General features: G+C 56.6%; 3 protein-coding genes and 1 long non-coding RNA gene across 14 annotated transcripts in view; all 4 read left to right on the top strand.

Annotated features, from left to right (window-relative positions):
* The window catches only part of LOC102449832 (zinc finger protein 469), a 511,263-nt gene extending 430,072 nt beyond the window's left edge, over positions 1–81,191 (top strand). For 7 of the 11 annotated variants that reach the window (XM_075939905.1, XM_075939906.1, XM_075939910.1 and 4 more), the window contains 2 exons: positions 48,930–49,000; positions 65,398–81,191. In XM_075939905.1, the coding sequence (XP_075796020.1) occupies positions 65,604–78,599 (12,996 nt within the window). In that variant the 5' untranslated portion in view covers positions 48,930–49,000; positions 65,398–65,603 and the 3' untranslated portion in view covers positions 78,600–81,191. Of the gene's footprint in view, positions 1–7,843; positions 8,012–48,929; positions 49,001–65,397 lie in introns of all 11 variants that reach the window. The other 4 variants (XM_075939907.1, XM_075939915.1, XM_075939908.1 and 1 more) reach the window with 2 other exon arrangements.
* Positions 81,192–85,730: 4,539 nt separating this feature from the next.
* LOC142831040 (uncharacterized) lies at positions 85,731–87,212 on the top strand. The gene is made up of 2 exons (XR_012906628.1): positions 85,731–86,133; positions 87,116–87,212. It is a non-coding gene; the product is annotated as an uncharacterized LOC142831040 (long non-coding RNA).
* Positions 87,213–100,727: 13,515 nt separating this feature from the next.
* On the top strand, positions 100,728–244,370 carry ZFPM1 (zinc finger protein, FOG family member 1). Its single transcript, XM_075939904.1, is given in 11 exon segments — positions 100,728–101,049; positions 101,052–101,154; positions 154,534–154,665; positions 162,304–162,399; positions 217,864–217,997; positions 233,401–233,503; positions 237,686–237,895; positions 238,448–238,672; positions 239,512–239,607; positions 239,891–240,040; positions 240,685–244,370. Coding segments are annotated over 11 exon segments (3,648 nt in total). The 5' UTR covers positions 100,728–101,019; the 3' UTR covers positions 243,054–244,370.
* Positions 244,371–252,707: 8,337 nt separating this feature from the next.
* LOC142831038 (uncharacterized) lies at positions 252,708–257,875 on the top strand. Its single transcript, XM_075939903.1, has 3 exons — positions 252,708–252,846; positions 254,807–254,965; positions 257,016–257,875. The coding sequence occupies exons 2-3, from the start codon at positions 254,825–254,827 to the stop codon at positions 257,853–257,855; spliced, it is 981 nt and encodes a 326-aa protein (XP_075796018.1). The 5' UTR covers positions 252,708–252,846; positions 254,807–254,824; the 3' UTR covers positions 257,856–257,875.
* The last annotated feature ends 23,714 nt before the right edge of the window (positions 257,876–281,589 follow it).

The raw sequence follows: 281,589 nt of genomic DNA, 5'->3' as shown, positions 1-281,589 counted from the left end.
ATGCTTATTTTTCAAATTGGGGGTTCTAAGATGGAGTTGCAGAAGGGTCACAAGGTTATTTTAGGGGATCGTGGAAATGCCTCCCTTACTTCTGTGCTGCCTTCAGAGCTGGGTGGCACGCCATACCATGCCACCCTTACTTATGCCCTCCCTCTCCTCCCCCCCCCCCCCCACAACTTCTTTTTGGGTCAGGATCCTATAAGTACAACCCCGCAAAATTTCAGATTTAAGGAGCTGAAATCCTGAAAATTATGATGTTTTAAATTCCATGACCATGAAATTTGACCAAAATGGAATGTGAATTTTGTAGGGCCCTCCCATCAGTCTGTCTCCTGCTGGAGTCTTCTGTCTTATATTAGACTGTAAGTGCTTTTTGTGGCGTGTTTGTACGGTGCCAGGAACAGAGGGTGTGTGGGGGCTTTGGGTGGAAGGGGCAGGGCTGAGAGCTAGCCTCCCCTTGCCAGTCCTTCAGTGCTGCTTGGCTACACCTCTCCCAGAGATGCGGTTATTAAGTGGGTGTAGTGGGCAAGTTACATTAGTGGGAGCTAAGTTTTTAGTGTAGACACTTAGGCCACATCTTCACTAAATGGAAGACTGACGCTGGTGCGATCGATCTCCGGGAGTTTGATTTACCAGGTCTAGTTAAGACTCACCAAATCGAACTCTGAGAGGGCCCCCTGTCGGCGGCTGGTACTCCTGCTTCTGCGAGTTGTCAGGGAAGCCGACAGGAGTGTAATTAATGTAGCTGGAGTTGCGTATCTTGATTTGACCTTCCTTTTTAGTGTAGACATGGCCGTACAGAATCTCCATAGCATAGAGCAGGCCTGAGTCCTACCATCTCCAGGAGTGGAGCAATTCACACATCATACCCTGCTCATGGCTGGAGAGAGCACCACAGTCCAGCCCTAATCTTGTGAACCGTAAGGACTTTGCCTAGAGATCACTGACTTTATTATAGGGCTGTCCCAGGAGATGGGATGTGCCAAAAAAACATTTTAATGAATAGAGAGCATGCAGGACCACCTGTGCCTCCCTCCTCTGTGCCAGCTGAACATCATCCCAGGCCAACAGTAGGGTTTTACTCCCAACAAAAAGCAGAAGGGACACAACCAAATCTAGTGGTTAGAACAGGAGACCAACTCTGGCCCTGATTACCATTTTTATTATGGCGACCGGCAAACCCACTCACAAACGTTTGGCAGACCGTTAACATTTTATTTGCACATTTGCATATTCATTATGCAAATATGCAGATAAAATGTTCTGCCTAGTCCCAACCCAGCCCCTTGCTCCCCAGTGCCTAACGCCCTTTGACCCCCATTCCTACACCCCTTGCCCTTTGACCCTTTAACCTCTGACCCCTACAGCCCATGCCAACACCCTCTTGCCCCGTGACACCACTATGCCCTCACCCATTTGCCCCCACCCCTGCACTCACCAGAGCGAGGCTGCCCCCTCTCGGGAGCGTGGACGTTACTGCCGTGTGGGCAAGGAGAGCAGCCCTCCTTCATCCCCCCTCCCTCCCCAAGCGTGTCTGTGCCCCCATAGGTAGGGGGAAGCACAGAGCCCCGGCCAGCCACCACTGGGGGGGGGGGGGAAGAGGGAGGGAGGCTCCTCCTGCTCCGTCTCCTCCTGCAACCGCCCTGAACCCCTCAGCCCCAGCACCACCACGGGCAAAAACAGCTGCGCAGGTGGGGGAAAGGAGAAGGGGAAGCGGAGCACTGGGGAGGCTGCCGGAGGTGAGCTGCCGGGAACCACCCGTCTCAGCTCAGACAGCTGCCGTGGTTCAGCAGCCAGCAGTTCATGGCCCGGTATCAGGCCGTGGACTAGTTGGGAACCGCTCAACTAGGGAGCACATTTTGTTAGCGCCGTGCCTCAGTTTCCCTGCCTATCACATGGGAATTGGGGGGAGTAATGCTTTCTGCCACACGCTTTGAGATCTGGGGCTGGGCGGGACAAAGGCTCCTTATTATTATTTATCACCGTCTCTCGTCACCGAGACGCTGGACAGGACGAGGATGAGTCACGCCGGAGGGGAGATAAAGCGAAGTGTCTAATGCTACTTTGCCTCGTGCGTTTCTATGAAAAGCAGCGGATTTGCGTTGGCTGGTCTCATAGGCAGCGTGACCGAAATCAGCCGCTCGCTTACGTCACTTCGATTATGGCTGCCGAGTCCCGCACACGTGTCGATTTGAATCTCCAGTCGGATGGGAAGCAATGGGAAGACGGTGCTGGGTCCTGCCATGAGGGCAGGGGACAGGACTTGATGGTCTCTCGAGGTCCCTTCCAGCTCTAGGGTTCTATGAAATCATTCGTTGGTGGCTTGGTGGGCAGCTAGCGATCTTGGGTGGAGGGAGGATCACCAGGTGTCTGGTACTGGCCCGGACAGTCCGTTATTTGCGGCCTCTGTCTGGTAAAAAAGCCCAGAAAAACGGTGTTTTCTGTTTTTCGCAGATGGAAGGCCGTGTGGGACATTCTTCCCCTGCTGTGTCTGGCAGGGGTGGGAGGAACGTGGGGATTTAAAGACACAGTGACTCTTTTTTTTTTGGCGCAATTGAGGGGTTGTTTTTTTTCGCTCAACAATTTTTTCCCTGCCATGTTCTGTATTTTTTGTGACAGTGTCTGGCAACCCTAGGCGGAGGCAGGGGAGGGGGAAGAACGTTTGTTGTAGTTCTTTACAAAGTCTCTTTCATGGATTGGGTAAGTGCTTCTCTGGCTCCTTCTTCCTCCGCCGCCTCCCCCGTCTGCCGGTTGGGCTCCGGTATGTTTGCCAAAGGGGACGTTGCGTGCCTGTGGGGGTGGAGGGCGCATGCTGCTGTGTGCATGCCCATGGCCCGTAGTTGTGTATTTATATCCATATGTATTAGGGCAGTTTTCAAACGACGGGTGCAGACCCACGGCTAGGGGGTGGGATGCCGGGCCCTGGGGCTCGTGGCTGCAGGGGGATCAGGTGAGCCATAGGGGCGCTAAGGCAGCTCCCTGCCTGTCCTGGTACCACACACTGTGCTGCGCCCCAGAAGTAGCTGGCAGCAGGCCTGGCTCCTAGGTGGGATGTGGGGAGAGCAGACAGGAGTCCCTGCCCTTCCCGTGCCCCTAGCACTAGCCCCGCACTCCCATTGGCTGGGAACCGGCTGCTGGCTGCTTCTGGGGCACAGCCTGGTCTGTGGGGCCAGGAGAGGCAGGAAGCTGCCTTGCCCCCCCCCCCACACACACACCGCTGACTGGGAACTGCTCAAAGCCAGCCCCTCCTGCCCCAGCCCTGAACCCACCAAAACCAGAGCCCCTTCCTCCGCCCCAAAGCGCCCACCCCGGAGTCCACCCTCCACTCAAATGATGTCGAGTCGCAGCAGCACCAATTTTCTTCAACTGAGTCATAAGAAAAAAAGTTTGACAACCACTGCTGTAGGGTGTGCGTGCCTGTGCCTGCCTGTGTGGGCGGGTGTGCGGGTGTGCTTATACACCTGCTGCTGGGTGCATCTCTTCCCCTGTGGGCATGAAACCCAGGCCCGAGGCGGCTCTGTCTCTCTGGGGTAGACCACATCTAAAGAGGTATGCGCCTGCTACTGCCCTTGAACGTGGCCTTTCGCTCAAGTCGCAGTGGCCCATCGTGCCCGTTGCTCGGCAGGTCCCGGGGTCCTTCCTGCCTCGGAATATCGCATGTGCTGGGGCACGCGTGGGTTTGTGTGAGCGCACAGCCATGCCCCCGAGAGACCGCGCGGCCGGGCTTGGCAGTAGCCCTCCTGTCGATACTCTGGTTGTTGGCAGCTGGAGGGGCGGTGAGGAAAACAATGGGCAATCACGCTGCAATTAAACGTCCTCCTAATTGCAGGGCTACACAGGGCACTTCCTCGGCTTTCTAAGTTTAGTGGGGTAATTACAGCACCGGGGTTAAGGCAGCATCTGGGCTCCCTCGGCGCAAAGCCCTGCCTTTCAGGAATTCTCCACGGGACGGTCGAAATCCTGCGGAAACTTGGCAGCCCATGAAAGGAAACCTCTCTGTTGACTTGGCCATTGTAAAACTCCAACCCTTCTCGGTGTCTTGAGCTGTGGGAGCTCCCGGGGGCTTCCAGCGTGCGTTCGGGGGGAAGAGAACTCGCAGCGGCATACGGGGGAGTGCCGGGTGCAGGGCGTGGGGTGCTGGAGACCTCTTGAGAGGAGAGACGATTTATCTCTAGAATAGGGGGCAGAAATAGTTAAAATATGTTTGTGTAAGAGAGGACACGGTGGAGTGTGTGTGTGTGTGTGTGTGTGTGTGTGTGTGTGTATCCGTGCGAGGGCATGCCTTGGTGTGTGTATCCGTGCGAGGGCATGCCTTGGTGTGTGTGTATCCGTGCGAGGGAATGCCTTGGCGTGTGTGTATCTCTGGGTATATCTAGACTACATGCCTCTGCCGACAGAGGCATGTAAATTAGACTACCCGACATAGTCAATGAAGCGGGTATTTAAATATCCCCTGCTTCATTAAAATAAAAATGGCTGCCGCGTTGTACTAACTCAGCTGATCGTCGGCACAGTGCGGCAGTCAAGATGTGGATCGGTCGACCGCTCCCTTATGCCTCATGAAATGAGGTATACAGGAACTGTCGACAAAGGCGTTCCCTGTCGACCAATCCACATCTTGACTCATGCGCTATGCCAACGATCAGCTCAGCCGGCACAACGCGGCAGCCATTTTTATTTTCATTAAGTGGGGGATATTTAATTAAACCATGGCTGAGGTAAACCATGGCTGACCCACCCCTGCACCGATTAGTCCTTTGGGCTCCTAGTGGAGCATAAGGCCTCCACAATCATTCTCCATCTCTTGCGATCCTTAGCGATAGTCTTGATTTGATCCCATGTTAAGCCAGCTGCTCTTACTTCATCCAGGCAGCTTCGTCGCCATGTTTGTTTGCAACGTCCCCTCTTCCTCTTTCCCTTTGGATCCCATTCTCACACTTGTCTTGTGCAACATTCCTCATAGTCCTTACGCAGGATGTGGCCTGCTCGTCGCCATTTTCTTTTCTTAATCTGGACCTCCATTGGTTTCTGGTTTGTTCTGGTCTTCCCCCTCCCCACATACCCTCCCTTATAATTGGCTAACCAAATTAAAGCTCCTAATTCAAACTACCGTTACGCCTCCTTGCAGGTGGGATAAGGGGCCTCCCCATGGTAAGAAGGAGTGACAGTAGTTCGAATTAGGAGCTTTAATTCAAACTACCTAGCCCATGCTGCGTGTAGCCGCGGGCAGGGAGTTCGAACTACGGGGCATTTAAAAATGGCGGCGCCCGGCAACATGCAAATAAAGCCTGGGATATTTAAATCCCGGGCTTCATTTGCAAGTTCGAATGCCTACATTAGCCTCCCTAGTTCGAACTAGGGGACTAGTGTAGACATACCCCTAGATACTCTTGTCATGTCCCCTCTCAGTCTTCCCCTTTCCAAACTAAACAAGCCCAATTCCTTCAGCCTTCCCTCATCGCTCGTGTTCTCTAGCCCTTGCATCATTCTTGTTGCTCTTCTCTGGATCTTCTCCAATGTCTCCACAATCTCTCATGCAGGTACACAAGCTAGCCCGATGAAAGTATGTCCCACCTGCCGCGATCACACCTGAACTCACTGGGACACAACACATGCGCTGTCTGGGCCTGGCCCCTTGGAGGTTTAACCCACGAAAGAGGGGCTGTACCTCTTGAACTCAAGGTGCTGCCCCATAGGTGGTACTAGCAGTATGTTCTTAAGGCAGCCCCTAAAGGAGAGGGATGCTGACTCACCATCTGTCTCTCCCCCTCCCGTGTCCCACCAAGTGCATCAGATTTGGCAGCGTCCCTGGCTTTGGCCCTTTGCGTTCTACTCTGAATGTGTCTGAAATGTCCACATCTGTACTGGGGGGAAGGGTCGCCTGGTAATTCATTAACGCTCTGCTGGCAGGACACTCACCTGGGCAAGTGAGCAGATGTTCTCTCGGACGTCAAGCTAGAGCCAGCGGGGGAAAGTTTGCTGCCTTTGAAATCTGTTTAAAAAGGCATCTGCTCTGCCTGCTCCCTGCCTTTCTAATTTCGAAGCATGTGGAGAGGAAGATTAGAGGGCAGCGCAGGGAGAGGTGGGGTGTCGGGACGCGTGGGTTCTATTTCTGAATGCTGTGAGCGAGCCGCCGAATCTCTGTCTTCCCCGCTCTCCCGGACGATGCTTTCTCCTCCTGGGAGTTGAAAGGTTAATGGAGGCTGGTCTTTGAAGTGCTCTCGACGGCTTGCACTCGCTGGCTCGTCCCGGGGCGCTGGTGAGGGGCTGTGCACACTTGTTTGTTATGGTAGCACTGCCCGCAGAGGGCTGGCGGAACAAGCGTGTTTGTTAGTGCACAGCTGTTTTGCGGGAGGGAGGCGGGACAGAGCTGGGTTGGTCGTGACGGCCCCTCCTGCTGGTTGTTTGTTGACACGGAAGAGCATTTTGTTTGGGACAGGGGGAAAGAGGCAGCGGCAAACGAGACTGGGAAAGGTGATGCGACAGACGGCTGGGTTCGGGGACCGGCGAGACCCAGGGGCAGGCAGCGTCCTCGCATCTGGGCACGAGGGTTCCTCGGGAGAGATTTGCAGTCTGGTCCTAATCCTGGTGATGTCCGTTCACTGTGAGCCTCCTCCCTTTCCTGGCACGGACATCTGTCTTTAACGCCTGGCCTGCTGGTGTGTCAAGCAGCTGCCCCTGCAGACTGCGCTGCGCCGGGCCGGCTGTGTGCTGTGGGCTTGGACATCTGCAGAGGGGATGAAATCACTCTAGAGTCCCCCGAGGAGCAGGTTCTGTGTCGGGAGGGAGCCCGCTAGAAATAGGAGCCTGTCCATGCGCAGGGAGAGAGGATGAACAGGGCCTGCCTAAGCCGCCCAGCTGATCACTTGTCTCTTGATTTGCCCTGCCCAAAGCAAGTGGCAGGCGCCCACAAACCAGGACTGAGTGTGGGCCCGGGCGGTGTATTTCACCCAGCGGTCTCAGGGTGTGGGCCCTGCGGGAAGGGGCTGGCGGTGAGTTCCAGGCACACGGCCCAGTTCCTGCCTCAGCCTGGCAGTTGGCGGGTGCTGGGGCCAGGAATGGGTCTGGCCTGTTTCATAGGTGGTACTAGTAGTGTGTCCTGTCTCGTGTGTCTCCTCCCCGCCCCCGCCCCACATCCCTCCAAATCCAACAGATTTGGCAGGTTCCCTGGCTTTGGCCCTGTGTGTTCTACCCCGAATGTGACTGAAATAGGCACATCTGTATTGGGGATGGGTGTCTGCCTGCAGATTCAGGAAGGAGGCCCAGCTGCGGCCCGGTTAGCATCACAGCCGGTGGGTTTCCCTTGCAACGTGAGAGATGACAGCTGAGAGGTGGGCAATACTTTTCACGGGCTGGCGGGGGGGCACTTAATGAATTTTGGTATGAAGCCAGGAGCCAGCTCCACTCCCAGAAGGGACGGGGCCTGGGATAGAAGGGGCGGGGCTGAGGACTAGCCTCCACCTAGAGTTATCTGGGGCCAGAGGCTTTGAATTAAACACACACCAAAGGACTCGTGGCTCCCGGCTCTGCTGCTACTGGCAGCCACCCGGGGTAGCTGTGGCTATTTAAAGGCATCGCAGCTCCAGCCCCTGCCAGGGTAGTGCCGTGACGGAGCCATTTAAATAGGATCCTGCTGCCTGAGCCAGCACCTGGAAATTCAGTGGCCCGGGCAGCAGGATATAAATAGAAGGCAGCCAGATGCAGTCCACAGGCCAGATCCGAGTGTTAGGCAGGCCGGATCTGGCCCCTGGGCCGCATCTTGCCCAGCTGTGCTCTAAACGAACGCTTAGAATCTGTAGGAGTTCACCGGCACCCCTGGCGTGACGCTGCTTCCTCTCTGCAGGCGAGGGGCAAGTCGATTTCTCCAGCGCCGGACTTAGCCTGGGAGTAAAATGTGAGTGGAGGAGAAATCTCCAGCTTTGCAACCCGTGACCTTAAAGCACAGAGGAAGTCTGCCGCAGGGAGACGGGAAGAAAACGCTGTCGGATGCACCATCTACTGGAGTTTGAGGGTATGGGCAAGGATTCCCGTCCTCTGAGACCCAGGCAGACAGAGCCGTGCTCAAAGGGGAAACGGGGGCTAGAACCCTGCTCCTGTGGAAGGCAGCAGGAGTTTAGGAGGGGAGCGTGCTCAGTTAAGTAGCAGAAATGCCGTGGAATCTCCTAGCCGTGGAGGAAGCAGGCACCCCCAGCGAAAGCCGTGATGGGGAAGGAGGGTGTCTTTTATGGAGCACCAGGGGCTAGTGCAGGGTTCTCCCACTTCGCTGCACCACGTCCCCTTCTGACGACACAGATTACTACACAGTCCTAGGAAGGGAAGCCAAAGCCCCGGGGAGCAGGGGGAGCAAAGGCCCGAGCCCCACCCCCCCGGTGGAGCACCAGAATTTGAGGGATCCATCCCTGGGAGGTGAGGCTCAGACTTTGGCTCCAAGCCCCAGCAGGTCTAATGCCAGCCCTGGCGACCCCCTTAAAACGGGGCCACCACCCGCTTTGTGGGCCTGGCCCTGAGTGGGAGACCCGCTGGGCTCCAGGCATGTGAGCACAGCCGAATGGGGCAAGTTCACTGATGCCATGTGGCCTCTCCACAAGTGCAATGAATCCTACGAACAGAGGGACGAGATCAGCCTGGAGCCTCACGCCCGCTGGCTCATATTTAAAGGGCTTTAAAAGAGCTTATTCTAAACGGCGTCGTTGCTCACTGCTGTTCAGAGACCTCCCTTGGCTCCTTGGAAAGGAACCGTCCTGCCCCACTGCATCTGGAAGGGCCAGAAAATTCACCCTGCCCCGCCCCAGAGGGGAAATACATGGCGGCCTTGTTATTGTTCCTTCTTTGTATTGCAGGGCCACGCAAGAGACCCCATTATTCTTGGTGCTGTAGGAATCCATAACCCCGCTCAGTGTGTAACTATTCGATTCTCTCTCACGACATCGGGTGGTTTTCTAACCAGCCGCCTTTCGCCTGGAAATAGCCCTGATCTCAGACTCCCCTTCGGATCCCAACCCCTCGGCAAATCTCCATGGTGCTGAAAAATATTTCAGACCCAGCTGAGGCTGACGGGGGAGAACGTTGGGATGGGGGTGCAGTCACAGAAGCCTCTGTGGGAGTGGGCCCTGGTGTGTGATCCTTCCACTGACGCCCGCCTTCTTACTCTCCAGGGCTCCCCACCGCCCTGAGCTGCTGGGCCAGATCAGCCGCTCTCCCCCCGACAAGCCACCGAGTTGGGGTTCCCGCCCTTGCTGCAGAGCTGTGCAGAGAAGGAACCGCTTCAGCCAGGGGTGGTGGGTGAAGCTAGGGCCGGGAAAGGCAAGCCTCCAGCCCTCTGCCCAGGCCCCGCCCCTTCTGCCCAGGCCCCGCCCCTAAGGGAGCCCAGCCTCCCTCCCCAGCCCTGAGCACCACAGGGAGGTGGGGCAGCATGCGGCCCCGGCCCAGAACACGGGGAGGATGGGGGCTTGGCAACAGCAACACTCCGCCCTCCATACGCCTACAGCGGGCGTTCTGGGGGCGGAGTCTGGGTGGGGCCAGGCTGGTGGTTGGGAAGGCAACGCCCTCCCTTGCCTATTATATCATGGAATCAGAGAATCCCAGGGCTGGAGACCTCAGGAGTCATCGAGTCCAGCCCCCTGCCCAAAGCAGGACCAACCCCAACTCAATCAGCCCAGCCAGGGCTTTGCTAGCTGGGACTTAAACACCTCTAGGGGTGGAGATTCCAGCCCCTCCCTAGGGAACCCAGCCCAGCGCTTCACCACCCGCCTAGGGAAAGAGTTTTTCCAAATATCCAACCTAGACCTCCCCCGCAGCAACTTGAGACCTTTGCTCCTTGTTCTGCCATCTGCCCCCACTGAGAACAGCCTCTCTCCATCCTCTTTGGACCCTCCCTGCAGGGAGTTGCAGGCTGCTCTCAAATCCCCCCTCACTCTTCTCTTCTGCAGACTAAACAACCCCAATTCCCTCAGCCTCTCCTCTTAGGTCATGTGCTCCAGCCCCCTCAGCATTCTAGTTGCCCTCCGCTGGACCCTCTCCAATGCATCCACATCCTTTCTGTAGTGGGGGGCCCAGAACTGGACACAATACTCCAGATGTGGCCTCACCAGAGCCGAATAAAGGGGAATAATCACTTCCCTTGATCTGCTGGCAATGCTCCTCCTAATGCACCCCAATATGCCATTGGCCTTCTTGGCTACAAGGGCCCCCTGTTGACTCACATCCAGCTTCTCATCCACTGCAGTCCCCAGGTCCTTTTCTGCTGAACTGCTACTTAGCCAGTCGATCCCCAGCCTGTAACAATGCTTGGGATTCTTCCGTCCCAAATGCACAGCTCTGCACTTGTCCTTGTTGAACCTCATCAGATTTCTTTTGGCCCAATCCTCCCATTTGTGTAGGTCACTCTGGATCCTATCCCTACCTCTCCCCTTAGCTTAGTGTCATCCGCAAACTTGCTGAGGGTGCAATCCATCCCCTCATCCAGGTCATTAATAAAGATGATATCCACCATCCCTGCCTTCAGCTCTTGGAGGACACAGCTCTAAGGGCTCAGCAACTAGGGAGCAAGGGGAATCTTTCCGAGCACAGAGATGTCTGAAAAGCACCGTTTTTGCGCCAATACAGGTGCTCAGAGAGGCGGATTGTTCAGTTTGCCAAGCAGATGTACTTGGGCGGTGGCCAAGCTTTCACCCTGAGATGTTGTTGACAAGGATGTTGAAAGCCCCGGAGCAGACGAGGCTGAAGCAATGTATATAATGCGGGTTTGAGGACTCTTGAGAGAAATGCTACTTTTTATATTAAAAGTCGGGCGCCTTGGATGGTTCGGGGAGAGGGAAGCTGAATCGCAACCTGTGTGTGAGTCTAAACGTATCTAGAATGCCAAATGTTTTCCATAACACAGGCCGCTTTGTGTGGGTTCACCTGGGCAGGAAGTTCTGGGGTAAAGCGATACCCCACAAAGCACAGGGATCCTTCTCCCGCACCCCCGTTCCTGAATCCGATAGCTGCAGGCAGTGGCTAATGGGAGAAACAGCCACGTCCCGGCCGCTCTTGTGTGCGGGCCACATGTGCGAAAGTGATCAGTTGTGACGTGGCAGCGGGAGGCATCCTGGGCCGAATCCGGCTCGCAGGGCAAACTCAGAGTCACCCCTCACGCTTCCCAAGAGTTTGCACCAATGTCACCAGGCGCTGAATTTGCTGCTTCCACTGAGACTTCATGGTGTTTTGATACTTGCAGCTTTGTTCCCTGGGGAGAATCAGCAAAGGCAGAGACGCACACAAGAACCAGTGCTCCGGAGCGGTGATGGGGGGGTGGAGGGCGATGTCCGTTCTCTACGGATCTGGGAAAGCTGCGATACCAGGATCTGATGAGAGACCTCGCTGCCAACCCACACCCCGAATAATTCCTTACTGTACAGTCAGGCCCCGATTTTCAAACACCAGGCTCCATTTCTCCAGGTGCAAGTAACTGCAGCTGCAGCCACGGGCCTAATCCAATGTGCACTCACGAGTCCATAAGACTCCGAGGGTATGTCTAGACTGCATCCCTCTGTCGGGATGCAGATTAGGCAGGTCAACATTGCAAATGAGGCAGGATTTAAATATCCCGTGCCTAATTTGCATAAAAATGGCCGCTGCATTTTGTCGACTCAGCACTTTGTTGGCAAAAAGCGGCAGTCTAGAGGGGGATCTGTCGAGAAAGAAAACCTTTTTCGACAGATCCCTTATACCTCCTGCAAGGAAATTTACAAATTAGATGCGGGATATTTAAATCCCTGCCTCATTTGCAATGTCGACCTGCCTAATCTGCATGCTGACAGAGGGATGCAGTCTAGACATACCCCCGGTGACTCCAGTGAACACAGGTTCAAGCAACAGTCAGCAAATCATGGATTTAGGCACCCAGGGGTCCTAATCTGTGGGTGTTAAAAGGCACCCATATATATTTTGCTCCTATTTTTGCACCCCCGAAAAGGCCAACTGAGGCCAGGCTGAAAACTTGCTTCTTAAGAACACCCTTTGGAACAGACCAGGACGAAGGGGATTGAGGGCACTCCACCTGTTGTTTTCCCCCACCTCGGGTGCCTGGGAGATGGGAGACTCGGGGCTGGAGCAGTCCTGGCACCCCCAACCAGGCCCTTTCACACACCTGATGATGCTGTCTCTTTTTTGTCTGGAAAAAAAAAAAAAAGGTGCCAGTACTAGGGTTGCCAGATGTCGAGCAGAGAAAAAAAAACCCACCAGGGCCAAAATGCGGTCGCTGCGCCTTTAATTATCGCGAGTCCCAAGAGGGCTTCCGTCTGGCACAGCGTGAGTGCTCCCAGGCCTGGCTGGGGGCTGTGCCGGGGGAAAGTGGCGAGTGCTCCCAAAAAAGGTGATGGTGCGCCGTACCGGTGGGTACCGTCACAAAAACACTGGTTTTCTGAGAAGCAATCCCATTCCAGGCATTTTGCATTTTCCTGGCACAACCAAACCTTGACCTTGCTTTAAGTTATGATCAGAGGAATCCTGTAACCGAATCTAGTGGTCCCACCTCTTTCCCTTTAAAAGGAGTTCTTGGACAAATAGACAAACTCTCTGAAATATATAATCTAAATCCCAGCCCTTGTTCCTTCACATTTCCTGACAACCTGAGGATGTGTGACATTTCTGGGGCAGGCCATCCACTGGAGTCAGAGGCGTGCCCAGGGGTAAAGTTAGTGCATCCTGTAACCGTTGGTGTCTGTGCAAGCAGACATGTCCTCATGGCTAATACCTGCAGCGACTGTTCTCCTGGGGCACTTGCCTCTTGAAGATAATTGTGCCAAGTTTAAACATCATTGGATTTCCAGGTGTGGTAAAAACCACATTGCGCTGTGAATTCAGGGTCAGTCTCGGCAGGATGGAAGGTGATCGGAAATTCGTGCTGATTCAACAGTGCTAACAGTGGGCCGATAGAAAGTTTCTGGTGTCTATCAGATTAGGAATCGCCCGGGATGCCTTCTTCTGGAGGGAAATTTAACATTTTGGAAATTTTGTTTTTCTGACAAGAGCCAACCATTTAAAAAAATGAACTTTTTCAGAGGGTTTTTTTGTTTGTTTTTTGGGGAGTTTTTTTGGCATTTTCTGTCTTCTGCTGTCTCCTCCTTTTCGGCAGCCAAAGGGAAATGGAAGAGAAGAGGGAGGAAGAGACCCGGCAAACAAATATTTGGAAACCTTTCCATAAAACCTTGTTGAATAAACTTTAAAATGGTCTTTGTTTGTAATCTGTGGAAATGATATTATCACCATGAACTCTCCGCCGTTGTACCGTCAGCGCTAGCAGCGATAGAGGTAGCCAGGACAAATGTCCTCTTGGAATTTGGCAAAACCCACCATCCTCCGATCCTTTCCAGGTCATCTCGGGTCTTCTCGTCCTCTGAGACTCTAAATAACCGATGCATGTGGTTTAGTAGAGTGAAAATCTTGGCAGGGCTGTGTAGATGTGAGAACTCCCTTTGTAATCTCAAGCATCAGCGTTCTTAAGGCAACGTCTGCATGAGGGCCAACATTTTGTACAGCCTTCTGAGATCCCCTGAGTCTGGGGGATGCTGTAGAAAACATTGTTCTAATGTCTTGCATCCTTAGAGCCTGGTCCGGACAAGGAAAAGCAGTAACATTTATTATGCATGCATATGTGAATGCGGTGTGGCTATTAGGGATGTAAAATCCCATGTAATTGGTTAACCAATTAAAACGTAACATTTAACCAGGTAATCAATTAAAGGGGTGGTGTCCCGGAGGGGGGGGGGTCCCATGCCTGTCACGGCTGGGCTAGAACGGCCCCACAACTGTGGACAGGTGCGTCTTTGTCCAGGTTGGCGTGCCCCCGCCCATGGCAGGCTCCATGGGGCTGGAACAGACCCTGCCTGCGGTGGATGAGGAGCTGCTAAGGCCCCCACCAGTCCACCAGAACTGGTGATCCTCACCCGTTAACCAGCTAACCGTTCACCTCCCTAGTAGCTATGTCCTGAGTAGGGCCGGAGGCTGGCACAGGGGACCTGTGATGCATGATGGAGCCTTCCATGGTTCATAGCTACCCTACAGAAGCACCAAGAATGATGGGACAGGTGGGGGGAGGGGTGTTGTTAACCTGTCTCGATTGTAGGCATCTCTTACTCAGTGGACAGACGTCCATCTTACCAGCTTCTGGCACTAATTCTCATCCTTGCTGTCTGTGGTAGTGGAGATATGAATGGCTTGGGGAGGTTCCCGCACACCTAGACGAGTACCCTCCCCAACGGGGCTGGTGTATATTTGTCTGCAGCATGGGGAAGCTTGGGCTGCTGTGCTAAGGAAAGAGGAGGTCGGTCTCCCGAGCTGTTAATCCAACACCGGAGGAGCTGAAGCTGCAGAGACTGTTGCTTTGGGTGCTGGAGGTCCCAAGTTCTTCACACAGTGTATAGTCAACCTGTGGAACTCCTTGCCAGAGGAGGCTGTGAAGGCTAGGACTGTAGCAGAGTTTAAAGAGAAGCTAGATAATTTCATGGAGGTTAGGTCCATAAAAGGCTATTAGCCAGTGGATAGGAATGGTGTCCCTGGCCTCTGTTTGTCAGAGGCTGGAGAGGGATGATGGCAGGAGACAAATCGCTTGATCATTGTCTTCGGTCCACCTCCTCTGGGGCACCTGGTGCTGGCCACTGTCGGCAGACAGGATACTCGGATAGATGGACCTTTAGTCTGACCCAGTACGGCCGTGCTTATGTTCAAGTTCAATTCCTTGGGCTGGCCGATGAAAAAGCCAGCCTGCTGCAGGCCGTTTGGTAGCTGTCCTTGAGGAGAGCGGAAGGGCTTCCAGATCCCTTTGGTTCACCAAAGAGGTGAATTCCAAGGCCAGAAGGTGCCATAACCCTACGGGCAGCCTCGCTTTGCCTATTGGAAGGAAACGGGGGTGCTTGTAGGCAGGCAGCCATTGCAGCAGTATCCTGAGCTCAGCACTGATCTTACTTCATTGATTTCTCTAGCGCAGTGGTCCCCAGCGCGGTGCCCACAGGCGCCATGGTGCCTGCCAGGGCATTTATGTGTGCCCGCCGAGTGACCAGGCCCAGCCCAAGCCATTCTTGCGCCCTGGGCACACAGTGCTGGCCCAGGGCGCGTGGCGCATGCACGGTGCCGGCCTCGGGCGTGTGGCGCATGCGTGGTGCCAGCCTCGGGCGCGTGGCGCATGCGTGGTGCTGGCCTCGGGCGCATGGCACAGGCACCCCGCCCCGGGCGTCCAGCAGCACCAAAAGGTTGGGGACCAATGCTCTAGAGGATCTTGTCTCTGCCTGAAGGATCCTACTCTGAGGAGACAGGAACATAGAAAGCACTGGTTCATGGCTCCTCTCTTTGCTAGGGGACACATCTTGGGACTATTTTCAGATGAAGAATCGTCTACTTGACCGGGGACAGCGATCTTTAACCGGGCACCTACGTCCCAGCAGGAGTTCGTCGTCCTTACGTATCGCTCGCTGTGCCGGAATAGAGAGACCTTGCTGCATCCAAACTACTTCTCCACCTCGCACAGCAGCGGCCAAAGGAAAATATTTTCCCGAGGCCTTTCTTCTGCCCTCTGAAATATCCCATTTTACTATTTTTGAGCTGACGAAAGAAAAGTCCAGAGGCCTGGGGAAGGCATTTCTCTGGAGAAACGACCTCCTAACCAGACAGACAAGCCGGGCTTGTCTCGTGGATGAATATTGGCATTATTCTATCGCGTGTACTCACGGATGGGGCCTGTGAAAACAAAAATACAAGCGGCCACTGAGTTTCCCTCACCCAGGGTTCATGGGGCCGAGTTGCCTAGTAACCCGCCATTGTTGAGAGATAGCGATCTTATGAAAGGCCTGGTCTATGCTTGCCTGGGCTGGGAGCTGGCAGACCTCGCGGTTTACGAAGTGTGTGCTCGTTCTGCGGTTGCCGTTGCTGTGGGAGATGTTTTCCTTGACACATCTGCCGTCCACACGCTCTGTCATTGAAGAATGAGGTGAGAAGGAGGAGCAGAATCCTTCCCCAAAAGAGGCCAGGGTCTAGTTACCCGCCCAGGGGCCTGCCTGTCGTGTTTGCCGATGGAGACGTTGGCTGCCTTTGTGGTAACGATTGGGATTAGTCCACTGGCAATTGGGTACGTGGCAGCTTGGAGCCCTGGGGCACTCTTCATGTGGCTGCAGCCGTGGCTCCCCGGCTCCCCGTCTTCAGAGCATAGTCCATCCCACAGTGTGGCTGTTGGGCATTTGCAGGGTTCATTTGCGTTCGCCATTGTCACAGGGCAGGACTTACCGCTGCAGCGCCTCCTGCTGGTCGCTCTGGGGAATTAGTTCTTTCGTCCACAGTGCGCCTCCTTCTGCCTGGTGTCTCCTCCCACTCCACCCTCACTCCATGCTCCTGTTTTAGACCCGGGTCGCTCCCCGACCCTGGCAGCCTCTACAGGACACTGCCCTCCGGCAGTGCCCACTCTGGGGGGCTTTCACCCACTTCTGGGGTCGGGATGTTCAGTAGCGGTTAGGAAGCTAATTGAGTAGTCGATAGAATTTCCATCGACTACTCGATTAGTCGCTAAGGGGGTTCACTGCGGCTTTGCTTTTTACTCCTGCTCTTACTCCATTGAAAAAGCAGAGGCGCCGCGTCTGGGACCAGGTGCAAGCCGGGACAACTGTGTCCTGGCTCACGCTGTTTCCCCCACTGCCCCTCTGCCTCCCTTGCCCTCCATGGAGACGGTGCTCCCCCCAGCACCGGCTCCTGCTCCCCGCCCTTGCTGCCTCTGATATGAAGCGACTAGTCGAGTAGTGACTCAGCTTACCGGGTCGATTAGTCGCTTACTTCCCTGCTCCGGGGGAGTTTATCAGCTATCCCGTGTCTCTGCTGCCGCAGTGGCTGATTGTGGCCGCCAAGCCTAGCCCCACACTTCAGGGATCAGACATTGTGCAAGGGGGAAGAGGGGAATCCAGGCCCACCCACTACTCTGGGTCCTGACCCAGAGACCCTCTGGCACAGCCTTGTCCTCCCCTCCTCTCCTCCCCTTCACAGCCTCTCGTTCCCTGGGCCACTTCCCCTGTGACCCTTTCTCACCCTCCTGGTCCTTGAAGCAAGGCCACAGCCTGGCAGGCATCAGGCCGGAGCCTGCCTCTTTATCCCTCTCCCCAAGTCTACCCAGTTCTGCTCTCCAGAAGGTGCCTCTCTGGGAGCCAGGTCCTGCACCTTCCCTGGCCAGAACCGAACTGCCAATCCCCTGCTGAGCAGCTCCTTATAAACAGGGCTGCCCCAGCAAGCCCCCCTCTGGTTGGCTCTTTAAAAGCTTCTCCCAGATTGGCCAGGGCTCTGCGCTGGATCCTTCCAGCCTGCATTAACCCCTTCCGGCCAGCATGGGGCAGCCACATCCATATACAAAAAGACATTCCTCCCAATCCCATTGACTTAATTCATCTCCATACATCGGCAGACAAAGGCCTGGGAGGGGAGGAGACTAACTATTCCGCATTGCAAAACGAATAGGGCAGCTGCCCCTTAGGGAGGCTTGTTTTCCAGTTGGCTTGCCACCTCCTAAAGTTCTGAGCCATCACTCAGGCAGCCTGCGTCGCATTATGCAAATGCTTTAAAAGCGCTGGCTTGCTGCCAGCCATCTCTGCATTGTTCTCGTGCTGGTCCCGTCTCGTCCTCCATACTGGAGACAGCGGTTTCCTCCTCTGTGGGGTGTTTACCCCACTGTCTCAGCATGGGGGAATGCCCCAGCCTCCCTCCCCCCCGGCACAGGCTAAAGCATTTTAGCCCAAACAGCACCCACCACGAGATCTAAAAGTCTCTAGAATGCCCGTGGGAACCGGGAAGCATTCACTAGCATGGAGAGTTTCCATAGCACCGTTTGGTTATGTCTACACTGGCGGGTTCTTGCACAAGAACGGCCGTTCTTCCGCAGAGCGTCCACACTGCCCGCCCGCTCTTGCGCAAGATATACAGTACGGCGTCGGAAGAGAGGGCTTCTTGCGCAAGAGCTACGCTGCTTTCTAACAGGTGTGAGCCCTTTTGCGCAGGAGCTCTTGTGCAAGAAGGCAGTGTGGATGTGCGGCAGGGGTTTCTTGCGCAAAAACTTGCGGAGCGTCTACACTGCATGAGCGTTCTTGCGCAAGTATATTTACAGTAAAGCATTGGAACAGAGGGCTTCTTGCACAAGAGTTATTCCTCTCCCCACGAGGAATAAGCCCGCTTGAGCAAGAAGGCAGTATAGACAGGCAACGTGAATTTCTTGCGCGAGAAAGCCCTATGGCTAAAATGGCTATCAGAGCTTTCTTGCACAAGAGAGTGTCCACACTGCCATGGATGCTCTTGTACAAAAGCACATGGCCTTGTGGACGTGTTCTTGTGCAAGAGTTCTTGTGCAAGTTGTTCTTGCGCAAGAACCCACCAGTGTAGACATAACCTTTCTGCTTTGGGGGTCTTGTGACTGGGATGGGAATGAGGCAGTGTTGTTGAGTGTAAGAGGCAGTGTTGTCTAGTGGATAAAGCATAGGGGCTGGAACTCTGCCACTGACCTGCTAGGTGACCTTGGCATACTCCCTTCCTCTCTCTCTAGCTTTTTTAACCTTCTGCCTTTTTACAGTCTGGTCTGTTGTGGAGGGATTGTTTTTAACCAGGTGTGTGTACAGGGCTTCACGCAATGAAGTCCCAATCTCAGCCAGGACCTCTCGATGCCAACATTACATTAGGGGAAGTACCTAGTACAATAGTAACAGTAATTTACAGCAAGCATTGCTCTGGCTAGAGGTGGGGAGAGACTCAGGAGGTTCCAGGGAGAAATGCAAGAGGGGACTGGCAGCCCCCCCCCCCCCCCCCCCCCAGAAGAGGTTGTCTCATTGGATTTCTGGGACTGCTATACCTGCTTCTGGTTAGACGCCAAGAGTTTTAGGCGCTGACTGTGAAAGGTTGGATGAGAAGGTGCAAGAGCCTCCAATGAAAAGGAAATGGAGCTGTTCTGAACTGGCAAAGAGCCGTGTATTGGGGTCCAGCAAATGGGGGAAAGTTTGAGGCCGTCCTTATATGCTTCCAGCTGGGGTTTCTCTTTCCTTATTTCTAACCTGTGGTACTCTCTCAATGCGTTTTCATTTGATGTGCTGTACTGAAGTGGATAGGGTCTTGCTGCATGGCTAGCCCATCCTGGGTAGAATCAGAATGGCCCACCCGTGTCTCATAGGCCCTATACTGCTAAGAACTCATTCTTTAGCCAGGCAGTTAGGGCATGTCTACACTGCAGCCTTCTGTTGAAATAGCAAAGTGAGCGTCCGCACAGCAAGCCCGTTATTTTGAAATTATTTCGAAATGACAGGTTTCTTATTCTGGAATAATAAACCCTCATTTCCCGAGAAATAACACCTAATCTGAAATAGCTATTTCAAAATAGCAGAAGTGTGGACGCTCCGGTGCTGCTATTTCGAAATCGCTCCTTCCCAGGACCATTCAGAGTAATTACTCCCCAGTGCCTCCTGGGGCTCTACGTCGAGGTAATGTGTCCACATTAGGGGAGCCTGCCTCGGACTCATTTCGAGGCTTCCCTCTAGTATGCACATGCTGTTTCAAAATAGTTATTTGGGGAGTTATTATTCCGAAATAGCTTATTCTGAAAAAGTGTGTAGTGTAGACATACCCAGGGGCTACGTCTGTACTACGGGCTTCTTACGGAAGAGCAAATGCAAATGGAGCGCTCATTTGCATATATTGCGATCTCATTTGCATTTTTTCTTCCTTTCCCTTTTGCACAAGAGGTTTTTGCGCAAAAAAGCGCTGTGCAGACGGCACCCCTTTTTGCGCAAAAAAATCCTTTTGCGCAAGAGCCATGCTTCCTCACAAAGGTTACATCTAAACTACGAGCCTCTTCCGCAAGAGGAAATGCAAATGGAGCCCTCATTTGCATATGTCCCGCTCTCATTTGCATTTCCTCTTTCTTTCCCTTTTGTGCGAGAGGTTTTTGCGCAAAAAAGCGCTGTGTAGATGGCTCCCCTTTGTGCAAAAAATGAGGAAGAACAGCTGTTGCGCAAAAGGGGCGTTTCTGCGACATATGCAAATGAGTGCTCCTTTTGCATTTGCTCTTCTGCAAGAGGCTTGTAGTGTAGACATAGCTTTAGAGTGTAGGCCCTTGAGCCAGGGAGAGCTGGCTTTTAGCCTCAGTGTCACCATGAAGTTCTGAGTGGCCAGACCCAGTACTCCACTGACAACGACAAAGCCCTAGCTAGTCTCGGGAGTGCTATAATATAGTCAAACTTTGGTAATTTGAAGAGAAAACCTGAGGAGATGTGTTTCTTGAAATTAGGAGAAACGGGCACTGCTAGTGAGAACCGTATCTGTGAACGGTGGCCAGCAACATTTAGAACTCCTCCCGCAGCCTGCCACTGTCTTATTGGTGCGACCACCCTCCTGCGCTCACACTGCAGTATGACTGTCCCTCCTAGCAGCTCCCTCCCTTCTGTGCTATGGAAAACAATCTCATTCCAGGCAGATCCCATTTTCCTGACACAACCAAACCCTGACCTTGCTTAAGGTAGGGTAAGAGGAAGCGGCCTACCAAATTCAGTGATCCTCGCTTTTACTGTTTAGGAGGAGTGGACTCACAGACGACAGACACACGTTTCTGAAATATATAGATAGGCTGAAACTTTTCCCTATTGTTCTGTCAATACCACTTGACAATGGCAAGATCTTTTGGTTCCTAAAATGCCACCACCACCTCCAAAGGGGATGAGATGCAGCCAGATGCATGGTTCTGAATTTTGGGATAACTAGGGGCAAGAATAAAATGCAAGATTCCTGGGGACCAGGAACGGTGTGCGATCATTTCGGACAAGATTCAAGTTGGAATATTGTGTGTGTGTGTGTGTGTGTGTTAGTTAAGCTCTGGGAAGGACATATCTGCAGTGAGAACCTGCCGTCTGGGTCGTTTTCTTTGGGTTCTGTCTCCTGGCACGATGCCACAGCAGCTATCAGCAAAGTGCCTGTGCGGCTGGTCTCCTTGTTTACATGCTGCGGTGCTGCAAGCTGGGTGTTCTCCGCTCATTCCGCCGCTCCCTGGATTTGCGGCCTTTCCCAGACAGGTGGGGGGGTAGGAAGGAGCGACGCGTGCTGACTCCGGGGTTAGAGGTGATGGCTGGGAACAGTTCTGTGCTGGCATCAAGCCAATTAGTAAATGCTTTCACTTAGCCGCTATTTGAAGTTTTAATGCATGGGCGTGACCCACGGTTGGGGCCTTGAAGCACATTGAAATAAATAGTTCTCAGTGCGGAGCGGAGCCGTGTGCTTCACGCAGGGAGGTGTTGCTTCCCTGGTGTGTGCTTCTGGCACTTCCTGCTTGGGAACCCCAGGAGCACAGAGAGATCGACTAACGGCTTGGTGGAACTTGGACAGGAGCAGGAAAGGGAGAGATGTTGGCTGAAACCCAGTCGTTTCGCTGGGGCCGTTGGCCGGGAAGCCCCATTAGATGGCACCTTTAAAACTGTGGTTTAGCTTTGCAGGAGGAGGTGACGAAGCCATGACAGAGGGAACGGGGGGCAGCCATCACGGAAACCCAAGGAGTCCCTCAACTCTGTAACTCAGCGCTGTAGAATCATAGACTCACAGAATCCCAGGGCTGGAGGAGACCTCAGGAGCAATCGAGTCCAACCCCCTGCCTGAAGCAGGACCATCCCCAACTAAATCATCCCAGCCAGGGCTTTGTTAAAAAACTCTAGGGATGGAGATTCCACCCCCTCCCTAGGGCACCCATCCCAGTGCTTCCCCACCCTCCTAGGGAAAGAGTTTTCCCTACTATCCAACGTAGACCTCCCCCACTGCAACTTGAGCCCATTGCCCCTCGTTCTGCCATCTGCCCCCACTGAGAACAGCCTCTCTCCATCCTCTTTGGAATCCCGCTTCAGGTAGTTGAAGGCTGCTCTCAAATCCCCTCACTCTTCTCTCCTGCAGACTAAATAGACCCAAGTCCTTCAGCCTCTCCTTGTAGGTCATGTGCTCCAGCCCCCTCATCATTTCTGTTGCCCTCCGCTGGACCCTCTCCAATGTGTCCACATCCTTTCTGTAGTGGGGGGCCCAGAACTGGACACAATACTCCAGATGTGGCCTCACCAGAGCTGAATAAAGGGGAATAATCACTTTGTAACACAGCATATCAGTGTGTTGATATCCCCCTCTGCCAAGAGTGAACTGGGGACAGCCCAAGTGTCCAGTTCTATCTGAAGAGCAAAAGACCATGGAACAGAAGCAAACAGTGATGCTAAAGGCCTGTGCCGTAATTAACCAGGTGTCACAGAGCTGGTCCTGGCTGCTGAGAGCGATCTCTTAGCTCTCCCGCCATAAAATGCTGTGAATCCAGCAGAGAATATTATTTAACACGCTGGCGAGGATGCTGTCTGAGCTATTTACCAAGGGGGATATTTTTTTTCCAAACAAAGGGACCAATTCTTAGCCGGGTTGCAGGAAACTAAGCCTGGTTGTTCTTTGAGTTGCCGGATAGAAGGTGGGGAGTAGCCATGGGCCACAAGGAGAAGGTACTGCCTCCCACACCTCATCAGACAGAATTCCCTTTCTTCCAGGGCTGGATTATGAGGCTGCTGCAGATATGCCCTTCCCTTTTAACCCAGGGCTTCTCTCTCTCTCTCTCGCTCTCTCTCTCTCTCTCTCTCACACACACACACCTCTCTCTCACACACACACACACACACACTCTCTCTCACACACACACACACACACACACACCTCTCTCACACACACACACAAACACACCCCTCTCTCTCTCACACACACACACACACAAACACACCCCTCTCTCTCTCTCACACACACACACACCCCTCTCTCTCTCTCACACACACACCTCTCACGCACACACACACCTCTCTCTCACACACACACATGCACACACACACCTTTGTCTCTCTCTCTCACACACACACTCTCTCACACAAACACTCTCTCTCTCTCTTTCTCTCACACACACACACACACACACACTCTCCGCTCTCTCGCTCTCTCTCACACACACACTCTCACTCTCTCACACACATTCTCTCTCACTCTCTCTCACACACACACTCTCACACACACTCTCTCACTCTCTCTCTCACACACACACACTCTCACTCTCTCACACACACACTCTCTCACTCTCTCTCTCTCACACACACACACACACACACACACACACACACACATATGCTGGCCCGGGCCAGAAGTTGCCAGGCAGCCTGTAGGCCCCCTCCCACCATGGGCAAGTCTTCAAGTACAGATATAAACGGGGGAACTGGGGAAGGGAGTCCTATTTTCAATTCACAGTCAATTAAGTGTCCAGACAGAAGCAGCATTAAAAAGCTCTCTCTGCAAGCTGTGAAAGTTGGCAAGGGTCCCCGTTTTCCAGCAGTGACGTGCGGGTTGGCTTTGGGTGGGGGGAGTTGTGAGCACGGAGGGTTTTTATCAGAAAGTCTGTGTTCCAGTTACAGGTCACCGAGAGTCTAGGCTGTCTGGAAGGGCCTATCCATAGGCTGGAGTCATCTTGGCTCCTGTAAGGGGGGAAGAGATTTCATCTTTTCTGTCTAAATCAGGGGTCTCCAACTAAGCATGAGATCACTTTTTGAATTTAAGTGCAGTCCAGGATCTACCTCAAACCCAAACACTCTGGCCCCGCCTCCTTCATGCCCCTTCTCCAAGCCCCGCCCCTGCTCACTCCGTCCTCCCTCCCCCATCCTCACTCACTTTTATCAAGCTGGGGGCAGGAGTTTGGGGTGCAGGAGGGGTTCAGAATGCAGGCTTCAGCTGGGCACTGCTTACCCCAGGTGGCTTCTGGGTGATGGTGCAGGGGGCTAAGGCCGGCTCACCCCTGCCCTGGCCCTGCATCACCCCCAAAAGCAGCCAGAAAATTCTCTCCATCCTTTGCCCCCCCTCTGCTCTGTGGAGATGGGGTACAGGGTGGAGGGAGGGACACCCTGACATCAGCACCCCCCTCCTTCCTCTTCTTCCCATGCCCTGCACAGGAAGCAGGAGGCTCCCAGGTATGAGGGGCACCTCCAAGGCAAAGGGCAGGAGCAGCATGGCAGTGCTGAGAGGGGCAGATCAAGTGCCGGCACTTGACAGCCTCATGGCCAGACCTGTCAGGATCCCCTGTCAGAGGTTCCAAGATCTACCAGTAGATCCCCATCGACTACTTGGTGATCGCTGGTCTAAATGCTGGAAAGGAGACTAACAACGCCTTGCCGGGCCCTCTCTGCCCTGTTCTAGGAGTAAAAAGCTGCCCCCTGCTCCCCATAAACCCTGCTAAATACTTTTGTAGCAAGAGCAGTTTCCACTCCAGTCTCAGAGAGGTAGCCCCGATAGCCTGTTTCAGCAACACTGACTAGTTTGTTACAATAAATAATTTCCCCCTTTCGGTATTGTCACCTTCTTATCACTGTCGGAAGCAGGCCACATCCACCCTGTTTGAATTCGCCTCATTAGCACTGATTAACCATGCCCGTCTCTGCAAGCAGGTATCAACTCCTGCCAAACTGGAGCTTTCCCGTCATGCATCTGATAAGCCCATTTGACCCCATCAGAATGGGTCTGGGTAGAGACTGAGGATGGCTCTGTCATCACAATAAGTCATTTTCCACTTAGGCATTCCACTTAGGCATTCTCACCTTCTTATCCACACACACACACACACACACACACACACACACACACACACACACACACACACACACACACACACACACACACACACACACACACACACACACACACACCGAGCACTGATGTGACACTCCCCTCTCTGGACTCCTGCCATCTGTTTGTTTTTCTTTTGCTTCGTCCACCTGGCAAAGTGAGTGGCAGCTCACGAAAGTTGATGCCCTAATACAATGGTTAATCTTTACGGTGCCACCGGACTCCTCGTTGTTTATGCTGAAACAGACTCCCACGGCGACCTCTTTGAAAGCTAATAAACAGTATGACTCCGTATGACTACATAACCCCCCCTAGTTCGAACTAGGGGGGTAGTGTAGACATACCCTTAGTCTTTAAGTTGCCACCGGACTCCCCATTGGATTTTGTTTGTTTTGTTCCAGCATTTGCACTAGAAACATTAGGTCTTTGCAGGGGGGCTATTAGAATATCGTGTGTGTGTGTGTGTGTGTGTGTGTGTGTGTGTGTGTGTGTGTGTGTGTGAAAGAAAGAAAGAAAGAAAGAAAGAAAGAAAGAAAGAAAGAAAGAAAGAAAGAAAGAAAGAAAGAAAGAAAGAAAGAAAGAAAGAAAGAAAAAGAAACTGGCTCTTTTGCTCAAGCTGTACAGACCCACGCTCAGCTCCGCATGTCCCTGGGTGTGCTGGCCAAGATAACAGCTGTGGCACATGGATTCGGTTGCTGAAGTCGGTGGAGTTAGGCCGGTGTACATTTGTGAGACGGCAGTTGTGCCCCATACAATATATCACACATGCACAGGCTTATATGTATGTATCACAGATCCAGCCTCCATAATGGAACGGATTACACATAGTACAACGCATCGTAAGACACAGCCCCTCGTCCGATGGTTTACAGTCTTTGCAGGCAAAACAAGGAGCAGAAAAGGGTGGAAAACAGAGGGGCAGTGTCTTGCCCCAGCGGCACATAGGATATTAGCAGCAAAGTCTGGCTAGGAGCCATGTCTCTTGAACTGCGGACCAGTGTGCTCTCCACTCTAGTGTTTTCCCACCTTTTCAGTAACTGGGACCAGTTTGTTGCCTTCTTAAAATGAGAGGGGGAGAGATCTCGGGGGAAACCCCAGAGCGCCCTGCCCTCTAATCTACTTTAATCCACCCCGTCTCCAAGCCGCTGCTCCCCTTGCATAGTGACGCTTGACTTTACTCTGGCACCATCTACGCTGCTTCCAAAGTGTGTCCCTTTCCTTCCCCTTCTAGGCCAGGTGGAGCTGCAGTTTGGAACCTCGGGGGCTCTGGAATGGCGGGGGGAGCTCCATCTGTCTCCATCAGATCTGCCTCCTCCTTGGAGCATGACATAGATTCAGAAGGGACCCAGGCAACTGGACTGAATGAGTCCCTGCCAGAAAGCACAGTCTGTGGGGACGCAGGACTCCTTTGGAAATGCAGCCTGCAGACGGGACCGGCAGCTGTGGTGGGTTCCCATGTGCTTCCTCCTCCGTTGGTGGGCAACCGAGGCAGGACGCCGCTCGGCACTGCCGCTGTCGGGATGCGGCCGAGACCGCACTAAAAGCGCCACAGCACCCACGCCGCTGTGAGCGCAGACGCTGTACGCCGGCAGAGGGAGAGCACGCCCCTCCACTTCATTACGGCAGCCCCCCTGCCAGCCAGCTCGCTCGGTGGGAGGGAGACCCACACTCGCTGTCCACGCCGGCACGTCAATATAGCTTACGTCACTCGAGGAGTGGCTTATTCACCCCCCTGAGGGACACACCTTGTCCCAGCATGAGTGGCAGCGTGTCCAACCCCTCCCCCCTGCTCCTCCGGACGGTTGAAGTGTTCATTGGGAAGTTGCTGCTAGATGGAAATGAAGTGGTTTGGATCTGGGGTGTAAGAGCAATCGGAAGTAGGGACATGAACAAGTAAATGGGTGATGAGACCGGTAACCAGTTAACCAGCACCCGGGAGCAGCCCCGTGGGGCGGGGCTGGCAGCCCTGCAGGCTGGGGGCTGCTTCTTCCAGACTGCCCCCCCACCCACCCACAGGATCTCACTTGCCCAGTTAAACATAACATAGAACTCATTAAAGGGGATTGTACATCCCGAATCGGAAGCCAACAGCATCCCATCATCTCCGAGCCCCGATGTCCTGGAAGGCGTGACAGCAGCTAACTCTCCCCTCATGCTGTTCATCCATAGAGCGCAAAGCGCTCAGGTCAGTTTCGTCATTCCTGGTTTACAGATGGGGAAACTGAGGCACGGAGCAGCTGAAGCGACTGGCCCGGGATCACCCCGCAGGCCCATGGCAGAGCTGGGACTAGCACACAGCTTTCCAGAGGGCCTGTCTAGGGAACGCATTCCTCTAGGCCGCGGTGCAGCCCCTCCCAAAGAGGTGTAGCGAGGTCATGTACCAGCCGGCAGTGTTATTTCATTTCCCCCCGTTCCTGCTATCTTCCTCGCCGTTGTGCAATGACAAGTAGCAAAGCAGTAGCTCTCTAAATAGGACAAGTATAATCTAGGGAGGGGGCAGGACTCCTAGGGTACAGCCACCCTAGACAGAAAAGTCGCGGCACTGAGACTCAGAGCCCAAGGCCACTGTCAAGCTGGTAGTGTGGACATACCCTCATGGACAGCAGCATGAGCTCTGAAACCTGGCAAGGGAGGAACATCCGCAACTCCACGGCTATTTTTAGCCCCCAAGTCCAAGCCCCACAAGCTTGGGTCAGTTGGCACAGCTGGGCCTGGCTGTTCCGCTAGGGTGCTGTGTAATTTGGTGTGAACCTGAGTTACTCTGAGTAGTGGGGGGCGGGGGAAAGGGGTGAGAATAGAATAGCTCTCATCTGGCTCCTAAGGAACATGTGTACCACACATGGAGATCGTCTGTCTGAAGGGGCTGGGGAAGTGCGACCAGGGATTGTCACGGCCCGGTCTTTAAAATGGGCATTTTTCAGACTGAATCGCAGCAGCTTTCGGCTGCCTAGAGAGAGCAGTCATGGGGAGAGTGCAAACCCTGGAGGGAACGTCTTTTTGTAACGGAAACCCCAAATCGTGAGCCCTTGGGCTGAGCCGGCCCGTGCCCTGGCGTACTCGGGCGCCGTCGGTATCTTCCTGCTTTCTACGCGGGCTTAGCGAAGTAGGAATGGCGATGCCCCGTAAAAGAGATCTTGGTGTCAGTGTCTGGAACAGCAATTCCCTTTAGAGTGGGGATGGGGAACCCTTCCTGGGTCGGGAGGGGGCACTGACCCACAGCAAAATCAGTTACGGGGGAGGGGAGTGTCACACAAAAGTGAGACGCAAAAAAAAATAACCCCCCTCACTGACGTGGCCCCCGATTGAGGAGAAAGGCACTCGCCACCTTCCCCGCACACACCAGAGCCGGAGGAGGGGGCAAGCTCGTGGATTCTGTAGGGCCAAACACGAGGGGTTCGATGAGGGTTGCCCGGTGTCCGGTTTTGAAGCGGACAGTCCGGTATTTGAGCTTTCTCTTCGGGAAACAAACTGAGAAAATAGCAATGAGAAAATAGGAATGTCGGGTATTTTCTAACGAAGCTGGAATGTCGATTGTGATGTCATGGCAAGTGTGTCCGGTATTTTTGTGGAAACCATCTGGCAGCCCTAGGTTCCATGTGTGGGAGGGGGCTGCCTGGAAGCAGGCGTGGGGGCTGCGTGGGAGGGAGAGCGCAGGAGCGGGGTGGGAGGGGAGCCCCGATCATCGGGGGCCGGATCCAGGAAACTGGAGGCTGCATCCGGCCCTTGGGCCTGAGGTTCCCACCCTGCTTTAGAGTGACAGAGCGGATAGCCCACTTGATCCGAACGGCTTGAAATGAAGGAAGGGGCTAGTGCCTGAGTGAAGGGGCCAATCTGAGGAAAGGCACTGGATCCTGTCGACAAGGCTATTTGCCTTCACTAGGAAGTGCCTAGTGTGTGGGTTCCCAAACTAGGGGGTGTGCCCCTCTGGGGGGGCGCGAAGAAATTCAAGGGGGGGGCGCGAGGCAACCCAGCCCCTCGCCCCCCATCAACTCCTCCCCCCCTAAGTTTTGCTGCTATTTTTGTTTTTCGGCCCTGGTCAGTTCCCCCCTTTTGCTGCTGGGGTGGGGTGGGGGGGCATGAGGGTTTCTCAAAAATCAAAAAGGATGCCGAAAAGTTTGGGAACCACTGTCCAGGGCCGGATTAAGGCATGGGCTAGCCAGGCAGCCCTATTGGGGGCACCTGATGGCAGCTGTAAGGGGCGCGCAGCTGTAAAGGGCATGCACCCTCTCCCAACCCGAGGCGCAATTAACCTGTCTGCCCGAGGCGCCGGAATGGCTCGGTCCAGCCCTGCCACGGTCTGGCCTAGTGGCTCCCAGACAGTCTCCTCCTTATATGTTTCCTCCTTTTATAAAGTTGTCTTGGGAGGGGACTCCATATTTAGACAACTTTGGCTCCCTCTTCAGGAAGTCTGAATAAACTGCATCCCCGTCCACCTGTGAATTTATTTAAGCAGCCACCTGGATTTAGCAGAAGAACATACAGGTGGGAAGGGAGCGGATTTGAGGGCAACATCAGTATAGGTGGCCTAGTTGGAATCTGAGCAGTTCGTTCTGCAGGGGCCACTAGCTAGCTTTATCTCGGCCGTTCTGCTATTATACTCCATCAGGAAGGGAGTTTTATTTTTTTAAAATCTATTTTTCTTTTATATGGACCCAAGTTATAATCACTTTTAATTGAAAAAAAAGGCTGATAATATTCTGAACCAAATTTCTGGGAGATTAATTAACAGTGCAATAAATCCCCAAAGGAACTGCTCATTAATCTTGCCTTTCAGAAGCAAATTTCAGAAGAGAGCTGATTTAAAACATGGTTAATAATTAGAGGAAAGTTGACAGCTGAACCCCCTCTGCCCCACCCCCAAATCTAGCAAAAGTCTCCTATCAGATCCTGATTTAAACTAGTTCACACTAAAAGAAATGTCTTGGTCGCTGCTGATCAGAGAGGGCCAGGATGCGAGGAGGAGCCCTGGCATGAAGTGTGTGTCACCTCGAACAAGACAGGGCATCTCTGACTTATTTATTCCCTGGTGGCTCGTCCCTGAACTCTTTGAGGGCCCCTTGGAACCAGAAAAGGAGGAACAACCTGACCCAGATCAGAAGTCCTACCCTGGACACGCTCGGGAGAGGGCGCTGTCGGGACGGACTTTCAGCACATGGCAGAATTCCGGCCCAATTGGACGAATTCCGTGTGGCTGCGAGTTTTGTCCCAGGATACGGAATCTCACTGTGTTAATGACAGATCCCTGCTGCCGCACGGCACGGTGGGAGGTGTAAGGATTCAGTGAGACCCACGGTTGCTCATACGCCCCCTCTGGGCCCATCTGTGGCACTTAGACAGCCCCGGCAGGCAATCTGCTGTAAATATGCTGTTTCCCTTGTTCCCAGGGCACATCCGTTCCATGTGTCACTGGAGTCCCAGGGTGGCTATTTGCAGGTGGCTTGGGTAAGGGGATTTGGACTGTACCAGCCCATTGCTTGGGGGTAAAAATCCTGCATGGACAAATCATTTTATTCCCATTTGCCCCTGGACTGATCTAATCTCTTTCCCTCACTAATAGACTATGTCTACACTCACGGCTTCTTGTGTCAGAAGTATGCAAATGAGGCCAAGCGTGGAATATCGCCGAGCCTCATTTGCATACCTAATGAACCGCCATTTTTGCAGAAGAGGCTCTTGTGCCAGAAGGAACTGTCTACACGGCCCCTTCTTGCGCAAGAAAACCCCTCTTGCGCAATGCCGTTATGCCTGAAAATAATCGGCATAGCGGCATTGCGCACGAGGGTTTTTCTTGCGCAAGAAGGGGCAGTGTAGACAGCTCCTTCTGGCGCAAGAGCCTCTTCTGCAAAATTGGCGGTTCATTAGGTATGCAAATGAGGCTCGGCGATATTCCACGCTTAGCTTCGTTTGCATATTTCTGATGCAAGAAGCTGCGAGTGTAGACATAGCCATAGTGTCCCGTTGACACTTCCCCGCCCTTCCTAGCCCAGTAGTAATCTCTCACCTTTCCATGTGACCGCAAACAAGCGCTTTGTCTGTGGCTGCACAGGCGACCTGCATCAGGTTTCCCTGCTGGGCGCAGCTGGATTTTATCTTCTCTCTGCGTGCTGGTGATGTGGGATTTATTACTGTGCAAATGGGCCAGGGCATTAGCAAGCCTGAAAGTGTTAAGAAATAGACAGAGATGCACAGGGGTGACATGGTCAAGGCAGCTTCAGACTGAACTGGGGGGAGGGAGGGACGTGCCATTTGAAGCTGGCAAGGGCCAAACTGTTGCACCAACAGGTGTTGACTACAGGTGACGGGCAAGGGAAAGAAGAGCCCAGGTCAAAATTGGTGTGACCCCACCCACTGAGTCCAGTGCAGAGCAAGGCACAAGAATCAGAGAATCCCAGGGCTGGCCGAGCCCTCCGGAGGTATCGAGTCCAGCCCCCTCCCAAAGCAGGACCAACCCCAACTAAGTCAGCCCAGCCAGGGCTCTGCCAAGCCGGGACTTTAAAACCTCTAGGGGTGGAGATTCCACCCCCTCCCTAAGGAACCCATCCCAGCGCTTCCCCACCCGCCTAGGGAAATGGTTTTTCCTGATCTCCAACCTAGATCTCCCCCATTGCAACGTGAGACCATTGCTCCTCGTTCTGCCCCCACTGAGAACAGCCTCTCGCCAGTCTCTTTGGAACCCCCCTTCAGGGAGTTGAAGGCTGCTCTCAAATCCCCCCTCACTCTTCCGTAGACTAACTAAGACCAACTCGCTCAGCCTCTCCTCATAAGTCATGTGCCTCAGCCCTCTGTTCATTTTGGTTGCCCTCCGCTGGACCCTCTCCAGTGCGTCCACTTTCTGTAGTGAGGGGCCCAGAACTGGATGCAATAGGACTAGGAGCAGCTCTGTGTCTGTTTCCTTTGCAATCAGCGAATCTCCTGGTGCTCTTTCCCTACTGGTGTCGCTGCAGAAACTTACCGATCATGGTTTGCAATCAGTGTGATAATCGCACAGCAAGCTTCGGTTACAGAGCCTAGCAACGCACCAGCTGGCTCTCAAATGTCTCCCGAGCCAGCCCCAAATCAGGCAGCAGACGGCTAATCTTACCCAGGCACAGAGCGGACCGCAAGATTTTCATGCCACTCTCTCCACCTGGGACGGCCGGGGAAGGCGTCAACGGCATCACAGCTGGGAGTCCATACGGCAGGCTGGCTCTTGTCTCCGTGGCAGCCTCCAGGGCTGGAACTCTGCAGTGCGGGAGGAATGGCTCTGCACAGGCCCAGTGCAGAGCTTTGATAAATATTTCAAAACAGCCACCGGTCTGTTCCCCCACCCATCCCCCGGCACTTCCCCCGGGAGGCTGAAGCTCTCAGACCCCAGAGCTCCGGAAATACTCCATGAGAGTTTAAGCCTGGGCAGTGGAGTAGGAGGTTTAGACCAGGGGTGGGGAACCCAGGGGCCAGATCCGGCCCCCAAGAGTCAGGGCTCCCGACTCCCTCAGTATTGGGGAGCCTGTGCTGGACCTACACACACACAGAGAGAGTTCTGGAGCGCACAAAATCTACGAGCCTGGGCCCCTCTAGGCTCTGGTGCGCGAGGGGAATGTGGGGGTGTCTTCCTCCTCCTCAGCTCGGGTTTTTGTGTTTTGCTTCTCACCTGTGGGCGGCCCCCCTCACTGATTTTTCTGTGGGTCAGTGACCCCCGATCCGAAAATGGTTCCTTACCGCTGGCGTAGGCCTGGCGAGGGGAAGGGCCCAGTGAGGCCTGCAGTTGGGAAGCGCTGAGGGAGATGGGCTGGTGAGCCACGGAGGTGACGCTGAGAGGGCAGAATCAAGGTCCTATAGCCTTGCTGGCCAAAACCAAAGCCCTTCGGTGTTGCAAGCCCATTGACTCCGAGCAGGATGCGCTGTCGTGCTCCTCTGTAGGCGGCAAACCCGCGTGCTGCGCCGGGGGGCCTGTTTGACAGCCTGGCGGGAGAGAGGCCTAAAAACCAGGCGCCCGCGCTCTGGGGATGTCCGGAAGGGGCACTGCTTAAAGCACTTGGAGTGGTGGCGGTTAATGTCCCTGTCGTGACCCATGGGCCCTGGACGCTGGCGGTGCGTATCTGAGGCAATGCCTTCCCAAACTGCCTGGCTAGCCCCACCCCCACTCTTCCCCTAAGGCCCCCCCGATTTGGCTCAGCCCCCTCCCCAGCTCCCAGGGTTGCAGCCCTGTGCTACCAGCTCTTCCTGTGCATAAGGGCCGGAGAGGTGGGGAGGGGAGGGGCGGGGGCACCCACCTGCCCTCTGGGAGGACTTTAGCCATTCGCCACCTGCCCTCCCTGTGCTTGGAGGGGAGAGGGGTGTGGGGAAGGCCAAGGCCATGCTCCAGAGGGGCAGGACCAGGGCCACCCATGCTGCGGCCGGGAAGGGTGGGGTTGGGGCCTCATATACTCAGGGTGGGGGCATCAGTAAGTTCACCCACTTCCCACGGTTTCAAACCCAGGTCTGCAGGACCGATCACACTCCCACCCACCACCTACGGCCAATGAAGGCCAGCCCCAGTACAAGGCTCCACCCCCGATGCCTGATTGGTGGTGCCCTGAAGCAGCCGATTGGCCTGCTGGTCTTACTTAAGCCAAGCAGGGAGCTGGCTGAGCAACTGGGCTCTGGCCTGCTCCAAGCTGTGTGTCTCCTGCCTCCTGCTCCAGGCGTCTGTCCTGCCATTCTGGGCCTCCAGGGTGTTTTCTGCCTCTGACCTCCTGCTGGCCTGTCTCAGCGAGGCTCTGGCTCCGACTGCTAGGCCCATGACCCAGCCGTGACACCCGGAGACTCAGTCATGGACCCCGTTGTGCTCGGTGCTGTACAAACACAGGCACAACGGCAATCCCTGCGTGTTGAACTCACACCCCAGGACAAGAAACAGCCACAGGACGCAGACGGATGCGGGAGCACAAGGGAAAGAGGTGCTGCTCCTGGCTGGCATGAGAGGCTGTGGCTTCTGGGCGTTCCCCCCCCCCCCCCCCCGCCCCCCAAAAAAGGCCTACCTCCTTTTTCAAATACTCCATGTCTAATAAGTTGTGTTAAGTGAGGACTGTGCACGCCCTTGTAAGCGTGACTGTGCCGTGGAGATTTCACTGGGGAAGAGGGGGGGGTCTGCTTTCACTGTCTTCTACCTCTAGATGGGTGGGGAGCCTTGCTTGGCTCAGAGGACGCTGACCCACAGAAAAATCAGTCGGGGGCTGCAAAAAAAAAAAAAAAGAAAAAGAAAAACAAACTGATGTGGCCCTGACTGAGAAGGGGAAAGATGCTCCCCACATTCCCCTCCCACACCAGAGCCTGGGGGGTAGGCCGAGGCTAGTAGATTTTGTGTGCTCCAGCCCCACGGAGGGCTGGCTGGGGAGGGTGTGAAGCACCAGCGCGGGCTCCCCAATGCTGGGGAGGGGGCTGAACCTCAGCGGCTGGATCCCAGGCAAGCGGGGGGCCGCATCTGGCCCCCAGGCCTGGGGTTCCCCACCCCTGCCCTAGATCAATGCTTGTGTCCAGTAAAAGGGGCGGCGGGTTGCAGAAATCAGCCGGGCCAATCTGAACCCAGCTCCAGAAGGCAGGAAGGGGCCAGTTCATGGCGGGAAACCTACACCGTGTCCCTACATGACCAGATCTTAAACTGGAACGGAGGGGAGGCCGCCTGGGACGGACCCAGCCTCAGGTAGACAGGGGGAGGAAACGTGAGCCTGCTCTGGGATTCCTTTCACTGCCCTTTTTATATTGGTGTTTAAAGCCGGGAGATAATCGGAGGTGTGGAAGAAAAGGAGCCTTCACTCTGCTTTGTGTTTAAGCAACAAGTAGCCAGAGGCCACCTAAATCCCCTTTCCCTTAGTCTTGCTTCCACAGAGGGAAGCGAGTGTCAAAACCGGGACCGTATCTGGCGAAAGCGGGACAGCCACTGATATGGCACCGCAACAGCCATATTCAGCCACTTGGCTGTTTCAGCTATACACAGGCACACACACACATATGCACGCTCACACACGCACACACACATACGCACACAGACACGCACACACACAGACACGCACAGACACACACACACATATGCACACTCACACACACACATATGCACACTCACACACACACACATATGCACACTCACACACACACACATGCACACACACACATACGCACACAGACACACACAGACACACACACCCACAGACATACACACACATACGCACCCAGACGCACACACACACACACACAGACGCACACACACATACGCACAGACACGCACACACACACGCACACACAGACACACACCCCCACAGACGCAAACACACATGCACACACACAGACACACACCCCCACAGACGCAAACACACATGCACACACACAGACACACACACCCACAGACACACACACACATACGCGCACACACACACATACGCACACACGCGCACACACACACACAGACATACACACACATACACACCCAGACACGCACACACACACACACACCCACAGAGACGCACACACACATACGCACACACACATACGCACACACACACACACGCACGCACAGATACACACGCACACAGACACACACCCCCACAGACGCAAACACACATGCACACACACAGACACACCCACCCACAGACACACGCACGCATACGCACCCAGACACACACACAGACACGCACACACACACACAGACACGCACACACACATACGCACACAGACACGCACACACATACGCACACACAGATACACACGCACACAGACACACACCCCCACAGACGCAAACACACATGCACACACACAGACACACCCACCCACAGACACACACACATACGCACACATACGCACACACACACACACATATGCACACACACACACGCACACACACACACAGACATACACACACATACGCACCCAGACACGCACACACACAGACACGCACAGACACACCCACCCACAGACACGCACACACACATACGCACACAGATACGCACACACACACACATACACACACGCACACAGACACACACCCCCACAGACGCAAACACACATGCACACACACAGACACACCCACCCATAGACACACACACACATACGCACACAGACACACACACACACACATACGCACACACACACACATACACACACACAGATACACACACGCACACAGACACACACCCCCACAGACGCAAACACACATGCACACACACAGACACACCCACCCACAGACACACACACATATACGCACAGAGACTCACGCACGCACACAGACACACACATACACACAGACACACTCACACACACCGAACGGATTTTGTGTGGCCGACATGAATAACTCGGTCACACGCACAAATGACTTCACTTGGCGTTGCTCTCAACCCTTCTAGCTGCACCTCCTCTGCCACCTCGACATCCAGAAATGTGGCACCTGGGTGAGTGAGGAGTTGGTTGCCGACCTGGGACCCTGCGCTGACTCAGGGCAGAGCTGTATGTAGGTCAGCTAACACGGGTTGGTTTTCCACCTTGATGTGTTTCCCGGTGACACCCCTCCCCTCCTCCAGTCTCTATGTAAATCCGAAATAGCAGGCGTCCATCCCCTCAGCTGGAAGACTTTCCCGCACATTTCTACGTCTCCCCATCAGGAGTGAGCTGCTGATGTTCCTCGTAAATATTCCCTTTTGCCGTGTCATGCTCCGCGACCCAGTTTCCGCCCTTCCTGGTGCCTTAGCAAATCATTAAATCGATGAAACCATACGGTGACACATGGCGGGGAGAGGGAGGGTGCGAACACACTCCCACATAGTCCCCAAGTAACCGTGCTCCGGGAAGGCAGGAGTGACACACCACCTGAGTCTCCCTCCCCCATGCTCCAGCCGGCCGGGGGAAGGCTAAAGCTGATTTCCCCCCACCCCCAGAAGTGAGGCTGGGGGCAGGGCTGGACCTTGCTTTTGGGAATGGGGCGGGGGGGAATCAGCCTCAGCCTTCCCCCAGAGCATGGGGGAGGAAGGCGCAGGCCGGCCAGAGCACAATTCCTTGGGGGACTATGAGGGGCGGTGCGTTTGCATCCTAGTGGTCCACATTTACAAAAAAAGCCTCCCCCCCACAGAAATTCCTGCGTCCGGGCCTGAATTGCCCCCCTTTGTAGTGTCACGGTCCCTTCAAACATCTGTTGACAGATGTCATGACCCACCTCCCCTATCCCCACCACGTGCCGCTGTATGATTTCATCGAATCATAGACGCATGTGATTAGAAGAACTACATCCAGAATTTTGCAAGTGCAAAGAACCTTTAGAAACGTTGGTCTGTTCCATTTAACTCCATTCTGATCAAGAAACCTCCCCGATGGCACAGCCCCGGATAGGTTAGGAGACCTCTCAGCATCAGAACTATGTAATGCTTCCCCTACACTCCAGTTCCCCAAAGCATTTTAGCGTTCGCTTAAGGCCACCTCTGCAGCAAAATGTGGAAGAACGTGCTGATCTTTAAGCCAGTGCCTACGGCTCCCTGAAGCTGCGAGACTCGTAAAGCCGGGAACCAAAATAGCAAGTAGTTGTTGGCATGTGAGCAGAATTGTTTAACCTGAGGCTCAGTGGAAGAAAGCGTCAGGCATGGATCCCGCTTCCAAGTGTAAATTCTGCGGGTTATTTTTGAGACGTTCATACACAGGCATAAGATGCTGATGTTCCTGCCAAACAATTGCATCCTTGTGGGATGCAGTGAACACTCCAGCAGGGTGCAAGGGGTTAAAATTCCTGGCTGTGCTCTGGAAGATGAGCTAGGCGTCTTTCGCAAGAGGGAGACTGCTTCCCTTGCTGGAGAGTGAATGGGAGCGGTTAAAAGAGCGGCTCTTGGAAACAGAGGAAGGCGATTATCATCCCCTACTATTGATACAAGTCGAGGTTGCCCGGCAGCAATCGTGTCTAATTAGCTGGAATGAAGATCTGGTGCCACGCTGCTTCTAATTGCAGGTCACGCAGCCAGTCGGAACAGGGCAGGCGGGCTGGGAGGGGTCACACACTTTATAGGGGGAGACCTCAAAGGCTGGAGTGTTTTAGTGCAAATCTAATTGTCTCAGCTGCCTGTAAGCATGCCTGCCTGTAACCGCAGGGCCCTGTAACCGGCTTTAGTTTTGAAAATCGGAGACATTATCAGCAGTGTTATTCATGGCTCCCCTCAATGAGCCAATCTTTGTCTTTCAGGCAAGGAAACCTTTCCAGCATGGCTGAGGGTGTGGAGCCTAGCAGTTAGAGCAGAAGACTGGGTGTTGGGACTCCTGGGTTCTAGTTTAGTTTGTTAGTACAGGGGCCTACGAGTCAGGACACCTAGGATCTGTACCTCCCTCTACAAACAAACTAAAGGACGTTTTTCTTCATGCAGCACACAGTCAATCTGTGGAACTCCTTGCCAGAGGATGTTGTGAAGACCATGATTTTAACAGGGCACAGGGTTCAAAAAATAACTAGATAAATTCATCAAGGTTAAGTCCATCAATGGCTATTAGCCAGGCTGGGCAGGAATGGTGTCCCTAGTTTCTGTTTGTCAGGGACTGGAAATGGGTGACAGGAGAGGGACCACTTGATGATTCCCTGTTCTATTCACTCCCTCTGGGGCATCCGGCATTGGCCGCTGTCAGCAGACAGGACACTGGGCTAGATGGACCTTTGGTCTGACCCAGTCTGGCCGTTCTTATGTTATGTACCACTCACCCACAGGGTGATGAGCAAGTTAAGCTGGATCTTCCTATGTCATTTCACCCCTGTTCAAATGGGGATATTGGTGCATCCCAACAAGGCAGAAAGGTTATGAGGCCCGTGGAGTTAATATTTGTAAAACACTTGGAGATCCTCAGATGACGTGGGATCTGGCCCTCCTCCTCGTTGCCGCCAAACAGACTTGCCATCAGCAAGCCAAGAGCATCTGCTTTCATCCTACACACTCTGGAGCTTGTAATTAACGAGTTAATTTTTCTTTCTTTTTCCGTGCAGCAGTAAAAACGGCACCTTCCTGGTTCTATCCTGAGCTGCGTGATTCCAGCTCATGCGAACGGCGCCCCCTTGGTGGCAAGGCTGCGGCTTTGTGAACCCCAGGGGTTCTTCTGTCCCCCTCTGTCTGTTCTTTGTCCTTTGTAAACCAGCGTTTTCATTAGGAAGCCAGCTCGCTGCCTTCTTGCCCCGTGCTCCTCTTATCGCTGTTCTGTGAAATGATCTCAAATATGTGATATGATAAAGACAAACAAACACCCGTTCAATTTAGTTCGCCCTAATGCCAGACTCTACTTTTACCCAAGTAATTAAGATTAATGCAGTTGATAATTTGGGAAGCATTCTTAAATGTACGCTTCTGGCAGCATCTAACATATAATTTTACCTTCGAAGATTTATCGGAGCACTCAGGTAACAGATAGTTCCTTAGCAAACAGGAGCATTTAGAAGCCAAAGGAAAGATTAATATTCTTAAATAAGTGTCAAAATAAGTCATTCTTTATTACAATCGCACAAAGAGGCTGCTGTCAATCCCAGGCCCACCGATTCACAGAGCAGATTAAACCCACTGCAGGCTTGGGGGAGGGGAGAGGAGGTAATTGTTGTACAATTTTAGGTGTAGTTAATGCTGTTGAAAAGATACTGTTGAAAAAATTCCTACCTTTCAGGGTGGTGAAACACTGGAATAAGTTGCCTAGGGAGGTTGTGGAATCTCCGTCACTGGAGATGTTTGAGAGCAGGTTGGACAGACACCTGTCAGGGATGATCTAGATGGTGCTTGGTCCTGCCGTGAGGGCAGGGGACTGGCTCTGATGACTCTCGAGGTCCCTTCCAGCTCTAGGATTCTATGCCAGACTGACAGCCCTGAAGGGAAACCTGCTAACGTGCAGTAAAACGGACCGGAACCAGATCCCGGACCTGCACAACCCCCTGCGTCATGAATGTTTGAAATCTGACTCCAGAATCAGTGTCAGCCCTTCTCTTCCTAATGGGCTGTCCCTTCCCCAGCTCTGGGGTGGGCCTAAAACTCTGCGACCTAACTCTGATCCACCAGATCTGGAGAGCAGCATCACGAGCTCCCCCCACGCTTCACTTTCCATGGTCCGTTCCATCCGTCCATCTAGGCTCCTTTGTGGCCCACCATCACGAGAGTATGGGCGCGCCTCCCGCGCGGAAAGGCCACCAGCAACGTGCCTCCCTCCCACCCGGCTGACAAGGAGCGGGCTTGGTCCTTTCATTTTCATTTTTCTATCGGGGCGTCTCTGTGAGAGCACCCCCAGGGCACTGCCACAGGAAAGGCTGGGTGTCCAGGTGGGTTTCCGCTCCAGGATCTACAGCAAAGCACACCGGCTGGGACGTGGCTCTTGGGATATTGGCTGGGGCCCCTCTAGGAAGAAACCCTCCCCCAAAATTGCCTTCCTTGCGTCATTCCTCATATGTGCAGCCGGGTCTGCTTCCTCCCCCGAGCGCCATGTCTCTCCGAAACGGGATATTCATCCCCGCAAAGATATACTGGGGACAAAGGGAAATGTATCGCCCCTGGAACGACGGGATGCAATGGATGGCCATGGGCAGGACTCCATACTCAGAGCCATGGACTGCCATTGCGCTAGGTGTGGTTGCCCATAGTTCCCGCGAAGGGGCGCACCTGTGCGGCCGCGCACAAGAAATGCTTCCCCCGCCCACCTCCTCTGGGGAGCCATGCGGCAGGCAGCTGCTCCGGTGGGCAGGGCCAGCTGAGACCGTGTGGTGAGGGAGACGTTGGGGCGAGGGGCCGGGACCTGCCGCAGCCACAGGGAGGCCTGCTCCAGTGGCCGGGGCTGCCGTGTGGCAGGGAGGGCAGGGGCCTGTTCTGGTGGCTGGAGCCGGGAATGGGACCTGCAGCATCATGGGGGGTGTCTGCTCCAGCAGCTGGGAACGGGACATGCCACATGGCTGGCGGGGGGGGGGGGGGAATGTCTGCTCCAGCGGCTGGGAACGGGACCTGCCACATGGCTGGCGGGGGGGGGGCAATGTCTGCTCCAGCGGCCGGGAATGAGACATGCTGCATGGCGGGGGGGCAGGGTCTGCTCTGGCAGCCAGGAACAGAACCTGCCGCATGGCAAGGGAGGGGGTGTTTCTTCTCCGGCAGCTGGGAGCATGTGTGTATCAATAAATTGGGTGTCACGGTGGCACACATCCAAGCCAGCACATATGTCCTCACTATTGGTGCACCTGCCAAAATTCTCTCCTCTCATGGTTGGAAAATCCTAGAGGGACACTGAAGTTGACTCTTTCCATCTTGGCCAGTTAAAGATTGTTCTCATCTTGTTTTGTGCCAGTGGTTCCTGGCCTGGCATATGCCCACTTGGCAGATTTCAAATTGGTTTCTTGGCAAGAAATTGTCAAAAACCTGTTGTGAATCTCTCAGCATCTCCCTCATCTTACTTATTGGTCTCAGAGGGGTCGCCGTGTTCATTTCTTGTTTTTAAAAAACAACAAGTAATCCTATAGCACCGTAGAGACTAACACAAATATATGTGTAGTGTCATGAGCTTTCGTGGGCAAACCCCACCTCTTCAGATAAGATGGTCTTACTTATTGACCAGAGGGGCTATTTTTATTTCCTTGAAAAAGTTGGCTGACACTAAAGATGTGAACAGGGTGAGCGTCTGTGATTGATTTTTTCCCCAGCGTCAAGGAGTTCCGAAAGTAAATTACGGGAATTATAGGATTTGCCTTCCTGGGTCGCCTTGCCCAAGGCAATCATTTTAAAGCAGGCATTGGGATGGGTAACTTTCAGAGCTGGAGTGGGCAGGGCCAATTAAAGGGCAGGGGTAGGATGGCCATTTGGCCTGGACCTCAAGCTCAGAAGGGCCTCAAATCTAGACACTTGTTAATTTTGTTGGCATTTGATAAGTTTTGCCGCTTGTTTTTATGCCCGTCCCTATTGGGCCAAATGGTGACCCAGGCTCTCAGCTTACAGTTGCAAATTTAAGCAAAGAAGAGATGTGGTTTGGTAAAAAACAGCCTTTTTTTTTTAACCTGATATAGCTTTTGTCATATTAAAGCATTTAAAATGTTCATAAATATTGAGAAAAGTGTATCGGTTCTGATGGCACAAGATTAGACCATGATGAACGTGTCCTCTCAGAAGTTTCAGAGGGGGATCCGTGTTGATCTGTAAAGTTGCGTCTATACAACAAAGTAATTTTGGAATAACGTCTTTTATTCCAAAATATCGATGTGAGCGTCTACACAGCAATTCTGTTATTTTGAAAGAATTTTGAAATAACGGACGGCTTATTCCGCCTTCTGTAAACCTCATTCTATGGGGAATAACGCCTATTCCAAAATAGCTATTTTAGTGTAGACGCTCCACTGCTGCTATTTTGAAATAGCCTCTCACTACGGCCATTCTAAGTTATTCCTCCTGGGGCTCTAAATCGAGCTAGCACGTCTACATTAGGGAAGCCTGCCTCGGACTCATTTTGAGGCTTCCCTGCAGTGTAGACATAATACAGGCAGTCCCCGGGTTACGTACAAGATAGGGACTGTAGGTTTGTTCTTAAGTTGAATTTGTATGTAAGTCGGAACTGGTACATATTGTAGGGGAAACTCTAGCCAAACATTTCTCCAGAGCTCAGTTTTATTCTCCCACACCTCACTTCCCTCAGTCCTTTATTCTCAAGCTGAGGTGTCTGCTGAGAAAAGCCGCTCCGCGTCTCCCTGGTCTGCTGGGGGGGAGGAGGGGCGCTAGCTTCGTGTCTCCCTGGTCTGCTGGGGGGGAAGCAGCTAGTGCGGGGTTGCCTCACCCCGTTTGTAAGTAGGGATCCGATGTAAGTCGGATCCATGTAACCCGGGGACTGCCTGTATTTCAAAATAAGCTATTTCACAATAACTATTCCAGAAATAACTGGGCAGTGTAGATGTAGCCCCACTGAAAAAACAGCAAGTAGTCCTGCAGCATCTTAAAGACTATCAAAACAGATGGAATCATGGGCTTTCATGGGCACAACCCACTTCTTCCGATGATTGTATAAACAAACCACTACTAGGCTACGTCTACACTGGCATGAATTTCCGAAAATGCATTTAACGGAAAAGTTTTCCGTTAAAAGCATTTTCGGAAAAGCACGTCTAGATTGGCAGGATGTTTTTCCGCAAAAGCACTTTTTGTGGAAAAGCGTCTGTGCCAATCTAGACGCGGTTTTCCGCAAAAAAGCCCCGACTGCCATTTTCGCGATTGGGGCTTTTTCGCGGAAAACAATACTATGCTGTCTACACTGGCCCTTTCGCACAAAAGTCTTTCGGAAAAAGACTTTTGCCCAAACGGGAGCAGCATAGTATTTCCGGAAAAGCACTGATGATTTTACATGAGATCCTCAGTGCTCTTCCGGAAATTCAAGCGGCCAGTGTAGACAGCGATTTTGCGGAAAAACTTGCCAGTCTAGACACAGCCCTAGTGTCTAGTGCTGGATGAGCATCATCAATTTTTATTTTTATTATGACGAGAGGTCCCAAAAGCTTGAAGTGGCCCGGGCGTCTCTGGATCTTTGGGAGGGCCTGCTGGTGAAAGCGACATTCCCTATCTTCCTCCTGTTTCCATCCTGACCGACAACCTCCTTCTCATTCCCTGAAAATCATGGCTTCTCCCAGAAAGTGCAGCTAACCCTACAGTCTGCGCTTGTTTTACCAGGCAGGTGCCTCTCTTGGCAAAAATCGCACAAGCTGGAATGAGGAGCAAAGCTCAGAACGTCTGGGGGATCGACCGGTCCTATTTGCACGATCACCCAAAAGTGCAAATTCTTCTCTCGCCCTTTTCTGAACTACCAGTTTACCAGTTGGAAACACCAGAGTAGAGATCCAGATTTCAGACCTTCTATAGGCAACTGTGTTCTCTCTTAATAGTTACAGTTGAAACTTGGCTTCCCTCTGGAAGCCTGATACAGATAAATGCCAAGTGTCAAATCCAGATGTGGACCCGAGTTTGGATTCCAAACATGTCCTAAGACAGGATTTGGGATTTGGACCAATGGTCGCTAGAAGGAATCACCTGGAAACAGCCTTTCAAAGTGCTTCTGTTCCCAGGAGCGTTCAGAAGCAGCCCAAGCAAAAAACCAAACAACCCTTGAAACACCTTTTCCAAACCTCTCAAAGGCTGTGTCTAGACTGGCAAGTTTTTCCACAAAAGCAAGTGCTTTTCTGGGAAAACTTGCCAGCTGTCTACACTGGCCGCTTGAATTTCCACAAGAACACTGACTTCCTACTGTCTGAAATCAGTGTTTCTTGTGGAAATACTATGCTGCTCCCGTTCGGGCAAAAGTCCCTTTTGAGCAAAGCTTTTGCACAACAGGGCCAGTGTAGACAGCTCAGATTTGTTTTGCGCAAAAAAGCCCCGATCGCGAAAATTGCTCCCCAGTTCCCCACCAGAGCTCAGCACTGCCTGCCTTAGAGAGCCTGTCTTGCTTTCTCAGCACGTGCATTTTGGGTACCTTACCAAACCGCCTCTCATCTCCGGTCCCCATCACGGATTATTTGGATGTCGTGCTAGTTACCATCTACGGGTGCATCTGCCCCGCTTATTCCAGGCTAACGGCCATTATTCTGGAACAATACTAGCACCCACATGGCAATTTAATTACTTGGAAAGAAAATCGAAATAACGGAGAGCTTTTTCCGACGTTGGACAACCGCATTCCACGAGGAAGAAGGTCTCTTTTCCGAAAAAGCTCCTTCGGAAGAGGGGGGTTGTGGACACTCCACTGCTGCTATATCGAAATAGCTCCTTCCCAGGGACATTCTAACATTATTCGTCCCCAGGGCCTCCTGGGGTTCTACATCGAGATAGCGCATTCACATTAGGGGAGCCTGCCTTGGACTAATTTTGCAGTTTCCCTGTAGTGTGGATGCTCTATTTTGAAATAAGCTATTCCAGAAGATATCTTCCGGAATGGCTTTTTCCAAAATAAGCTTGCTGTGTAGATGTACTATATCTACCTGAAGGATTTCTCCTCATTCCATCCCACAGGACAGCAGCCGTAGAAGGAGAGGGTAGTTTTGAAACTAACTAGTCAGGAGAAGTTTCAGAGGGGGAGCCATGTGACTCTGTAACCGAAAAAACAAAACAAACGAATAGTCTTGCATGCTGTGTTAGCTTAGAGGCTAACCAAACATGTAAATGGCACAGCCCACTTCTTCAGATGTATGCCTTTGCTTCCCAGCATGGAGGCAGGTAAAGGGAGTTCTGAAAGCGCTAATTGTTAAATACTGTCCTTGTTTTTGTTGGTCCCAGACTGGACTTTCTCTGAACTCCGCTTTGCAAAGGGTGATGCAGAGGCCAGACGCGCCGATTCTGCTTTTTGTTTATTTGACCAGGAAATGGAGTAATGTCAAAAAGGGATTAAGAAATGTTTCTGAGTTTGACCGTGTGATTCATAGTCTTCTGGGGGAACTCAAATGCCTGTTAACTCTGTGCAGGAGAAATTTAGAACTAGAGAATTGCCCTCAGTCTTTTTGGAAGGAGGATGAAAATTTTTAAAAAAAAAGTGCCTTGCCTTTGAATGGCAGCTTTCTTCCCCACTCGTTCCAGCGCAAGCTAGCGTGCATTGGAATTGCTTCCTCCTCCACTGGAATGCAGCCAGTTCTGGGGTGGGATGGTGTGGCTCTTTAACAGCACACAGTAACGCTACATACCCATGCAAGACAGGGAATGAAGATGAAGCTTGTACTGAATTGAAATGAAAAAGGAATGTCACAGCCAGGGTGGAATTACCAAAATGCAGATTCAGCCGGGACACCAGAGTTAACACTCCTATTCCTGCGAAACATACCATTGGATCTTTGCTGGGGATCTTGGTTTCACATCTGATCTAAAGACTACATCTCCAGCAGCACTGTGCTTCTTGGCGCCGTACTCAGGACAGTTTGGGGAAGTAGACAGTTACCTATTGAATCATTAACTACCTTCATTCAGCAGCTTGGGTTCTTCTTTATGATCAAGTCTTCCATCCAAATACTGCCCAGACCCACCTAGCTTGAGGGTCTGGTAAGATAACAACATGAGAGACTCTGGCTGCAGGATCACAACAGGGAGGAGTAAGGCCTGGATGATCCAGAAGAGACTTCTTCCAACCGAAATTAGTCTGTGGGTCTTTGAGGGCTTGTCTACACTATGGAGAAGATCGACCCTCCGGAGTCGATCTTCTAGCATTTGATATAGCGGGTCTAGTGTAGACCCCCCCAAAACGAACGCTGAGGGTAGCCCCCGCCAGCGTTGTGTACTCATCCTGTGAGGGGTACGGGAAGCCGTTGGGAACATGTGCTCCCTTCAGCCTACCCCAGTGTAGACGCCTCGGTGGCTCGGCTTAAGCTAACCGGAATCCAGCTACGCGTTTTGCCTAGCCGGCTAGCGCACCTCAACCCAACCTGCCTGGTCTCGTGCAGTGTTTCTCAGCCAGTGGTACAAGTACTCTCAGGGGTACTGGAGAGAAGACTGGGGGGTACGTCAACCCAACTAAAATGTGAAGAAAACTGAATTTTTGTTTAAAGTTGTACAGCGCTTTATTACTTTTGTACTTTTTACACCCAAAATTTCATTGCCCGCCCGGCTACGATTAAGTTATTTAAACAAATGTGTGGCAATGATAGAAAAAAAATTGTGTGTCTGAAAACTGTAGGTACTGGGGGTTCTTACAATTTTTTTTAAAGGAGCACTTTATAAAAAAAATGTTGGCTACATCTAGACTGGCATGATATTCTGGAAATGCTTTTAACGGAAAAGTTTTCCGTTAAAAGAATTTTCGGAAAAGAGCGTCTAGATTGGCACAGACACTTTTCCACAAAAGCACTTTTTGCGGAAAAGCGTCCGTGCCAATCTAGACGCGCTTTTCCGCAAAAAAGCCCCAATCACCATTATCGCGATTGGGGCTTTTTTGCGGAAAACAAATCTGAGCTGTCTACACTGGCCCTTTTGCCCGAACGGGAGCAGCATAGTATTTCTGCAAGAAGCACTGATTTCTTACAGTAGGAAGTCAGTGCTTTTGCGGAAATTCAAGCGGCCAGTGTAGACAGCTGGCAAGTTTTCCCGGAAAAGCGGCTGATTTTCCGGAAAAACTGGCCAGTATAGACACAGCCGTTGAGAAACACTGGTCTAGTGTAGACTAGGCCTGAGGTACAGAAGCCCAGCTGCTGGAAGCCTTGTGATTCGGGGTTCGATGGAAACGGGCGCTCGACACACCCTTGAAGGGGCAGTTGTAGTCTGATTTCCGTTCACAGCTAACAGTGGCACTCAGTCATGGCTGTACAGATGGGCCTGACCCCTGTTCTCGGCGCTCCCACTGGTTTCTGTATAAGGAGTTTAGAAATAAAGGCCTTAGGGGTTCTTCTGTGGATTCGCTCTTCATCGCCATGTGGGGAGACTTGAATGCCATAGCTAGCCCTGTTGTCCAACCCCGCAAACTCCGCCGTGGTGGCAGCCGCTTGTGAGAAGAAAGCACCGTGTCTGTCTTCAGCGATCCCTCCGGTTAGCGAGCAGCGTTGATGGGCTCTTCCCAGGGCTGTTTGGCTGACAGAGGGGTCTTCTCAGCCTAGGGATTCTAGGGGAGCGGTGGTGGCTGGAATACCACTATAGAAGGGTTCCAGGAAGGATAGCACATCCAGGAGAGAAGGAGAAATACCTTGAGATGTGGGGCTCAGAAAGAATACAGGTTGAACCTCATTGGTCCGGCACTCTCTGGTCTGGCAACATCCCTGGTCCGGCATGATTTCAGTTAGCCGGATGTCCTCATCGCATGACTGGTGTGAAGAAAGTGAATAAGGAAAAGTTATTTACTTGTTCCCACAATATAAGAACGAGGGGCCACCCAATGAAATGAATAGGCAGCATGTTTAAAACAAACCAAAGGAAGGTTTGCTTTACTCAGCACACAGTCAACCTGTGGAACTCCTTGCCAGAGGATGTGGTGAAGACTAGGACTTTAACAGGGTTCAGAAAAGAGCTAGATAGATTCCTGGAGGTTAGGTCCATCAATAGCTATTAGCCAGGTTGGGTAGGAATGGTATCCCTATCTACTGTTTGGAAAGGGATGACTAGAGAGGGATCACGTGAGGATTACCTGTTGTGTTCACTCCCTCTGGGGCATCTGGCATTGGCCACTGTCAGCAGACAGGACACTGGGATAGATGAACCTTGGATCTGACCCAGTATGGTCATGCTTATGTTCTTATGTGGCCAAGTTTCCCGCAGTCCCCATAAAGTTTGTTTCCAGCCACCAGGCCTGGCTCTCGGTGTTCTGTGCTGTTCTTTAGCTCGAATTCTACCAAACAGTGGAAGTGTTGGTGATGCCACTAACAATATTGACCTTCCTTGGGTCAGCAAATTCTCTGGTTCAGCACCAGTCAGGTCCCGAGGGGGCCAGACTAGAGAGATTCCCCCTGTATTGCAAATGCCACAAAGAGTGTCTGCACAGCTGGGTCTGCTGTCCCCGAGAATTATGTGTGTGCGTATCGGCCCCAATATTGCTCCAGCTGCAAACGTCCAGCCACCTGCCCGGGGCACACTAAACTCCCCAGCTACGGAGAGCCGGCAGGGATGCGCTAGTTTGGAATCCCTGAGCTCCTTCGACCATCACGTTAGTTTCATAAAGCAAGAGGAGCTGCATTTTGATGTCAGCAGCGTGGGCGTACACCTGGAACAACTCGACGGGGAGGCGCCAGATTTATGCCCATGCAGCTGAGAGCAGAATCTTGCCTGTGGGGTTGCATGATGGGAGCAGAGAACAGGAGACAGGACTCCTGGGCCCTATTCCTGTTTCTCCTACGGAGATGTGGAGCAAGCCTCTTGGCCGACCCGTGCCTCAGTTTCCCCCCCTGTGGAATGGGGCTCGTGCTGCATGCCTAAGGGGCCTCGGGAAGGTTGCAGGGATTCATTAGTTCATGCTTACCCAGGGCTTTGAGACGATGCTGTGCCTGCGCGGTGTATTGTGGTTTGGCAAACGTCCAGCACGAGCCATAAAACTGACAAGCCGGACAAGGCTGTAAGTTCTTGCAGCCGGTGCCTTGCTGGCAGCCCCCGGCAGGTCCAGTGTCTCTGACCCCCAGCATGGAGCATGCACTGGAAACCGGCTCGCTTGAGTCACTTGGCGGCGGCGGGGTGGGGGTGGGGACTGTCTGTACATGAGTCCTGCGGGAGCCCCCGCTCTCGCACGTCCGGCAGCACGGCGTACCTCGCCGCGGGCGCAGCGCACTCCCCGCACGTCAAAGCCGGCTCCGACGCATGGAGGCTGCGAGCCACCGTGCCGGCCGCCAAGCCAAACACACATTCCTGACATATTTTCCCCTCTCTTTGCAGCCAAGAAAGTCACATTTCACGGGAGGTTCAACGCGGCCCCAGCAGTAGCTGAGCAGCGGCAAGGTGCCAAGGTATGGCCAGCTGGCAAGGCGGGATTTGGGGCTAGCGCTGTCATCCAGGCATTCTGCTCTTTCTCCCCGGACGCCTCCCCTCCCTGCTCCCCCTTGGCCCGTTTCCCTTTGCTTTCCCACTGCCCCAGCCAACAGCCCCCGGCACTCCGCCCACCCTCCCTGGCGGGGGACCTTCCGCCCCTCGTCAGGTGGCCTCGCCAGCTCCCTCGTGAGCCACACTTTCACACGGAGCTGCAGCCTCGCAGGAAGAGACAGAAACTTTGCACAGGCCCGGCCCTGAGAAAGGGTCAGTTGACAAGAGGAAGTGATTTTTCACAGCTCCGGCCAAAGACTTGGCTTCAGAGGCTTCTGTTTAACCTGCCGGGGTCTCCGTTCAATCTGGAAGCCGCTGGTTAAAGAGCCTTCTGTGTATTCACAGGGGACAACATAGAAGCGTGTTCCTCGCTCCCCCTCTTCCTCCCCCAGCAAGCAAGGCCATGGGGGCAGGGGGGCGAGCCCAGAGGCTGCCTTTCTAACTGTAGCCCAATATTTCCTGCACCGAGGGCAGGGGTCATGTTTACACCCTGTGAAGGGGCATCTGCTCCTCACTGGCCCTTTAAGGGTAAAACCGAGCCCTGGGGGAGGCCTGAGAGCGCAAAGCCCACAGCTGAGGCAGATACAGCTCATTAGGGCCCAGCTGAGGGCAGTATAAATAAAGGCTCTGGGAGAGGTGGCGAGACTGACTCACTCTTGTCCTGGGTGGGGAGCAGGAGGGTTCTGGCTGCCAGAGAACTGGAGGCTTCCTGACACAGAGGTGGGCTGGGGAAAGGCAGGTGGAGCTGGGGGGTTTCTGGCCAGGCAAGCTCCCAGTCTGCAGGGCCTGAGGTAAGGCCTCAGGGAACTAGGGCTGCAGGGAGGCAGCCAGGATAGGCAAAGGCAGCAGGTCCACACTTTGCCGGTGCTGAGTGGCCATATCAGACGGCAGTGTGCCCCTGAGGGAAGCGGCTAGATGAGGACTGGCCGTAGGTCACTGAGGCAACACGGGTACTGGGGGAATTCGCTGAATGGGCTACTTCCTGAGTCCCACAGGAGGGCCCCATGGCGGTGAGGCATGCCTGGTTATACACCCCTTCCTCTTTCTCTGGGGGGCACTAGGGGTGGGTAGAAGAAAGCACTCTGGGGCCTGCTGACCAGCCATATGGCTTAGCTGAATGTTTCTCAACCTTTTTTGATAAAGTACCCCCTTTTCACACAAAAAAAAGTACCCCTACTACTTACAGTTTTCAGATACACACATTTTTTCTCTACCATTGCAATACATTTGTTTAAACAACTTAGTGGTAGCGGGGTGGGTGATGACATTTTTGGGTGTAATAATGAGAGAGCGCTGTAAAACTTCAAACAAATTCAGTTTTCTCCACATTTCAGTTGTGCTGACGTACCCCCTGGATTTCTCTCAAGTACCCCTCAGGGTACTCAGACCACTGATTGAGAAACACTGGCTCAGCTCGTCTGTTTGGCATTTCTCTGGCCCGCATCAGTAAATGGGATTTGCCTGAAAAAACACGCACTGGGTCTTTTTTTTTTTCTGTCCACTTCCTCTGCCTATTCCTCACCATGAGCATTGCGGGGGATGGGGTTGCCAAACGCGCTCGGTTCATCGTCCGTGGCTTTGGCAGCTCCCCATGCTCTGACAAGGGTAATAACCTGACTTACAATAAGCATGTGTGTTACGTAGCAGCAGTAGGCCCTGTGGCACCGTCCCCACCCCCAACTGAAATCAGGCCCCCCTTGCACCGGAAGCTGCATAGGCTTCAGCAAAACCCAGCATTGAGCAAAAGGGTTTTTCTTGTGCAAGAAGGGGCAGTGTAGACAGTTCCTTCTGGCGCAAGAGCCTCTTCCCCAAAATTGCAGCTCATTAGATATGCAAATGAGGCTCAGCAATATTCCACACTTAGCCTCATTTGCATATTTCTGGCACTAGAACCCGCCAGTGTAGACATAGTCCTAGTGTGGTTCACTGTCCCATGCAGTGGCACTTAGACCACTTACAGCTGTGTGTGAGCAGTGTGTGCCGGCTCTATGGGTGGGCTGGAAGCAGGGTTGGGAGTCCCTGAAGCTCCACGCTGACCGTGGCCAGACGCATCAGGAGGCTCCAAAATCTAAGCATCCGGATTAACTTTTAAAATAAAATCCACGGTGATTGCAGGACTGGCTGGAGCGGGGGGGGGGGGGCATTGTTAAGATCCTGGCGGTATCTCGAGGTTCCAAGCAGCTCCAGGGCCCAAGGTGCTGGGGGCTGTATGGACACTGAGGGAGAAACAGTTCCGAGCTTGCCCCCTACACCAGTGGTCCTCAGCCTTTCCAGGTGATTGTGCCTTGGAGCCCGAGTGCCACGCCCGGGGGCTGAGCATGTAAACTTCGCTTTGCCAGGCCTCCTGTGGTACGGAGCCCTAGGCATTTGCTATATTTGCCAGCTCTAGTGCCAGCCCTGCATTTGCAACCAGTTAGCGCACTCATTTTTGTCTGTCCTGGGGTGGAATAAATTTTGTTCTGTGCATTGAGGCATGTGCGGAGGTGCACCACCAATAGAAACACCTGCTGCCAGCAGCTGTGGGCGCTCTGCTAATCAGCGGGGCGACACCTTCGTCTCTCCTGCATGGCCACCCAAGCGCTCTGCTTACCGGGAACCCTGCTGGTCACCCCTTCTAAATCCATCCCATGGGGCCTCCCTGGGGGTTTGCCACCACTGGGTTGGGAAACTCAGATCTAGATGAGGCAACGTCCCCCCTAGAAGCCCTCTGTGTACCCCCACATCACTGCTTGAGAACCATGGACCCATGTGGGCAAGACAGGGGCAGACTAGACATTCTTCTACGGGACGGGGGAAACTGAGGCACGGAGAGACCTGCATGACTTTCGGAAATTAAATGCAGCTCTCCCAGGGCCCATCCTCCGCCCCTTCCTGCGATGAGGCAGCAGCTCACTCCGGGCCCCTTGCAAACACAGCGTTTCTACAGACTCTGCCTCCTTCCTGAGCATGTTGATTTCGTGGGGGGATTTTTCCCCTTCTTAATAGGACAGTTCCACACGCCACTGGCTTTGTTTTTTTAAACTGCTAGACCTTTGAGTCCTGGTGCCAGGGCAGGAAGCGGGGCAGTTATTTACCCTGGCTCCCAGCAATAATGCAGCAGTTACCTCCGGCCAGGCTGTGCCAATGTTGCAGTTTTTAGGCTTCACAAAGAGCCTTTCCTTCGAAAATGGCTCCTTTATGTGGCTGACTGAGCGCGACTGTGATAATGTAACTCGCTCTGGCCTGGGCTGTTTTCTCTTGGCAAGGGGCCTTTGCAAATGTAAACACCAGTAAACAGGCTTCATGGCTGTGGCTTGAGTCCGCATAAGTGGCACATTGTTGTGAAGGCCGGATCCGTGCGTGCCGGAGGGCTGCGTGTTAACTTTGGCGGCTCCGACGAGCGCCGTCCGTATCAGTCGGGGATTCATGTGGCTCAGCGGGGTGTGAAACCACAGGGGAGTTCTAGAATGTCGGCAGGTCGGTAAACAGCTGGCTGGATCGAAAGGCCGAGCGGTCCATAGGGAGGGGCAGCCCACCTCAGTGGGGCTCTGAGACTCCTCCTCCAGCCGCGGGGTAGGGCTGATTCTCTCGTCCTTGGCGAAGCAAATCATTTGATCCTGTCGGATCGCTTGGCACATCTCTGGCATCTTCCAATCTAGATGCGCACTGGACCTCTGAGAAGAATTCCCCATGTGCCACTCTGTGTCAGCACGCACAGCTCTCAGTTAGGGATGTGAAAGGTTAGCCGGTTAACCAGAACAGGGAAGGTGTACTAGTGAAGGTTAACCGGTGGGGGAGGGAGCTGCTCCCCCGCCTGCTGCATGCAAGGGGCTGCTGCAGCCCTGCAGGGCCCACCATGGACGGGGCTGCTCCAGTTCAACATAGTTCCCATGAAGGGGCGGGCTGCGCACCAAAAATTCTTCCCCCGCCCACCTCCTCTGGAGAGCCGTGTAGCAGCACTCACATGGCAGGCGGCTGCTTGGACGGGCAGGGCCGGCTGAGAGTGGTGAGGGAGCCGTTGAGGCGGGGGGGCCGGTACCTGCCGCAGCCGTGTAGTGTAGGGGAGGCCAGGGCCTGTTCTGGCCGGGAACGGGGCCTGCCACACGCCGGGGGGGAGAGGTGTCTGCTCTGGCATCCGGGTACACATGTGTGTTAATAAATTGGGTGGCACACATCCACACCAGCGCACGTGACCTCAAAATTGGTGCACAAGGCAAAACTCCCTCCGCTCATGGTTGGAAAATCGTAGCGGGACACTGGCAGGCAGGGCCGCTCCAGCCAGGCCGCAGTGAGCAAGGGAGCCAGTCCCGCCCAGCCAGGCTGGAGTCGCCCCCCGCCCGCCCCACCTTTAATCGGTTAACCGTACGTTGAACGGAATCACCAATTAAACGGGATTTTGCATCCCTGCTGTCAATGGGGGACCAGAAGGATCTTGCCCTACAGCTTGTCTCCTTGGCAACTGCTCTGACCAAGGCTGCTGGGGCCTTCCCCCATTGCCTGGGCAGATCAGGCTTGGTCTTAGGTTCCTTCCTCTTAGCCGGGCTGCTCTGTAATGCGCCTAGCTGGAGAGGATGGGGGCGTTCCCCCTCCCCACACCTGTGGGCTGCAGGGCTAAGGGATTATACCTGTGGATTGTTTTTATCTTCAATCAGTTTGGGGAGGTCAAAGTGCTACCCCACAGCTGCGTACGCCCCCAGGTGGTAAATACCCTGGAAAGGCGCCTGTCTGCCACGGTGTTTACCCCTTGACTTCTGAGCCACACCTGGACCCTTGGCGATAGCATCCTGTTGCGGAGCTGTGTGTGGGATGGGTTGTGTTCTAGAGCATGGGTTCCCAAACTGGGGGGCATGAAGAAATTCCAGGGGGGGTGCAAGGCGACCCAGCCTTCCCCTCTCCCCATCAAGTTTTGCTGCCCTGGTCAGTTCCCCTTTATTTTTTCTCAACACGTTTTGCTGCTATTTGGGGGGAGGGGGCGGAGTGAGGGTTTTTCAAAAATCAAAAAAGGAGCGTGATGCCAAAAAGTTTGGGAACCGCTGATCTAGAGGGCGAGGTCTGCTCCCTTTAGGGACAGCCGGAGTGTAGGCAGGGCAGGCTGTGGGGCAGACAGGCTGAGGGTTTGTGCAGAAGAGAGGCCTGGGTGAAAAGCGAGGATGTGCCTGCAGCCGGAGGGGTGCGGCTCTCTCGATCGTTATTATAATTAATTTCCACTATCGCGGCACCTGAGCATCCCAGTGCTGGACTTAGCTCTTTTCTGTTAGCGGTTGTAGGTGCAAATTTTCTTCCTCTTCCTCCACAGAGGAGTCCCTGTGGAATTTAACAGGGAGCAAACCACCAGGCTTCGATGGACATGACTCTGAAACCCTGCAGGAATTGAAATTCCCTCCGGGAGGCTGTTTGGACCCACTGAGGCTATGTCTAGACTGCAGGCTTCTTTCGGAAGAACCTTTTCTTGGAAGAGATCTTCCGAAAAAACTTCTTCCAAAAGAGTGCATCCACACTGCCAAAGCGCATCGAAAAAGCGATCTGCTTTTTTGAAAAACAGCGTCTACACTGAATAGACGCTATCTCACATTTCAGCTGTGATTACTATGGACGGAGTGGCCACCAGGGCACCTGTGCTTTTTCCTCTTTCCTCTTCTTTCGAAAGAACTCCCTCTTCCTCGTCCACACACGCCTTTTTCCGAAAGAGCTCTTTCAGAAAAAGGCTTCTTCCTCGTAGAAAGAGGGTTACCAACCCGGAAAAAACCCTCTGTTCTTTCAATTTACTTTTGGAAGAACGCGATTGCAGTATGGACATGACTCAGGTTTTGTTGGGAAAATGGCCATTTTTCTGGCAAAACTCTGTAGTGTTGACATACCCCGAGCAAGCAGAATTCTATCAGCGGATTATTCACAAGGCATGGATTTTAAGAGTGGAAGGAACCACTCTACTCATGTTGTCTGACCTCCTGCATAACATGGGCCATAGAACTTCGCCCACCGGGTTGCTTGTATCTAGCCCATCATTTCTGGTTGTGTTTGTGGAAAGATAGCTGCTCTACATTTAAAATTCTCAAGTGATGGAATGGGTATGTAGCTGATACCCCCACGGTTAAAATCTGCACTTTTAACATTTGATTGTTTCAATGAAACTGGCTACCGGGGTCTAAAGATGCCGCAGATGTGCTCATTTTCTATTCAGAACTCTTCCATATAGGACTGTCTATTTGGTGCAGTATAGGGGATAGGTTTGTGACTCAGTGATCTATTTGGTGCAGTATAGGGGATAGGTTTGTGACTCAGTGATCTATTTGGCACAGTATAGGGGATAGGTTTGTGACTCTGATCTATTTGGCACAGTATAGGGAATAGGTTTGTGACTAGGTGGTCTATTTTGCACAGTATAGGGGTAAGAGACGTGACTCAGTGGTCTATTTTGCACAGTATAGGGGAAAAGGATGTGACCTAGTGGTGTACAAAAATCCTGGCAAGTCAAATCCAAAGTTTATAAACATCTAATACCCTCCCCAACATTGCCATTAACATCCGGGGTTATTAAAGTTGAAAGAAAACTAAAAGGCTACTTTACTTTTCAGTAATTTTTGGTTTCCTTTTCTCCTTTTTGTTTCCTTGGCCTCTGACTGTAAACCGATCAGTTTCACGGCCCTCCTTCCAGCTGGCCAGTTTGTTGTCAGTTTCCCTTGAGAGATCCCCTGCACTCTCTCCATGCTGCGATGTTTGCAAAGACTTCAGCAGAAGGTTTACTTCAAGAAAATGTGTTTCCAGTGGGATTTAAAAAGAAATGGTTGGAAATCTCTGTGTTGAAATGACAGAACCTATTTGGTTTTGTAACACCTCCACTTGGGGCCCAATTGAGCTCACGGTTTCTCTTTAAAATGCATGTTTGAGTCTCGATTCATGCTTCGTGTCTTGCTGTTTTGTATTATGTGAAGTCTTTACTTGTTTTTAGGCCCTGGCTTACTCGGCTAAAAGGTAGGAGGTGGCCCAAAAACATGGGGGGAAAATGTTCTTGGGAAGTTGGCCCTTCATGAGATGACAGTGGGAAAAGATGATACAGAAAAGCAATTCCTGACAAAGTCCAATTCTGGTGCAAACTGTGAGATATAAGCACATAGTCTTGCCAGGCACCTGTCTTACGTGCAGTCCAGCTGTCCTCAAGTCTGAAGGACGGGCAGCAGAATAAAAGGGCCTCTAAGAGTCAAGGAAACCTGGAAAGTCCGAGTAATGCTGAATGAAATGTTTGCTGAGTTAGGCTGGAATTCAAAGACGTCCCTAGAGCCATCGCCAGGCTGTGGTAGAGACAGAAGCCCTCTTCTGGCTAGTTGGTGTAATTTCAAGTGAAGTTAAAGATGCTCACGGGAATCCCTTCACCTCGCCGGTGAGTTGCTTGGTCTTTCTGGGGAAAAGCGTTAGTCCCATGGCACGTCCCTTCCGCTCCACACAACCGCTTGCAATGTGGCTGGGTTCCTGCTGCGCTCCCTTTCCAAGGAGCTCCGTGGGAGGCTGGGTGAATCGGATCCGTGCGGAAGAGGGACATGGGATGCTTGCCGGCAAAAGGAAACGCTACCAAAAATGCCAGTGGGGTAAAACTGCCACCCTCAGCTCAAAGCCTTTGGGAATCCAAAGTGGCCGACTGAGATAGTCTCCCTGGCAAATATAACGGGCCTTGCCGCTCAAACGCCGTCTGCGATCTGGATTATTACAGGTTTAGACAGTACTAGGTTCTTTCCAAGCACGTGTAAGGACGTACCGAGCGCCCAGGAGTAGAGACTGTCTCCAGGCTGCCGTCCATGTGGCTGAGGCACCGTTCCTGACCGACGTAGCGGCGCCGGCGGAATGGCCTCGTGCAGACGCAGCGGGATCGGGGTGGGGCGGCTTTCTGGTCTGGGTCCCACCGGCCTAGCTGCGTCCCTGCAAGGAGTGCTTTGCCAGAGATCCCCGTCTGTGCGCATATCGGACAGAACCCCAACTAAACCGCAAAGGGATGTAGAAAATAACGTACAGCGAGGCGCTCCCCCCACCGTGGCGGCAGCCACTGCTCCTGTCCCACGGGGCTGGGCAGAGCCACTAGAACGGGGGGGGGGGGGAGTCTGCAGCACCCGCTAGCGCAAAGTGGTTCAGTGGCTCTCAGCACCCCCACTGTACAAATTATTCCAGCCTCCCGGAGCTGGGCCCATCTCCCCATTCTGGCTTTGCGACCTGGGGCACAGGGCTGCAGTGCCGCTCACTCAAATGTAACCTGCCCGCCCCTCTGTTGTCCAGGCCAAATCTGAGCAGCCCGGGCCCATGGAGCTACTGCTGTGGGAGGGGGGGTTCACCAAACCCGCCCAGAGGCAGGATCAGATGAAGTTATACAACCCCCCCGCCCCGTGAAAAAATATAAAAAAATGAAAAGAAAGTCACACTCATTCCCATCCCCGTAATGCTCTCAGTGTAGACATTGTCTGAGGCTCCAGATGTCTGGAGTGTACACCTGGCCTTTGAAAGCTCTTGATCATGGCTAGTTGCTGAAGGCAGGGCTGGGGAAGGCAAGGCCCTAGGCCCACCACCAGCCCCGCCCCTTCTGTTGAGGCCCCGCCCCCCACAGGAGCCAAGCCACCTCCCCAATCCCACACACACCACGGGGAGGGCGGGTAGCATGTGGCCCCAACCTCCCCGGCCTGGAACACGGAGAGGGCAGGCGCTTGGCAACAGCAACCACAATACGCCTACAGCGGGCATTCTGGGGGCGGAGTGTGGGCGGGGCCAGGCTGGCCGTTTGGGAAGGCAATTCCTTCCCCTGCCTCGCACACCCGCTGCCCGTGATCTTGATGCTGGTTTTCCAGCTCAGAGGGTATTTTACTTCACTTTGGTGGTTGGGCTTCCCCTGGCCTCAGGAGCTGGCTCCCTCTGGGTTCAGGAAACGGGCCTGGCAGGTCCAAAAGCTCTGATCTGGCTTGGCAAACTCTCTCTTCTGCAGTGAATCCGGCTTGACTCACTTGCTTGTCCCTTTGAACAGTCTCATACCTGGTCCTTGCTTCCCTGCGCCAGCCCTCTCCATCCCATCATGTTAGATCTTTGTTCGGCACATATCAGTTCCTGGCCTTTGTTCCCTGTGCATGGCGGGATGCCTTCCGGGCCATCTGTGGTGGCCCCAGCTGCATCTTTCCTGATGTGCTGCTACCTGGGACAGTGAAGCACACTAGGACTATGCCTACGCAGCAGAGTTTTTGTGCAAAAACTGACGGAGCGTCCATATCTCAAGCAGGTTTTTGCACAAAAAAATGGACAGTGAATCGACAGAACAGAGGGGCTTTTGCAGTGTGGGTATTCCTCTTTTGGCGAGGAATAACTCCTTTTTGCGCAACAGCTCTTGCGCAAAGAGATGTGTGTGGACGGGAACCAGGCTTTTTTTGCGCCAAAACAGCCTTTCGGAAGACACACAGGTGCCCTGGTGGCCATTCTGTGAACAGCAAGCAGAGCTTTCTTGCGAGAGAGCGTCCATGCAGTCTGGACGCTCTCTTGAGCAAAAGCAAATTGCTTTTCCGAGGCGCTTTTGCAGCGTGGACACGCTCTTGCGCAAGACGTTTTTGCGGACATTCTCTTCCACAAAAAGCTTCTTGTGCAAGAAGCCTGCAGTGTAGATGTAGCCGAGGTGTGTGGGTTCCATGAACTGAACTAGAACTAGCACGGGGATGTCTCTAGGAACTGGAAATTACCCCTCTGGCTCCAGTACAGACATGCCTTGAGTTGGGCCTTAGGGTTGGCAACTACAGGTTTTGGGCAGGGGCATTTGTGCCCCATCCCCTGCTTCCAGCTACATCGGGGACACAGGGCTGATCCAATGGATTTAGTATATAAGCTCTTCGGGGCAAGGGCTGATCTTCAATGCATGTGTCATAGAATCATAGAATACTAGGACTGGAAGGGACCTCGAGAGGTCATCGAGTCCAGTCCCCTGCCCTCATGGCAGGACCAAATACTGTCTAGACCATCCCTGATAGACATTTATCTAACCTACTCTTAAATATCTCCAGAGATGGGGATTCCACAACCTCCCTGGGCAATTTATTCCAGTGTTTGACCACCCTGACAGTTAGGAACTTTTTCCTAATGTCCAACCTAGACCTCCCTTGCTGCAGTTTAAGCCCATTGCTTCTTGTCCTATCCTCAGAGGCCAAGATGAACAAGTTTTCTCCCTCCTCCTTATGACACCCTTTTAGATACCTGAAAACGGCTATCATGTCTCCCCCTCAATCTTCTCTTTTCTAAACTAAATAAACCCAATTCTTTCAGTCTTCCCTCATAGCTCTTGTTCTCTAGACCTTTAATCATTCTCGTTGCTCTTCTCTGGACCCTTTCCAATTTCTCCACATCTTTCTTGAAATGCAGTGCCCAGAACTGGACACAATACTCCAATTGAGGCCTAACCAGCGCAGAATAGTGCGGAAGAATGACTTCTCGTGTCTTGCTCACAACACACCTGTTAATACATCCCAGAATCATGTTTGCTTTCTTTGCAACAGCATCACGCTGCTGACTCATATTTAACTTGTGGTCCACTATAACCCCTAGATCCCTTTCTGCCGGACTCCTTCCCAGACCGTTGCTTCCCATTCTGTATGTGTGAAACTGATTGTTCCTTCCTAAGTGGAGCACTTTGCATTTGTCTTTATTAAACTTCATCCTATTTACCTCAGACCATTTCTCCAATTTGTCCAGGTCATTTTGATTTATGATCCTATCCTAAAAAGCAGTCGCAACCCCTCCCAGCTTGGTATCATCTGCAAACTTAATAAGCGTACTTTCTATGCCAATATTTAAATCGCTGATGAAGATATTGAACAGAGCCGGTCCCAAAACAGACCCCTGCGGAACCCCACTTGTTATGCCTTTCCAGCAGGATTGTGAACCATTAATAACTACTCTCTGAGGGTATGTCTACACTAGAAAGTTAGTTCGAACTAACGGACGTTAGTTCGAACTAACTTTCCTATGCGCTACACTAGCGCTCCGCTAGTTCGAATTTGAATCGAACTAGCGGAGCGCTTAGTTCGAACTAGGAAAACCTCATTTTACGAGGACTAACGCCTAGTTCGAACTAGCTAGTTCGAACTAAGGGCTGTGTAGCCCTTTAGTTCGAACTAGTGGGAGGCTAGCCCTCCCCAGGTTTCCCTGGTGGCCACTCTGGCCAACACCAGGGAAACTCTATGCCCCCCTCCCGGCCCCGGACCCCTTAAAGGGGCACGGGCTGGCTACGGTGCCCGTGCCAGGTGCAAGCCTGCCAGCACCCAGCTAGCAGACCCTGCACCTGGCACGGCACAGAGCCACCCACCCGATGCCTCCCAGCCCACCCCCTCTTGCCGGGACCAGGCTGGCGGCTCCCGGGAGCTTGCCCTGGACCGCAAGAGGCGGGCACCTTCCTGGGCTAGTGCGGACATCGTGGACCTCGTCCACGATCTCCGCACTAGGCACAGGAAAGTGGCCGTCTAGGGCAGGAGAGCTGCCAGCCTGGCCACCCAGGAGCAGGTGTGCATGAAAATCAAGGGGGTCCACTGAGACCCCCGACCCTGAGCCCTGAGCTTACAATGGCCGTCCTGGGTCAGACCAAAGGTCCATCTAGCCCAGTAGCCTCTCTGCCAACAGCGGCCAACCCTAGGGACCCTGGAGGGGATGGACCGAAGACAATGACCAAGCCATTTGTCTCGTGCCATCCCTCTCCAGCCTTCCACAAACTTTGGGCAGGGACACCACTCCTACCCTCTGGCTAATAGGACTCCATGGACCCAACCTCCATCACTTGATCTCACTTCCCTTTAAACTCTGTTCTAGTTCTAGCCTTCACAGCCTCCTGCAGCAAGGAGTTCCACAGGTTAACTATTTGCTTTGGGAAGAAGAACAACTTTCTCTTACTAGTTTCAAGCCTGCTACCCATTCCTTTCCTTTGGTGTCCTCTAGTCCTTCTTTATGGGAACTCAGGAAGAACTTTTCTGAATGCACCCTCTCCACCCAACCCCTGCTTTTAGAGACCTCTATCCTGTCCCCCCTCCGTCTCCTCTTTTCTAAGCTGAACAGTCCCAGTCTCTGTAGCCTCTCTTCATCTGGGACCTGTTCCCAACCCCTGATCATGTTAGTTGCCCTCCCCTCTCCCAGCCTTTCTCTTCCCCTCTCCCACCTCCTTTTCCCAGTCTCCCCCAGTTTTTTTCAATAAAGACAGAGTCAATGTTGGAAGAAACATTAGCTTTATTTTGTACATCAATAAGAAGGGGGGCTAGGGAAGGGCAAGTGGAAGAAGGTGAGGGAGGAATGGGGCACGAGCCCCCGATGGGGAGGACTGGGCTGGCTCTGCGGGCTTCTGGGGGTGGAAGCTCTCCTGCAGCCCCCCAATTACTCCCTCTCCCCAGATGGCAGCCTGCGGCAAGTGCAGCCGGGCTGATGGCCGAGTGGTGTGATGTGCCCAGTGTGGGCACTCAGGGCACTCCAAGCCAGAACTTCTTTGCAAGCGGGGCACCCCTTAGAACTGTGTGTCCGGGGTGGGGGTCGGGACCCTTTAAGCGCAGCCCTCGGTTAGCCTGAGACAGTATCTCCACGCTCTAAGTCCTCCTTTTATGCCCTGCCGGCACTGCTTCCGGCCATCATTAAGCCCTGTTCAGAGTCCACTCAATGTGGACTTACTAGTTCGAACTAGCAAAACGCTAGTTCGAACTAGTTTTTAGTTCTAGATGCGTTAGTTCGAACTAGCTTAGTTCGAATTAACTAATTCGAACTAAGTTAGTTCGAACTAGCGCTGTAGTGTAGACGTACCCTGAGTTCAGTTATCCAGCCAGTTATGCACCCACCTTATAGTAGCCGCATCTAAGTTGTATTTACCTAGTTTATCGATAAGAATATCATGCGAGACCGTATCAAGCGCCTTACTAAAGTCTAGGTATACCACATCCACCGCTTCTCCCTAATCCACAACACTCGTTATCCTATCAAAGAAAGCTATCAGTTTGGTTTGACATGATTTGTTCTTTACAAATCCATGCTGTCTGTTCCCTATCACCTTGCCACTTTCCAAGTGTTTACAGATGATTTCCTTAATCACTTGCTCCATTATCTTCCCTGGCACAGAAGTTAAACTAACTGGTCTGTAGTTTCCTGGGTTGTTCTTATTTCCCTTTTTATAGATGGGCACTATATTTGCCCTTTTCCAGTCCTCTGGAATCTCTCCTGTCTTCCATGATTTTCCAAAGATGATCGCTAGAGGCTCAGATACCTCCTCTATCAGCTCCTTGAGTATTCGAGGATGCATTTCATCAGGCCCTGGTGACTTGCAGGCATCTAACTTTTCGAGGTGATTTTTAACTCGTTCTTTTTTAATTTTACCTTCTAAAATTACCCCCTTTCCACTAGCATTCATTCCAGCACCAAGCGGCCCTGCCTGGCAGTGGCTACTAGACACCACCACAGAGTCCAGCAGACCTAGGCCTAATACAGCCCTGGCATCAGGCTGTATTATCAGTGAGTCACTGAGCACACAGTTGGGACTCAAGAAGGCTTTGCATGCGACAGTCATTGATGCCCCCAGAGCCTGGCTAATCTTCTTTGCTGTTCCAGGGATTTCCGCCGCAGGTGAAGCAGAGCCCTGGAAATGCTGGTCAGTGTGACACAGAATGTGTCGCCCTCCGTGCTTATTTTGACTTGACCGGTGATAAGAGGTTTCCCCGCCCCCCTCCCCCCTCGTAACATCGCGTACCAGCCTCTCTAGCTCTCCTAAGCTGAGCAAGGTCAGAGCGGGACGGTGCTCGCGGGGGAGAGCGCCGGGGTTGCTGCCCACGGTGCGTTTCTCTGAGTCAGCACTCCCATGCCCCGCCCCCCCCCCCCCCGGGAGTATCAGCGGGCTGCTGCATGCTTTTCATCATGTCCTGGGTGGTTAAGGGGTGCTGGGGGGGGCTCATATTCTGCCCCAGAAGCAGATGCTGCCTTACAGACTTTACATCCGGGTGGGACCCTCATGCTCCTCTAGTCTAGCCAGTCTCAGTCTTTTGGGTGCCTGGAGCTGGTGGGCTTTCTTCCTAAATTGTGTCAGGGAAATCTCCAGAACCGGCCTATGGACCGGTTGTTCAGGAATCACTGCTCTAAGCCATGGTGGGGGAAGCAATTTTAGTGGAAAGCACCAGATCCATAAGAACATAAGAGCGGCCAGACTGGGTCAGACCAAAGCTCCTTCCAGCCCAACGTCCTGTCTGCCCACAGTGGCCAATGCCAAGTACCCCAGAGGGAGGGAACACAACAGGGAATCCTCACGTGATCCCTCCCCATCATCCATTTCCAGAGAAACAGAGGCTAGGGACTCATAGCCATGGATGGACCTAACCTCCAGGAATCTCTCTAGCTCTTTTTTGAACCCTGTTAAAGTCCTAGTCTTCACCACATCCTCTGGCAAGGAGTTCCACAGGTTGTACGCTGAGTGAAGAAAAACTTCCTTTGGTTTGCTTTAAACCTGCTGCCTATTCATTTCATTGGGTGACCCCTAGTTCTTGAATTGTGGGAATAAGTAAATAACTTTTCCTTATCCACTTTCTCCACCCCGTTCATGATTTTATAGGCGTCTAGCCTATCCCCCCTTTGTCTCTTCTTTTCTACGCTGAAAAGTCCAAATCTTTTTCATCTCTCTTCATATGGGACCTGTTCCAAACCCCTCATCATTTTTGTTGCCCTTTTCTCGACCTTTTGTTTGTGACGTGGCAGGGGGTGCTTTAGAAGCGGTGGCTTTGTGATGTAGCACGCCTGGCTCTCAGTTCATGGTTCTCATCACAGCAGAAGCCAGAGCATGTGGTCCTTTGTGGGGGGGTTCTTAGATTAATTTTTGGATCCGGTCCCTGCCAGCTCGGTGATGGTCTGCGTTAAGGTGTCGGTCTAGCTAAGCTGGGGCGACTGTGCTTGATGAGCTGCGGGGGGGTGGAGCAGCATGGGCGTCAGAGGCCGGAGAAGCTAAACCGTGCCACACCCCTCGCCTGCCACGTTGGGAGCATGACGCTGCTGAAAGTGTCTTGTGCTGCCTTAGGGGCTGCCCTCACACCACATCTTCCCATCCCTGCTCGGGGGCCTGGGGGAGGGGGACGGGCTGAAGAGACACACGCGAGCAGCGAGCAGCTGGTGGGCAGGCAGGAGAGCCTTGTGGGAAGGGGCCGAGAGGTGCGTGTGAGTGGGGAGCAGCCGGCTGGGAGGCAGGTTCTTGGGGGAGGGGGCGACAAGTGATGGGTGGGGACTCAGGGGAAGAGGCACAAGTGGGGGGGGGGGGCACCTGAGGGGGAGGGGCCAAGCAGCTGCAGGCCTCAGGGCGGGGCCGCAGTCCAGGCACAACCACCCTCTCTCGGAGGAGTCACCCGCCGCTCAGGGGGAGCTGAGGCAGTCACCTCCTCGGGGAAACCCCACCTTCCTGTCGCACAGGCCGGGCAGCGGGATGAGGGGCAGCCCCGTGCCGTGGGGAGAGCTGGAGAGAAGGGTCTGGGACAGATGCCGGGGGAGGGGTGTTCCCTTTCTCCAGGACACTGCTCATGCCCGAGGGGCTTTTGCAATGTGGAGAGGAGACCCTCTGAGGAATTTCTCTCCTGCCCTGTGTGAGGTTCTTCCCCCAGGCCCTGCTCTGGGCGCTCCGCTCCCCGTGGATGAGCCAGACGCCTTTCTTCCTGTCGCAGAAAAGCCGTCGCTCTCCTGTGCGCGAGACGTCACGGCGCCCGAGCGCTGCCGTGGAAAGACGGATGTGAAACACCCTCCCCCGCGGGGGCCCGGTCCATCCCGCCCGGACCGTCCATCCTCCCAGCTGTGCAAAGCTGGGCAGGCCAGGAGAGTAGCATTCAACATCCGTTCTGGGCAAAGGCGTGGCTTGCTTTGAATGGTGCGGGATGGCAGGGGGCAGAGACCGAAGGCCCAGTTTGGAGAAGGCAAGCCCCAACCCCGCCCCTTCCACCTGAAGCCCCACCCCTAGAGCCAAGCCCCGCCCACCCCATCCTGATCCTTCCTGGAGGCCTGAGGCTGCCACTGCGGCTAGGGAGCTCTCCCAGGCGGCCGGGGTGTGTGGGCAGTTGTGGGAAGGCAATGCCTTCCCTTGCCTCCATTACCCACCGCCCATGCACAGGGGCAGATGACCGTTTTGCGGGGCCCCGGGCAGCATAATTCCGAGGGGCCCCCCTTTGCCACGGCGCATGCGCGGGGCTTTCTGAAGCGCGGGGCCCGGGGCGGCCACCCTGTTCGCCCTGCCATATATCTGCCTCCGCCCATGCGGGACAGCCCCCATTGAGTGGTGGTTCCATGAGGTTAGACACGCGCGTGTCCTTTGTCCTCCTTAGACTCACTGTGTTTGTTTTTTCTATTGTAGGTCCCATCTGGAAGCATGAGGCGAATCTCAGGGGCTCTTTGCAAGCGAGACCTGCCCGGGAACCAGCATAGATGCTGGGTACCACTGCCTCTTTAAGCAACCCTCGGCCTACCTGCCTACCCTCCCGAGACCATGCCCGTGAAGGAAGGATCTAATCCCACAGACGTCAGGGACATGAGAGCCTTCTAGCCCTGCCCCCGGGTATCATGACCGAAGAGACCCAGCATGGTTACGCCATCAGTGATACCGAGTCCAGCTCCAAAGACCAAGACAAGGGTTTTGCCTTTGAGCGGTTCAGTGGGAAAGGCGGGGGGGAGTTTAACGGCAGCTTGCTGGAGACCTCAGAGCTGGGCTTGCACAACGGGACCGAGAGCGAGTCCCACGTCCCCGGCGCCAAGGAGAAAGAACCCCCCAGCCAGCGGGAGGCTGTGATCCGACCGCAGCAAGCAGGCAAGATCGACTTCAAGTCCCTCCACCACAAGCCAGCCTTTCCCAGCGACGGCCCATGGGGCAGCGCGACAGGGAGCCCGCCGTCTCCCCCGGGGAAGGGCCGTGTGAGGGAGAAGAACAGGCGGGCCGGGAAAGGGGAGCGCAGTCACCACCAGCTCTACAGGCTCAGCATCACCAACTCTCGGTCCCACCCCACCATCGGCATCGCCTACCCCCAGCAGAAGGTCACCCCGCCCAAGAAGCCGGAAGCCAACCGAGAAGCCAGCGCGGGGAACTACCGGTTCCAGGTGCCTGGCATCGCCGAAAGGGAGGCAGAGCTCCAGCAAGAGGACCTGAGCTTCCACCAGTCCTTCCCCGAGGCCTCCTCCGGCCTCACCTCTGCCAACTTTACCTCACACCCGCCGGCCACAGTGTGCCAGAACCACGGCGGGAAAGGACAGCCGGCGCTTGGCCTGCCCCACAAGAGTCCTGGCACCAATGGGCAGTTACACTATGTAGAGTTCCAAGCGAATGGGATTAAGTCTTGGCCTTCGCCGGACAAAACCTTCCCGGGGGCTAGCTATGCTGTCTCGGCTCCAAAACCAGGCCCCTTCCCTGAGAGCAGCAAAGCCAGCACGCACTGTCTGGGCACCTTGCCGTTTCAATACCCCTTCCCGCCACTGCCGGACCTAGCCAAGGAGCCTTTCCACAATGACACGAACAGCCAAGATTATATGGACGTTTCCCTGGCCACCAACCAGGTGATTCATGGTGCTTTCGGCTTCCATTCCTCCTCCAGAGACTGGCAAGAGGGGGCGCTGAGCAATGGCGCCTACGACAGCGTCGCCCCCGAAGGCAGGACGTATGGCCTGTCTTCTCAGCCCACCCAATTCCTACATTCGCCAGCCCCGGGGGTCCAGCAGCCACCCCCCTTGCCGGTCTACAAAGGAAGGCATGAGCATTCCGGGGAGCTGAATGGTGCTATCTCTTCTTCTGGTGCTATCGACCAAACTCCAAGCACTTTCCAAGAAAACCAGTCCGTTTTCCCACCTAGTTTACACGTGGCGGCTCCGCCCAAGCCAGTGGGCAAGGGGCAGTCGTCCCTGAAAGACAGTGGACCTAGTCAAAGGAGACTGACCCAAGGCAGCGCTCTGCGAAGGAATATGCCACAGACCTCTCTCGCCCAAGTGCACTTTCCGAACAAAGTTTATGGCAGCTCCCCTGCGAGCGGCGTCAGCGCAGGATCGGTGCCTTTCGAGAAAAGTGGGCCCACTACTGCGCACGCCCACCCCAGGCTCGCGCAAGCCTGGGAGGGGGCCAGTAAGGCGTTCTCTCCCATGGAGCAGCCTTCAGCACCTTATTCAAACCCTGTTGGAAGTCAGTTCTCATTCGAGCGCCAGGCCAGCCCCGAGCAGAGGCAGCCCATGCAGAAAAACGCCAGGATGCCTTGGCAGCAAATCCACCTCCCCGGCACAGTGCCCAGCCCGCACAGGGGAGACGTTTCCAGACAGCTCACCAGCCAGAAAGTCCCATTCCCCCTGGGCGTCTCGCCGTGGCAAGGGGGCAGCAGTCTGCAGAAAGGCCCCCCCAGGTATCACAGCCAAAAGCTGCCGGCCGGGGAGGGGCTGGTGGTGCAGAGGAGGGACCCCACCCGGCAGAGCAGCTGCCCAGCGAGTGCGTTCTCCTTTGAAGGTGGGACAGACGCCGGGCCTCCTGCATGCGACTCCAGGAGCAAAGCCCTCTTCTACGCCATGAACCAGACGGTGCTACCGGCCACCTCCCGGAGCTCTCCCAATGCCTCCGCCTTGGTGGCAGCTTCGCCGTGTGAGTCTCCTCTCCCGTCGCCTGTCCCCAACCCCACCTGCAGCAGCACGTGTTCTTCCCTCTCACCTATGTCCAGCAGTCCCGTCAACCACCCCTTCGAAGACAGCCAGCTGCCTGCAGCACTTACCTCGGCCCACTTCTTCCACCATCCCTGCCTCCCCTCGGACATCCTGAGCCCCAGCTCCCTCCACTACCACCCACCAGACTCCATCAAGCCCTTCCACTTCCCCCTGGACGCCCCAAAGGATGAGCACCTGCTCAAATGCCTTCCGGAGAGCCAGTTCCACAAGCCGGACATCGACGTGGCCAAGGGCTGCCTGGATGGCTTTGAGGGGGATCCGCCTCCCCCGCCTTACTCCTCCCACCACCTGCTGGCGAACTCGCTGAGCAGTGCCAGCCTCGACCAGCTGGACGTGCTCTTGACCTGCAAGCAGTGTGACCAGAACTACAGCAACCTCTCCTCCTTCCTCGAGCACCGCCAGTTCTGCGGCTCGCACGTCATTGTCCAGGGTGAAGTCAGAGACGCTGCCCGGGGAGCGGAGACCAGGAAGCAGCTCCCTCCAGAATCTACAAAGCACTCCCAAGCCAGGCCAGGGCCCTCGCTTTCTCCCGACGCTCCTTCGCACCTGCTCACGTTAAACAAGCCTGTCCATTTCCTGTTAGATGGGGAAGGCAAAGGGGAGGCCAAGGAGGACCCACTGAAAGGTCATCTATTTAACGGGCTAACCACAAATTCCTTGCCACTTACGGCTTCCGACTTAGACATTGATGATGCCAAACTGGACAGCCTGATCACAGAAGCGCTGAATGGGATGGAGTATCAGTCTGACAACCCCGAGATTGACAGTAGCTTCATCGATGTGTTTGCCGATGAGGAACTCACATTGGTGAAGGGCGCGGGCAACGGGGTGCCGCAGAAGGCGAAGGATGGCCCATCCTTGGAGACCAAGCTGAAGCACACGGGGAAGGACGAGAAACCGGTGAGTCAGTCAAAAGCTGCCTCTTGCCACAAAGAGGATTGTCCGGGTGGAGAGCAGGCCAAGAGCAGAATGTCAGGGATGCAGCATGTTCCTAAGGGGAGACATTCCCAGGACAAGAGGCTGGAGAAATCCAGCATCCAGGAGTTGGCTCAGAGCAAGGCTGACAATCAGAGGAGGATTGAGAAAGCACAGCCTGACAAGAATACTAAGCTGAAGACGGGGAGGAAGAGTGATGGCAATTCTGGTACCCCAGGGACTAAAACCCAGCTCAGAAGCTCTAGCCAGGATCCGCAGAGTGAAATCAGAGCGAACGGTACCACCCCAGCCCCTGCCAGTAAGAACCCCAAGCTGCCGAGGTTCTCAATGAAGGAGGTGAAAAAGCGGAAGCCGAGGAGTGGCACCTGGAGCAAGGAGCTCATTCATAAAATCGTGCAGCAGAAAAACAAACTCCACAAGCAGCAGGAGAAGAGCGATAGGAACACGCAGGTCTCCATAGCCACCAGCAGGCTGCCACCAGCAGCCCAGGACAGTAAATTCGGCGAGTATGACTACGTTTCGGACTCCGATGACGAAGGGGTGGCGTATGCCAAGCTGCATGGTAGAAAGACGCTGGGGGCGGCGTTCAATGGGGCACCCAAGCACAGCTTTAGCAAGAGGCGCTCAGGGAGAGGCGAGAGGGCCAAAGAGAAGGAGTCAGCCTGGACTTACAGCCACAAGAGAGATGGCCAGGCACACAGACGGGCTCCAAGCAATGAGGCAACAAAGAAAGATGGCTTGGCAGCCAGAATCCGAAGGCGAAGCAGCCGCTCGTCCACCGGCAGCAATTGTAGCACTAGTCTGTCCAGTGAAACCGGCACTACCCCCCCAAGCACTGAAAGGGCCAACTCTGACCACGAGAAGGAAAGCCACCCGACGAGAAGGAGCCCAGCGAGTCCCCGGCACATCATACCACTTCCAAGGAACCCGCTGCACGTTCCCGAGGAAGAGACTCTAAAGACGAGCCGTAAGACCAAAGCTGGCTTCTCCAGACGGACAAGGCAGTTTGGCTCAGCCAAATTTTTGCTGGCTGGCTTCCAGGCCCCTGAGAACAATAGGTCACATATTTCTTTTGTCAACGAGGCGAGCTCCCCAGAAAGCAAAGAGAAACCACATCCCAGCAAAGACGCCGTGGGCAAGGAGGACGCAGAAGGGCCAAAAGGAGTCACTCGCCATGCAGGTGAGGTGGCCCGACCTATGCCAGACGCTCAAGATGCCACTGATTCGACCATGACCAGTCATAGGCGTCCATTTGCTGCTTACAATGAGGACACCCTCGCATACCCTGCAGAAGAGTTCATTCCTCCTTCTCACGTGGGCCCTGATGCCAGCCCTGGACTTGTGAGCGCTGCCTATGCCACAGCTGGCATCAAATACTTAAAGGAACATGGACTTTGTGATGACCACAAAGATTATGCTGCTCCCGTTAGCTGTTACAGTGGGAATTCTGTTGACATGATGCTCACCATCAAAGGATCCGATACCTACGTAAGCACTGACGCCCCACTTTATGACCATAAAGACCTGTCCAGTCACTATGATCAGAACCTTTTCTCAAAACCTCCCGCCAGGGGGGCCTCCCGCATTGACGATATCTACTTATGCCCGGATGACATTAGCACCAGTTCATTTGAGCAGAAACACGCTGATTTCCCCTCCTTTGCACCAGAAAATCAGCAGGCCAAAGTGTCTTCCCCTCTCGGCTTTGACTCCTCTTCGATATTCGGAGAGCTGCCCGTGGTGGAGTTTGAGACTCCGTTATACAACAGCGTTGCCACAAGTAAGGACAGTTATGTTGGTTTTGGATGCCACCTCCCCAGCAAAATGGTGCCATTTGAGCAGCAGTATCCTCCATTTCTTCAAGAGAAGGACTGGGGTTTAATGGAGGAGGTGTCTCCGATTTTGTCAGAGGACATTGGTCAGTTCCATCCCCTTTCGGTGGAAAAGCCATTAGCTAAGAAATTCCCAGACGAGGGAACCCTTCCGCCCAGTCCAATGTCTTTACCTTTGTCCGATAGAATCGGAGATTACAATGCAGCTTTTATGAACAATATCCCGGACAACGAGCTGGAGATCAAGCGCTTAGTGACGGAACTGGAAAGCCAGCTGCAAACCAGCAAACTGAATAACGAGACATCCGGCGTCCATCAGAAATCTGAGCAAGACGTTGGCGCACAGCTGAGAAAAGCACCTGGCCAGTTTTCACCTGTACACATGGACCAGGAGACAGAGAATGAAAAGGGCTTGTTCTTGACAGATGCTTTTGGGGATGCAAACCTCCTCTCCACAAAAGTCTGTGTGGGCCATAAGGTAGCAAATGAGAAGCCTGCACTTCCCAGGGTAGATGGCATCTACAAGAACCACCAGGACTCTTGGCCCAGCCCAGTGGAGTTTAATTCTTTGGACTCAAGCTTGTGTTCACCAGCTGCTGAAGATTCCATCTCTGTAGATCATTTCTGTTCCAAAGAGGCCTGCGATCAGTTCCCAGTGGCTCTAAAGGATGCTGAAACGTCCAAGGAACGTGACTGCAGAGAGATGGAGAATGGATCTCCCCGGGTAATCTCTGATTCATGCATATCAGACAAATTAGAGGCTCCAGTCTACACAAATCATTTGATAGAAAGCCCTGCCATTGTTACCGATTCCTTGTTCCCTAAAACTCTAGAGGCGGCTGAACTAAGCAAACACACTATTTTGCCACCCCTGCCAACTAAACACAGAGCGGACGGGTTTTCGGAGCCAGGAAAAGTGGCTAAAACCTTTGATGACCCTCCAAAGCTGGAATCTTTCAACAGCCCCATGCCGAATCTGAAATCTGAATTTGGGTTTCAGGAAGATCGGGTCCCCACCTTGGATCTCGCTTTGTCGTCTTATGCCAAAAATGACACTGACTCAGAAGTAAGATCTCCAGGCAAAGCTGAGTCACTTAAAGTGCTAGGAGACTCGGTGCACTTTGAAGACGATGACGATGGATCTGCATTCCTGGGAGAGACAGAAAGGAAGGATCCTGCAGGCTGCCAGACCCCAGGGCCCTGTGACAAGGCTAGCAACCAGAAAGCGTTATTATTTGATATACTGAGTGTGTCCAAAGAGACTGATTGTGGTACAGAAAAGGGGCTCACCACCAAAGAAACAACAGCCAACCCATTACAGCAGCTCCAATTATTTGTTGCCCGGACAGTCAAGAATAATGAAGAAGAGCTCCTGATGCCAAGCTTCCCGACCCTGCTCTCTGCCAACCACCACCCTTCCAACACCAATATCCAGGCTGAGCAACGAGAGGAAGGCCTGGGCAGCGTGGGAGGTGAGAATTCAGCATGTCGTCAGGCATGTGGAGAGGGGGGCGTGCCCGCGGGAGGAGACACAGCTGGCACGGCTCCCACATCAGAAGCGACTGGATTTTTTCCAGAGGCAGGCGAACATCTGGGCTCATTCAAAGAACCAGACTCCGCGACTGCCGCCCGACCCGCGTCTACGGCCCACAAACTGCACAATAATGTAACAGAGCCGCCGCACTTAGCAGATGAATGTTCAGAGCCAAGGGACATTAATATCTGTGCAGATGGCGTATCACGAGAACATAATAACCTCCCACCATGCGGCAGCACAGCGGTCACCCCGTCGCGAGGGCAGGGAAGGAAAGATGATCAGATTGTGGAGGAGCAGCAGCAAGATAAAACCAAAGCAACCTTGGCATTTAAAAACCACAGCCAATCCTATTTAAGCCCCGGTTTGTTTGAGACGGAATCGTTAGGCAGCACGCTTGCAGCGGCAGTAAAAGTAAGCAATGCTGAATGTGATGCTTGGTCTGATGGAGTTAGTCCTCACACACAGTTGTCATGCACCATAAAAACCAAAGGCATAATATCAACCCATAACCAGGAGGGACATGAGACACGGCCTCCTTGCCACACGCCTTTGGGTCCAGCTTGCTCTTCGAATCTTTCTGAAGATCTTCACCAGGAACATCATTTCTTGCATAAAACTGACCTCTACTCAGTAAAAGCTCAGCCACCCGAAGAAAAGGAAAAGCAGGGCCCGGACACTTGTCCCTCAAAGGAGGGCTCTCTGGCTGGTTTGTCTTTGCAAACTGGCTTTTCCCCCCGCAAATATTTGCAGAACAGTAACAATGAAAATGTCGATTTCTCGGGCTTCCACACACAGCTATCGGAAGAGGAAACATTTCGTGCCCCTGGGCTTACCCCAGAGACTCAGTCAAGTTCACTCCTGGCAAAAAGGTTTGCCTCCGACTCGGAGGAAAATCTCGTTGGCTGTCCCACCCAAAATCCTTTAGAGCAAGGAACATGGAAAGACACGCGTGTCTTTCCCCCCACCTCTCAGCAATGCAACCTCACTACTTCCACACCGTTGGATGCCTTTGGAAACCTTCATCACCGTCTTGCCAAAGACATTGAACATCATTTTGAGCTGTCTGAAAAAGAAGGGCTAGCAAGACCTCGCAGTCCACAGTGCCCCAAGGAGCTGGCAGCTTCTGCCTTGGAGATGGAACACCCCCAAAACTTGCAAATGAACAATTGTACTCTTTCCTGTGGGCCACCGTTGGATCGACAAGACATTGGTGGTGGGTTGCCAGAAAGCCCTTGTGCTGAGCTGTTGTGCCCTCTTTATAAAGGAAACAAGGAATGTGCCATCACGGACATGATTATTAATTCTCAGTCAGGGCCTCTGCAGGGCATCCTTGCTTGTCAGCCCACCCCCGAAACCAAAGATCACTCAATGCAGCTCACGAGTCTTCCGCCCGTTACAGAAAGAGAGGTGGAGGTAAACGGACAACATGAAAGCGAGCTCGAAAAGTGCCATTATCATGGAAAGAAACATCAAAATGAGCCAGAGGCCTTATGCAATACTTGTGGCACTCAGCAGATCCCGACTGCTGTAAATACTGCCTTGGCAAGAATAGCAGATTCTGGTCATGTTGATCAAGAAGTCCACCAGTTCACAGAGGGGCCAGAGATGAGAGCCGGTTACCCCTCCAAAAATGTGACTAATAGAGAAAATCGTTCAAAAGGAGATGACTCAGCAGGCCATGGAGGTGAGAGTCCAGGAGGAGATAGCAGTTGTGTGCTAACTAACAAAGAGCAAGAAGAAGAGTGTGGCATGTTTAAAAGTATCCCAAATGCAGCCAGAAACAGACATCCGAAAGAAAAGAAGCCAAATGGCCTCCAAGTCACTTGTGATATCTGCTCAGCGTCTTTTAGATCCAAACCAGGATTAACCAGGCACAAAGCTGTCAAGCATCCGCCGAAGAACGACGGCCCATGGCTGCCCAGCAAAACTTCCAAGTTCAGTTTGAATCTGCTGGAGAAAACATCGAAGATGTCCAAGAAAGTCGCTAGGAAAGGCAGAAAGGCTACTGCCAAAAAGAGAGTGCATAACTCATTAACACCACCCAGTCCTGTGGGACACCTCTCCAAGAACACCTGTGCTGGTCAAGAGAAGGAGCCCCATGCACAAATGCAAGAAGTAGTGAGTAGAGTCCTCAGTGACCTCAGCGTCATCTCGCTTGAAATGTCCCACAAGGGTCCTCACACAGATATGCTGAGTAAAGAAACAAAGACAAAGCCCCATAGTTCAGTGTCAGAGGGACTGGAGGATTCGGTGACAGAAAAGCCCAGTCCTAGAAAGCAAGCACATAAAGAGGAAAAAAGCAGAATACGCCAAAGCAAAGAGCCTGGGGGATTCAACAGAAATTTAGAGAAGAAACTCAGTAGAAAAGCAAGAAGAAGGAAAGTGTTTCCTAATGGAAGTGAAGTCAATGGGTTGTCTGGTCTTGAGAAGGATGATACTGATGGTCCTTCCCATGCAGTTGCCAGAAGAATCAACTCCGGTCTGTCAAATGTGATGGAAGAGCTGGCTGAGCCGGACTACTGCATCTCAGCAGAGGAACAAGACGGGCTATGCTCACGCCAACAGTATCCCCCAGCAAAGCAGTCACCTTGCAGAGCTAAGCATGCAGATGAAGTGGGTGATTGGGTGCTCTCCTCCAAAGAGACAGACAGGCAAGAGTCACTAACGGCCCCCGTAAGTCAAGGCAAAGAGGCAGAGGCCAAAGAGAAATGGGCAAGTGGGTTCCTGAAGCAAGTGGAGAAGGAGTTGATCAAGGTCGGCAAAGAACAGCAGGATGATCGTGATGGCACAAACGCGAAGGAACGTGAGAGAGAAGAGAGCAATCCCGGGAAGGAACATAGCACCTTCCGGGGTCCCTTGAGTCCTGCCCCACCAAACCGGTCTGTAGAAACCTGCGATTCTGAAGCAGCCCACGAGGATCCCATTGAAGCCATGCTGGAAAATGCTTCTGAAGACAGCCCTTGCTCTGCAGAGTCAAAGCACTGGGGGAAGGGAGCGTTGCAGCAGAGAAAGGAGACCCACTCTGGGGATGTGGCTGCATCAGACCTGCAGAGTTTCATTGATGATGACCTCACATTCTCACAGCTGTTTCCACGGGACAGCCAGTTCACCCGCAGGAAGTGCACACGTGTGTACGGGAAACGGACCAAGAAACCCAGACCTGCCATGGACGCAAATGTCATGCCTGGGGGCACCCTAGACTTCATTCCCATTCGCCTAGCTTCTGACCTCAGTGAAACTAGCTCTTTCTGTGTCACCAGGGATGATCCTTGTGAGTATGAAACCATCTCTATCGATGATGCCTTGATGCTAAATATGTGCCACAGTGGAAAGCCAAAGGGGTGTGAAGCCAGCTCTGACACTTCCAAAGATATTGCACTGCCGCCAGATTATGAGGAAACCAACCAAAGAAAGGAGGTCATTGATCTGGAGGAAGAGGACAACATGTTAACCTTCCTGTGCCACAACAACCAGATGGAAAACATTCCAAACTTGAACATTTGGGGAAGTCTTGAAAAGGAAGTAGGAAACATTCCGGCTGATGAAATGCTGTTCAAGCCCCCTCCCGAGCTTGAAAGTGAACATTCAATAGTGGAAACTAGCTCAGAGCCCCCAGAGCTAGAAGAGGAACCCTTCGGTCACAAGTTAAACAAGGAGCAAGGTTCACCCGAGTGTCAGACGATCGACATTGATTTGTTGAATGCCAAGTTCAAGATGCGGGACGTGCGCTTTTTCAGCCCTTGCGAAGACACTCCTGGCCCTTTGGACGAAAGCGTGGTGAGTTTCAAGCAGAAGTCAAGCCAGCATAACAAACACGGCAAAAATAAGCTAGAAGATGGGAAACTGGGCAAAAACCGCGGTGATATGAACATCAAGACTAAAGATAAACAATACAAATGCAAAGTGTGTTTCCAGTGGTTTCTCACCTTAGGGGAACTGGACTTTCACAAACTCACCCATAACCCTTCCCCTCCGCCGACCTGCTATATGTGTGTCCAGCGCAAATTCAGCTCAAGGGAGCAGTTGAGGGACCATTTAAAGGAGAAGCATGCAAAAAACAAAGCGGGCCTGTGGGCCTGCGGCATGTGCCTCAAGGAGATTTCTGACGTCTGGATGTACAACGAGCACCTTCGAGAGCACGCCACACAGTTCGCTCGGAAGGGCCAGGCTCAGAAGTCTGTGCTGGGTCTGCCCTCCTGCTTTGGCGAGGACAGCGCTGCCGTCACCCACTTCCTGAACACCATCATGTATCGGAAGCCCAGCAAGTCCTCCAGGCTGGTGGAGTCCACCAGCAAACACCTGGCCAGCAAAGAGAACAAGAGCCTAAAAGAGCCAGCCCCTGACCCAGAGGCAAAGGTAACGAAAGACGTATTGGAAGGCGGCATCAGGATGAAACCGGCTTCCAGCTCTTCCAAAAGGTCTGCCAGTCCATCTTCAGACAACACGCCGAAAGGCGACAGCGTGCCGAAAGCTGTCCCCATGCATCCAGACTGCAAGGACCCTTCCCGAGATTGCCACCACTGCGGGAAACAATTTCCCAAGCCCTTCAAGCTCCAGCGCCACTTAGTGGTGCACAGCTTGCAGAAGATTTACTTGTGCCACAAGTGTCCCATGTTCTACCCGGACACCAAGGAGCTGCGGAGCCACCTGAGTCAAGACCACGGGATAGTGGAGGAGGTGGAGATCAAGCACACCACCCTCTATGCGTGCGAGCTCTGTGCAGACGTTATGCACGTCATCAAGAAGTCCTTCATCTGCAGCATGTGTAACTACACCTTCTCCAAGAAAGAACAGTACGACCGGCACATGGAGAAGCACCTCGCAGGCAGCAGCAGGACTTTCAAATTCAGAGGTGTCCTGCGGCCAGGTATGTCCTCCAAGGATGGCAGTGAGAAAATCAAAGAGGAACACTATCCACAGGAGGGCGGGCCAGCCCCCCGCAAAAAAAGGAAGATCATGCACCATGGCAGCTTGGAGCCACACCGCTCCCCTGTGCACCTTAGCTGCCGGAATGACCTACAGCTGGATGATCCGCCTGTACCACGTCCCAGCGAGTCCTGCCCTGGAAGAGCTGGTGACCCTGGAGCGACATTGCCCCAAACCTCTGAGAAAACAGAAGATCTTGTGGGTGACTTCTCTGACCTCCTGGCTGAAATGGAAAAATCTCCGTTCAGTGCCCTCCCGCCACCTCCTTGCCTGTCTCCTTCTCTGCCCCAGGCTGTCGTGAGTGATCCAGAGCTCAGTCACACCCTGCCACTTTCCCCTGAAGAACAAGACAAAGGAGCCTTTGATGGGAAACCGCTTCCTTTCCTGGACTCTTCTGAATTTGGCATGGACCTGAATAGCTTAGCAATGGATGAGACACGATCTCCCCCTCATCTCACTGAGAAACACGGCCAGGCAGACGGCCAAGGGAAAACAACCGTCAGCAATCAAAGAGAACATGCGGTGGGGATATTGGACCAACCCAGTTCACAAGAAGAGCCTGTTGACAAGATCTCTTCCCTCAAACCAGCTAAAGCAATCCCAGAAATGTTTGACCTCAAAGTAGATGCTCCCCAGGCCAAGCACACTCCTAAAACATGGTGGAGCAGCCCGCATGGCGAGGAGACAGCTCCTAGGGACATGGCATTCAAGTCCCAATATTCAGAGCCCACCTACCCCTCTCTGCCGCTGAAGGACAAAACAGCATCCCCTGTTCTCAACAGGGCTGCCAAAGATTCTGCCCCTCCGAAGAAAATGGCATGCAATCCAGGGAGTGGTGACGTTGCCGTGGCCACAATGGGTAATCTGGGCAGGACAGAGACCCCCAAACCCTGCTCGCTCAAAGAAAAAGCTGTGCCTGAGATGGGTGTCTGTGCCAAAGACAGCAATGCCAATGCCAGCGTCAGAGAAACAGGCGCCAATAAACCCGTAAATCACCTCAAAGCTGAAGGAGCGGCCAACCCTGTAAAACATGGCCACGCGGATCCAGGTAAATCTTTGGACAAGCCGGCTCCTCACGGGCCCGGCAAGCTGCACCCGAAGAAGCGAAAAGAGCACAAGTCTTCAAGTCACAAAGGCTGCTCGGCCTCCCGGGAGAACATGGAGGGGGACGGAAAGAAGAAGAAAGCCCGAACGCCGGGCCCTGGCAAGAGCGATGGGGTGGGAGAGTTCAAAAGGGCAGACTGGACCCACAACGAGGCTTCGGCCCTTTCACCCGGGAAGAGGGACACGCACTCCAACAAACTGATCCCCAAGTCCAGAACGGCAGGCATGGGCAACCAGCTGAAAAAGATGGCCCTGGACACCTACAAGCAGAAGAAGGTGACCAACCATCCTTCCAATGGAGATCTGAAGCGGAAAAAGGACATCCTGGGGAAAACCTTCCACCATCTCCTGGCCAAAAGCCCCACTGCCTCCCTGCATGGTTCTTTACACAGGAACAGAGCTGTCCAAGGTGCTAAACCTGCTGACTCGCACAATTACAGGACAGCCGAATCCCAGAACAATCTGCTAAGCCAACTGTTTGGACAGAAATTAACGAGCTTTAAAATTCCTTTAAGAAGAGATACTTCCGAGTAATTTATGAAAGTGACTTATAGTGATCCTCGGCTGCTTTCAAGGGGTTTGCAAGGGAAAAAATTATCAAAGCATTACATTCGTTTGTGTAGCATGATTTTTTTTTCTGTCTCGTTTAAATGAACTTGCACTGCAGCCTCTGTGAAATAGTTTGCTTTGTGTCTACTAATCTACTTTAATTCACCTGATTTATCATGCAAATGCTAGAACTTTGATGTGGCTGATGATTTTCATGAACTGAAATTGTAATCGCTTTGGGCAGACTGAATCCGTCAAGAGCAATTGCTTTATTGCAGAAGTGCTGAGGTTATAAGGAGACTTGCAAATCTCAGACCCTTTTGAGACTGCTTCTCTGTTATCTTTGTACAAAGTACTTGAAGAGATGAACTTCATTCCACAGACGTCTTGTTCAGAAGGTGCAGTACACTGTAGAAAGCAATTTTTTAAAAAGATTTTTGCACAAATAACCCTATACAATTCGTTCATTTGGGAGCTGGCCTACAACGTGATAAATTAACAACAAAATTAAATTAAGAATCCAGTGCCACATATTGTGACAGACATTCCTAAGAATTTGTTTCTACGTTGCCAAGAAAATAATGAACTCACTTGCATGCTGCGTGGGCCTATTAGAGTATTTCAAACACCAATGCCATTATTTGACCACTGTAGATTATGTACATACATGAAAAATGAGAATAACGCTAGCGAACTGCACCTGGACATTTGTGACTTCTTTTGTTTCACGGATAAAACTGTGCCAACTTACCAGACCAGAATAGTACTGTCCAAGTGACCGTAATGGTATAACTTCTAAACTATCTTACTGTATTGACTTCGTAGCTATATAGGTATCAGCTTTTTACTATGCAGTTACTGGTGCTATTTTTATTTTGTAATGTGAATACAGACTTCCTTGATTTAAAAAATAAAAGGGAACAAATAGGAAGTAGCAGTGACCTGTAAAAGAAATCAAAGCAGGAAAATAAAACTTTTTAAAACATCCTGAATGCTGGTACTCCATAGTGGTAAAAAAAGGTTATGTCATGTTATCAAGTAGGTATACAACTGAACTTTGAACCAGAAAGAAATCTCAGGTGCAAATGAGGACACGGAAGATACTTAAATACTATTGAAATACTCCCAGGTCAAGGAGGTGAAGTTATGCACTGATGTGATATGAACAAATAGAGTACTTTGCGTCTATCCTGCAAAAAAAAAATTTTTTTTAGTTTTAAAAGGAAAAAAAGAGGCTTTATCCTGTTAATATGTATCTTTACAGTCCTTTGTATTGTATAAAAAAACTATTTAGGTAATTTACCTTGGGTGCAATGTGTTATGTCAAAAGTTTTTATTTTGATATTTTGTCAAGAGAGCAAAGCGAGAGCGGGAAATGCCTTTTTATTATGTCGTTATGTGTGCTATTAAAGTGCCTCTTTAATATTGTTAAATAAAGTATGAGATGAAAATATGGGGTGGTACTGTAAAATCATACCTAATTCATCTTTTCAAATATATTCCAATATTTTCACAGAAACTCCCAGGCTCTGTGGAATTTGTCAGATGTTTTGCTGTCTTAGTTCTTCGATCCCATACCGCAGAAACACACCCGCGCCTCACATTTGCTGGGAGTTGGAGGCTGTGCATTACTCTCTGTGCATGTACATGGATAGATACACACACAATAAGATCTGGTATGCTCACAGCCACTACAATAATAAATAAATAACTTGCCAGGTTAGGTGACATCTATCTATCTAAGGTGCTTAGCTGGCCCCATTACCACAATATCTGTCCTCACAGCACCACATGGTAATATGCTGATAGAGCCGCCATCTGGCTTTAACTGATTTTGAAATGAAGGTGTGGAGAGATGAGGGACTTGGCTAAGAACAGGAGGCATTGTAGGGTGGAGCATGGAATTAAGGCTCTAAGGAAATCAGGACTTAAAGTAGCTAAGATGTCCTGAGAAGCAGGTGGGGAGAATGCGGAGGGGGGCAGTCCTCCGGAGGAGCCCATCACTGATTGGCTGGAGGCTAGTGAGGGCGGGGTTAAAAGGTTATACAACTTTAAAAGAGTCAGTGTCGCATGGGAGCTTGACTAGGCCGGAGGCCTGTGTGACATGCTCCAGGTAAGAAGCTGAGTTCAGAGAGACGCTGGCTGTAGCTGTCAAAGATGGAGGTCAGTTAAAAAGCTGCCTTGGGTTGAAGCCTGCTCCAATGACTTGGTTAACCCAGGAGGCGAACATAGGCAAAGTCTTGCTGGGAAAACTTGATTTTTAGACAGAGCCCTCTACCCGCCTGAACTAGATTTCCTCTACTTGGATAAGGGCTTGGTCTAGTTCTGAGAGGGAGGGTTGCTTTAGCTGGCAGCTATATTATCCTAAAGGGATTACCGAAATTATTGCTAAAACATCTCGGGGATGGGGGCATGTTAGTCTGTAATTTTAAAAATAATGAATAGTCCTGGGGCACCTTAGAGATTAACCGAAATATACAGATTCATGAGCGCTCGTGGGTAAAACCCACTTCCTCAGATGAACTGGAGTGGAAATCAAAGAAACCGAGAGAGAGAGAGGGAGAACAGCAGAAGCAGCACCTGTCAATGGTAGGTCACATGTTAAAGAGGCTAATTTAGTGGGCTGGGTGTGTCCCATATATAGCTTTGATGTGGCAAAGCAGGTGTTAAAGGTGAAAGAAATTGGCTTTGTAATGTGCCAATCGCTTAATGTCTTTGTTCAAGCCCAGAGTAACAGTGTTAAATCTGTAGATGAATTCCAGTTCTGCAGATTCTGTCTGTATTTGGATAGTGAGATTACTTTGTAGAAGGATAGCTACTTTGAAATCCATGAACAAGCGCCCAGGCAGGTTAAAATGCTCCCCTATGGGTTTGTGTGTTAGCATTTCTGATGTCTGGTTTGTATCCATTTATCCGTGGTTGTAGAAGCTGTCTGGTTTGGCCAATACACATAGCAGAGAGGCAGTGCTACCACTAAATTATTTCTGTTTTATAGGACTTAAAAGAAAGACTATTTTGTCCGATGTTTTTAATTATCCTGGGTCTTTTTTGTTCCCTGCCTTCTTCACCTCCGTGGGACTTGAGAATACAGCCCACAGTTTACATGCGCTAAATCGCTGTGCAACATGGCCCAATTTATCTCGATAGGTTTATATACTCCCCACCTCCACTCATGAGCATGGTACCGGAACAGATCAAAGATTCATCTATTGGGTATCTTATTTCCTGCAATGGCAGCGGCTTCAGGAAAAATCCCCCATCATGCACCTGGGTCTGAAATACCAGAAGGGGCACAAGAAAATGTCTGCCTGAGCCACAGCTAATGTCCTGAAACATGAGGGTTTTGACTGTCCTTGTCGTTTTCGCAGGTGGCCAGACTGGGCTAGAGCAGAGAGGTGAGAGAATTTTTGGCTCACTTATTCTATCATTGTCGCACTCTGAAATGCAGCAAGAGGAGAATACGTTCCCACAGGTCACCCAGCTGCACTGGAATCTCGTGAGATGACGTGATCGTCTCAGGCCAGTTTTACAGACCCAGTGAGTTGGAATAAGCAGCAGCGAAACTTCTGGGAGCTTTCTCTTCCCTGACTAAGCACCTAGTGACGGCTGCCACAAAATGAAGTCAAGCAGACCCGCGGTGCTAGTTAATGACTTGCCTGAAGGAGCAGGCTAATCAAACACCTGCAGCCAATTAAAGCCTGTGGGTCTGCTTTAGAAATTTCCCCCAGGTAATGGAGGGGGAAGACAAAGAGTGACGGGCTGGAAGGAGGAAGTGAGGTACAGAAAAGGGGTATGTGTGTGTGTATGTGTATGTGGAGGAAGGGACGTGCGTGTGCATGTGTGTGTGGAGGAAGATGTGTATGTGTAGAGGAGGGGATGTGCGTGTGCATATGTGTGTGGAGGAAGATGTGTGTGTGTGTGTGTGCGTGTGTGTGTGTCAAGGAGGGGGTGTGCGTGTGCATGTGTGTGTGTGTGTGTGTGTGTGTGTGTGTGTGTGTGTGTGTAAAGAGCTGCCAGCTTGTAAGTAAAATAAGGAGTGTGTGTTGTTGCTGCCTTAGGCTACATCTACATGATGGAGCTATTTCAGGATACCGGAAGTATCCCGAAATTGCTATTCCGTATCTTTTGGGCAAGCCTGTCATTTCAAAATCTAATGGGCTCGCTATTCCGACATCCCTGTAAACCTCATTCCACGAGGATTAAAGGACGTTTCGAAATAGCGCTCTGTTTCAAAATAAGCTTATTTTGAAATTAACTCGAAATAAGCTACGCAATTTGCATAGCTCAAATTGTGTAGCTTATTTCGAGATAAGGGTGCGGTGTAGACACACCCTTAGGGTCCTGGGGCCAGAACCCAGAGTAGCGGGCGGGCCCGGGTTCCCCCAAACCTCCCCCATGCCAACTCAGAGACCGCCCCTGAGAAGGGAGACCAGGACTACAGAGAGATTCTCACCACGAAACCATGAACTAGCGTGTGATGAGTCTAGCGCAGCGAGCTCTGGTCCCTGCCTCTTGTAAACAGAAAGGGGCCGTGTGGAGGGCCACAGGGAGCCTCTGAGGCAAACACCATCCGCCTGTAGCACGAGGACTAGACGTCTTGTAACTGTGATCTACTGTGGACACGGAATGAAACCTGGGTCCTCTCTCGGCTAGGGAAGTGATAGCTTCTCCAACTCTCTGGCTGTCTTCAAGCCTAGACCAGTTGCTTTTCTGGGAGGTACATTTTGGGCAAACTCAAGTGACAGGGCTGGAGCAGGAAGAAGGGGATGAAATTCGCAGACTTCTGGTACCCAGGCAATCAGACAAGATCATCCTACGAGGTGAGTTGGCTTTCAAGTCTATGAACCATTCGCAGGGAGCCGCCCCAATGTCTTTCGCCTGCTTTCTGAGGGCTAGTGCTAGGCCGATGACCAAGATGCGGCTGCCTGTCCGAGCGTGGAAGGTAAGAAAGCAGAGTGGTACCGGTGAGCGGCGCACGGTGCGTGTGTCACCAGTGGGTCACGATTGGCTTTGTCCTCCAGGTGACCCCTGTCTGCACAGCACTGAGGTCTGAGGTAGGAGGCTGGCACAAAGCGGCGCACATTATAGTCTTTAATTACTGTTGCAATCACAACATTTAAACGCTGTCAACGAGAGATAGCTCATAACCGCAGGCTAGCAGCCCTGCCACTGGGGGCTTGTAACTAAAACTGCAGGATTAATTTGATTAATTGATAGAATTATTTTCCAAACCACGCTTTTGTTTATGGAGGCTTAAAATGCTCGCCGCCCGCACCCTCCTGGTGTGTTGCAGAGCGGAGATAAAGCCTGCTGAAAATAATTAGTATGGCTTAATTTAAGGGGGAAATAACCTCAGATGAATTTTGCGGAAAATTTAGAGCAGCGAGCTTTGGTGGGTTTGGGCAGGAAATATTGCAGAGCTGGAAATGGGACTTTTTATGCTTTGGCTCGACTATATTTCACCAGGGCTACCACCCTGTCGGAGAGAGGAATATTTCAAGCCTGTCTGAGCCTGCGGCGTTCTTCCTCCTCCAGATTCAGCATGGCAGTGCCTCCAAGTCAGCGTGGCAGAAAGCAACAGGTTTAGCTGGAGGGCAGGTAAGCGCCAGGGTTTTATGTTGTTGATCAGTCGGTCCGATTGTCTCCAAGGGGATAGTTTGTTCAGACTCCGGGAAGCCACCGTGATTTAGGCCAGGGGGTCCTTTAGTCTGCTGAAATCCGTGGCGCTTATGTGCAGAGCCTAGTGGCACCCGGTGTCAGTGCGGGCTGCAAAATCTGGCTCTGAATGCAGCTGGCCTAACCAACTGTGGGCTGTTGTTAGCTTCCCCTTGTCTTCCCTTCCACAGTCTGCCCCCACCTCAAATCTTGTCCTGGGGGAGGGAAGGCAGGAGTTCTTCCTTCCTGGATCTCTTAGAACTGGGAGTCTTTGAGGCAAAAAGAACATCCATCCCTCCGCCTTCTTCACCAGACGGCTGCTGCTGCTAACCCCCAAGGGGGCCAACAGAATTGCAGGGCCCCTGGGCTGGGGGGGCAGCTCTGTGCTCCCAGAAGGGGCGGGGCTGGGGCAGCCAATCCTCCGCACCGCACGGAGCACACCTCAAAGCTGCATGGAGCACGCTGCACGGTAGCATTTGCTACCAGAGACCCCCATCTCCCAGGACAAAATAAGTCACAGGGCCCCAAGAGAAGACCGTGAAGGCCAACCTGTACATCGCTGATTTCAGTGGAATTGCATGTGTCCCGACGTACCGGCGCTGGCCCCCATCCTGCTGGGCGCAAGAGTCTGTCTCTGGAGGGGTAGGAGGGATGGTGGGGGGTGACGGGGCCCTCCCATGATTGCCCCCCCCCCACAAGGGTGAGTCGCCAAGGGCCCGGTTTTCAAAGGCACTGAGGTATTGCTGCAGTCGGCGTTGCAATGCCTAAGGGATTTAGGGGCCCAAACCGTGGACAGGATCGGATCACTTCTGAAAAGTGAGAGGCAGGCTCCTGCATCCGAGGGGCGTTGCAGCGACCATAGAATCATGGAACACCAGAGCTGGAAGGGACCTCGAGGGGGCATCATGTCCCGGCAGGACCGAGCCCCTATGCCACGCCGAAATGCTGAACAAAACTGGACCCAGGCAGGAATGGGGAACTCCCTTCGCTGCAGTGGCAGGTGCCTGCGGGTTATGGTGCGTGCCCAGGTGTGACACTGACGTGGTAACACTGTGATCGGCAGCACATGGTTCCATTGCAGTGTGTAACTGAGAGAGATCCGCACCCCTAGGCTATGTCTACACTCGCCGCTTCTTGTGGGAGAAATATGCAAATGAGGCTAAGCGTGGAATATCATTGAGCCTCATTTGCATACCTAATAAGCCGCCATTTTTGCAGAAGAGGCTCTTGCGCCAGAAGGAGCTGTCTACACTGCCTCTTCTTGAGCGAGAAAAACCCTCTTGCGCAATGCTGTTATTCCTGAAAATAATCGGCGTAATGGCATTGCGCAAGAGGGTTTTTCTTGTGCAAGAAGGGACAGTGTAGACAGCTCTTCCTGGCGCAAGAACCTCTTCTGCAAAAATGGCAGCTCATTAGGTATGCAAATGAGGCTCGGCGATATTTCACGCTTAGCCTCATTTGCCTATTTCTTGTACAAGAAGCCACGAGTGTAGACATAGTCTAGTGACTTCCAGGCAGGGTAGCATTAGCAGCGCGTAAATCGGATCTTTGTTACCTCTTTCTCTGTCCCCTCCCTTTCATAATTCTGATCCCTGTCATGCCCCAGGGACAGACACGCTCTAATGCTAGCACTGGCTTGGGGTCCCTGCCCTGGCTTTGGGGCAAGAGACCGGGAAGTATTTACCAATGGGGAGAGACTCGATTTCCTGCGTTCCCTCGTGCAGACCAAAATGTGTCATTTTTCTTTTTCTCCTCTCTGATCCGTGCAACCGGAGCGGCTCCCTTCTTCCCCCCACATTTCAGCACATGGGGCAGAAAACGGTTTGTGCCTATTAAGACGCACCACGGGACCCCAATGGAGCGGGTGAGCCTCCCAGATCAATGTGTGGGGGAAAAGAAACCGCCCCCGCCCCTTTGCCCATCAGTCAGACTCAGCTCCCTAAAGCCCTTGAGTTTGCTGAGACCTGCATTATCGCAGGGCAGCTCCGGCACATTTGACACTGAGAAGATTGCAAGCTGGCACCAGCGTAATTCCAACGAGAAAGGAAAAGCTGGCTGCTCGCGGCAGCCTCAGATTAACTCCGGCTGCACGGCGGATACCTGGGGAGAAGAGAGAATTGTGGCGGGGAAGGCGGGCGAGGGACCATGTCTGGGAATAACTGGGGAGTCAGAATCGGTTCAGATCTGAGCAGGTATCAGAGACGCTGAACCAGCAGCCTCCATAACCAGGGGCAGATCTGCTCTTGTGAATGAGTGGCGTTGCATTGAACCGCGGCTGGGTGAATGGATGTATCTCCATTGACTCCAATATACACAGCTGGGAATCTCCTCCATTGACTACAATGCAGCCTCACACCCCTTGGGGATCTGCCCCCGCACCCAGCTCCACCGATACTCCACTGCTTTACACCAGCTGAGCAGCCAGCTCAGGATGTCACATGCTAGGAATAATTTAAAAAAGGTTAGAGAATAAGACAGAATATCTTACTGCTGCTGTATAAATCCATGGCACGCCCACACCTTGAATACTGCACACGGATGTGGTCGTCTCATCTCAAAAAAGGTTTCTCGGCATTGGAAAAGGTTCAGAAAAGGGCAACAAAAATGATTAGAGGTTTGGAATGGCTGCCCTCTGAAGAGAGATGAAAAAACGTGGACTTTTCCACTTAGAAAAGAGGGGACTAAGGGGCGATATGATCAAGGTCTAAAAAATCACGACAGATGTGGAGAAAGTGAATAAGGAAAAGTTATATACTTGTTCCCATAACGTAAGAACTAGGGGGCACCAAATGAAATGAATAGGCAGCAGGTTTAAAACAAACAAACAGACCTTTTTCTTCATGCAGTGCACAGTCAACCTGTGGAACTCCTTGCCAGAGGATGTGGTGAAGGTCAGGATTGGAACAGGGTTCAAAGAAGAGCTGGATAAATCCATGGAGGTTAGATCTATCAATACTTATTAGCCAGGATGGGTAGGGAGGGTGTCCCTTGCCTCTGTTTGTCAGAGGCTGGGAGTGGATGACAGGAGAGGGATCACTCGATTCCCTGTTCTGTTCACTCGCTCTGGCATTGGCCACTGTGGGCAGACAGGACACTGGGCTAGATGGACCTTTGGTCTGACCCAGTCTGGCCGCCCTTATGTTCTTATGCTCTATTGTTTGTGGAGACAGCATGCCAGCACTGAAGGGGGAGGGGCTGTGTCCCCGTAGCTTCGTCATGGCTGATTGCCACGTGCTGAATTTGCATTGAGAGCCTTTCCTGGCCATCCTCTTGCTACGGGTAAGTGGGTGCCACCCGCTCCAGGCCCTGCGGGGACAGGAATTCAAGCTGAGTCCCCCTAAGACTGAGCAAGGCCCTGGTCGGTCTCTGGAGGAGACCCGTACTTCCACGTGGCCTCAGCCCCTCTCGTTCCAAGGCCGCCAGGCAGCCGAGAGAGTCCCTAAATCCCAGTCTCAGAGGGGTGGCTGTGTGAGTCTGTTCTTGCACAAACCCCGAGGAGCCCCGGGACACCCTAGAGACGTGCAGACGGGTGAGAGTACTCCTCAACCCCTCCTCCAGGGGGAGCTGCAGTGCACGGGGCTGGGGACTTGGCGGGAGTCAATGCTGCTCCGTCAGCGCTAACTCACCCTGGGATTTCTCACAGCTCGGTCACTGCAGGGCCTACAAGGCGTGGGGAGGACACGTAGCCAGCGTTTTCAGTGCCCCCAGGCTGGGATCCAGCTGTCTCGCAGGACGTGTGAGCCCCTCGCTGCTTTTCCTTTCTAGAAGACAAACGCAAGCGCACGCCAGCGGGGAAAGGAGCTTACAGTGTCTTACCGGTGCTGCCCTAGCGCAACCCACGCCCCAGCCAGCTTTCAATAGCGCCCTGCCGGCTTTTGCCTCAGCTCAGCTGGAGCTGTGCACCGGGGTGCGCCCGTGTCCTTCCACCTCTAGTGCACGTCGAAAGTTACATTCCTTGCACCAAGGCCTCAGAAAAGCTGCCAGAGACGTTTTCTGCCTGCGCAAATTCTGCCCGGCGAGTCGATTTTGTGCCCCGCTTTTCCGTCCACAGCCCCATTGGGATTTTGATGGGGGCAGGTTGTTGCTGTTCCTAAGCGTTGTGTGAAATATTTGGCGCAGGTGAACGCTCTGGTTCTGTTGGGAGCTGGTTGCTGTTCGTTCACACTGGGCACCCCCCATGTGTGTGATGCTGGGTAGCTATTGTTTGCGCTAAGCCAGGGGTGGAGGACTGTTTTTGGGGTGGGGGCCGCTGACCCACTGGCAAGTGAGAAGCAAAACAGACAACCAGACTCTCACTGGCATGGTCCCCGACTGAGACGGAGAAAGACCCTACCTTCCCCTCGCACACCAGAGCCTCGGGGGGAGGGGAGCAGGCTAGTAGATTTTGTGTGCTCCAGCCCCACGGGGGGGGGGGAGCCTGGAGTGTCAGTGTGGGCTGCCCCATGCTGGGATGGGAACCCCAGGTCTCATGGGCTGTCTCCAGCCCCCAGGCCTTAGGTTCCCCACCCCTGATCTAAGCTGAAAATGGACAGGCTCTGTTCACGCACCATTGGCCGATATTTGTGCAAAGAGTCCACCAAAAAAAAAAAGTCAAAATAGTTCGCTGAACATTTTGGGTGCCAAATGCTCCCGTAGCTTTTCCTTTCCAGCCGTCCTGGTGCATGGGGCCTTGCTCAGCACAGCCATGTGTTTGCAAACCCAGGACGGAAAGAGCCCCTAAGAGGCACCCACACACGCTGGCCAGGGTTTTGCTGTGCGGATGTTCGTTGGGGGGTTGTTTGTCTCTGTGTGCTCGGCTCCCCTCCCTTGCAAACCCACTGCTTACCCCAGCAGCCCCCCAGAGTGCCCTCAGAACTCAGCTGTCCGGGCTGCTAAGCCGCGCGCCTGACTGTTCTAGCATTGGGCTTTCAAGCTTCTTCATGACGCATTGAATATGACCAGAGGTAACACGGGCCTTTGAACACTACAGGGCCTTTTTTTATAGGAGGCTAAATATACTCAAGCATTAAAAATAGGGCTTCATTCCAATTAGCCAGGGTTAGTCTATCTCCCATGCTCCCGACACACGCTTCATTGATAGCAAATCTGAGCTACTCATCTCCGGTCAATTACAGAGGGCCTAAGTGCAGGGGCGGGGCAGGCAGGGACGCTGATTCAAGAATGGCAGCTGGCTGGTAAGTCTCCTAGCCAGATCCTGCCTCTGGCACCCCAGCCCCTCCCTTCCCCGACCCTCTGCCCCTCATTCCTGCCCCCTACTCCACATACCCAAATCTTCTGCCCCCATCCTGTACCCATATCCCCACCCCAATCCTCTGCCCCAGATCACAGTCCCCTCCACCCGCCCTAACTCACAGCTCAAATCCCTACACCCCCTCCTGTGCACCAATTCCCTGCCCTAGGTCACAATCCAACCCCCTGCACCCCAGTCCAGTGCCCCAGGTCACAACTGCCTCCTTCACCCAAACTCCCTCCCTTACCCCGAGCTCCCTTCTGCACCCAGCCTCCATCCCAGACCCCGCCCCTCCTCCATTAATACCATGGCAAAGTGCAGCCCTCGTCCACTTTCCAAATTCTTGGAGTGCCCCCCCCCCCAAAAAAATGATTGCCTACCCCGCTCTAACCTCATGGCTACAGCAATACTGCCACCATCGCAATACCGACTGTCTCCCCTTCGGTCGTCCCTCTTGGGCTTATTGCTGGAGATCTCTGCTCAAGGATCCAGGCTCAGGGACTCCTTCCGTCAGTGGACAGCAAAATACCCCTGCCCCTCACTCAGCTGCACACACATAGATTGTAAGGCCGGAAGGGACCACCGTGATCATCCAGGCTGCCCTCTTGCAGAGCACAGGCCGGAGCACCGCCCCAAAATCAATCCCGGGGAAGATCTTTTAGAAAAAAACATGCCAGCTTGATTGCGACACTGTCCGTGCTGGAGACACACCCGCCCCCGCGGCCCTTGGGCAATTGGTCCAATGGCTCGCTGCCCGTGTACTCATAGGGGGACACGTCTCGCCCCCTTGTTGTGAAGGCAGCTTCATTTCACGTACAGGGAGATGTCACGGGGGTCGCCCCTGCAGAAGAGATGTGGCTCTGCAAGGATTGCAAGAAAGGGGACCAGCTGAGCAGCAGAATATGAGAAAGAGCCAGATTTGGCCTTTGGAGAGCACTGTAGTTAGAAGCAAAGAGACAATCTTCCATAGGACAGAAATACCCACAAATCCCTTCAGGAATCGACGTGCAGAATCCTAGAACTGGAAGGGACCTCGAAAGGTCATCAAGTCCAGTCTCCTGCCCTCACGGCAGGACCCAGCACTGTCTGCATCATCCCTGCCCGGTGTCTGTCCAACCTGCTCTTCCATATCTCCAGAGATGGGGATTCCACAACCTCCCTGGGCAAATTATTCCAGTGTTTAACCGCCCTGACAGGCAGGAAGTTTTTCCTAATGTCCAACCTAAACCTCCCTGGCTGCAGTTTAAGCCCATTGCTGCTTGTCCTGTCCTCAGGGGCCAAGGAGAACAATGTTCTTCTCTCCTTCCTGTGACACCCTTTTAGATACTTGAAAACTGCTCTCATGTCCTCTCTGAGTCTTCCCTTTTCCAAACTAAACAAGCCGAGTTCCTTCAGTCTCCCCGCAGAGCTCATGTTCTCTAGACCTTGCATCATTTGTGTTGCTCTTCTCTGGACCCTCTCCAATTTCTCCACATCTTTCTTTTAATGTGGTGCTTGGTCCTGCCGCGAGGGCAGGGGTCTGGACTCTACCTCTCTAGGTCCCTTCCAGTTCTAGTGTTCTATAAGTCTATGAAATTAGGATGAACCCCTTTTAAAAGCTAGTGAACTACAGGTCAAGGGCTGGTTGGGGATTGTCCAGCCTGTAAGCACAAACCAAAGCCCTGGAGGAAGGAATCTCACAGACGAGTCAAAAGTAGCCTGGCCAGAAGGTGGCAGCATGTTCTGCATCCTTCTTTGGAAGTGGAGCTTTTTGGCTCTTGGGAATTGAGGGGAGGGGGGGCCGTAAAAAGGAAAGGGGTGAGGAACTGAGTTGTCACCTCTTACTTAGCATGTTCAGAGCATGCCCCTGCACAGCCAGCAAGGGTCCCAACACACAGTCTGCAGCGTCGGGGCGGATGGGCCGAACACCGCCTGTTCAGCAAGATGGTTCTGCCAGAGGGAGGCCTCTGTGTTTTATGGCCCCGCGGGGTCCAGCCCAAATCGGCCGTCTAAAACCCCACCCAGGCCCCACTGCCCCACCCAGGCTGTCTAAAACCCCACCCAGGCCCCGCTGCCCCACCCAGGCCGTCTAAAACCCCACCCAGGCACTCTCTGCTTGGCAGCCCCCCTGCGCCCCACTGACCAGGCCTGAAAGGCCCCTTCCGCGGGCTGTTCCAGTTACATTCCTCCGCCGACTCATTCTCTCACACTCCCTCTGAGCCGCTAATAACATGAATTGGCACTAACACAAGTGTACACAGCTCCGTAAAAAGATGTCACCCCGCGCACAATGGGCACCGCGGCAGCCGGCGTATTATCTCGGCACTGCAGGCATGTAATTCACTCCCCTGGAAAACAGTCTATTTATTCTGTTACATTAGAACAATCGCTCTGCAAACATGACTTGAGCAGGCGGGAGGCGGGGGGGGAGTTCGCAGGGACACACACACCCGGTGGGGGGGAGTTCGCGGGCACACACACACACACACACACACACGGCAGATGGCCTGGCCGTCAGAGCCCATCAGCTGCGGTTAATGTCCCTAGTCAAAGCTCGGCATCAGCGTTGGCTCCCCGATAAGGTCACAGGCAGGCTCAGGCCGCCCACTGTGCAGACCGGCACTGCGATGAGGCTGCCTATGCATTAGGCACCTGGCGTACGAGAGGTTTGGGAACGTGCAGAGAGGGAGGGCGTCTGTGTCCATCATGCTGAACCCCAACAGCTGGGCTTTGGCCCTGGTAAGATGCACTTGTCTAATGCGGCTGCAGAGGCCTTGGCTCTATGGGAGGCCAAAAGGGAGCAGGACTGTACAATTAAGGGTTAAAACCCATTTTGTTATGGCAGGGTGTGTATCCCCCCATGGTGCCCCCTCCCCGCTTTGTATCGCGGGGCTGCTCTGGGGAGAACCAGGTTACCAGCTCTGGTTTGATTGTGGGGCTGCTTGAATTCCCTCCCTCTGGCTTTTTGTTACCGTAGGGTCACCCCCAAGCGCTGGGCAGTGCACGCTGGCTCACAATTCCACGGGCCGGGCGCCATGTTGTGCTTTGTGTTTGTAGGGCTGTCTGTGACCGTGGAGCTCTGTGGCCTGTTTTATTATTCATAGAATCACAGAGCACTAGAACTGGAAGGGACCTCAAAAGTCATCGAGTCCAGTCCCCCGCCTTCATGACGGGGCCCAGCACCATCTAGACCATGGGTTCCCAAACTGGGAGGTGTGCCCCCTTGGGGGGGACATGAAGAAATTCCAGGGGGGGTGTGAGGTGACCCAGCCCCCCGTCAATTCCTCCTGCCCCCCCCCCCCCCAAGTTTGCTGTTATTTTTGTTTTTCGTCCCCGGTCAGTTCCTTTTTTTTTTTCCTCAACAAGTTTTGCTGCTGTTTGGGGAGGGGGGGCATGAGGGTTTCTCAAAAATCAAAAAGGGGGCGTGATGCCAAAAAGTTTGGGAACCACGGCTCTAGATCGTCCCTGATCGATGTCTGTCTAACCTGCACGGAAAGATCTCCAGGGATGGAGATTCCACAACCCCCCCAGGCAATTTATTCCAGTGTTGAACCACCCTGGCAGGCAGGAAGTTTTTCCCAATGTCCAACCTCAACCTCCCTTGCTGCAGTTTAAGCCCCTTGCTTCATTTCTTCTTGTTATTGTAGGGTTGTGCATCCAGCCGCTACCATTGATTTAAAATGAAGACCAAGCCCACAACAGGCCGTAATAAGGAAGTGGTTATTTTTGGGCAGAGTGTGGATTTTGGAAATGACCAATAGGGACAATGTTTAACCCCTCCACCGCCATTTAATATCCACACATAGGCAAGAAGGCAGTCACGCCCGATCCTGCAAACTTTACTGCCATGAGTGAACGCAGGAAAATCAATGGGTCTTCTCCAAGAAGTAAAGTTATACATGTGCTCCTGTCTTTGCAGGATCAGGGCCAAATGTACAGCAACCTGTATGATGGAAACCCAGTCTTACAGTCCCCTTTGACCATCAGCTGCTCCTGCTTTCACTCAGGCTAATAAAGTAGGTCCAAACTGGCACAGTCCAAACATCAGACATTCCTTGTACCCAGTTATCTCTGCGTTTCTATCCTGGAGCTTGCACTTTGTATCTGATTAGCTTCAACCTTGTCCTCATCCGTGGTTAAGGTCGCTTGTGTTTTTCTCAGGTTGTTGTGACTGAACCCAAATAGTTCCAAATGTGCAGCATTTTGTGTCTACGTGAAAAGGAAAATATTGATAAGTGAGGCACTTTTTGCATTCACTTTGCACTGGTGCAAGTGAAGTTACCCTGCATTGGCAGCAGGGGGTGTGCTGCCTTTCCCGTCTTGTCCGGAGCTTTTGGGAAGGTCGGCTTTTCCCCAACTGATAACGGTAGCTCCGTGTCTCTCACACACATGCTGCTGTGTGGCCACAACCCTCTGCCGCTGCAGGGGCTTTATTTTTGCTGTTCTCAAATAAGCAATTTCTCTCGGCGTCTAGCAAGGAAGGTGCAAGGAGGAGAGGTGTTCAGTAAATAATATTATGGTTCCAAATTTATTTCTGCAATTATCCAAATGCACGTGCAAATCGGCCACTGCCCATTGGGCTGCCTGTCCGCTCCTTCGTGCTCCGAAATTCCGACATCCTCATCTGTAGAGAGATTCTAGCCCTTTCTCATACAAAGCAAAGACGCTAACTCGATTTGCCTAACGAGGCAAGCCCTGATCCTCCTCTTCCTTTCGCCACTGTACCTCCCGCCCTCGCCTTTGACGGAGTTATATCTGATTGATGATGATTTGGAGAGAGGACAGAGCCCTCCCTGCAAAAGGCCTCGCCTTGCAAAGATTTACACACATGCGCAACCCGACACACGTGACTAGTCCCCTGGCTGTGCATCAGGTCTGCAAGACTTGAGCCCACAGGGCCTGTCTGAACTGGCAGGAGATCTATCAGCCCTGTGTATAAGAGCAGGTTGGATAGACGTCTGTCAGGGTTGATGCAGATGGTGCTTGGTCCTGCTGTGAGGGCAGAGGACGGGAGTTGATGACCTCTCGTGGTCCCTTCCAGTTGTAGTCTTCTAGGATTCTACACCCAGCAAGACTAGCCCCCGGACTGAAATGTGCCAAAGAACACAGCCCTATGCGGACAATGCGCTACCCTGGCAGCTGAAGGCGATTGAAATTTGTGACCCATTTGTAGCAGCACTGACAGCGGGCTTTCCACAGCGAGCTCCGCCGCCGCCCCTTGGAACTCGTCCTAATTCCAAACTTAATTTATTTTGACATCCTCACGGTGAGGTTGACCTCTTTACTGGAAGCATGCGGTGCTTCAAACTCATTATTCCACCATTGCCACAGGAAGTTAATTAAAAACCCTTTACAAAAAAAAGAGGCGTGTTGATCAATGTCAGCCGGTCTTGCTGTGCAGAGCATTTGCATGCTGGCCTGGAGACAGCCGTGGCTACAGTTTTTCAACACGTCTCGTTGGCAGAAGCCGATGGGGCCCGGGATCTGTACACCCTTTCATCTTCTGGCAAGATTGGGCACGTAGGTGTACCATGTACCCCCAAGCCAGGAGACAACCCCCCAAGGGTTGAAGAGATGGCTCCTCCAAGGTCTTTGAAACACCTCTCTTGAATAGGCTGAGTGCAAGCAGCAGTGCTGGGGTGTGATGGGGCAAACCAACTCCGCACTGGGGCAAAGGGGGTTAACCTAACTCACCTGGCTGAGGAGATCCCGCCCCCACAGCCCTGCTGGGCATGCTCCAGATGGGGGCCCGGCTATAAAAGCTTGTGGAGCTACTCAGTCTGGGCTGACAGCCGGCGGGGAGAGAGGTACTGCTGGAACCCTTGAAGAGGAACCGCCAATGGACCACGCCACGGAGACCAACTGTCGGGGGGCTGCAGACGAGGCACCCAGTCCAGAGGGGAGAGATGGAGAGCGTTACCCTGAGGAGACTGGTAGGAAGTAGCCTGGGTCGCCTTACCCTTTCCTCACCAACTCCACACACATCTGTGGTTATGGACTCCAGCTGCTAGGCCACGCTGCCCTACGAGAAAGGAGCATTATTATAAACTTTTGCCGCTAGGCTGCACTGCCCTGAGAAAGGGGCATTACGATAGACTTTGGCCACTAGGCTGCACTGTCCTGAGAGAGTTAGACCTTGTGATGGACTCTGGCTGTTGGGCCACACTGTCCTGTGGGAAGGGACGTTATTATAGACTCTGGTTGTTGGGCCATGCTGCCTCGCAGGAGAGGGTCATTATTATAGACTTTGACTGCTAGGCTTCACTGTCCTGAGAGAGGAGGGCACTGTCACAGACTCTGTCCACTAGGCTGCACTGCCCCGAGGGAGACGTGTGTTACCCTTAGGCCACACAGCCCTGCAAGGAAGAGGCCGGCCTAGAGGTTTGCCCGACAGTCAAGGAAGACCATGGGCGGCACAAACGCATGTGGGGCAGACGTGATTTGAGGGGTCATTGAGACCCACTGCCCTCCCCCCTGGGAGGATGGGCAAGATGCCCCATGACATGGGGACAGAGCTTTCAAAGGACAATGGGGTGTACTGGTGCTCATTTGCATGCCCGTTACCCAGAATTCTCTCTAACCCAGCTCACAGCTATTTCTGGGCAGCACTGACTTCTGAGCGCTGGGAACGAGCTACCATCTGGGCTCAGCCTGCAGTTACTTTGCCGTGTGTTTTAAGAGCTTATTAGCCACTTTCCCCCCGGTGCATCCTGTTGCAACACAGCACACCCACAGCAGCCCCGAATGTTTTTCCCCCTGTACAACAGAATCTTATTTTTCCATCTTTTGGTGCATGGTGGGGGGGGGGGGGGGTCGTTGGCACAGACACGCAGCAAGCTGAAAAGGATAGTGACTGGATATGGGGATAATCCGAAAAGGAGAATATCTGAAGTCTTTTATCAAGGGCCAGCCTCAGTCTTCTTTTCTCAGGACTGAACATGCCCCCTTCCCCCTTTGTTTTTTTTTAATTTTCCCTTTGTGACAGCTAAAGCGACCTATTCAAAAAAGTGAGGACAAAGACCTCCCCTGATCAACTGGTTTGATCTTACGTCCTGTTCCCAGCTCTGCCACTGATTCACTGTGTAACTTTGAACACGTCCCTTTGCCTCTCTGTGCCTCAGTTTCCCATGTGTAATATGAAAGCAGGAGTACTCCCTTCCCTCCAATAGCTGTTGTGAAGCTAAAGCACTGTGTCCAATTGCGGGGGCCCCACTACAGAAAAGGATGTGGATGCATTGGAGAGAGTCCAGCAGAGGGCAACCAAAATGATTAGGGGGCTGGAGCACATGACCTGCAAGGAGAGGCTGAGGGATTTGGGCTGGTTTAGTCTGCAGATGAGAAGAGTGAGGGGGGATTTGAGAGCAGCCTTCAAATTCCTGAAGGGGGGTTCCAAAGAGGATGGAGAGAGGCTGTTCTCAGTGGTGGCACATGGCAGAACAAGGAGCAATGGGCTCAAGTTGCAGAAGGAGAGGTCTAGGTGGGATATTAGAAAATACTATTTCCCTAGGAGGGTGGGGAAGCGCTGGGCTGGGTTCCCTAGGGACGGGGTGGAATCTCCATCCCTAGAGGTTTGTAAATCCCAGCTTGACAAAGTCCTGGCTGGGCTGATTGAGTTGGGGTTGGTCCTGCTTTGGGCAGGGGGCTGGACTCGATGCCTCCTGACGTCTCCGCCAGCCCTGGGATTCTATAGATATTGGGGGAGAAGCACAGACAAGTTGACAGTAGCTCTCAGCCCTGCTGCCGCACTCCGTCCAATTTCCTGCAGCCTTGGAAGGTCTCACTGAATTCTGAACAATGGCAGAATTCTGAACAACCGATCCGAGGCAAACACTGGTGCAGTCTGCGACGCAGGGACAGATGGGGCGCACGCGGCTGGCAAAGTCGTCCTTGGCAGTGTCAGAAAGCAGCGCCACCGGAGAGAATTTGGAGCTCCCACAGCACTGCAGTCCTGGAAGCTTTCTGCTTCGAAAGCAAAATGTTAAGAGACACAAAAGAAAAGCGTCAAAAATCGGAGGGATTGAAAGGAGCCTGAACAGTCTAGGAGCCGTGGGCCTATACCAGCCTCCTTCCCTCTGTGGTTGGTTTCAATAACACGGACTTGGGAGCAGAAATTGGCTGGTGGTTTACCTTTGATTTCGCTAAAGTTCTTGTCTCCTTGATGATTAACTGCTCCTGGTCACCCCCAACCTCCCAGTGGTTATGATTGTAACCACGGCGGGAAAAGTTAGCTCCAGAGCAGCAGCATTGATTGGCTGTTCTGTCCCATTCATAACTCCAGGAGCCGGAGGGAAAAGGCCAAGAAGCAAATGAGGACTCTGGTTAGCTACAACGAGGTGACTTCCTCCCTTTTCCCTTTCATCTACTCCGTTGACTCTGGACTAGCCATTGTTCTAGGGCTGCGGGTCTAAGACCCATCTCAATTTACAGTGACCTGTGCTATGAAAACAAGGGGCAAAGCTACATACCGGTGGGTTCCAGGAGATAGCAAGGATGATGTAACCAGAGAAGTAGCAAAAGAGAAAGTATTGGGTGCAACAGAGTCAGAGTGGTGCACAGGGTAGGAGGCCATGATGAGCAAGGGGGGACTTGATAGCAGCCTTCGACTGCCTGGCATGTTCAGGAGCTTCAGGGGGTAGCCGAGTTAGTCTGTTACAGAAAAAAAATCAGCAAGCAAATGGTCTGGTAGCACTTTATAGACTAACATGAGCTTTTGTGGGCACAGCCCACTTCTTCAGATGACCGGAGTTATGACTAGAGGATAAGAACACTTGAAATAAATAGGAGAAGGGAAGGGGGAGAGGAAAGATGCATCTGAAGAAGTGGGCTATGCCCACGAAAGCTCATGATACCATCTACATGTTTTGTTAGTTTATAACGTGCTACCATTTGCTTGCTGTTTTTTTTCAGCTAGCTGAAAGGGGGTTCCAAAGAGGGTGGAGAGAGGCTGTTCACAGTAGTGACGGATGGCAGAACGAGGAGCAACGGTCTCGAGTTACAGTGGGAGAGGTCTAGGTCAGATATTAGGAAAAACTATTTCACTAGGAGGGTGGTGAAGCACTGGATGGGTTCCCTAGGGAGGAGGTGGAATCAGGGCTGGCCTTACCATGAGGCGAACTGAGGAGGCCGCCTCAGATGCCAGACTGTGTGTGGAGGGGGCACTAGGATCCAGAGTGTAGAAAATTGTGTCTGCTGCTGGTGCAGATGTATTCTTTCTGGCTGCGTCTAGACTCGCATGATTTTGCGGAAATACTTTTAACGGAAAAGTTTTTCCATTAAAAGTATTTCCACAAAAGCGCGTCTAGATTTTGCACAAAAGCATCCATGGCCAGTCTAGACGCGATTTCGCGCAAGAAAGCCCCGATCGCCATTTTAGCCATCGGGGCTTTTTTGCGCAAAACAGTTCTTCCCTGTCTACACTGGCCCTCTTGCGCAAGTATTCTTGCGCAAGAGGGTTTTTTCCCGAGCGGGAGCGTGAAAGTATTTGTACAAGAAGCACTGATTTTGTACATTACAAAGTCAGTGCTCTTGCGCAAATTCAAGCGGCCAGTGTAGACAGCTGGCAAGTTTTTGCGCAAAAGCAAGTGCTTTTGCGCAAAATCTTGCCAGCCTAGATGCACCCTCTGTGTGTTCATTTTTTTCCTTGTATTCCTTTGGTATATATGGTCATGCCAATTCTCTTTCAGAATGTGATCTGAGGAAGTGTGTCTGGCCCACGAGAGCTCATCACCTATTAAACCATCTTGTTAGTCTTTAAAGTGCTACATAGCTTTTCCTTTTGTTTTAGCAAGATCAGACTAACACGGCTACCTCTCTACTACTGAAAGTTAAGTGTTACTTACAATTATTGAACAAGGCATTTTAAGTTGTTAGTTCTCCTTTATTGGGGTAGGTAGCAGAGCAGTCCCATGAGAGGAGTAGAACAGGAAGAAGGCAGAATGGAGACCTTTCAAAATTTTGGCCCAAGTGAGGGGCTTTTGAGCTCCCCGCCTCAGGTGCCAAAATGTTGTGGGCCAGCCCTGAGTGGAATCTCCATCCCTAGAGGTTTTGAAGTCCTGGATTGACAAAGCCCTGGCTGGGATGATTGAGTTGGGGTTGGTCCTGCTTTGGGCAGGAGGCTGGACTTGATTCCTTCTGAGGTCTCTTCCAGCCCTAGGGTTCCATGATAAAACAAAGGAATCGGGTCCAAGAAGTGTTTCCCACGTTAGAATCACAGGTTTTCTAACACTCCCCTTCTCGCTGCATCCTGCCCTTCTAGAATACGGGATTAAGCAAAACGACTGTCACGCTCCTTCCATATAACCCATTAGCAGCTGGCTCCCTGGTGCAGCACCCGTTAATCTGGCTTTTGTGCTTATTTTACAGGATAAAGAAAAAAGGTGGAGTCCGGTGAATTGGGACCTAAGACGCTCCTGAGTTCTTATCTCAGCTCTGACACTGAGTTTCTCTGTGAAAGTTGGGCAAACCGCTTCACTTCTCTGTGCCTCGGTTTCCCCATTGGTGAAAACCAGTACAGGCCTACCCCATTGCAAGGTTCTTAGTTTTGTTGTGAAGTGCTGTAGAGGTGAAAAGCTCATCTAGTAATTATATTCATTACAGCCCACTGGCCCATACCCAGGAATTTCTGTGGTGTGTGTGTGTTTTTGTAAATGTGGCTCGGAAGGGTGTGAATGTATCCCCCATGATTCCCCAAGTAAGCAGGGAAATCAGCCCCAGCCTTCCTCGGTGTGCCAGGGCATGCTTATTTGCCCGACCCTGGAGGGAGGGAGGGAGGGGGGCTTTCACACCCTTTGCACAGACCTGGCCCAGTGGAGGGCTAGGTGTGTCAGAAAGGACAAACGACTAGAAAAAAATGCCACTCCAAATCTTAGATGTGACAGGACCGCGAGAGTCCAGTAAGCAAGGAAAGGGGGGGCAGCGAGGACCAGGGACGGGGGTCATGTATTCCTTTGGGTATGGGAATAAGGAACCGCACTTAGCTGGCGATTACTGCAGGATGACCCCGGTTCCCCTCGCCCTTTGCTTTGATGGGGGGACCCCGAAACTCCCCGGACTCACACCGCAGCCTCCCCCAGTCTCCCTAGGGCACCTGCCCTGGGCCATCACCCCGCTTGCTCCCGCGCTCAGACTCCCCCCCCACCCCCGCCCTGCTCAGGCCCCCAGCCCGGCGCTCCCGGCCCCGCTCCATTGGAGCCGCTTCGCCTCGCCCCAGAGCCCGCCCAGCCCGCCACAGTTCGTCCACCCCATCCGGTGGGCGTGTCCCGCAGGACGGCGGTGGCCTATGAGCGCCCGCCGTTCCGTGCGGCCGGAGGGGAGCCCCGCCCCGCATGGAACGTTCAGCGGGGTTTGATACATTTCAGGTTCCATTGAGAAAATTCCGAGTCGGACCTTCGCGGCCGCCGGCGGGAGCCCCGGGTCCCCCCCCACCCGCACCCCGGCGAGGCAGCGGGCCGGTGCCGAGACCCAAGCTGGGCGCCCGGGGACTGTCTCCCCGCGCCGGGGCTCCGAGCTCTCCCTCCCCAGCCCTGGGAGCGCCGGGCGGGCATGAGAGCCGGGTGCCTGCCCCCCCCCGAAGTTGCCAGCGACCTGCCGCCGTCCGAGCAGCCGGAGGAGGCACCGCGCTCGCCGACCGCCGAGCAATGTCCAGGAGGAAACAGAGCAACCCCCGGCAGATCAAACGTGAGTGCCCAACTTTGCGATCCGGGGCTGCACCCGCCAGGGAAAGCAGCCTGACCCCCCCCCCCCCCCCTTGGAGCCGCTGGTTCCCTTCCCTCCACTCACCAGCTGTTAGTACCCCTGGTCGCCCCTCCCCCAGTCACCAGCTGTCAGTACACCTGGAGTCCTAGCCCAGACCCCCCCCCCCCCCCCGCCACTCCTAGCACCAGCTGTTCGTGGCTCGCTGCTCCGCGTTCCCCAGGCCTGACGCTTCCCTTGCAAACGGAGCCTGCTCCTGATTCGCTTCCCTGGGCAGGAAAAGGTCGTTCGGCCACCACGTTTCCAAGCCTTTCGAGCAGCCAGGGGCCGCGCGTAGGAGAGGCAGCCCCGCTATGGCCGGTCCCTCGTGCGTCTCGCAGGCTCAGAGTTTGGGTCACTTTCCTCCCTTCCGCTGCGTTTTGAGGCTCTCTCCTGACTCCCCCCCCCCCCCCAGGCAGTCTGCGCCCCCCAGAGCAGAGCTGGGGGAAGGGGGGTGCAGCTGGCACCACGTAGCCCAATCCGGCTGGTCGCTGCTGCTAGGATTTCTGCCGGAGGTGGGGGGCAGAAGTTGGTGTCCGGCTTGTTTTGTTTTTCTCTCGGCGCCTCCACCCTCCCTTTCTCCTTCCTCAGAGATGTTTCAGCCTGATACCGCCGCCACAGATCAGAGCTGAGATACCGCTTTAAAATATTCCATTCAGCAAGCCCCATGCTGATAAGATCGCTCTGTCGGGACGGTCTGAAATTGTGATCTTATCTGTGGTTGACTCACATCCATTGCATTAAAAAAAGTCGCATGGTGGGGGGAGGGGGGTTGAAGATGTGATGCAAAAGGCTCTGGGGTCATCTGCTCCTGGGGCTGTGTGCACGTTGCTTTTTAAAATGCCTTTGCAAACCCAAGTGTGCCCTGTTTAGTACCGCCACCCTCTCTGTCCCCTCCATCCCACCTCTCCCCACACCCAAAATCCGATTTGGGAGAACTGATCAAGTGCTGTGATACAAACTCAGGAGTCAGGGCCATTGGATTACTCTGTATTTCTGGCTCTCTCCAAATTTCCCATGGTTGATGATGGTGATGCCTCTTCCTATCATCTTCCCGAGATCCAAATGGATCAGCCCAGGCCAATCTGATTTCAGGTCTGGCAAAGAGGAAAGGAGATATGAGTTGCATATTCTTAGGAAATTCTATCAACAGTTGGAACTTTTCCACTGACAGGTTTAGGTACTTCCTCCCCCTCCCCCTCCTTTTTCTCCTGATCCCAACAGGTGATAAGGTGGAGATGTTGGGGATAAACTTGGCCGTCAGGTGATCATATTGCTTTATCTTTCCCTCAAAATAATTGCAATCGCATCTACCTGTGTGCATTGCCTGGGGCCAGTCTGCTGATAAGGCTGAACCAGACCTCGAACAGAGATGGAAGTTTAAAAATAGTTGCTTTCAACTTCTGGCTGCCTTAGAGAAAAAAAGTTTCACCCAACTTCTGCTGCTTGCTTTTCGCCCTGTCATGGTCAGCACTGCGGGTCTCAATCTAGGCCCCTTCTGGGTGGCCTTCAGCAAATGGCCCAGCTCCTATGGCACCATCCCATTGTAATTAGCTGAGTGGCTAGAGAAACCAGTGGCAGCATCTGTGCATTGAACACCCGGCTGCTGAAATAACAACGCTGATCCTTTTTCTTGATAAGTGCCTTTCAGCGTGTGGGATCTGAAGTGACAGGAAGCAAGTGCCCTTCAAGTCTGGCAAGACTCCACTGAGGAGGGCACCTATGAATACACCGCATGCAAATCTGTCCTCCAGCGCAGATCTGTCGCCCGACTCTTAGGGGAAACTTTCCCATCCCGCTTGTCTGCGCTGAGTGGTTAGGTCTCGCTGTTGTGCGCCTGTGCTCAGCTCCTGGCTTGTCACCTTTGCAAGGCCCCCTCTCTGCCAAATCCAGGGGCGAAAAGGTGATCGTAAGATGGATTGTGATGGTTGCCGGGATGGGCAGTGTTCTGAATGCATTAGTGCAGCCAGCTATAGAGCTATCTCCTTCCTCTTCTGCTTTCTTCAGAGATGTGAAGAAATGATAAGGCGGGAGGCTGATCTCAGGCTGATGGTGATGGCCAAAACTGATTAAAAGCTGAAAACTTGGAACCCTTCCTGTATGTGTCAACATGAAAACAGTCATCTGAGATGTACAGGGCTGCAGGAGCCCCTTTCGACTGCCTGTCCAGCGCTCTCCTGAGAGAGGGGGAAAATATGCATGAATCAGGGGGCTGGTAACTCGACTCCAATACCGTACAAACGGGACCTGTTTCCATCCAGTCTATGCTTACCTCTGCTCAGCTGAAGCATGAAAACCTCCCCCAGATTCTTATCAGCTCACTTTATTTTTCCTCTTGTGCTTCTCTGTTCTGCTTTTTTCAGCGTGATGTGAAAGGCAGATACAGCTCTGAGGGGAGATCTCGGGGCGTGCATGTGATTGCAAAGAGCGATGAGACGAAGATTAGATGCTGGACTATATTTAACCAACAGTATTTTAAAAAATTGCTGAATACTTTTTAATTTTACCAGCGCCTTCAATCCTAAAATGCAAACACCTGCACCCTGGGCCTGCCAGTCTAGAAGTTGACAGGGGTCGAAATATGACAACCCCTTGGCTTGTGGCGCACAGTGGCGGGGAAAGCGGGTGAGGGGCATGCCCCCAACGAGGTGTCAGCAATCATTGCTCTATAAAGGGGCATTCAAGGAAGGTGCTATCCATATCTCCTTTCATTATCCGCCCTGGCAGGGTTGGCCCGGCGGAGCCCCTCAGCTGATATGTAGCGTTAAGGCGTTCACTGATTATCACTCTGAACCGATGGGAGTTCAGATCTATACTGCACAAGCCATTGTCATCAGCTATTTAATTGTATAGCGACGCCTTCTGCTGAGTGCTGACTTGCTGGCCCTCTGATTCTGGGGTAAATGGCAACAGACCAGGTAACCAATAGTGGCGAAGATCTGTATTTGTCTCCCTCCCCCAACTATCAGCCTTTATCAAAGGCCATGAAAATACAGCGAGCTCTGTTGCAGCTGCCACCTCCTTATTTTTTTTTCTGTGTGTCTTTTGTTCTGCTGTTAGATAGATGTGAAGGGCTGATAAGGAGCAGAGAGGTGATCTGAAAGCCAGATAGCCGCTTACATTTATTAACTTCAAACATGGGAGTGTGGGCACATATATAAAATGAGTGAACCTTTTGGCAGCTGGGTGTTCATGTAGTTACAGTTCGGGCTTTTTAGATGAGGGAAACTGATAAGCTGGGAGATTGATCTCAGGCTGCTGATGTGGCTGTGTGTGTCTTTTTTTTTTTTTTTTTCCTATTATTTTTTTTGAAACGAGGTGAAAATTCTCACAGAAGTTGCATGGGCCTGCCTGGTTTATTTTCCCCCTCCTCTTTCTATTTTGCTTTCAGCTACAGTAGATCTGGATTCCTGATAAGCTCTGGGGCCTGATCTCCATACCGATAAAGATTGCCAAGTGCGATAAGGCCTCCTTATCTCTACCAACCAGACTGGAGCAGGATTCGCTACAATAACAAACACTGAAAAGAGGAGGCAAAAAGGCTCCAACAATTTGTTCCACTGCAAATATGATTAAGGCAGGCCTTTTAATTATCTGCTTGGCGTGGGGGAGGGACGGTGGCCGGCGTTTACACTTTTTTTTTTCTACACGCACTCTCTCTAAAATAAGTTTTAATCGAGACAACTTCTCTTCGGTGTCTTTCATCGGTTACAGCTGTTGCTTTAGTTCGAAGAAGGCTGCCTTACTTTTTCTTGATCGCTATCTCCCGTGCTGCGAAGTGTAGCAAATACGTTACAAGGGGTGGGGGGGGGAATCTAGCCTCGTCCTGTGCATGTATATTTTTTGTGGATATTCTTTAATGGCGAATAGAGGCGGTGAGATCACGCGTGTGTTCGGTGTGGTTCAGACCGAGCCTGTTCTGGGTTGGGGAGGCGGGTGTCTTTCATTTGTTCGGCCTAGATATTGTTGTAATTCATGAGCCTCGTTCGGCAGACTCTTCCTCAAAGAGAGCAGCTCCACTCACTTCAACGGGAGACGAGTGGCGCTAGACCAGGGAGCAAAGCTGGGAAATGGGACCCCTTTCTCTACTGGGGGTGTGATCTGCGGGAGGGTGTTTTGTTTAATTTGACAGCGGAGCATTGGCGGGTGGAGAATAAGGGACTTGGTTACTTGTGGCCCCTGACAAGTTACGCTGCTGAAATGGGTGGGGTTACTGGGGCCTGTTATGCCCAGTAGCCCTGACAGCTGCCCTTCACTTGCACGTGGACAAATTTCTCATGGGCTATTGAGGATTACTCTGAGTGAGGCTTTATAGCACGGGCCCTCCCGGATAAACGCATTCCCATGGACAAGAGCCATTTCTGCGAAATGAAAGCAAACGGCTTGTGATGGTTACAGTAGCCAGACCGGAGAGTATTTTTAGCTCTGCTGCTTTAACCCCTTGGCTTTTGATCCTCCGGCCCTCCTCCTGACTCTGTTTGTTTTCTGTCTGAGCTGCTGCGTTTGGTTATAGGCAAGTGGCTCCCGATTTGTGTGCTGCTCTGATGCTTCTGAGCCGTTCTGGGGGTCCCAGGTAGCACGGCGTGGGGAGGACAATGCAGGTGTAACCCCCACACCTCCTGGCGGCGGGGCACTGCGGCCCCGTACAGGATGAGTTTGCTCTGCAGCCTCCGTTGAGAGCCAGCTGGCTTTTCGCTCCAGCGGCAGAGCCTCTTGCTCTAAGCTCCAGAGGTGCCAAGTTCGGTTTGGTCTGTCAAGTGCTTTCCCCAGTCCTGCTGCTGGTGTGCTCTTGGGTAAAAACGCTTTGCCTTCGTGCCTCGATTTCCCCATTTTGCAAATGGGGGCAAATCAGACCTAAACTCTGATTTGGGAGGCTGTTGGGAGGCTTCCGGGCTGCATGCAAAGCATTCTGGGATCGCCCCACCACAGTCAGCGGAGCTAGGCTGCTCTCCACCCGCGGAGGCGTGCAAAGGAAAAGCTGCGCCCCCATCTGATTCAACAGCTGCACCCTGCCCTCCACACCCCTCCTGCAGGGACCCTGAGGCTTTGGCTGTGCGGGGCGGCGAGTAGGCCATGGCACAGTGTGCGGCTGGGAACACCGCAGGTTAGAGGCTCGGTGGGGAGCAGTCCAGGAGCCCTGCTGTGCCTGGGATCCATTGGGGATGTCCGATCCCATTGAATCAGTTCACAAGCTAGACGTGACGTTGCGCCGAGGAAACAAGGAGATGCTCCTGCCTTGGGGTGGGATCGTGTCTTCGTGTAAACGGTCGTCCGATGGGCTCCGGGGGTCCTGGTGCGCGTGAGAAGCTGGCTCCCCGTGTGCACGGGCTCCTGCATGGACGTGTGTCACGGCTGAAAATGGCAGCGGTGATGTGTTTACAAAAAACCCGCTTTTTAACATCCTTGCTCCGGCCCAGCTGGTCTGGAACGGCCCCCCTTTGGCCAGACTGGAGCACCCCCTGCCCACAGTGGTCCCTATGCGTCTGGAGTATCCCCCCACCCAGGTTAACCGTAACCGGTAAGTATTACCCATTAAGGGTGATGCTAGCCGGGTAACCTTTCACACCCCTATCATCCATGCCTGGCCTTGATGCTGCACAGCTGTCCCCTGCAGTCCATCCAGAATGCAGCCATGAAACCGTTCAAAGCCTGCAGTCACCTCCTCTCTTTCTCTGTGGCCTCCAGTTTCATGCTTCACCCCCCTCTTCCTACCCAGCCGAACCCCTCTGTGGGCACCTGTGCAGCTGTGCACCTTAAAGGGAACATTGCTCCCAGTGTGGGTAAAACCCTCCCGGACTCCAGAGTACAGCCGGAAGATCCCTACCCTGCTAGCTCATAGTAAAGACAACACACTTGGCAGAACCCCTGGCGTGAGTCAAAACGGGGAATTCCACCTCTCCCGTTCTGTAACCCTCCTCTGCCATTCGTCCTCCTGGACCTGAAACGTGGCCGACTCGTGCACAGAGCTGGGCATCATAAAACCGCCCCTCGATTTCTCGCCGCCCTCGGCCCCCGGCTGTTGCCAGTCGTGAGATTCAAAGGCAGGAGGGTGGGGAGCTTTGGGGTTCAGCTTCTGGGCTGGGGTTTGACAGGTCCAGATACAAATCCCCTGTCCTGCCAGAGCTGCTGTGGGTGAGTTGAGCAGATCCTTAGGTGCCCTGCCCATCTTGTTCCCCAGCTATTGGGGGGTGCTAATCCTTCCTCCCGCTGCAAACTCTTCCAAGAGCCCAATATCAGGGGGCTTTGATCTCTCGCTGAACCCTCTAGGGCCAGTGGCTTTCCAAGGGCGGGTCCTGACTCACTCCTGGCTCGTGGGATGTAAGGTGCTGGGTCGCCTTGCTCAGCACCCTGGGGGGCAGCGAAGGCTGGGTCATGACCCGTCCTCTGAGAACCCCTGGTGGGTCCCTACCTGTTCTGACATTGGAAGTGGCCAGCAACAGGTACAGCTCCCCATGCATCCCCTGCCCTGAGCACCAGCTCCACGCTCTCATTGGCCAGAGACCAACCAATGGGCGCTTCTGTGCCTGCAGGGGAGAGTCGTGCGTAACTCTGGAGACTCCTGCACTAAACTTCAAAGGACCCAGGTTCGAATCTGCCCGTCGGCGGTTACACTTGCCTAGGGGCAGGGCCTGTTGCTGGCCGCTTCTGGGCCACAGTGTGGTCCACGGTGCCACGCCAAGCAGGAAGCTGCCTTCGCACCGCTGCTGACTAGAAGCCATGGGAGATAAGCCCATGCCCCAGTCCCCTGTCCCAGGCCTGAAACCCCCCCGGAGTCCCTTGCACCCTAAATTCCTCATCCCCAGCTCCATCTCAGCCTGCATCACCAGCCCTGACCTTGTCCTGAGACCCACCCCCAACTCCAGCCCAGAGATCCTCACCATGAACCCCATCACCTTCGCCCTCGTCCGTACACCCCAGCCCTAAACCCTCCTGCACCCCAAAGCCCTCCTCTGGGTCTCCGGCATCACCACTCTCCTTTAATTGGGTCACCAGAAGGGGGGGGGAAAAAAAAGGTTTGAAAACCACTTGCTCTAGGGGCCGTGAACCAGCCCTCCACGCTGATGGGGAGCATGTCCCTTGTTTCATGGGCCCCAAGCTTAGCCACTCTTCTGGCCAGGCGGGGGTTTCTATCTCCGACATCTCGTGGGAGGCAGATCACTCCGCCCCCACCAGCACGTGCCTCCTGGTATCCTTGCTAGGCTGCTTCACTGCCCCCCTTTGTGACGGGAATTTTCCATTGGCACCCATGCCAGTTAGCAGCCTGGGCTGGGCCCTGGGCGGTAGGTCTGGCCCCACGTGGCACTCAGTGTGGCCTGTCTGGGATGCTTCTGTTGGCAGAGGAAATCTCGGCTTGAACAAATTAATCCGAGGGGCCACTGCTTAACGCTTCTTAAGTAGCTACTAGAGCATGGGAGCAGTACTGCAGGCCAGCTGTTGGGTTCTCCTCCTGTCTTCACTTTTATGGCAGTGATGTGCCTCTACTGTGCCCACCTGGTGTCCGCTCAGGCCTGGCCTACACTAAAAGGGAAGGTTGAATCAAGATCTGCACTCCAGCTAGGTTAATTAGGTAGCTGGCGTTGACGTTCCTTGTTTTGAGTTTCCCCACTGCGGAAGGCCAACAGGAGCAAATGCTCCCATCGGCTTTCCCTAGGCTCCTCACAGGAGCAGGAGTGCCAGCTGCCGAGGGGGGGGGGGTACTCTCTGAGTTCGATTGAGCAGGTCTTCACTAGACCCTCTCAGTCAAACTCCGGAAGATTGATCTCCGCAGCGATCTTCCTCAGGGCGCAGACATGGAATTAGTTACACTGGAAGAAACTGGCTGCATGGGGGGCATAGCCCATTTCTTCACATTGGATTTTGGCCGTGTGGTGGCAGTGACAGGCCCGCTTTCACCGAATGCCAAAGCACGTGCCCTGCCTTAGTTCCTTGGCAGGAGCTTGGCAGGGACGGTTCAGGGGAGATGACATTTCCTATAATTTGGAAAATTAGACTGGGCCTATGGGGAGGACACGCTTGTTCGGTTGGTTGGATTTTTTTTTTGGTCTGGCTTCTGTTCTCCCAATGATTAGGGTTCCTCAAACTAGACTGTACATAAGAACAGCTGCCCAATGCCCAGAGGGAATGAGGAAAATAGGCAATCAAGTAATCCTACCCATCCTGGCTAATAGCCATTTATGGACCCATCCTCCATGAATTGATCTATTTTTTTGGCCGGTTATAGTCTTGGACTTTACAACATCCTCCTGCAAGGAGTTCCACAGGTTAACTGTGTGTTGTGGTTCCGCCTGACTGCAATGTGCAGCCTTCCACCCCCAGGGCTAGAGGGAGGAGGCCTCTCCTAATCTCTTACCTGCTCCCTTTATTTTTCACATCCCTTAAGGAATCTCTTTCTTACTTGCATCTAAAATGGGGGGGGAGAGGGCGAAAGTAGTGTGACGCTGATCGCAACTTGCTGAGAGATGGCCCCAATGATCCTGCAGCTACAAATACACCTCATGGTGGTTCTCCTCTAAGCCGAATGCCCCCTGCTGGATAGTTGCTTGTTTTTCCCTTGAGAGATCCCATGTGATTGAGCTCACCGGCCGTTGACACGGCGCAAGACTCAGCTTGCACTCCGAGTTATTTGACTCCTTTTAGTCATGGAGGGCTCTGGATGAACGAGAGGGCTGCCGCTGGCCAAAATTCAAAATCCCGTTGCCCCGGATCCCAAGCTCGTTGGCACTGAGGCCTTGATTTCTCTCCTCTGCACAGTGGAAGATCCCCGTCTGCCAAGTTGTCAACTAGGCAGCCAGGATGTGGGAAAGAGGGCTGTTTCCCCCAGGGGGTTGCCTTCTTGATTATGCAGAGAAGGTGACTTCCCAATCCAAGCTATCGCTGCTCTCTGCAAAGGGTGCCCAGCTGGTATAATCCTTCCAGCACCCCTGGGAGGTAAGGGATTATCAACCCCCCTCTTTCGTCTATAGGGACTCGAAACGGAGAGAGAGAGAGGGACTCTTCCCATTCCGCGAAGGCCATTACTTGCTGGGAACACGCCAGCGCTCTCTGACAGATGCCTGAGCACACAGAAGCGAGAGACTACAAAAATCCAAGCTGTCCACTAAGCAAGAGATGAGTGAAACCTGATCCAGATTGGGCCCTGTCTGTTCAGGTGCCAGACGGTTTCTGTTCACAGAGCCCAAGCAGCTTGCGTGGACCATTTCTGAGTCACACACTAGAACTCCATTTAATCCCAACTTTATTTTGTTTCTGATTTTTAAAATGAACCTTCTCGGGGGGAGGGGGGTTTGCAGATCATCTGGAAGGATCCAAACTTCCTGCCCGTCCAAAATGGGACTAGCTTGGCTAAAACCTCACGGGAAGAATCCGACTTCTTTTTGCCCATCCCGTGTGGCTTGAAATGTAGCCCTTTTTTGAAGCGCAACATAATGATGACCCGCCTGTTGAAAATGTAGGCCCCTTTAAAGCCTCCCCGACTGATTTGTTGCTTCTGAACATGGTGGCTCTTGGGAAGCTTGGTTTCAAGGTTTCTGGCTGTGTATGAGCACTAAATATTGGTGTCTCCGACTCTATGAAACTGAAATTGACTAGAAACGGACGAGTCTGTCTGTCTCTTGTCTAGGAGGTGCCAACTGCAAGAAGGAAGCAAAACGGCCTAGAGAGCGGAGAACAGAAAATTAAGGGAGAAACGCCATTGGGAGGGAAACTTTATGGGTTTTCTTCGCTGACTTGATTCAAAATCAAATTGTTCTTCGTCTCCCTCCTTTTTTTTTTTTTTTTTTTTTTTTTGTTAAGTTTTAAAATTCTCTGTCATTCCTGAACCTGTTAACACAGAGCAAAGTCCTGGGATGAGATGTTTTAGTTCACCCGGCAGCATGGGAGACCTTGACCCTGGAAGGCAGTAGTGTAGCCTGATATTTGGTGTGTCTTCTTCACACCCCATCTTCTGGCATCCGGTGACCCTCCAAACCTAGCTTTCACTTAAGTTTTTCTCCCCCGTAAGTGGTGAAGGACAGCTTGAAAATGTGCCCTGAATGTAACCCCAAGACCCAAACCAAAAGGCGGTTCCAAAGGACTACATGTTTATCGCTATTAAAAAAAAAAAAAAAAAAAGTTACTTGACTGTTAAGTTTTGAGCTGTGGAGACTGACAAGACAGAGCTCTTGATTTATACTTCGCTTAAGTTCAAGTGTTTCCGTGGTAATAAAGTTCCGCCTTTGGCTCGCTTCAGCAGTGAAGGCTCCTCGTTGTTCCTGTAGCAACATGTTTTTTGGAAGGGATGCAATGCTGAAAGGAATGTAACTCTTGACCTTGGGCTGGAATAGGGTTAAGGAGTGTATGTATGAGTCACTTCAGATAACAGCCTGCCACGGCCTTTTTTTTCCCCCCCTCCAAAATAATTCGTTATCTCCTCTCGCACATCAGCATACTTCTGTGACATCTCCCATTCAACAGTGTATAATGGAAATGTGTTTTTCTAATTTGTTAATCTGATGGATTATTTTTTAATCTCACCGGGCCGGCCCATCGATTTTTTTTTTTTTTTTTTCATTAAAAAGAAATGAGGCCCCCTTCTGGGTGGGGGTGAGAAATGCTTTGCGTTATGAATCAAACTGGCTGTAATAAAGTGGCTATTTCATCCAGGAAAGAGAACTGTTCAGCTAGGTCCTAGACCCCATACTGCCAATAGAGGATTTCCTGCACCTCCAGGTGCAGGGGATTGGGCTACTGGAGCAAGAAATTCAGAGCTCTGGCCCACGGCGGTAAGGTGGTTGAGGGTGGCAACGACCACTGAGTTTTGTTTAACTAGATTATTATTTATTCGTTGATTATAACCGTGGATTTGCTGAGACAGCAAGTGGCAGGGGGACGGGCTGCTCCATGTCCCGGAAGGAGTGGGGCCTGGCGTGGAAAGGGCGGGCCTCAGGCAGAAGGGGTGGAGCCTCAGGTGGAAGGGGTGAGGCTGGGACGAGGCATTACCACCCGATAGGGCCACGCCTCCCCCAGCCAGCCTTGAATTCTGTCTGATGTGTGGTGCTCTGGCTGTGATTCAGAGGTCTCGGGGGTCTAGGCCCTTGGGTATCACACCCTCCTTCCCCCCAGCCCGTCAGCGGGCCTGACTCTGCAATGCTGACACACTCCTGATTTTTGGGGGTGGAAGAAGAGGGACTCTTTGGTTCCAGCCCTGTGATAAGCGACCTAGCGTGATCCGGTCGGCGTGGCTCAGAGGTGGGCAGGTGGGCTCTGGCTGCAGTGGGGTGTTGCCCTTCTGAGAGGAAACTGGCGCCTGCGAGTGAGGGAGTCTATGCACTGCGGAGGCTGCAAAGCAGGCTGGGAGGGGCACTTCCTGCGCTGCCTCTCCACGGCCCTTCCCTCGCGCTCATGTCCTGTCGGTGGACCAGCCCTGCGTTGTGTGCGCAGGCCACGGTCCTGCGGAGCGGGGCAAGACGCTGAGGGAGGTGGCACGGGGTTCTCCGCTCGTCTCTCTCCCGCGGACACGCCTTTGGCGCCACTGGGCTAGCGCGTGGAACTCAGCGGGCCGAAGGGGGCGGCCTAGCGGTAAGCTCGAAATTGGAAGCAGGTAAGAGACGTGCTCTCTCCAGCCCAGTCCTGCCCAAGGGTTCCTGGGGCTGCTAAGGCCTTGCTTGTTGCGGTAGGGCTGGGCTTTGCAGTTTGCTGCAGGAAGCCTTTAGTAGCAGCAGAAAGACAGCTGGCTACTCCAATTGAATGTGGCTTGTGCGGGCAGGTTGGCTACGTCTCTACTTACCATACTGGAGATCAATCTCCTGGCGTTTGATTTAGGGGGTCTAGTTAAGACCCGCTAAATCGAATACCGAGGGTGGCTCCAGTCAGCACTGGGATTCCTGTCAGCCTACGTATTTTACACAGCTGGAGTGAAGTACCTTTACCCAACCTTCTGGGTCTAGTGCAGGCCCGGCCTCTGATACTTTGTGTCCATCCTCATCTACCTATTTCATGACACTTCTCCTCCTCTCCACATCCTCCTAACCAGGCCACCTCTCTCCTGGACCCATTGCTATTTTCCTGATTCGTGTCCATTTGCAGTTTGCCCATCTGTCTAATCCACCCCTTGGGGTGATGAGGGTTCGCTCCTGTCTTGTCCCACCTAGAACGAGTCAGGGTAGGACTTGACTTAAACCCGCTCAGTGGACAGGGGCTGTGGGGGGTGATAGGGGACGCTGCTAACAAGGAGCCCTGGGGGATGTAGAACTGATTGAGTCTTGGGCTGAACCCCCCTCCCCCGTCATCCCAGGGGAGGTCAAAGTCGAGCCAGGATGTCGAGGCATCGGGGATCTGTGTGTGGCCCACGAGTCGTTTTGTCCACAGGCTGGGTTGCCCGATTCCTCTGGTTTCTATTGGCATAGCTGGGGGGGCGGTTTCCTTACTGGTATTAAAGTGACACGCCCGCAGAGCTGGGGTGCGTGCAGTGAGGGGGATAAGGGATGCCCTGAAGGTAAAGTGGTAGGGTCGGTTCTCCAATGGACTAGAGGCTAGGGCCTTTGACCTTTTCCCTGGCAGGAGAGGTGCTGCCAAGGGCCCGTGCCCGAAGGCGGCTGGCGAGGTGGCTCGACGCCCGTCGGCGCAGGCACGCAGAGCTGCAGCGTGGACGGGCAGCTTGGGGGAGTGTACATCACAGTTGGCATACTCGGTTCCCCTGCAAACTCTCCAGGCACGGCTTGGACGCCCGGTTTCCCACGAGGCCGGGGGCAGCTTGAGTCACCGTGTGAGTCCAGGAGGCCTCCAGGGGTGTGTGCACCTGGAATCCATTTGCACCCCTTTCCTTTCCATCCTGCCCTGTTTGCGTCAGTTTTCGTAGTAACCTCTGGGGAAGCCAGGCCCATCTGCACTCGCGCTTGCCCGCGTGAGTCTCCCTGCTCTCTGTCCCGGTTCCCGACCTGACCACTTCCCTCTGGCGGCTCGTTCCCTGGCCTCTCCCGTCTTTCCGTGCCTTAGTCCTTTCTCTTTCAGCCACAGTTTCCTTCTGCTTTTCAGGGTGGCGCGCTGACCTGTTTCAGGCAGCCTCGATCATGCCACGTTGGCTGCCGTGCAAACACAGAACACCGAGGGGGGCGTCTCTGCCCCGCGGCGCCCACAATCGGACGCTGGTCAGCTCCGACGTCAGGCAGGGCTTGGGAGGGCTGTCATACGGCACTCTGTTACAGGATCTTTCCATTGCTCTCCTGCCAGCGTGACGCTGCCACGTACCTGCGACTTAGGCGCCTACGCCCCAGCCGGCTTGCCCACGCTGTTAACTGCCTGAACTTTAGATGGAGTCTTTCAGCGCTCTCCTTCCAGAAACCGACCGCAAATAACCCGCCTTGCTCACGGGGGCTTGGCTACCTTGCCCGGTGCACAGGGTCTGTTCGGCTGTCGCCTTTCAACATCCTCCCCTCTAATTCTTCTCCTCCTTGAATTGATTCATCTGGCGGCTTCTTGCCTCCTTCCAGCCCCCCCCCCTCCCCTTCCTTTGCTTTTAAAATGTGGAGCTCAGGCGCTTACTCACTTCTCTGTCTTCCAGCTGAGGCCTCTCCTGCAGGTTTCAGCTCCTATGATAATGCGGAAAGTTGAACTGGCCCCATTACTGCGCTGTGATGGTTGAATTGATAACAGCTTGATAATGGTGGCGATAGCCAAGGCTGGGTAGCCAATAGCTCTCCCTCTTCTCCCATTAACATTCCCCACCACGGATCGGCTCGGAGCTGCCTATCTGCTCTCCATTTCCACTCCTCCACTAGATAAGAATGGAAATACTGACTTCATAGCTCACTGATTAAAGTGTCTGGATTTCTTGATAATACACAGATAAATTATGTTTTTCAAAAAGAAGGTAGGGAAGGGAGTGCGGAGGAAGCGGGGGGGGGGGGGACACCCCGTTCCGTCCATTTTTATGTGTTCTCTTTCTCCCTGTAACCCCCGTTTGCTGCGACGGAAAGCGGCAGCCCTTCCGGAATAGGGATTTTTTTCCCCCCTGCTACAATGCAGCTGCCCATCTGTGTTGGGCTGCGTATGCCAGTTAAGCACCGAGGCTGGGGATGGAAGGGAAGGTGGATACTGGTTGGCACCTCTTACGGAGGGGAAAGGAGAATTCCTGGGCCCCGGTCTCATGTGGGCGAGGGAGGAAGTTGGGGACCGATCGTTCCCAAACTGTAAAAGGGAGCCTTTCATGCCCCCTTGCTGGCCAGGCAGGACACTTCCTGGATATGGGACTGTAGCTCGCTGAGGCTTTCGCTATGGCATTTGGGCGCGGGGGTGCTTAAAACCAAGCCACGCTGGAAATGCCTCCCATGGACCACGCACACGATCAGAGCCCTGCGAATCGGCAGCCATCGGCTTGGTCCCCGTGGCTGCGGGTAGCCGCAGCTCCTTTTGGCAGAGACAATGTTTCTATCCGCCTCTGTATCTAGAACGCTGCAGATGTGCCGAGACCCGCTTTGTATCCGCGTGGACCTGCTGCCGCGGATGCCCATGCGGATATTAGCGGCTCGTTTTTGCGGATACAGATGCAGATCCACGGGGGCGGCGGGTCTAATCGGCAGGGGAAGGCATTGCCTTTCCAAACCTCCAGCCTGGCCCCACCCAGACTCTGCCTCCAGAATGCCTGCTGTAAGCAGAGTGGGGGGTGGAGTGCCCCTGAGTGCCTGCCCCCCTTGTGCTCCAGGGCCAGGGAGGTTGAGGCTGCGTGCTGCCCACTGTCCCCACGGTGCTCCAGGCAGGGGAAACCTTGGCTCCTGTGGGGGGCGGGGCCTAGCCAGAAGGGGCGGGGCTGACCAGTCAGCCCATGTAGATACAAGTGTTGCATCCACACAGGGCTCTCCAAATAATTCCCTCTGCCCTGACACCACAGCTCAGTCCACAAGCCTGCACAGCGGGGACCCGCACTAAGACCCACGTGGGCTCAAGAAGAGGCACCTTGGCTCTCCTGTCTCAAAACATCCCGCGGCCAAGACCTCGCCCCATTGCAAGCTGGGGTGTTTCAGGCGGTTGCGGCTGTGTCCTTACGCTGTGAGGGCACCGGCCTCGTGCCAGTCACCACACCCTGGTGGCCTGTTGTCTAAACAATGCTGCGTCCCCAGAAACTGTGCAACACGTGTGTAATAAGACACCCCCCACTCCCTGCTGGGTGTCCATCTAGGCCGTGTGCCGCGGGGCTCTATCAAGCCAGAGCTTTGAAGATCTCACAGCTTTGGATTCCTCCGTGCCCGTTTCAGTGTCATCTCTGACCCATCAAGGGTCAGTGGGGAAAGGTTTGCGTCTGTAAAGTCTTTTCCCCCCAGGGCGGAAGGGGAAAATGTGAAGCAGGGAGAATCTCAGGAGAAGAAAACGTTTGCGGCCACCTGCGCCCTGCCCCTTTCCCCGGTGGCAAGTGGGCCAGCTTCGGGAGCCATCTAGCTTCCATCCTGGGCTCTGATGTCAGGAGCTGGGGCAGAAAATGCTTCCCAGCTGCTTGCAACCCCTTCTCCTGACCCTCCAGCCCCAGGAGTCTAGACAAATTCCCAGTTAGGCTGTTTCCCTGGGAATTCCCTAGTTAGGCTGCTCTTCACGTCCTGTCCAGCAGCACAGCTGGAATGCGGCACCGAGAGGAAGACCCTGCTGGGAAGCCACAGCGCCAGCCGTAGACAGGAAGTGGAAAGCCCCGCGTCCCCGGGAAATATCCAGCTGGAATGCTGTCTAGACTACGGGGGCGGCGGAAGGTTAGGAATTGTCCCGGGAGCGCTGGTGACTAGTCCTTGCAAAGCCTGTTTTCAGTGTCATCCCAAGTCAGACCCACCAATGGGGCAGAGACCGTCTGCATGGGGCTGGGTGTCATTGGCCCGGGGAAGGACACCGGAATGGAAGCTGTTTCGTTACAGCCTTGGGCATATCCCTTAACCCCCTCCAAGGCCCGTCTGTGAAATAAGGATCAGCTGTAATGTACTGACGTCTTGCAAAGCACATGGCAGTCTGCGGGCGGAGTTCTACGGGGCTAGATAAAACCTGGATGCTAGAGGAAGAGCGAGGCATCTAGCCAACCCTGCTGAGCTTGTAGGATCTGTTGGGACCCCAGCTCGCAGCTCTCTGGCTGCAGGTCCTGACACTGATGCAAAGGTGCTTGCCGAGATCCGGAGCGAGACAGCTTGGGTAACAAACCCCATCCCTGTAATAAAAGCTCTCTTACCGCCTGGCTGTTCCCAAGCCCCAGCATGGTCTAGTGGTTAGAGCAGGGGGACGGGGTCAGGAGGTATTGATCCTGGCACTGCCTTTGACGCTGACCGGCTCTGTGATTTGGGGCAGTTTGCTAGTGTGCCTCAGTGTCCTGATTCGTAAAACCTGGCTAATCATGGATACCGGCCTGCCAGAAGAGTTAAGGCGTAGTTTGTTAGTGGCTGTCCAGCAGTGTTCTCTCTAACTTTTTTCCAGCCATGTGTGGAATAAATGTTATGCACTCCTGGGTGGGTGCGGATGTGCACCACCAGTAGAAACACAAGCTGTGGGCACTGTGCTAATCATCCGGGCAGCACTAGAATCTCTCCTGGGCGGCCGCCCATGCTCAGAGGGAACACTGCTCTCCAGACTTTCTCTGGCCCATTTCATTATGAAGTAACTGGCAGTCCTGTTTGGTGGGTTAGTCCTAGAGACTTGCTGAGATCAGGATCCCGTTTGCTGGGTGAGAGATCAGCTGAGAGACAGTGCCTGCCTCAGAAGGCTCGGGCTGGTAGGGAGCTAGGTCTGAAGACAATGCCAACAGCAGCCCCAGCAGTAAGTGTAGCAATCCCGCCCTCCCCCCTCCCCCCCCCCCCGCCCTCTGCAACAGCCAGACTTCACCGGGGAGACCAGATTTCCCAGTTTGGGGTGTGTTTTTCACAGCAGGGCCCTAGTCATTAACATCCCAGCGGGAGCACGGCTTCCAGATAGGTGGGGCTGGCAGGTCAGCCCTGCATTTACATGTGTGTTTAAAATCTCTGATCCTGCTGGTGGTCGCTCCCCTCTGATGAGCAACCAACCCCTCACAGGCTGTTGTGCCAGCCTGTTGGAAGCTGGCCCCCTGCAAGGGCTAAGCATGTTTCCAGCGGAGGTCACGGTAACGGGTCGCTGGGAACGCTGAGCGCCCGGAGCGAGTGCTAGTGGTACCCCGGTTGAAGGGCTGGAATGGATAGCCTGAGCCCACGACCAAGCTGGATATCTGTTAATTGCAGCCTTTCCTTTTCCTCTCTAATGATCCCTCCATGGCGCTGAGCCGGTAATCTTGTTTTGTTTTAATTTGCGCTGCCACCGTTGGCTGTGTTCAGTGCATAGTTGGGAATCGAGCTGACCTTCTTACTTCGGTACGGATTGCACCTCTCTCCATCGGGACTCTCGGGTCCGGCAACACCCTGGTCTGGAAGGGTCACAGATGTCCCAGGATCAAAGTCCCAGCATGCTGTGGAGAGGCTGGGAACCTGGTGTGATGCAGGGAAGGAGGGGGGTGATGTGGCCCAGCTGGGCTGGGGGGGGATGAGAACCGGCACTCGGCTCAGCTGGGCTGCGGGAGGGGGGTGGGAGAAAGCCAGGAAGCCTTGTGGGGGGGCAGGAAAGGGAGTGGGGTGGCAGCAGGGGGATTAGAAATGACCTCCCCTGATCTGGAAAAATCCCTCATCCATGACCAGTCAGGTCCTGAGAGCGCCGGACCAGCAAGGTCCAACATGTACTTACATGGCACCTATGGCTGTAGGATCTGAATGACTTACAAGTTCTACTGTATATATCCACACTGTAACCCCAAGGAGGCTGGGGTGTGCTGGTACCCTTTGTATGTATGGTGGACAGAGCCTTCTGAGAGACTAAGTGACTTGCCCAGGGTCCTACAAGATATCAGTAGCAGAGCAGGGAACTGAACCCAGACTTCCCGAGACCTAGGCATGTGGATCACCCTGTCTTCATGCTGCCGCACTGTCCTAGGGCTGCATCTTCCTTTGGCCTGTAACTGAGTTTTGTGAATGGGGTGGGGGGCGAGGTAAGACCGCAAGTGGGTTGCTGTCCGTGACCAGCTGCTTTTATCCAGCACTGCAGGGTGGAGGGGTGAGTTTGAAGCGCTGCTGGGCTCTGCAGAACATTCTCTGCAAAGTTCTGTTGTGCGTAAGGACGGGTGGCTCGGATCTGACCCGTACTCCACTCGGCTTCCCAGGACGTTCTGGGATTCACATACGTGGGTTTGGTTGAAATCTCTCCATCGCCTTCCATCAGTAAATCTTTAGCTTAACCCTTCCTGTCCTATGTCAAGGATCCCACCATACCCGCCTTTCCAGGTTGTAGTGCTTGGTACCCGGACTTCCTGGTAGCTTGTTTCTTGAATTTCATACTCACTACTGCTTGTTGCAGTCCCATTTTCAGAGGTGTGATAAGGTAGGCTGTCGTCACTGGCCAACAGATAACAATAACAATAAAGAGCCTGGTTTTGTTGAACTTGAGTGGCTGAAGTTTGGTTTTTAAATGCCTAATTGGGTACCTAGAATAGACTTTTTCATGCCCCCCAGTGCATAATGTCCATATGTACAATGGTATATGCTTGGTACCATTTGAAAATGAAGCCACTCTTAGGCTGCGTCTCTGTTTACCAAAGAATTGACACACTGTGATCGATCTCCCAGGGTTTGATTAAGTGGGTCTAGGAAAGACCTGCTAAATCAAACACTGAGGGTGTGCCCTCCTGCACCAATACTCCTTGCTGTCATGAGGAGTAAGGGAAGTCGATGGGAGCATTTCTCCCATCGACCTCCTGCTGTGGAGATTGCTCCAAGCTCAGCTTATGATCCATCGACTCAAGCTACGTTATTTATATAGCTGGAATTGCGTAGCTTAAGCCGACCTTCTGGGTGTAGCAAAGACCTGGCCTCAGATTTATAACTCTGTTTAGGCCACCTGTTCTGTGGTGCAAATGAAGGCGAGGGACCCTCCAGCTTTGAAACTTTCACCTACATGAAAATCTAAGTTTGCTTCATCTAAATATAAAACTAAAGAGCAAACAGTGTAAAGTTCATTTTTAATGTGCTGCCCCATTCCGGTTGGGCTGTTCTTTCTTTCTTTCTTTTTTTTCCTTCCTTCCTTTTTTTTTTTTTTTTTTTTTTTTTTTTAAAGGAACTGTGATAAAAAGCAGCGATAAAACCGGGACTGTTTTGTGTAGGAGTTAGTATCTGCGTTATCTATCTCCCTTTTTCACTCTCCGAACAGCTCTGTTGTTTTTTACTCTTATCTCACTCCACCAAAATGCCAAGAACAAAAAAAAAAAAAAACGTGTGCACATACAAACTCCAGTGCCTTGATAATTCCTGGGCCCGGTGATAAAACGTTACAAATTTAATGTACTGGCCGGTTTTATTTTCAGTTTGCATACAAAGTCAAAATGCAACGAGGCAAAGGGATGGGGGGAGGACGTGCTCCCCCGGGGATCTGGGCTGAGCTCCCCCCTTTGTTGTTCTTCTCTCTCTTCACCACGTACCAAAATCTGGAATGATACGAGCAGCTAGAGAGACAGGCCTTGTTCTAAGCTTTGCTCAGCTTGCCGAGGGGTTCGCACGAGGATCGCTGCCTCTGGCTGTGCGAAGGTGAAAACGGCTGCTGCCGCCGTGCAAGATCATGTTGTGCTGGTGGCGAGGCCCTGCCTGTGCGCGCACACACGTGTCGACGCTCCTGCAGCCGGCAGCAAGCATGGTACCTTGTGCTCTTGGGACTAACCCCGCGACTCGCGCTCCTTAGCTCAGCAGCAGAGCAAGACTGGGCCGGACCTCCTGGCTGTTGTAGGATGTCAGGCGATGCCCCGGTAGGGGCCATTTCCTCTTTGGGGTAGCACGGTCCCAGTGTCGGCTTATGGTAGGGATGGATAGAAAAGCTGGGGACCGGGTGAGGCCCCGCCCGGCTTGCCTGGATCCGGACCCCAAGGGTTGGGGCTCCCACCTCAGGATTGGGGAACCCGTGCTGGCATTCCTCCCCTCCCCCACACAGCTGGCGCACACAAGATCTATGATCCTGCCCTCCAGCCCCACCCTGGCTCCGGTGTGGGAGGGGAATGCGAGGAGCATCCTTCTCCTTCCCACATCAATGAGGGTTTGGGGTTGGGTTTTTTTTCTTTTTTGTTTTTTAACTTCTTACTTGTTTGCGGCCCCTGACTGATTTTTCTGTGGATCAGTGCTCCCCCCCCATGCAAAAAAGATTGCCCACCCCTGGCTTATGGAAAGGTGTATCTTACAGGAGGTATATCTTTAGGGCGAGTGTGAACACAGAGGCTGTGGTTTTCTGTTACCCCATGGCCCTTTCTACAAGAGAGAGGGCATGGACAGTTACAGCCCTGCTTACAAACATCAGCCAAATGCAGCTCTCTCTGGGGCGTCCATTCCTAGTCCAACGCTGGCTGCTGTGTGCTGTTAAACAGCAGCCACGTGCCGGCCCAGAGGTGGCTGCATTTCAGCCGTTGTTAGGTATTGTTTGCAGCTCTGTCACCGCACCTTTTAAGGCGCCCTTGATGTTTGTAAAACGTGCTGAGGTTCCGTGGCCTGGCAGGGCCTCGTGTTTCGCTGTAATGCCTGAGTCGTTGCCGTGAGAAACAACACCGAGGGGTTTCCCCCTGAGAGTACCTGCACCTTTGCAAGTAAGAACACAACACGATTTACGTGAACTTTTCAGCCATGTGCTGATTGGCTGAGCTACCTGTGACCTCACAACGGCACGTCCACGGAGTTCTGTGTCTCCCCTTGGAGGGAGGCGCAGGGTGCAGAAACCAGACCAGATGTTTGGTCCCTCTAAATATTCGATTCCAGACTGGTGGTTTTATTTGTATTCTGGTGGCATCTAGAGCAGTGGTTCCCAACTGCTGGTCCACGGACCGGTGCCAGGCCACGAACCACTGGCTGCAGGGCTGGGGCATGCTACCAGGCCATGCCCATGCTGGCTGCTCCAGGACCGGGACTGGGATATACCCCGGGTGTGTGGCCAACGGCTGCTGGAGCTGACGCCAGCTGTTTGCGGTGGTTCTGGCGGCCAGGGCTTTGATTTTATGCAAATACACAAGTGAATTTGCATAACGAATAGGCAAATAAAATGTGACCAGTCCACCAAAAGTTTGTGAATGGATTTGCCGGTCCGCGGTATAAAAAAGGTTGGGAACCAGGGTTCTGGAGGTCCCCGGGTGAATTGGAGGCCCTGGTGTGCTGGGGGCTGTACGTTCACATAGACTCATAGACTTTAAGGTCAGAAGGGACCATTATGATCATCTAGTCTGACCCCCTGCACAGTGCAGGCCACAAAATCTCACCCACCCCTCCTAGAATAATCCTCTCACCTGGATAGTCTGTCCCCAGTAAAGCCAAACAGGCGGAGTAGAGGAAGGCTAAGGTGGAGAAGCAGGCACATCTCCCTTTTACGGATGGGAAACTGAGGCACGGCGACGCAAGGCGATTTGCCCTGTGCCAGAGCCAGGAGCTGAACCCTGCTCCCAATGTCCCAGTCTCCTGCCCTAACCACAAGCCTGCTCTTCCCAGGAATATGGAAACGCCGTGGCACTGCCAGTTCCTGCTCCAGATCTGCCACCACGGCTGGAAAGAGGCCGAGTACCACTGGCTCTCAGCAGACCAATTAGGCACCGAACTTTCTATGCTTCCCTGGTGGGACGCTGTTGTCTTGAATGATGGGTCACAAGCCACGTGTTTCTCATTAGCCACCCCTGTCTGATCTCGGCTCTGGGGTTCCACGCCTCCCTCCCGCCCCATTGAGCCATATCAGCTGGGGTCCCACTTGCCAACTCTCTCCTGGGAAGCACCTGGCCTGGACAGCCTCTCTGCTGCAGCGCGCATAATGTGACGTGAGGAAGTGCGCGCCGATGCCTGGCGTGGGACTCCTCCCGGGCGACGGAGCACATGGAAATGCTGCTCAGGGCCCTATGCGCAGTGCCCCTGTACCCCATGGGTCTCTTCCTCAGGGGTCGCTGAAATGCAAAAGCTGCCCGACTTGTCCAAAACCTGTTTAGAAACTGACTGAATGGGTGTCTATGGGCAGCGCTAGCCACTGCGTGGACACGCCCATGTCACTGGAAGTCTCAGGGTATATCTAGACTACGTTTTGTTTCCTTTTTTTTTTTTTCAAAAGGAGATATGCAGATTTGATGCCAATTTGCATATCTTCTTCCAATGGCTTTTTCAAAAACAGGTTTTTCAAAAGTGAAAGTAATCTGGACGTGGGCTTTTTGAGGGGGAAAACCCCCTTTTTTGAAAAACTGCATAAACCTCTTTTTTTAGGGAGAGCAGTTTTTTCGAAAAAGGGTTGGTTTTTTTTCCGGGGAAAAAAAAAATGCATCCAGACTACTTTCACTTTTGAAAAACCAATTGGAAGAAGACATGCAAATGAGTGCCAAATTTGCATATCTCCTTTCGAAAAAAACCCGTCGTCTAGGTGTATCGTCGGCGGGGTGGCTGTGTTAGTCTGTAACCTTAAAAAACAAGTAGTCCTGTGGCACCGTGGAGTGGGGATGTAAGAAACTAGTCGACTACCTGATAAGTCTCTTTTTCTACCCCTTGCTGCCTCTATCTGCGAGAGGCAGCAATGGGGGGAGCAGGAGCCCATGCTGGCAGGAGTCTGCTTAAAAGCAGGTTTCTCCTCCCCCACCTTCCCCCCCCCCCCCCCCCCCCCAGCGCTGTCTCCAGGAGAGTAAAAGAGGCAAAGAGGTAGCCTGGGACCAGCGTGAGCTGGGAATCGGCTGTCCCCGCTCGTACCTGGTCCCAGACTCTGTGCCTGTACTTTTAAAATGTACTGAGAACCGGCGTGGCTGCTTTCTAAATGTATTAAGAGCCGCCTCTTAAAAAGCAGACGTGCAGCAGAGGGGACGAGGCGTGAGCCAGAGCTCAGCTGATTTCCCAGCTTGCACCCCGTTTCACCCCCGGTTACGCCTCTGCCTCTTAAATGTATTAAGAGCCTGGTGGCTCTTACTACGTTTAAAAGGCAGAGCTGCATGCGGGGGAGCTCCCGGGCCTGGCAGCAGCCCCGCTGCGGCTCTGCGGGTTCCCTGGAAATTCTGTTTCTCTGGAAATTCCATCGACTCGATTGGCCGGTTGCCTGCAATTTACCATCCCTACCTTAGAGACGAACACACATCGAGAGCCGTGGTTCCCAAACTTTTCAGCATCACGCCCTCTTTTTGATTTTTGTGAGAAACCCTCACGCCTCCCCCAATAGCAGCAAAACTTAGGGAAATTGATGGGAGGGCTGGGTCACCTCGTGCCCCCCCTGGAATTTCTTCATGCCCCCCCAGTTTGGGAACTCATGATCTAGAGTGTCATGGGCTTTCGTGGGCACAACCCACTTCCTTGCCCGGGCACCCATCTCCCCGTGCTTAGTTTGTGCCTGTGTGTTCCTGCTCCATGGGGTCAGCCAGTCCTAAAGCCAAGTGGCCACACACAAGCTTACCCTAGCTCAGGTGAAAGTGGTGCCAGTCTGTGTGGACCAGGCCTGGTGGCAAGGTGTTGCCCTTCCCCAGTGACGGAGAGGAGGTGACGGAGAGACGGGTCCTGGGGAGGCCGGAAGCATTTTGTGCTCCCGCACTTCTCACTCGGAACGTGGGGCGGGGGGAGGCTCCGTCCATGCCTCTTGCCAGCAAAGCCAGGCTGCTGCATGCCACGTCCAGTGCGTAGCGCTGTGCTTCCCAAGCTGCTGTGTACTGCAGCCTTCTGCCTTGCTGAGCTTGGAGATCGTCCGGGTTGTCCCATGTTAATCTAGAACCAGCCCCTCTTGGCCTGAGGTTCCGGGCGTCCTGGGAAGCTGGGACCCATTGGACATCACTTGGCCAATCTCCCTAAAACACCCCTCCCCCCCCCCCCCCGTCGCACCTCCGAGTATTGGAAGGCCTTGATCTCTGTAACCAGGGGCCAGCTCTGGGTAAGCGCCTCTCACCAACTGAAGAGGTCCGGTCAAAGAGATCCACTCACCCATCTTGCCCCTCAAAGATCCTGGGGCCAGCACAGCTACAGCCATAGGTGCTGCCCAGTGTTCCCTCTAAACTTTTCCAGCCATATGTAGATTTTTTTTTTCACCACCCATGTGCGGAATAAATTATGTGCACCGAGGCATGTGCGCATGTGCACCACCCACATAAACAAAAAACCTAGCTGTGGCTGTACACGCACCCAGCTTATAAGGAAAACTGGTGCTGACCTCTGCTCTACCCGGGGGGGGGGGGCCTTGACTCCCCCACCTTCGTCCAGGCCCTGCCCCCACTCTACCCCTTTCCCCAAGCCTCTGTCCCCACCTCTTTTGGCCCCTCCCCAAGCGTGCCACCTCCTCACTCCTTCCCCCTCCTTCCCAGAGCCTCTGGATGCTGTTTCCCTGTGGGTGGGAGGCGCTGGGAAGGGGCCGAGTCGATCAGTGGGGCTGCCAGGGGGTGGAGGTGGCGGGGGGAAGAGGGCGGAGGGGGGAGCTTCAGTGCCAACAGCTACAACACCACACAACTATCTTTGTATCCGTAATTTGTCCCCAGATTAGCCTGTGATGTGACCGATGACCTCAGTCTCCCAGGGCAATGTACTGCTAATCTCCATATGGGGAGCAGGCAGGCGCCTGCCTCTAGTGCGTGTATCGCCTGGCTGGTGTTTCTCTGCAGTGGCGAGGTGCGGCTGGGGACACTGGGCCGACCTCTTCTTTCTAGCCATAGAGATGCAGCCGTGTTAGTCGGGTGCAGCTGAAACAAAAAACAGGACTGGGCAGCACTTTAAAAAGTAACAAGATGGTTTATTAGGTGATGAGCTTTCGTGGGCCAGACCCACTTCCTCAGATCAATATGTGGAAGAAAATTGGCCTGTATGGTGTATAGGGTCGTGCCAGTTTTCTTCCGTTTCCGTTGCCCGCTCTGCCCGTGGGAATGGAACGTTCCTCTCTCCCACCAACAGCAGCTGCTTGGCACAGGAGGGCGAGGAGACCCTAAGCCATCTGAGGCTCGGCTGCATTGGATCCATGCCTGCTCCGGACTCTGGGAGCTAAGTAGGCTGCTAGATGCTGGGCAGGGCTGGTCTTTGCCAGCCCAGGCTTGTTGTTTGCCACAAAGGCTGGAGGTCGATTCTACCGTGGGCTCCTTCAACCTGGCTGTAGCATTGGCGGAAAGGCAGCTGCTTGCCCAGGGAGATTTTCTCGCCCTCCAGTGAACACAAGTGGCTTTTTTATGCTCTGGCAGCAGCTGTTACCTTGAATAAACCTGTCTTGACGGGGATGGAAGGCAGTGGACAGGGCTACAAGTAAGCGGCTGCACAAGCACCCAGCTTAGGAGAAATCCAGATGCTGCTAGCTGATGAGCAGAGTGCCCACAGCAAGGTGTGTTGTTTCTACCGGTGGTGCACCTTGACACATGTTTTGGTGTCGATACAAATTATCCCGCACATGGATGGAAACAAATCCGTGTGGGGTTGGAAACGTTTAGCAGGAACACTGGCAGTGGGGGGACTCCAGCAAGGGTGGGGAAGGGGATAAAAGGCATGTCCAGATTTCCTTCCAACGTTCACCTTTACTCCCCCGCTCCATTCTGGGCCCACCCTGTGGGACCCCAACAATGCTCTGCTAACAGAGCAAGTCCCCCCCCCCCCCAGGAGTGTATTTGAAAGTATTTGAAGGGTTCAATATCTGAGACACAGGTGAGAGGATTATTCTGGGAGGGGTGGGTGAGATTCTGTGGCCTGCACTGTGCAGGGGGTCAGACTAGATGATCATAATGGTCCCTTCTGACCTTAAAGTCTATGAGTCTATGAGTGCTCTGCTGAACATAGTCCTAGGGGGAGTCCCGACGCCCTTCTCAAACCTATCCATGTCATCGCCCGTCGGGCGGAACCCTAGCAGATCCCTCCCTCTGGTCCTTCCTGCCCTTCCCGAAACTGTAGGAGCCATTCCTGGGGGCTGATGCCTGCATCTGGCCAGCAAATGTTTGCTGGTTTCGTCTTGTTTGGAAGAAAAAAGCAAAATCCCCTGACAATAGGAACGGAGGATTCCCAACATGCAACCGGCCAGTGCTCCATCTCTGTTGTCCCGTCTCGGGGTGCAATGACGCCGGTTTCAGAAGGAAGTGTAAATCCCCTCTTGTGGACACATTTCTTCCTGGCCGCTGGCAGTGGGTAGCTGACTCGTGCCATGAAGCATGAGGGTTGATAATCCCTTATGTGCTTTTTCTCCTTGTGAGTGCATGGGGACAATATTCCAATGTTACTGGCGCGTTGGGGATGCAAAAAACGTGTGGGATTCCAAATGCCAGCCTGGCCCTGCACCGTGGGACAGGAATATTGTGCCTTTTGTCTAAGCCTATCAGCACTTAACGCACACGGGGGAAACCATCCCCCTTTCAGGGCTAGGGAGCCAGCGAGCGTCCTCTCTGACGGAGGAACTTTGAGGTGCCAGATGTGTGCGGAAGCTTCAGGGAGTAGCCGCATTAGTCTGTACAGGATAAACTTAAAAAAACAACAAATGGTCTGGTAGCTCTTTATCGACTAACAAAACATGTCGGTGGGATCGTGAGCTTTCGTGGGCACGGCCCACTTCTTCAGATGACCGAGTAACTCACTTGCGGTGGAAAAGGACCCAGGTGTCTGACCTCCCTTACCTTTGCTTCCAGCCTCAAAAGCACATCCCTGCGAAGCCCCGAATAGGACTCAGTTGGCAGATTCCAGGCCCCGACATCCCCCGCTTGTCCCAGAATCCTCTGCTGCCTTTGTCAGCGTCACTCAGCGACTGGTGTGTCAGATGCCAGCAAAGCCACTTATCAAGAGTCCAAAGGTCTAAGGCTCCAGAGCTTAGATGCTGCCTGAGCCATTTGCTCCTTTGTTCTCCGGCTGTCTAGACTCCCCCTCTATCACGGTGTGCTTTATGGGGGGAGTCGCTTGTGTTCTAATGCTGGAGAGGCCTGTATGTGTGAACCTCGTTCTCTGCTCCATTGAAGGGAGTGCAATTGCATGAAACTTCATTGTTATTTACCTTCCCTCCGTTCAACTGCAGAAGCAGCTGCTGGAGCCAGACACAGCCCATGGACAGGCATGGCAGCTGTACAGATCTCGCTGCGGAGGGTTGCATCTGGATCTGCTCTGGGATCTATTTGGGCCGAGGAAGGGAGCGAGCGCTCTTCTTGCCCGGGCCTCGCGTCCCCATGGTCGAGGGGCACAGCCAGTATTCCCTGTAAGTTGGGTGCTTGTGTGGCCACTCAGGAGAGACTCAGATGCCGCTCGACATTAGCAGAGCCTCCACAGCTAGGTTAGGGTGGGGTGGGGGGGCGGTTTTGTTTGTTTCTCTTGGTGGTGCACATCCTCACATGCCTCAGCGCACATACATTTATTCTGCACATGGATAGTCAAAATCTCCATATGGAACATTGGTCCCAGCTGTTCTGCTCGCTGTAACTCCCAGTGTGCAAATGGGTGGGGTGGCTCTGAGTAGGAATGCAAAGGAGTAGCCAGCTAACCCGCGACCTGGCTGGACCGGAGCAGCCCCCCATCCTGCAACCAGTTAACGTTTTAAACGGCAGCTTACGTCCCAAGCTCTGAGATCCTGACGGGAACGGGAAGGCAGCGGAAGTGGGGCTCTGCTCATGGGAAAAGGAGCCAATCGGACAGAACTGGGGTGGAGCTTGGCTCCGAATCAGCGTCTTCCCTTCTCTCCACTGCGCCGTGTGCATGTGAAAGCTCCATCTCTGGAAGTGACTTCGGACTTCTCGACGCTTGTGGAACCATTTGAAGCACGGCTCCCAACTCCCTGCTGTTGGCAGAGTTGTCTCTTCCCATCCTAAGCGAGCAGCGCTGAGCAGCGACTGCAAAATATACCTGCCCATAATGAACCTCGCTTGCTTGCTCCCAAGTTCTCCAGCTTAGACCCGTGCTGTTCATCTGCCCTTCCACGGAGTCTCGGAGCCCACGATTTCTGTGCATCCTCCTTCAGCAAAGCATATAACCATGTGCTTGATGCAAAGCACACGGTTCTGGCCCCTTGCTGCCGCAGAATTTCAGGACAGGCTGAATGTGGAGCACGTGCTTTGCGGGGGAGGGATGGGCCTTTGCTTTTGGCGTGACTGGAAACCCAGGGTGTGAGAGGAGGGGCAACCAGTAGGCTAATGTATGGAATCAAAGCGGGGGCAGGGGCATCTGTTCCTAGCTGAGCCTGATTGCTTCCCCGTGCCTCAGTTTCCCCATCTGGAAAATGGCACGCCTGTCCCTATTATTGATCAAGATGGATGGAAGGCGCCATGGAAGGCCGGACTCAAGCCAAAGCCCTTGTATCTGGCTCAGTGTGGGTGTGATTTTTTTCCCTTCCATTTACAGTTCCTCTCCCCCCTCCCGCCTTTCCCTCTTCCCTCCTTCCACCTCTATCAGATGAAAAGCCAGGATTGCATTAAAAGTCGCATCCCCTTTTGTGAAGCAATCTGTTTCTATCCATCTGATGTGTCTGAGGGCTGGGGATGGCTCCATTAGAATCTTTTCCTCCCTTAAAATCTATCAGTGCTTTATCGGCCCTATCTGAAACGTAAAGTCACTTCATTGCCATTGTTCCTGTATTTTCTTTCTCATTATTTTCTCCCCCCCCCCCCCCATTGGCTGTGTGATATGATGTGGGTTCTCTTGCTATTCCTATTAGTAATCGCGTCCCCTGAAGTGAAACAATCTCCTGTAATCTATCAGTGGTTTATCGGGCCTATCTGAGAGCTGAGAATGGCCGGCCCCGGAGATGGCGCCATGCTTAGGAGCTGATAAAGTTACAGAGTTCAGCCAGTGATGAATGTTAAGTAACTACACCCCGGTTAGATAGGATATGGACTTGGCAGAGGGAACAGCTCCGTTTGAAACCAATCTCTCCGATATCAGCAGGGCTGTTTTTTCTCAGGCTCTGGCTCTCCTTGTCTCTCTCTCCTCCCTCCTCCCACTCTTTTTATTTTTTTTTCTCTTTCTCTGAGGCCGGAGCTGCACGGTTCAGACCCAGCCTTCCCCAGAGTGGTTGTTTTGGGTGGAGCCGGTTGCTTTTCCGAGGAGAAGACGGCTTGCCTGGCTCTCCACTTAAAAGGAGCCGGGAGGAGCAGCTATTCGCAATGGGAGGGAGGGTGGGGTTTGTTCCCTCTCTAAGGCCGGGGGGCCACATCTGGCTCTTGGCATCCCCGCATCTGGTCTTTCGGGCTCAGGGTTCCCCCCAGCATTGGGGGAGCCTGTGCTGGCACTTCAGTCTCCCTGCAATCACCCCGCAGCGCTGGAGCACAGGAGATCGACTAGCCTGGGCCTCCGTAGGCTCTGGTGTGTGAGGGGAAGGGGAGCGTCTTTCTCCTCTGCCAGGGGCCACAGCAATGAGGGTTTTGGGGTTTTTTTGCTTCTCCCTTGTGTGCCCCCCCCCCCCCCCAGCCCAGAAAGGTTCCCCTCCCCTGCTGGGACACTGGTGTCTCGCTGGGGCTAGCTGTCCCCGCTGGGATGGGAGGCTGTGGTTCGGAGGCTGCCTTCGACGGTGCTGGCCCTCCGTGGCCTTGCAGAGGGGAAGTCCTGCAGAGGAGGGAGGCTGACGGGGATAATTCCCCGATTTTTATGGGGCCGGTCTCCTCTAGGCCGCTCGCTCAGATCCGGGCCTGCAGCGCTGGGAGGCTCCCATCCAGCGGGTCTTCACGTGACCCAAACCGGGCTGCCCAGAGAGACGAGGCGCTGACTGAGTCTTGGCCCCACTTTCTGCCCCCAGCCTGAGCTCGGGGTTGCGACTTGCCGGGCTGGGGAGGAGGTGCCTCGCCTGCCGGCTGTCGCTGCTCTCGCGCCGAAAAGGAGCACTCCCCAGAGATGCTGAGCGAGCAATCGAGGGTGGGGGCTGCGTAGCTACGGCGGCTGAACGGGCCGGTCCAGACTCCCCCGGGCCTTTGCCGGCAAGTGCCTGCGAGGCCGGCTTTGTGCATCACGCTCGCTTCCAACCCTCTGCCTGCCGGACTTATCTCTTCTCAGCATCTCCTCTCTTGTTCCCCTCCCATTATCTCTTCCCCTCCTCCCCTCCCCCCCCCCCCCCCCGCACCGACTTAATGGGTTTAATCGTTGGGGGAGGGGGAGGATAATGTGGCGAGGGCACCCGTGTTGCCATGGAGACCATCGGGAAAGGTCAGGCCGAGTTTATCGGTGTGATAGAGAAGGGCTCCTAATTAGCGATAGGTACCACGGTCACGCAGGGCCGGGCCCAAACGCGATCAGCGACTTGCCCCGCACTGATATGAAAAGGGAAAAGGGGGGAGGCCAGCCCCCGAGATGCCGGGCTGAGATGAGAGGAGCTGCCTTCTCCCTCTTCACAGGGTTTCCCGTGCTGGAAAAGACCCATTCGGCCCTTTCAGGCACATCCCCCTCTGTGGCTGGCTCGTCTCTCTTCAAACCGGGTCAGGGTTGGCATGGTTCAAGGTCGGAAAGTCGCCCTGCCGTCGTGTGACTCGGTGAGCACCTCTGCAGGACACAGAATCCTAGAACTGGAGGTCGAGTCCCGTCCCCTGCCCTCACGGCAGGACCAAGCACCGTCTGGACCATGCCTGACAGGTGCCTGTCCAACCTGCTCTTCTATATCTCCAGGGACGGAGATCCACAACCTCCGTAGGCAATGTTAGCGCCAAGCCAGCCTTGGGGAAGAAGGCCCCTGAAGTTTGGCTCCAGATCTGAGCTTTGTTCCACAGGGGCGTTAGCGCTGGAGAGGGACGCGCTGGCACAAACATCCAGCCATCCCCTCTGGGAGCCACTGTTGGGAAGAGACTCGCATTCCCACCGACCAGGGAAGCGAGTGACCAAGGCTTTCTCTACCTTGGGAAGGAGACCTTCCTTTCTGATCCTCCTGGACCACCCCTAGCCCCGATCTTGGGCAGGCAGAAGAGACGCCAGCCGAAGGATTTCTGATCTGCCACCTCTGGGCCCCTTCTATCTGTGCCGTGAGCCTGGCTGCCCGCCACCCTCTTCTTTTATAAGAGCAAATTATCTCCCCCGGCATCCTCTTCTGCGGTGGCTGCCATTATCAGCATGTTTACCCATCCTCTCTCGAGGAGATAGGCGTCTGAAAACAGCCGATGGCATCGCGCCTGTGGCCGCGGCCACACTCGCGTTATGTCCTGTGCCTTGATTGAGGTCGGCGAGCAAATTCTCCCCCCCCCCCACGCTTTTTGATGATTTTGGTCCCCTCCCCTGTCTCCCTAAGCGGCCGGCTCCTTGCCTGGCGAGCCAAGTGGTGGCAAGTGCCCAGAGACTGCGGTGATGAGCGAAAACACCTGTGAGGCCCGCGCAGTGTGTGCTGCTGTGTGAGTCCCTACCTCCCCCACACCAACATCTTCCGAACATTCAGGAATTGGGGTGGCTGGCGAGGGGGTATTGTTCTTGGGCCTGTAAAGAGCAGCACTCCCCCCTGGCTGTATCGCTTCCCCACGTCTTTCATTTAAAGCCTCCTTTTTAATGAGGTCTATAAAATCACGAGTGGTGTGGAGCGGGTGAATAAAGAAAAGTTATTTATTAGTTCCCATAATAGAAGAACTAGAGGACACCAAATGAAATTAATGGGGAGCAGGTTTAAAACTAATAAAAGAAAGTTCTTCACACAGCGCGTTGTCAACCTGTGGAACTCCTTGCCAGAGGAGGTTGTGAAGGCTAGGACTATAACAGAGTTTAAAGAGAAGCTAGATAATTTAAGGGAGGTTAAGTCCATTAGCCAGGGGATAGAAATGGTGTCCCTGGCCTCTGTTTGTCAAAGGCAGGAGACAAATCGCTTGATCATTGTCTTCGGTCCACCCTCTCTGGGGCACCTGGTGCTGGCCACTGTCGGCAGACAGGCTACTGGGCTAGATGGACCTTTGGTCTGACCCAGTACGGCCGTTCTTATGTCTACACTCCTGGGGCTATAGCCGGAGTATAGTGATAGCAGGGCAGCTGTTGCCACGATAACCCGCTCATGTAGACGCAGTCCCTGGCAACAGAAGGGGGTTGTTTTTCCATCCGAAGCTTGGTGGCTGTAAACGTTCTTGCCTTGACCTCACTGTGTCTCCCCCAGGGTCAGTCTGAGCAACCTCGCTGTGTCCACCTCAATTTTAAGTGTAGCTCAGGCCTGAGGAAATGGAGTGGGAGGAATTATAGACTTATAGGACTGGAAGTGACCTCAAGAGGTCATCCAGTCCAAGCCCCTGCCCTCATGGGCAAGCTAAGTATTATCTAGACCCTCTCTGACAGAGCTAGTGAGACAGACAACTTAAACATTTCCAGTGATGGAGATTCCACGACCTCCCGAGGCAATTTATCCCCGTGCATTAACCACCCTGACGGGACACTTTTTCCTAATGTCCAACCTAAACCTCCCTTGCTGCAAGTGAAGCCCAATGCTTCTTGTCCTATTCTGAGAGCTTAAGAAGAACAATTCTGCCCCCTCCTCCTTGGGTATGTCTAGACTACAGGGCTTTTTCGGAAAAAATGGCCTTTTTTTGAAAAAACTTCCTCTGCATCTAGACTGCTGCCACAGTCTTTCAAAAGTAAATCGAAAGAACGCGGCAGGTTTTTTTCGACTGTGGAAAACCTCGTTTTACGAGGAATAATGCCCTTTTTTGAAAATGCTCTTTCAAAAAAAGGTGCTATGTAAGGCTGCCTGGGTGCTCTCTTTCGGAAAAGCAGCTTGCTTTTTCGGAAGTACTGGTTGTAATCTAGACACTCTTTTTCGAAAGAGGCTTTTTCGAATGAGGTTTCCAGTCTAGACGTAGCCCTTGTGACCGCTTTTTATGTACTTGAAAACCATTATGTCCTCCCCGAGTCTTCTCCTTTTTGCAGACTAAACAAACCCAATTTTTTTTTTTCAATCTTCCCTTCCATGTCATGTTTTCTAGACCTTGAATCCTTTGTGTTGCTCTTCTCTGCACTTTCTCCAGTTTGTCCACATCTTTCCTGAAATGTGGCGCCCAGAACTGGACACAGTAGTTGAGGGGTACGTCTACAGAGCAGAGCTAAATTCGAATTAAACTACGCAACTTCAGCTCCAACAGTTGCGTAGCTGAAGTTGAAATAGCACCAGAAGTTGAGTGAAGCTGTCTACACAGCAGGAAGCCAAAGGGAGAACACTCTTCCTTCGACTTCCCCTACTCCTCGTGAAATAAGGGTTACAGGAGTCCGAGAGAGAAGTCCTTCAGCTCGACATTATTTCGAAATAACGGCTTGTTGTGTAAATGTGCCCGAGAGCAGTGTTCCGCAGAATCGCTCTCAGAAACACATTAACTGGCCGCCCTGGTTTGTTTATTTACTGGCGCCGCGACCACGGAGCCTCACGGCTCCCATGGCTCTGTTTCATCCTTTGCAGCCAAGGGGAGCTGCAGGAAGTGGCATGGGAAATGGCGCTCTGTGGTCGTGGCGCTGGTAATTAAACAAACTGGGGCAGCCAGTTAATGTGTTTCTGAGAGCGATTCCGTGGAACGCTTTCAGAACCATTGCCCTAGAAGACCTCCTAAGGTCTCTTCCAGCCCTATGATTGATTCTCTGAGGCATAATCAGCATGATTTCTTGGGTGTGTCTAGACTACCGGGTTTTTCCCGAAAAAGTGGCCTTTTTTTAAAAAAAAAAAAAAAAAACTACACCTGCGTCTAGACTACCGCCGCGTTCTGTCGACAGTAAATCGACAGAACGCGGCGGTTTTGTCGACGGCAGTAAACCTCATTCTACGAGGAATAACGCCTTTTTTCAAAAGTCATCTTTCAACAAAAGGCGCTATTGCATGAAAACGGGACTTTTTCAAAAGAGAGTGTCTAGACTTTTTCGAAAAGCGAGACACTTTTTCGAAAAATCTTGCTGTCTAGATGCTCTTTTTCGACAGAGGTTTTTTTCGAAAGATACTGTCAAAAAAGCCTCTGTCGAAAAAGGCGTGCAGTTCAGACGTAGCCCTCGTGTCTTGCTTACGACGCCTGCTCGTACATCGCAGAATGATGGGGTGGTTTTTGTTGTTGTTGTTGACGACTCCTATTTAGCTTGTAACCCCCAAATGGCGTTCCACGGGACTCCTTGCTACACAGTCCTTTCCCATGTATGCGTGTGCCACTGTGTTCCTTCCTAAACGGAGCACTTTGTCCTCAGCAAGTAGAACCTAGGATGGAAGCAGGGAGCTACAGTCCTTCAAAATGCCTGGGGCGATGATGAGCAATGGTTGCCCTGTTGGCAATGCTGTGGCTTTCCACGGCTTGCTCCCAAACTCTCTGTGGAGACCCTGGTGTGAAAGGGGATCCACCGATGCTGCCCCCGACAAGCGCGACTGTCCTGTGGTTGGCTCCGGCGATGGCAGATCGCAGCAAGAACTTTGGGGAGGGTCCCGTACCTCCTTTGTGACTTGGGACGGGGAGATGGCTGAGCTGGTGGGTTCGCTCAGGTGTTGGTCGGCCATTGTAGGTACGCATCTGGCCCCTTTACCGCAGTCTCCAAGTGCCTCTCCATTTTTAATGGGTTTCCTTCACAAACCACCCCTCTCCCTGTGCGCTAAAGCAGTGTTTCTCAATCTTTTTTTAATAAAGTACCCCTTTTTCAAAAAAAAAAAAAAGTACTCCCAGTACCTACAGTTTTCAGACACGCACAATTTTTTTCTACCATTGCAACATATTTGTTTAAATAACTTAATCGTAGCCAGGCAGGCAATGACATTTTTGGGTGTAAAAAATACAAAAATAATAAAGCGCTGTAAAACTTAAAATAAAAATTCTGTTGTCTCCCAAGTTTTCAGCTGTGTTGACGTACCCCCCCCTCCCCCAGACTTCTCTCGAGTATCCCTAAGGGTGCTCGTACCACTGGTTGGAAAACACTGCGCTAGAGCAATGCTATTAAGCCCATTGTACAGATAAGGGAACTGAGGCCCAGAGAAGCTAAGAGATTCCTGCATGCTCACACAAGGCCACGGCGTAGCAGGGAATTGAATGCAGGTGTCTGAAACTATAGTCCCAACCGCTGGACCATCCTTCCCCTTCACTCTTCCGCTACCAAGCAGGTGGGGAAGCTCTGCGGCAGGAGGAGAGGGGAAATGGAGGGTTGACCAGGCTTGTTGTGCACCTAGTGACTTCTCTGCGAGACGAGCCAGCTAGCTCTGCATGTCAGTAACTTGTCTGTGGTCCCTTAGCTAGGTTGCAGGTGGAGAGCAGGAGAGCTCCGGGGTGGGCTAGGAACGCTCTCTCCTTGGCTGGAGGAAGAGGCTGGTGGAGGGAAGTGTGGTAGGGGGCCTGAGGCCTTGCCCTGGGGCTTTGCCCTGGCTTGGCACTCTTGGAGCCTCCACCACGGGGGAGCTGGGAGTGTTCCCAGACTCAGGTGATAACGGGTCTCGCTGCTTCCGACTTGCAAAGCGGCTGACAGGCGCCGTGCCGGCTTGATGGGCTGTGAGAGCCTATGTTAGCTCCCGGGGGCCGGGTGGGAAGCACCCGTCTGCCGACTCCCCGCTCCGTTCTATCTCCCTCGTTTTAATTGGAAGACGAATTCAGGGTCAGCCACGGGATAAGCGCCTGAAGGCCGCGGCAGGGACAAAGCGCCATTATCTGCTTTCTATCAAGCGTGCTGACTTTGCAGGGGAACCTGGGTTCACCCCCAGCTCCTGGTGCGTGGCCCTCTCATTCCAGCATGGTTGCTCCTCCGGCCTTCCTCAAGTTCGCTTGGCGCCCGGCCCTGCTGCGGGTTAACGCTTTCCCGGAGCAGCCAGCTTGAGGGAGCAGGGCTGGCTTCAGGCGGATGCCGGGTGTGGAGCATCCTTCTCTCTCTGTCCGCTCCTGGCATGTTGGCTCCTTGCGAGCATCTCCTCTCCCCTGCGCTTGGGTGGGTTTATCAAGGGTCTTCCCAGATACTGAGCCATGCCCTGCAGAAAGAAGGTAAAGGCCACAGGAGAAGAAATAACTGGGAAGAATTGCACATCCTGCCGTGTACTAGGGATGTAACGGGTTATCCCGCTCGCAGGATCCCCGTTAAGCGAATAACCGGTTAACCAGTTGAAAGGGATGTAAAATCCTGTTTCTGTACCTCTTCTGCCCCCACTACCCCAAAGAAAACCCCATTCTTGAATTGCCCGTCGCCGTGCTGCTACATCCAGGTGGCGTGGCAGCTTTGGAAGTCGCCTGGAGTGGTGATGTGAACGAACAGGGACCGGGACACATGTTCCCGTTTCGGAAAATGCAGAGCAGGCCGGTCTCTTCTAAAAGCCGCCTATAAACTCCTAACCAAGCTTCAGAGCCTCCACCTAGTAACAGCTGAGACTTCTCACCTGCTGGAGCGGAGGCCTGGTCTAAGTTGTGAGAGGAGGATGTGGGGGAAGCAAAGCCCCTGAGTTGGGAGGGATTTGGAAGATGATGGTGGGCAGTGTTCCCTCTAAGCTGGGCACTTAGGCGGCTGCTCAGGGGGATTCAGCGGCCACCCAGCTGATTAAAAGAATGCCCACCAAGTGTTTATCCTGGTGGTGCACATTCACACGTGCCTCGGTGCATATACAATTATTCCGCACATGGATGGAGAAGATTAGAGGGAACACTGCTGGCAGGAGGAGGAAGTGATTCTCCCGAGGCTTGGAAGCCATCTCTTCCTCTTTTTTAGCATCTTGGCGCTCTACTTCTTAAAAATTTGCCATTGTGCTTTGCCTTTCCCCGCGTGGCTTGCGTTTCCGGTGTGTGTGTTCCATGCTGTGTGGATTGGCCTTGTAATGCTCTGCCAGTAGAGTGACGGGTGCTGTGTGCCTCCCTATTGGCTGGAGGACTTGGGGGGGTCTGGCCAAACTCAGAAGTCCTCTCAGGGTTTGTCTGCACCGTGAAAGCTGTGGCCGGGCGGGCATACCAGAGCGAGCCTGAATCCAGCTCGGGTGGGTAACGGTGGCAGTGTAGCCACGGCCTTGGCTTGTCTCCAGGGCTATTGGCGCTGGCTGGATTCGCACTCGCTCAGGCGGGCTGGCTCCGGCACAGCTTTTGCTCTGTGCACCTGGCCACGGGGGCAGAACGCCTGAGCTGATCTCATGGAGATTTTATCGCCTGTGTGGCCGGGGCGGGGATTCCAGCTCGGTGTGGTGCCTTGGAAGAAACGAGAGTGTTACAGAACTGGGCTGCGCTCCAGACCCGACCTCCTCCGCCATGGCCCCGGAGCCCCTGACGCTGGACTGGGGCAAAGGCACGCTTTCCGGGGGCGCGCTCAGGGGACCCTGGACACCTCTGGCGTCTTTAGGGGCCCTCTCCAAGCCCGGTATGCTGGGTGGCCTGGGCCGTGCCCCGCTGCTGGTATGGCGGTTCGGTTCCCGACCGTGCATTCTGCTGCCCTGGGCTTGCATAGGGAGTCCTGAGCTTCCAGCTGGCCACGGGCTGGGATCTGTGCTGGAACCGGGCTGGGGCTGCCTTCAGAGGAACAGCTCTTCCCAGAGCTTGGGGTTTATCTAGCTCCCTGCATCTCGCCACGGAGTTGTATTGGCGTTCAAAGTGCCCCCCCTTACACCAACAGGCAGTGCCAAGGGTGGGCTCCCGCTAGGTTGTTCCAGCCTCCATCCTGTGATTTCCCCACCTCTCCTGTTAGGGGAGAGAGGACGCAGCCAGCTCTGCCCTTGGCAGCTGCCAGCTCCGGGGGATCAGGGCTGGGACGGTCCTGGGCCGAATTCAATATCCTGCTTAGTTGACGTCTGTCTTCCGGTAGTGCGGAGGGGCTCCGGTGTATTTGGAGCCCCTGCCAGGTGCTGTACGGAGAGGGAGACGGACAGCCCCGGCCCAAAGAGCTTATGGCCTGAACGGACACGCAGGCAAAAGAGGGAGGTTGTGGGACTCTGACGTCCCTAAGGTTATGCAGCAAACAGGTGGCAAAGATGAGTCCGAATCTCAGGCTCTAGGGGGGGGTGTGTGTGTGTGTGTGTGTGTGTGTGTGTGTGTAATCTCAGGCTCTAGGAGGTGTGTGTGTGTGTGTGTGTGTGTAATCTCAGGCTCTAGGAGGTGTGTGTGTGTGTGTGTGTGTGTGTGTGTGTGTGTGTGTGTGTAATCTCAGGCTCTGGGGGGGGTGCGGTGAGAAGGGGGGGTTATGATGCCTATGGAAGGGAAGATTCATCCCCATTTCTCTACTAATTTAGAGCCATTTCTAGTGCACTCTTAAGTCCCTGGCTGGCCTGTTAGGCTGTCTGACTCCTGCCTGCACACACCTTATGCGTTTGCCCCCTTTGTCTGTTGCATTTAAGCTGCTGAGCCCCTCTGTAAACCCAGTAAAGCCTATGGGGACCATGTGGCCGGATCTTCTGAGCCGGGATGGACGGTAGTGAGGTTGGTTGGTTGGTTGGTTGGTTGGTTGGTTTTCTCTCAAAGCCTCGGCCCCGGGACTCCTCTGACGGCGTGAGAACCCATCTTTTTAATTTTTTCCCAAACCCATGGTTTTAGCGCTCAGCTGCAGAAAGGAGTTTGGAAATATGGGCCCCAGCGTGAGTAAAGAGAGACCCCTCCCCCCACCCGAAACTCTCACGGTGGGTTTCATACCAATCCCACCGTCTCTGCAGGGGAAACGTGTGAGTTTTGTTATGTCGACCGGCTCGGGGGTTGGCAGCCCGCTTGGGCCGCTGCCCTGGGGTGGCACAGAACTGTCCTGCAGGATCAAACCTATTTTAGTTAGCGATACGAGAGCCTGTTTATCATCGGCTGTCTCTCTCTTCCCCCCCCCACCCCCCCGCCCATTGGGAGGGCGATGGACGGAGAACAGATTGTCGTTGGCCCTATGGAATCTCCTCCTCCCCTGATTTCCAAGCCGGTGGGAAAGTCTGAATCTGTTGCTATTTTCTATCTGTTATCAAGGCCTCTTATCGCTTCACTCTTGTCTGCATGCCTGCTTTCGGATAGTCCAGGGTCTCTCTCTTGGCAGCCTGGAAACAAACGTCTTTTTTTTTTTTTTTTTAATTTGCTGGATAAATGAGGAGGATCAAGGAACGGGTTATTGTGCCGATGCTGAAAGACATTTTAATTGGGGTGAAGTGATCAAATAATGACCTGGACAAGAAGACAGTGACCGACCCACACCCTCTTGGCTTTGTGAATGTGCCTACAGCATCCGTGGCTTGGTACTAGCGTAGGCCCCGGGAAAGCGCCTTGTTTTGTCTAGTGCTGCATGTCTACACCACAGGCTGGAACGTCGGGACTTAGTATGGCGAGGGGGTGGCGGAAAAACTATTTACGCCACATTACACCACTGAGCTGGACTTCCCTTCCGTGACTATGGAGAAGCAGATCCCTTTATCGGGTCCCCCCTTGGATCTAGTCTTCTGGGAGGGAGCAAGTGGCCGTGGCAGGTAGCACTTAGACATGTGGGGAGATGGATGAGCTAAAGATCCCTCTTCTACCGATGAAATGAAGCCATTTGCCTGCAGTCAGCACAGGCAGTCTGTCACCTGGCCAGGGCCTGAGCCTGGCTCTCTTAGAATCACAGAACACTAGAACTGGAAGGGATCTGGAAAGATCATCGGGTCCAGTCCCCAGGACCAAGAACCATCTAGATCAGGGTTTCCCAACCTATGGGTCAGGACCCAAATATGGGTCGCCATTACATTTCAAAAGGGTCGCCAAGTGTCTCCCCAGGTGGCTCTGCCCCCCCACCCCCTTTTTGAATTGCCTTGGGTCACCAAGTCTTCCTGAATTGTCAAAATGGGTCCCAATCTGGAAAAGGTTGGGAACCCTGATCTAGATCAACCATGACAGGCGTCTGTCCAACCTGCTCTGACATATCTCCAGGGATGGAAAATCCACAACCTCCCCAGGCAACTTATTCCAGTGTTTAACCACCCTGGCAGGTAGAAAGATTTTCCTAATGTCCAACCTAAACCTCCCTTGCTGCAGTTTAAGCCCATTGCTTCTTGTCCTGTCCTCAGAGGCCAAGGAGAACAATTTCCCCCTTCTCCCTGTGACACCCTTTTAGACACCTGAAAACCGCTCTCATGTCCCCTCTGTCGTCTCTCTTCCAAACTAAACAAGCCCAATTCCTTCAGCCTTGCCTCATAGATATAGTTTTCTAGACCTTGCATCATTTTTGTTGCTCTTCTGTGGACTGTCTCCAATTTCTCCACATCTTTCTTGAAATGTAGAGCGGAAGAATGACTCCTTGTGTCTTGCTCACAACACTCTGGTGAATGCTGCCCAGAATCATGGTTGCTATTTTTTTTGCCACAGCATCACACTGTTGACTTATATTTAGCTTGTGGTCCACTATCATAGAATCATAGAATAATAGGACTGGAAGGGACCTCAAGAGGTCATCGAGTCCAGCCCCCCGCCCTCAAGGCAGGACCAAGCTCAGTCTACACCATCCCTGACAGATGTCTATCTAACCTGTTCTTAAATATCTCCAGAGAGGGAGATTCCACCACCTCCCTTGGCAATTTATTCCAATATTTGACCACCCTGACAGTTAGGAATTTTTTCCTAATGTCCAATCTAAACCTCCCCTGCTGCACTTTAAGCCCATTGCTTCTTGTCCTGACCCCTAAATCCCTTTCAGCAGAACTCCTTCCTAGACAGTCGCTTCCCAGTCTGTATATGTGAAACGGATTGTTCCTTCCCAAGTGGAGCACTTTGCACTCCTAGCCCAGCCTTCCTCCCCATCGATGGGGCAGGCTGCTGGCAAAGGCTGGGAAATAAGAAGCAGTTTGCAAAGAACTTGTTGTGGACGGTCACCTTTCCCAAGCCGTGTCTCGCGCTTGGTTTCTGTGTTACAGACTTTTCTTTGTGCCTGGGGGAAGGGATGGGACACGTTTATGGCCGCACCAGATCCTGGAATACAGCGGAGGGGTACCAGAGGGAGGCCGCAGGCCCAGCTGGTGGAAACGTTAACTGAATTGTTCCCCTCCACGGCGCTGCAGCGTGGTCTTTGCCTCGTGCCAAGAGTCTGCTCCAGAAGGCGTTGGGTCACGCGGCAGAGCCGGGTTAACTCAGCGGTTTTCAATCTTTCCGTCTCCTGACCCAGCTGAAGAAGAATGTTGCTGCCGCAACCCAACAGAATGTGACGGGGGGGTGCGGCTGAGAACTTTGGGGTGGAGGGGTGGAGGCTCTGGCTTTGGGGGGGGGCAGGGCTGGGGCAGGAGGAGCATCCCTTGAGTGGCTCCGTGGGAGCCAAGGCAGCTTCCTGCCTCTCCTGGCCCCGCGGACCAAGCTGCCAGCAGCAGGTTCCCAGCCCATGGGAGTGTGGAGCTAGTGCTCAAGGCAGGGGCAGCGCATGGAGCCCTGTGCAATCTCCCCTGACCCCACCTAGGAGCTGGGCCTGCTGCCGGCTGCTTCTGGGGTGCAGCACAGTCTGTGGTGCAGGACAGGCAGGGAGCTGCCTTAGTGCCCCCCTTTTGCTCTCCTGATCCCCCTGCAACCCAGCATCCCAGCCCTGGGTGGTGACTGGTGGTTTGAAACCCCCTGGGTTAAGGAACTGGGCAGGCGGTTTTGAAGTGACCCTGAAACGGTGCCAGAGGGCTTGGTGGGGCGGGTGTGGGGTGGCAGGAGGCAGCCTCTTGAGCCTGCTGTCGCACTGATGCCTGGCGCGGCCCCGGCTGGTGCCATCTTCCTTTTCAACGCGCAGCCCGGCGGTTTCCCACAGCTGCTCGCTATCCTGATCCACCCTCTGCTCTAATCCTCCGGTAATGAACGAGAGGCCTTGGCAGGTAGTAATTAGGCCCCGTGGGGAGACGGATGTGCTAAATACGAACCTGCCATCCTCCTCCAAGTGGGCATTTCAAGGACTCGTCGGGAGATTAGCACGGCCGTCCTGATGCTGAAAGGGATGATTGGCAGCCCACACAGCTCGGTTTGTCACTCACTCCGTCTCTCTCCGTGCGGCTCCAAAGACAGGAAACCCAAAATGCGGCTGCCCCTGCCCCCCGCGCCTCTTGCGGCAGGAGGGAGATGGAGGGCCATGCCACGCTGCTGCCAGCCGCCTCGCTGAGACAAGGGTGATGAGTGTAGGGGGGGGAGACGCCTCAGAAACGGGGCACGTGGGCGGAATTCGGGTGGAGGCCGGTGAGCGGTCCCGGGGACAAGACTTTCCGAAGCTGCGCGTGACTAGGAAAATTGGCGCCTTTGGTGTGTCAGATCAGGACAGCCTCTGCCCTGATGACTGAGATCCCAAATGGCTAGTCACTTCAGAAATTGCTGGGCATGGGGGTGTATCCGTGAATCCCTGGTCTGATTAACGCGGTGCTTCTCCCCAACACACTCGCACAAAAGAGGCTTGTGTCAGAGCTGGAATCCTAACCCTCACCACGCCTCATCTCCACAGGGCTCAGCAGTTAGCCCCTCACACCTAACAGAAAATTGGCTGTTGTCCCAATCTCACAGGATCGGGAACCTGCGGCTCAAAGAGAAGAGTCAACCTGTGGAACTCCTCGCCAGAGGATGTTGTGACAGCCAAGACTGTAACAGGGTTCAAAAAAGAGCTAGATGGATTCCTGAAGGACAGGTGCATCAATGGCTACTAGCCAGGATGGGTAGAAATCGTGTCCCTAGCCCCTGTTTGCCAGAAGCTGGGAATGGGTGACAGGGGAGGAATCACTTGATGGTTTCCTGTTGTGTTCATTCCCTTTGGAGCACCTGGCATTGGCCACGGTCAGAAAACAGGATACTAGGGATGCGAATGGTTATCTGGTTAATGGGTAAGCATCACCCTTACCAGCTGATGCTTACTGGTTACAGTTAACCAGTGGCCTAGAGCAGCCCAACGCAGGCAGGGGCTGTCCCAGCCCTGTGGGGCCTGCCATGAGTACCAGGCCGGCCGGCCCAGCCCCATTCATGGTGGACCCGGTCTGGCACTGTGGGCAGGGCGCACTACAGCCTGGCCAGAGCTGCCCCCGCCCGCCCCCGTTTAATTGGTTAACCGATGACATGTGATGTTTACCTGGTTACTTGATTGACTGGGATTTTACATCCTGGCAGGATTCTGGGCTAGCGGGACCTTTGGTCCGACCCCGTCTGGCTGTTCTGCTGTTAAGAGACTTGACTGAGGCCGCAGAGCTGGCGTTGGGGGCGTGACAGTTATTCACTTCCTGTGATCAAGGCAGGGAAAGAGAGAGCCGCGGCGACCACAAGGGCAGCCTGCGTCCCAGCCAGTTTGGGAGGCCCCTGGTCTCCTAATCCCATGGGAGTGTGGTGCACTGGGAATTCCATGCGGTTCATTTCCACGGCTTCAAACCTTCACCCGCCAATGTGCAGCACCCGCGGGAACAGGGGCTCAGAAGCCCCCCTGTGTAGAACGAGGTCGCCCATCTTGATCCGCTCCCAAAGGCGAGGGAGCAGGTGCCTGGTAAGGACTTTCTGAGAAGAGTTGGGGAGACCTCTGTCTGCGACACTCTTCCCAAAGGCTGGGCGTTTGCTTCGGGCAGGGAAACGTCGCCCTCCAAAATAAAACTCCGGCTCCCCCGCCGGTGCTGCTCCTGATGGGCAAGTTGCTTTCGCTGCAAGGTGGGAACAGGGGGGCAGCGGGAGCGGGTAGGAAGCTGACCTGGGAGAGGGCTGTTTCTGCCGTGTACGATGCAGGGGCTTGTTTACCTGGGGAAGTCTGTAAATTGATGCAGTTACAGCAGGAGAGCTACTTCCAAAGAGACACAAACTAACCCTCTGCCATGAAAAAAACCAATTGCCCTTCATCCCAGACTGTCTCTGCATGAGAAGCCAAGCTAATAATTATGCCAGGACACATTCCCCCACTGGTTTACACCCTGACGTCTTCTCCGTGTAGACGAGCCCTCGGCCTTTGTTTAAAGTGTTGGTTTCTAATCCGCGTGGCTGGAGGCAAGTCATCAAGTCTGAGACAGTGCGCACCACGCCACGGAAGGGCTGCCGTGGCTGATCAGTGCTCTGAGCTGCTGAAGAGCAAAACCCAAGGAGGTGGGTTTCATTGCAGCTGCCTAGGGGGCCTGCCCGAGTGAAATTGACAAAGCCAGGTCAGTGCAGCCTTGGAAAGTGCTGCGATGCTACAGTGGTGAGCCAGAGCTGCTCTCCGGGCAGCCAAGAGGGTGAAGCACCCGAGACCACCCCAGCAGCAGCTGGGAAGCTGGTGGAGGAATAGAGGTGGTGTCCTCAATTTGGGGCAAGGTTCCTGACACCAGCAGATAGCTTCTCACTTGGGCATTGCCCCTGGAGAGGAAGCCTCTTGTCTGTGTTTAATTTTGTGGCCATGAGGTGTCTGGTCATTTCAGCCCCTATGGGAGAAGGGGGCAGCAGACTAAGGAACGAAGATGGGATAAGTTAATGGACCATGTTTAAGTGTGAACAGGTGTTGGGGAAAAGAAAGGGAAAAAAATGATCAGGAAGAAGGTAATATGTGTGCATGAGAGAGAGAGAGAGAGAGAGATATCACCCAGAGTCATAGAAGGGAAAAAATGCTGTGATTTATGAAAGAAAGGTATGGAAATGTGGGGCAAAGCCAGGAAGGGGGGGGAAGCTAAACCAGCAATAAAAGAGACATCCTAAGCTATCTGAGTCTCAGCGGGGGAGCTGGGTTAGTCTGTAGCTGTAACAACAACCCACAGTCCTGCGGCACCTTAGAGATGAACATATTGAAGAAGTCCTGAACTTCCCTGATCTGCTGAAGAGGGATTGACCCACGAAAGCTCATGCCTTAATCAATGCGCTCATCTCTACGGTGCCGCAGGACTGCATGTTGTTTTTACAATCTCTTAGGTGCAAGGTGCCTATGCAATTGTTCCATTTCTTTCAATTACTGGAGGGGATATAGCTCCAGTGGGAGGGAGGAGCACAGGTCATTGGTTAATGAGTTTTTTCCCCTAAAAAGTTTTTTCTATGACTAGTCCCAATTAGGAATGTGAGCGACTAGTCACTTCCCCCTTCTGCCCCCTTGCTGCCTCTGTATCAGAGGCAGCAAGGAGGGAGAGAGCAGGAGCCAGTGTTGCGGGCAGCCAGGTCCCAACTGCTGCGCCTCTGCCTTTTAAATGTAATAAGAGTCAAATGAGCATTTAAAAGGTAAAGATACAGCTGGGACAGCGAGCGTTTTCTCTCCCCCCCCCCCCATCGATTAATCGAGTCATCGATGAAAAATCCATCGATGACTCGATTAGCTGATTAATCGCAATTTATCATCCCTAGTCCTAATACTCTGCCTCTTGCACCCTTATATACGATGGGCTTATGCTATCAGCTATTCAGTGGTTTGAAACTTTCAACCTCTTCTCTCCCATCCTGCCAAACAAAAAGGTTCTACCCCTCCATCCCCCCACCAGCCAAGCCACAGATGAATGGCTCTGATTCTCATTTAGAGCTGGCCCTCACACAGTTAACTTTGTCGCATCATCTCAGATTAATGCAAGTTCTTACAATCGCTGTAATTTAAAAAAGAAATCCTTCCTTGTTATAAAAAAAAAAAAAAGAGAGAGAGAGAGAGAGAAGGAAGGGGGAAGGAGACTAGTTAATCGTCTAAGCGGAGTATCTTGGAATGGAGCATTTTTTGGCTCATCACCTCTCCGTAAAGCCAGCCTCAGTAATTCAGTTTTAAAGCATGAAAAAAGGGAGTTGATGAAATTCCACTATCAGCACTGAACCAATATGCAAAATATCTCGCCGAAAATCAAATAGCTATTATGTTTTCATTTCCATTTCAGCGTATTTGCTTAATGAAGAATAGACAGATCAGGCAAGCTGAGGGAGTCTGCGGGAGGTGATAACTCTGCTAGGCTTCCAGCAATCCCAGAGAAATGACGATCCACTCACTGCTTCGTCTGTGGCTTTTTTTTTTTTTTTTTTTTTTTAAATATCCAGTCGCTCATTTAACCCGCACAGCTGGGAACGGTGCTGCTGGTGGCACATGGCAGCCGGCACGAGGGGTGCAGAGTCCCAAGGGGAAAGCGGATGCTGGAGAATGGACCTTGTGTGCCAAGAATGTGGGACGGTCATGGTGGCATTTTAACCCATCATCAAGGGCGAGAGAAAAATATCTTCGCTTCTGCCCCACCCTGGCCTAGCCCTGCACTTTCTCCAGGGCCCGGTGGAGGCGGGGATTTTCCTTGGAAGCACACGCATGTTTTGTGGGGTGCTGACCGCTGAATTAAATCCTGGGAACCTACTGACTCGGCCGTCCCTGAAATACGGCCGTGTCTGGGCGGGGCCGGTTGAGACACCCGTTGCATTCGGTGACACTGTACAGTCGGGGCGTCTGTTGTGCAGGGCTTCCCACTACGCCTGTTGCGATCCCGGGTCCCAACAGGGCTCGGTGTGTTGGCATCTGAGACGCACTGGAAGGGGATCTCCGGAAGGGGAGACGACAGGCCTACCATACAACAAGAGCACCACCCCAGGAGCCCCGCCCCCTTCTTTGTAAGAGAGAATATGGGGCGGGTAGTTGCCAAATCGACACCCCCAGAGACCAGAATCCATGTGTTCTCAGCACAGCCTAGGGGGGAGGGATAGCTCAGTGGTCTGAGCATTGGTCTGTTGGGTTGTGAGCGCAATCCTTGAAGGGACCATTTAGGGATCTGAGGCAAATCTGTCAGGGTACTTGGTCCTGCCGTGAGGGCAGGGGGCTGGGCTCCATGACCTCTCAAGGCCCTTTCCGGCTCTGAGACTGGTATATCTCTATATTCAAACTTGCAGTGACTCTACAACCTGCTCCCCCCCAGACAAGGCCTAGAGATGGCCACTCTGGAGCGGAAAGGGGATGCTGCGTGGCTTGCTTGCTTTTTTGGGGGGTCCTCTCTTTCCCCAGGGAGCCTCACTGTGGGGGTGATGCCCCCTTACAATGTTGGTGTCCATCTCCTCCGGGAACATGGCTGGACACTTAATCCCGATCAGGGGCCAAGCAGTGGAAGGGGCCTGGTCTCTTTTTCAATCTAATGAGCCATCCAGCTGTTGCCTCTCATCAGGATTAAGGAGCCTGATTCAGAATAGGGTGTGGAAGGCTCCGGTATGACCCATCTGGTCGGAGAGGGAAGCCCCATTCTCAATCCATTAACGGCGTGGAATAGTAGCCCCCAGCGGCCGAGGTCTGATCGAGACAGCTTTGCACTGGGGGCCATAGAAACACCAAGCGGCAGTCCTTCCCCAGGGGCAAGAACTCTCCAAATAGGATTCCCGCCTCACGCAGGGGCCCAGAACCACTGCTCTGTCACACGGGAGGGTGAAGTTGGATGGTTAATACGGAATACAAGCAGCCTTGGGCACAAGAGTAACAGCTGAACAGATAAAAAGGTGTGTGTGTGTGTGTGTGTGTGTGTGTGTGTGTGTGTGCATGCACGTACGTGGCGTGCGTGTGCATACACGTGGCTGTGCGTGCATGTGTTTGTGCCTATGTATGTGCGCACGTGTTTGCACATGCGTGTGTTTGTGCACATGCATAGTTGTGCACAGGTGTGTGCATGCACAGGTGTGTCTATGCGCATGTGTGTGTGTTTGTGTGCGTGGGTGCGTGACCTGTATCAAGAATGGAAACCAGCCCAGCCCTGGCTCTGCTACCCCCCCCCCCCCATGCTACTGTGGCTCCTGTTTATACCCCTCCTCGCTCCACGAGAGCTCACCAGAGCACATGCTTGTGAGCAGAGGAACCACGCCCCATGCTCAGCGCCTGTCCAGGGTTTGTACCTTCCTCCTGCCCCCATCTGGTCTCCTGGAGAGGCCTGGCCCTTCCTGCCCACCAAGGGGGGAGGGGAAAGAGGAGCGAATCGGGTTAACTTTATCAGACGCTCAAGAGGCGTGAAAGAAAAAATTAGCCTAACAATGTTTCATTTACCGCGAGAGAAACGATTTGTTAGCCGGCAATTGTTTCTGAATATTATCAGAGTCTTTTTAATTGTGCTGGAACTGAAATTAGCAGAATTAGAATAAATTGCCTTCCCTTCTCCGGCAGCCTCTTTATTCACGCTTATTGTTGTCTGCTTTGTATAGATTATAGGCCCTTTGTTCTCCCGGTGTAAATATACATGCCTGGAGTCACAGAGAGTGGCTGAGGTCTGGAGAAATGCGCGGTGCGGTTTTTATCCCCCTTCGCCTTTTTGGCGGGAGCTGCTTGTGGCATTCGGAGGTTCCGGGCCCGATCAGAGGATGCGCTGGCGCGTTCCCGGGGACTCGGTTTGGTCCCGGTTTGTGTTCGATCTCTCCCGGTGCGCATTCCCTGACGTGGCGCCGTGGGGTTAGAAGCTGGGTTCTCTTTTTGACAGGGCTGTGGTTTTGGGGTTGAACTTGGCTGGTTCGGTCGCCACACGGATGTCCGTGTCCTCGGCGCACTGAAGGGGTTGATGTCCCGGAAACTGCCTGGTCACATCTGTAGTCTCCAAGTGGTCTAACAGGTAGATAACTTGCCCGCACTTCCAGGGCATGACAGGACTCGTTCTACTACTGCGGAGAATACAACGGAAGCCCCTCTCTCTATCGCGGTGCGGGGGAGTTTTCAGCCTCTCCACTGCATGGGGTGGGGAAGGGTTTCGATAGCACTGTAGTTTTCAACCTCTTTTTACTTGTGGCCCCTCCTAAAACATTTCAAGTGGAGATGTGTAACCCACACACCTAGTGTGGTTACTGAGCCGCGCAAGTGGTACCTAGACCACAGCAACAGTTAAGATCAAGAGACCTCGACAGTAGGGGCTGGGAGCCCGCTGGCTTTTAGCTCAGAGAGTAGAGGCTCCTATACTCAGCTTCAGCAGTCCCAGGTTCAAATCCACCTGGTGGAGGTTACAGATGCAGAACGTAAGAACAGCCAGCCCAGCACCCGGTCCTCCAACAGTGGCTAGTGCCAAGTACCTCAGAGTGAACAGAAAAGGGAAAGAGGCAGGGACCCCTTTGGCAACCTTAGCTGTTGCCTGGAGAGTCCTAGTTGAAAACCGCTGCGTTAGCACATCCCCATTTCTCCGTGGGATGCCTGCACTCCCATGCCAGCTCTGCCGGAAGCTGGAAGAGACAAGCATTCTGGGTAACAGCATGCAAATGAGAGGGCCAGGAGTCCCATCCTGGAATTCCTGCTGCCTGGGCGAGCAGCATTTTCCTTGCCCTGAGGTAGACGTGCCTGTGGCAACGGCGAACCGGCTGGTTTTCAAGAGGAGGCTGACTAATCCCAGAGGGGTTGGCCCTCCGGGCACTTTTTTCTCTGGCTGCATGGGGAGAGGGGCTGTTAGAAACATGACAACGTGTGCACCGATCCAGAGGCCACACCATTCCTACCCATCCTGGCTAATAAGTATTGATGGACCTAACCTCTATGAATTTATCTAGCTCTTTTGTGAACCCTGTTAACGTCCTGGTTTTCACCACATCCTCTGGCAAGGAGTTCCACAGGTTGACTGGGTGCTGTGTGAAGAAAAACTTCCTTTGGTCTGTCTCAACCCTGCTTCCTGTTCATTTCATTTAGCGACCCCTCATGCTTGATGAAGCCAACTGCGCAGCGACTGCATTGAAAGCAGTCCTGACCTCTGCAGGCTCTTGGCAAACCTGCAGGACATGCTCTTTTTTTGGTGATGCGTACGGAGCGAAGAAATGGTTAGGGCCACTTTGGGATTGCGGGGGAAGGGAAAGAGCCGCAGAGCCGCTCGCCTCAAGAGCCGGGGGGAGGGGTAAACGGTTGGGAAGCCGGTTCTATTCCCCGCTCGTGGTGACTTGGCTGGGTGGGTCGTGGCAAGTCACTTTGATTTGCCCTGCCTGGAGTTAGCTGCTGGTCCCATGGGATGGGGATAATCCGGAGAAACGTTTCCAAACAGCTGCTAGCAATGGGCTCCGGAAGGAGCGATGGCGACATCGGTTTTAGCAGCGGCTGTGTTTGCAAACCTCTCCGGTGATGCCCCACGCTGCCCTCGCCAAGCAGCTGATGGCCGCCTCCCCCTTGAGTAACGTGAGTGGGGAAAGCTTCCTTCTGCCACCAACCCACCCAGTCCCCTTGGGGCACTTCAGAATGCTCCATTTCTCTCCTCTGCCCCCCATTCCTCTCCCCTGGGGCCCCAATGCCAGTGCTGGAGTCAGCCTGGCTGCTCCTTTCCCTCGGGGCGCTGTAAAACAAGGGCTTTGCCAGCAGCGAGAGGGGCCTGTTCCATTCTCACATGCCCTGCAGCGGGCGGAGCCGCAATTGGCAATCGCAGTGGCTCGCTGGACGCTCTGTGAACCAGCGCAGAGGGTTTAGGCCTAGTTCCCGGCAGGCCGTAACGTGGCAAGTTTACCGTGCAAACCACCCAGGTGAGGCCATGGTGCCTTTGGATGTCTTACTCTGGAGGGGTGGAGTTGGGAGGAGACCTCTCTCCTTTGTGTCCCACCTGGTGGGAAGTAGAACAGTCCCCTGCCGGAGATCCCCACCTCCAGGAACAGATAGGTTCACACCAGTAAGCTGAGCGCTTGTGTGGCCACCCAGGGGAGATGCCGGTGTCGCCCAGCTGATTTGCAGAGCGCTCACAGCTGGCAGCAACCGGAAGCATGTGTTCCTCTGGGCGGTGCACGTCTGCACGTGCTTCAGCGCACGTGACAAAATTGATTCCGCACCTGGATGGAAAAATTGAGAAGGAACATTGGTTCCCCCAAGCAGCACGACTGGGAGTAGAATGTAAGTGGCTCGCTCCTACCCAGCCATAGCCTCGGCCCCTCTTCCTTTGCTGCCTTACTGGTTTCTTCCAGTCTGTAGCTCTGACCTGTCCAAATGGCGTGGTTGGAGAGCGTCGTTTGCAAGCCGCAGAGACATGAGTCCCTTCAATAACATGCGACTCTGGCGCCGTGGGAGCTTCTGAAAGTGGCAATAAACCTAGCCTGCTGGCTTTGTGGTGGAAGGTGCGGGGTGAGCCTGGGAAGGGGCTCTGGAGAGGCTGGTCTGTATTCAGGTCCCTTTGTTTTTTTGGTGAAGGAAATGGGCTTCTCCCAGCTGCTAAATGCTTTGGGCACTGGGATGCCCCATGTTGGTTTCATAGTGATCCCTTTCTGGGCGGCTCCTTGTGGACGCTACCTATGAGTCGATGTTGAGCACGGAAAGCACTGGAGTCCACCCTGGGAAGTGCTTCTCAGCCGGTGACCTCAGCGCAGTCAACCTGTGGAACTCCTTGCCAGAGGATGTTGTAAAGACCAGGACTTTAACAGGGTTCAAAAAAGAACTAAATAAATTCTTAGAGATTAGATCCATCGATGGCTATTAGCCAGGGTGACTAGGAATGGTGTCCCCAGCCTCTGTTCGTTAAAGGCTGGAAATGGGGAACATAGGAGGGATCACTGTATGATTCCCTGTTCTGTTCACTCCCTCTGGGGCACCTGGCATTGGCCAATGTGGGCAGACAGGACACTGGGCTAGATGGACCTTTGATCTGACCCCGTCTGGCCGTTCTTTTGCTCTTGCCCATTGAGTTGTGTGAATCTTTGGTTCACCATTCACTGGTGTAACCCCTGCTCCACCTCCCTCTGGTACTCAGACCCTCCTCCCGTCTCTGCAGCAATGGGCCAGACTAGACATTGCTAGTCTCTCAGGATGCCATCGCTGTGCGCTGCAATTGGAGACTGCGTGGCTTCGCGAGCCATGTTCTTGCAGGCAGGGCCATTGGAAGAGCCAATGGGCGTGGGGTCTCTGATGTCTGGAGCGCTGCATGTCGCTGGAGCACCTCGCCGGAAGGAGTGTGCCTGGGATGTTGCTCTTAGATGTCAGCCTGCGTGTCCGTCCGCTTCTCTCCTTGGAAGTGGAAGAGGTGGGAGAGCACAGGGATGGACGCTGCAGCGTTTGGAATTGGTGGCTTTCCATCTTCCCTCCCCAGTGAAGGATGGGCGACAATTTCCTGATGGGAATTGCTAACCGGGCCTTTCTCTGGGCCGGGCACCTGCCTGGATGCAGGGCGCAAGGGATGGAGCAAATAATTAAGGAATACATCTGGAAGATAAGATGATAGGGAACAGCCAGCATGGATTTGTACCAAACAAATTATGTCAAACCAGCCTGACAGCTTTCTTTGATAGGATATCAAGCCTTGTGCATAAAGGAGAAGCGGTGGACGTGGTATACCTAGACTTTAGTAAAGCATTTGATATGGTCTTGCATCACCTTCTTATCGATAAACTAGGCAAATACAACCTAGATGGGGCTACTATAAGGTGGGGGCAATGGCTGGAGAACCATTCTCAGAGGGTAGTTACTAACAGTTCACACTCGTGCTGGAAGGACTTAACAAGTGGGGTTCTGCAGGAGTCTGTTTTGGGACCGGTTCTGTTCAATATCTTCATCAGCGGTTTAGATAATGGCATACAGAGGATGCTTATTAAATTTGTAGGTGATACCAAGCTGGGAGGGGTTGCAACTGCTTTGGAGAACAGGGTTATAATTCAGAATGATCTGGACAAATTGGAGAAATGGTCTGAGGTAAACAGGATGAAGTTTAATACGGATAAATGCAAAGTGCTCCATTTAGGAAGGAACAATCCGTTTCACACGTACAGAATAGGAAGTGACTGTCTAGGAAGGAGCCCTGCAGAGAGAGGATCTAGGAGTCATAGTGGACGACAAGCTAAAAATGAGTCAACAGTGTGACGCTGTTGCAAAAAAAAGCAAACATCATTCTGGGCGGCATGAACAGGTGTGTTGTGAGCAAGACAGGAGAAGTCATTCTTCTGTTCTGCTCTGCGCTGATTAGGCCTCAATTGGATTATTGTGTCTCGTACATTTCGAGAAATTGGAAAAGATCCAGAGAAGAGCAACAGGAAGGATGAAAAGTCTAGAGAACATGAGCTGGGAGGGAAGGCTGAAAAAATTGGGCTTGTTTAGTTTAGAGAAGAGAAGACTGAGAGGGGATGTGACAGTGGTTTTCAAGTACTTAAAAGGGTGTTATGTGGAGGAGGGAGAAAAATTGTTCTCCTTGGCCTCTGATAATAGGACAAGAAACAATGGGCTCAAATTGCAGCAAGGGAAGTTCAGGCTGGACATTAGGAAAAAGTTCCTAACTGCCAGGGAGGTTAAACACTGGAATAAATTGCCCAGGGAGGTTGTGGAATCTCCATCATTTGGAGATATTTAGGAGCAAGCTAGACAAGCATCTGTCAGGGATGATCGAGGTCCAGGGTGGGGAACCGTTTTTGGGTCGGGGGCTATCGACCCACAGAAAAATCAGTTGAGGGCCACTCACAAGTGAGACGTGGGGGGGGGGGGGAACCCTCATAGCCCCCAGCTGAGAAGCAGAAAGCTGCTCCCCACATTCCCCTCGCACACTGCAGCCTGGGGGGACCAGTCTAGTAGATTTTGTGCGCTCTAGCCCCCGGGCGTCCCAGTGCCAGGGGTGCGCCTGGAGCCTCGGGGGCCAGAGTCAAGCATGCCGAGGGCCGCATCTGTCCCCCGGCCTTGAGGTTTCCCACACCTGATGGACGGTGCTTGGTCCTGCCATGAGGACAGGGGACTTCTCGAGGTCCCTTCCCGTTCTCGTGTTCTATTATCCTTGTCACTTACCTCCGTCTTCTCTTGTGTTTTGAAGGTTCCTTCGGCGAGATGGAGGACGGCGAGGCCGCGCCGGCAGAGGAGACCAGCCACGCTGAGCAGGAGGGTGCAGCATCCGACCATGATGGATCCGCAGACTGTGATGCTTCGAGCCCTCCGGGCAGTGAGGGTAAGTCTGGTGGCTATGGAGTTACTCCATCCCTTATTCTCCACGGCCTGGCCGCTGCTTGGCCTCGGAGACCCCGTTTGAGTATCAGTTCTAAGTATCCAGGGGGTATCTGAGCAAGCGCTGACCAGGGTAGGACCACAGGGGTCCTGACGGCACTGGGTGGATCACTGTCTTTGACCTATGGCTGACTCCCCCCGGCCTGTACTGCGCCCCAGAGATTCAGTGGGGAAGACGAGCGTTGTGATCATGGACTGTGCTGCCCCTGGCTGGAGCGTGGCCAGCTTGGCCCCTCGCCGGGCTGCCTCCAAGAACCCGTCTCCTTTCCCGTCCGCTCTCGTGGGGGGCCTCCACACCAGGACTGCTAGATGCCGGGGGGCCCAACAGAGCAGGTTAACGTTTTGCCTCGCTTCTCACGTGGGCTTTTCCAGGCTCGGCCCCCACATGGGGGGCAGCCGTCGGGCGTGGGACGCCAATCCGCATGCCGGCGAGCGCCACGCTCGTCCCACCCCGACCCACGCCCCTTGGGCTCTGCGTTAGGAGACCCCTCCTGGCGTGGGGGGAGTTGGTGACTGGCCCAGCCCCGATCTCCCTCCGGGACCCTGCCCCTCCAGGCTTTGCAACGCCGGCTCTCTGTTTGGCAGGCAGCCTAGGAGGAGCCATTTCTGGGGGGGGGCTAAGAGAATCCGGCCCAGCTAACACTTTGATCTGGCCCCCGGACTGCATCTGGCTGCTCTCTATTTATATCCTGCTGCCTGGGCCACCCAATTTCCAGGCTGTGGCTTAAGCAGCAGGCTCCTATTTAAATGGCTCGTGGTTGTGGCACTACCCTGGCAGGGGCCGGAGCGGTGAGCCTTTTAAATAGCCACAACAACCCCGGGCAGCTGCCAGGCAATGTAGTAGCATCAGGGTCGGGAGCCTTTGCTGTGTGTTTAATTCAAAGCCTCTGGCTCCAGATAACTCTGAGAGGAAGCTAGTCCCCAGGCCCCGCCCCTTCTGTCCAGGCCCCGCCCTTCTGGGGGTGGAGCCAACCCTTGACCACATACCAAAATTCATTAAATGGCCCCTTTGTTAAAATTATTGCCCACCCCAGGCTAAGATCCGTTAAGAGGCACTCAGGAAAATGCATCCTGCCCTGCCTCTCCCGCCGGAAGGGGTCCTGGCACATGCATTCTGCCTCTGGTCCAGTCGTTGCCATGGGAACCAGAAGGGGGATGCTGACAAAGGGGTCATGGCTACATGACCTCCTGGCTGCATTCTGGTTCAGATCCTCTGGCCGGGGCGGACTGGCCCGGTGGGATACCGGGAACTTCCCGGTGGGCTGTCGTCCGGTGGGCTGTCACGTCCGCATGCCGTTGCCCGTCACTCCGAGCGGCTCCGCGTCCACGCTGTATGTGGCACGCAGAGCCCGACCTGCCACCTGTGCTGCATGCCGGACATGACACAGTGGGAGGGGCTTGAAGGGCACGCAGGGGTAACATCATGGGGAGGGCTGTTCTCAACCCATTTCCCAGGCCTATTTTGATTGCCAGTCCGCTCCTGCCTCTGGCCATCCCAGGCGGCGATCTGGGGGCCGGCATCCGACAGCGCGTGAGCCCAGGGCGGCTCATGTCTGCAAGCGGATGGGGAGATGCAGGAGGGGGGATCCGGCTAGCAGTGCTGCGTTGCACCTCTTGAAATAGGCCTGTGCAAGGCGGTGACCTGGGCTAGCAGGCGCAGTGTGACCCAGACGGCCTGTGTCTGCTGAGCATCACGGAGTGGGGGCATGGCCGGCTGGCTCCCTCCCCAAGTGTTGCACAGGACTCATGGTGAGATCACTAGAGGAAGTTGTCTAGTTGGGCCTGGATCCAGAGGCATCGCTTTCACTTCTGTCTGAACAGTCATGCAGCATCGCTGGCTGGCATGTGGCCATCACCTGCAGCTGCGCCCCATCTGGGGAGCTGACTGGCTTTCAGGGCAAGCTGGAGCAACCCTAGCGATGGGGCGGGGACGTGTAATTACTGAACCGATCAATTAACAAAAAATCAAATTTGCCAAGGCACGGCCAGGCAATGTTAAATCCAGTCGTGCCCAGTGTGAGGGCTACCCGAGTCTCTTGTATCTCATATAGTGAAGGTCTCCCCCCCTTTTTTCCCCCTCCAATCCGGCTCATCTGAAGAAGTGGGTTTTGCCCACGAAAGCTCACGATTCTGTATATTGTGGTTAGTCTCTAAGGGTATGTCTACACTACCCCCTAGTTCGAACTAGGGTGGTTAATGTAGTCAACCGAAGTTGCAAATGAAGCCTGGGATTTGAATTTCCCGGGCTTCATTTGCATCTTGCCGAGCGCCGCCATTTTTAAATCCCCGCTAGTTTGGACTCCGTGCCTGCGGCTACACGCGGCACGGACTAGGTAGTTCGGATTAGGCTTCCTATTCCAAACTACCGTTACTCCTCGTGGGTATGTCTACACTACCACTCTAGTTCGAACTAGGGTGGTTAATGTAGTCATTCGAAGTTGCAAATGAAGCCCGGAATTTAAATATCCCGGGCTTCATTTGCATCTTGCCGGGCGCTGCCATTTTTAAATCCTCGTTAGTGCGGACTCCGTGCCCGCAGCTACACACGGCACAGAATAGGTAGTTCGAATTAGGCTCTCTAATTCGAACTACCGGTACACCTCGTGGAAAGTCACTGAACTAGGGTGGTAGTGTAGACATACCCTAAGGGTGGTTAAACACTGGAATAAGTTGCCCAGGGAGGTTGTGGAATCTCCACCCCTGGAGATATTGAAGAGCAGGATAGACAGACACCTGTCAGGGATGATCTACACGGTGCTTGGTCCTGCCACGAGCACAGGGGACTGGACTCGATGACCTCTCAAGGTTCCTTCCAGTTCTAGGATTCTAAGATGACACAGGATGGCTGCTTGTTTTTAAAGTTACAGCCTAACGCCGCCGCCCCTCGGAGATTTTGGGAAGGCTCCGTTTCCTTCCCCTGCCTGGAGCTGAAACTTCTCTCCTCCCACGAGCCGTGTGGATCCCAGACACCCCCCTTCCTCTGCCAGACCCTACCCAGTGGCTCTGGCAGTCAGAATCCGCCATTGCTGCCGACCGGTAGTACTTCCTTGCAGGCACCCACCCTCCATCAAAGTCCGAGACCTGCCATGATAGCAATGTGATCCAGAGATCGATACCACTGGAAGCGTCTGGCCTCTGACTTGGCAGTCGATAAAATGGAGCATTGCCCCCTAGATAAAGGGAGGGGAAAGCGTCCACGGGGCAGAACCTTCGGCAAAGGCAGCAGGATGTTAATCACCCGATAATCTTCCCCGATAAAGGGCAGCTAGCAGGGCAGGAGCACATGAGGTCCTCCAAGCCGGAGTCTTCCCCATACCCCTTGGCCTCCCGCCCCCGCCAAACATGGCCACGATTCATCCCCCCGCGCGCAAGGGCGCTGGAGGAGGTCTGGGCTGGGCGGGGGGTTGACGGAGGCTCCTTTTGAGGCAAAGTGGCTTGTTGCGGGCAGACTTTGCTCCTCGCTGGGCTGGGCTGCCGGAGGAAGCGAGTGGCTTTTTATCTGATTGGGGAGTTCAATGCAAGTCCCGAGGTTGGGGGGTTAGGGAGCTGGAAACTCCGCCGGAGAGCTGCACCTGGTACTGGGCTGCTTTGATAACGAGGTGATAGCGCCGATAACGCCGCGCAGCAATAACGGCCGCGAGAGCTTTCAGCGAGATGGATAAAAATCAATATGCCAGGCACTTTGATTTATAGCCAAAAATAATAGGACTTTTATACCCGGTGATTGATTTATTTGATGTTAATCATCCCGCTTATCACCTGTATTAATATCGCCCATGCGGGTGACGTCACCCCGGGGCGTTCTTTATGGCGCCTATCGATTGGGCTTTGCAGTGGTTATCCGCCCTGGATGGGAAGACAAACATGCACTTTGGGCACTAATCTGTCGCACTGTCATATGCAGATAAGGCTTATCAGCCGCATCTTGAACAGCAGTTAATGGGGAAAATAATTGTTATCAAGTTGCTATGTAGATGCCACAAATAGAACCAGGGCGGGAGCTGTTTCAGCAGGCTCCCTGACATGGGGCCCCTGATGGGACAGAACAGCAAGCAGGTGCCTTTCCATCAGGAGTGGGGAGCGGGGTCTCTCTGGGCTTTGCCAGTCCACGGAGGAGGAGAAAGGGGTTTGTATGTCTGCATGGCGGGGAACTCGGGGGACGGTTTGGGGATCTGCATGTCCACATGCTCTTGGTTTTGCTCTCTGACGTATGGTGTCATTCTCTGCTCTCGTCGACTGTGTCGCGTGCTTGACATCCTCTCCTGTGTGATCAGGGTGGGCTTGAAATGTACGAACACCAGGGATGACTCTCCTTTAGCTGCAGGCCTTTCTCCCATCTGCCTAGAGTGTCAGGCCATAGATAAATATGAGTCAACAGTGTGACGCTGTCACAAAAAAAGCAAAAGCAAACGTGATTCTGGGCTGCGTTCCCAGGAGCGTTGTGAGCAAGACAGGAGAAGTCCTTCCGCTCTACTCTGTGCTGATTAGGCCTCACCTGGAGTCTTGTGTCCAGTTCTGGGAGCCACATTTCAAGAAAGATGGGGAGAAATTGGAGAAGGTCCAGAGAAGATCAAGAAAAATGACGAAAGGTCTAGCCCAGTGTTTCTCAACCAGTGGTACGACTTGAGAGAAGTCTGGGGGTTACGTCAACACAACTGAAATTTGGAGAAAACTGAATTTTTGTTTTAAGTTTTACAGCGCTTTATTGTTTTTGTACTTTTTACACCCAAAAATTTCATCAACTGCCTGGCTACAATTAAGTTGCTTAAAAAAATTTGTTACAACGGTAGAAAAAAAAATTGTATGTCTGAAAACTGTGGATACTGGGGGTACTTATAATTTTTTTAAAGGCGTACTTTATAAAAAAAAAGGTTGAGAAACACTGGTTTAGAAAACGTGAGCTACGAGGGAAGGCTGCAGGAATTGGGATTGTTCAGTTTGGAAAAAAGAAGGCTAAGCGGGGCCATGATAGTGGTGTTCAAGTATCTAAATGACAAGAAGCAGGGAAAAAATTGTTCTCCTTGGCCTCTGAGGATAGGACAAGAAGCAATGGGCTTAAACTGCAGCCAGGGAGGTTTAGGTTGGACAGTAGGAAAAACTTCCCAACTGTAAGGATGGTCAAACACTGGAATAAATTGCCCAGGGAGGTTGTGGAGTCTCCATCCCTGGAGATATTGAAGAGCAGGTTAGACAGACATCCCGATCAGGGATGACTAGATGGTGCTGGGTCCTGCCATGAGGGCAGCGAACTGGACTCGACCTCTCGAGGTCCCTTCCGGTTCTAGTGCTCTGTGATTCTGGGAGCCTTCGTGCTTGGGGCAGACGTCAGAGGCCGAGGGCCAGGTGTTGGCCCGTTGCAGGGATGGGCTGCATTTTGCTGGTTGCACGTGTGCACCTCGTCACCGTGGCGTGAACGTATTTTGCTACTCGGATTCTAAAAAGTCTGCCCCAAATTGCTTTTAAATCTGCAACTGCCGGCTCCCCGCCCCCACACACCCTCTCGCATGCCTCCAGTCTCCCTCTCTCCCATGTGGGCAGCCCCCTTCCCTGCAGGGCGGCTGACGATCCTTTGCATGGGTGGAGAATACATGAGTCCGTCCCTTATCCTTTCCCGTTCCGCCTGCCCGGGCGCCACTCGTCCCGAGCCCTCTGCTGCGGCCCAGCCCCCCTTCTTGGTCTATGCCCTCTCCCAGGCCCCCAAACCACTTTGCCAGCACGCCCCTGACCTGTGCTCCGCACTTTGCCCCTTTTAGTTTTCCCGCTACACAAGCTTGCTGCCGGGTCAGTGGATGTGCACTCCCTCTGCGGCACCCGGCACTGGCCACAGTCGGCAGATGGCCCTTTGGTCTGACCCAGCCTGGCCGCTCTTCTACTGCTGCCATAAGAACATCAGAACGGCCACCCTGGGTCAGACCAAAGGCCCATCTATCCCAGTGTCCTGTCTGCCCACAGTGGCCAATGCCAGGTGCCCCCAAGGGAGGGAATAGAACAGGGATCCCTCTCCTGTCACCCATTCCCAGTCTCTGCCAAACAGAAGCTAGGGACACCCTCCCTACTCATCCTGGCTAACAGCCATTGATGGACCTTGTGACGGCGGTGTTGGGGTTTCCCATCTCCTGCACTCCCGTAGTGGCACGAACAGACTCTGCCAGCCAGTAGGATTGAGAGAGTTTATTGCTTCTCCCAGATACAGCACAGACGTAATCTGGTTATAGGAACTGGGGCCAGGAGGCCACAGCCCCCCCCTCCTTGAGATGGGGGGTGGCTGGGTCCTACAATCCCAGCCCCCCTCCCTAGCCCCTTCTCCCCTGTTTCCCAGACAGAAACTCCAACTCTCTTCCAGCCCTGCCCCCCAGCCAGGTGCTGGTCTCCACCTTCCTCCCTTTGTCTCTTTCCCTGGGAGGCTGAGCCTGGCTATCTGGGTTAATACACATTTGGGAGAGTCAGTGAGAATCTCACATCACAGCACAGGGGAACCCGGATCTCAGAGCAGACAGCCCCCCCCCCCCCCCCCCCCCCACTACACCACAGACCTAACCTCCATGAATTGATCTAGTTCTTTTTTGAACCCTTTTAAAGTCCTGGTCTTCACAACCTCCTCTGGCAAGGAGTTCCACAGGTTGTCAGTGCGCTGCATGAAGAAAAACTTCCTTGTGTTTGTTTTAAACCTGCTGCCTTATTGATTTCATTTGGTGACCCCTAGTTCTTATGTTATGGGGGGGGGAACCCTTATTTAGGGGCACCTGGATATGAATCAGAGATCCCTTGGACAACTCTCTCACCTGAGTCTTGCCTGGGGGCACAGCCACTGTTTTAGAGGAGTTGCATATTGATGGGTACGGCCGGGCTGTTTGTTCACAGTGAGGAGTCCAGCAGTCCTGGATGGCCTCCCTCTTGCTCACTTGCACTGGGAACAGCTTCAGAGTAGACAGCTCACGTCTTGGCATTTTATTAGCACTGGCTGTATCTTAATGCCTAGGAGAGCCGGCCACGAATCGGGCACCAGGTGCTGTATAAACGCAAAGAGAGACCGTCCCTGCCTAAATACATGGCAGGAGGTGATGGATCGAGAGACCAATGGGGCAGCACAGGGAGGTAGCTGTGGTCCGAATGAGGGCCTGTGGTCTCGACCCACTAGCTGCCCAGCCGTGGTGGAGTTCTTTGTAGGCTTCGCTGCAGCCAGGAGCCGTTTGAGGAGGGACTCGAAGGACGAGGACAAGGCGGCTTTGCAGGTGTTTTCAGGGCAGTTTTCCCCGAGCGCGACAGGCAGCCTGGGGGAGAGCTTGAAGGGGCTTGTCTGGAGAGGTAGCAAGTGGGTGGTGGAGACGGGCATCTGGGCTGACTGGGATTGCACCTCGAGGTTTTGGAACGGACTGAGGCGGGAGGGAAAGGCCTCAACGCAGGCAGTGGAGTTCTGCTTCCGTGGCGAGCCTCCCAGGGCATACCTGGCTGCTGTGTGCCGGCGGTGGTGCCCTTTTCCGGTGGCTTTTGGGCTAGCAGAGGAGTCCCCAGCTCTTGAGCTGGAGGTGAGGTTCCTCCCGAGCTTGTCTAACCCGGTAACAGGACGGTTTTTTCATTCCAGAAGTGGAGTCCAAAGAAGCCGCGGAAAGCCCGACGGAGTCCAAAAAGCAAGAGCCTGGAGAAAATCCGCAGGAGTCAATCCCATGGAATGGGCCAGGTAAGTCCCGCATCACCAGACCGGATCCTGTGCCCCCTCCTGACCCCTGCAGGATGGGTGTGTCTGTCCCGCTGAGAGGCACGACTTCTGCTGTCCTCCGTGGCTTGGCCAGGGGTGGAGGCAGCAGGCATCCCAGCTGCTGGGTTTGGTGGCTTTCACTTCCTCTCTTGCGGCCTGCTCGTGGTCTCTGGGCTTGTACTTGGTTGGCTGGTCATGTATGTCCAGGCAGAGGCGAATGTCTGGACTGTCAGTGTTTTTCCTGGGCCACTGGACTCGATGACCTCTCGAGGTCCCTTCCAGTCCTAATATTCTATGATTTGCCTTTCAAAACGCTCTGTGGAGGTGGCTGGGAGCAGCATGGCGGGCAAGTGGCTTTTTCACACCGGTTTGATAGCGGGAGGGGGTGGGGACGTGGGGTGCCGTCCCCCGACATCAGTAAGGAAACCTGGGGAAACCCCACCCCACAACCTTCCCCCCCCCCCCCCCCGGCCGCCAGGGAGAAAGTTGCAAATTACTTCAACGTGTGGCCCAGGAGATGCGGGCTCTCGGTGCAATGCGGCATGAGTGGTGTGGCTAGCCCTGGGAGCCGGCAGGGCTTGGGATCCGAGCCCCGCCAAAGTTCCTCCTCCACAGGGAAGCGAAGGGTCGGCATCGGAACCCCAAATCCGAATGCCACCTGGCTCCTCTCCCCGGAGTCCTAAATTCCAAGGCCAGACGGGACCACTGGGATCGGCTAATCTGCTCGCCCGTAGAAGGTAGGCCAGGAAGCCGGGGACTGACCCCGGAGCTGCATTCGCTCCCTCGCTCCGTACCTTCAGCTCCTCTGCGGGGTGACTTGTAGGCTGTGTGAACCTCCAGCCTCCAAACAGATTCTAAAGGAGGCCCGGGGCAGGATAACAAAGGTGACCTGGGCCTGGTAGGACTTGTGCGGGATTGGATGTCACAAGCTTCAGGACTGTAGCCTCGAGAAGGGAAAGAGCTAGAAGAGGAGGGGGTCGGGTCTTTCAATGAAATGCTGGAGGAAAAGTATAATTACCACTAACGGGAGATAGGACAAGATGTACTCTGTGGATGGACTCTCTATCACTGGAGATATTTAAGAGCAGGTTGGACAGACACCTGTCAGGGCTGGGCTAGATGGTGTTTGGTCCTGCTGTGAAGGCAGAGGACTGAACTTGATGACCTCTCGAGGTCCCTTCCAGGTCTAGTGTTCTAGGATTCTATGTGGACTGCAGCCAACCTGTGGAACTCACTTCTGCAGGAGAGCCAGGACCAATATGGCTACTGGATTCCTTATAAGAGCTTGACTAGCATATCATTGTTAGTTATTTTCATTGACAGAGTGCCGGGGGCAATATCACGCTGAAGATGCTTGACTCTCTGTGCTTCAGGATGAGAGCTAGGTAGCGTGTGTGTGTGTGTGTGTGTGTGTGTGTGTGTGTGTCAAGAAGAGGAGTTGTCAGTGTACATTGCTGCAGGGGGATAAAGTTGTCCCCTTCCTCTGAAAAACACCCCTCCAATGCTGACCGCGACGTAATTAGCTTTGCCGTACCAGCCCTGGCCATCGGCCTGCGTTCCGACGCAGTCACAGTGGGGCTTAGATAACATCATGGCAACCACAAGAAGAGAGCTCGAGTGGTTAGTGATGTTATCAAAACCCCAAGAAGTGTCTATAGCCGTATATCGCCGCCTTCCTGTCTTGTCATCTGAGTGTTTGCATCTCAGTGTCTGTGCACCACAGTGTACAGGGCTGTGCACCGTCTCTGGGCCCTGGAAGGGGGGGGCCTATCGCGGTGGTATCTAGACACCGATAGGAAGAGACAAAGTCTCTCGCCAAGGAGCTTATGGTCTTGGCTTGGTAGCAGTTGGTCACTGGGCCCAGGCGGCAGGATCCTCCCAAAATCTGAGCGAGGCTCGCTGGAGACCTAAAGCGTTAACAGACACGCAGTAAGCATGGATGCCCGTCTTACAACAGAGGGGCAGGTCTTTGCTCCGACGTTCTTTGAGAGACCTAGGTGGAAGTTGGAGGAGATGGTCCTTTTGTTTCCAAGTGCAGGGTTCGTACCCTACAACTGGGCCAGCCTCTTTGTAGGTACCGATGCTCCAAGCATCGATTTTGGTTTTCCTTCTACTGCCACGTGGTAGTGGCATCGCACCCAGCACCTCTCGTTGGCAGTGGAAAGGAGGGGCTGGAGTGATGGAAAGGGGGAGACACTGCTACAAACGGAGACGTTAGCAGGGTCGCCCGTACCCATATGCAGAATACGCCACTGCGTAGGGCACCTGAAAATTTGGGGCACTGCTGGGTCCTAATGCCCTCCCACCTACCTCTCCTGTCCGTGGTCGGTGGCTCCGCTTCCTGCAGAGAGGGTCTAGCTCACTTAAAAGTGGGAAGGCCCGCCAGAGCCATGCGCCGAGCGCTGACCCCGTGAAGGAGCCATGCAAGTCCTAACACAGCGATCGCACGGGGATTTGCCAGCCCTGTGTGCGAAGGGCCTGACGTGGGCCCTTCCTGAAGTGCCACCCCCGACAAAGGCCGCCGGAGGCAGGAACGCACCCCAGCCCCCGTCGGGCAGGTTGGCGAGGGTCCCGGCTCTGCGATCAAAGCAGCATGGGAAACGCTGAGTGCCAGGGCACATGTGCCACTTCCCGCGGCCAGCAGCTTGGCCTCAGCTGGTGAAATACCCACCGGCGACAGGCCGGGTGGCACGGAGCAGGCCCCTTCCAGCGGCCTCTGGGTGGGAAGCGACAACACGCATGAAGTGGGGGGGTGGCAAGTCAGGGGATCCATCCTGCCACCTTCCCTAGGGGGCCTGGCCTGTTGGGGATGGGGAGGGCTTGGCCGGGGCAGGCGAGTGAACCAGCCTCCCCAACAGGAATCTCTCTGCTGTTTGCTGCTGATACTGTCAGCGGCTCCCTCCCTCCCCCCTTCCCCCGTTTACACTCATCAAGGAAGGGAAATGTGCTCCGGTTGATATCCCCGGCCCTTCCTGGATGCGTTGGCAGGAAGTATCTGCACGGCTTCCACCTCCCCAATCTCCTCTTTATCTGCTCCCTCCCGCCCCGGCCCTTTGCCCCAGTGGCCATGGAGGGAGGTGGAGGAGAGGTGACGTGATGTGTTTTCTTTCCGACCTCTCAGCCTCCTGGCGAAGAAGCCGCCTCAGCCCAGGCACCCCTGCCTCTTCCTTCTGCCGCCCGGCTTCGCAACCAAGCCGCTTCCCCTGTTGTATCCCCCGTATCCGCTCACTGCTCGCCTGGTGGAGGGGGGGAGCAAGAGGCTGGGAGGGACGCCACATGACGCGGACCCCTCCGATGCAGGGCATAAAACCGGAGAGATTCCTACCCCCTCCGCCTGTCCGCAGCTGGCCACGCTGGGGCAGAGAGCGAAGGGAGGGGGTGCTCAATGTAAGTGACTAAAAGTCTCAGAGGCGTAACTAAAAAACCAACCCAACCCACCATGGCCCTGTCGCACCTTAGAGACTCACCGCAAAATACATCCTTGGTCTCAGGAGCAGCGGTAGGCACCGCCCACTTCTTCAGATGACAAATACGGAGCACGAGGCACGGAGGGTGAATTATAAAGCAGAAAAAGAGGGAAGAGGGGGAGGAGAAAGAAAGGGGGGGAAACCTGTCAGTTCAAGTGGGTTATTCTCAAAGTGTTTCCCATCAGACCTTAAGTAACCTTGATCTCATGGTGCACACCCTCCTAGGACGCTGGAAGGACAAATCTCCCTTGCAGTTGTCCTCAGCAAGCCGGCGGCGGGCGGTACGGTTAACTGCGAGTGCCGCTTTGGGAATGCCGTTTGGCGTGGAGCGGTTTGTTTTTGTAGGGTTGCTTAGGAGTCCTGAGCAGAGGGCCCTGGCGCGTTGGCAGAATTTGGGGTGCAGAGCCGTGCAGAATTTGGGGTGCAGAGCCGTGCAGAATTTGGGGTGCAGAGCCGTGCAGAATTTGGGGTGCAGAGCCGTGCTGGCAGACGTCCGTGTATTGTGTTAGAGGCTAGCACGCTAGTTGTTTTAATGCGGGGGGGAAGAATGGGGAGCGCAGTCCAATAGGCAGGGGCTGGCTGTACAGCCCAGGGCGGACTGACTGACCCGGGGAATCCCGTCCGTGTCCCTACACACGGATCTCTCCGCCGGCTGAAGGTGTGCGGGAAAGTGGGGCTGCTCTCTCCTCCTCCCCCACCCCCCGCCGGCGTGAGTTATTTGCATTCTTTATGTAAAAGAGATTTTTATTATCGCCTTCTCCCAGCCCATCTCTATTCTGGTAATTGGAGCGATATTAATTTCTGTGTGGCTGGGAGTTGATGGCAGTCCGGCGATGCCGGAGCGATAGGGTGCCGCTTGCGCACTAACCGCCGCGATAGGCCGTCTATCAGCCACCGTGCAGGCTCTGTACTTATCAGGAATAGAACTGGCAAAAAGGGAAACTTTGAGCAGCCTGAATTTTCTTTTTATCTGGCAGGATCCGCCGTGTGTCAGCAATGGCAGCTGTGAAGATGCAGTGCGGAGGGCAAGGGGGAAAGGCGGGGGAGGGGGAGCGGCTGTGCTCCCAGCTTTTTTCTTTGTGTCTCTCCGGATCTCCCTTCTAATGGGCTCAGCGCGAACTTCCCTTGGGGATTGTGTTGGGGGGGGCGGAGAAAGGGGGTTCGTTATTGCCTCTTTCCCTAGGGTGAGTGGCACCCCCGGGGATTGCCACAAAGGGGAGGGATAGCTCATTATTACGCCCTGTCCCCCTTCCCCCCCGACCGATAGCTCAGCTGCCTTTTGGAGACCGAGGAGACCTCGCCTGTGAGGGAGACGCGCCGGGGGACTCCCTAAATGGTGGAGCGGGAGCTACGCTTCGCGCGGGAAACGCCAACCACACCGGTCGGCTCCCAGGGTCGTTTTCAACCTGGACGTTCATAGCTGGTGTAAATCAGGGGAGGGAAAGCAACATGTTTGTGTAGGACCTACAGAAATGGCGTCCCCTTTGGCACAGGCAGCTGGCTAACCAGAAGTGCACCCCCGTGGTGCCCCTCTGCGTGTAGGATGATGATAGGGTTGCCAGAGGGTTTAACAAAAAATACCCAACCCCCTCCCCAAAAAAACACCGAAAAATTCTGTTGAGCAAAAAAGGAAAAGGGGGGGGGGGGGGGAAACAAAGTTATTGAGCGCAAAAAAAAAAAAAACCACTGCACCTTTAAATGGCCCCTCGCGCCTCACTCCCCCGCCAGACACAGCAGGGGGAAAATGGCCCCAGCGGGAAAATGGCCCCAGCGGGCTTCCGTCCAAGGGAAGCAGGAAATACTGGACATTTTCTGGCTATTTTATTGGATGGGGAACCCGAATAATGGACAGTCCAGGCGAAAACTGGACCCCTGGCACCCCTGATTGATGGAATCCTGCAGAGCGGGGCCCCGGGGGGAGGGAAAGGGCCCATTCTGTGCCTCCCACTCCATGGGTTTTGGTCTCACTGCTGGGGGTTGGGGAGAAGAGCTGGCTTGGCCCGGCTGTGGCCTTTCTGGGAGTCTCAGCTCCACCCCTAGGCTGGCTGGACAGTGCTGCCTCCCTCCGCAGACCGAACTGCCCATCTGACGGCGTTTCTCTTCCCATCCCCCGTTGGCTTGGCAGCCCTGGGCCTCGTGCACTGAGACCCCCCGGTGACCGCCCATCCTGGCCCCTCTCCCATGCAACAAAGCAAGCTGCGAGCCGCCATGGAAAAGGCCGTCTGTGCTCGTAGCGGGACTCTCCATCTGCCTGGGCAGCTAATGCACCTGTCGGATTGGCCATCTGGAGATGCAAAGGCTTGGCCCCCCCAGTTGCTTGACTGGCACATGCCAAAGGGGTGCACAGTCCAGCTCAACTCAAAGTTGGGAGCTGCAGAGTGAGAGACACAGAGAGAGAGTTTAGCTGCACACTTGGGATCTGATGCGAGACAGATCAGATCCTTAGGTTAAAGAGAGAAAACATGAGCACTTCTCTGCCTGCCCTTCCCCCCCCCATCCCTCCCCACACACCCACGTCTACGGAAAGCTTGCCCCTCATGAGGAATTCACGATTACGCTATCCCCCAAGTTACCCGTGGCAATGGGCAGACCCCTGAAGACCTAAGCCGTATCGCCGTCCTCTTGCATTTAAAAAAGAGCTGGGCCCCATAAAAGCAAGAGATGGGCATGACAATCAAGATGAGTTTTGAAAGGGGGGATTCCTTTGATCTTCCTTCCGATTTTGGGTCCCGCAGGGTGCGCTTGAGGGACGTTGCGCTCTGGAAACTTGCACGCTGAGATTGCCAGAGACCTAGGAGCAAAGGGACCTCTTGGGCCAGGAAGTCCAGTCTCTGCTATCGCAGACAATCCTGTTCGCAAACTTATCCAACTAGGGGGTTGGTCGGGAGGCTGTTCCGCCGCCTCGTTCCTTTGTGGGATAGAACCCTTCTAATTGCCAGCCTGAACTGATTCATGGCCAGTTTTATGTCCATTTGTCCTTGGGCCAACACTGTCCTTTGGCTTCCTGAGTTAGTCTCTCTCCTTGGTGCGGCTGTATTTATAGAGCGCATTTAGAGCCCCTCTCAGACTGCGTCTAGCTAGGCAAGCCAAGAGCATGTCTTCTGACCTGGCCCCAAAAACACACCTGCAGTCAAGGAGTCTTCTAGATCTGGGTGTACACATTTGGGCTGGCCCTAGAGCACTAAAAAGAGCTGTGTCGGTATTGTCGGTATTGAAGCCAGGTTGGAGGGATGTTTCGCGCTGTCGCACAAGCCCCGGGGTCAACCTGGGCTCGGAGACGCACCGCTGCAGGATACTTTTGCAGTGTAGACGCAGCCAAAGTCTCCTCGCGCAAGATGGACTTTCCGTTCTCCCCGATCAGCATTGGAAACCCCACCGTGCTTCCTTCCCCCGTTGGTCTTCGTTCATGTCTCCTGTCACTTTTCTCCACACCGGAAGCCAGACTGGTCAGTTTCACTTCCCGGGTGCTGGTTCAACTCTTTCCAGCCCTGCAGGGGTTAACAGGTGTCTTTTTTTTTTTTTTTAAAAGCTTGCTTGTGCCCCTTTAGCATCTCCCTCCCCGTCCTGCCCCATCTCGTCACCTGCTCATGTGGATCCAGGCCTGGGACCTGATCCGCCGGAGCTGCCTCTGTGCCTATAGAAATTCCCCACTGAGACCTCATCGGACCAGGCCCATAGATCCTCTTATACACGTGACCCAGCAGTTCCGTTCCTTGCTTGCTCCCTTCTGTTGGGAAGATTGGTCCCTGTTCCCGCCCCCAACACACTCTCCACATTGGACAGCAGGGCAGTTGGTTTTTCCTTTTGTGCTGGAAGGTTGATCCAGGGCCCTTCGCTTGGCCTAGGGATGTAAAATCCCATTTAATCGGTTGAGCGTTACATTTAACCAATTAACCGCGTAACCCGTCTCCCGCAGGGGGAGGACTGCTCCAGCCTGGCTGGGCTGCTGGTTAGCCGGTAAGCATCACCCAGCAAGATGATTCATCCATTCTCATGCAGCCATAGCTATGGCTAGATGCCAATCAAGGCACTGCATCCAGTTGCCTGGAACTTGAAACCCATCTGGGTCTGGCAGATCTGGCACAGTAATGATCAGCCCCCAGCATTTTGTCCCTTTCCTGTGTCCATCGGCCTGTACTGTAATGCTGTGTGTCAGAGGGGTCATCGTGTTAGTCTGTGACTGAAAACAATGGGTAATCCTGTAGCATCTTAAGGCACATCTACACTATGGGGAAGATCGACCCTGCTGTGATCAATCTTCCAGGGTTTGATTTAGCGGGTCTAGTGAAGACCTGCTAAATCAAACTCAGAGCACGCTCCCACCTTTACTCCCGGTCCTTGCGAGGAGTAAAGGAAGCCAATGGGAGCGTTTGCTCCCGTCAACCTCCCACTGTGTGGATGGGGACTTAAGATACATCAACTCCAGCTATGCAACTAATGTAGCTGAAGTTGCATATCTTAAGTCGACCTTCCCCTCCAGTGTAGACCAGGCCTTAGAGACTATCAAAAAGATACAGTATCGTAAGCTTCCGTGGGCATCTGCTCATCTGAGGAAGTGGGTTTTACCCACAAAAGCTCACGATACTATGTATGTTTTTGTTAGTCTCTTAAGGAGCCACAGGACTACTCGTTTGTACCGGTTGGTCCTCCTTGATCTGGCACCCTCAGGACCTGACTGGTCCCGGATGAGGGATTTTTCCAGACTTGGGGAGGACATTTCAGGCCCCCCCCCCCCCCCCCGCTGCCCCTCTTCTCACTTCCTGGTTCCCCTTGCAGCCCAGCTGACCTGCACGCCAGCTTCCGGTCCCTCCCCAGCCCAGCTGAGCTGGACGCCACCTTCCTGCCTCCCCGCTTGCAGCCCAGCTGAGCCATGTGCCGACTCCCAGGCCCCCATCTCCTGCAGTGCACCAGGATCCTCTGGTCGTGGAACATTCCAGGTCATGCTGGACCAAAGATGTTGCCGGACCAGAGAATCCCGGAGTTTCAAGGTGCATCCTGTAATATTATGGAGTGACGATGGTGTCTGTGAAGTCCGCCATATAGCTAGCTCCAGACCCCCTTCTCACTGCACCCGGCTTCCTTAAAACTTTGTCAGTGGGTGGCTAAGAGGAGTGCAGCTTGGACACAGATGAGCATGCTCCATAGGGCCAGTTTCCTATGGCTCTAGGGGCCCTAGGGCTTTTTAGTGAACCTAGATCCCCGCCCCACCCCCGTTCTCCATCCCTCTGCGTCTAGGCCATTGCTCCTCTCCCATGCGGATTTCTCCCTCTCTTCTCCTCCAGTCTCCTTTCTGGTGTGCCCCATCTCTAACCCGGGAGCAGGCTGGCTCCCTTCCTCATAGACTCATAGACTCATAGACTTTAAGGTCAGAAGGGACCATTATGATCATCTAGTCTGACCCCCTGCACAGTGCAGGCCACAGAATCTCGCCCACCCCTCTTAGAATAATCCTCTCACCTATGTCTCAGATATTGAAGCCTTCCAATACTTTGAAGGCCCCAACATGCAGAGAGTCCTTCAGCTGTGATCTGTGCCCAATGCTACAGAGGAAGGCGAAAAACCTCCAGGGCCTCTGCCAATCTACCCTGGAGGAAAATTCCTTCCTGACCCCAAATATGGCGATCAGCTAAACCCTGAGCATGTGGGCAAGACTCACCAGCCAGACACCCAGAAAGTTCCCTATAGCAACTCCTATCATCCCTCCATTGACCTATTTCCAACTGGAAATGAATGGTCAATTAGTTACCAAGATCATGTTATTTCATCCAACCATCCCCTTATCATAGAATCAGAACTGGAAGAGACCTCAGAAGGTCGTCAAGTCCAGCCCTCCGCTCTAGGCAGGACCAATCCCATCTAAATCAACCCGGCCAGGGCTTTGTCAAGCCGAGACTTAAACACCTCTAGGGATGGAGACTCCACTACTTCCCTAGGTAACCCATTCCAATGCTTCACTACCCTCCTAGTAAAATAGTTTTTCCTAATATCCAATCTGGACCTCTCCCACCACAACTTGAGACCATTGCTCCTTGTTCTGCCATCTGTCACTACTGAGAACAGCCTCTCTCCATCCTCTTTGGAACCTCCCTTCAGGAAGTTGAAGGCTGCTATCAAGTCCCCCCTCACTCTTCGCTTCTGCAGACTAAACAGACCCAAGTCCCTCAGCCTCTCCTCGTAGGTCATATGCTCCAGACCCCTAATCATTTTGGTTGCCCTCCGCTGGACCCTCTCCAATGCGTCCGCATCCTTTTTGTAGTGGGGGGCCCAGAACTGGACACAGTACTCCAGATGTGGCCTCACCAAAGCCAAATAAAGGGGAATAATGACATCTCTGGATCTGCTGGCAATGCTCCTCTTAATGCATCCTCAATGCTTCCTCCCACCCACTGCTCTCGGGATGATGTAGTGCCTAGCGCAGGGCTGGCGAGTTCCCTGTGGGCTGGGGGGGACCCTCCACCCGTCTCCTTGGAAATCCCTCGCCGTGGCGATGTGACATGCCGCCTGAGCGTGAAAGGCAGGGGAGAAGGGATATTTTTTTATCTTTGAAATGACCTTGTTCCCTGGAGGTGGCTGGCTGCTTAAAATTCTGATATGCAAATAGCTGATAGCGATAATCTATAATCCGCAACGTGGGAGCGTTTACAGAGGTCTGGGGCCGTTGAATTTTCCTCCCAGTTAGGAGGTTGGCTCTTGTGCCGCCCCCAGTGCTCTCTCCTCGAGTCCTAACTGGCCAGCCGGCTTGCTGCCCTTTTTAAAAAGAGAGTCGAACTCGCCCATCATGACGGGTGGGGCTGGAAAGTAACTCCTGCCTGCGGGGGGCGAGTGACTTCTCAAACTGCTGCCTTCGATCGCCGCGGCTGCGCTGCTAAGTTTCTAGTCTAACGTCGCTCCTTGTTACGAATAGTTGTGTCAGCCATGAGAAGCTGGGTGCGCTATTCTTAGCCAGCCACGAACAGTCAAAGTTTTAAGGAAGCTGGGTGCTGAGAAGGGGGTTCCTTACCAGGGTTGCTCCTTCGTACCAGTTGAACCTCTTTAATCCGGCACTGTCTAATTCGGCAACATCCATGGTCCGGCATGATTTTAGTTAGCTGGATGGTCACTTAGCATGGACACAGCCAAGTTTCCCACGGTCCCATAAAGTTTGTTTCCAACCACCAGGCCTGGCTCTCCGTGTTCTGTGCTGTGATTCAGCTCAAATGTATCCCTCAATGTCTTCTAAGAACCCACTAAGCAGCAGACGCGTTGGCTGTGTTACTAGACAACATTGACCTCCCGTGGTTCGGCAAATTCTCTGGTTCAGCACCAAGTCAGGTCCTGAAAGTGCCGGACTCGAGAGGTTCCACCTGAATTACGGTACAGTAATACCAATGAATTACATTGGCCAGTAATGGCCAATATTGGAGGAGACTAAGGAGCACGGGTTTGTTTCATGCAGATTTGAGATTCGTTAGGGCCCTTCCACTTGTCTGCCCAAGGATCCGTTCCCTTCCGTCCTACCCTGGTCCTATCCATGATAAGTGCACATGTGGCTAATACAAATCATGCTGGATTATGGATGTTGCTGGATTAGAGAGTGCCGGATCAGAGAGGTTCAACTGTACTAAGGAGCAACGCTGGTAACAAACTCTCTTGTCACTGCACCCAGCTTCCTTAAAACTTTGACTGTTCATGGTTGGCTAAGAATAGCACACATGGCTTCTCATCGCTGACACGCTTGGCTCTTGTCACCCAGACCTCGCCAGCCGCTAGTCTTTTCATGTACCCTGGCGAATCTTATCTTCTGGACTCTCCTCTCTTTGGGGCTGGAGCTGCTCCTTAATACGGGCACTTTTGCGAAAGCACCGTGTCTCCTCCATCCCCCCCAATGGCTGGCGAATCTGGGCTGTCCTCTCATCTGAATGAGATCCTTGTCAGAAATGGCCCGGTTCCGCCACTGAGCACAGAGAACTGGGCCTCGTTGGAACCAATGACGTCAGTGCTTGAGTCTACAAAAACAAAGGCAATTCCTAAACCAAAACCTTCCCGGTGGGTGTAAATTCCCACCAAAAAGCCTGACTGGCATATCAGATATATATATAGTAGCCCAATGTCTGTGACTCTGTAACGCTGTAGCATTACGAGTCGCCTCTGGGGGCTCTGTTGCCTCGCGCCGTGGCGCTCGGCTGAGTTCTGCACCGCTCAGTCGGACCGCCGTGGGGGAGCAAGCAGCCACTTGCTCCCCTGCGGCGGCCCGGCCAAGCGGCGCGGAATTCAGCCAATCACCGTGGCAGAAGGGGAAGAGGGCAGGGCGGTGACGTACATGGCAAGGGGTGGGGACTGGCCGTGTACGTCACTGCCCCGCCCCCCTTCGCCTCCCGCCGTGGCGCTCGGCTGACTTCTACGCCGCTCAGCCGGGCCGCCGTGGGGGAGCAAGCGGCTGTTTGACCTCTGCGGTCCCCTGAGTGAGAGGCAGGAGGGGGAGAAGAGAAAGAGAGAAGGAGAGCGAGGCAGGAGGCAGAGGAGAGAGAGAGAGGGGAGAGGCAGGAGGCGGAGGAGAGAGAGAGAGGGGAGAGACAGGAGGCGGAGGAGAGATGAGGAGGGCAAAGAGGCAGTAGGAGGAGGAGAGAGAGAGAGAGGGGAGAGGCAGGAGGCGGAGGAGAGAGAGAGAGGGGAGAGGCAGGAGGCGGAGGAGAGAGAGAGAGGGGAGAGACAGGAGGCGGAGGAGAGAGAGAGAGGGGAGAGACAGGAGGCGGAGGAGAGAGAGAGGGGAGAGACAGGAGGCGGAGGAGAGATGAGGAGGGCAAAGAGGCAGTAGGAGGAGGAGAGAGAGAGAGGGGAGAGGCAGGAGGCGGAGGAGAGAGAGAGAGGGGAGAGGCAGGAGGCGGAGGAGAGAGAGAGAGAGGGGAGAGGCAGGAGGCGGAGGAGAGAGAGAGAGGGGAGAGGCAGGAGGCAGAGGAGAGAGAGAGAGACGGACATGGAAGAGAGACCTGAAAAATCCCGTTCTATGACGGGCTATTGGCTAGTTGCTCATAATGGCCGGGCAGTCGTGGTTTTTAAGTTGCGGCAAACAGCTTCACTCTGGTTCTGTAACCCCCATGGCCTTTCCCCTTCTGTGCACTGTGGCTGTAATGGCCCCAGAAAACCTTCTCCTTCACCTTTGTGTAGATGAGAACCCGATCCCCTCCTACGATGGTCCGGAACCCCCACTTGGAGCTTGCTCCTAGAACCACACCTCCAGGCACCTTGCGAGGAGAAAATGCAGGAGAGCTGAGGTACTTTATGGAGCTGTAGCTCTCTTGGGCCCTCCGTGTGGTTCTCTTCCAGTTGGCTGGGATTCTTGTGTCACTGAGACTTTCCATGGGCCTCCTGGTGTAGCAGCTCGTACGCTGCCGCCCAGCTGCCGTCGCCGTATGAAGGAACCCGTCTAGGAATTGCTGGGACCTCGGGGGGAAACCAACCAGAGCTTCTGATCCAGGCATCAAGGTTGGGGAGAAGCAATAAGATCTCTCCCCTTTACTGCCTCCCTCCGCCAGGCTAAGCTCTTCATTGGCATCCCAGGCTAACTCCCTACGAGGAGAGGCTGAGGGATTTGGGTCTATTTAGTCTGCAGGAGAGAAGCGTGAGGGGGGATTTGAGAGCAGCCTTCAACTTCCTGAAGGGGGGTTCCAAAGAGGATGGAGAGAGGCTGTTCTCAGTGGGGGCAGATGGCAGAATGAAGAGCAATGGGCTCAAGTTACAGTGGGGGAGGTCTAGGTTGGATATTTCACTAAAGATTTCACTCAAACTCTTTCCCTAGGCGGGTGGGGAAGCGCTGGGCTGGGTTCCCTAGGAAGGGGGTGGAATCTCCATCCCTAGAGGTGTTTCAGTCTCGGCTTGACACAGTCCTGGCTGGGCTGATTGAGTTGGGATTGGTCCTGCCTAGGGCAGGGGGCTGGACTTTGCCTTCTAAGGTGTCTTCAAGCTCTATGGTTCTATGAACTCCGTGCCCGAGTGTGGCAGATTTAATTGTAGTGGCTGCCCCGTTCAGGTCTGTATGGAATCGGCCAGCCCATAACAGTAATTTAGGGAAGGTGCGGGCCTTGGGGGCTGCAAGGGCTCCTGAGCAGCGGGGGGGGGGAGGGGGTTAGCCACTAGCTGCACAGCCGCATGGCTAAAAGGACGCTGTTTATAAAATGCATGTAAATAAAGGCGTAAATGCTGAAATTTTCAGTGGTTACGTGGCAGGGGGGGCAGTTACGAGCCGGTGTGTGTGGGGAGTTGGCTTTTAAGTGTCCTGGGAGCTCTTTTCCTCTTCTGCTGCTTCTGATACAGAGGCAGCAGCATGGAGGGGCGGGGCCAGGAAAGCCAGCTCCCTGTGCATACAGGGTTACATGTACCCAGTTACAGTTTCCCATGCCTATTGGAACTCCTCCCCTCCCCAAATTCACACAGGTGTTACTCAAGTGACCGGCGAGCAGAGGGATTGACCGGCACAGGCACAAGGTGGCCTCCAGCTGTCCAGGGGGAGCCTGCATGGACGTGCCAGACACGCAGGTGCAGCCTGGGTAACCGCGTGTCCAAATAGAGCGGAGCTGCCCGATTGGCTCTTCGGACAATCCAGGGATGTACCCTGGGTCTACCCACTCCTGGACGCTGCTGTTTGCACCTGCACAGGCGTTCCCTTTGAAAACCCGCCACCATTATTCTCCCAAACCCCTTCCACGTTTAACAGGCGCTGGCACACTGTTGCTTTTTCAAACATTTGCAGCACGCTCGGCTGGGGCAGCGAAACAAAGCTCCTTGCAAGCTGGGCATCGTGGGTGCGACAGGGACCACGTTCCCCCACCCCTCCCCTCGCCACCTCCCCTCTACTAAACCCACACTCCTTTTATTGCCGCTTTTCACATGCACTATTTATTTGGGGGCAGCGGTCCCTGTAAGCTGAGCGCTTGGGCGGCCGCCCAGGAGAGATTCAGGTGGAGCCCAGCTGATTAGCAGAGTGCCCACAGCTGACTACAGCCAGCAGCATGTGTTGCGATTGGTGGTGCATATCCGCACATGCCTTGGTGCACAGAACAAAATTTATTCTGCACATGGATGGAAAATCTTGGGGGGGGTTACAAACCTTTTCTCTCTCACCCCCTTTTTAAAATGTTCTAAATCTGAGTCTTAAATAGTGGCGGGAGTGTCTCTTTAACAGGGGCACTGCAGTTGCTTCCCCCAAGGTAGATGATCTCTGTTTATTCCCTAGCACCCCCAGAGCGAGTTCTCTCCTCCGGGTGCTGAATAATCTGGAAGGCAGGGAGGGAGGTGGGTCATCTGTGGAGGGAGGTCTCCTGGGGTAGAGTGCGTGGTCCTGTAGCGTGGGGAGGAGAAGGGGGAAGATTGGCCTCTGCTCAGGGTCTCTTCCTCCAACTGGGGCAGGCCAGCTGGTGCAGAGGGGAGGAATGGGGAGCAGGTTGCTAGGAGACAGATTTAAGCTCTGACACCATCCCTTTGTCTGCCCGGGTGGCCATGCGGCCGCTGCGGGTCTGAGCCTGGCCAGGTAACGCCTCATCCAAGGCTGTGACAGGAGTGTCCGCGGTGCGGGCTGACCGCTGCGCCCCTGCGCACCACCCTTCCGCGGAGCGCTGCAGATAGATCGGCCGGCCTGCCCCCCTCCCGTGTGCGCAGCCTCTGGCCCCTTCAGCCCGGCAGCCACCACAAATACCCATCGGCCCTGTCCAAAGGGGGTCGTAATGGGAACCCTCAGCCCCACCCTGCTGAGCTGTGACTCTGCCCCGCTTCTTTCCTGGCCCCTTTCTGCTGTCCGGGCTCTTCTCTCCGTTTGGTCCCCCTCAAAGGTTTCAGTCCAGCTGCGGCCCTGGGCCCTTTTCATGCAGGCTCCTTTATTTGGTTTGGTTTTCCTCTGCCCACCGGAGGGCATGTTCCCTGGGAGTTGAGAGAGTCTAGGTAGCATGTCCCCAGGACAGCTGCCTTGGGCGCCCGTCGGCTCAGAGTCGGCTTCTTCCCAGACGCCAGACTGTATTTCTGCCCCACAAAGGTTGAGCGGGAGTTAGCGAGCCTAGAATCTTCAGGCAGGTGCTCGGAAATGCAGCCACTTCTGGGGTGGAGCGTGGCGGCGCAATAGAACAGCACAGAACAGGAAGCGAAGGAGATGGTCTCATAGGGGAAGCGCAAGCAGCCAGACTGGGAGCAGGGCAGGAAGAGCAGGGCCTATGGTAATTGCCCTCACAGGAGGTAGTTATTTGTGGCTCAATTTGACATCTTGCTGGGAAGCCAGCCCCTACCGCTCTGCCGGCCTCCTCTGGCCAAGCTTTGGAGGAGCAGCGCCACCCCCCGGGCGGCCCCCCCCACTGAATCACGGCAGCTTTCTTCATCTTTTTGAAGGGCTCCCAGCTTCCAGTGACTCAGCCCGACTCCGGTGAGCATCTGTCCTCCAGCCGGTCCCATCTGGGCAATCAGAGGAGGGTCTGTCCTTCACAGTGCCAGCTTCGGGGCAGAGAGGGGGGCTGGTCGCCAGAGCCCTCTGTGCCTGCTGGAAACGCTGGCCTCTTGGCCTCTGCCCCCAGACGCGGGGAGCACAGCACATGGAGCTGGCTGGGGTTTACCCCCGCTGGCCTGGGATGCCCAGATCCGAAGGGCAGCTGCTGGCCCAGGGAGGCCCTTGCTTTGAGGGGCACCTGGGACTGTGTGCCCATCTCCCTCTGACTTCCATGCCAGTGGGAGGAGCCCTGGAGAGGGGGTGGAGCCTGCAGAACCCGCCCGGGATTGGCCAGCTGCCTGCACCCCCTCAGCCTTGCCCCTCCAGGCTCCCAGGCCTGTTTGCGCCCCCTGTCGGTCTGCCCCAGAAGCCAGGACCGGGAAGGGGCTGAGCTCACGCGCCCGCGTTGCCCTGGCTTTGCTGCTCCTGGTACCCAGGCTCATTGGCCAGGGCCGGGCGCAGGCTGGCTAGCCCGGGCCCAGTTTGTGCGGGCCAAGTCCTGCCTGAGCCTGATCCAAGGCTAGCGCCGTGGGGCTGAGGAAGGGAACAAGAGGGGGAGCTGCCCGGCTTGCTCTGCCAAGGGCAGCTGCTGCAGGCAGTGCCCAACGTTCCCTTGAATCTTTTCCCTCCCTGTGCAGAGTGTTTCCACCCATGTATGGAATAATTTTGATGCGCCCCCGGCGCATGTGCACTCGTAGACGCCCACAGCCTCGCCGTGGGCTCTGCCGATCAGCCGGGGGCCCCGCTTACAGGGAACGCGGGTGGGCATCAGCCTGGAGCCAGGGAGCTGGAGCGATTTCCCAGGAGCACTCGCAGGTTAAATCCGTAGAGGGTCGTACCTCCCTCCGGCCGGCTGTGCCTAGAACGATACCTCTTCTGCCCCCTGCTGGATTCGTTCCTGCAGCCCAGCGCCATGCGATACCAATCCCGCCGCCCTGCCGCGTCACCTCTTTATCGCAGGATCGCCAAGCCCTGGCCTCGCCCCACCCGCCGGGACACAATATCCTCCCTTAGCAGGGGCGAGAAATAAAATCAATCCACAGGTGGTAACTTAGTCCGCATCGGGCTGGAAACTGTGCTAGGAAGGGACCCTCGGGGTCCTGCCTGCCTCCTAGTCCCCTGCTCTAACCCCTGAACCCCACTGCCTGCAGCAGAGAGCAGAAGTGCATGGGTGTGGTGGGGGGACAGCCACTGCTGTCCCATTTATAGAACCCCGAAACGTGGGACGTTCTGCTCCCTCCAAACCCCACTAAAACTTCCCTGTTTCCCGTAGCCCCCCGGCCCCTCCTGCACGTGGCGGTGGGGGGGGGGGGAAGGGGGTCGCTTGTCTCGAATTAAAACTGCAAACTCCCCCCCCTCCCACCCCGTTTCTCCGCTCTCTTGTTCAGTTGTGTTTATCTGCACTGTGACTCCTGTCTGTATAATCTCTCCCAGCCTGGAGTCTGTGTGCAAACCTCAAGGTTTATTATCGGGCCAAGCAGGGCCCGGGAGGCGGGACGGGCTGTACTGACGGACAGGGCCGGGAGAGATCGTCCCGATTAGCGCCCCGTGTGTGTGTGTGTTTTCCCTTCCCTGTGGTATGTGTGGGTGGGAAAAATTATTCCAGCTATTTTCCTTTATCGCGGGGAGCTGAGTGTAGCACCAGCCTGTTCTATTTGTTTTAGATTAACCGGGCTTCAGGGCTGGGGGTGGCAGCCAGGAACACGCCTTGATCCAGCCAGTGCATGGGCCTCCGCCCAGGGCCTTGGGGTCCTGCTCTGTCCCCCATGCTGCTGGGCCCTGCTCTGTCCCCCGTGCCCCTGCTCTCCAGCTGCAGGCTGGTGGCAGCTGGTGACTCCGTGGGGGCTGTTCTTCTGTCTGATCCCAGTTGGTCACTAGGGGGCGCTGTGCCTCTCTCCTCTCAGCCCCTGGGGGCACCGTGACCCCCTGCACCCCCAGGCCCATCAGTGGTTAGCCCCAGGGTCCAGATTCAGCCCCGGCCGGGGTGGCTTTGCACAGCCGTGTGGCATGGCTGTGCTCTGGGAAGCAGCGGCGAGCCGGAGGTGGCTGCCGACGGAGGCTGGGGGCAGCGGTTGGTCCAGCGGTCTGGGTTTGGAGGCGCTGGAGGGGAGGGCAGAGACGTGGGAGGTCCCCGTGCTTAGCGCCAGGGTCACTGCACATGTCTCACCATGGCGGGTGAACGGCCTGAGCTCTGCCCCCCATGCGGCCACCGGGGCTGCCCCTTCCTGTAGCACAGAGCGGGAGAGGGGCGAGCTAGGGGCAGGAGGCTGATGGGCCGGCCTGGGGTCTTCCCTTCCTGAGAATTGCCCCGGCAGCAGGCGTGTCCGTTGTTGGGGGAGCACCCAGCCACCCTGACAGAAGTGGTGCTTGGCACTGCCCGGAGAGGCAGGAAGTCTAGCCCTAGCGTGCTACCAGTCTGACTAGACACAGATGAGGCGGGGTGGTAAACTGAGGCACGAAGCCACAGAGCCAGGAACAGCACCTGGTGCTCAGTCTTACTGCTCCACCTACTGCACCGCACTGCCTCTTACCATGCTCTATGCTGGCGCTTTCTGCTGCCCTGCCCTGGAGCAGCATGGGAGGGGGGAGGGTAGTGGCTGAGTGTCCTTTGCCAATTCCCTGCCCATCTACACCAACCGGGCACACGCCCATCTCCCACGGAGGGGCCGGTTACCCTGCAGAGCGGACCACTGCCCCATCTAAGGGGGGACAAGCCCCAGGACGGGTGGCACGGCCCCGGTGCAGGTATTCAGTGGCACTGCGGTGCCCCCGTGGGGCCAGTGGGGAGTGCCCGCTCAGGGTTTACCGGGGGGATCAATCAAGCTGGTACCATGACCCCAGGCTGGGGGGAGGCCACGGGGCTGTGGCTGCCTCCCAGACCCCCCCTTTTTAAAAAGGGGACAGTGCCCCCCATTGTTCAGACTGAACTCCGCATGGGGAGGGGCTGCCCCTTTTCCCTGCCCCCAGGGCTGGGTACGAGCGTGGCCTGGTGGGTCGCTCCTCCCGGTTCTGCAGCCCTTGTGGTGCCACGGCACAGTTCCAGGCGGGGGCTGGGGGTTCGGTCGGTGCAGGGTCGGCGAGGGGCACCTTGCCGCCGGTCTTTGTAGGGTGCTGGTGGCAGGACGCCGTCTGATGGCGGCAGGGCTCTGTCCAGCCACGCCTGGCCCTGCCCACGGGGAGATGGTCCAGTGCACCATTTGGGGCTGCTGCTGAGGAGGGGGCAGCCAGTGTCCTTGCCCCCACACTGCTCAGAGCCACTGGGGAAGGGGTGGGGGGCCTGCAGCTAAGGTCTGGGATCGGGGGGGGGGGGCTGGTGGGCTGGTCGGAGCTGGGGGCCTGTCTCACGGCAAGGGGAGGGTTTGCTTCTGTAAGGCCACCCCCCCACCCCCCCATGGCGCGCGCTGCCCCATGGCTGAGCAGGTTCCGCTGCCCAGGGAATCGCAGATACTGCGGCCAGGTCGGACCCCCTGCGCATCCCTGGCCAGGGACCCTCCCGCAGCCCCCATGCAGCAGCCCCCCACCCTCTGGCTGAGCCCCCAGGGGCCTTGCGTGTCGCCCCACGTGACAGAGGATCCACCGCTGACACTAGTGAAAAGCGGCAGCTGGCCCGTGCCGCAGGGGCAGGCGAAAAGCCCCAGCCTCTTTGCCAATCCAAGCCGGGGAGAAATGGGAGAAATTCCTTCCTGGCCACAGATCATCCCCCTCCCCGCCCCTCCCCGGCTCTGCCACCCTCCATCCTCACCCACAGCCCCACTTGCTGTGTCTGTGCCCCCCACCAGCCCCTCAGCCCTGCCCCCCAGACTGCCTAGGAAGGGGTTTCACTTGGCGTGGGGAGGGCACGTGGGCGGCTTGGCGCTGCCGTTCGAGGCTTCCCCCGGGGCGTTGGCCCAGCTGGGGCCGGCCTGTGTGTGGAAACGGTGGCCGAGGGGCCGCGGGGATCCCCCTCCCCCTGCCGTGGGCAGATGGACTCTTCCCGATTCGGTCTCTCTGAGGCAGCCGACTGCACGGGGGCCCGGGCGCTGTGCGAGGGGGAGGCCGGCAGCTTCTGGGCGCCTGAAACTTTCCTCCTTTCCGCGGCAGGATTTTTCTAATTTATTTCTAATTTTTTTTTTTTCCTTAAAGCATTTCCCATTCAGCCAGGCCTGGCCAGCCGCCCCGATAGCATCGCCGCGCGGAGGTGGGACAAAGGGAAGGGTCTGATCATATCCTGGCTAGAAGGGCAGACATTCAGGCCTGAAATGAACTGCGATGCTATCTCCTGCCAGGGTTATGGTTATTGTCTGCAATAAAAGGGTGGGCTCTTTTCTTCTCTTTGGCGCTAATGGTTATCTCCTCCGCCCCACGCCCTCCGCCGGCATTCATCCCCCCCCACCGGGGGCGGGGAGGGGGGTGGGACGGGGGAGCAGAGCGGGGGCCCGGTCCGGCTCTTCAAGGGTCCGTCGGCCCACGGCCGCGGGGCCGGTCACAACCGTGAGGGGAGGGCTGTTCCGTGGCTGCGGAAAAGCCGCCTCTCCGCGAGACGGTAGCGTGGCGAAGGGAGGAATTCTGCTGCCGGCTGGCTTGCCTGCCTTGCAGGGGTGGGATGTTTTCTCCAGCCCTGAGCAACCGGCATGCTAGCTGGACTGGGCCTACCGAGCTGAGGTGCCCGTGAGCCCGCTGGACGCTTCCCGGCTGGCCACACACCGCGTGGCCCGTCTCGTGGAGGCGGTGTTGGCAGCGGTGGAAGGCGGAAGCACAGCCCCTCGCATGCTTAGAGCAGCAGAAGCAGCCTCGGGCCAGCCGCCCAGTGTAGCAAAGGGCTAAGCGGGTGCCTTATGCTTCTGCCCCTGTGATAGAAAACTACAGCCCGGCGCGGCTGGAGCCGGGCACCTGCAGCCGTCTTAGGGGCAAGCAGGTTGTGCTCGGACCCCTCACCCGCCCGCTGGTCTCCAGGCCGGGAGACAACTCCGCAGGGAAGGCAAAGGAAGCAGCCGCCGCCACATCGGAGCCCTGGGAGGAGAGTTTGGCCGGATGTTTATCTGGGCACATCCTGCTTGGGCAGGGAAGACCTGGCACGGGTGCGAAGGAGGACACCTGGCACCTGAGAGCCAGCCAGGCCCATGGGTGCCAAGACAGGGCGGGGCCAGCCCAGGGCATAGGATGGGGGAGAGGTGAGGCCACCCCGGAGCAGGTGGGAGCAGAGGCAGAGGGATCCTTCTGGATGCGGCAGTCGAGTCCTTTCCTCCCTCCCTCTGCCCCACCCACGCAGCCGATCATAGGGCCAAACACTCACCCTGAACCCCTGGGGCCGCCGTGGGGCCTTGCAAACCCCGTGAAGGGAGCCAGCAGGGCAGTTCCCTTCCTTGGAGCCTCCGCTGCGGCTCCAGGATCTTTTCCGGGCGCCTGCCAGCTGTAGATGCCCTCTGTTGGCCGGGCAACTTCCAGCTGCTGTGCTGCGCTCCTCGCACCTGCGCTGGGAGCCCCTGGCCCCGTGGGGTGCTCTGTGGTTGTTTCCTTCCCCCACACCTGTGGGGAGGCCTGAGGCATGAGGCTAAGGTGGCCTTTAATGAGCAAAGGGAAGAGAAACTAGTTGTGCTCTGCCACACTGTAGTCGGGGGATCTCTGCTGAGAACAGCACATCTTGTGGTGGGGAGTGCCGCAGGCCAGGCCCGTGACAACCGTAACTTCGTAAAGCCCAGAGGGTAGGCTTGGACTCTGCATCGGAGCAGCATCTTCACGGACCCTAGCTAGGGCCTTGTGTTTGTGGCTTGGTTCCCCTGATCCCAGCCCTGGCCATGCCCCTCCCACGGAGGGGGTAACGTCTCTAAGCCACGCTGGAGGTCTAGGGCAGCCCAGGCTGGTGCCAAGCTGGGACGCATTCCCCGCGATGCCAGCTTGTCCTCGCACCCTGAAGGCGACGCGCTCGTTCAGCCACGTCCGTGGCTGTGGCCCTTGCGGGTGGCAAAGCCAGACACGAAATGACCAAGCTGGTGGTGCTGGAGCCATGCAGCGCTGTGCGCAGGAGCAGCCATAGCGCGGGGGGGAGGAAGAGGGCAACCGGTGCTTCAAAACAGCCTTGGGCTCCTGTTTGGTGCTGGCCCTTTAAATTGCCGCCAGAGCTCCGGCAGCACCCAAGAACGGGCTGGGGGAGGCTGGCTCCATGCCCCGCCCTTTCTTCCCAAAGCCCCGCCCCTTCAAGGAGTATGGTTCCCGCCCCTGCACACACACACATGCACCCCTTGCCCGGAGGGCCAGCAATTTTGTCACACACACACACACACACACACACCTGATTGGCCTGGGGGGGGGAGCGTGCCAAGCCTCTTCCAGGCCATGGGTGCCTAGTGTGCCGGGGGGGCAAAGAGGCTCCCCCACCCCCAGACCAATCATGGTCTTGGGGTGGTGTAGCCCCGCCCCTGGGCAAAATTTATTGCCCACCCCTGAGCTAGACCTTAAGCCTTGAAATGTTCCCTGGCTCTAACATATGGGGCATCCCCAGCTCGCCCACGGCAGACGTGCCCCCTTGCAGGGTGGGTAGGGGTGTGCAGCCCTGTTCTCTGACCTGGTAGCGGCGCTATGCAGGTTACACCTCTGTGAAATCACACCCTCTGTTTCCACTCCCCCCCCCCCCCCCCGGGTGGCTCCCTCCCGGCCAGGTACAATGCGAGCGGGGCAGGCCCCCGAGGAGACCCCCCCCCCCCGGTTTCCCGCTGGCGCTGTGCAGGCTCGCTCGGCGAGGGCTGGGAGCCAGGCTGGGGAGTCGGGCCCGTGTTGCTATTCCGGGTAGGTAAGAGCTCCTCCATTAACCAGGGTCAGGGTTCAGCGCGATAAAGATTTGCTGTTGTACTGTGTCAAAAAATCAATAACTCCCAAGCGATGCCGGGAAGTGATAGCCAGGAGAAATCCCCCAAACCCGGCTCGCAGGCGGGGGGCTGGGTGTCTGTGGGATCCTGCTGGAGTGGGGAAAGGGGGCCCCTTTGGAAAAGGGGGGGCTGGGAAGCCCCTAGAGATGGGAGAGGGTGGGGGGAGGGAGGGGATGCAGTCGTCCCCATGTCAAGCATTAAAGGGATGTTTTCCTGCCAGGCACTATGCTCTGGGAAGGGGCGGAATGGCAGAGCCTAAAGGGGGAGCAGTGGGGGGGGGCAGGTGGAGGGCAGGGGGGGTGCGAGGCCTGCAGTTGTGTGTGTCAAGACCCCCTGGTGGGAGGTGCCAGCCTGGCCCTGCCCCCTCATCCGTGGCGGATCGCCCTGCTCCGGCGTGGCCCGAGGTCTGAGAAGGGATCGGGGGGGCAGCCTATGATCAGCCCCCCCCCCCCCACATTTTCCCCACTCACGCTCCCTTCTCCATGCACCAGTCCAGTTCCCCTTTGCTGGGCTCTGTCCCCGGCCTGCCTGAACGCCCCCCCCCCCCCCCCCATCAAACCAGCTGGCATGGCGGGGGGGGGGAACCCAGGAGGGAGCAAACTGGCATGCTGCGGGGCCCTCTGCTGGCTGCTGCTGGGAGCGCACCCGTTTGCCCCCCTCCCGCGCCCTCCTCCTTGCCAGGGCAGAGTCCGCGCTGTCATGGGACGGTGGATCTGAGATGGGCCAAGGATCTTAGCTGCCGGTTCCCTATTCAATCCTCTTTGTGCCCCCCAGGCCAGCATAACAGTGTGCCATGGGAGGGGACAGGGATTTGGGGTCCCCCAGCTCCCCCTGAAATGTGGCAGAACAGCAGCCTGCCCCTGCCCCCCACATCCTCCCTCTAATTGGAGCCCCACTCGCTCCTTTGAGTTCCCGAGGCTGGGTGATTACTTGAGCACCCAGGCCAGCAAAGCCGGGATAATCTCCTGAGCCCCTGTGGAGTGATTTCCTTTTGTGAGCGCAGGTGAAGAGCGAAGATGCGGCTTGTATGTCGCTTAAGACTCTCCCAATCGCTCCCCTCCATCTTATCTGCCCGGCGCCATCGCCTCGCCCGCCGAGTTGTCAGGATTTACTCCTTGCGGCGCCCGAGCGGCGGCTAGGAACAGCAGCCCTGGCTCCTGGCAGAGCCGGTGTGGGTCTCGCCCCAAGGCCTGTCACAAGGCAGGGGAACTAGGAACCTCCTGACATCGGAGGCTCGGATGGGCTTGTCCCGGCGGCCGGGGTGGTGGGTAATGCAGGCAAGGGAAGGCATTGCCTTCCCCAAACTGCCTACAGTCCCCGGCTGCCCTGGGGGGCTGGGGCCACGCCAGGGGAACCCAGCTCCCCAGCCATCCAGGAGGGTCTGGCTGGCTGGGAAGAATCAGGCTGGAGTTGGGTGGGGCTTGTCAGAAGGGGCGGGGCTAGAGCTTGGCTGAAGGGGCGGGGCTAGAGCTTGTCAGAAGGGGCGGGGCTAGAGTTTGGCTGAAGGGGTGGGGCCAGGGCTTGCCTTCCCCAGCTGGGCCTTCACCCGCTGCCCATGCTGTCATCAGCTACCCACCGGGGTGGGCATCGTGGGGAGATGCAGGCTGGAAGAGAGGGGCTCTGGGGTAGTAGCGGGCTCCTCGTGGAACATTCAGCCTCCAAGCCTTGGCTGCGTTGGCATCCGGGGCCGCGAGGGTTGTCGCCGTTGCGGGGGGGATGCAGCTGCCGTGTGGCCCAGGCCGGGAACGATGGCTCCTCAGCTGCAGCTGGGAACGGCTGTAGCCAAGGGACCAGCTGGCTGTGATGGGCTGGCATTTCACTGGTCCCATCCTGTCCTGTTGTGACATCGTTAGTGGCAAAGGCCCTGACAGCTGGGAGACCCCTGAGCGTAGATTTTCCAAAGTGCCCCCTGCGCTCTATAGGGCACAAGTCCCTCTGAAAGCAACCGGGCCACGTGCTCCTAAGTGGTGTGAGGCGAGGCTTTCGAAAGGGCCTAGGGGCCTGCAGGGGAGCTGAGTTGTCTTGAAAACCGAGTCCCCTTGAACTGTGGTACCTCCAACCCGCTTGGAAATTTGCCTGTGCTGAGGATTAGCCACCGGGTGAATGGGCCAGGTGCACACGCAGCAAATGCAGGAGTCCTCTCCCACGTAGACTCGCACACGGAACTTCCCGTGCAAAGGGTGCGAGAGTATGGCCTAATGGTTAAGCTTGGGGCCAGGTGGCCATGCTAGCAACTCTATTTGGAACTGTGGGGCAAGGCACCCAGCTCCCAGGCTCTGAGTAGAGCAAGTTGACATTTTCTGACTCCCAAAATGTCCCCAGCGGCAAATGCAGCTTTGTTCCCATTTGAACTGCTCCCGGGAAAACATCGCCCCGGGGGACAGTGTTGAGTGGTCTTAGCGGGGGGGAGGGGAGGAGGCTGAAATGTCCGTCCTGAACTTTCGAAACAAGCGTTCAGCCCCGGGACGCTTTTCAGAGTTCGCCTTTTCATTCCGAGATGGCCCCAAAAAAATCACTTGAAAGGCTGGCACGTCCTGCCACGGGCTTCTGAGCCGCGCAGGGTTGCTAAGAACAAGCGTGCGTCTGTCACATGCAATCCTCCCCGTGACTTGTCAGCGTTGAACTGTCCCACCCTGCCAACCCTCGTCGACTGGGGCAGGAAACCCAGAGGCTGGGGTGACCACGATAGCCGTAGTATTCATCCCGATGTGCTCCAAGAAGCCCCAGACACTGAAGTGCTAATGAAAGCTGCTGCGGGTGGGCAGATTTTTGTTCTATGTTTTATGAAGGGATCAAGAAAAGGGGTGGGGTAATGTGGGGGACATCTGGAGGAAAAACACCTCCCCCCCCCAGCAAGCAAGTGTTTTTCAGCATTCTGCAGGCTACTAATTAGGGATGTGAAGGACACTAGTCAACAGGATAATTGACTAGTTCCCCCCCAGCAAGGGCAGGGAGACGAGGGGGTTACTTAAAAGTGGCAGCGCCACACAGAGCCCAGCATCAGGCCTCTCGTGGCATTTCAAAGCGGCAGTGCCACGTGGAGCCAGGGATCTGCTGGGGACTCCCCAGCTGACCCCGGGCTCAGTGTGGTGCACCCGCTTTGAAATGGACAAGAATCCCCAGTAGGGGCTCTTGTGCATTTCAGAGAGGAAGGGCAGCATGGAGGCTGGGGCCAACGCGCGATTCTGAGTCCCCCGCTGGCCCTAGGCTCCATGTGGCACTTCCGCTTTTGGAGTCTAGAGTCAGCGGGACTTCCCGCTGTCCCTGGGCTCCACGCCGTGTTCCAACTTTGAAATGCACATTTCGAAGGCAGAACGCAGAAGTGCTTATCGACTCGTCGAGTAGTCGATGGAAATTCCGTCGACTACTCGACTAGCAAATTCATCGCTACTCAACATCCCTACTACAAATACTCGCCAGCATGGAAAAGTTGGGGAAGGGGAAACTGAGGCAGAGCACTGCTCTGTTACATGGGGGTTACAGTCAGTCCCCTCCCTGCAGCCTTTTGGGGCTGGAGTGGCCACACATGGCTACGTGCATGCCCGCACGCTGACGCTGCCTTTCCTGTGTCCGGGGGAACACCCTTGGCCTTTGGAATTTGATTGTGTGTGTCTGTATCTAGAAATGCCCCTGCCCGCAGTGCTATTTGTAAAGGGAAACGAAAGGCTGTCTCCTCTGATGCTGCTGTGGTCAGTGCTGATCTATCTGCTTCCACCAGGCCAACGCATGAGCCACACACAATTTTCAAATCTCATTTTGTGCTTCCCCGTTGGCTAGGCTGGACCGTCACCGTGGGGGCGGTTTTGAGTTTGGTCAGTTTCACTTTCTCACGTTTCTCCCCTCTCATGCTGGGAGGGAAAGTCAGCAGGTTGCCTTGACTGGGCCTGTTCCCGGGGAGGGAGGAGGGGGGTGACGCCGGGAGAGCATTTCCATTGGTATCGCTTGTGCGAGTCCAATCAGCAAGTCCGCGAGCGGCATTCCGACGTGCAACCGCAACACAAATAATAATAAAAGCCTCTCACTTCTGCTTCCTGCTTTTTACAGCCTCGGGGTTCCCGCACTGGAGACTATTAACGGCATGTGCTTGGCACAAGATTTACACTTGGTTTGAGTCCCCCCTTCCCCCGCCTTGGGTTGTAAGATCCTTTTTAGAAAGCCGGAAATGGAAAATGCCCTTTTCCCTGGGTGACTATTGGTTCCCCGCATCCCTGCCTTCCTTATGGCCGGGGTGCCCAACCTGCTGGCGACTAGCCACACCTGGCTATTTGGCCAGTTGAGTGTGGCTAGTTGGCTAGACTGATTGGAGACCCCGGCCTTATGGAGCTGAGGCCTCGCCCATGACGTAGTGGGGGAAGGGACTGTCTGCTTTGTAACCCGGTGTTCCCCCGGCTGGGTTGCTATATGTGATTCCCAGTGACTCACTCCACATGTGCGACCTAAGTCTCAGCCTGAGCCGATTAACAAGGCTGTTCCCAGAGGGAGAGACAAAAGAAGATAGATGGGGTCGGCCCCCAGGCTGTGGGGGGTAGGGCCTGGGAGTTGAGTTAGTCTCAGCTGGGCTAGGTTGAGTGATGATGGTTTTAGACCAAGGAAGGGGGGGTTCAGGGCCTGTGAGCCCTTCCCCCCAAGAGGAATAGGGCTGCCTACCCTGGACCCGGTGTTAGTATCGCTCCTATGCTACATTGTGTCTCTGAGAAGCAATAAAACCGTCTATTCTCTCCTGACTGGATGAGAGTCACATCTGGCTGCGGAAGGGGGTGCAGGATTGGGGGCTCCCCGACGCGCGGTCACACCCTGGCAGAATGGGTTTGGGGTTGGGGCAGATCACCGGAGTACTGCAAGGGTGTGAGCCTGGGATCTTACTGCCAAGCCGAGCCTAGTTCAATTCTAGACTCCGCAGTTGAATCACTGTGGTCTTGCCTGCACTGAGTTTACTCTTCACATCCCTCCATTGCACACTGATACAGCGATAGCAGGAGGTGCATGCCCACGGGCCAGTAGGCTTGTTTTGCCTCAGTTTCCCCATGCACAGAAGAGGTTATATCAGTGGTCCCCCAACGCGGTGCCCGCGGGCACCATGGCGTCCGCCGGGCCTTTTATGTGCACCCACGGAGCAATCTGGGCTGGTCCCACCCCTGGGTGTGCAGCAGGTGCCAGCCCCGGGCGTGCGGCGAATGCTTGTCCCCGCCCCTAGGCACGTGGCCCATGAGTGACCCCGCTCCCAGATGCGTGGCATGTGAACGGCCCCGCCCCCAAGCGCCCAGCAGCCCCAAAACATTGGGGACCACTGGGTTATATCCTAAAGATTTTTGAAATGCGATGAAAGGAGCTACTTGTGTGTAAAAGAGAGCGACGTTTGTCTAGGTCCTACATAAACAATGTATTGTTGATATTTGCAGGCTGGAAGACTGGGGTCTAGTTGTTTGAAGGGAGGTGAAAGCTTGCTCCTTCCAGCGGTAATTGTGCTTGTAATTAACAGTGGCTGTGTCTGGGGCAGGTTTGGCGCTTGGAATGTGTACGGGTGAGCGGTCTGCCAAGAACTGAACGCCTACATGGGGGGGTTACGGTTTCTTATGTTTGTATCTGTCCTTATCTGAGCTTGGCTCAATCCTTCTAGGGCCCTAGCGTTCTTGGTGTGTATAGAAGAAACACCCTTGGGTGGCAAGTGCGCTCGTTAAAGTTAATTTATTCATCACAAAATTACAGCGTCGTGACAATGGGAATCGTTTTTGCCCTCCAGCTCCCAAACAGGCTAATCTTTGGCCAAGCATATCACGTAAGTGGGTAAATGCACTATTTGGGGAAACTGAGGCCCGGAGCCATGGAATAATTAACACAAGGCGTCAATGGCAGGGTTGTCCTTAGAAGCCATCTGCATGAATGGCTTATCTTGGACTTGTCAACTTAGAAAAGAGACGAAGGGGGGATAGGATAGAGGTCTATCAAATCATGATTGGTGGGGAGAAAGCAAATAAGGAAACGTTATTTGCTTATTCCCACAATAGAAGAACTAGGGGTCACCCAATGAAATGAATAGGCAGCAGGTTTAAAACAAACAAGAGGAAGTTTTTCTTCACGCAGCGCACAGTTAACCTGTGGAACTCCTTGCCAGAGGATGTGGTGAAGACTAGGACTTTAACAGGGTTCGAAAAAGAGCTAGATAGATTCATGGAAATTAGGTCCATCAAAGGCTACTAGCCAGGATGGATAAGAATGGTGTCCCTACCTCTGTTTCGAGGTGGGTAACAGGAGGGATCACATGAGGATTCCCTGTTGTGTTCCCTCCCTTGGGGGCATCTAGCATTGGCCTCTGTGGGCAGACAGGATACTGGGCTAGATGGACCTTTGGTCTGACCCCGTCTGGCCGTCCTTCTGTTCTTATGTCTGTGCTGTAATCCCCACTCCATTTCAAGCGTGCCGTCCTCCAGACATTTTCCCACCTAGCCCCAAATTCTCTGTGACCTTAACATTGTAGTCTGCGAGGGTGGCTGGGGAGAGACCAGGCCTCCGACTGCCAGCCCGGAGCCTGAAACAGCCTCATCCTTACCCCCGGCAGAGAAAGATGTGGGGACACACGCAGGAGACAAGCAGTTCAAGATTTCTAGCTGTCGATGACTCGGTGCTAAAAGCCCGGGGGGGGTTGTCCCTGCCTTGTGTGTGTGTCTGTCACTGTCCCCCGCTGGGTTTTTTAGAGTTTAATTCTCTGCCTTTGTTTTTATTCAGGTCACTTTTTAAGTGACTCCTCCCCCCAGCATGTCTACACACTCGTGAGCGGCTGGTGAAGGTTGGGCAAAGAGGCAAGCCCACAACCCCGCCCCCAGCCCCGCCCCTTCTGCCCAGGCCACACCCCCATCCCAGGAAGGGCAGGTGACATTCCGCCCCCAAAATGCCTTAAGCAGGTGTTCTGGGGGTGGAGTGTGGGCGGAGCCAGGATGTGGGGGTGGGAAGGCGAAGCCTTCCCCTGCCTCGCATACCAGCCGCCCGTGTTCACGCTCATCCCACCCCCCTCCTGCCCAACTATACAGCATCCATGCGCCACACCCGACCAAGGGAAACCTCCTTTCCGCCCCTTTCCCCATGCACGTGCCCCGTCTGCAGCAGGCTGTGGCATGGTCTCACGAACTCCCGCTCCCATGTCCGGGGACATCACATGGCTGTCTCGTCCCCGGCGGGAGGGGCGTTTGAAGAGCATCTTGCCCAGGGCTGGGCAATCATTTTTGATAGGGGGGGGGCACTCCAAAATGTTAGTGAGTGGTCACGGGGCTGCACTTTTCTATGGAGGGGGTGCAGGGTCTGGGGTGGAGGTTGGGTGCAGAGGGGCGCTCAGGGTAGGGGATTGGGGGGCAGGAGAGGGCATGGGCTTTGGGGGGGGTTAGGTGAAGGAGGGGGTTCGCAGCGCCCCAACTTTCCCCCTCCCCCGGTGCAGAGAAGCCGATGGAGCAGCCAGACACTCTGCACCCTGGGGCTGCTCCCCACCTGGGGGTCCCGTGGGGCAGAATGAATGGCTTGGTGGGTTGTACCCGGCCCCTGGGCCTATCGTTCCCGCCCCTGGTCTAGACAGCGGCACTGGAGCGAATCCCTCCAGAACACGCCCTCCCCCGGCACCGCCGGGATCCGCGCACGTCGCCTCCCGTGTCAAGTGGCCAGTTGATGGAACAGACCCGATCCCAGCAAGGGCCATGAGAGTTCCCAGCCGCTTAGTGGGGTGGCCGCTGGGAGGCCTAGTCTGTAACCCCTCTGTCCGGCTCACACCGGCTTGGTTCATCTCCCCTGTGCTGGCTGGGTCGCCTGCAGCGGTGGCCCCCGGTTCCCGGGGCGACGTGGCTGAGACCGGGATGGGCACAGCCCGCCGGGGTCTGATCCTCCCCACTCATCTCTGCTGCAGCAGAGGCAACAGGTGAGGGGCAGGGGACCATACCTCCCAGCTAGCCAGGCAGGCTGGGAGGGGCCAGAGCCCTTCCAGGTCACAGGTGTCTGCAGCCGGGGCGAAGGAGGGAGGGACGGGCTGGGGGCTGCTGGGAGGGACACAGACGGGAAGGGCTAGGGCCAGCCCCACAGGCTAAGGAAGAGAGGGAGCAGCCGGGGACCAGTGGAGGAGGCCGCTGAGTTTCATCCATCACCCGTTACCCAGCTTGGGGCTGGACCCCAGCTGCGAGGGGTGACTGGTCCACGTGGTGCCGATCCGGGGCCGCTGCATCCCTGTTTCCTCTCGGGCTCCCGCTGCGGCCGGGAGGGGTCTGCCTACGGGGGAGGCCCAGGCGAACCCAGAACCCAGCTTCTGCAGCCAGAGGCCAGTTGGGGAAAGGGCTGCCATGGCTCTGTGTCCTGAGCATGGGAGCCCTGGGGGTGCCCTCCAGCTGAGCTGGTTTCCTGCCTGCTGCTGCCGCTTTGCCAGGTTAGCGGCTCAGCTCCGTGCTGCTGGCTGCGGGCGCTGCTTACCGAGCCGGCGGCGAGCGCTGGGCAGCCCCTGCCAGAGGTTTGCGGCCGGAGCTGGCCGTGGGAGCGGCTGCGAAATGGCACAGCCTCGCTTCCTGCCTTGTGCTGAAGGAAACGCAGGCGGCGCGGAGCGCCCAAGGCTGGAGTCACCTCCCCCGCCCGAGCGCACAGCCACACGCGGCTCCGTTATCTCCGGAGAGGCTTGGGGCTGGAGCCGGTGGGGTCTGTCGTCTAGCTGGAGCAAGCGTGGCCCGCAGAGAGCCCACGGTGCCGGCGCAGGGTCAGCGGCCGCAATCGGCTAGTCTGGGCGGGGCGCTCTGGAAGGCCGGACACCGGGCGGCTGGGGCAGCTGCAGCATCTCAGCGGGGAGCCGGCTGCGTTACAGACGCAGGGGCTGGGATTTGTACAGGCTGAACCTCTCTAGTCCGGCACTCTCTGGTCTGGCAACATCCCTGGTCCGGCATGACGTTCGTTGGCCAGATGGCCACTTAGCATGGGGTGGCCAAGTTTCCCGCAGTCCCGTAAAGTTTGTTTACTGTCGCCAGGCCTGGCGCTTAGGGTTCTGTGCTGTGCTTTAGCTCGGATGTACCCCTCCATGTCTTCTCAGAGCCCAGCAAGCTGTGGCAGTGCTGGCCATGCCTCTAGACAATATTGACCCCTTGTGGTTCAGCAAATTCTCTCGCTCAGAGCCGGGTAGTTCCGGATGGGGCCGGACAAGAGAGGTTCCACCTGTACCTGAAGTCTGCTCCCGTTCCTGGGCGGCCGCTGCCTCTTCCGAGGGAGGGAGGGAGAGGGAAGTGTGTCCCATGGGAGAAGTGGAATGACCCCCCCTTGTCCTAGCTTGGCCGAGCCGAGCTCCCCCTTGTAACTGGCCTGCTGCGATTTCCTCCTTCCTCCAGCCTCCCAGAAGGGCTGAGAGCCACAGAGCAATCTTGTGTCCAAGGAGAGCAGGCCCATGGGTTCCCACCCCTCCCTGCTGTCCTTCCCCCTCCCTCCAGGGGACTGGTGAAATCCACCCAGGCCAAACCTGCCTGGCTTTTCTCTCCCCCACCCGCCGTTTGTCTTTTATTTTTTATCCAAAGCAAACAGCCCAATTTGGTTAATGATCCCGGAGATAGGAATTATTCCGATAACTTCCAGACCAGCTGGCTGGCGGGAGCCAATCGGATACCGGCTTGGCCAGGACACCGATGGGGAGATAAGATAAGCGGGAATTGTATTAACCTGCAGGGTGGTGAAACTGAGAGCCAGCGCCACGGATCCCGAGATTACGGGCGCAGAGAGGCGCACGCGGGGCCGGAGAATGGACTTTGTCCCTTGCGCTAATCGGGGAGATTGGTTTGGCTATTAGTGAACGCGGCCCAGCTCGGAACGAGATGCACGATCCTCCCCGACTCGATTTGTTTCCAGCTGCCCGAGCGCTTGTGCGTTGGGCGGGGGGCATGGATGGGCGGGAGCCTGAGGGATGGCACGGTGTTTGCCTCGTGACTGTGGAATCCCCTTCGCTCTGCCTTCCCGTCACTGGCTTTGTTCCCGGGCTGGCAGCTCTGCAGGTGTGTCTGAGCCATGAAGCCCTCCGTGGTGACGGCCCCAGCTACCCTGGATTCGGCCTCTGCGAGTCAGGGTTTTCCCCCCAGCACTGAGGAGTCTGTGCTGGTACTCCAGCACCCCCGCCCCACTGCAGGGCTGAGCACCCAAAATCTACTAGCCTGGGTCCCCTAGGCTGTGCCGTGCGAGGGGAACGTGGGGAGTGTCTTTCTGCTTCTCCATCAGGGAGCGGGTTTTGGGGGCAGTTTTGCGCCTCACTTGTGTGCGGCCCCCGACTGATTTTTCTGTGGGTCAGTGGCCCCCGGCCCAAAAAAGGCTCCTCACCCCGGACATAAATGGCCGCAAGGCTCTGTGCGTTCCCTGTGCGGCCGGGGGGGTCGGGGGGATTGTAGGCAAGGGAGCTCTCAGGCCACATGCATGGGGCCAGGCTGTGCACCCCTTGCCCACGCTGGTGAGCGCTCCCGGGGCAAGGGATCCCGCCCCGAAACCCCCGGGCTGGCTGCCAGACGCCAGGGGACGGGACCTGCCTTCTGATCTGGGAGGAAAGTCACATTTCTCCCGGCTTCAGCCAGCTGGGCTGTGTCTGGGTGTAGGCACCCCCTCCAGGGTTCCTGCCCCTCCCCCAGGCGCTTAGACTTGTCTATAGCCAGGCGAGTCCGTTCTCCGGGCATGACTCACCGCCGTGGCGCCTCCTGCTGGTCACGGGGAATTAGCAGCTTTCTGTGCCGGAGCGCCCCCTTCTGGCTGGTGTCTCGCCTGCCGTTACCTTTTATTCTCCACTGCTTTGTGTTGGGACCCACCTCCCCCCAGACCACGGTGCCCTCTCCTCTGAGCACTGCCATGCTGCAGGGCCCCCATTCTCTGGGGTCCTCCCTCCCAGACCCCCCTAGACCCATCTTGCCTTAGGGACCCACTGCCGTCTGTCATTGTAGGCAGGGGGTGTGGACCTTCTGCTGCCCTAGTACCCCCAGGCCTGGCCTCAGGCCCTGCAGCCTGGGAGCTCGCCTGGCCAGAGCTTCCCCAGCTCCGCCTGCCTTTCCCCAGCCCTGCTCTAAGTCAGGAAGCCTCCAGCTTCCCTGGCAGCCAAGTCCCTCCTGCTCCCCAGCTGGGGCAAGAGTGAGTCTGTTTCCTCCCCTCCAGGAGCCTTTATTCATGCAGCCCAGGGCTGGGTTTCACCCTTCTTTAGCCAGCGCGGGGCAGATGCCCTGTCACACCCCCGTTTCACAGAGGAGCAGGCACTTGGGGGAGCCGGAGCCGGAGCCGGAGCTGGGGCCTAGCCCTCAGGAGTTCCCAAAGCAGGATCCGCTCTTTGCCTGCTTGGGTTGGCGGAGCTGTGCACGTAATGCAGGATCAGCGTCCCACAGGGCCAGCCCATGGACCGGCTCACAGACTTTGCCCACCTGGAGCTGCCTGGTTATTTGGTGATGGCACTGAAGCCGCCCAACGCCCTCCAACTGCAGAGGGTCAGCTGGGCTGCAGCTTGCCCGTGGACCTGAACTGTATGGCCCCGTCGCCTGTCCCCTCCTCTGAGAAGAACCTGAGCCCACCCTGGCTTTCTCCTGCCATGTCCAGTGCAGCTTGTGGTCTTGCAACGCGATGGATCTTGTTAATTTCTGGCCTCCCCTGCCTTGCCAGCTCAGCATGCGAGACATCCCTTCTCCTCGGCTAACTTTCCACCGCCCAGCCTCAGCTGGCGTCTCCCATGTAAGAACAATTGGGCCCGTGTCCCTCTTGGTTTGACCGCTGTGAGTTGGTTGGATTAGGGGAGCAGCTGGCCCGCGAAGAGACATGCACCCCAACCCCAAAGGGATGCCGTGTACAGTCCCCTCTGTCCCCAGATTGCAGAAGGGAATTTGTGAGCAGATCTTTTTTTATAGATATAAAGGCTTAAGAATATAAATCCATAGGACCTGAAAAGTCTCGGGTTTTTCCTGTGCCAGGCTGGAGGGGAAGAAACAGAATCCCAGAGACCGTGGGTTTGTTCTGGAAATCAGGAGACCCGGCCTTGTTTGCCTGCGTTACAGGAATACTTCCTCTACTCCTGTGCCGGCTGCGAAGCCGTGTGGTCTGAGCCGGAGGCGCAGGGCAATGGTTCATTGCAGGGGCCAGACGTGTGCGTGGGAGCAAGACACGAGGAGTCATTCTTCCGCTCTGCTCTGCGCTGATTAGGCCTCACTTGGAGTGTTGCATCCAGGTCTGAACACCACATTTCAAGAAAGACGGGGAGAAATTGGAGACGGTCCAGAGAAGAGCAACAAGAATGATGCAAGGTCTAGAGAACATGAGCTAGGAGGGGAGGCTGAATGAATTGGGCTTGTTTAGTTTGGAAAAGAGAAGACTGAGAGGGGACATGAGAGCAGTTTTCAAGAATCTAAAAGGGTTTCACAAGGAGGAGGGAGAGAAATTGTTCTCCTTGGCCTCTGAGGATGGGACAAGAAGCAATGGGCTTAAACTGCAGCAAGGGAAATTTAGGCTGGACATTAGGAAAAACTTGCTACTCCTCAGGGTGGTCAAACACTGGAATAAATTGCCCAGGGAGGTTGTGGAATCTCCATCGCTGGAGATATGTAAGAGCAGGTTGGACAGACGCCTGTCAGGGATGATCTAGGTGGTTCTTGGTGCTGCCCTTGTTGGTCAGGGGTACCAGCGGTGCAGCCTTAGCCTCCCTGTGCCATGCCTGCCGACCAGGCGGCTCTCCGCAGCTTTGGGACGGGACAGGCTGCGGCCATGCCGCACAATGGCTCTCCATAGCTCTAGGGCCAGGGCAGGCTGGGGGCGCTACCTTGGGGCAGGAAGGGGGCCAGGACCAGCAGCCATACAGGGGGAGGCTGGGCTCTGATGGGCGTGGAGGGGCAGAGCTGGGGGTCGACCCTTGAGTTGTAGCTCAAGGGAACAGAGCGGCGACGAGACGTCCTCGGAGACACTCGGGCGGCGCTGTGAGCGCTGCTCTTGTCCAGGCTGTCTTGGTGTTGCTGCTGTGGATTCAGCCGGCCTCGGTGCTGGGAGCCTGAACCGGCTGCATGAGGCGGCTGTAATCACATACCCCCGTCCCCCAGGCCGGGACCGCACCTTGCCCCTGCACACGGAGGGGCAGGCAGAGTCTGTGGGGCTGCAGAACATACCACTCCGCTCTGGCAGCCCGCAGCCTGGAACACATCCCTCATGCAGGGCTGGTCTCGTCCGTACACCCGCGTGGCAGTCGCCGCGGCGACGACCGACTGTCCGGGGAGGGAGCAGGGCACGTGGGCCCCACACAGACTGTGGACAGTTGTGGATAACGGTCCCTGTTCAAAGGAAACATTGACTTTGACATCCGCGCGGCTGGGCTCATTCCACACCCCTCCAGCGCGTCCGACCCGTCCCCTTAACGGCGTTAACCGACAGGCGCGTTGCAGGGTCCTCCGCGCGCCCCCAGCACCCCAGTCGCCACCGGCAAGGGCAGAAGGCGCTCAGCCAGCTGGCTCGGGCTGCGCTATTTTTGTCCCTGGTGTCTGGAACAGTTGGCTTTTATCAGCGGCGGCGTGTTTTCTCTGCTGGGCATTGATACACGGAAGATGGAGTGCTCTGACATGGTGAGCGTCAGGCCGGCGCGCTTATCTGGGAGACATGGTCTCCTGACCCCCACGCAGCTGATTAGCTCTGGAGACGTGGGGACAGGGCGGGGGGGAGGCTGGCCGGGGCGGGGGCGTGGGGCACAAAATCAGCTCCTTTTGCCAACACTGTGTAACCCCCAGGCCTGGCCAAGCTGCCGAGGGGGGTCACCGCTTTCCCCTGGGGTTTCCTACAGGAGGAAGCCGCTCGCATGAGAAACATGCGCCCGGAGCCAGCTCCCACCCCCCTCCGCCGCGCCCTGAAAAAGACAGCGCCGCCTTATCGCTGCTGGGATTCCTGTTTGCTGCCGGGCCAAGCCAGCGGCAAACCGTGGCCCAAACCACGATCCGATCCCTGTCCCCCCGCGCTCGTCCGCAGGGTCCCCCCCACAAGGCCAAAGACGCGCTCTAGGGGCAGGCGCACAGCCTAGGAGAGAGACCCCAGGTTAAACCCCCAGGCTGCGCTAATGACCAGGGGAGCTGCTTTCTGGCTGGGCCCTGGGAGGTTGTCTGGGGAAGTGGACGTGGGGTCCTTCGTCAGTGATGAAGGGAGACGCTGGTCGGCCTGAGCCTGTACACAGCAGTTCCACAGGCTGGGATTGTTAACAGCTCCAGGCTTTGGAGTTTGGTACCGGTGGAACCTCTCTAGTCCGGCGCCCTCGGGACCTGTCCGGTGCCGAACCAGAGAATTTGCCGAACCATGGGAGGTCGATATTGTCTAGCAGCATGAGCCACACTTCCAGTGAATGCTGGGCCCTTAAAAGACATTGAGGGGTAAATCTGAGCTAAATAACAGCATTGAACACGAGAGCCAGGCCTGGCGGCTGGAAACAAACTTTATGGGACCGCGGGAAGCTTGGCCACACCCATGCGAAGTGGGTGTCCAGCTCACTAAAATCATGCCGGACCGCGGCTGTTGCCGGACCCGAGAGGTTCAGCCTGTAGTAGCAAGCTATTAACCCTTCCAGGCCCAGTGTGCTCTGTCTTTCGGGACACGGCCTTACCTGGAAATCGCAGAGCTGAATGGGCTCCCGGCCCTGTCTGTACGAGTCGGGATTCGCCGCAGTGCCAGGTGCTGCCCACCCCAGAGCTGGCTGCATTGCGGCGGGCTGCCTTATGTAGTACGCTGGGGACCATTTCAGGTGGAAGAGGCTGTATAAATGAGTGAAGTCCAAGGGCTGATGGAGGTGGAAAGGCCGGATTCCCCTTCGTGCAGCCTTCAATGGAAGAGCCCAGCTAAATCCGCTGGGAGGCTCAGGGTACATTCCTCATCACCCTCAATGCTGTGCTTTCCTGCTCCCTTCTTGGGTGGTGCCCTTTTTTCCCTCTAATTTCACCATTGGGGTGTGGAATGAATTTTGTTCTGTGCACTGAGGCATGTGCGGATGTGCACCACCCGTAGAAACACCTGCTGCTGGCTTTGGGCGGTCTGCCAATCAGCAGGGCGTCATTTGAATCTCTCCTGGGTGGCCGCCCAAGCGCTCAGCTTCCAGGGAACCCTGTTGGTGCCTGCTTTAGCGGGACCTAGGCCCACCTGCTCTGGGATCTGCGGAGCTCACTCTTCACACTGGCCCAGCCAGACTAGGCCTCTGCCCCTCCAGAGCTAGGCCGGGCTCCCGTTGCCCAGGGAATAATGAAGTGGCCCCTTTCCCAGAGCAAGGTGCGTCCTTCTGGAGCCCAGCACGGCCTGGCCCTCTTGGGATGGCTCCGCAGTTTGGCCTCCTGTCCCGTGGCTCACACGCTGCACACTGCTGCAATGGGCGTGAGGCTGGCTCCAAGAGTTCCCTGGGTAGAGCAGGCCTCGTCGCAGGGGTAGCAACTGAAGGGCAGGGCGGGCACATCCCCGGCACGCACTAGGGCTTTCCTGAGGGGGGCCTGCCCGTCCTGGTATGCTGGGCCTGGCTCCCTCCCCTTCTCCGGCACTGACTGTGCCCCTGCCACTGAGACATGCCAGTCCTGTCCCCAGGGGTGTGTGGGGCGGAGGGTGGGGGCAGGGAAGGCTTGGGATGAATAGGAGGAGGGAGGCTAGCGGGAGACCCGTGCTCGGCTGCTGCTTTCTAGTCAGAGTCCACAGGGTTTAATGGAGGCGATTCAGGCCAAAGAGCCGAGGGGAGGTGGCCAAGGAGTAATCCTCAAATAGGCCCAGTTCTGCCCATTTCTACAGGCATCGTCCTTGCAATAGGTTACACAACACACACCCACACATACCCTCCTACACACACACACACCCTTCTCCGCGCACACACATGCACCCACACCCCCTCCTCCACACACACACATCCTCCTTCCACACACACACACACACACACACCCTCCTACACACACACCCCTCTCCACACACACACATGCACACACACCCCCTCCTCCACACACACACACACACCCTCCTACACACACACATGCACACACACACCCTCCTCCACACACACATACCCTCCTCCACACACACACACACAGCTACTCCTCCTATACACACATACACATGCACACACCCCTTCCTGCACACACCTTCCTCCACACATGCGTGCACATTCACACACACCTTCCTTCACACGCATACACCCCTTCTTCCACACACGCACACACCCTCCTACACCTTCCTACACACACACACACACACACACACACACCCGCCCTCTGCTACCCTTGGCTTTCCATTCTCAGCGTGAGCTTGTCTCCCACCCTGGTACTGGCCGCATTTAATAACACTGGTCAAGAATGTGCCCCAGCCCCAGCCACGGGGCAGGAAATACTGAGGCCTCCAAACTGAATCCTTTCCCGGAAACATCTGTTGAGACCAGACTTGTGGCGGGGAAGGTCTCTCGGGCCCAGGACCCAGCAGAGAGACCCCAGTGCGCTCTGGCCCACGGGCAGATGAATCCGTTGTACCAAGGAGACCTGCTGGTGCCACCGAATGAGGCAGAGCAGGGATTTGAACCTGGGCCTCTCCCATGTGTGGGCTCAGGCTGTTGCTGCCAGGGGGGCACTTTCCGGCATGCCTGGAGCGTGCGGGGGGCGGCTCATCCCCACTCAATCAAGGCTGCAGGGTGAGGTGCCGCTTTCACCGTGTATTTTGCTCTGCAGGACTAGGCCCTCGTGGGCCTGAGCCAGGGCTGTGTGTCTGGACCCCCTCTCCCTCCCCCCCAGTCTGTTCTTCAAGGAGGGGAGCACGTCGGCATTTGGGGCGGCCGGATGGGGGCGGCGTCCCGTCTCCTGGGCCCGTCTCTGCGTGGGAGGGATGGCGGAGTCTTGCTGTTCCTGCTGGGTTTGGTTCCCATTTCTCCGTATTCCCGCTGGGGAAGGAGGCCACTTCCGCTGGGCATTGCCCGTCCCTCCAAGTCCCTCGCACTCCTCTGGGAGCCGGGGACTAGACGGCGGGTGGCTGCCGCCTCGCCTCTCTGGCAGGGCTGGTGGCAAAGCAGCCCATCCAACCGAGCTCTGGGCCCAGAGAGAGGAGAGGCCAGGGGATCCAGACGGCTCCAGGGAGAGGAGAAGCCGGGGGATCCAGACGGCTCCAGGGAGAGGAGAGGCCGGGGGATCCAGACGGCTCCGGGGAGAGGAGAGGCCGGGGGATCCAGACGGCTCCAGGGAGAGGAGAGGCCGGGGGATCCAGACGGCTCCGGGGAGAGGAGAGGCCAGGGGATCCAGACGGCTCCGGGGAGAGGAGAGGCCAGGGGATCCAGACGGCTCCAGGGAGAGGAGAGGCCGGGGGATCCAGACGGCTCCAGGGAGAGGAGAGGCCGGGGGATCCAGACGGCTCCAGGGAGAGGAGAGGCCGGGGGATCCAGACGGCTCCAGGGAGAGGAGAGGCCGGGGGATCCAGACGGCTCCAGGGAGAGGAGAGGCCAGGGGATCCAGACGGCTCCAGGGAGAGGAGAGGCCGGGGGATCCAGGCGGCTCCAGGGAGAGGAGAGGCCAGGGGATCCAGACGGCTCCGGGGAGAGGAGAGGCCGGGGGATCCAGGCGGCTCCAGGGAGAGGAGAGGCCAGGGGATCCAGGCGGCTCCGGGGAGAGGAGAGGCCGGGGGATCCAGACGGCTCCGGGGAGAGGAGAGGCCGGGGGATCCAGACGGCTCAGGGGAGAGGAGAGGCCAGGGGATCCAGACGGCTCAGGGGAGAGGAGAGGCCAGGGGATCCAGACGGCTCAGGGGAGAGGAGAGGCCAGGGGATCCAGACGGCTCCAGGGAGAGGAGAGGCCGGGGGATCCAGACGGCTCCAGGGAGAGGAGAGGCCGGGGGATCCAGACGGCTCCAGGGAGAGGAGAGGCCAGGGGATCCAGACGGCTCCAGGGAGAGGAGAGGCCGGGGGATCCAGGCGGCTCCAGGGAGAGGAGAGGCCAGGGGATCCAGACGGCTCCGGGGAGAGGAGAGGCCGGGGGATCCAGGCGGCTCCAGGGAGAGGAGAGGCCAGGGGATCCAGGCGGCTCCGGGGAGAGGAGAGGCCGGGGGATCCAGACGGCTCCGGGGAGAGGAGAGGCCGGGGGATCCAGGCGGCTCCAGGGAGAGGAGAGGCCAGGGGATCCAGGCGGCTCCGGGGAGAGGAGAGGCCGGGGGATCCAGACGGCTCCGGGGAGAGGAGAGGCCGGGGGATCCAGACGGCTCAGGGGAGAGGAGAGGCCAGGGGATCCAGACGGCTCAGGGGAGAGGAGAGGCCAGGGGATCCAGACGGCTCAGGGGAGAGGAGAGGCCAGGGGATCCAGGCGGCTCCAGGGAGAGGAGAGGCCGGGGGATCCAGACGGCTCAGGGGAGAGGAGAGGCCGGGGGATCCAGGCGGCTCCGGGGAGAGGAGAGGCCGGGGGATCCAGGCGGCTCCGGGGAGAGGAGAGGCCGGGGGATCCAGACGGCTCCGGGGAGAGGAGAGGCCAGGGGATCCAGGCGGCTCCGGGGAGAGGAGAGGCCGGGGGATCCAGACGGCTCCAGGGAGAGGAGAGGCCGGGGGATCCAGACGGCTCCGGGGAGAGGAGCGGCCAGGGGATCCAGACGGCTCCGGGGAGAGGAGAGGCCAGGGGATCCAGACGGCTCCGGGGAGAGGAGAGGCCAGGGGATCCAGGCGGCTCCGGGGAGAGGAGAGGCCAGGGGATCCAGACGGCTCCGGGGAGAGGAGCGGCCAGGGGATCCAGACGGCTCCAGGGAGAGGAGAGGCCAGGGGATCCAGGCGGCTCCGGGGAGAGGAGAGGCCAGGGGATCCAGGCGGCTCCGGGGAGAGGAGAGGCCAGGGCATCTCCTCCTCCCCTAGCCCTCTCGCCCAGAGCGCAGCTGGTTTGGACCGGGCCCTGAGGAGGTGCAGTGAGAGGGACGCAGGATGGCAGCGCTTTCCCTGGGTTAGTTTCCTAAATCAGGATCAACCTGAACACACGAGTCCCTGTGGCTTCTCGGAGGATCACGCCTGGCGTAGGGGGGTTCCATTTCATTTAATCGACTAGTCGACGGGTTTTCTGTCGATTACTCGATAAGCAGGGCAGCCGGCCCGGGAGCACCCCGCTGCAGCTCTGCCTTTGAAATGTATCAAGAGCCTGCTGGCTCTCAATACATTTAAAAGACTGAAGAGCAGCAGGGGAGACGCCGCCAAGTCGGGCCACCTGATGCCTGCTTTGCGCCAGGTCCCCCCTACCCCGCCCCCCACCCACTGCACTTCTGATTTTTCGATGCATTAAGAGCAGGCAAGAGTTTAATACATTTAAAAAGCAGAGGTGCAGCTTCTGGGACTGGGCGCAGCCAGATATCAGCTGATTCCCGGATCGCACCTGGTCCCCGCTACTCCCCTGCCCCCTATGGAGACGGTGCTGGGGGGACCCGGCCTTTAAGCCGGCTCCCCCCAACACTGGCTCCTGCTCCCCCCCCTTGCTGCCTCGGATAGAGGTAGCAAAGCGACAGGGGAGGAGACTAGTTGAGGGACTAGTTGACTATCCGATACACTTTTGCTTAGCGCAAGGCACCGTGGGCCAGTCGTGCCTAGAACCGAGTCAGGACTTCTGGGACCCCTGCCCCCCTCGCTCGGTGACTGTGAGCGTTGGACCGTCCTGCCCTGAACTATGGAGGCCACCAGGGAGGGGCTGGCTTAGGGCCTGCGGGGTCCGGCTTGTCCCGAGGTCACGTCTGCCAACAACTTGCGGGTGTTCGGCTTGTACCTGGTCACACTTGAGAGCGGGGGAGCCTCCTCGGGCCAGAGCCACCTCTGGGAGGGAGGTGGAGGGGGCAGACCTGGTAGGGTCTCTGATAGCTACAGAAAAGAGGCTTCTGACCCCCCCCAAGCCCCAAAAGCAGAGCAAACCCGACGGCCACCACGTGCTGGAGCAGAGCTGCTTCCCGCCTCTGAAGGGAGGGCTCCCTCTGCCGCTGCCCCCTCCTGTCCAGAGCTCAGGCCGGACCAGGCGGAAGGCAGTGGAATGGGATGATATGGGAAGGGAAGCCCCGTGGATAGGGGGTGTGAAATAGGACGGGGGGTGCTCTTCTGGTCTCCGGCCCCAGTGGGCTGCAGGGACTGGACTGATGTGATCCATGGGGAGCGCAAGTCAATGGGGCAGCCTGGGCAGAAGGCACTGGGGGGCTAGGTATCATGGCCTTGGAGCAGAGAGGGGGGTGCTGCTGCCCGGGAGGCAGAGGAGCGTGATGCCAAAGGCACTGGAGGGCTAGGTATCATGGCCTTGGAGCAGAGAGGGGGGTGCTGCCGCCCGGGAGGCGGAGGAGCGTGATCCCAAAGGCACTGGAGGGCTAGGTATCAGGGCCTTGGAGCAGAGAGGGGGGTGCTGCTGCCCGGGAGGCAGAGGAGCGTGATGCCAAAGGCACTGGGGGGCTAGGTATCATGGCCTTGGAGCAGAGAAGGGGGTGCTGCTGCCCGGGAGGCAGAGGAGCGTGATCCCAAAGGCACTGGGGGGCTAGGTATCATGGCCTTGGAGCAGAGAGGGGGGTGCTGCTGCCCGGGAGGCAGAGGAGCGTGATCCCAAAGGCACTGGGAGGCTAGGTATCACGGCCTTGGAGCAGAGAGGGGGGTGCTGCCGCCCGGGAGGCGGAGGAGCGTGATCCCAAAGGCACTGGGGGGCTAGGTATCACGGCCTTGGAGCAGAGAGGGGGGTGCTGCCGCCCGGGAGGCAGAGGAGCGTGATCCCAAAGGCACTGGGGGGCTAGGTATCATGGCCTTGGAGCAGAGAGGGGGGTGCTGCCACCCGGGAGGCAGAGGAGCGTGATCCCAAAGGCACTGGGGGGCTAGGTATCATGGCCTTGGAGCAGAGAAGGGGGTGCTGCCGCCCGGGAGGCGGAGGAGCGTGATCCCAAAGGCACTGGGGGGCTAGGTATCATGGCCTTGGAGCAGAGAGGGGGGTGCTGCTGCCCGGGAGGCAGAGGAGCGTGATCCCAAAGGCACTGGGGGGCTAGGTATCATGGCCTTGGAGCAGAGAGGGGGGTGCTGCTGCCCGGGAGGCAGAGGAGCGTGATCCCAAAGGCACTGGAGGGCTAGGTATCATGGCCTTGGAGCAGAGAAGGGGGTGCTGCTGCCCGGGAGGCGGAGGAGCGTGATCCCAAAGGCACTGGGGGGCTAGGTATCACGGCCTTGGAGCAGAGAGGGGGGTGCTGCCGCCCGGGAGGCGGAGGAGCGTGATCCCAAAGGCACTGGGGGGCTAGGTATCATGGCCTTGGAGCAGAGAAGGGGGTGCTGCTGCCCGGGAGGCAGAGGAGCGTGATCCCAAAGGCACTGGGGGGCTAGGTATCATGGCCTTGGAGCAGAGAGGGGGGTGCTGCCGCCCGGGAGGCAGAGGAGCGTGATCCCAAAGGCACTGGGGGGCTAGGTATCATGGCCTTGGAGCAGAGAAGGGGGTGCTGCTGCCCGGGAGGCAGAGGAGCGTGATCCCAAAGGCACTGGGGGGCTAGGTATCATGGCCTTGGAGCAGAGAAGGGGGTGCTGCTGCCCGGGAGGCGGAGGAGCGTGATCCCAAAGGCACTGGGGGGCTAGGTATCACGGCCTTGGAGCAGAGAGGGGGGTGCTGCCGCCCGGGAGGCAGAGGAGCGTGATCCCAAAGGCACTGGGGGGCTAGGTATCACGGACTTGGAGCAGAGAGGGGGGTGCTGCTGCCCGGGAGGCAGAGGAGCGTGATCCCAAAGGCACTGGGGGGCTAGGTATCATGGCCTTGGAGCAGAGAGGGGGGTGCTGCTGCCCGGGAGGCAGAGGAGCGTGATCCCAAAGGCACTGGGGGGCTAGGTATCACGGCCTTGGAGCAGAGAGGGGGGTGCTGCCGCCCGGGAGGCGGAGGAGCGTGATCCCAAAGGCACTGGGGGGCTAGGTATCACGGCCTTGGAGCAGAGAGGGGGGTGCTGCCGCCCGGGAGGCGGAGGAGCGTGATCCCAAAGGCACTGGGGGGCTAGGTATCATGGCCTTGGAGCAGAGAGGGGGGTGCTGCCGCCCGGGAGGCGGAGGAGCGTGATCCCAAAGGCACTGGGGGGCTAGGTATCACGGCCTTGGAGCAGAGAGGGGGGTGCTGCCGCCCGGGAGGCGGAGGAGCGTGATCCCAAAGGCACTGGGGGGCTAGGTATCATGGCCTTGGAGCAGAGAGGGGGGTGCTGCCGCCCGGGAGGCGGAGGAGCGTGATCCCAAAGGCACTGGGGGGCTAGGTATCACGGCCTTGGAGCAGAGAGGGGGGTGCTGCCGCCCGGGAGGCGGAGGAGCGTGATCCCAAAGGCACTGGGGGGCTAGGTATCATGGCCTTGGAGCAGAGAGGGGGGTGCTGCCGCCCGGGAGGCGGAGGAGCGTGATCCCAAAGGCACTGGGGGGCTAGGTATCACGGCCTTGGAGCAGAGAGGGGGGTGCTGCCGCCCGGGAGGCGGAGGAGCGTGATCCCAAAGGCACTGGGGGGCTAGGTATCATGGCCTTGGAGCAGAGAGGGGGGTGCTGCCGCCCGGGAGGCAGAGGAGCGTGATCCCAAAGGCACTGGGGGGCTAGGTATCATGGCCTTGGAGCAGAGAAGGGGGTGCTGCCGCCCGGGAGGCAGAGGAGCGTGATCCCAAAGGCACTGGGGGGCTAGGTATCATGGCCTTGGAGCAGAGAAGGGGGTGCTGCCGCCCGGGAGGCGGAGGAGCGTGATCCCAAAGGCACTGGGGGGCTAGGTATCATGGCCTTGGAGCAGAGAAGGGGGTGCTGCCGCCCGGGAGGCAGAGGAGCGTGATCCCAAAGGCACTGGGGGGCTAGGTATCACGGCCTTGGAGCAGAGAGGGGGGTGCTGCCGCCCGGGAGGCGGAGGAGCGTGATCCCAAAGGCACTGGGGGGCTAGGTATCACGGCCTTGGAGCAGAGAGGGGGGTGCTGCCGCCCGGGAGGCGGAGGAGCGTGATCCCAAAGGCACTGGGGGGCTAGGTATCATGGCCTTGGAGCAGAGAAGGGGGTGCTGCTGCCCGGGAGGCAGAGGAGCGTGATCCCAAAGGCACTGGGGGGCTAGGTATCATGGCCTTGGAGCAGAGAGGGGGGTGCTGCCGCCCGGGAGGCAGAGGAGCGTGATCCCAAAGGCACTGGGGGGCTAGGTATCATGGCCTTGGAGCAGAGAAGGGGGTGCTGCTGCCCGGGAGGCAGAGGAGCGTGATCCCAAAGGCACTGGGGGGCTAGGTATCACGGCCTTGGAGCAGAGAGGGGGGTGCTGCCGCCCGGGAGGCAGAGGAGCGTGATCCCAAAGGCACTGGGGGGCTAGGTATCACGGACTTGGAGCAGAGAGGGGGGTGCTGCTGCCCGGGAGGCAGAGGAGCGTGATCCCAAAGGCACTGGGGGGCTAGGTATCATGGCCTTGGAGCAGAGAGGGGGGTGCTGCTGCCCGGGAGGCAGAGGAGCGTGATCCCAAAGGCACTGGGGGGCTAGGTATCACGGCCTTGGAGCAGAGAGGGGGGTGCTGCCGCCCGGGAGGCGGAGGAGCGTGATCCCAAAGGCACTGGGGGGCTAGGTATCACGGACTTGGAGCAGAGAGGGGGGTGCTGCCGCCCGGGAGGCGGAGGAGCGTGATCCCAAAGGCACTGCCTCGTGGGAGGCGCTGAGCCACCTTCCCACCGCACGGGGAGGGTGGTTCCACCCTCCCAGCCGCACGAGGCTCCTAGAGCCAGGGCCGTCCTCTGGCACCGCACCTCTGCTCTTCTGCAAGGCGAGAGCTAGAAGGAGGCAGCTGGACCAAGGACCAGCTCAGATCAGTCAACCCCCCCTCGCCAGCCCTTCTCTGCGGGGGGTGCCCCGTGGTTCTCCTGGAATAGCCCCAGCCCCCGGGGCGCAGAGAGGCCCGGTGGGTCATACCCCCTCCGCCAGCATTCAGCTACCCAGCGGCGTTATTTTAGCCTCCCGGTGCCTCTAACGGCTCCAGCAACTTGCCTTCAGACAGCCCCTGCCCTTTGCTGCTTGGCCTGCCGGACCCCATAGCTGGGCTGCGTCCCCCGGGGGGCCGAAGGCGCGATAGACTGGAGTGGCAGAGCCAAGCAGGCCGGGAACGGAGACCTCCCCATTCCGGAGGGCCTTGGCTAGCAGAGAGGGAGCACAGACACATCCCTCTGTCAAAGGCAAACGCTGCATTAGACCTGTCCCAGGACCAAACCTCGGGGCCAGGTTGTGGGCGCTGGGCTTATAAACCCTGAGGGAGGGTTATAAGCGGCTCTGTATGTGTGTGTGTTAGGGCTGTATTTACATATGCAAATTAGGTAGGCATACATGCCTGTATAAATGCGCACCCCCAATACTGAAACTCTGGCCACCGTGGTCTGTGAATTTCCCCCCTTTGGGATTATTCCACTTGGAAAGTTTCTCTTTATTGAGTGTCAAAAGTCTGGGGCTCTGCCTGCCACTAGGGCTGGCTCGTTTTAAGAGGGCAGGAATCGTACTAGACTATGGCGCTGCTCTTTTATCTTAAACAGTCCAGGCTTTGATTTGAATCTCGGACGGTCCTGGGTTCCAATCCAGCCACGACTCGGCCATGATGAGAGGGCAGCATAGGCATTGACTTTTATTTTCCCCTGGGGGTGCTCCACCCCCATTCTGCCCCTCCCCCAAAGCCCTGTCCTTGGTCTGCCTCTTCCCGCCTCCTTTCCCGATGTCCCCGCCCCCTGCTGCTCGTTGCTCTCCGTCCGCTCCCAGCCCCTTCCCAGTTGCCCAATAGCCGAGGCAGAGGGGTGCTGAGCTCCTGCTATGTTTTCGCCATGGCTGCTCCAGTTCTAGCGTGAAATGAGCGATTTGAGTTCACGAACCACCTGTCCTGTGTCACGGACAGGCGAGGTTGGGCCTCACACTGGCCAGCTTCGCAAGAGAGTAGCACGCACACAGAGCTCGTTTCAATCAACGTTGGAGCACCAGGGACGTTTCCGAAGAAAGCCAATCCTAGAACCCTAGAACTGGCAGGGACCTCGAGAGGTCATCGAGTCCAGTCCCCTGCCCTCACGGCAAGACCCAGTACGTCTAGACTATCCCAAGCCAATGCTGCGCCAATATTTAAAAAGGGCAAACAGGGTAATTATAGGCCTGTCAGCAGGACATAGATTTGGGCAAGATAATGGAGCCGCTGAGATGGACTCTGTTCATAAAGAATTAAAGGCATGAATGCCAATCAGCGTGGGATTTTGGAAAAACAGATCCCGTCAAACGGACTGGAAATCTTTTTTTTGACAAGACGACAAGTCTGATTGATCAGTATAATGGTGGTCTTCTTGGACTGAGCTGTCGATCGATGGAGCTCATCTTCTATGATGCCATTGGTGAGCAACTAAACCAATCCTTGATCGGCAGAGCCAATTGCAGATGTCACATAAAAAGCCGCCAATTGCAGGCGCTATATGTTCTTTTCAGATCCTCCTCTTTTCCTGCAATGCCTGGATACGCTGACTCTCAAAGCAATTAAGAGCCTGTACAATGGTTTGTCATCAGGACAATCTGTCTTGATCAAGAGTTTCCAGGTCATTGGGCGATATGCCGCATGACTTCCTATTGGCCTTTAAGATGTCTTTATAGCGCTTCTTCTGACTATCGATAGAGCGTTTTCCATGAGCAAGCTGGCCATAGAAGACCATCTTTGGTATCCGTGTATCATCCATCCTCATAACATGATCAATCCAGCGAAACTGTTTGTTCATAAGCATTGCTTCCATGCCCATGACATCACACAGCTTAAGAACCTCCGTGTTAGGAATTTTGTCCCACCGATTCACGTGGGCAATACCTCACGCTGGGGTATTACAGCGATGAGGCGCATCCTCAGGGTAGTAGATTGAGGAAGCCCTTGGTGGAGTGATCCCGAGGGGTTGTGCTGAATAATACGGAATAAGACACCGTGGACCAACAGTACCTAGGAGAAGGGATAATGGTGGTAGTGCAATACTGTTAGCGTTCTGGAAGGCGTTTGAGGGCGCGACATTTTGATTAAAAAACTGGAAAGATCTGAAATGAACAGGGCATTTCAATGGCGTAAAAGCTGGCTAAGTGATAGGTTTCAAGATGTACTAGGTAATCAAGGCAATGTCTTGAATGGGAGTGTTTCTAGCAGAGTCTTGCAGGGATCGGTGCTTGGCTGTTTTAACATTTTTATCAATGACCTGGAAGCAAAGATGAAATTGTCACGACTGAAGTCGGCAGAGGATGCAAAAATGAGAGTGGTAAAAAAACGAAGGGAACAAGGTGCTATAAAAAGCGATTGGGATCGCTTGCCAAGCTGGGCTCAGGCTCACAATAGGCATTTTAATACATCTAAATGTCAATGTATGGCGACGTCTAGACTGCATCCCTTTTTCGGAAAAGGGATGCAAATTAGACGTATCGCAATTGCTAATGAAGCGGGGATTTAAATTTATTTTAAGAGGGATAAGGGATCTTTCGGAAAAGGCTTTATTTTCCGAAAGATCCGAGTCTAGACTGGCGCTTTTTTCCGGCAAAGCTCCGAGCCGAAAAAAAGCGGCAGCCATTGTTATGCAAATGAAGCGGGGGAGATTTAAATCCCCGCTTCATTAGCAATTGCGATACTTCTAATTTGCATCCCTTTTCCGAAAAAGGGATGCAATCTAGACGTAGCCTATATGTCTAAGAACAAAGGATATAGGCCATGCTTACAGGTGGTGGACCCTGTCCAGGGGAACAGTGGCCCTCAAAAAGAGTTGGAATTCTTAGGTCAAGTCTGTACTAGGGGAAAAGTTGACCTAAAATATGCAACTCCAGCTACAAGAATAGCGTAGCTGAAATGGACATACCTTAGGGTCAGATTTCCACGGCATCCCCGTAGCAGGAGTTCGACAGGAGAATCAATTTCCCTTACTCCTCACCAGCTAGTAGAATACCAGTGTTGACAGGTGCGCTATCAGCAGTCCATTTAGCATGTCCTTACTAGACCCACTAAATCGAGCCCTGGAAAACCGATCTCAGCAGCCTCGATCTCGGGGTAAGTGGAGTAAGCTCATAGTGAATCATCAGCTGAACATGTGACGCTGTGCCCGGAAGAGCTAATGTGATTCTTAAATGTATAAATAGGCGAATCTTGACTAGACATAGACAGGTTATTTTATCTCTGTAGCTGGCACAGGTGAGGCCACTACTAGAAAACTGTGTCCAGTTCTGGTGTCCAAAATTCAAGAAGGACATTATAGAGGACACAGGGTACGTCTACACAACAACATTATTTCGAAATAACTTAGTCCGCGTCTACGCAGCTGGCAGTTATTTTGAAATAATGTTGAAATACTGTCAAGCTGGAGGACTTCTTATTCCGACTCCTGTGACCCTCATTGTACAAGGAGTAAGGGAAGTCGGAGGAAGCATGCTCTATTTTGAAATAAGTGCTGTGCAGACACCCCCAATTTTGAAATCAGCTATTTCAAAATAAGCTACGCAATTGACGTAGCTCGATTTGCGTGGCTTATTTCAAGTTGAGCCCTGCTGTGTAGACGCGCCCTCAGTGAAGAGCCCCGAGGATGATTACAGGAGTGAGCTGAACAAGGAGAAAGTGAAGGGGTGATTTGATGACCGTCTGTACGTACCTACGAAGGGAAGAAATATTTAATAACGGGCTCTAGCAGAGAGATCTAACTGGATCCCCCTGTTGGAAGCCGAAGCTAGACACATTCGGACTGGAAATGAGCACATTTTTAACAGTGAACGTAACTAGTCATTGGAACAACTTACTAAGGGTCACGGTGGAGTCTCCATTGCAGGCCATTTTTAAAACAAGACGGGCTGGTTTTTTAGCAGCTTTGCTCCAGGAATTATTTGCAGGAAGGCCTGTGCTCTCCTGGAGGTGAGATGAGATGTTCACAATGGGGAGGTCCCTTCGACGGAGCCTCCGTTTAGCGCACATCTGAGTATTGGTTAGCTGCCATCTTATCTGCGCGCCACAAGACAAAAGGGCAGTTAACACATTTTAGAGCCGTCTTCATAGTGTATTTCCATGTTATCGAACCCATTAAACGGAGAGGCTTATCAGATCAGCAAGGCCATTAAGGCCTGACGCTGCCTCAACTTAGGGTTCCAGGGACGGAAGCGGCTCCTGCGACCTCCCTCGGAAGGGAACGGCGGGGTGCGGGGGGAATAGGGGTGCCCCTCCAGGCCCCACCGCGGATGCAGAGACGCCAGCCTCTGGCGTGGGGAGAGGCATCGACTTTGTGCAAACCAATGTGTTACATGGTGCTGGATCTGAGAGATGCTGGGGGAGAAAAGTCTGAGGCCCACCAGGACCACGTAGGACACACTAGGGGATCCCGACTGAGGAAGGGGTAAGGCAAGTCCACACCCTTTGGAAAATGGGCCCCAGGTGAAAACGATTTCATAGAATCCGAGAATTGTCAGGCTGGAAGGGGCCTAGAGGAGCCATCAGGTCCAAATCAATCCACACCCTTCCTGGCAGGTGTTTGTCCAACCAAAAACCTCCAACCCTGGGGATTCTACTACCTCCCTTGGATGCCTATTCCAGCACTTTGCTCCCCGTAGAGTTAGAAAAGTGTTCCCGGTATCTAACCCTCCATCTCCCTTGCTGCAGGTGAAACCCATTCCTCCTTCTGCCTCCAGTGGGCACAGAGCAATTGATCCCTGGCCTCTTTCAAACAGCCCTTAATGGAGTTGGAGACTGTTAGCAAATCCCCCCTCGGTCGTCTTTCCCCAAGACTAAACAGGCCCAATCTTGGGAACCTCTCTCCTAGGGCAGGGTTTCTAAACCTTTTCTTATTATTTTTGTTGCTGTCCTCTGGACTGTCTCTGGTTTGTCCAGATCTTGGCTCCGGTGTGACAGAGCTCCAGTGGAGACCTTGCCAATGCCAAACAGAGCAGGGCGATCGCCTCCTGTGTGCTGCATGCATTGCGCCTGTTAATACCTGCCAGGATGCAACAGCATCTCCTTGCCAGCTGGTATTCAACTGTGATTCACTGTAACCCCCAGATCAGAGAACCAGAGACGCATTGGACGGGCAGAGACGTCAGGAGTCACTGAGTCCAGCCCCCTGCCCAAAGCAAGACCAACCCCGACTCAATCAACCCAGCCAGGGCTTTGTCAAGCTGGGAGTTCAAAACCTCTAGGGATGGAGATTCCACCCCCGCCCTAGGGAACCCAGCCCAGCGCTTCCCCACTGCCCGAGGGAAATAGTTTCTCCTAATATCCACCCTAGATCTCTCCCATTGTAACGTGAGCCCATTGCTCCTCGTTCTGCCACCTGCCACCACTGAGAACAGCCTCTTTCCATCTTCTTTGGAACCCCCCTTCAGGGAGTTGCAGGCTGCTCTCAAATCCCCCCTCACTCTTCTCTCCTGGAGACTAAATAAGGCCAAATCCCTCAGCCGCTCCTCATAGGTCATGTGCTCCAGCCCCCTCCTCATTTTGGTTGCCCTCCACTGGACCCTCTCCATTGCACCCACATCCTTTCTGTAGTGGGGGGCCTGGAATGGGACGCAACACCCCAGCTGTGGCCTCCCCAGTGCCGAAGAAAGGGGAATAAGCACTTCTCTAGTTCTGCTGGATCCTTTTCAGCCTGGCCTGCTTGCCTCCGTTTTGGAGCTGTGCATCTGATGCTTCCTTCCTACACAAAGTACTTTGCATTTTCCTTTATTGTATTGCATCTAGTTGATTTCAGGCCAATTCTCTTACTGGTCCAGGTGGTTTGGAATTCGAATCCTCTCCTCCAAAGCGCTTGCAGCCGCTCCCAGCGTGGTGTCAGCTGCAGATGCGATAAACCTGCTCAGTCATAAATGGCAGGATGGACCGGGCCTGCCCCCGCAGGACCCCCACCCCAAATAGATGGTGATGTGTCTAACCCCCCGGCTGCGAGCATGAGCCCCTGCATTTGCCCATATAATCCCTCCCTACAGCCTGCGCCACCACCCACATTTGAACCAATACCCAAGATGGTTCTTGGTTCTCTTGCTCCTGTCGCTCATGGGCTGGAGCCGCAGTGGGTTGCGCTTTGTGTGTTTTGGGATGTTTGTTTGGGATGTTTGGGTTGACAGTGGCGGGCCTGTCCCTGCTCCAGCTCTCAGGGTACGCCTAGACTACCCCTCTCTGTCGACACAGAGATGTAGATTAGGCACATCGAAAGGGCAAATGAAGCCGGGATTTAAATATCCCATGCTTCATTTGCATAAACATGGCTGCCGCTTTCTTCCAAAATGGAGCTTTTTCGAAAAAAAACCCAGCAGTCTAGACACAGATCTGTCGAAAAATAAACCCTTTTCGAAAGAGCCTGTAAACCTCATTTTATCAGGGATAAGGGATCTTTCGAAAAGGGGTTTATTTTTCGACAGATCTGCGTTGAGACTGCTGTTTTTTTTTTCGAAAAAGCTCCATTTTGGAAAAAAGCGGCAGCCATGTTTATGCAAATGAAGCGCGGGATATTTAAATCCTGGCTTCATTTGCACTTTCGAGGTGCCTAATCTGCATCTCTGTGTCGACAGAGAGGGGTAGTCTAGGCACAGACTCACACAGGAAGAGGGTGTTTGCCTTGCCTTGGGCTGACCTGGCAATTTCTGCGGAAAAGGATCTGGGGATTCCAGTGGATGAGAAGCTGGATTTGTAGCCACGAAGGCCAATGGCATATTAGGTTGCATTAGGAGGAGCATTGCCAGCAGATCCAGAGAAGTGATTATTCCCCTTTATTCGGCTTTGGTGAGGCCACATCTGGAGTATTGTGTCCAGTTCTGGGTCACTACAGAAAGGATGTGGACGCAATGGAGAGGGCCCAGTGGACGACAACCAAAATGTTGAGGGGGCTGGAGCACATGACCTAAGAGGAGAGACTGAGGGATTTGGGGTTGTTTAGTCTGCAGAAGAGAAGAGTGAGGGGGGATTTGAGAGCAGCCTTCAACTCCCTGAAGGGGGGTTCCACAGAGGCTGGAGAGAGGCTGTTCTCAGTGGGGGCAGGTGGCAGAACAAGGAGCAATGGGCTCAAGTTGCAATGGGGGAGGTCTAGGTCGGAGATCAGGATAAACGATTTCCCTCGGGCAGGGGGAAGCCCTGGGCTGGGTTCCCTAGGGAGGGGGTGGAATCTCCATCCCTAGAGGTTTTGAAGTCCCGGCTTGACGGAGCCCTGGCTGGGCTGATTGAGTTGGGTTGGTCCTGCTTTGGGGTGATTTGGTTGGGATCGGGGTTGGACTCCAAATCCAGGCTCCTGAGGTCTCTTCCCACCCTGGGATTCCAGGGTTAGACTGAGAAAAACTGTGATGCTCCCTGTGGAACTCCTTGCCAGAGGAGGCTGTGAAGGCTAGGACTATAATAGAGTTTAAAGAGAAGCTAGATAATTTGATGGAGGTTAGGTCCATAAAAGGCTATTAGCCAGGGGATAAAATGGTGTCCTTGGCTTGTGTTTGTCAGAGGCTGGAGAGGGATGGCAGGAGACAAATCACTTGATCATTGTCTTCGGTCCACCCTCTCTAGGGTACCTGGTGCTGGCCACTGTCGGCAGACAGGCTACTGGGCTAGATGGACCTTTGGTCTGACCCAGTACGGCCGTGCTTATGTTCCCGTTGTGCTAGCGAGGTCGGGGGCTCTACTGGGGATCAGGTATCCTTACCGCTGTGTGAGGTTGTTCTGCTCCAGGCTGTACCCCACGGTGGCTAGAAACGCCCCTAGCCCGCCGGCACTGGCTCTCCACCCTGGCTAGAGCCAGTTTGCTCCAAAGTCCTGTGGGGGGCATGACCCTTCGGACGTGACCTGGTCTGAGGCTGCTAAGGAGGAGAACACAAAATTGCCTCCTACAGAGTCTTAGTCTCTGCGTGACGGATTCCCCTCCCGCTGCTGCCCAGCCCTGCACGCCTACCTCCGAGCTGGCAGAGCTGCTGCTAATCGGTGTCTGCCCCACGCCCTCCACGTGTGCCCTTCCATGTGTGTCTGCCCCACGCCCTCCACGTGTGCCCTTCCATGTGTGTCTGCCCCACGCCCTCCACGTGTGCCCTTCCATCTGATGCTGCGAGGCTTTAAGGTGCCACGGGGCTCCTTGTTTCAGCCCGCGCTGGAATCCCTGGGTTCCCCCCCCATGCGTGCGCAATCTCTCCCACTTCCAAAGCCCCCCTGCAGCCAGCCCAGTCCCTCCGTGGGGCCGTTTGCCTTGGACCCCGCAGACATTTCTGCCCCCAGCCCTATGGAACACGAGCACGGATGGGGCTGGTACGTTTCTCTTTGAGGCAGCTGCCTCGGCCCTGTTCCTCGCTCCCTCCTCGGCCGCAGCTTGTTAGCCCCTGGCATTTGCAGAGGGAGCTGAAAGGTCGCTCCTCGGGGCTGGCAAGCGGGAAGGGAAGGGCGGCTGGTTCCACACAGCAAAGCCCCCAGACGTTGACCCTTCCCTGAGCCAGCTGAGAGCTTCTGGACGCCAGCAAACTGGCCGGGAAATCTCCAGCAGGCAGGCTGGGACGCTCCCCGGCTTCCCGCGAGGCTGCAGACCCCACCCGCAGGCGGTGCCTCCCGGCGGCCTGCCTTGGGTCCGGCCTAGCCGGAGCCGTTGGTTGTCGGGAAGCCGCGTGGGGCGCTTGGCTCTGTCGGCTCCTTGCCGGGCCCTTTGAATGCTGCCGGGGGCAGGGGGACGCAGAATTAGGGCCGCGGGGGAGGCCTGTAAGTCTGGCCGCGGGGTGGCGTCCTGAGGGGTTGTCGTGGGAACACCTGCCCGAGCGGCGTCGGCTCCGCGAGGCCCCGTTCTCACCCTCCCCCTGTCCTCTCTCTCCCCAGATGAGCTGGAGCTGGTCGCGCTGGAGGGGGAGAGCCGCGTGCGAGCTAGGCGGAGCCTGACGGAGGGATTGTGCTGGGGGCCGTACCCCGGGAATATCCTCAGCGAGCCGGCCTCCCCGGGGCAGAGCGAGACGGTAAGAACCCGGTGCGCCCCTCGTCTGAGCTCCACGCGGCTAGTCTAGGCGAGGCCTGCCCGGGTCTCTGCGCCCCCCCCCCCGGCAGGACTAGCTCAGCCCCCTCGCCAGAACCCCCCTCGTGGCTGCAGACACGCACCCGGGCTTCCCCGCCGGGCCTGATGGTGTGCCCGGCGCCGTGAGTGTGCGTGTTTTATTTTTGTCCTGTCACGAAACGCAGGGACCTGAATTATCGGGGTGAAAACCGGACACCTGGCAGCCCTGCTCACTGACGTGGCCCCCGGCTGTGAAGCAGAAAGGGGGAAAGGCACCCCCACATTCCCGTCGCACACCAGATCCGGGGGGGGGGCCAGGCTAGTAGATGTTGGGTGCTCCAGCCCTGGGGGGGGTGGCGAAGGGGCTGGAGCACCAATACGAGCTCCCCAATGCTGGAGGGGGAGCCCTGAGCCTCAGGGGCCGGATCCAGGCAAGCGGGGGAACACATCCAGCCCCCGGACCTTAGGTTCCCCACTGCTGTGCTAGGCCAGCACGTGGGTGCCAGTGAACTCTCCCCCTTTGCTTATTCCAAGTGGGGGTGGAGATGGGATGTAAAGACGGGGTGTTGGAAGGGACCAGAGTTACTTGTAGGCAGGAGGAGTTAGCTGGCTCCAGATACAGACTCCGGCAGGAATTTCCCGCCTGGGCACCTGTCCTGCATCGCGGCTGTTCCTCCGTGACTGACACCATTGGTGTCTCCCTCCGCGCACATGCCCTGGAGAAGCCCTGTGGCTGATCTGCAGCTCTCGTCTTCTGTCGTGACAGACGGGGCCTGGATGCTGCTCTTCTGGGGGGCATCGGGCACCGGGTTGGCCGCCTTTCTGGCGCAGTTTGGTCCTGGCGGCGGCTGGCCGTTGAGCCGGCCTCGGTGATGAGATGACTCACGAATCGGGCTCTTGAGACTGGCTCACTCCTTCTGGGAGTGGCCGAAGGGGTTAACGTCTCTAATGCACATGCCTCCCTGGGGAAAGTGAGGCACAGAGCACGGCTCTGCTCAGGATGCTCCATGGGACACGCTTCTTGCTGGCAAACCATTACCACAGAGTCCTTGTGCCGTCCCCAAGTCGCGGTTTGGGGTTCGCTTTTCCCCCACGTTGGCCATCTGCCAAGAATGCGCCTAAATCCCTTTTCATAGATTCATAGACTCTTAGGGTTGGAAGAGACCTCAGGAGTCACTGAGCCCAGTCCCCTGCCCAAAGCAGGACCAACCCAACTCAATCAGCCCAGCCAGGGCTTTGCCAAGCCGGGACTTAAAAACCTCTAGGGATGGAGATTCCACCCTCTCCCTAGGGAACCCAGCCCAGCGCTTCCCCACCCGCCTAGGGAAAGAGTTTTTCCTAATCTCCAACCTAGACCTCCCCCACTGCAACTTGAGGCCATTGCTCCTCGTTCTGTCATCTGCCCCACTGAGAACAGCCTCTCTCCATCCTCTTTGGAACCCCCTTCAGGGAGTTGAAGGCTGCTCTCAAATCCCCCCTCGCTCTTCTCTCCTGCAGACTAAACAAACCCAAATCCTGCAGCCTCTCCTCACAGGTCATGTGCTCCAGCCCCCTCATCATTTTGGTCGCCCTCCGCTGGACCCTCTCCAATGTGTCCACGTCCTGGCTGTAGCCCTCTCCCCCTTTCCAAACACTGCGGTGTCGTTACAACCCAGAACCGAGGCCCCCGGTGCTGGGACGTGGCGGCCGGCGTGTCCAGGCAGGGACACGAGCTGCCATCTCCCCAGCTCCCTTCATCTCATGCATGCATGTCCTGGCAGGGCCCTTTCCCGGCAGCCCCCAGTTTCGGAAACGCGCCGATGAGCAGACCGGGGAGGTCTGTTGACACCCCAGCTGGCGCATCCTCCCTGCTGGGCTTAGTGTCTGTGCAAGTGACAGCTGTGGATTCAGAGACCTACGCCGAGCTTGCTCCACCCTCTTGGCTGTTGCTATGCCCCCTCCTTTCTCTAGCCCCCATGGCTGATGTACTGCAGGCTGGGGGGAGCATGTCCCCCTCCGCATTAGATGACTTCTCCCTGCCCGGGGCTCTGCGGAACTCCAGTGAGCACCCTGGCCAGTCTAGGGCTGTAGATCCTTCCAGCACAGTGCAGATGTTGACTCGTCGGCTTGCAAGCCCTGCTTGGCCCAGATGAACCTGTAGGGTCTGTAGAACATCTGGAAAGGACTGGCCCCAGCATCCTTCTGGGCAGAGCAGCGTGCCCGGACTGGCTGGCTCCGGCCCGATCTGTTCTGACCTCCCGATCTTGGCATGGATGCAGGTTGTGCGTGTGTTTCTACAGGTGCCCTGGACGCTTCGTAGGCTGGCAGGCAGACTCATCCCATGGCCAGGAACCTACCTACCGCTGTCTAGGCCGGGGACAGGGATCTGTCTGTTTGCCAGCCTCCGCCCCGAGGCGCTGTCGTCCTCTTGTGTGCTCTCTGTCCAAGAGTGGGTGGCAACATAAGAACATCAGAACAGCCATACGGGGTTGGGCCAAAGGTCCATCCAGCCCAACGTCTTATCTGCCCACAGTGGCCAATGCCAGGTGCCCCAGAGGGAGGGACCACAACAAGGAATCAAGTGATCCCTTCCCCCGTCATCCATTTCCAGCCTCTGACAAACAGAGGCTGGCGACACCATCCCTGCCCATCCTGGCTAAAAGCCACTGATGGACCGAACCTCCATGAATGTATCTAGCTCTTTCTTGATCCCTGTTAAAGTCCTGGTGTTCACAGCATCCTCTGGCAAGGAGTTCCACAGGTTGCATGAAGAAAAACTTCAGATTGTTTGTTTTAAACCTACCACCTATTGAAACCTGCTTGCGGGAGCATGCGCTGAGTCCCCACAGGTGACTTCTACAGATGCTTATGTCTGCAGGAGAGGGATAGCAGCCGGAGGGATGCCCCCAAACGTCTCTGGCATTTGTGTGTACACAGAGGGGGCTCAGGACCACGGATGGAAGCGTCCTCTGCTGGTTTTGATCCGGGCAGAGCTGCACTCTGGGGCAAGCCGCCCTGAATTCCCCAAGGCCCCAATAGGACTATCAGTGGCCCACGTCACACTCACCGTGTCAGGCCTCTGCCCACGTGGGAGCATTGGCCACACACTCGCCCTGCGAACACACCGACGCCAGGGTACCCGCGGGAAGCCCTGACACGGAATTTTCCACTCATCTAGTCAGGGAACTGAAATAGTGTCATGTGACCTGCAACCAATCAGGGCTGTTCCCGTTTCCAGCAGTGGCTGGATTCCCCAGTGACGCTGGTGGGCGAGGTGGTTTTTCCACTGGCTGTGTGTGCAGCAGCTGGCAGTGACCCCATGCTCCTGGGAGCTGAGCCAGGCAAGTCACACCAAGAGTCAGGGGCCAAAGTCGACACAGAGATTGTTCGCTGCCGATCGCTTGCCCCGTTCTGCCCCGGGAGGGTTAATGGAGATGCTTTCGGGAGGGCCGCCATGGTGCCTGCCATTCCCAAGGCGCGGATGGGGCCGAACTTTCGGCTCTGGCTCGGTGTCCTACTGGAGAGGGTGTAGGACTGGAGAGCAACTTCACCTGCTCCCTGCCTGGGGGGTGTTGAGTGGCAAATTCTAATCCTGACCCTGCCACTGACTCAGGTTAGGGCATTTGCCTGCCTCAGTTTCCCCAGAACTAATATTGCGATGGCGACCTGGACCTGCCCCCACCAGAGTGCAGTGGCTGAGACTGTTCACGGCACTGGTGACTCACGGAGCTCCTTGGCCGGACGGTGCAGAGAATATAAACACACCTGGTGTATGAGACGCAGCTACCTGCCTGAATGAAACGAGCCAGCTTAAGAGGCTGAGGTGGGGCCGAGTGGGGGGGGCTGTGGGGTCTCGCGGCTGTGCCTGGCTTAGTGGTGTTGCGGTCCCAGTGGAATCCAGGCATCTGGCCAGGCTTTGCCCACTCTCGTGCGTGAACAGAGCCAGCTGGCTCGGTGCCAGAGATGCTTTTCGGGGGGGAGGGGCGATACTGCACTGGGCACGAGGTGGGGACGCAGGGCAGGGGCAGGAACATCCCAGTGAGTCACCCACCTCTGCTTCAACCTGCCAGGGGCAGGCCTGGTGCTCCCAGGGAGACCTGTTCCCCTCGCTTCTCTGGGGGGTGCATCTGCCGCCTAGGCCGTAGGCTGGGAAGGGTGGGTGGGGAGAACCGGGTGGGCACAGACTGGCAGGCCCGGCTGAGTTTGCTTCATCCCGCCCGCTCTATTTTCCCTGCCTGCTGTCCGCTCTTTGCCAGGAGCTCCCGGCTCTGCTGGCTGCTCTCCTACGAAGTACCTGCCTTTCCCCCATGGCTGGAAGGAAAAGCCAGCTGGAAATGGGGAGCACAGGGGTGGGTAAGCTAGTGGGGAGAGAGAGGCTCAAAGCCCTTGGCTTCTCCCCTCTCTCCCCCACCCCTTTCCCTCCTTTCCCCCGGGCTCCTCTGACCCGGACAAGCTGCTGCGAGGAGACACCTCAGCTCCGGGACTGGGGTCCGGATCGCGAGCCCCAGTGAAACCCTGAAGCTGTCTGGGCCCTCGACTCAGCCTCACGCATCAGAAGCTCAGCGACTCCCCCAAGGGGAGGCGCCTCCCTCCCTCACCCCCCCCCCCACTGCGCCCAATTCCCAGGGGCTCTGCAAGCCGCTCACGGGGACAGCTCCATCCCCAGCTGAGCTGACGGCTGTGGATTTCCCGCCCGACGCGGGGGCTTGGCCAGGCCCCAGCTGAACTCGTAGCCTCCCCTGAGCCTCAGAAGCCGGGGGTGGCGGTGAGATCTTCCCCAGCTTTACGGTTCTTGCAAGAACTACGGGGACAAAAAGTCTCGCCCGTGTCTGTCTGTCTGTCTCTCTCTTTTTTCACTCAGGCCCTGTTTATCTTTGCCGAATTAAATCCTTGATTAACCCTTATCTCCCCATTTCGGCGGCTATCTCTCCGTTGGCGCCGTGTGTCCAGACACCCGGTACAGGATGATTGATTCCCTAAAGATACGCGCGGCTTTTCGGATACTTCATTTATTGTCTAAATATTTTTGCTCCCATTTCAGCAGCTCCCTTATCGAGCCGCGTTGATGATTTCCAGCCCTGCTGTTCTCTGCCGCTCGCCTCCCTTCCTATCTCTGCCCAGAGAGCCGAGGAAGGAATCGCCGTTGCATCCCTGATAGCCACTATCGGCCCTCAGTCGATTTTCCTTTGTTGGTTTTGAGGCGGGGGGAGGAAGAAGGAGGCATGCCCTCTCCCCCCTCCCCCCCCATCCCCGGAGCGGCTAGTTCCAGGCTGCCATCCTGCCAGGGATAAGCCGCCAGCCACATGCTCCGGGCCTGGCTTCTGCATCAGGCCAAGCAAACCTTTCCCAGAGGGGCTCCCTGCTCCCGTGGTAGATGCACCACGGACCGTCTCTACCATGCCCATTGCTGGCCGTGGCCAGGCACTCAGGCCATGCAAAGGACAGTTTGGGCCAGCACAACCCTCCACCCAGTAATACTTGCCCCGAGCTGTACGTGACACGCAGCACTTTTTGTCGGTCCATCTCCAGGCGCCGTGCGGAGGAGGTCAGCGTCGGCTGTAAAATGGGGGAAACTGAGGCACGGAGCCGGGCAGTGACTTGTCCAGAGTCTGTCTGAGGTAGTGCTGGGAATTAGAACTCAGAGTCCCAAGCTAGCACTCTAACCACTACATCACATTGTCTCCCCCCAGGCTCCACCCCGGCCGGGACTCTCTTCCCCCGTTCGTGGGAGGGGGCTCTCCGTTTGTTGTTGGTAGTCAAGGGGCTCATAGAATCGCAGGGCTGGCAGAGTCCTCAGGAGTCATGGCGTCCCCCCTCTACCCAAAGCAGGACCAACCCAGCTCAAGCAGTCCAGCCAGGACTGTGTCCAGCCGGGACTTAAAAACCTCTCGGGATGGAGATTCCACCCTCTCCCTAGGGAACCCAGCCCAGCGCTTCCCCACCCTCCTCGAGAAATCGTTTATCCTAATATCCCACCTAGACCTCCCCCGCTGCAACTTGAGCCCTTTGCTCCTCGTTCTGCCCCCTGCCCCCACTGAGAACAGCCTCTCTCCTTCCTCTTTGGAACCCCCTTCCGGGCGTTGCAGGCTGCTCTCAAATCCCCCCTCACTCTTCTCTCCTGCAGACTAAACCAGCCCAAATCCCTCAGCCTCTCCTCATAGGCCACGTGTTGCATCATTTTCATTACCCTTCACTGGACTTTCTCCGATGCCTCCCTGTTCTTTAGGGCGCTCATTGTAGCCACTCTGTGCCCCATTGTGCAAGCCAAAAAGGGGCAAGCCAGGGCCAGGTAAAGATGCAGCAAGGGGCAACAGACCGAGCACAGGGCTGGGTGCCCGGAAGTCTTGAGTCTGAATCCGCTCTCTGCCACTGCTTCACTCTGTGGCCTTGGGCGAGGCCTGTCCCTGCTCTGTGTGAACACTTCCCTGCCTCTCTGAGCAGCTTCAAGGGGGGCTTGGCGGCGTGTTTCTGGTGGGAGGGTTCTGTGCGGGGTTACTGCCTCCTCCCCGTGAGGCAGTGCGGGCCGGCCTCGTGCAGAGAGCGCGGGAGGCTGTAATTGGCAGAAGTGAGTCTCAGCAAAGAGCAGGGAGAGGTCTCAGCAGGGCAAAGTGAAGCCATGCGCCCTGCATAAGAACGGCCATACTGGGTCCAACCAAAGATCCATCTAGGCCAGTGCCCTGTCTGCTGGCAGTGGCCCATGCCAGATGCTCCCGAGGGAGTGAACTGAACAGGGAACCATCTCGTGATCCCCTCCTGTCATCCATTCCCAGCTTCTAACAAAAAGAAATGAGGGACACCATCCCTGCCAATTCTGGCTAATAAGCATTGATGGACCCATCCTCCATGAATCTCTCTAGTTCTTTTTGAACCCTGGTAAAGTCTTGGTCTTCACAACATCCTCTGGCAAGGAGTTCCACAGGTTGACAGTGCGCTGTGTGAAGAAAAACGTCCTTTGGTTTGTTTTAACCCTGCTCCCTCTTCATTGCATTTGGTGCCCCCTAGTGGTTGTGTCATGCAGCGCGCGCGTCCGCGGTCACGCACCGTCACTGCCAAGCAACCGGCCTGACCCGCACGCCCTGGACAGGAACCCAGCTGGGGAAGGCGGGCGTGCTATCCCCAGAGAGGAAAGCCCTGGCTGTCTCCGCTGCTGGAGTGACTCCTCTGCAGGGAGACACGGGGAGGCCAGCTGTGCCCTGGGCCGCGAACCAGGGAGCCGCTGCCGTTCAGGCCGCGTGTCTCCATCCTGTGCCAGCCAGCCGCCTGTGTCCTGGACCCCTGGGCTCTGCCCCACCAGGCCACGGGGCTCCAAGAGACCCCTGAGAATGTCGTTGTGCTAAGTGGGGAGGGCCCGGGGAGTTGGGGGGGTGACTATTCTCTGGCCAGGCCTCTGCAGTGCTGCCAGTGCCAGCCTGGATCGGTGCCCACAGGAGCTGCCCTGCCCAGCGCCGGGGGCAGGGGCCTGTCTTGTCTGCATCCTAATCCCCCCCGCCCCCCAGCTGCCTCTCCCCCCAGACCCAGGGTTAATGGCTAACTGGCAGGCCGGTCCCTGCCCCCGGCCTGCTGAGGGGGTGGAGCGAGGGGTCGGCCCTACCCCAGATAAAGCTCTGCCGGCGGATGCGGCGCAGATAGGGTTTCTGATGGTTATCGGCGGCAAGACACTGACCTCTTTGTTCGGGGAAAACAAGGCGGGTTGTGAGAGGTTGTGGCCGGGGGCGTGCCAGGGGGCTGGAAGCCACGTGAAGGGGTGGGCCGCCCTGCTTCCCGCTCCCGTCCCGGCGATGGGCCAGGGGGTCAAGGGAGACGTTGCGCCGGGGCTGAGCCGGGCGGGGCGTGGGGGTGCGGGAGGGGGACGTGCCAAGCGCCTGCCATGTGGGAAAGGAAAATCCAACCACGGCAATCTGGGGGCGGGGCGTCCTTGAACTACCCCGGTGTGGGTGTGGCGGCTGCCTGCTCCCTCGGCAGTGGGGTGGGGTGCTGAATGCCCCCCCCTCTGTCCCTGCTCCTCACCACCACGAATCCCCGTGCGGGGCCAGCGGCCAGCGGCCAGGACTCCGGGCCCAGCAGCCTTGAGGGGTGCAGGGCTGGCAGCCAGGATGCCCAGAGCCTGGGGTGCAGGAGCACCCCGAATTCCCTCACCTGTGTCCCTCAGCAGCACTGGGCCGGGGGGCGGGGTCACCTGATGTGGGACCAACGGGAACGGTTATGACTCTAGGGTTTCTTGAGAGTGGGGGCCGGGTTAGGGTCGGAGGGTCGCCGGGCCGAGCCGTGGGGCCGGGTGGGGGTCGGAGGGTCGCCGGGCCGAGCCGTGGGGCCGGGTGGGGGTCGGAGGGTCGCCGGGCCGAGCCGTGGGGCCGGGTGGGGGTCGGAGGGTCGTGGGGCCGGGCTGCTGGGGTCTGTCCCACAATGCACCTCACGGGACACTCACGCGCTCCCCTCCCCTCTGCCCAGGGGGCGACTCTCCCCCCCTTAACTCACCCAGGACTCCCAGGCCCCGGGCGAATATTTAGCCCCTCCCAACACCTGCCCGGCACGGGGCGGGGGGGGACTTGGGGATTTCCACTGGCTTGTGCAAGGGGGGCACAGAAACCTGGGGGAGCAGCCGTAGTAAACTGGAGTTGCTGGTCTGGCACATTTCATGGCCCGAAACCAGGGGGCCAGGATGACCCCCCTTAATTTCCACACACACCCCCCACGCCCTTCCTTCTGACCTAGGATTGCTCTGGGCATTCCTGTCACCAGGGGAGGGGACAGCTCACACACCTCTCCCTGTTCTGGGGGGGCGAGGAGGGGCCCCGCTCACACACCTCTCCCTGTTCTGGGGGGGGCGAGGAGGGGCCCCGCTCACACACCTCTCCCTGTTCTGGGGGGGCGAGGAGGGGCCCCGCTCACACACCTCTCCGTGTTCTGGGGGGGCGAGGAGGGGCCCCGCTCACACACCTCTCCCTGTTCTGGGGGGGCGAGGAGGGGCCCCGCTCACACACCTCTCCCTGTTCTGGGGGGGCGAGGAGGGGCCCCGCTCACACACCTCTCCCTGTTCTGGGGGGGCGAGGAGGGGCCCCGCTCACACACCTCTCCGTGTTCTGGGGGGGCGAGGAGGGGCCCCGCTCACACACCTCTCCCTGTTCTGGGGGGGCGAGGAGGGGCCCCGCTCACACACCTCTCCCTGTTCTGGGGGGGCGAGGAGGGGCCCCGCTCACACACCTCTCCCTGTTCTGGGGGGGCGAGGAGGGGCCCCGCTCACACACCTCTCCCTGTTCTGGGGGGGCGAGGAGGGGCCCCGCTCACACACCTCTCCCTGTTCTGGGGGGGCGAGGAGGGGCCCCGCTCACACACCTCTCCCTGTTCTGGGGGGGCGAGGAGGGGCCCCGCTCACACACCTCTCCCTGTTCTGGGGGGGCGAGGAGGGGCCCCGCTCACACACCTCTCCCTGTTCTGGGGGGGCGAGGAGGAGCCCCGCTCACACACCTCTCCGTGTTCTGGGGGGGCGAGGAGGGGCCCCGCTCACACACCTCTCCCTGTTCTGGGGGGGCGAGGAGGGGCCCCGTTCACACACCTCTCCCTGTTCTGGGGGGGCGAGGAGGGGCCCCGCTCACACACCTCTCCCTGTTCTGGGGGGGCGAGGAGGGGCCCCGCTCACACACCTCTCCGTGTTCTGGGGGGGCGAGGAGGGGCCCCGCTCACACACCTCTCCGTGTTCTGGGGGGGCGAGGAGGGGCCCCGCTCACACACCTCTCCCTGTTCTGGGGGGGCGAGGAGGGGCCCCGCTCACACACCTCTCCGTGTTCTGGGGGGGCGAGGAGGGGCCCCGCTCACACACCTCTCCCTGTTCTGGGGGGGCGAGGAGGGGCCCCGCTCACACACCTCTCCCTGTTCTGGGGGGGGCGAGGGGCCCCGCTCACACACCTCTCCGTGTTCTGGGGGGGCGAGGAGGGGCCCCGCTCACACACCTCTCCGTGTTCTGGGGGGGCGAGGAGGGGCCCCGCTCACACACCTCTCCGTGTTCTGGGGGGGCGAGGAGGGGCCCCGCTCACACACCTCTCCGTGTTCTGGGGGGGCGAGGAGGGGCCCCGCTCACACACCTCTCCCAGTTCTGGGGGGGCGAGGAGGGGCCCCGCTCACACACCTCTCCGTGTTCTGGGGGGGCGAGGAGGGGCCCCGCTCACACACCTCTCCGTGTTCTGGGGGGGCGAGGAGGGGCCCCGCTCACACACCTCTCCGTGTTCTGGGGGGGCGAGGAGGAGCCCCGCTCACACACCTCTCCCTGTTCTGGGGGGGCGAGGAGGGGCCCCGCTCACACACCTCTCCCTGTTCTGGGGGGGCGAGGAGGGGCCCCGCTCACACACCTCTCCGTGTTCTGGGGGGGCGAGGAGGAGCCCCGCTCACACACCTCTCCGTGTTCTGGGGGGGCGAGGAGGGGCCCCGCTCACACACCTCTCCCTGTTCTGGGGGGGCGAGGAGGGGCCCCGTTCACACACCTCTCCCTGTTCTGGGGGGGCGAGGAGGGGCCCCGCTCACACACCTCTCCCTGTTCTGGGGGGGCGAGGAGGGGCCCCGCTCACACACCTCTCCGTGTTCTGGGGGGGCGAGGAGGGGCCCCGCTCACACACCTCTCCGTGTTCTGGGGGGGCGAGGAGGGGCCCCGCTCACACACCTCTCCGTGTTCTGGGGGGGCGAGGAGGGGCCCCGCTCACACACCTCTCCGTGTTCTGGGGGGGCGAGGAGGGGCCCCGCTCACACACCTCTCCCTGTTCTGGGGGGGCGAGGAGGGGCCCCGCTCACACACCTCTCCCTGTTCTGGGGGGGCGAGGAGGGGCCCCGCTCACACACCTCTCCCTGTTCTGGGGGGGCGAGGAGGGGCCCCGCTCACACACCTCTCCCTGTTCTGGGGGGGCGAGGAGGGGCCCCGCTCACACACCTCTCCCTGTTCTGGGGGGGCGAGGAGGGGCCCCGCTCACACACCTCTCCGTGTTCTGGGGGGGCGAGGAGGGGCCCCGTTCACACACCTCTCCCTGTTCTGGGGGGGCGAGGAGGGGCCCCGCTCACACACCTCTCCCTGTTCTGGGGGGGCGAGGAGGGGCCCCGCTCACACACCTCTCCCTGTTCTGGGGGGGCGAGGAGGGGCCCCGCTCACACACCTCTCCTTGTTCTGGGGGGGCGAGGAGGGGCCCCGCTCACACACCTCTCCCTGTTCTGGGGGGGCGAGGAGGGGCCCCGCTCACACACCTCTCCCTGTTCTGGGGGGGCGAGGAGGGGCCCCGCTCACACACCTCTCCCTGTTCTGGGGGGGCGAGGAGGGGCCCCGCTCACACACCTCTCCCTGTTCTGGGGGGGCGAGGAGGGGCCCCGCTCACACACCTCTCCCTGTTCTGGGGGGGCGAGGAGGGGCCCCGCTCACACACCTCTCCGTGTTCTGGGGGGGCGAGGAGGGGCCCCGCTCACACACCTCTCCCTGTTCTGGGGGGGGGAGGAGTTTCCAGCTCACACACCTCTCCCTGTTCTGGGGGGGGGGGAGTTCCCAGCTCACACACCTCTCCCTGTTCTGGGGGGGGGGGGGAAGTTCCCAGCTCACACACCTCTCCGTGTTCTGGGGGGGGGGGGGAAGTTCCCAGCTCACACACCTCTCCGTGTTCTGGGGGGGGGAGGAGTTTCCAGCTCACACACCTCTCCCTGTTCTGGGGGGGGGGGAGTTCCCAGCTCACACACCTCTCCGTGTTCTGGGGGGGAAGTTCCCAGCTCACACACCTCTCCGTGTTCTGGGGGAGGAGTTCCCAGCTCACACACCTCTCCGTGTTCTGGGGGGGGGGGAGGAGTTTCCAGCTCACACACCTCTCCCTGTTCTGGGGGGGGGGGGAAGTTCCCAGCTCACACACCTCTCCCTGTTCTGGGGGGGGGGGAGTTCCCAGCTCACACACCTCTCCCTGTTCTGGGGGGGGGGGAAGTTCCCAGCTCACACACCTCTCCGTGTTCTGGGGGGGAAGTTCCCAGCTCACACACCTCTCCGTGTTCTGGGGGGGGAGTTCCCAGCTCACACACCTCTCCCTGTTCTGGGGGGGGGGGGAAGTTCCCAGCTCACACACCTCTCCGTGTTCTGGGGGGGGGGAGTTCCCAGCTCACACACCTCTCCGTGTTCTGGGGGGGGAAGTTCCCAGCTCACACACCTCTCCGTGTTCTGGGGGGGGGGGGGAGTTCCCAGCTCACACACCTCTCCGTGTTCTGGGGGGGGGGAGTTCCCAGCTCACACACCTCTCCGTGTTCTGGGGGGGGGGGAAGTTCCCAGCTCACACACCTCTCCGTGTTCTGGGGGGGGGGGAGTTCCCAGCTCACACACCTCTCCGTGTTCTGGGGGGGGGGGAGTTCCCAGCTCACACACCTCTCCGTGTTCTGGGGGGGGGGAGTTCCCAGCTCACACACCTCTCCGTGTTCTGGGGGGGGGGGGGAGTTCCCAGCTCACACACCTCTCCGTGTTCTGGGGGGGGGGGAGTTCCCAGCTCACACACCTCTCCGTGTTCTGGGGGGGGGGAGTTCCCAGCTCACACACCTCTCCGTGTTCTGGGGGGGGGGAAGTTCCCAGCTCACACACCTCTCCGTGTTCTGGGGGGGGGGGGAGTTCCCAGCTCACACACCTCTCCGTGTTCTGGGGGGGGGGGAAGTTCCCAGCTCACACACCTCTCCGTGTTCTGGGGGGGGGGGGAGTTCCCAGCTCACACACCTCTCCGTGTTCTGGCCAAAACCAGGCTCCTCTCTGCCCCGTCAGCACAAGCGCGGCGTGCGCCCGTGTGTTTATCACGCTCCCAGCACTGTGCTCCGGGCGGCGATAAGGCCTAAACCGACCGGGCCTGTCAGCCGGAGGGCGAGGGCTGAGAAATATTGGGACGAATAATTAGATTTCATATCGTTGCCGCAACAGCCATCGAAGGATCAGGCAGATTAATTTTTTCCCTCCTCTGCTCATTAATATTCATTAGCGACGCGGCGCTGGGCTGAGGCCAGGCGCGAACGGGGACCGGGAGGCGGATGGTGCCGGAGCCTGCGTGCTGTGCCGGAGACCGCGTTCCCCTGTGGCCTTTCCTCCGAGCCCCTTCTCTTTCCAAGCCCCTAAGGCCACGGCTCTGGCTGCCGGTACGAGGCCACGAACCGGTCACGTGGGAGAGGCTGGGGTGTAATGGGGGGGGAATAAAGCGATATTGCAAACCTGGCGGTCACTGGAGGGGGTCCCTGGGTCCTGCTCCCCATGCCTGAGCCTGCTTGATTCCCATGGATGGGAGGGGGCTTCAAGGGAGACTGCAGGACAGTTAGCGGGTTCTGTATTATTGTAACGGCCAGGCGCCCCGGGCCTGGAGCAAGCCCCCCACGGTGCCAGGCGCGGTACAAACTCATCCCTGCCCCCAAAGCCCCGTCATCCCCACAGCAGAGCAACGCTCCGAGCTGCCTAGGCCAGAAGTGGGGATTGCCTCAGACTTGGCCAGCGCAGGGTGGGAACGTCCCCCCGGGCCGGCTGGCGGGGATGGGATGCAGGGTCTCCTAGAAGCAGGGCCGCGGGAGACGAGGCTCCCAGCCTGCCCAGTGCCACGAGCGCTAGAGTCTGAGCTCAGCTGTTTGGGGGGTGGCACTAGGCCAGCCGGGCTCTGCGGGTTTTTCGATTGTCGGGAGGGCGGCTGGAATACGCAGGCTCCCCCGGTGCAGACCCTCCAGGACGTGGGCTCCAGCCGTCCGGAAGGCTCCGTCCCGCCTCGCGGCCTGGCTCTGGCAGAGGGGATCAGGGCTCTGGGAGCCAGGCCTCTTTGTGACCCCCAGGACCCGCACTGGGGACACCTCTCCCCCTCTCCCAAAGCCTGCAGGGCCCAGCGGAGGAGAGGCCTTTTAGGAAGGCACGGTACAGTTGGGAGGGGGGAGTCCTCGGGGTGCTGTTGAGCAGAGTTCATGTGCGCAAGGGGGTGTCTTGGGGGGGAATCAGCAGTCTCCCCCATGCCTTGGAGGGCACAGAGACCCCCCTGTTGTGTCGGGGAGCAGCATCCGGCCCCGGTGCATCGTGGTCTGCTGTCGGTGCCACGTGGCCCGTGCAAATGTTTTCGCTGCGCCCTCCAACTCACAAGGCCGCGGCCGTGCGAGGCGAGTGAGCCTGGTGCCCGTGGCCGTCTCCACGGGGATGCGGCGTGCTCTGCGCAGCCAGGCAGTCCCTCCCCTCCCCTCCCTTCCCCCTTCTCTTCCTCCCTGCCCCAGCCCTGGCGCTGCGCGGAGGCCAGGGTGATGCGAGGTGTTTCCTGCGCCAGGGCGTGCGGGGCTGCCGGAGCCAGAGGCCAGCAGGAGAGGAAATAACAGGCTTGTCAGCACGAGGCAGGGCAGGGGGCGGCTGGCCAGCGGCCTGGACGGCATGCTGCACTATTGCTGGGGGCTGGGGCGGGCCTACTCCAGCACCCCGAGGCTCGTGTGACACGAGAGTCTCAGGCCCTGCACACACGTCTGTCCCCGTGCAATGCTGCTGCTGCAGCATCCGGGCGTGCGAGCCCTGCACTGCTGCGGGGGCCCAACCCCCCCCCAGCCAGAAGGCCTTCCCACCCCGCACCGACTGCTCAGGACAGGGTGGGGATCCCGAAGGTGGGGGGACGGAGGGGCCTGGGGCAGGGCAGGGGTGACTTTTGGGGTCAGAGCAATGGGCCTGCCAGGGGTGACGAGCCCCGGGGGTGTGACAGCTCATCTGGGGGCCACGTTCAGCAGCCGGCGGCAGGTGCCTTGGGGCTGCCGGGGTGTTGTGCACGGCTCTGCACGGGGACATCCGAGCACGCTCACGCTCTGCCGTGAATACTCACATGGAAGCAGAAACATTTGATGCTCACGTGTCCCATTTTGAGAGGCAGCTGGGCAAGTCACGGCCCCGCCCGACCATCTCCTGCCCCCGTCTCCTCTCCACCCCACCCCCCTCAAGACACCTGGCCCTGCTGCTCTCCACCCCACAGCATCCAGGCCTGAGCTTGCCTGGGGATGGGGGCAGCTGTTACCGCAGGACTGGCTGTTCCTTGTGTGCCGAGCTCCCCACACCGGCCTGGACCGCAGCTCTTTCTCTCCCATCGATCCCCGTAGAGCTCATGAGCCCCTCATCGTGTGCCCAGGCATCCCTGGGGGGCTTGTGACAGCAGCCCGCACATCCGGGGCAGGAGTAGGGGATGGCTTGTACATCCCTGCAGTCTCCGGTCCAGCCAATCTCAATGCCAGACCGCTGTCCGGGAAGAGCCAAGCTGCTGGGGAGCTCCCCTCCTTGGCGTGTGTCCCCGGCACCTCCCCCAGCTGGGTGCTCCCCATTGGGACCCAGACGAGGAGGGACCCCACAGAGCCTGCTTTGCGCCATGCGGGGACGGGCACAATTCATCCTTCTCTCCTGTGTCTCTTGCCAGAGTCTGCCTGTGACACTAATGCTGGGAGACGAGCGGTGCTGGCTGGCCAGGCTGCCCCTGGTGTCCGGAGAAGCTGAGGCCAACTCGGTGATCTACAGGAAGGGTGGGTATCCTGCCCGTGGCACAGGCGCTCGCACCTATCGCGTCCTGGCTGCCGTGGGCCTTGCAGGCTGATGGATCCCTCCCCCTGTAAACACACTCCTTCGGAAAGTCATTGTGGCTGCTGCTAGTCACCTCCCGCCCTCTGCCTGGCTCCAGCAGGAAAATGCTTCCCCCACCTCCTTCCTAGGTCAGGTTACAGCTTTGACTCTGGTCAGTTTCAGTGTCCCTCAGGGCAATGAAAAGCGTCCGTGCCAATCTAGACGCGCTTTTCCGCAAAAAAGCCACAATGGCCATTTTCGCGATCGGAGCTTTTGTGCGGAAAACAAATCTGAGCTGCCTGCACTGGCCCTTTTGCGCAAAAGGGACTTTTGCCCGAACGGGAGCAGCATCGTATTTCCGCAAGAAGCACTGATTTCAGACAGTAGGAAGTCAGTGCTTTTGCGGAATTCAAGCGGCCAGTGTAGACAGCTGGCAAGTTTTTCCGGAAAAGCATCTGATTTTCTGGAAAAACTGGCCAGTCTACACACAGCCTGTGTGCGTGTCGGCAGGAGCACGGCAGTGGCAGAAAGCCGGCAGCGATGGGACTGCTTGATCGGCGCCGACGCGGCCCTGCTCACGAGGCCGTGTCACTGCGTCACTTGAAAACCAAACGCAGCCAGTACGCGCGCGCCAAGACTGGCGAGGGCGAAAGATTCGGGAGAGGGTCCAGTTCATCTCCCGGACAGCAGGACGGATCCTTCAGAAATATCAATGCGGCTTGGTGACCCACTGCTCCAGCTTTGCCGTGGCCTCACTCTGGGCCTCAGTGTCCCCAGCTGGGACTCTAGGGAGGATCACACCTTTCCCAGTGATTCTCAGCCTCTGCCACACCCAGACACCAAGTGACAGCAGAGAAATTCCCTCCCCGACAGCCACCGCGGGCCCCCAGGCAAGTTGGGAAGGGCCCAGCTCCGTGCCCCTGGAAGGGGTGGGGCCTCAGGCATAGGAGGCTTCCCCCCTCCCAGCCCTCAGAGCTGTGCGGAGCGCACGTTGCAGCACTCCGGCGGTGATTTAAAGGACCAGGGCTCCGGCCGCTACTGCTGCGTGACCACAAGCCCTGGGCACTTTTGAATTGCCTGGCCTCAGGGCAATTTCTCCCTCTTCCCCACCCCCATCGGCAGGCCTGCAAATGGGCCCCCCCCCCCCCCCCCCGCCCAATATGGGTCTCCATCTCCTCCCTCAAGCCCGGCCCTGCTTTCTCCAGCTCTAGCGCCGCTGGGCAGGCCTGCACGCTCCTTGTGTGGGAGGCACATCCGCAGCCCGCCCCCCGGAGCATCCTCAGCCTGGTAGAGTAGGGAGGGGCGGCTGCCGCGGGGAGGGGAAGAGGCCACAGACCAGATGGCAACTGAGGCTGTCGAATCCTCTTGGATCCGTTACCCGTTAACCTGCAGGTTTAACCAGTTAACCTAGTAAGCGGGATCCCTTGGGTGCCGGGGCTGCCGACTCCCACCCCACGGGGCTCCCGCCAGCCCTGCGGGGATGCCGCTTTCAGGGTGGGCGTCGCGGGGCTGCTCCAGGGCGCCAGTGAACCCAGTGGGCTTCAGACGTTTTGTCTCAGGACCCAGTTGAAGAAAAACGTTGCTGCCGCAACCCGCCATAGTTGGACTGGAGGGCGAGCTGCGGGGTGGGGCTGAGGGTGGGAGCTTTGGGGGGGGGCTCTGGCTTTGGGGGGGCATGGCTGGAGCAGGCGGGGCTTCCCTTGTGCAGCTCCTGGGCAGCGGTGTGGGGGGGCTAAGGCGGGGGGAGCTAAGGCAGCAGTGTGGGGGGGGCTAAGGCGGGGGGAGCTAAGGCAGCGGTGTGGGGGGGCTAAGGCGGGGGGAGCTAAGGCAGCAGTGTGGGGGGGCTAAGGCGGGGGGAGTTAAGGCAGCGGTGTGGGGGGGGCTAAGGCGGGGGGAGCTAAGGCAGCGGTGTGGGGGGGGCTAAGGCGGGGGGAGCTAAGGCAGCAGTGTGGTGGGAGTAAGGCGGGGGGAGCTAAGGCAGCGGTGTGGGGGGGGTAAGGCGAGGGGAGCTAAGGCAGCAGTGTGGGGGGGCTAAGGCGGGGGGAGCTAAGGCAGCGGTGTGGGGGGGCTAAGGCGGGGGGAGCTAAGGCAGCGGTGTGGGGGGGGTAAGGCGAGGGGAGCTAAGGCAGCAGTGTGGGGGGGCTAAGGCGGGGGGAGCTAAGGCAGCGGTGTGGGGGGGGCTAAGGCGGGGGGAGCTAAGGCAGCGGTGTGGGGGGGGCTAAGGAGGGGGGAGCTAAGGCAGCGGTGTGGGGGGGCTAAGGCGGGGGGAGCTAAGGCAGCGGTGTGGGGGGGCTAAGGCGGGGGGAGCTAAGGCAGCGGTGTGGGGGGAGCTAAGGCAGCGGTGTGGGGGGGGGCTAAGGCGGGGGGAGCTAAGGCAGCGGTGTGGGGGGGGCTAAGGCGGGGGGAGCTAAGGCAGCGGTGTGGGGGGGGCTAAGGCGGGGGGAGCTAAGGCAGCGGTGGGGGGGGCTAAGGCGGAGGGAGCTAAGGCAGCGGTGTGGGGGGGGCTAAGGCGGGGGGAGCTAAGGCAGCGGTGTGGGGGGGGCTAAGGCGGGGGGAGCTAAGGCAGCGGTGTGGGGGGGGCTAAGGCGGGGGGAGCTAAGGCAGCGGTGTGGGGGGGCTAAGGCGGGGGGAGCTAAGGCAGCGGTGTGGGGGGGGCTAAGGCGGGGGGAGCTAAGGCAGCGGTGGGGGGGGCTAAGGCGGGGGGAGCTAAGGCAGCGGTGTGGGGGGGCTAAGGCGGGGGGAGCTATGGCAGCTTCCTGCCTCTCCTGGCCCCGCAAACCCAGCTCCCCCCAGAAGCAGCCGGCAGCAGGTTCGCAGCCAGTGGGGGTGCGGGGCTAGTGCTCAGGCAGGGGCAGTGAGCTCTCCCCCACCCACCTAGGAGCCGGGCTGCTTCTGGGGCGCAGCACAGCCTGCGGTGCCAGGACAGGCCGGGAGCTGCCTTAGCGCCCCCATGGCTCACCTGCTCCCCCTGCGGCCACGAGCCCCAGGGCCCGGCGTGTGCATTGCCTGCAGGGGGGTGGCTGGCCCAGTGAGGCACACGGGGAGAGGGACACTATTTAGGGATTTCTAAGCAGGCCTCACCTGCGGGCCGTTCCCATGGCGACCCAGCGCCGTGCGCGAGAGGGAGCACAGCTCCAGGTGCTGCGCTACAGGCTGGGACCGGAGCCCTCCCTCTCCACACTCTGCCCCCCGTGTCTTCCACCTTCTTAGCCGTCAGGAGAGCCCCGTCTGGGCGGGGGAGCGGCCCAGTGCAGCGCCCGGCCTGGCCAGGTGCCCGGGGGCTGCCCACGGTGCCGGCTGCCTGGCCCCCATCCTGTGTAAGAGCCAAGGAGCCGGCTGCCGTGGCGGGGAGGGAAGGCTGCTGGGACGCGCGCCCTGCTGTACAGAGCGAGGGCAGCCCCCCCGCACCCAGCCTGCTTGGACACGGGTCTCCGTACGCGCCACTCCACGGCAAGACATCCTGAGGCCACGGCCCCCAGCCTCCTGGCACCTGGCGAGAGCCCCTCCTGCTGGCGTTAATGCCACCCCTGGGTTGCAGGCTGGGGGCCGCTGCAAGCAGGCAGGGAGGGGTGCACCCTGACTGTGAATAAGAGGCAGGTCAGCCTCAGCCTGGGCGGGCACTGCCACCTCCTGGCAAGCGCGGGCATGACAAGCCCCTCCACAAAGGCAGCCCGGCGCACCGCTGGCTGCTCAGCCCCTCGGGGACAGGAGCTGAGAGCAGAATTCTTTTCCCAGAGTCTGCGCTGCCGCGGGGGGCTGGCTGGTGTGTCCCCGTCACAATCTGGCCTCTCTCATTGGCCAGCAGGCCCGGCGCTGCCGCGCGAGTTCGCTGGCGTCGGAGCGCGGAAGGCCTGGCTTCGGGAGGGCCCCCCGCAGTCGGGGTCAGGCAGCTCCGGCGAAACGAGGCTTGTGGGGAGCTATTCATCCTCATGCTTCAGGGCATCGGTAGAACGTCAGATGGGGTCAGGAAGCAACGGCTCCTTCTTGCCCAGTGTTGGCTTTCCCCTTTCCTCTGGGGCAGCCGCTGGGTGCTACATTGGCCAGGCTTTCGCGGTCACGGCACCTCGCCTCCCGGCACCGAGGCAGCGGCCTCTGGAGCAGGGAGGTGACGCTCCATGTGCCTGTAACTGACCGTTGCCTTCTAGATGAATCCATCTGGTGCAAAACCACCCAGGCCATTGTGGAAAAGGAGCTGCTAAGCGCCTTTGTGATGGCCGAGCCGCAGGGCATCCCGAACCACACCGGGAAATCGGAGCCTGGAGACCCCACCTACCCAGCCACGCTACATCCGGACATCCAGCTGCTGCCTCAGCAAGCGGGCATGGCAGCCATCCTGGCCACGGCTGTTGTTAACAGTAAGTTGGCAGCCGGCACCAGGCAACCCTGCCGGAAACAATCCAGCCGTCAGCCTGGCTGCTGGCAGGCACCCTCCTGCATCCCAGAATTCACCACCCCTGCAGGGGGGCAGGGGCAGGATCCAGTCTGGACTCCGTCCTCCAGCAATCCAGGGAACAGGTCACCCCCCAGCTTCCTGCCACAAACGGGGTCTGCTCTGAATGCCGTTCCTTGCCCGGCCACGGGGCGAACGTCCCCTTACTGGGCCTCAGTTTCCCTCTCTCTAAAACTGGTGGCACTACCTCCTGGCTTGGGGATTGCATTGGGGCTGGGCTGGGCTCTGAGGCTGGGGGAGTTTAGAGAAATTGCATTTCTTCACTCCCATCCGCTCCCACTTTCTTCACCCAAAAAATCCAAACCCGGCACAGCCAGCCCTGATGCTCGGCTGTTCCCTAGTCAGGACTCTCCGTGGCCTTGCGAGGCTCACCAGGGCGGGGTCTGCCCTAGGGAGGGGCCCAGTGACGGCCCTGCCACGCTCCCCTCGTTTGTCTTAACGTGGTTTCCCCCGGCAGAGGACGTCTTCCCCTGCAAGGACTGCGGCATCTGGTACCGGAGCGAGCGGAACCTGCAGGCCCACCTCATGTACTACTGCGCCAGCCGCCAGAGCGCCAGCTCGCCCTCGCAGGACGAGAAGCCCAAGGAGGCCTACCCCAACGAGCGCGTCTGCCCCTTCCCGCAGTGCAAGAAGAGCTGCCCCAGCGCCAGCTCCCTGGAGATTCACATGCGCAGCCACAGCGGTACGGGCGAGGCCCCAGGAGGCGGCACAGACCTGCGCCCCGGGCCCCTGGCCAGGCTGGGGGGAAAGTCTTTGGCCTCCGGAGCTGTGGGGCTCGCTGGGGCTGCAGGCCGGGAGTTCTCCCCGGAGGTGCCCACCTCGGGGCCGTCTCCTGCTTTGCTCCCTAGCAGGGACCCAGCGCCTCAGCCTGTCCCCTCACAGCCTCCCAGGCCTTCGGCTGGCGGTGGCTGCCGCTGCCTCGGCCCAGGCTGGGTGCCGGGGTGGGGAGAGATGCCGTGATGGCCTTGCCCAGGGCAGCATGCCGGGGGCTCCCGGTGGAGCTGGGCAGAGACGGGTCGTCCCCGTTCAGAGAGAAACCAGCAAACCAGAATTATCCTTCCCCCCCCCCCCCCCGCCCGCGTGACTGCAGCCTCTGGCAGGGGGGGGACAGCCGGGCTGGGATCCCTCCGCCCCACAGTGGCAGCCTCTGGCGGGGGGGGGGGGGGGGGGGCAGCCGGCCTGTGACCCCTCCAGCCCCCCAGTGGCGGGCTGGGACCCCTCCGGCCCCCTGGTGGCAGCTCCCAGGGCTTGGACCCCAGGTGGTGCCAATGACCAGCGAGCCCATCGCTTTCTGGGGGGGGCGGGCAGGAGAGGGCTGCCCCCCCCAAGGAGCTGTCAATCATCTCCCTGGCGATGCCCCATTCGCTGCGCTGCCCATCTTTCACACGGGCCCTCCCCGTCGTCCGTCTCGAGGCCTGAGCCCGCCTGGCCCGGGTGCCCGCTCTCCGAGGAGGGCTGCCCTGCTGGGGTCTCGCCGCCGGGCGCTCGGGCTCCGCTCTCACCTCCCTCCCTGCCTTTCAGGAGAGAGGCCGTTCGTGTGTCTCATCTGCCTCTCCGCCTTCACCACCAAAGCCAACTGCGAGCGTCACCTGAAGGTGCACACGGACACTCTGACTGGTGGGTCCCCCCCGGGCTCCTGTGCCCGCTCCGGAGAGCCGCCCGCTGCGCTGGGGGGGGGAGCTGGGGGAGCCCAGCCGGGGGGACAGGGGGTCTCCCCAGCTGGAAATGCGAGCGGGCACTGCCCTGGCGCTGTAGGCGAGCTGAGTGCTTGGGGTGTGAGGTTGCAGGCAGCGCCCAGCTAGCTCGGAGCCCCCCCGGGAACGCGCTCGGGCGGCTAACCCGCCTGCACTGCCTCCACCCCTGCGCCGCCGTCTCAGCTCCTCCTCTCCCCTGGCTGCAGGCGTCTGCCACAGCTGCGGCTTTATCTCCACCACCCGGGACATCCTGTACAGCCACTTGGTGACCAGCCACATGATCTGCCAGCCCGGCTCCAAGGGCGAGGTGTACTCCCCGGGGCCGGGGCTGCCCGCGGCCAAGCCCCTGGTGGCAGGTGAGTCCCCTCCAGCCGTGCCGCCCTTGCCAGTCTGTCCCACCCCCCCCTCGCGGGGAGGCCGCCGGGCGCCGATCGTACACGGCGCTCTGGAGGCGGCACCCGGCCACCTCCGACCCCGGCTGGCAGCCACTGGAGCGTCCGGCTCAGGCTGGGATTGCCTCATGCCAGGCGGGACCCCAACGGGCTCAGATGTGCGGGGCAGAGCCCCCCTGAAATGGACACTGACTAGTGAAGCAGCGGCTTGCACGGGTGCCTTTCCCGTGCGCTCCCTACGGACGCTCCGGGGGCGGGGCTGGGGCTGGTCTCTCAGCAGGCCGGTGGATTTAACCCCAGGGCTCCACAGACTTGCCGGGCTGGAGTCACTTATCCCTGGTCCGGGGGGGAGGGGTTTATGTTCCCCTTCCCCCCCCCCCAGCTCCTTGGGAACTCTCGTGTCCCTGGGTCAGGGCAGACGTTTGCCCTCCAGACAGGCCCCCAGCATGTGCCCCCTGCTCACTCTAGTCCCCTGCCAGGCCCGCGGTGCCTCCCCCCTGAGACGGCTTGGGGGGCGCTCCAGGCCTGCGCTGCCTGGCCAGGCCCTGTCACGCCACGGGGCCAGCGTTCACACCCGTCACTGATCCCCCTTCCCTCCCTGCTGACAGGTCCGAGCCAGCCGAGCGGGACCCCCATCCTGAAGTGCAGCCTCTGCGGCTCCGTGGCGGACAGCCTGGCCACCCTCCGGCAGCACGTGGTGCTGCATGGCTCCCTGCCCGCTGTGCCGGGAGGGGCAGAGCCCGCCCCGGCCCTGGCCCTGGCCCCGGCGCGGCCGGAGTCTCCCGCCGGCGCCCCGCCCGCGAAGCCGTCCCCTGCCGACAAGGTGGAGAACGGCGAGGCCAGGCCCCCCCCAGCAGACAGCTGCCCCTCAACCTCGTCTTCCTCGAGCGAGGGGGCCCCGCCTCTCCGGATCAAGGAGGAGCCCGCGGACAGCCCCGGGGGGGAGGCAGAGGCTGCCAAAGGCAACGTCCCGGCAGAGCCAGCTGCCAGCCCCAGGTCGGATCCGGAAGCCTCTTCCCGGAGCTCCTCACCACGCAGCCTGCACTCGGGGAAGGTGAAGTCGGAGCTCGCCAGCCCCACGCCGGGGTCTAGCCCGGTGCCCAGCGAGCCAGGGATGGGCACCGCCGGCGGCACCGTCTTCCTGCCCCAGTACGTGTTCGGCCACGAGGCCCCGGTCGCGCCGCAGGCCTCCGAGATCCTGGCCAAGATGTCGGAGCTGGTGCACAGCCGGCTGAAGCAGGGCCACGGCGCGGTGCCCCCCGCCCTGTACCCCAACACCCCGGTGCCCAAGGGCGCCACCTGCTTCGAGTGCGAGATCACCTTCAACAACATCAACAACTACTACGTGCACAAGCGCCTGTACTGCTCCAGCCGCCGCCTGGCCGAGGACAGCCCGCCCGGCGCCCGCAAGCCCAAAGCCACGCCCGCCACCCCCAAGGGCCCGGCCACGCCTCTGCTCTGTCCCGCCGCCGTTGAGGGCCAGGGGCCGGCCTGCCAGGAAGGAGAGGCCCAGCACGACGCCAGCCCGCCTGCCCCTGCTGTGGAGGCCAAGCCGGAGATCAAGGCGGAGGAGGGCCGGGCCAAACCCGGCTCCCCCGAGGCGGACGGGGCCGGCCGGGCCAGCGAGGGCAGCCAGAGCCCCAGCAGCTCGGTGGACGACGCGGACGACGACCCCAGCAAGACGGTGTGCGAGGCCTGCAACATCCGCTTCAGCCGCCACGAGACCTACATGGTGCACAAGCGCTTCTACTGCGCCTCCCGCCACGACCCGCCCCTGCGCCGGCCCAGCACCCCCAAGGTGCCCTTCCTGCCCCAGCCCGTCCGCACCCGCAAGCGCCGCAAGCTCTACGAAATCCACGCCGCCGCCGGCCCGGCCCACCCCCTGGCGGAGCAGCTGGCCGGCGCCACGGACCCGTTGGCCGGGGCCACGCGGCCCGAGGTGCCTCCCATGCTGTCGGCGCTCATCTCCGTGGCCAAGGTGCACGGCGCGGCCCCCTCCCCCAGCTCCAGCCCCGACGCCGACGGCCCCATCGACCTGAGCAAGAAGCCGCGGCTGCACGGCGAGGTGCTGCCGCCCTCGCTGCTGCCCCTCGCCGACTACCACGAGTGTACGGCTTGCCGCATCAGCTTCAACAGCCTGGACAGCTACCTGGCCCACAAGAAGTTCTACTGCCCCGCCACGCCCCTGCAGGCGGGCGCCCTGGAGCAGCTGCACAAGATGAAGGGGGCCGGGCCGCCCGCTGGGAAGGGCCGGGGCAGCGGTGCCCCTGAGATCCCGGCCGGGCTGGGCGAGGAGCCCGAGGGGGTGCGGGTCAAGGTGGAGAAGGCGGTGCCGTCGGCGAGCCCCGGGGCTCCGGTGGCCAAACCCGTGGCCCTGCCGGCCGCCTTCCCCTGTGCCTCTGGCGTGGACTCTCTGCAGCGGTATGCCAGCACCAAAGCCATGCACCCCCCGGGGGCCAAGGTCCCGCTGGCCGGCTGCCCCTACTGCCCGCTCAACGGGGCCATCAAGGGAGACCTGCTGGAGCACTTCCGCCACAACCACGGCCTCTTCGTGGCCAAGCCGGGGGCAGAGCCCGTGTTCCAAACTGCCCCCAGGACACCGTCCGGCTGCGCTCCCGAGAGCAGCCTGCCGCCCCGGCCCGCGGCCTCCCCGCCCCAGCCCCTGGCCCGGCTCCGCAAGGACAGCTTCACCAGCAAGGAGCCAGCCGCCAACGGCAGCCCCCTGCCCGCCGGCTCCCCGCAGCCCGGCCTGCCCGTCTCGCCCGCCGCCCCTTTGACCGTGTCGCCAGGGCCCGAGGCCGGGAGAGAGCCCGGCCTCACGCCCGCCCCCCCGCCCGGCAAGGCCCTTCCCAGCCCCGTCGCCAACGGCAGCCACCGCTACTGCCGCCTCTGCAACATCAAATTCAGCAGCCTCTCCACCTTCATCGCCCACAAGAAGTATTACTGCTCCTCCCACGCCGCCGAGCACGTCAAGTGAGCGCGCCCCCCGCCCACGGATCCCGCAGCCGGACTCGCCCCACACCAGGGCTCTGCCGGAGGGCCCAGCGGGGGCCAGTCAAACGGCTCCCCCAGAAGTCGTCACTAAGGCCACGAGAGGGGGACACGGCCTGCCCTGGCCCCGTGCCCACGGCCACACACGGCCCCCCCATGTTACACTAGCTGCAGGGAAGGGGGGTTCCAGGTTGTATGTGTCTAAAGGCACCCACCCACCTTCTCCCCGGCACAGGGTCCTCATTCTGACGTGGTGCTGGCTCTGCAGCCGGGCGTGCCTCCCCGGGTCCCGCAGTGTCCTAGGCGTGAGAGCACATGTGCAGAAATTCAATGATTTTTCCCACCCCCGGGGTCCTCCCTCCGGCCTCTCAAAATCAGCAGCCGGGAGGCAGCCAGGCTCCGTGAGTTGCAGATGGGGGAAACTGAGGCACGGGGCCCCTCCCAAGGTCACGCGGGAAGCTGGCAGCGGAGCCCGACAGAGTCCAGCTCCCGACTCCCAGCCCTGCGCCGAGGCCCTAGCTGAGATGGTGAGCGGTTGGAAGAGCAGCGTGTGTCTGCATCTCGGGGCAAGAGGGTCTGAGCAGAAAATGCTGGTCCAGCCTGTATTCCTTGGGCCCCGAGATCCTTTAGGGGAGCCTCATTCTCCCCTCGGCCCATCCCTCAGCTGCTGAGTGGCAGCCTTGCCTTGGCACGGGCAGCTCAGCGAGGATGCCGGGCACCGGGCACTCCTGGGGCCGGCTTCTTCCACACCCACCTGAACGCCTCCGCCGGTGCCCGGTTGATCTGCCTGCACCCCCGGTACCCGTGCGGTGCCCCTAGTCTGTGCTAGTGCACGGCCCCTTTCGCGGTGCAAGTCTGCTGCCCAGAGCCCGGGGAGGTGGGGGGGGGGGTGGACGCTGTGCCAGGCAGAACTGGGCGCTAAGACGGGGCTGGCGGTATGGCTGGGGTGAGGCCAGGCTGGTGGGGGCTTCTCAGAGCTAACAGGAGTCTGGGCAGATAGCCTCTTCCCCACCGGTCTGCAACCTCCCTCCTGTATGGGCCTGCCCCGGCCAGCGCCGCCCGCCGGGAGAGTCTCCCCATCTGAGCTCGGGGGTTGTCCTGGAGGCGCCTTTCCGGGAGCCTGGCTGGGGGCATCCAAGGCTGGGGGCTGGCAGAGCCTTCTCCCGCAAGGCCCAGGCCCCAGGTGGGGAGGCCAGGGCCCCCCGAGGACCGAGAAACAAGACAGCACTGATGAGAACGCAGCCGCCGCTTGGGAACGTGTGTGGATAAGCGTGTACATAAATAAATATGTCTAATGACCCTGGACGGCCTGGTGCGTGTCTCCCGGGGCTCAGACGGCGTGGCCACGTCACCACCTGGGCTGTGTGCGTGGCCGGAAACCTTCAATGCCCGGTCCACAGGGATCCGGTCTGCACGGGGCTTGTGTCGCCTACCGGGTGGTCTGCGGCACCGCTGAGAGGGTGAAATAGAGGCAAATTGCCTAGAACCAGGGCTAGACCCAAGACTAGGGGCCGCGTAAGGCACCAAGCCAGCCACATGGAGCACGTCAGCTGCCAGCAAGACATCACACAAGCCAAGCCCCTCAGACGCTCCCCACAACCGGCACGCGCCCTACACAGATTATAAAAACCAATCTCGCCCACTCCAAACAGGTTCTCCGGGTCCCAAAGGACCAGTCACAGTCCCAGCTCAATTTCTACCTCAGCGCTCACCCAAAAGAGCTCTCTGGGCCGGTCCTTTAGCATCTGAAAGGGTTATTAATGAGAGAAAGACAAGGTTGAAATGGGCTTGGTAAGGGAAGCACGTTCCATCCATCAGTCACCTGGGCTGTGTCTAGACTGGCCAGTTTTTCCGGAAAATCAGCCGCTTTTCCGGAAAAACTTGCCAGCTGTCTACACTGGCCGCTTGAATTTCCACAAAAGCACTGACTTCCTACTGTAAGAAATCAGTGCTTCTTGCCGAAATACTATGCTGCTCCCGTTTGGGCAAAAGTCCCTTTGGCACAAAAGGGCCGGTGTAGACAGCTCGGATTTGTTTTCCACAAAAAAGCCCCGATGGCGAAAATGGCGATCGGGGCTTTTTTGCGGAAAAGCGCGTCTAGATTTTCCGTTAAAAGCATTTCCGGAAAATCCTGCCAATCTAGACGTAGCCCTGGTGCCTGGCGCAGGCTACTAACAGAGATGAACAAGCCACTGGCTTGAAAGTCTCCAGAGCCCGTCCTGAGTTAGGCTGCGTCTGCGCGTCCTTCCCGGCCCTCTGGCCTTGGCACAGATGCTTCTGGAGCAGAGGGCAGGAGTGAAGACACGCCGGAGGCATCCCCAGGATCCTTTTATCCCCTCGCCCACGGGGCTGGCAAAATGGGGCTGATCATGTGCTCCCCATCCAAGTCTATGTCCTTTCTGGGCACGGAGGCCTGGCGTATCCAGGTGTGCTGCTCCTAGATGGCCCAGCCTGCTGCTGTCTCCCAGACAGGAACCATTTTGAATACAAGCCCAGCGCCCCGCGGCCTGACTGCACACACAAATCACACACGTCCGTGAGCAGCAGCCATCGACGCCGCAGAGCCTGCGCGTTCATTGGGCACCGCACTCGGTCCCTTTGCACTGACGTTGGGGCCGCGCCGGTGGGTGCCACAAGGCTCTGCATTGTCCTATGCCGCCCCAATAACGGTCCAGCGCGGCGCTTGGCTTTGTAGCGGGGGAAGGCTCCGGGTCGGTTCCCAGTGTGTGATTTGGGTGGCCTACAGGCCCTGAGCACAGCTGCCCTCAACAGGCCTGCTCTGTGCACACACAGGGCGCAGCGCTGGCCCGGAGGGCGTCAGGCGTGGGACCATAGAGCGGGGGGTGCTGGTTCCCCACAGCCTGTTAGCAGGTCAGGCAGGAGGCCCAAGACTGCCAGAATGGGGGTGGGGTGCAGTGCCCCAGTGAGCGGATGCAGCTGGGGGGGGAAGGGGGTGCACCCTAAGGGGGTGGGCAGGGAGCATCGCCCCCCCCCATCCCACCTTCCCGGCTGCACCCCGGCCCGTTTGCTTTGCAAGGCTGGTGTCGGGCTGAGCCCCCTTTAGGGCACGCCTCACAGCCGCCTCCCCCCCCCCCAGCAGACACACTCCTGCCTCCCCCGCCCCACCCCAGCTGGCCCCTCCCTCCGCTGGGCACGCCCTGCAGTCGGGGCAGTGACGCTCAGTGGCTGCAGCCCCTGTGCCCCGGCTCCTGATGGCGGCATGTGCCCAGGCTCACCTGTTAATTAGCCAGCCTGGGGGCTGCCCGCCCTCCCCTTTCTGGCCACCCCATGCCTGCCCACGGCGAGAGGCTGCTACGCCCCACCTCCTGGGCACGGGCGGTTGGCTCCGGTCAGTGTGTGAGGCCTGAGGCTGCTTCCCGCCCTGGTGCCCGGCTCCCCTCCCAGCCCAGTGCCCTCACCCAGCCCTGGCCGGTCAGGCTGCCCGCGCGGGGGCGTCCCTTCCCCCAGTTCGGGAGAGGGATGTGCCCACGCGAGCCAGCCGTGCCCCGCAGCAGTCCCCGGTGTGGCCATGGGGTGGCGGTACGGCGTGCCCATAGGAGTGCTGGGGGCACCCACAGGTGGGCACCCACTGCTTCTGCGCTGCTGGCAGGATGGTGCCCCGGCGGGGATCAGGACCACGCTGGTGCGTGTACAAGGGGGCGGCTTGAAGCGGGGTGGCCTATCCCCTCCCCCCACACTCTCAGGGCACGCTGCTGCCGTGGGCAGGCGCCACTGGGTCACCAGAGGGGGTGGGGGCTGCTGGCTAAATCCCCCCCCCCCCCCAAAGTGCACTGCCTCTTGAGATGATGCCAGAGATGCCGGAGACCCTGGCTTGGTCTTTGCATCCCTGCTTCAAGCCCAAGTGCCAGAGCAGATGAAAGGCCCTGGCAGGCCTGGGGCAGGAGGCCCCCCCCTCCGGCCAAGGGCGGCCGCTCCACACAGCCACCAGCGATGGGGCAGCACCAGGGCAGGGCCCAAACGGCGCCGTGTGCAGCGCGGGGAGGTGGCTGAGAGGGACCCAGGTAGCTCTCTGGGGGGGGGCGCTGTGGGGACCGTGACGCTGGGGCGGGAGAGCCCGAGGGACGGGCCAGGGCACTGCACAGAGCCCCGCAGCGCGTCGGGCCAGGCCTCGGCCAGTGCTGTAGTGAGGGACGGGATGGGGGGAGGGGGGGTTGCCACCAGGTGGCTCCATGGGGGTGTCATGAGGGTGACCAGTTTCGTAAAACCAGGCCCCTTGCCCCGGACGGTCACGTGCCCCTGCCATGGGCGGGGGGGAGGGGTCCTGATGCTGGCCAGATCCCTGCATGCCAGCCCCCGCCTGTCCACTAGTGGGGGGGGCAGTGGCCAGCGCTGGGGCGGGAGGTGCAGGGCGAAGCTGCAGCGGGCGGGGCCAGCGGTTCTCCCTGCAGGTGCCCGCTGTGTGCCGGTTCTCGGCCTGCCCGCTCCAGCTGGCCCTGCCCGCGCACGGCACGCTGCGGAGGCTGCTGTGCGCGGTTCCACGGCATCGCTCTGCTGCACCCCTTTACCTGCGCCCCGCGCCCTGCTGCCCGCCCGCCTCACTGTGCCGCTGTAACCACCCCCACCACGGGGCACGTCCCACCCCCACACTGTGCGGGGAACCCGCCCCTGGGCAGCGCCCTCAGCTCAATAGCTTGGCCAGCCAGCACCTTCCTTTCCCCAGCCTCCGGCCAGCGCCCTGAGACAGCCCACGGCCCCGCTGGCCAGGAGCCAACAAGCCCTGCGTGTGCCAAAGCCCCGCACAGCCCGGCACGGGGCTGCCTCTGCCCCTCAGCCAAGCTCTGGGCAATTTCCAGCCTAGTCTTACCCCAAACCTGCAGGCTCCACAGCCGCCCCTTTGGGCAGGGGCTTCGCATCTTCCCCCTTCCCTTCTCCGGGGGACATAGGGCTGCTCTGCCCCCAGGCATGTTTCCCGGCTGAGCCCCCGGCCGGGTTCGCTGAGGGCCCTGCAGGCGGCTTTCCTGGGCCCTGGTGCAAAATGCAGCCTTACAGCTCACCCGCTTCCTGCCCGCGCTGTAGTCAGCGCCAGGAGGGCACTGGGATATGGTGGCAGCCCGCAGCAGCCTGGGGGTGTCCGCTGCCTTTCAGCGCTGTGGGGGGCAGGCAGGGACACACCATGGGGGCAGGGCTGCAAAAAGACGGGCCAGGTCTCTTATACATCCCCCCCTCTCCCAGCCCTCCCCCCTACACCATGCAGCTGCTGGTCACCTTGTGGTGTGACCTCTGGGGGAGGGGGGCATGTGCCCCCCTGAGCGAACAGCCCCTCCCATGTGTTACCCCTGGAAGATGTGGTGCCAGGTGAGGCAAGGCTGTGCCAGGGGGCCAGGCAGGTATGGAGGGAGGCAAGTGCCAGGCAGGGAGAGTGGGGTCAGTCACCCGCTCTGTGTGAGCGAGGGGTATTTGAGTGCGCATAGGGCACCTCGTTCCTTGCATGGGGGGAGGAATGTGCATCCCCTTCCCCAGGTGAGCCCAAAGCCTCGACGCTAAGAAGGTAAATAGAAAGAAGCAAACTGCACAACATTTCTTTCAATTAGCCCGTCATAAGACGGGATTTTCAGGTCTCTCCTCCACGTCGGTCTTCTCTCCTGAGCTTCCGGTCTCTCGCTCCGTCTCTCTCTCTCTCTCCTCCTCCGCCTTCCCCCCTCTCTCTCTCTCCTCCACCTTCTGCCTCTCACTCTCCTCTGGCTCCGTCGGGGATGCACGCTTGTCCCTGCCCCGCCCCCTGGCTGTTCCCTCTGGGCGGCGCTGTTGCCTCCCGCCGTGGTGCTCGGCTGACTTCTGCACCGCTCAGCCGGGCAGCCACGCGGGAGCAAGCAGCACACGCAGCCGTTTGGGCCCCACGCTCCCCAGGCAGCACCCCCATGCTCGGCGCCAGAAGTCAGCCGAGCGCCACGGTGGGAGGTAACAGCACAGCCCAGAGGGAACAGCCGGCATTTCAGCATTAGAGTCACAGACATTGGGCTACTTTTCTTTTCAATGCGGGGGGGGGGACTGCCTCAGGCAACTTGCTGTTACTTGGAACAGTTGCATGGCCCCATTCTCAGTGAGTGCCGTTGCACGCGCGTGAAGATGAGCAATTTTCCCAGGCGGCCCGGCTCAGCATGAGGAAACTGGTTCGCCCTAGGGGTCGTGAGCTGTCAGGCCCCAGGTGGCAGGAGTGCGGTGAGCAAGGCTGGAGAAAAGCTTCGTCTGCCCTGCGCTGATTCGGCCTCAGTTGGCGTCGCGTGTCCAGTTCTGAATGAGGGGGAGAAATGGGAGAGGGGCCAGAGACGAGCAACAAAACTGATGCAAGGTCGCGAGAACATGAGCTCTGCGGCAAGGCTGAAAGAACTGGGCTTGTTTAGAAAGGAGAAGACCGAGAAGGGACATGACAGGGGTTTTGCAAGGGTGTCACGAGGAGGGGGAAATTGTTCTCCTTGGCCCCTGAGCACAGGACAAGCAGCAATGGGCTTAAACTGCAGCAGGGGAGGTTTAGGTTGGACAGTAGGAAAAACTTCCTGCCTGTCCGGGTGGTCAAACACTGGACTAAATTGCCCAGGGAGGTTGTGGAATCCCCATCACTGGAGATACTGAAGAGCAGGTTGGACAGACACCAGGCAGGGATGAACTAGACCAGTGGCTCAACCTTTTTTTATAAAGTAACCCTTTAAAAAAATGATACGTACCCGCAGTGTTCAGACACGTCATTTTTTTCTTATTAGAAGTCCCCCCCGCCCCCCGACGGCACTCGAACGCCCCTAAGAATACTCCTGCCACTGGTTGAGACACACTGGTCTAACTGGTGCCCTGCTATGAGGACAGGGGACGCCACTGGAGGTCCCTGCCAGCTCTCTAGTGTTCCCTGACGCGCTGGCTGACAGCCCGAGCTGCCCCCGGAGAGGGGGGCGCCCCTCTGAGAGGCCGCCACGAGGAAGGGGTTGCAACACACACACTGCGAGAGGCCCTGGCTGGGAAGGCGGGTGCTGCCGGCCTGTCAGCGCTAGAGGGAGCCGTGGGCCAGGCTCACAGCCGAGCTCAGCCCGGCAGGTGCAGAAATGGAGCTGCAAGCGCTTGACCAGCTGAGCCAGCTCAACAGCCGTGTCCTCAGCCCCCTGCGTGGGCCTGAGCACAAGGGCGGCCGTGACACACGGTGACGCACCAGCCAGCCCTTCGCACGTGTGGCGGGGCTGCCAGCGCATGGGCTGTTGTGGGGCAGAGCCGGGCACGGCCCCTTCACCCGCCCCCTGGCAAAGGCCGGGTGGGCCAGGGGCTGAGTGGCGCAGGCGAGGGTTGGAGGAACGCAGGGCGCAGGGACTTGTGCTGCCCAGGCCGCTGCTGGAGAGGGATGTGCGTGTGGCTGGGATGGAGCATTGCCAGCGGCGTGGGGCAGAGAGCCACGGGGCTCGGCCCCCCCCGGGGAGGCACAGAGGGGCAATTGCAATAGCAGCTCTGCTTGCAATGCCCCAGCCGGTCCGACCCTGCGCCGGGGCAGCCCCCCCTGTAGGGCTCATGCTGCCCATGACGTCCCCACCCGCTCCCGGGGCTGCTGGCTACGGGCCTGTCACAGGGCTGGGACTCCGCCTCACCCATAGCAGGGTTAGCCACCGCCCCATGCCTGGGGAAGGGGGCAGGAGACGGCGCCAGGCCTGCTGGGAGAGACCGGGGGAGGGAGAGTAGAGGTGGTTTTGGGGGGCTTTGTGAAAGAGTGGGGGACGAGCCCCTAGGACAGGCTGCTTGGGGCTATGGGGCAGCGGCTCCCAGGTCTGGACACAGGAAGAAGATGGGGGCAGGTTCCCCTGCCACTGTACCCTTTTGAGGTGGGGTAGCTAGGGCCCCCCCAGGGAAGGGTGGGAGCCAAGCCCAGGAGAAGGGGCCAGTAAATGAGGACACCCCTGTGTGGGGGGCTGTTGTGCCTGGTGGGAGCTGGGCGGAGCAGGCTGGCCTGTTGGATGCTGCTAACGCCACAGCCACTGCCAAAGAGCTCTGTGAGCTACCCATGCCAGTGGATTGATTGGGGGAAACTGAGGCAGCGTATGGGCCCAGAGCCAGACCAAGTCCCCCGCCCACACACCCCTGCCACAGGGCCCAAAGTGAAACCTGCCACCATAGTGGTCGGCACACGCGTGGGCTAGTGCCAGGGAAGCCGGGGGGGGGGTGGGGGTGGCCACCCCGTCATTTGGCTTCATAGAATCATAGAATCATAGAATAATAGGACTGGAAGGGACCTCGATCCCTTTCATCACGGTCTCAGACAGAAAAGCCATCGCTGGACTTGCCCCACCCGCATCCTCCGCCGTGTGGCCAGGTGGGCCAGCCCAGCTGCGTGTGGCAAGGGCACCGGTACGCTAGCGGGGCTGTGTGAGTCGCCGAGGGAGCCGCCAGCCTGTCCCCCCCCCCCCGCCGACTCATGCAGGGGCAGGGGTGGGGTGTTCCAGAGGGGTGGGAACTGAGCCCAGCCCGGCCTTTAGAAAATAAAGTGGGGGGGGGGCGGATTGTGAGCTAGGTCCACTGCTCTCCTGGCCCATTTTGGGGGGGCGTTTGCAGGCCCATTGTGGGACCTGAAACACAGCAGTCGGAGGGATGCCTGTAGCAGGCCTGGCCGGCCTTAGCCGCTCAGTTCCCACCCCACAGCAGTGTTCCCGGTGAGCTGGGGGCTTGTGCAGCCGCTCAGGTGTGGTCCCAATGCCACCCAGCTGATTAGCCGAGCCCACAGCTAGGGTCTGTGGTGCACATTCCCACAGGCCTTGGTGCGCATTAAAAAGTTGATTCCGCACAGGGATGGAAAAGTTTAGCGAGAAACGTGTCCTGCAGCCCAGCGCATGAGCCAAACCCAGCCAGCAACATCCACCGCACGACGCAATGCGCCCGGCAGCACCGTGCCTCTGTCGGCCCACAGGACTGACAATGGGGGGGGCGCAAGGGGAGGGGCCTATCTTAGCAGCCAAGACAAGCGGACAAGAGTTGGTGAGGGCCCCAGAAATTGACTTGCAAGGAGTTAAGAAAATGTTACAGCTGTTAAGTACTGTGGAGCCTATGGGACACACAGACACCCCTCGCCTCTCTCTCTCTCACACACACACACACACGTATGCACCCCGCACTGGTGCCTGTGGGACCCAGACCTGCACAAACACAGTGTGGGGGTCCAGCCCTGGAGGGGGGGGAGAGGAGGACTCTCACACCGGCAGTATGGACAGTGCGGGGGGTAGCCGAGTGCCGGCTGTGCCAGGCTGGCTTGCGGAGGGTGTCGTGGGGGGAGGCTTGGCGCCTGCTGAGGAAAAGGCAGGGCGAGGGCACGGGGGGAGAAGCTGAGGGGGCGGGTTGGGGGGGCAACCAGGCCACGGGGTAACTGCTCCACATGCACCCCTGCCCAGACCACTTTCCCCACCCCACAGCCCCAGGCTGCCCCCACAACGCGTGGGGGCATGGCACTGGCCCCAGCGAGCAGCGGGGGGAGCTGAGGCCACGGGGAGGGGAGAGGCCCCTGCAGGGGAGTGGCAGAGCTGGGGGTAGCCCCAGGTGACCTGTGCCAGGCCCCTGCTCTAACCACTGGGGGAGGCAGCCTGGCAGGGACGGCCCATGGCTGAGCTGGGGGCCGGGTGACAAGGCCCGTGGCAGCGTGGCTCTGAGGTCACAGGCAGCTGGTTCTAGAAGAGCAGGCGGCTGGGAGACGCTGGTGGGGAGGGGAGCTGCTGCCGGGCTGTGGGAGGGCGGCTGCTGTAGGCACAGGAGGGCCCCGTAACGAGCGGCTCCCGGTGCCCCTGGGTACAGGCCACGTGCCGGTAAGAGCCAGCAGCTGCCAGAGCCCCAGACCGGCTCCAAGCCACCAATGCCCCGCCAGCCTGGAGGGGGAGGGCCGTGCCCCCCAGGGAGCCCTGGCTCTGGCTGCTCCCTCCTGGCTCGAGCTGGGGGCAGCTGGTTTGGGGGCTGCGCTGTCCTGTCCCTGTGGCCCCAGAGAGCAGGCGACGAGTTATAGGGGCCCACGGTGCCCCGGCACCAGGAGTAGCCCTGGCTCGGGGCCGGGCACCACCAAACCTCACTGCCTGCTGCCCCCTGTGCGCCTGCCCTTCCCCCGTGCCCCCCGTACACCCCCAGCCCCCGCCTGCTGCCCCCTGGCACCTGCCCTTCCCCCATGCCCCCCATACACCCCCAGCCCCCGCCTGCTGCCCCCTGGTGCCTGCCCTTCCCCCGTGCCCCCCATACACCCCCAGCCCCCGCCTGCTGCCCCCTGGCACCTGCCCTTCCCCCGTGCCCCCCATACACCCTCAGCCCCTGCCTGTCACCCCCTGTGTGCCTGCCCTTCCCCCGTGCCCCCCATACACCCCCCAGCCCCCGCCTGCTGCCCCCTGGCACCTGCCCTTCCCCCGTGCCCCCCATACACCCCCAGCCCCCGCTTGCCACCCCCTGTGTGCCTGCCCTTCCCCCATGCCCCCCATACACCCTCAGCCCCTGCCTGTCATCCCCCGTGCCCCCTATGGACTCCCAGCCCCCGCCTGCCACCCCCCTGGCAACTCAAAACGCCCCAGGGGCCCTGCCGTCACCATGGGCAGTGCAGCGAGGCTGCCACCACGTTCCCAGCAGCTGCAGCCCAGGGAAGGAGGGGTCTCCGTGCACTGCTCCCGGGGGCTGTATGGCGGGGAGCCTGCAGGAGCAGGGCCTGGAGACCCCCTCAGGAGCCACTGCTGGGTGGGGGAGTGATGCAGGTAAGCCTGGCACTTCACACCCCCTCCCCACACCTGCTTCACCCCACACCCTCCCAGAGCCAGTACCCCTCTTGCACCTTTAATCCCCTGACTCCATTCCAGAGCCTGCACCCCAGCCGCCCCCCCTGCAGCCACGCCCCCCCCCAAATCCTCCCTCCACACCCACTGTCTGCCCCAGCGCAATGTCCCCTCTAATTTATTTCCACCCGTGTGTGGAATAAATTTTGTTCTGTGCACCGCGGCATGGGTGGATGTGCACCACCAGGAGAAGCACACGCTGCTGGGCAGCATTTGACTCTCTCCTGAGCGGTACAGCCCCAGAGCCCGCCTCCCTTCCCCTACCCAAAGTCCCTCCGAGCCGTAGGCAGGTGGGGGGAGGGAGGGGAGTTGAATGGGGGAGGGGTGCAGTCTCTGGGCACCACCATGATTTCTGCAAACCTGGCACCCCAGGGAGACGCGGGAGCATCTGCCCCAGAACTCACCTGACACCCCACCCAGCCACTGAGCGGTGCGCTGCCAGCCCCCGCACCCGGAGCCAGGCCTGGCGGCAAAGGCCTGGGGGAGTCTCTTAGCCCTGCCGGGGCCCCTCTGTGAGGGAGGAAGGCCCGTGCAGGGCAGGTCCTTCGACCCCAACCCGCCAGCCTCTCCAGACCCTCGCTCGGCAGCAGACCTGCCCCCAGGCCACGGCACAAGCTGCAGCTGCCGAGCTCTGGGTCCCTGCATGCGCCTGCCAGGGGCTAATCACTGCCCGCATGGGGCATGGGGACTTGGCACACCCTGCAGCCGGCCCTGGGCTCCCCTGTCTCTGCCCGGCCAGCACCTGCTCCTCCCAGGGGGGACCTGCCTGTCTGGATCCCAGCCCCACGGCCGGGGACAGGTTTCCAGCCGGGCCTGAGGGCAGCTCCGCCTCATCAGCCCAGGAACCCACCCCCGGCTCTTGGGCCCTAGGGAACCGGTGGGTTTGCCCTCTGCCGCGGCATTTGGGGGGGCAGGAAGGGGAGATGGGGCAGTGTGAACCAGCCACCGCTCTGGCCTCTAGGGCTGGACCAGCGCCCCCATGGAGCAGAGCATCGCAGCGAGGCTCAGCTGCGCGCAGGGCCACATCCGCGCGGCCACGGCCCGGCTGCAGGCCAGCCACGAGCAGGCGCGGGCCGAGCTGGCCGCAGCGCAGGCCGAGCTGGTGGCTCTGCTGAGGGAGGTGAGTCCCACGCAGGACGGGGGGGGAAGGTCACAGACGACAGCAGGGGGAAGGCTGAGCAGGCCTGGCGCGGGAGAAGCCCAACCGAGGCGGCCCTGGGCCCAATTGCACAACCAGGCCAGTGCGTGACAACTCCGGTGAGGCCATGGGTGGTGGGTATTGTGGGCAAGGGAAGGCCCTGCCCTCCCAAAACGGTCCCAGCCCGCCAGGTGAGCACGAAGGATCAAGCTTGGAGACTGGGGCTTGGCTGGGAACGGAAGGTTGTCGAAGGGGCGTGGTCTTGGGGAAAGGGGCGTGGCTTCCGACAGAAGGGGTGGGGCTTGTGCTTGCCTTCCCTAGCTGAGCTTTCACCCATGGGACAACCCCCTGCTGAAGGTTCGGAGGATCGCTGCTGGGGAGGCAAGGCCTGCCCGGCCCCGAGGACCCACAGCTGGCCGGGAGCTCCGGGGGCCGGGCTGGAGCCCAGGAAGGACAAGGGGCAGTGGGGGCATGAGAAGGAGCAGCCAGGTGCACAGGAGGCGTGAGCAGGAAGCGGGAGATCATTCGACCGGCCCCTGGGACCCGCATCGCCACCTACCCTCCAGCCGGCCCCCTTCCACGCCCTGCGCCGGCGCTCGGCCCCGTGCTCGCTGAGTTCCAGCCGCAAATCTCGGCCAATGCCAGCCCGAAAGAACGGGGCTTGTTTGGAAAGGAGAAGGCTGAGAGGGGACAGCAGAGCAGCTCTCAAGTATCAAAAAGGGTGTGACCAGGAGGGGGGGGGATTGTTCTGCTTGGCCTCTGAGGAAGGACAAGGAGTAAGGGGCTGAAACTGCAGCCAGGGCGGCTGAGGTTGGACATCAGGAAAAACTGCCCGGCTATGTCTACACTAGTGGCTTCCTGCGCGAGTAATATGCAAATGAGGCTACAGTGGAATATTGCTCAGCCTCATTTGCATACCTAATGAGCCACCATTTTTTTCCAGAAGAGGCTCTTGCGCAAGAAGGCGCGTCTACACGGCCCCTTCTTGCGCGAGAAAACCCCTCTTGCGCAATGTCGTTACACCGATTACTTCTCAGGAAGAACGGCCTTGCACTAGAGGGGTTTTCTCGCGCAAGAAGGGGCCGTGTAGACGCTTCTTCTGGCGCAAGAGCCTCTTCTGAAAAAAATGGTGGCTCATAAGGTATGCAAATGAGGCTCGGCGATATTCCACGCTTAGCCTCATTTGCATATTACTCGCACAAGAAGCCGCGAGTGTAGACATAGCCCCAGGGTGGCTCAACACTGGGATAAGTTGCCTAGCGGGCTGTGGAATCTCCATCGCTGGGGATATGGAAGAGCAGGTTGGACAGACACCTGTCAGGGATGTTCTAGACGGTGCTGGGTCCTGCCGTGAGTGGGGGGGACTGGCCCTGATGACTCTCGAGGTCCCTCCCAGTTCTAGGAGTCAGAGAAAGCCTCCCCACACTGGTTTTTGTTAAAACCCAGCTCTCCACAGCCCCCCCTCCCTGCAGCGTCTCCTGGCCCTGCTTTTGCTGGGGGGGGGGGGGCCTGCTGTCCTAGGCAAAGCAGCTTTCCTCTGGCCCCGCTCTGGAGCCCCTCCTGCCCCCATGGGACCCGGGCCTGAGCCTACCCAGGCTGCCTTGCCGGTGCCACTTGAGTTGCTTTTTAAAACCAGCTGCACCGAGCCGGGAATTTCTGAAGAACCTGAGTTCTCTGCCCCATGCCCAGACCCACACAGCTGGGCTGGACAGATCTCTTCCCCCCCCCACCCCACACCCCACTTCCTGGCCTTGCTGCCCTGGAAAGCTGCTGCATTCCAAGGGACTGTGGAGCTGCAAACCAACGCCCCCCCCCCCCCCCCCCCCCCCCCCCCACACACACCCCTGGGTAATTCTCAGCCATGGCCAATAAAACCCTGAGTGGGGAGTTCAGGCTCTTCCCTCTCCCAGGAGCAGGCGGGGGGGGGGTGCCCCAAGATTCAGAGGATGCTAAGCCGGGGAGGAAAGGGGGATCAGGTAACGGGCCAGAGCGAAGGAGCCTCACCCCGTTTTCGTTCCATTCTCTCTGCCAGGGGTGGAGGAAGGGCCCCATAGGGCAGCTACGAGCCCCAGGGGAGCAGAGCGTCGGCGATGCGGGCGGGGTGCGGCGCTGCGCCGAGCTGCAGGCCGGCTGGGAAGAGGTGCGGGCTGACTGGGACAAGCTGCAGGCGGCATGGGAAGAGGTGCTGAGCGACCCCGCGTGGGCCCCCGCCGACGCCGCGCCAACCCTGCTGGCCCTCCCGCGGATCCTGGGGACCGTGGCCCAGCTCCAGGCCCGGCTGGCGCAGAGCCAAGCCAGCGCTGCGGCGGCGCAGCTGAAGGCCTTGCAGGCCGAGGGAAGAGCCCGGCCGACGGAGGCGGCAGCGGAGCCCGTCCTGCAGGCGGTGTACGCGCAAGTGGCTGCGGCCGTGCACGACATCCTGCTGCTGGCCATGCGGGACCTGGCGCGGGTGGAGCAGGCCCAGAGGTTCCCCGTGCTGCGCCGGCTGACCGGGGCGGTGCACGCCCAGGTGGAGGGCGCGCTGCGGGGCATCCTAGCGGAGGCGGCGCAGGCCGTGGCGGCGGCAGACCGGGTGGAGCTGGCCGAGGCGCTGTGCGGCCAGGTGGAGAAGGCGGTGCGGGATGTCATCGTGAAGGTGGAACGGGACTGGGGGAAGCCGCGAGGGGCCCCGCTGGAGGCTGCGCCAGGCCTCAGGTGGAGCATCCAGGCTGTGATGGGAGAGGTGGGCGCTCAGCCGGGCTGGAGGGGGAGAGGGGGCTGCCTGGAGGAGGACGGCTCGGGGGGGGCCAAAGAAGGGGAGCGCAGGCTGGCCCCGGCGTCGCTGGTGACACGATTCCTCCGATTGCCTGAAACAAATCAACACACCAAATAAATCCGGCGTGTTCGACCCGCCTGCTGCCCCCTTCCCACCCCGCCCGGCAAGCGCTGCGCTCTCTTCTCCGGCACGTCGGCAAGGAGCCAGTGACGCTGAGCTCCCCGGGGCAGCCGCTCTCTGCATGGCAGGGGCAGCTCCCACGAGCCGGGCGCCTCCGAGTTCCAGCCGCAAAGTCCGGGGGGGCGGAGATGTCCTCTAAGCCCCCCCAGGGCGGGGTGCAGGGAACGGCTGGGTTCTGGGCCATGCTGGGTGTCCATCACTTGCCAGAGTCTACAAAGCAGGAGGAGGTGCAGAGAGTGGGCTGGGAAGCAGAGACCAGGACATCCAGGCTGGCAGAGCGGCCAGGGCAGGGGTGGCACCTAACTCGCTATGGCTGTGGGTCTAGCCAGGGCTCCGAGGGGCCAGGAGCAGCTTTCAGGGGTCTGCCAAGCAGGGGCAGAAAACGACCTTGGGGGCCCTGTGCTGCCTGGCCCCAGAGAGTTGCCCCCCTTCCGCCAGCCCTGGATTGCACATGCAGAAAACAAGCTGCTGTGGCACAGCCAGGCTGGGGGCCTGCCGTGGGGCGAGCCCCCCTCTCCCCCTGAGGGGGGGTGGGCCGCTGAGGCCCCTCCTTTGAGTTCAACCCCACGTGCCTCTGAACATCCGAAGTCGCTAGCACCGCTCCCCAGCCACAGGGCAGCATGGCCTAGCAGCTAGAGTCACTAGCACCGCTCCCCAGCCGCAGGGCAGCGTGGCCTAGCAGCCAGAGTCACTAGCACCGCTCCCCGGCCGCAGGGCAGCATGGCCTAGCAGCTAGAGTCACTAGCACCGCTCCCCAGCCACAGGGCAGCATGGCCTAGCAGCCAGAGTCACTAGCACCGCTCCCTGGCCGCAGGGCAGCATGGCCTAGCAGCCAGAGTCACTAGCACCGCTCCCCAGCCGCAGGGCAGCGTGGCCTAGCAGCCAGAGTCACTAGCACCGCTCCCCAGCCGCAGGGCAGCGTGGCCTAGCAGCCAGAGTCACTAGCACCGCTCCCTGGCCGCAGGGCAGCATGGCCTAGCAGCTAGAGTCACTAGCACCGCTCCCCAGCCGCAGGGCAGCGTGGCCTAGCAGCCAGAGTCACTAGCACCGCTCCCTGCACACAGGGCAGCGTGGCCTAGCAGCCAGAGTCACTAGTACAAGGAAGGCTAGAGCCCCTTGTGGGGTTGGTGCGGAGGGGTAGGGGGTCCCAGCTCAGGGCCCTGCCAGTGGTGGGGTGCAGCACTGCTACCTGGGTGGGGAATCCAACCAAAACACACTGAGCATCTGGGGTACAACTCCCCGCTCTGGGCTAGCGCCTCCGCCTCTGAGGCCAGGTCTCAGCTGCAGCCAGCACCTGGGCACCAGCACCTCAGACATCAGCCCACCTGAGTGGTGCCACAGGCTTTTATAGCCAGCCTCCATCTGGAGCATGCCCAGTAGGGCCGTGGGGGCGGAGCCTCCTCAGCCAGGTGGCCAGGGTTAACCCCTGCAGCCCCAGTGCAAGGTTGGGACACTCCATCACAGGGCGCCAGCAAGGAAACGGCTGAGCATCCCCGCTCTATGGCCACGTACTCAGCCACTCAACCTCCTGCCTCGGGGAGCCCCTGAGCCGCGGCCAGAAAGGGCAGCCATAGGGCTGTGCCCTGGCCCGGAAGGGGCTCAGGTACCACGGTGATGGGCACAGGAAAAGCACCAGGACCGACGAGCGGCGGGAACGCGCTCGCCAGCGTACGTGTGCCCGGCCCGCCTCGGCCTCCCCGCCAGACGCGGGGGAAGGGACGTAAGACGCAACCCGCCGTTTAAAAATAGCTGGGTTTGTGCTCAATCCGCACACGCAGGCAGGCGACGAGCCACGGAGCAGCTGGCAGCAGCTAAATGAGGAGAGAGCTTTGGCAGGCTGGCAAAATGCCATCCGCGCCGCGGCTCCCTCTGCCAGACGGGCACAGGCAGCTCCCGGAACAGCCTGGCCCGCTGGCGATTTAACGGGGCTCGGCTCGTGCCTGCCGCAGCGACGCCTTGAACGCCTCTGGCTCCTGCGCCCCTCTGCAGGGACCCCCCCCCTCCCGGCACCCCTTCAGGAGCGGCCCAGGCGCACGAGTCGCAGGGGGAGACAGCAGCTCCAAGGCGCACCCTGGGAACGTGCTCTCACGCGCCATGTGATGGCCGCTACCCGGGATCCTCTCTGGGCTGTCCCGGGCAGAAAACAGGAGCTAAAGACCCAAGCTGTGTCCCCCAGGGCCATCTGAGACCCACTCCGGGGTGTGACGCGCTCCCAGTGAGCTCTCAGCCTGGGACCGGGGAGAGACACACGGTGCGCGCTCATGGGGACTTGACCTTGGTTCTTTCTTAGAGGAGCCGTTAGGTAGAGTGGGGCCTGGCGGCTGCTGTCCTTCTTTGACCCAACGTACCGGGCTGGCTGGCGGGTGCCGGAGGCGGACGCTGATCCGGGAGGAGGAGACGGGACCCAGGAAGCACCAAATGCAGCTGGGGGCTAGTCCTAGAGGGAGGCGTCTCCCGGCCCCACGGCATGAACGGCAGCGCTGCGCAGGCCACCAGGGCAGCCCCCAGGAACGGTGGCCAGCACTAGCAGCTGGGGTTTAAGGACCAGCCCCCGCCACCCCTTTGTACGACCACCTGGCACAGAGCACTCGGGGCGTGTCCCCGTCTTGGGGCCAATCAGCGGTGGGCACAAAAGGAGGCCTCTCGGTTTGGGCCAAGTTGGGGCTGGGTAAAGACCCGGCCCTCAGGTTATCACCAGTGGCCACTGGCAAAGCACACGAGGGGCTCAGAGCCTGCAATTCTCTTCCCCAGCCGCTACCTCTGTCCTGGAGCAGCCAGAGGGCCCTGCAGAAAGTCCAGCAAAGCCAGAGAGCTCTGCCGGGAATGCCAGTCCCAGCTACGGAGCCGCCTTATCACAGGCCAGTGGGACAGGCTTGGGGAGAGCCTCTCTTCAGTCCCAACCTCCCCTTTCAGGGGCAGGCTCCGCACTGGTGCAGGGAGGGCGGCGGGGGGTCCCGGGCCCATGCTGAGCTCCGATTTCCTGCCCAGGGACCCTCATGGCAGCACAGCAGCTAGTGTGTCCTCCACCAGAGCGGTGGCCTTTCCGCTTCCCCTCCCCAGGGGTCCTGCATGTGCCACGGGTGCTCTGCCCTCTTTCGCTTCCGGCAGGCTCTTAATTGGCTCTAGGATCCCCCTGCTTGCTTTGCAGCCCCCCTTCCCATCACTCAGGGGACAGAAACCTTTGTCCAGTGGTCGGTCGATGTGCTGCAGCCCCCCCCCGCACCCCAAATTCCAGCACCTCGCAAAGCGCTGCCCACACTCTGCCCAGAGCGACCCCCAGCCTCCTCCGCCCCGCCTCAGCCTGCCGCCCGGTTCCCAGGCTGGCGTCCGTGCTGCAACAGGCGGGGTGGGGGAAAAGCCGCAGGGCCCCCCCTTTCCAGGGAACCACAGGAGGCAGCGAGCCCTGCTGACCCCAATGAATGTCAATGCCACCGCGGCTGCCACCTCCGGGCTGCCGGGATGGCACGTCCGTGGCCTGGCAGATGCACCACGCAGGAATGACTCGCGTTTCCGGCAGCGCTGCGCTGGGGGCCGCCAGGCCCTTCGCTCGGCCCCAGGCTGCTGCTCCCTGAGGGGCTGTGCTGCCGGGCTCCGGCTGAGCCAGGCAAATCGAAGGGCACGTCCCTCCCTGGCCCAGCGGAGCCAGCAGGAGCGCACCCACCACGGAGTGCCCAGAGGAGCCCAGCAGAGCAAAGACGGGGATAAACGCCACACTTGGCAGTTTGGAAAGGCAACCTGGCCTCTGACGCCCGCCACCATGCCCCCCGGCCGGTTGCCAGTGCAGCGTGCGGAGTCGCTGCAGGACGGACGGGGAACCCCTTCCCCAGCCGGGAGGCAGTTCCTGGCCTGATCACTCACCGTGCCGCTCGCTGGGCTATTGTAGCAAGCAGCTGCTCCCCAGGGTGAGCCAAGGGGGGGTCCAGGCTGCCCCCGAGCCAGGGAATGGCTGCTCCATCTGGCCAAGAGAGCATGTCTGGGCCCCGCCGGAGCTAAGGATGTTAAATTGACTAGTCAAGTAGTTGATGGAATTTCCATCAACTAGTCGATCGGCACTTCCGCATTCCTCCTCTGAAATGTACAAGAGCCTCCACGTCTACCCTAGGACGCACCCCAGACTCCTGCCCTCCTGTCACCTGCCCTAGGTCACAACCAAACTCCCTCCCAGACTCCACTCGCCCTCCTGCACCCCAAAGCCTCCCCCCAAGCTCCCCTCTGCAGCCAACCTGCATCCCAGACCCCGCACCCTCTCCATTAATACCCTTGATCACTCTTCAAAATCTTGGAGTGGCCCCCAGTCAGAAAGTATTGCCCACCCCGTGTCGTGGGGTTCAATTTATTTTAGAACCAAGGGAAACCAGGACACTCCCAGGAGACTTAATCACTGTGGGTATGTCTACACTACCCCCCTAGTTCGAACTAGGGGGGTAGTGTAGACATACCCTGGCTTATTTATTGCAGGCTTTAGTTTCACAAGCCTTGAAACAATGACTGCACCATTTAAACCTTGCATACGATACAGTCTAAAGCGATGTATAGATCTCAGTGGCACAGCACAAAGAGCGAAAGGAAGAAACACAAACTCTCGGGTGAAACCTGCCCTCGCCCCCAGGCCCACTTGTTTCAGTGATGTTGGGGTCTTAACTCCTGGGGCTGGCAGACTATGCTGTGCCAGTGTACAGAACAATTGGCTTAGAGGATCCAAAAACTCATTCACCCCCCACAGCGCCCCAAGGCGAGAAGGAGAAACTGAGGCACAGTGAGGGGCAGAGACCTGCTCGCGGTCTGACAGCAGGGCCAGGCGTAGAACGCAGCTCTCTTGGCGCTCAGGTCTGTTTGTCTCCAGCGCTCTGCCGCTCATGTGAGTTTAGACGTGTTCCCACAGGGCCGCATCTCCTGCCCTGAACTAGCTGCCTACCACAGACCCAGGCTGGGCCAGATCCAGATTTCAAACCCACCCCGGCACCCTGTGCTCAGTGTGTCTGGATAAAGGGCTGGCCATTCCGACTGTCAGTACCTTTCAACCGCTTCTGGCATCCAGGGGTGGGCAGGCCCAGTGGTAAGAGCAGCAGCCAGGCGGTCAGGCTCTGAGGTCCCAAATCTTCCACTGGGCGAGTCACTCAGTGTCTCTGGGCCTTGGTTTCCCCTCCCCCATAGGTCAGGCTCTCAGCTGGCAGATGCTGGGTGAGAGTTCAGAGGGATTATTTCTGATGGAGGAAGCGGGTGTGGTCTAGAGGAAGTTGCGGCTCCGGTGGCAGGTGTTCAGAATACCTTCCAGGCACTCCCATCAGCAGCCCCGAAAGCCAGGCCAGCGGGAGCATGGCTGTTCTGCAGGCGGGAAACTGAGGCACAGGGCAGCTGAGCTTACACGAATCGACAGAGAGGGCAGGGCAGGGGCTGACCAGGCCAAGCCAGACGATGTTATCAAGTCCCTTCACTCACATCCGGTACCTACCAGCTGCGCTGTGTTTGCGTCTGCCAGTGCTCAGCCCAGACAAAGCCAGGCAAACGGCCACGGGGCTGGGAGCCACGAGAGCTGGGTTCTAAGCCCCGCCCTGCTGTTCCCTGCTTGGGCACCTCCGTGCCAGGTCGGCGTAAGACCCAAGCTTCACGACCTCTCCCTCCTCCCTGGGAAGGCAGGAAGCACAGACCCCCCGTGTGGCCGAGGAAGCCCCCTGAGCCAGACCCTCCCTTGGCCAGGCCTGCCCGCTGTGACTGGGCTGCGCAGAGTCACTGGCCTGGCAGCCTGAGTTCGATGGGCTAGGGCAGGGTGCCAGGGCTAGCAGGTGGGCAGGGATCTTTCGGAAAAGGCTTTATTTTCCGACAGATCCGCGTCTAGACTGGCGCTTTTTTCCGGCAAAGCTCCGAGCCGGAAAAACGCAGCAGCCATTTTTATGCTAATGAAGCGGGGGAGATTTAAATCCCCGCTTCATTTGCAATTGCGATGTGTCTAATTTGCATCCCTTTTACGAAAAAGGGATGCAGTCTAGACACAGCCCCTGAGCGTTAGGAGACAACAGGAAAGGCCATCGCCAGGTGTTCTAGGGAGGCACCAGGACAAGCGAGAGGGTACGGAGACGCCACACCAAACCGTGAGAAGGGGGCATAGTGACTCTGCAGGAGGAAGGCAGGCAGTTCTCAATCCAGACAAGACAGCAGTGACCGAAACCAGCCTGATGGGACAATAGCTGAGGGAGGAGAGGAACGACTTAGGAAAACAAGCCAGCATGAGGATGCCCAACCCCATCGGCCCCAATGCAAGGAAATGGTAGAAGACAAAGCCACATTGCCACAGACGTTGGGTTCGTCTGCCACTTCCACGGGGATCTCAGCCCGGGCTGAAAGGAACCTGGTCCCGAGCCTTGTACATCACTAGCTTGGCCAGCTAGTGAATGTAAGGAACAGGCGGGGAACGATGAACATCAACTGGCAAGAGAACGTGTGAGTGTGTGTGTGTGTGTGTGTGTGTGTAAGCATATGCTAGCTGCTTTTCTACTGTATTCTCAATAAACACGGCATATTGCCTTTTCCCTGCAAAAGATCCCATGTGCTTCTTATAAGCATAACACAAGGAGTCCTGTGACACTAACTTTTCTCGGGTCATAAGCTTTTGTGCAGAAAGCCCACTTCATCAGATCAATGGGAGTGGAAGTTAGCTACAGAAGCAGGGGTTAGATATAAGGAAGAAGTTGCTTGTGTTAACGAAGCTAATCAAGTCAGGGTAGAAGTGGATCATTCACAGCATTTGGTCTGGAGACGTGACTATCCAGAGAGGGGAAATTGCCTTTGTAGTGCATTAACCAGCTGAGATCCTTATACAGTCCTAGTTGATAGTGTTGAATTTGCAAGTGAATTACACTCCAGCTGTCTCCCTTTGTAAGCGAGTTTTGAAATTCTTTTGTAGAAGGATGGCTCCTTTCAGCTCCATTGATCTGTTCCATCTGTCCAAGGCCCAGTAAACAGGATTCGCCTCCCAATCAGTTCGGCTGAAAAACAAATTCTGAGACCGAACGAATTAATCAGCGATCGCTTTGTTTTCTTTTTTTAAAGCAAAGTCAGGAGAGTGATCGTTACTTCCCAGTGGCTTAACTGGTCTGAAGACCGACTCTTTCTGCAGAGCTGTGTAGACGGGCGAGCGTGCTTACTCCAGCTCTTTCGCGGGGAAGGGAGAATTTCTCATGTCAAATTTTCAGTCCTGCTCCGAGCTCCCAAATTCTTGATTTTTAGAGCAAAGTTGGAGAGACGCTATGTTTCTGCCTTTTGCAAAATGCAATCTTGGAACTGCTGAGTGGCTCTTACTTTGCTGTGCCAGAGGCTGAGCAAAAATGCCTTTTAAATGAGATTTTTTTTGTTTTTTTGGATGGCAACAGGTTCCTCAGAGTATCTATCTGCTGTCAGAGATCAAGTGCCCTTCCCCTATGGAGAATACAATTGCCTGCATTGCTTTCTGCACTTCACAGCGCTTGCACTGTTGCACTGAGACCATGACTGTAATCAAATGTCATGCTCCAGGACTTTAACCTGTTGCCTGCAAATGTCAGGTAGGTTTGCTTTTCCCTGAGGAAGCACTGGCTTGATATAGTCTAGGCCTTTTTTTTTTCACTTTCCTCTGATGCCTCTCATCTGAGATTCTGCACAGCTGTAGGCAGGACTTTGAGGCTACGTCTAGACAGCGGGGCAATTTCGGGATACCGGAAGTATCCCGAAATAGCAATTCTGTGTCTTTAAACGCACCCGTAAATATATTTTGAAATAACAGGCATGCTACTCATTCCACAAGGGTTAAGGGACTTGTCAGAATAGCACGTTATTTCAAAATGGGACATTGTGCAGACAGCGCCAAATTTCGAAATGAGCTATTTCAAAATGACCTCGAAATAAACTATGCCATTTGCGTGGTGCACACTGCGTAGCGTATTTCGAGGTAAGGATGCCGTGTAGACGCACCCTGAATGAGGCGAACCAGCCTTTGAGATGGAACAGAACATCCTCTTTCTACGAGGCCTGTGACGTGTCTTGCTGACATGCGAACTGGTCTCCAGAGGAGGGGTCAGGAAGGAATTCCCCCCCAGGTCGGATTAGCAGGGAACATAGAGGGATGGGTGTGGTGGGGGGAGGTTCACCTTTCTCCGAAGCACGGAGCGTAGATCAGTTGCGGGGATCTTCACTCTATAAAGCAATAACTGGGTGAAATGTGATGGCCTGTCGTATAGAGGAGGTCACACTAAGGCAGACTACAGCCGCCAGCTGCCTGAAGGAATAGGCCAGAGAACGGAGGTCAATTTGTATCTACAGCCGCACAAATGAACCACGGATTCCCTCATGGACATCCACGGATATGGATACCCCCGGATACCTGTAGGTTTGCACAGCTGTAGTAGCACCTCAAAGAAAGATGGTTTCCCTAAGGGGGAGACCGGATTGTTTCACAATTCCCAAACTTGATTATAATTCCTCTTCTGTAGCACCAAGCAGTGCAATCCACCCCCTCCTGCAGACAGAGAGGGTGTGTGTGTGTGTCTATATTGAACATGTTTTATCCATTAATTGCCCAGTCGTTCCCTGTCTCCCTCTCTCTCATTGTATGCCACATTGCAAGCCTTCCTCTCACACATCCGCACCCAGGGCATTCAGATCGGTGGGGAAGCTTTGCCCAGCAGGGACTAGCTCCGTTTCCCGTTTCCCGATGGTTTCTGCCAGGCCACCGCTGAATGCAAAATCTTCAGCACCCACTGACTGGGGCCCTGGGGGAGAGCTTCACACAGCATGTAGTTAACCTGTGGAACTCCTTGCCAGAGGAGGCTGTGAAGGCTAGGACTATAACAGAGTTTAAAGATAAGCTAGATAATTTCATGGAGGTTAGGTCCATAAAAGGCTATTAGCCAGGGGATAAAATGGTGTCCTTGGCCTCTGTTTGTCAGTGGCTGGAGAGGGATGGCAGGAGACAAATCGCTTGATCATTGTCTTCGGTCCACCCAATCTGGGGCACCTCCTGGTGCTGGCCACTGTCGGCAGACAGGCTACTGGGCTAGATGGACCTTTGGTCTGACCCAGTACAGCCGTTCTTATGTTCTTATGAGAGCTTAAAGAGCATGCGTCTTGGAGCTGATTCAGCGTCCTGCGCGCATGCGTTTTTTTCTTTTTGTGATGAGGGATAATGGCACGATGGAGCGTTCCTTCTGTAAGGACTCATTTTCACCCGGTTCCCATCCTGGTCTCCAATTTCACATTACGATCGTGCGGCCCGTCCGCTGACCTGTGGAATTCTTAGCCCAGCCAAATGATACTTTCATCAGGTCGGCGCCTGCAAATCGAGCATGTAATCTTGATTTTTTACAGCCATGGGCATGCAAACATTCAAGTGCATTGGTATGCTGCCTTTGCCTCTGCCACTAGCCGATGAGATGTGTTAGAATCAGAGACTCCCAGGGCTGCAGAGACCTCAGGAGCCATCAAGTCCAGCCCCCTGCCCAAAGCAGGACCAATCCCAACTCAATCATCCCAAAGTGTTACCAGCTGCCTGGGTGCACACCGACTGCAACTGCACATGTCAATGAAGTATGTAGGCATTTTGCTGTACAGAGTTATCAAAATCTGGCTACGGTCTGTAGGGGGAGAGCGGTTGCGGGGGCACATGGTTTGGCCAGAAAAGTGTGTGCATGCACATCTACACGTAGGTGGGCAAAAATACAGGCTGTGTTTTTAAAACTTGACCTTAAAAGTTCATCTGCTCTTGCTGCTTCACCTGAGCTTGTCGTACCGAATAAAGAGCCTGTTTGAGCAAACGAGCCCCATGAATTGGGGAAAGACAGGACGACGGCAAACATAGAAGCAGCACAGTCTCCTAACTGCTGCGGCTTTAAAGTTTTCCACCCCGGGGTCAGTGGCCCATTAAGGTTTAAGACACAATCTCGACCCACCAGCTATCAGCAAGCTGTGATGGCTAGGAGGAGTGCTGGCTAGCACCTGGTAGCTAGCAAGAGTGTTGGCAGGGGGCCAGAAGAACCAATGGGGATATCGTGCTGAAATCTGAATTGGATATAGACACCTGGTCTACTCTTCTTTTGGGGGGGATTTCTAAGAAAAGGGCTGGAGAGAGCAGATGCAGCGTTCAGAATTACCATGCCTATAAGCAGGGCTCAACAAATAATACAATCTACTTGCCCAGGGCTCAGCAAATAATACAATCTACTTGCCCAGGGCTCAACAAATAATACAATCTACTTGCCCAGGGCTCGACAAATAATACAATCTACTTGCCCGCAACAGGCAAGTAGATTGTAACCCGGAAGAGCCGCGTTCAGGTGTTCTGCACCCACGCAGATCACCGGACAGCGTGGCTGGTGAGTGGGGCTCGCCACAGTCCGGCGAGCCCTGCCTATAAGAAATATTGGACATGGGAGTGAACTGGACGTCGAAGTACAGATCAGCACAGACCGCGAGTAGAGGGAAAAGTGGATCTAGTTGTGATCAGGGTATTTTTCTTTATTTTGGCTGTTTGGTTTAAATGTCTCTGTGTGAATCCAGGACTTCCCTCCTCCTCTCACCATCTAAAAGATGTTCCCAGAGATTTTCTCTGTGTTTTAATATGTTTTACTTCGTTGCTCTGTACGCCTAGCAACCAAGTCTGCTTTCTCAAGTATGTCTTTGGTTTGTTCATAAAAATCACTTGTTTAAGACAATGATTTGATTCTTGTGTCCTGGACAGTAACAGGGGATCTGTGAGTGTCTTTGCCTGCCTAAGACTGGGTAGTCAGCTGCCAGAGGCTGCAGCTTGTGTCTCTCTTTTCTTTTTTCAAGCTCTGGGTCAAAAGAGCTTGGGGGACCCTGGAGGAGGAATTCAAGTGTTCCCTCTGTTTTTTAGGGTAAAATCACTTGATGGTGGCAGCTTTTTGCGGAGGGAGGGTTTCTCAGCATCAGTGCATCTGCGACTCTGGGGAGCTTTTTTGTAAGCAGAACCTATAGAGGGGAGGCATTTAAGGTCTTTGCAGGCCCCCACCTTCTGCAACGGGAGTGCCAGAGTGGGAAACAGCCCTGACAGGCCCATTAAGGGCTAAGACACATCCTCGACCCACCAGCCATCAGCAAGCAAGCCCCTCTGATCCATGCAAGAAGATGAGACGGTTACAACATTCCCAGGCCTTTTAGGAGCCGCTTTACACGAGAACACAGCTGGGCAGGTGTTGAGAAGAGCGAAGCGCCTCCCGGGAACGTTCCCCATCACAGTGTGGCTGGCGATGAGTCACGGGTGCTTGCTGGAGGGTGGCCGATGGGTTTGATAGGGGAGGCCGCACCAGGTGCTTCTAAGGAAATAGCTCTTGTCAGTTTCCAGGAGCTGGAGAACGTGAGCAGCTCGGCTTGAGAGCGAGATTGCTTCATCCGACCAATCCCCAGAAGCTTCAGGACTCACGTACCCCCTCGTCCCTCCCCCCCCCCAAGCCAGCTTCATCACAGTGGGGCTGCATGGCCTTGACAGCTCTGAAATGCTGCTCTTTTTGGTCTTCTCCGGAGAGGCCCGTCTCCCCGGCAACAGCTGGCGCCTGACCGTGTTCCGCGCTCCCCTGTCTGTTCTTCCACCCGCCGCCGCGCAAGGTGACAGCTGGTGAGGGCTTTTTTTTTTTTTTGTCCCAGGGCATCTGCACTTTTCAGCAAAGACCTGCTGGATGCCAATGCAATCGGCTGATCCGCACGGCAAGGCAGGCACCGTTATTAACCTCGGCAGTGGCACGGTGGCGTCTGACAACACCGGCTCTCCGGGGCTTTCATGCTGTTCAGTCTCTTTGCCACAAGCGAGGGGCAAGGCGGTTTCTTTGCCTGCGAGTTCTTTGGGCTCCGTCTGCACCAGGTGAATAGCAGAGGACCCAGCTTGAAAGACGTGCGTGGAGTTTGCCACAGTTTGAGCTGCCGGGCGTGATCTGCGTCGTGCCTTCGAAAGGGGCATCTCCAGACGCCGCCTCATCTCACTGGAGCTGTGGCCCTCCGCCTTCGCCCCAGTGGGCCCCTTTGACTGCAGACTAGCTGGGACCCTCCTCCCAATTAGCAATAGAATCATAGAATCATAGGACTGGAAGGGACCTCGAGAGGTCATCGAGTCCAGCCCCCCGCCCTCAAGGCAGGACCAAGCTCCGTCTGCACCATCCCTGACAGATGTCTATCTAACCTGTTCTTAAATATCTCCAGAGAGGGAGATTCCACCACCTCCCTTGGCAATTTATTCCAATATTTGACCACCCTGACAGGCAGGAATTTTTTCCTAATGTCCAATCTAAACCTCCCCTGCTGCACTTTAAGCCCATTACTCCTTGTCCTGTCCTCAGAAACCAAGAGGAACAAATTTTCTCCTTCCTCCTTGTGACACCCTTTTAGATATTTGAAAACCGCTATCATGTCCCCCCTTAATCTTCTTTTTTCCAAACTAAACAAGCCCAGTTCATGAAGCCTGGCTTCATAGGTCATGTTCTCTAGACCTTTAATCATTCTTGTCGCTCTTCTCTGCACCCTTTCCAATTTCTCCACATCTTTCTTGAAATGTGGCGCCCAGAACTGGACACAGTACTCCAGCTGAGGCCTAACTAGTGCAGAGTAGAGCGGCAGAATGACTTCACGAGTTTTGCTTACAACACACCTGTTGATACATAGAGGAGAAGAGGAGTTGTGATCCTGACACACCTGTTTGCAACACTCTTGGATGTTGCGACTCTGGTTTCAAAGTGGGGTAGCTCTGCATACATCAGGGAGCTTTCAGTGCACCCCCAGCAGGGTAAGGAGGGGTAGACCTACACCCCAGCCTTCTGCCAACTAAGGCTACATCTACACTGGCAGCTTCTTGTGGAAGAACAGCCGTTCTTCTGCCAAAACTTGCCAGCTGTCTACACTGCACGAGTGTTCTTCCAGAAGTAAATTTACAGTCTAGCGTTGTAAAACAGGGCTTCTTCTGGAAGAGTTATTCCTCTCCCCACGAGGAATAAGCCCTCTTGCACAAGAGCTCTTCCAGAAGAGGGCAGTGTAGACAGGCAACATGAATTTCTTGTGCAAGAAACCCCTATGGTTAAAATGGCCATGGGAGCTTTCTTGCGGAAGAGAGCATCCACACTGCCATGGATGCTCTTGTGCAAAAGCACATCTCTTGTGCAAAAGCACATGGCAGTGTAGACACTCTCTTGTGGCAGAGTTTTTGCACAAGAACGCTTCCACAAAAGAGTTCTTGTGCAAGAAGCTGCCAGTGTAGACGTAGCCGAAGTGATTTCATGGACAAGCTCTAAATCAGCCCTGACGAGAGCGTACATTTGCCATCTCCCCCCACTCCCTGCCTAAAAAATGCCCATGGGCAGCAGCAGCAAAATCAAAAGCAGAGCGTGGAAGCTGGGGAGCAGCAAACAGTTTCTCTACAGCCCCCGGGAAGTGCACCGGCTTCCGCTACTCTGACAATTGCTACCCTCGTCGGCAGAGTGTGATGGGTGACAGACCCCACGCTGACCAGAGAGAAGGCCCGTCCGTCCTCGCCAAAGTTGCCCTGCTTTTATCTCCGCTCCTGTGTGGAACACAATCCCCGTGGGAGCCCTCTTCCGAGAGAGGGGGTGAAGGAAAGGCAGAAGCGGAGCCTGACGGCCTTGCGGGGCAAGGGGTTAGCACCGAAGCAGCGGCACTGTTGCAGCCTTCCGTGAAGACGCCGACAGAAGAGAATGCTCCCGCTCACATGGTTAATGCACCGCCCCGAGAGGTGGTAGGTGTGTCGGCCGGAGAAGTTCTGTGCCGCACGGGATGGATTTGCACACTGCTGAGTGAAGGGGTTATACCAAAGTAATTCTGTATTACTAGTGAATAAGGAAAAGTTAGTGACTTGTACCCATAATATAAGAACTAGGAGCCACCAAATGAAATTAATGGGCAGCAGGTTTAAAACAAAGAAAAGGAAGTTCTTCTTCACACAGTGCCTTGTCAATCTGTGGAACTCCTCGCCTGAGGAGGCTGTGAAGGCTAGGACTATAACAGGGTTTAAAAGAGAACTAGATACATTCATGGAGGTTAAGTCCATCAATGGCTATTAGCCAGGATGGGTAAGGAATGTTGTCCCTGGCCTCTGTCAGAGGGTGGAGATGGATGGCAGGAGAGAGATCACTTAATCATTGCCTTTTCAGTTCACGCCCTCTGGGACACCTGGTATTGGCCACTGTTGGCAGACAGGATACTGGGCTGGATGGACCTTTGGTCTGACCCAGTCTGGCCGTTCTTACGTTCTTATGTAGTGTAGACCTGCCCAAGGCAGCTTTCTTCCATTTCTAAGGGCTTGTCTGCACTGTATCTTTCTTGCTCAGGGATCTGAGAAAACACCTCTGTACATTCCAGCACTGAAAAGCGCCAGTGTAAACAGGCTCCCGGCGCTGTTCGCTACCCCCCTTGGGGAGATGGTTTCCACAGCGTGCCAAGAAAGCTTTCTCCCAGCGCTGCTGGCGTGAGTGCGCCTGCACAGCGGCGCTTTTAACTTAAACGGCAGCTCATGTGTCACTCCGGGGCTGGGTCTCACCTAGGAAAACCGGATGTGGTTTAAAGCGTGTTCGCCCACATGTTTTCACCAACACAGTTGTGCCTTGCACTGGGACTTTTCAGCTTAGAAAAGAAGAGACGAAGGGGGAGACAGGGTAGAGGTCTATAAAATCATGACAGGTCTGGAGAAAGTGAATAACGAAAAGTGATTGACTTGTTCCCATAACACAAGAACTAGGGGTCACCAAATGAAATCAATAAGGCAGCAGGTTTAAAACAAACACAAGGAAGTTTTTCTTCATGCTGCGCGCAGACAACCTGTGGAACTCCTTGCCAGAGGAGGTTGTGAAGACCAGGACTTTAACCGGGTTCAAAAAAGAACTAGATATATTCGTGGAGGTGAGGTCCATCAATACATATTAGCCAGGATGGGTAGGGATGGTGTCCCTAGTCTCTGTTTGTCAGAGGCTAGAAATGGGTGACAGGAGACGGATCACCAGATGGTTACCAGTTCTGTTCCCTCCCTCTCGGGCACCTGGCATTGGCCACTGTTAGCAGAGAAAACACTGGGTTAGATGGACCTTTGGTCTGACCCAGTCTGGCCGTTCTTATGTATTTATTGTTGATAACAGAAACCCTGTTTAAAAACTATGAGCTGGCCCTGGATAACTCAAGAAAGATGTGGAGAAATTGGAAAGGGTACAGAGAAGAGCGAGAAGAATGATTAAAGGTCTAGAGAACATGACCTATGAAGCCAGGCTTCATGAACTAGGCTTGTTTAGTTTGGAATAAAGAAGATTAAGGGGGGACATGATAGCGGTTTTCAAATATCTAAAAGGGTGTCACAAGGAGGAAGGAGAAAATTTGTTCCTCTTGGTTTCTGAGGACAGGACAAGGAGTAATGGGCTTAAAGTGCAGCAGGGGAGGTTTAGATTGGACATTAGGAAAAAATTCCTAACTGTCAGGGTGGTCAAATATTGGAATAAATTGCCAAGGGAGGTGGTGGAATCTCCCTCTCTGGAGATATTTAAGAACAGGTTAGATAGACATCTGTCAGGGATGGTGTAGGTGGAGCTTGGTCCTGCCTTGAGGGCAGGGGGCTGGACTCGATGACCTCTTGAGGTCCCTTCCAGTCCTATGATTCTATGATTCTATGAACTCCAGGGGACTTTGTCTACTAGGTGCCAAGTGATGACGAACAAGCCAACTCACCCCTTGCCACCATGACTCATTACCCCAGGACAGACAGCGCCTCTGCCAAGCGCTCTGCAGCCAAACTCGCCTCCTCCAGCACATTCTGATCATTCTATTGCTGACGCAGACTGGAGTCTCGCCCAGAATCTCTCTGGCAATGCGCCATGTGGAGCAGGGTGTGGCGGCGTGAGCCCGGGGCTCTGTGCTTTCAGCCAGCCTGCCACACTGGCCCAGGGTCTGGCTCACTGATACTGCTGTCGGTCGCTCTCCTCAGTAGACCGTGGATCACCGCAGGGTCCTCTGTTACTGTCCTAGTGCTCCTTGAAGGCCTTCCGTCGGGTCTGGGGCCAGGGGGAAGGCAGTGGCGCGAATGACTCGGAGGCAGTCGGCCTGTTCCCAAGTAGCCCCCTTGCCAAAGACAAACCTGTTTTCCTGCCTCGCCCTGCTCCTCAGGTGCTACCTCCCAGCAGGTTAACTGGCAGTGAGGGGCAGGGCGCTGGGCTGGGGAGAGGCGAACGCGCTTCCCTGGACTCCTGGGGAGTTCCTGGCTTGGGGAAGGGCCCCAAGACAGAGCTGCAGTCCCTGAGGGAGGCTGTAAAGCTGGCCTGTGAGATCCAGGCCGAGCGCATTATCTCCCTAGCTAGGCAGGGTCACCTGGCATGGGCACTGTAGGCATTGCCTTCCCAAAACGGCCTGCACGCCGGGGAAGGCTGGGGCCACGGTGGGACAGCCTGGCTCTCCAGTCGCTGTGGGAGCCAGACTGCCGTGCCGCGGAGGGATGGGGCAGTGGCGCGGCAGCCCTGCTTCCTGGCTGCCGGGGAGAGCTGGGGCCGCAGCATGGTAGCCACAGCCCTCCGAGTGGTCAGGAAGGATCCGGCTGGGATGGGCGGGGCTTGACACCAGGGGCGGGGCCTCAGGCAGCAGGGGAGGGGCTGGGGCCGCAGCATGGTAGCCACAGCCCTCCGAGTGGTCAGGAAGGATCCGGCCGGGATGGGCGGGGCTTGACACCAGGGGCGGGGCCTCAGGCAGAAGGGGAGGGGCTGGGCTGGGGCCGCAGCATGGTAGCCACAGCCCTCCAAGTGGCCAGGAAGAATCGGGCTGGGGTGGGTGGGGCTTGACGCCAGGGGCGGGGCCTCAGGCAGAAGGGGAGGGGCTGGGCCTTGCCTTCACCCGCCGCCCATGCCTTCTGGGCATGTCTACACCACAATAACAAACCTGTGGCACCAAGCCTCAGAGCCCCACTGGGAGTAGCTGCAGGGCTAAAACGTGCAGTGCTGGCAAACCACGCCAGGGGTCTTTTACTGCCGTGTAGACGTACCTTGAGCATCAGCGCTCAGGTCGTTACTAGAGTTCCCTCTATTTTTTCCATCGCTGTGTGTGGAATAAATTTTGTTCTGTGCACCAAGGCCTAGGCAGATGTGCACCAGCAGCAGAAACACAGGCTGCCAGCAGTGGGCGCTCTGCCAATCAGCTGGGCAGCATTTGACTCTCTCCTGGGTGGCTCCCCAAGCACTCAGCTTCCAGGGAACACTGGTGTTTTCTAGGGATGTTAAATATCGGTTAATTGAATAGTCAAGTAACCGCATGAAATTTTATCGGTTAGTTGACTATTCTATAGTCCCCAGGGGCGGGGCCAGCAGCCGCTGGTGCCAGGTGGGAGCTGGTCTGTGCTGGGAGCTGGTTTAAAAACCCACTCCCCTGGCGGACTGTCTGCCTGTCCCTCTGTGCTACTGCTTCTGATACAGAGGCAGCAGTGCGGGGTGGCAGCAGCCCCTGTCTGGGGGGGGGTCTGAGCTCCTGGACCCGGCACGAGCCAGAACTGAGCTGGGCTGCCTGCCTGCCTGGCTCTTACTCCACTTGAAATCAGAGCTGAAATGGGGGTAGATCCCAGACCCAGCATGAGCCAGGAGTGAGCCGGGCTGCCTGCCTGCTCTGCTCCTAATACACTTTAAATGCAGACCTGCAGCTGGGTCCAGGGCCATTGCAAGCCCAGACTGAGCCAGGCTGCTAAAAAGTTTCCTGGCAGGGAGAGGGCAATGCTTTTGCTTATCGGTTAATCGACGACGCTATTACATCCCTAGACTTTACCGCTCCTGGGCAGAGAACCAGAGTCTCTCTCCCTTCTCAACTGGGCCCTGGACTGCAGCACCCCGTGTACCAACCCTGCTTCCCCAGCTGCTCCACCCGGGCTTGGCACCTGCCTGGGGTCTCCCTTTGGGGTCTGGGGCCCATTGGGAATTCTGACAATAGGGGGCAGATCACGTGATTCCCTGTTCCACAAAACACGGAGCTGATGTGACCGTCGCCCGCTCTCATAACCAAGCTGTTGATTTCTTGAGCGCCCCGGGGCCTCCCCACCCCACAGCCCAAACAGAGCAGAAGGAGGCTGCCCTGTAGGGGGTGGGACAGGCGGCGCCGCATCAGCCGGAGGCAGGATCACAGCCACTGTCCACACCATCGCTGGGGTGTGAGCCAGCCGCCCCTCTGCCTGTCACTTGCAGCGCAGGGTTTGCATTGCTCCTGTGCCACGGCTGGCGGCCTGTCATTTCTAGATATGCCTCTTCTCCCGAGAGAGCCGGGGTGTCCCTAAGCCTTCATCCTGCTCAACATTATCACAGCCGGCCACCGGCGCCCTGCCCATCAGCTGCTGTCCTGCTGGCAGGAGATTACACCAACGCCCTGACTTGTATAGTGGCTCATTGATTCACTGTGGCAACCGAACGTATGGCTGGGATGATTAATTAGGCTGCTTAGCTAAAGTTGGCACAGAGACTGTGGGAACGATGCTGTGCTCATCCCCATGCACCTGTCCAACTCCTTTCTGCGGTCCTGGGAGGAACCTTGTTCTCAGGTTTGTTTATTTTCCCCTAGTGGGACGGGGCTGTCTGGTCCGGGCTGCGGGTGACGTCCACGAGAGAAATCCTATAGCACCTAATACGGGTTGAAACTCCGTAATCCGGATTTCCTTAGTCCGGCAAAACCCCTGGTCCAGCATCATGGGGGTGACTCCGTGGGGCCAGGAGCGCTGCCAGACTAGGGGGTTAAGAAAGCAGAGCCCCGGGTGCGAGCGGAGCCACCAGGCAAAAGCAGACCTCCAGGTGACAGCAGAGCATTTGGGGGGAAAGCGGAGCCCCCCCATAGGCAGAGCAGAGCCAAGGAGGAAAAGTGGAGCCCCTGGTACATTGACCTCCCCTGGTCTGGGGCCGGTCGGGTCCCGGGGGTGATGGACCAGGAGGTTCAGCCTGCACAACTCTGTGGAATTTTTGAACCAGCCTTTAGAAATCCACCGCAGGGATGTGTGACGTAGTGGGGGGGAACTTGCTAACTCACTGGCTACTGTCTGTAGCACCACCGAGCAAGACAGGCGATGAGTCATTATGCAAAGAGGGTCTCTCAACCTGTCTGACCAGCCACCCCCATGGAGAGGAACAAAGGAAGGTGGATGCTGCCCTGGCTGGGGGGCAGGGCTGGAGGAAAGTTAGTTAGTTTCTGTCTGGGAGCATGGAGGAAGCAGCCTCAGCAACAGGCTGCGGGGTTTAGAAGCTGAGACACCCCCCCATTTCAAGGGGGGCTGAGGCATCCTAGGCCTGCCCTGTATCCAGATGACATCTGTGCTGTGCTGTATCCTGGAGAAGCAATAAACCACCTCTATGCTACTGGCTGTGGAGTCTGTTCGTGCCATTACGGGGGTGCAGGAGGTGGGGGACCCCAACGCGCCGTCACAGGATGCTACACGTAAGAGAAGCAAGAAGCACCCCCCCGAGGACGTTAAAAGCAAAGCCAGCACGCCAAACTGGCCAGGCCGAAGAGAATCGGCGATCAGCACTCAAATCTGAGTCAGCGCTGTGATGCCGGCTCGGGGTAGCCGCCCTAGGCCCTGCACTTTGGGGGGGCCCCTTGGCAGCCGCCTCATCGGTCCTATGGACGGGGCCGAGGGGATTACTTGGGGGCCCGCTGTGTGGCGGTAGCAGGGGTTGTCCGGCCCCTGCACTCACCATGGGGACAGGAGTCAGAAAAACCCAACAGCCTGATCTGCTCCATCCCCTCCCCATTCTCTCCCGCTCTGCTACCTTTGGCTTCTCTGTGGTAGCAGGAAGCAGAGTCCCCCGGCTTCAGGGCGCTTGGGGAGGGAGGGGGGGTTGTCCCAGGCCCCACACCCCCCTAGAAATACCCCCCCCCCCCCGAAGTTGTCCAGCTGTTTCCAGGTCTGAGGGGAAATACCCGTGCCCCAGGAAATACGGGGACAAACCAGAGAGAGCCCAGAGGAGAGGAACACATGCTACAAGGTTTAGAAAACTGGGTGGGTTAAGTCTTGAGAAAAGACGACCAGGAGAGGCCCTGGAAAGTCTTAAGCTCTGTCAAGGGCTGTTGCACGGAGGAAGGGGATCAATCCTTCTCCCTGTCCACTGAAGGCAGGACAAGAAGCTATGGGCTTAATCTGCAGCCGGGGAGATTTGGGGTGGGGATTGGGAAAAGTTGCTGACTCTACTGGTAGTTAAGGTCTGGAATAAGCTCCCAAGGCAGGTTGGGGAATCCCCATCCTTGGAGATTTTTAAGAACAGGACCAAGAAACGTCTGTTCGGGCTAGTCCAGGATTCCACCGTCCAGCCCTGGAATAGGCAGAGGGCTGGACTTGATGGAGGCCCGGCCAGCCTTCCATTTCGATGGTCCTATTCCCTCATCAGTTCTACAGGGCTTAACACTGCAGTAGGTATAGACCTTATGCAGGGTACCTATTTAGTTACTGAGTAGCCACTGTTCAAATCCTGGGGCGGGATCTCATGGGAAAGATGCTGGGCCCATACTGCGCTGTATGTAGTGGAGACGTGTGCCCGCCTGGCGCTCCGTGGGTGGTGTACAGCCCAAGTGCTGGTAGGAAGTTGGGGACAGCTGGTGTTCTCCCTAAAGCCCCAGTTCCTGGAGTCATGAGACTCCCTGTGAAACTCTTGGCTTTCATTTCAGAAAAAGTTTCTACCCTGGCTGCTTGCGACCGTGTGACCCTCGGGCAGCCCGACGGCTCGGCCTCCAGAAGAAAGCCAAGAAAAAGTCCAAAAGGCTTTTTTCTTTTCCAGCTCAGGCTTCTGGAGCCCAAGTCCTGATTTTCTGACTGCTTGGCATGGGCGGCGCGGCGTTCGCAAGGAGCAGCTGTGTCCCTGCACCGTACGCCGCAGGCGAGAGCAAAAGTCAAGTCCCACAATGGGGCCGCTGGAACGGTTACATGCTTCAGCTGCCTGGAGCCTGCAGCCAGCCGGGTTTGGGTCCGCCCCCAGAAAACACAACCAGCTGCCCTGCGCTTGGCGCGTTGCCTGGAGGAGTCTGGCTGGGAGCAGTGGCAGTCCTTGCTGTCTGAACTGATTGTGCACCTGGAGGGGCTTAATTCCTGGCCCTTCAGCTGGAAGGGCGGCTTGTGCAGTCTGTGCCTGGCTTTCTCCCCTCTGCTCAGTGCTGCAAGTGAACTCGCGGGGTTTGATTGCCATGCTAAGTCAGCCACAAGCACCAGCCTGGGTCTGGCGCTGCGCTGTATTGATTCCCAGGGGTATGACCAGGCTAGTTCTGAAATCCTCTCCCAGACACTGCCGACGGGGTGCTAAGGAACGATTAGCTCACATATGACTGGAGGGCGTTTCTATCACTATCCGGCTACGCACCAACAAGCGACTGAGAACCTTGCTGCCAAGAAGTCTCAGAGGGGTCGCTCTGTTGGGCTGTAACTTTAAAAACACCACGTGCTCCTGCGGCATCTTAGGGCATGTCTCCGCTACAGTGTCATTGTGACAGCGAGTCTGGGTTCCCTGCACCAGCGAGAACAGACTCCGCCAGCCAGTAGAACAGAGGGGGGTTATTGCTTCTCCGGGATACAGCCCGGCACAGACGTGATGTGGCTACAAGAGTCAGGGCCAGAATGCCTCAGACCCCTTGGGTTAGGGGGTCCATCGCCTCCCCATGACCCTCAGTCCTCAGCTTACGCTCTTTCCTTCATGTTTCCCAGCCAGCCACTGCCTGGCTCCCAAACTCTGCCCCCAAACCAGGTGTTCGTCTCTGCCTCCCTTCCTTTGTCTCTCCCCTGGAAAGAGCCTTGTTCTCTGCTCAGGCTGGGGCTAGGTGTCTGGGCCAATCCACATGTGGATGAATCAGTGGGAATCACACAGCAGGGGGACCCCGGGTTACAGATCAGACACCCCCCCCCCCACTATGCCACAGTCATTTCGAAATAACAAGGCGAGCCTCCGCACAGCAAGCCGGTTATTTCGCAATTATTTCAAAATAACGGGCTTCTTGTTTGGAAATAATAAACCCTCATTTCACAAGGAATAACGCTTATTTCAAAATAGCAGCAGTGTGAGCCGCCTCGGCTGCTATTTCAAAATAGCTTCTCCCTGGGGCCATTCAAATCAATTACACCCTTCTATTTCCTGTGGCTGGAAAATCGAGGGAGCGCAGCCCCATTAGGGAAGCCTGCCTCAGACTCATTTTGAGTGCATTAGTGTGGCCGTGCTGTTTTGAATTAGTTATTTCAGGAGTTATTATTCCAAAATAACTTATTTCAAAATACCCTTGTAGTGTAGAAATACCCCTAGGCTATGTCTACACTCACAGCTTCTTGCGCGAGAAATATGCAAATGAGGCTAAGCATGGAATATCGCCGAGCCTCATTTGCATACCTAATGAGCCACCCTTTTTACAGAAGAGGGTTTTGCGCCAGAAGGAGCTGTCTACACGGCCCCTTCTTGCGCAACAAAACCCCTCTTGCGCAATGCCGTTATTCTTGAAAATAATCGGCGTAGCGGCATTGCGCAAGAAGGTTTTTCTTGCGCAAGAAACGGCCGTGTAGACAGCTCCTTCTGGCGCAAGAGCCTCTTCTGCAAAAACGGCAGTTCATTAGGTATGCAAATGAGGCTCGGCGATATTCCACACTTAGCCTCATTTGCATATTTCTGGCACAAGAAGTCACGAGTGTAGACATAGCCATAGAGACTAACAGACAGACAGACAATCATGAGCTTTCGTGGGCAAACCCACTTCCTCAGATGAGCTGGCGAGGAATAACAGGAACCCAGACATTTATAACAGAAAAAGGAGAAAAAAAAAAAGCTACTACAATTGTAGGACCCGTGCTAATGAGGCTATTTAAGAAGCTGGAAGTGTCCTGTCCATAATTAGCCTCATTAGCATCAGTCCTGCAATTGACAGCTCTCTCTCTCTTTCCCCCATCTTTTCTCCTTTTTCTGTTATAAACGTCTGGGTTCCTGTTATTCCTCTCCAGCTCATCTGAAGAAGTGGGCTGTGCCCAGGGAAGCTCATGATACTCGCGATCTGTGTTGGGCTGCCGACGGCAAGGGGCGGCCGGAGGAGGGTGGGGCCGTGGGCAGAGCGCCCCAACGCCCCTGGGGGCAGGGCCGGAATTGCCACCACACCTGTGCAGCAGGGGGGCCGCGGGCCCCGCCCCCAGCATGGCACCGGGAGGGGCAGGGGCGGTGAGCAGCAGGTGTGATGCAGCTGGGGGAGCCACCACATCATGGGAGGGGCCCATGGGTTGCGTCAGAACCGGCAGGCCATTTCGAAAAGGCCCGCTGACAGAGGGAAGGGGCTACCTCCTCCACTAGAGGGTGGACTGGAGCTACCCCGGAGACCAGCAGACGACCCAGCCCCAGCCCCCGGCACAGCCCCCGCAGGCAGCCAGCCCGGAGCCCGGACCCGAGCGGGGGAACCCTCGCCACCCGAGGGGGGTGAGACCCAGCTGGGACGACGCACGGGATCCCCAGGAGGGACAACCAAGGAGCACCCCAGACACCCCGCATCAGAACCACAGTAGGCATGTGGGGGCCGGTAGTCGGGCCCCAGGAGCCCGAGGAAGCAGTCCGGGGTAGGGCCCATGTGGCGCCCGTGGATAGATGCGTTTCGGGAGTAAACCCCCGTCTGTCATGCAGGGGAAACGGTGGGCCCCTGCACTTAAGTCCCCGGGCTGCAGCATGCACGGGCCTGCCCTCGAGGGTTG

Source organism: Pelodiscus sinensis, chromosome 12, assembly GCF_049634645.1.
Source record: "Pelodiscus sinensis isolate JC-2024 chromosome 12, ASM4963464v1, whole genome shotgun sequence".
Taxonomy (NCBI): domain Eukaryota; kingdom Metazoa; phylum Chordata; order Testudines; family Trionychidae; genus Pelodiscus; species Pelodiscus sinensis.
This window is presented reverse-complemented; position numbering and strand designations above follow the sequence as displayed.

Coding starts and splice junctions, on each gene's coding strand:
- LOC142831038 (XM_075939903.1), top strand. CDS start 254,825: ATGGAGCAGAGCATCGCAGCGAGGCTCAGCTGCGCGCAGGGCCACATC. Junction 254,966..257,015: donor TGGTGGCTCTGCTGAGGGAG/GTGAGTCCCACG, acceptor TCTCTCTGCCAG/GGGTGGAGGAAGGGCCCCAT.